We start from the raw sequence: 230,022 nt of genomic DNA, 5'->3' as shown, positions 1-230,022 counted from the left end.
CGGCGGCCAGCAGCAAACAGGAAGAGTCCTATCAACTCCCATTTTTGTTCCATTATACAAAAGGACTACTCGCAGATCTACCAAGGCTGCTTTTCACTTAAGAAACAACTACCACAGATTGATAAATGTATTTTTTCCCCACCCAAGATTGGTAGTTTCTGTCTTGGAGACAAGAATAAATATTTCAAAATGTTACCTCCTTTTAATTATCCTAGAAGGATAATAGTAAACTACTGGTGCCTTCTATGCTATTACATCCATGGTTTCTATGCCATTATGTTCAGCCTAAAATGCTAAACATTAAAAATAAGTTAAACAATATGCCAGTTTTATCATATCTAAATTCTAGGGCATCTTTCTTCTTTCTAGCAGCATGTTAATTGGAAAGAAAATAACTGTGCCTCATATTTTCCAAACATATTCTGATAAACTAGACTGTAGGATCTTTAAACAAACATTTCAAGAAAGGCAAACTATATTGACAGTGAACTGTGGTCTACTGGTATCCATGTTGTTTGTCTTCATTTTATTTAAAACCAAATTCTGTAATAACAATAAGCTGGCCATACACATAATTACTGATGCTTATTTAATTACTTTAATTTAAAAATGTATTATTCTGTAATGCAACACAGTAGTACTGATCTCCAAACAAGACATATGGCCATATAACAGCAGTGGGTGAAGTGTAAGAAACTGTAATGAAATCTAAGATCTAAATTTATATAGTCGCACCTGGTAATGTTACATCCTTAAATGGAAAATTGTTTTTCTGTATGTGTGATTGTGGACAAAGCTCATTTCAAAGTGCCTCCATTCATTTTAACAGTTCTATTATCTCTATTATACAAAAAATCCAGGAAGTTAAGATGCAAACTAACAGAATTCATAGTCTATTTCTTCTGACATTTGGAGTGATGTGTCCAATAATCTCCAAAATTCTGAAGCTATAGTAGCCTTCTGATTTCCTTAGTACAGCAGACAGAAGGATGATTTTAGTGCTAATCCCTGTATTTTAGATTCCAAATTCAGATTTTCATCCAAGCATTTGCTTTATACAGGATAAAGAAATCACTATTGGGCCACGACAGCACATTCAATTTACACCAAAGGTCTGGAAACATACCAAGACTTCTTCCCGCCAAAACTGATTAAATATTTTCCAACAAAATCCCTTTCTGCTTCACTCACAGAGTTAGCATCATATTGTGCAGTTGTTCTAGTTATGCATCCTGTCTCCCACATACTTCCGTACCTACAATAGCTGTTACTGTTACTATGGCATCAAAACGGCCATCCTTAACTTATGCAATCTTCTTACCCCAAATGAAAAGGATTCTCTAATACTAGAAACAAAGTTGGACATAATATGGTCTGCTGAAGCCGGTGAAGATTCCTCAGCCCTAGAACAAGCTTTAAAACTGGGTGAATTTACTATGCTAAATGTAACACATGTGATGCCTTATACCTCTTTATCTGCCATGGTAATCACATATATTAGAAATCCAGCTGCAGACAAAATGTAAGAAAGACTTTCACAATACATTGTTTAACATAAGACAAGGGAGAAAATCTGTTTGACTAATGTATTGCTTAAAAATAAACTCTGAAAATTGATAAGCACATTTGTCATATGAATTTGGGTTATAAAAAATTGATGCCATACGTAATAACCCCCTTTTTCCATTCATCTCAATTTATGCAAATTTGCTTTATGCCAGGTTTTAAACCTAAACCTAGCATAAAACAAATATGTTCACCTTTGTCATTTTTAAGAACTCTAACTCTGCATTTTGGCATATGGCTAAATATTATCTTACCTTGACAATTGATATTTTAAATGATATTACAACACAGTTGCCCTTTATCAGCAAGTGTAATTGGGTCACTATGTACCCATGTTAGTAGATAGTTGGATCAGTTACAACCGCACCTGCTTGGTGAAATTGTTCACACAGAGGCATCAATGTACAGCACAGCAATCCCAAAACTTCATCTGAACAAAAAAATGTACCACTTCATCATTTACGAACTGAATGAAAATAATGCTCTGACCCAAAACTCTCCTTGATTAACTATTCGTTTCCAACCGAAACCATTTCTGACGAGGTTCTTTCTTACCTTGGGACATACAATGACATATAAAGTAGGATTTTTGTACACATAAAACATTTTCAATTCAGCAGTTCACAGGACCAAACCTGTCTTGCAAGACACAATCACCTAGCTAGCCTACAATTGCTATGTCCAAGGAAAGGTATTTTTCTTTGGTCTATGGACAAAAATAAGTAGAAAAATAAAATCTTTTGATATCCTACTGACATCTCTAAGCAAAATAGGCAATTTTCAGCGATGTCCCCTACTGGGCTCCTTTTGCCAAATGCTGTTTTCTAAATACTTAACTTAAAAGAATTCACAACTTGTGTTACCTTTGAGATTTATTTTTATTAACAATAACGCTTTTAGCTGCTTAGAATCCTGTAGGTATCCTTAGAAAATAAATATGTTGAAAAATGGTAACTGAGTGGCTCATTTGCAAGGATGCCCACATAACTAGAAAAGAAAGTCAAAGCTGTATGGAACAGTTTTCTGACTGTATCTGCCAGTTTGCCATCTAAAAAAACGGCAACTCTCCAATGCCCCTTATGGCAGCCATTTTGTGAATAGGCAAGATCTGTCAAGAAACCTTAAAAAGGTTACTTTGACCCTCCTTTAGCCCAAGTCAATCATTCTCCAAACAGCTGAACTGGGTAGGAGCTATATTGACAAAAATCTAGAAAGGGTCCACAAAAATGGAAACTTTCTAGTCATTCTATCTCTGTGCCCACTTTGGAGCCAAAAAAAGGAGTGAAAAGGGGGGCAAAAATGGCTAAGGAATGGCAATTCCTTCCAATTCTGTAAGTGCCAACCAGTTTGTGCCACTTTTTTTTTTCTTTTTCTCAAAGGTAGGTAGATAGGTAGGTAAATCCTGTCAAGAGTAGGAAGAGAAGTGCAGGCCTCCCAGCCCATTTTGAAATAGCTGGGAGGACTGTAAACATGTCATTGGATGACTAATTGGGATATCACTGGCTGTGCACGGAATAGAAGAAAGTAACCTGAAGATAATACGGAATATATTTCTTTGTGAGCTCAACTTCAGTTACCATGTAATACCTTTACAATTCTGGTAAGGACTTGATTCTAACTATAATAAGAATCTATCTATTATCCCACCTTTACTGTTTTTACAAAGGACTCATGGCAACGAACATATCCACCACACCTTCCTATTTTCCCTATAACAACAACCCTGTGAGGCAGATTGGGCTGAGAGAAGAATGACTGGTCCAGAGTCACCCTGCTGCTGGCATTTATGGTTAAAGCGGGACTTGAACTCACAGTCTCCTGCTTTCTAGCCTGCTGCCTTAACCACTACACCAAACCTTTCCAGCACTTGAGACTGCCCAACATAATAGATCTTATTGGAAAAGAAATCAAAATTTGGGTTTAGGTTTAATTTACAGTATTATTCAAAAATGGAATGCTGTTGTGTATTACTTTTTTTGGAAATCATAGAAATGTAATTTTCTCTCCTTTTTTTCTCTCCTTTCCTTTTTAGGTTTTCAGTTTACATCTTGTTATATAAACTTAGTCATTTTCATTTAAATGAAATGCAGTTTAGCAGTTTTGTTTGCAACTGTTATGAGTTGTATCATCTTCATTACCATTTATATTGATATAAAAATTCAATATATTTCTTTAAAAACTTTGGGTAACCTTGCAAGGGAAACATGGGCACTAAACCTTATTTTGAGGGTCAAAGCATCCTTTAAACTCAAGTACTTCTTTCATGCAAGCCATCTGATTTTCTATGATGCATTAAAGTATTTTCTTTCCCAAAGGCAAGGCAGCCCATCTGTCTGTAACTTTGAACAAGCTGATAGGAGCAAATGGTGAGGAAAAACCACACCTATTGCCTGTGCTCTGTCTCAGAGCAACATGCCAGAATTTTTCTTGATCATTGCCTTGCAAAAAAGAAAGTCCTGCCAATGACCCAAAACACACATTCTGCAAAAAGGTGTGGCTGAAGTTTTCTGTTACAGATTACTAAACTCTAAAATGCATTCCAGAATATATTATTTCTTTTGGCCGTGATGCATTTGTTCTTTTATAAAACAGGATCTCAGGGCAAAAAACTACCAAGAGAGAAATCTGATTTTTGCACTCTTATACTGTGCAAGAACACAATATTGTATTAAGTAAATTATTGCTAGAGTTAAAGTCAAAATGACATTTTACCCTAGACTCCTTTGGTTGGTATCTGTTACAGTCTGACCTTGTGTATATAATTACTGTACTGAAAGACACATGAAGTTGTTCATAAGGTTGATATCACATATGTGTATATAAAGCTATATTACTTCCAATTTTCCTTTAATTCGATGACACTAAAGTTTTATTTATGTTTTCAACTGGAAGTCTAAACACATATCCAAACATTTGTTGGTTCAGTTTACTAACGAGTCAAAAACTCCTATTCTTTTTTTTAAAGACTTCATGCAAATCAGATAAAATACTGAAAATATGCAGAATGCATATAAATTCACAAATATACAAACCATACAAGAACTGTAGCTGTTATTTGATTCTTAAGACACATAGGAACTCTCTCAGTTATCAGTAATTGATACTTTAACCAGCAAAGACAAATCTCAGATTTTAGAGTTCAATGCAAAGACTGAGCACAGAAGTGTGGCTGTAACAAACTTACAAATAGTCCTCGACTTACGACCACAATTGAGTCTAAAATTTCTGTTGCTAAGTGAAACATTTGTTAAGTGAGTTTTGCCCCATTTTACGACCTTTTTTGCCACAAATGTTAAGTGAATCAATGCAGTTGTTAAGTAAGTAGCATGGTTGTTAAGTGAATCTGGATTTCCCATTGACTCTGCTTGGGAGGAAGTCGCCTAAAGGGAAATCACTTGACCCCCAGGACACTGCAACTGTCATAAATATGAGTCAGTTGCCAAGAGTCTGAATTTTGATCACATGACCATGGGGATGCTGCAACGATTGTAAGTGTGAAAAATGGTCATAAGTCACTTTTTTCAATGCCATTGTAACTTTATATATCATTAAAGGAACTGTTGTAAGTAGAGGACTGCCTGTATTTTATTTTTAAAAAGGCTTATGTTTAGGCAAACTCATGATCTTGCATAAGGTGGCTAGAAGGAACCATTAAAATGAATTATGCATATGCCATGCTGGCTGAGAATGATGGGAGACTGCTTTTAACCCCTAGTCCTTAAAACCTTTGCTTATTTCTTTCTATTAAAGAAGCAGAAAATTGGGCTAGAACAGAAGCTCTCAAACTGTGGGTTGAGATCTCCCAATGCGGTCATTAGCAACTGGGTTGTGCGTGTGTGTATCTCTTACTTTTTTAAAAAAAGATCAGCTTTCCCCAGGCAGAATGGGGCATTATTTCAAACTGGTTCGTCTTTGCTCCTTACTTTGCCTGCATAAGCCCCAGTGGCCACTTAATGACACTGCAAAGCCTGAGAAGTCTTGTGATATAGATTAATATTTAATTCTTAGAAGTGTTATTCTTTTTTCTTGTCTGAACTTAAACCCAATGGGAATTTTTTTTATTCATTTGGGTTACAGAAAATTCATTTATGATTTCGGGGGGTTGCAAAGTTTCAAAGTTGCAGGGTTAGAAGATTTCAATAATTTAATAGATCCATTGCACAGGCCAATGTTAATTGGCTAATAGAAGTACTATGTTAAAATGCAGCTGGCTAATTGGTCGCTCAGTGTGTCGTATAAACCCAGTCAATATGGTTAACACATTGTTCAGTTAATTAAAGAAGACGCCCTGGATCGAGCCAAATGGAGACGGTTTTGCCGACATGCGAACCCTGCCATGGCATAATGGCAGGGAATAATGTTAGGAAAGAAAAAGATTTTTCAGTTAATTATGGACTAGCAGTTTGTGCAAATACAACCCTTGCCTTGCCTAGTGAAATATGCTGGACTAAACAGAAGCCAAGAATATTATCTACTATTACCAATATTCTGTCCTGTGGTTCAGTAGTAGCATGATAAAAGCAGGCTTCTCTGCATATTGAGCAGTTCCTTATATTAAAAGCTTGGCACAGCGAGGCAGCTGCCACATGGAACTAATTAAAGCATCAAGTATGTACAGTGTGGGTTTTGCTTGTAATATGTTTCACATAATAAATCTGTCCTTATCACAGATATGATGCCAGCAAATGGTGCTGTCCATACTGACAGTGCACAGGATACATTTAGGACACAGATGGGAGGGTTGCCCAGCTTTGTTGCCCTCCCCTCTTAGCGAATGTCAAATATCCATACTTATTTAAATGGCCACCTTAGATGTCACCTATGCCCCTGACAAAATGGTGAGTGAAGCATGTGAGATTATACTCATGCCGCAACCCAGGCTACTTGTTGACTCTTTAAAAGTGAAAGCACCACTTTAAAAGCTAAGAGTGACTTTTAAACTCCTTTAGGTAAAGTTTGGGATTGAGATTAAGAGAACGGCATGCTGAGTTGCCCAAAGAAAAAAGGCTTCCAAAACATATCCATGCTATATAAAGTGCAAGTGGGGAAATGCCCATCTTTACCACATTTTGTTTTATTTTGCATTTCAAATGGCAGGTTTTCTTTAGGCCAGTTACGGATTTTAACAAAGAAGGAAGGGCAAGGACAGGACTCCCTGCAACATTTCAGTATAAGCGCTCTGCTCCGTACACCCTGCAAGGCTGCAATCTCTCCAAAATAAGCCTTCATCATCAGGCTTACCAGAAGGCTTGCCAGTATTATGTAAGGCACTGCCACATGTCAGTGGGTGTTGGGAGAGCTCCCTGCCAAAGAATCCCCTCCTCTCTAGTACGAATAAAACACGAAGCAGGACAGTCTCAAACATTTCTCCAAGACTACCGGTATGTTGCAAGCCTGAGCCCCAGAGGGCTTCTCGCTCTCCCTCCGCAGCGAGACCCGGGGAAAACCTGCTCGTATTCCAAGGATGACGCCTGATCCTCGCCCACGAGGGGGGAGAAAAAGGACATTTTCGTACTGCGCTGCAAAGCAGGAAGGGCTGTTTCTGGTTGGCGCTTGCAACCTCGTCCCATATCTGGAAGGGCCGCTTCGCTACTTAACTTCCCCCTCTTTCCCCCCCCTCCCACACACACTTCTATTAACAGCAGCAGCACGGAGGTCACTCGCAGGAAAGCTTTGTTCAGCGAATAAAGGCCCAAAGATCCCCTTCCATGCGGAAGATCACAACAACTCATCGCCACCCGTGTGGCTCCAGTGTTTGTTTTGATTCGCGGCAGCGTGGAATCCGAGGCAAAATTATTTGCGCGGCCTCTTTTCTAGGGCGCAGCAGCGGCTTTGGGGAGCTCCAAAGAGGAGCGGCCCGAAACCTGAGCTAGTAAAAAAAGGACAACAACCGCCAACTCGTGACAAGCGCTTTCCTAACTTTGCACACACATACCCTCCCCACGCCGAGGGTTCATTCGGCCGCTCGCTTTTGCAAAACAACTCCGAGCCGCTCTGCTGTCACTCACTCGGCGCCTGCTCTATATTTGCATAGTCAAACGCAAACCAACCCTCTCTCTCTCTCTCTCTCTCTTTTCCTCGTAAACTTTCTCCTGCAACTTGCTCCGCTTGGAGGGGGAGCAGGAGCCAGCAGAAAGGAGCAAAAGGAGAAGTCCGGAGCAAGCTACCTGCTGCAGGAGTCCACGGCACCGAAGAGCGGCCGCACAACCCAAATCCAAGCGCGGAAGGACGAGCTCACCTCAGCAGTCCAGACGGGTGGCAAAGACGCCGCCGCCGCCGCCGCCGTCGTCGTCAACCAGCCAAACCGAGCCAGCGCCAACTTCGCCTCTTGCGGTAGGATTCTGGGAAGGCGTCACTTCCTAGAAGTGGTAGATTCCGAAACCAGCTTTTTGCAAGTCGGTGCCACCTCCTCGCGGTGCCCGGTTCCTCTGTCTGTGTCGACCGGTCGCGTGAGAAGGTGCAGGACTTATTAAGCTGGTGGGTGGTGATTATCGGGAAAAGGAAGGACGTTTTGGTATTGATAGCTCTTGGGATTCCTTGAGCCGAGTTCGGCATACCTGAAGCGCATTTTAGTCCTGAACAACGAGTCCAGCTTTGCGCCGGTCCTGTTATAACTTGAGGCTGGCAAGCGCCCCAGTCGAGCCGAGTTCCTTGGCACCTGAGACAGACAGTCCTACAAGCGCTGCCCTCCTTCCTTTCAGTTTTGATCAAGATAATTAATTTTAAAAGATTGCTGCCTTTCTGCAATTCAAATCCGGCTGAGTCATTTACTGTCTGTTGCCTAATGCGCTCTTCCTCACCCTGACAGCTCTCTAGGAGTGTTGGAGGTATCAGAGCCAGAAATTTAGGGGAGTTCTAGACCCAACATCTGGAAGGTGCCAGGTTGGGGAAATCTCATTTACAGAAGTGACATCAAGCGGAGTCTAATATTAGACCCCACTTGATGTCACTTCTGTAAATGAGATTTCCTATGCTTTAATTTGTTTTTGTGCTGGGTGTTCCTGGCAGGATCCTGTATCCTTGCAGGCAAAGAGACAGAGAGACTGTAGATAAAGTGCATATATATTAGCCTAATGTGCTATGCAGATCAGCCATATAAGGTTAATTTACGGTTGGTTTGTTGTGTGAACCAAGAACATTTGGATGAGTTGATCATAAGTGTGTTGTGTGAATATAGCCAAGTAATTCTGCCTGCTATTCTGTATCTTTCCTCCCAGTTTTCAAAATGAGGGAGCCAGAATGACTATGGATAACCTGACATGTACTTTTATCCTTTCCTCTGGCTGTGTTCATACAACAACCCTTACTTAACTGAAACATTGCTTCTAGAATTAACAATGGGTTCACACATCATATCGTATAGTTTGTATAACTGATTTATTTAATAACAATTGATTAGGTTCATTAAATATTCACGTCCAACCAATCATTTTGTCATAGCTAATACGACAGACATAGTTGTGGTTAACATGTGTATCCTGGGCAGTTTCTCTACCACCTTAACAGTTGAGTTTTCTCCTCCCTGAGCATATCTAGAATATTGTCTTCCTGCTTGGGCATCTATTTGCCTGCTGCCTTGTGTGAACCAATCTCTCTCTACAAAGTAATGGATGTGAATAGCAGAGGAGTATATGACTCCTTATCCATAGGAAGGGTCAGGAATAGGGCAATTGCTGTCTATAGTACTGAGCACAAAGGATTAGGATACAATAATAGCATGACATGAGTTTATGCTATCACTTTGTACAGCGTGCTATAATTTTGTGTGTAGGAGAATGCTCGAACATGTAATTGAGCTGTGTCCATTAACTGTTTCCCAACAGAGTTTAAATGTTGGCATAGTTGGCTTTTTTAGTGCCATTTTCTGGACTGGGTTAGTCTCAGTGGATATAACAGGTGACAGCTGTTCCATTTACATAGCAAGAGCAAAACTTTTTCCCAGCCCTCAGAGACTTCATTGGAGTATAGAGTTCCTTTCTAATCGAAAATAGGAATATTGTATACTCTTCTGCGAAGGCAGCTGCAGAAATTACTAGGTGCTTTACTATGATAAAATGCATTGTTCTGGTATATTTTACACATGGAAAAAGTCAATAAAAAAAGAAACTAGAGTAAGCAATAGCTGGATAGCACACTAGCTTGGAAGAACAGAAGCTTATAAAAATATATTGTAATTTTTTTTTTCCCAACATGGTAATCTGGCACTAGATCAGTGTTTGTCAACTGTGGCAACTTTAAGATATGTGAACTGGCTTGGGAATCCTGGGAGTTGAAGTCCACACATCTTAAAGTTGCCAGGGTTGAGAAACGGTGCTCTATATTACTTGGTCTTTGTGTCAGACAACGAAGATAAATGATCACAAATATCAAATTAGCTTGCCTGCGGCCAAAACTGCATAGCAAAAGACTACAAGTGGAATTATTGCCTTTATGTTCAGCACAATACAGTAATTGTGTACTCTGAACAGAATTCATGAGTATGCAGTGCAATTCTATCCATGTTGAATTAGAAGCTATCCTCACCAGATTTTATTCCTAAATTAATATGAAGACTCATTGCCTTAAAGAACCACTTATTGTGTTTGTGTTGTATTTTTCATAGTTGGTCTTCTGAAAGCTTTAGCTGTTCTAGAAGGGAATGAATTGTGCCTAATATATTGTGTCAATGTTTGTCTTAGTTTGATGTTAGGCTTTTTATGACATTTCATGTTTTCAAGATACAAATTCCTAGGAATTGTTTTTGTGTTTGGCAGGATAAATAGATCAGTAGTATTCAGCTGTGATAACTTCCATTCCATTGATGGTGGAACAGTGTATGTCAGATTAATACAATTTCAGCAGGCAAGGTTTAAAATGCATGCATACATTTTAAAAATGTTGACCCTAGTCAACATTGTTTTCGGGTAAGCCTTCTATAATGGGAATCCTGCTGTCCCAACCAATCTCCAGCGTAATGCCTCTTGGCCTCTATCATGAACAGCATGTGAAGAGCAGCTCTGTCAAGCTCTTAAGTCACAAGCAATACTGATATCCGAGTAGGCTTCACTGGACAAGACAGGAGAAAATGAGTGATTTACTACGTGTTTTGATCAGAAGTTTGAAAGTGTAACAAATGCTAATAAAAACCTAGCTTGACCAAACTCTGAAAATCCTAATTTCTTAAAATGCATGTAGATGCATCAGCATCTACATGAAGAATTTTGTGAAAATAATTACTACTTGGCCATCAGGAAAATACCACACACATAGATTAATAAGCAGACACATATACACGCTGAAATGTTGATGTTTATTTAAGTAATAGGAGAGACAAGAGAAGATTTGGTTACTTACTATCAATCATGTTGGTGACATGGACTCTTGCAGAGCTCTTTAGCTGTTGGCTTTTCATTCCTTACGTTTGTTCTTCTCACAACCCATATTAGGTTTTTTCTTTCTTTCATTGCTGCAGCTGTTGTTGCTATGCTGTCTATACTGTTGCTATGATTTGCAAGACTTCTGCATTTGTTAGATCATGGTTGTCTCTGATGAACAGTAATACCATTCATTCCCCTTGCAGTCTCCTCTCTCCAATTTCTAAATAAATGAGAACAGTTTAATAATAAGGAATAGTTTCTGGGACCTACAGTAATCTTTGGCTGTAGGAGTTTACCATTTTTATGAGGGGCAGGAATCTGGATGAATTTGGTAGCACCTTTCCAACCAATACACTGTATTAAAAAATGTAACCTATGCTCACAACATTTTATACTTTAATGTGTTGGAAATTGTATTACCAGACTCCTTCTGATTTAAGGCTACTAGACTAACACAGCTGTTCTCCTATAACATCTATAATAGGGGAAAATTATCCTAAATTATATCTACTCATATCTAAAAAGAAAAGATTGATTGATTGATTGATTGACTAGGTGCCATCAAGTCAGTGTTGATTCTTACTCAATATGTAGATAGATTTTCTCCAGGAGCATTATTCCCCAACCTGGCCCTTCAGGGTTTCCAGCAGTGTTGTAATTGAGTCAGTCTGCCTTGAGGTTGGTTATCCTGTTCTCTTTTTCAGCGTTATGAAATTCTCCAGGTCTTCACATAATACATCCAGAGTATGATAATTAAAAAAGAATCTACATGTTTTTGTGATAATTTGGAATGAAAATTAAAATACCTGTAAACTAAGACCAGTTGGACTTAATTAATATTTTATGGGAGACCACAAGGAAAGCCAAGCTGCTGAAAACAGATCCAAAAATCCCTGAAGAAGGCAATGGCAAGCAACACTGTTTTCAAGAAAACTGCTCAAATTATGTCTTTGCAATCAGACTTAACTTAGCTGGATATGGGCAAAAGTAAGTCAGCAGCACTCTTATCTACAATACGCCATATTGCTGCTTGTCAGACCTTCAAAGTAAACCAGACTAGGAAACCAAAGTTATGAATGCTAATATCAGTTTTATTGTAAGATTACAATAAAAGAAATTTGAAAATCTAAAGATGCTTTCTCCCATCCCTTTACTTTTATGAGAACTAGAAAGGGGTCAGGTTTGAGACACTCTTCTCAAATTACATTTCTGGCTCAGACTCAAATCTCTGTTATCAAATCAGTTTCTTGGATGCAGCTTTTCTTTTCTTCCTCAAAGTCAACCCTACTATCCATTACATGGCCTTGTTCACACTGCCCACTTACAGTGATTAACTGAATTGTGCTTTTTTCTGTTCCTGAGTTCATGTGACATTCACCTGTAAATTAATTGCATGGATTTGGTTGGCCTAAAACACATAGAATAAAATGTGATTGGCTGTTTTATAGATTACATTAAATCTGACTGAAGAGTTAACCAGTGAAGAAAGTGAATATTTGTTTAGAACTAGTATATTTGCTTGGAATAGTTTTCATTTATATCCTGTTTTTCAGGTCAACATTAACATGCAAAACAGCTTAAATACACACAGTCATACCTATTCTCAAATAAGCATACTGACTCATTTAAAAAGGTTGATTTTGTGGCACCAAATGACAGATTTTGAAAGCTTGCATTTTATTTTATTATTATTTTATTTTTGAGTCTGCCTAATAATTATAGCATTTCTGTAAAGTGAATACTGGTTTTTTTTTCCTTCTGGGCAGCACAACTTACATGGCATGCCTGAATAATAAAGAAATTGACCAAATTCACCGTTTAACCTGATGGAAAATAATCTATCATTATACTTTTCTACTCCACAGAACTTTTTAAAATCAGCAAGAATTTCAGGTTAAAGAGCACATAGTTGGATGTGCTCCTATTTTCTTTTTCTTTTCCACACAGCAGTGGCTAGTTTTTTTTGGATGCTGAATCCCAGTAAATCAGTGTTTTTCATTCTTGGCAACTTAAAGATGCATGGCTTTCAGCTTCCAGAGTTTCCCATCCAGCAGGGGAATCTAGATCTGATCTAATTTAATGGGACTTAATGAATCACATGTGATAAGATTTCATATTTAAAAAGCTTCAATAATAAAAAAGTAATCCTGAACTACAGCAGAAGACTGAAGTTCTGGACTTATATATCCAGGACCGTTTCTTTCTAATAAATATGCATACAGGTAGTCCTTGACTTACGACCACAATGGAACCCAAAATTTATGTTGCTAAGCGAGACATATGAAGTGAATTTTGCCCCCTTTTACAACCTTTCGTGCCACAATTGTTAAGTGAATCACTGCAGTTGTTATGTTAGTAACACAATTATTAAGTGAATTTGGATTCCATATTGACCTTGTCTGTTAGAAGATTGCAAAAGGTGATCACATGACCCCGGGACATTGCAACCGTCATAAATATGAGTCAGTTGCCAAGCATCCGAAGTTTGATCACATTACTATGGAGATGCTGCAATAGTCATAAGTGTGAAAAACAGTCATAACTCACTTTTTTCAATGCAGTTGTAACTTTGAACAGTCACTAAAGGAACTACTAACTGTAAAACTAAGCTAAAATGCCCCTTTTCCGTTGCCCTTTTAAGTGGCTTTGAGTAGTCTTTCATTGCCCTTTTAAGAGGAGGCTCGGGCAAACAGAGGCCCTTTGAGCTTTTGTTTTTTTGCTCTTGTGACTTCTTCTCTGATCCAGAATCATAGGTGGTTGGAGACTCAGATCTCAGGTGAGTAAATCTGGGTTTAGTCCAGATGAAAAAGTGAGATGAGAGAAACTCTTTGAATCTGCTTCAGAGCACAGACTTCTTAATAGTTCAGTGAACCTTTATCTTTCACAGGGCATTGATTGCTAATGGATTATGCAGTTAAATAAAATTTACTTTGCGCTAATGTGAATTGGATAATGACAATTCCCATTCACCCCAAAATCCCATAACTGTCTAATAGGTGTGAACAGTATGAATTACATTGCCCACTGTGCCAATTACTTGCTGTATAATGACGAGAAAAATGTCCATGTTTTCTCCTATCAGGAAGTTCTCAAAAGAAGAGAAACTACTAGACTTAAAGTGAAACAAGGCAAAGAACTGTCTTGTGAAGACTACTTAAAGTATCCATCTTTCAGGAACTTGCAGCCCAATAAGAAGGACAAAGCCTGCATAAAACTAACATTTGTAAGAATATGTAGGGAGTTACCTATTGCACTTTTTAAAAAGAGGAAACTTTATAATGTTTGAGATAAGATGTGTCTCATGTATTGTAATGCTATGTATAAAGTTTCTGAATAGCACCTGTCCTTTCCCAGGATTCAGTAACCCACCCATCGCATCCCAGCACTATCCTCCAACTCTCCAGAATTTAAGTGGAAAGTTTTCACCAGAAAATAAAGACCATTTGTTTTTCTGGGATTTTCTAAACTTGGGGGCATTTTTTGCTTGCTTGCTTACTTGCTTGCTTTCAATATTAAAGAGTTGTGATCTGTAAACTATATGTAACTGTGTTGTCTTAAGTCTGTATAGAAAAATGTTTGATGATGTAGTTTTTCATATTGATTCAGAATATAGAGACAATCACATCCGCAAACGTGGATGTTTTTGTTTTTAATTAAGATTTTAAAAAACAATAATAAAAGATAGTAGAAGATAGAAAAACGAAACACTAAAAAGCAAATAAAATCCCCCTTTAAGAAAGTAATCATCACAAGTATCAACAATTTCACAATCTGTCTATGGAGATTCTCAGTCATCCAGGTTGTGGTTGTCCTAAAAGTTCTTTTTTCAACAGGCAACTGGACTTTCTTGTTTTTCTTTGAACACATTTTGCTTTTCATCTAAGAAGCTTCTTCAGCTCCAACCAGATGGTGGGGAATGGAAGAATTTATATTCCTTGCAGACAGCTGGTCATTGGCATTCTTTTAGAGTCACTTGGAGATTTATTTGTGTCCTCTGTCACCTGAGTAGTGCAAATGGTTGTGGAGGTAGATTATGTCTATCCCTCCCCCTCTGTTGAGAGAGGGTTGTTCAATTTTGACACAAATGGACAAAGAGAAACAAGAAAGTCCAGTTGCCTTTTGAAAAAAAACACCTTTGGGACAAATTCATAATCTCTTCACCCCATTTCACTCCATAATCCATCTCTTAGTAATAAACAAATCAAATATTCTCTTTATCCAATTGTCAGCAAAAAGTCCAAACAGAGTTCTAAAATATTAACACTAAATATAAAAACTAGACTTTCCGCATCTCAACTTTTAGCTACAGACAAAAGCCTATTTAAAAGGCATAAAAAGGTCCCAATTTTCTACTATAAACAAACCAAAGCAGATTTAACATTTTGATATCCTTTTCTCCTAAAAAAAAAAGTACATAGTCCATTCAAAATGCTAGCCATTCTAGAAATAACTGCTCCAAATAGGAATGCATTCAATTCAAAATTTTTTAAAAAGTATGGATGTTTTTTGTGAGTTTGATATTGTGTGGCATGTTTTCTGAAGACACTAATCAGCCTTTACCTGATCTCTACAACAAAATGATTGGGAAATTGCGATCATATGCATATTTATGATAGTATCCACCATTGGCTTTTAATATAAAATGCATCAGATTTTAGGTTTATGTTGAGTGATATAAATTTTGTCGTTAAAACCTTTTCTTGATCAACAAAGGAATGTTGAAAATAAATTGTGTAAAGGAACTCAGAACTCCGCTGTTGATTAGTAGGATAGAAAATTGAACAGAATGTTATTTGCTGAAGCTGCTTGCTCTCAATCAACAAAAACTCCCAACAATCAAAAACTCAGATTGTTACCTAGTATTATCACAAAGTTCTCAATATGATAGAACTTACTGCATATTTGACTGTCTTATTTATTAAAAAGAAAACACCATTAGAAATTGCATGCATGCTGTTATCCAATATGTTCCCTGCATCCTGTACCTTTGATTTTTCCTACCCATATGTAGGACTTTTCATTTCTGTTTGCTGAAATTCACCTTGCTGTGTTTTGCAAGATGGAAGGATCAGCTTATGGAAGTCTGATATGCAACTTTGACAATGTCAGTTAAATTTATTTCCATACAGAGTTATCCAGGTTAAAATGCTTTCAAAAACTGAGGCAGTTTAGGATGGGCTTGTCGACCTAGAAGATTACATATGTGTAGCCATATTTTATGGTAGCCTTTGTCTATTTCTTCTTAGTTTTCCTTAGGGCTTCCATTGCAAAAACAATCTCTGGGACAATTTGGCAAAAAACTAATATAGACTGTATTTTTAGCATGAACTTTTGCTTGTCTAGTTCTTAGTGAGCCATTTTAGCACTTCTAGCTATTTCTTCCTTCTACATTCTGTGCTTTGCCAATCTGTTCTCTACCTTCTGTATCTGTGAACTTGTTTCCTTTCAACAAAGCACGTTCTAAAGACTGTGAAGAAACACTCTTCTGCACTATTTCCTGACAAATGCTCCAAGGCTTGCTTTATTGTTTGTATTTTTATGGATGGGTGGTACATAACTAATAACTCAATCTGCCCTCCTCATACATACATTCCTCTAATTTCATTATTATTACCCTAAATAAAGATACATAGCTTTTCATAAGCCAAGGAACACATTTGCTGGAAACAGCTCTCCCCAAAATAGAATGTGAGGAGAACAAGGGGAATAAATATGTGGCAAAAGCCTTCAGAAAATACACAGGGCTCTTAGTTATACAGGTCTATTGTAAAACCAAAACCATATCTTTGTGTTTAATCATTTGTTAGATTTTTAAACTGCTTACTGGCAATTGCCCTCTAGGTAGTGTTAAACATTGCCCCCCCCTTTTTTTTTTCAGGGAATCTGATTTTCAACTGTGCCAGATATTTGCTGGAGGGCTGATGATCATTCAAAGAGTGGTATTGCATTCACGCCCTGGTATGTTTCTACTTGTTGGAGAACATATTTGAGTTTTGTGTCTATGTAGAACATTGTAAACGGGAAGAGAAAAGAAATCCAAGAGGGCAATTTCTGATGTGCACATCCAAAGCTTGTTATGCAAGTCTTCAACAAGACTTTCTTAGCAGACATTTTCTAATTACAGATGCGTTGGTGAGAATTTTTCAGTTTGTGCAAGAGCAAAAATGTATTAACAAATAATCTAAATAAGATTACTGCTGTTTTTGAAGTATGAAATGTGGAGAGTGCAGTAAACAATTTTGTATGTTCTATGTATTCATGATTTCTAACAGTACTATAAGCAATATTTATTGTGATTAATGTATTCTTAACTTTGAAGGTTATTGTATTTGTGCATTTCCTTCTGGCCTCTTGTTAATTTATATTTCACGAGATTTATAAAGCAGCTGGCCATTCTTGCACTAAAACTGGTGGTATATCTTTCCAGTTTTCTTTACATTAAAATTGCTGTGCATCACAAACTACTTTGTTAGGAATGAGGATTTTTAGATGCATACGTCATGTTGAAAATCAGTGTGGCCAAAAGGAAGAAAGGCTAGGGAGGAGAAATACAAATAGAATTTGTAAATATCAGAATGGTGGCTGACCCAAGATATATAGCATCAATGAAGAAACACATGCTTTTGTAAGGAACATGAGTCCTCTAAAGTCAGATGTGATTGTTCAGAAATGCTAATTTAACTCCCATAATCTCAAGAGGAAGGAGAAACCAAGCTGTTAAACCTGTGATCTGACTCATTCTAGGCATCAATGGAGTGCCAGTTGCAGAAAACTTCCGTATGGAAGAAGCCACCCTCTCAGACAAAATTGATGAAGGTCAAGTTAAAGTCCGTACACTTTATTTGTCTGTGGATCCTTACATGGTAAGTGGGTTTAATAAAAAATATCTGAATATTTGAAGAATATTTGGCCAGTTGATTCTTCATATAATCATGAGTCACTGTAAATAGTGATTTATGACTTTAGTGGAGGGGAATATTTTGCTTTGCATAAATGTCCATGACCACAATTATAGCACACGTAACACACATACTGCACAACGTATTTGGCAAGTACCTGAGCTTTTGGTTTCCTCCTTCCAAGCAGATTGCTAATCTCAATATGGAAAGTATTGCAGCGTCTACAAATGAAGCCGATATAACTGGGAGAAAGGATCATAAAATGATCTCTGAATATATGTAACCCTATGCCATACATTAATTTTGTTCTAAAAAAGTGTACAGACATGAGCCACGATGGCGCAGTGGTTAGAATGTAGTACTGCAGGCTACTACTGCTGGCTGCCTACAATTTGGCAGTTCAGATCTCACCAGGCTCAAGGTTGACTCAGTCTGCCGTCCTTCCAAGGTCGGTAAAATGAGGACCCAGATTGTTGGGGGCAATATGCTGACTCTGTAAACCGCTTAGTTGTTGTTAGTTGCGAAGTCGTGTCCGACCCATCACAACCCCATGGACAATGTTCCTCCAGGTCTTACTGTCCTCTACCATCCTCTGGAGTCAGTTTCTTTCTTTGTCTCTCTTTCTCTCTCTCTCCTTCTCTCTCCCTCTCTCTCTTTCTCTCTCTTTCCCCCTCTTTCTCTCTTTCATTCTCTTTCTCTCTCTCTCTTTCTTTCTTTCTTTCTCTATTTCTCTCTCCCTCTCTTTCTTTCACTTTCCCTCTCTCTTTCCTTCTCTCCCTCCCTCCCCCTCTCTTTCTATCTCTCTCTCCCTCTGTTTCTCTCTCTCTCTTTCTTTCTCTCTCTCTCTCTCTATCTTGTGGAGGTGGGGAAGGTGAAAAACGGACCATTTTGCATGTTTTTTTGCCTTTTCAAACCCCCCACCACCACCTCCACAAGCATTCTGCAGGCTAAAATGGTTGAGCTTACCTTTTGGTTCCAGCCCGCAGGTCTCCTGAAGGCAAGTCCTGCGCTCTGCTGAAGGGTGGGTGGGGTGATGTGGGCGGGGCAACCTTGTAGTGCCCCGCAGGCCGGATTAATTGCTTCAGTGGGTCGCATGCGGCCCGTGGCCCGTAGTTTGAGGACCCATGGTCTAAGGGCTATTGCTATTGCTATGTTGTAATAAAAAAAAAAAATCAGCATTGGAATTTACTTCAATTACTGTGAAGTAAACTTAGAGTTCTTTGTATAATAACTTCACTAATTACATTTATTTTCTACAGGATTACATCAGAAAGGTGTGTTGCATAATTTGAATTATGATTTTTTTTCCCCTTCAGATGTACCATATAAACCAAAATAAGGAAAAAAAGATACTTTGGAGCATTAACCAATCTCTTAGTAATAAAAAATGCGACCTTTATTCTTCCTTCTTAGGCTTTTAAAGGGTTTATTGTATTATTTAGCAGTTTCCATATTTTTACTCTGACTAGCATTAAAATCCTTGTAGCTTCATGTGTTAGCCATGTGTATCTCTTGAGAAAGAGAGAACAAAAGGATTGAGTTTTAAAAGATTCTCTTGCTACAAATAATTGTCTTTTAGCGCTGTCGTATGAATGAAAATTCTGGGTCTGACTACATCCAGGCTTGGAAATTGTCTGAAGTTACTGATGGAGGTGGAATTGGTTGTGTGGAAGAAAGCAAAGATGTGTGTTTTGCTCCAGGAGACTTTGTGACATCCTTTACCTGGCCCTGGCAGACCAAAGCCATTTTAGATGGAAAGCAACTGAATAAGGTAATATTTTGTCACTTCTTTCCATTTCCTTTGGAGAAAAACAGTATAGACAAATGTGCCCTGACCTCTAGCAATATGAGGTTAAAGACTATGGATATTCATGGGGAGGGAATAGAAAGGAGGCATGTAATGACTGTCACAGGAGCAAGTATATAATAGCAACATCTATGTGATGATGTTACTGCAGTTTATTGAGAACACCACTGTCAAAGAACAACCCCCGCCATTTTCTATCATTTGTACAGTTGCCTATGGCACAGTATCCAATGTGGTACCAGAAATGTGATTTTTTTAGCTCAGTACCAAAGGAACAAGGTTGTACTTGTTATAAAGATAATTTTTGGCTCTGTGTGTGCCTTTGAGTCAGGTGTTTTTTTTTTTTTTTTTGAGTTCTGACAACTGGCTAAACAATTTCTGCAGTTTTCTTTCCACATTTTCAGAAGTGGTTAGCCACTGCCTGCTTCATAGAGCTAAGAGAGAATGACTGGTCCAACTACCAAGGTAGCTTCATATCTAAGGCAGGGTTATTAGCATTCATAGTCTCTTGGTTTCTAGCGTGATGTCTTAACCACTGACTGTACTAAACTGACTTCAGATAGGACCCCAAAACTAAAAAAAAAAAAAAAGACAAAAAATATCGACTAATCTTTTGATTGAACCTTTCCAAAAGAATCCAACCAAAAAATCAGAATGTATCTTGTCTAGAATGATAATGCTTAATTAATTCCATCTTTGAAACCCTTTTTTTCTTCAGATTGATCCACAACTTGTAGACGGACATCTTTCCTATTTCCTGGGTGCAGCTGGCTTGACTGGGCTGACGTCTTTGCTGGGAATCAGAGAGAAAGGACATGTATCTCCAGGCTCCAATCAAACCATGGTTGTCAGTGGAGCTGCTGGTGCTTGTGGCTCTCTGGCTGGGCCGGTAAGACAGTATAAACTCAGTCTTAAGGGTTGTTGTTAGAGATGAGATTATTCTGCCTATGAATCTCAAAATTTATATTATTTGGCCCTACGGAAGCCACTATATTTTTTCCTATACCTCAGAAATAGGCAGACTTTATCATGGGATATATATCAGGGGTGAAATGCTCCCGGTTTGGACTGGATCGCCCAATCCGGTAGCGATGGAGGCGGATGGTTCGGAGAACCGGTAGCAAAAATCCCTGCCCCCTCCCATGCCCAGCTGACCCACGCGATCATCAGAGACTTTTTTTCTTTTAAATGCCTCTGCCGATCCAACCTGAGTTACCTGATCAGCAGAGGCTTTAAAAAAGCCTCTGTCAATCAGGCAACTCAGCTTGAATCATCAGAGGCATTTAAAAGAAAAAAAACTTCTGATGATCAGGCAACTCAGTTTGGATCGTCAGAGGCATAAATGCCTCTGACGATCCAAGCTGACGATCCAAGCTGAGTTGCCTGATCATCAAGCTGAGTTTGACGATCCAAGCTGAAGATCCAAGTTGAGTTGCCTAATCAGCAGAGGCATTTAAAAGAAAAAAAGCCTCTGACAATCAGGCAACTCAGCTGAGATCGTCAGAGCCTTTTGAAAGCATTTTTTTACAACCTCTTCACTGAAGAGGTTGTAGAAAAAATGGTTTTAAAGGTTTTTTAAAGATGGCCACGCCCACCCAGTCACATTACCCCCAAGCCACGCCCACAGAACCGGTAGTAACAAATTTTAGATTTCACCACTGATATATATGCTGCATCTAGTACCTCCTGCCCCTGAAATGGGTTTGACTTATTTGGGGGAAAGCCTGGAGACATCGTTTAAAGATATAAGTGTATCCTAAGCTTTGCAGAGGTAAAAGTGCCCATTTTATCTTGAAATCATCTCTGGTTCCAATCAAGCCAATATTCCCAGTTTTGGGAAGACTTGGGAGCATGGGTGCAAGTCTTAAACACCGTTTCAGAACTCTCCAAACCAAAGAAAAAGGTCTATAGATTTTGGCCTCATCCTTTCTATAAGTTCATGACATCACTAGTCACACCCCCTGTGGTCCTTAGGAGCCTTTATTTTATCCTTTTTTAAGTTAAAAGTTTTTTAAAAGTACTGACTTTAATCCCCAAATTAAGCATTTAGTCTTGCTTCCACCTCACATGCTATGTGGAATAGGAAGACACCTTCTATAAGAGCCAACAGTCTCTTCTTGTTGCTGATGGATGTGAGAATTGCTGCTTTCATTTGAGACTATGACAAAGAAGGGCAATGAGTTAAAAGATACTTTTAACCATTCCATGATTATTGTCCAGTTTTGTCTTCTCTCCCTCTTCTGGCACCTTGAGAGAAAAGATTCATACAATGATTATTTTGTAACTGACAGAAAATATAGATTCATTAAAAAAACACACACACACACACACACACCCTTGTGCTGCAAGATCAATGATTGCAAAAAACTGACTTTTTGTAATGGTTTTCTGCTTTCAAAGATAGGTCTCCTGGAGGGCTGTTCTAAAGTAGTCGGCATTTGTGGCACAGATGAAAAATGCAAAATTTTGGTCTCTGAAATGGGTTTTGATGCTGCAATCAACTATAAGAAAGAGAATGTGGCACAGCAGCTGCACAAATTTTGCCCGGATGGAGTGGATATCTACTTTGACAATGTTGGTGGAGACATCAGTGATACAGTAATAAGACAAGTGAGTGCGCTGCATCTACTTTTGACTCTGTTCAGGCATTTATGTGGGTGCAGGAAGGGGGCAAGGTGCAGAGAAAAAAAATACCACGTTTAGTCCCACTCCTGCTCCCTACATTAAACTTGTTTTGGCTTTAATATGATCCACAGGATCTAGGCCCCAAATATTGCAGGGACCCAGATAGCTGGAAACTGGAGAAAGGGCAGGAACATATGCTTTTCTTTTCTCTTCTCATTTTGAGCTCCCCATGAGTCCTTGTGCTGGTCCAGGATGCAGTAGTGTGAGAAATCATGGATGCATAAACCAAAATTAGGTTGGCAAAGCATTCAGATAATCAAATCGCCAGCTTTTCTACCCCAGGATATAACTTCTCACAAAACTACACTTGCGTAAGATAGAATTAGTTTTCAGTTCAGGAAAGCTGAAATGGATTTGGACTCTTAAGACACTTTCTAATATAATTGTTTACCTAAAATTTGGCAGATAAATATGAGCAGTTAATCTGAGATAACACTATTTATTTTTCCAGATTGTAAAGTAGTACGGGATCTAATATTTGTTGGAATATAGGTTCCTAAAAACTGAGCAGTGTCTTTTATATTGTTCTATCACTTTTCTGGAGTTCTGTTAGTCAAGAAACTTGACACAAGATGCTTATTACCTACGTATTTTTAATTTTATGGTTCTTGTCCACTCTGATTTCCAACCAATGAATTCAAAGATCTTTTTCATCAAATTGCAATACGTTCCTTCCCTGCATTTTGTTTGACTTTTGTTTGGCTGAAACCTTTTTTCTTTCTTTTATTTAATTCACTTCTATTCTCATCCAAATTAAGTGGTGTAAGTGGTCTTATCTTTATCACATCATATTTGGTATCTGAGGCATACTTAAAAGTCTGGTCAAAGTGATAATGTGACACACATGACTATGTTTGCATGACACGTTACACACAGACTAATAAGTAGCATGAAGCCAATCTACCCTGTTTCCCCCAAAATAAGACATCCCCTGATAATAAACCCAATCGGGCTTTTGAGCACATGGCAATAAGGCCAAGCGCTTATTTCAGGGTTCAAAAAAATATAAGACAGGGTCTTATTTTCGGGGAAATACGGTAGTGATACCAGAACAATTGGATTTATTTAATAAACTGTATTTAAGTTAATCATAGTAAATATGCTGTTGCACATATACTGCATTTATGGTTTTACTGTAATCACATCCATAACAAACCATGATAACATAAAAGTGACACGTCTGATTATATCATTACATAGTGTAGATGCTGTAATTACACATTTGCATTATGATATGCAATGCAAGAATAACCATAATGATGTAAGGGGTCATCACTTGTCCCTTTTCCCCATATCATGGATGCCCATGCAGTATACAATAACTGAGATGAATAGCATTTTGACTCTTTTTTTCTTTAGTCTTATTTTTCCTGTAGATGAATAAATGAAACATATTGCTGGTTGCTGCAACAGAATGTAGGCCAGACAAATGGGATGTTCTTCTGCACTGTTTCAGTACATATAATAAAAACACACTGTTCTTTTAACGGCTCTCTTAGTCAGCCCCTTGCTGTTTAATGTTCTATGGCAATTCTATTGCACAGTTTTCAGACTGTGCTTCCAGGAGAGCCAAAGTGCTTTGGCCAGCAGCACTTTGCTAAGGTAGGAACTATAGGTAAAGGCCAGTGTAAATCAAAGCCTGTCCCTCTTGGGAAAGTCTAGCTGTCGATTCTCAGAACAGTACTTATCACCCTTATGCACCAACTTGCAGACAGGGAGTAGAAGATCACTCAGGAGGTTTTAGCAAATGTACTTGTCACATTATGACTTTAGTTCTTACATATACTTTGACTGAAAATGGCAGAAAGCTCATTTACTCCTTCCATCATACCCTTTTTTGCCTCCTTGCTCCAAGGCTTTTGAGAATCCCATGCATTTTTCTCTATTTTCTAACGGCAGCTGTGGTTCCAGCATACTTTCTACTAGTTCTTATCTGCAGAATGCAGTGTAACTTGTCTCTGTCCCTGGAAGTGAACTGTGGGCAGTAAGGGCTTTGTTATTAGTGCAAACAAAAAATGGTTAAACAGATTCTTTTCTACCTAAAGCAACGGTCCTAAGCCTTTTAGGCTCTGTGTACCAGCGGTGGAAGCGGCAAGGGGAAAGAGGATAGTTTTGCCTGTGCGCACACTGCTTGCGCAAATGCAGCTTCGCATGCTCCCCACCGCTTGGGTTCCCAACAGGTTGCAGCCCAGTATTGGATCGTGGACCGGGGTGGGTGGGTGGGTTGGGAACCCCTGATCTAAAGGATACATCTTCTAAGAGCCATAAACAGGACTAATATATCTGAATGATATCTAGGTGGCGCAAACAGTTAAAAGATTTGTTTCTTTGCTGCTATCTAGTGGTCATTCACATTTTTGAAGGTCAGATATGACAATTCCATGCTTGGATATTTTTTTGACATTTTACATTTGTCCAGCTGAATTAAATCCTTCCAATTTTTAAAAAGATAAGTTTAAAATACAGTAGTGAATATATTGAGTTGGCAAATATGCAGTTTGAATTGTTATATACAAGAATAAGTGAAAAAAGAATGTACTCTCACAGCTTTGTTTTCTTTTTTTTTCTTTTTTTTTTTAATTATTTATTTAAAAATACAAACAGAACAAAACAAGTAACAACAAAACATACAGAACATGTAAACAAAAATTCAATATACATCTTATCTTATCACAGCTTTGTTTTCTATGGGCGATTCCTGGAACACTTTACAGGATCTTCTATAACATGCAGAGAAGCTGGATTTTGGTGTATAAGGTCTTAAGAATCATAAATATGAAAGAATGCTATTGTTGTGAACCATTCCATCTCAGTTAGTTATAGACTGAATGTCTAACTTTCCCATCCGTAATATTGGTAAAAAATACTCTTAAGAAATACAAACTGCAATACCATATTGTCTTCTTGTTTCCAACAGATGAATTCAAATAGCCATATTATTTTATGTGGTCAGATCTCCCAATATAACAAGGACATGCAGTACCCACCTCCTTTACCTCCAGATGTAGAAGAAATAAGGAAATCACGGAACATTACTAGGTATTCCTCATTGGCTTAGTCCTCCAAATGAAACACTGAATAAAATCTGCCAAAATATGTGAATGCTTTTTTTTTTTAAGTTCCAAAAATTGCCTTTCTAGATTGATGAAGCATCTATGAAACAAGTTAACTCAAATAATTACTGGAGTTGAACTTGCAGCTTTACAGAAAACTTTTGTCAGAGGACTATCAGTGAGAAAGCTCTTTGATAGAAAAAGAAAATGGGAAGACTGATTTCCATATATACTGAGGGAAATTGGAGTTGGAACTACAATAACAAATATAAGCTAATATAAAACTTTATCAGTGGATAAATGTGACATGCTTCCAGTAGCTCTCTTAAATCATCATGCCTTTGAGTCTTACTGACTAGAGCAGGGGTCAGCAACCTGCAGCTCTGGAGCCGCATGTGGCTCTTTCACCCCTCTGCTATGGCTTCCTGTCACTCAAAATATGTGTCACAACAACCAATGTGCGACACCCGCCGGCATGCGATTTATTGAGCTTTTCAACCTCCTAGTAGGCCAACCATGGATAAATCCAAGAAAAGAAAAGTTTCAGAAGAAAACAGAATGTTTAATTCAACTACTTATGCTAATTTTGTGGCCGCTCAAGAAATAATTAGGCACCGGAAGTGTTTTGTGGCTCCCGGTGTTTTCTTTTCTATGGGAAATGGGTCCAAATGGCTCTTTGAGTGTTTAAGGTTACAGACCCCTGGACTAGAGAATGAGAAACAATTTTGTGCTTTATTTGCACATTCCAAAGCTTCATGTGTTACCTGAGAAGATGAGGGCATTTAACAGATATTTGATCAGAAATTTAAAATAACAGTAACAGTGACAGAGTTGGAAGCGACCTTGGAGGTCATCTAATCCAACCCCCTGCTCATGTAGGAGACTTGTACTAGGGATTCGAACCGCTGAACTGCCGACCTTTCTGATCGAAAATAAAAATGATGCAGCAGTATGCTGATCCACTCTTTCCCAGTCTGGTGTTTTTTTATATGAATTGTATTAGAATACTCCATTGTTCCCATTGAGATTAGAACAGTGATTATTCAATTATTCTATTGCATTGGAAAGTTAATTATCCTCTGTTTGGAAATGTGTCTTTTGGAGTAGGCAAAGGATGGGCACTAAATTCACATTGTGTCAGCTTTGAAATGGCAGAGATGTAAAGGTTCTAGTGTCCCAATAGGCTAAAATATAATTTCAGATGAACCATTTACACTGTTAAAATACTAGACCCGGGATGGCGAACCTATGGCACACGTGCCACAGGTGGCACGCGGAGCCATATTGGTGGGCACATGAGCATTGCCCTAGCTCAGCTCCAGCACTCATGCACATGCTGGCCAGCTGATTTTTGGGCCTTCTGGGCCCACCGGAAGTCAGCAAATGGGCTGTTTCCGGCTTCCAGAGGGCCTCTGGGTGGGTGGGGATGGCTGTTTTCACCCTCCCCAGGCTCCCAGAAAGCCTCTGGAGCCTGGGGAGGGCAAAAAAACAGGCCTACCGGGCCACCAGGCCATCACATGCCAAAAGCAAGGGGAGCATAGGAGGGTCGCGCGTGCATGGTGGGGGGGCAGGGCGCATAGAATTATGGGTGTGGGCACACGCACACGCGACCACCCCACACTCCCCCAGCTTTTGGCACGCGATGGCAAAAAGGTTAGCCATCACTGTACTAGACCAATTGGATCATTTCCTGACTCTTTAAATTATGTTTGCTGTGCTTTGTTGCCATTTCTTTCTGCTGCAAGTAAGACAGAACATACTGCTTGTTTCCATCCATGACAAATTTGGTGAATTTTAAAATTGGGAGTTGTTTGATCTGCTGAAGAAATAATCTCCCTCAAGTTTATTTTGGACTATAACCTATTGAATTATTATGTATGTAACTGTAAATATTTTTCTGTAAACGATGGTTACAATTAGATTGGAAATGTAATTATTGCCCTAAGTGTTTTCTATGAGAATGGTAATTGTTCCCCTTTGCGCATAAAATGGAATCAGAAAGGCATTTCAGAATGTTTTTAACATTTAACATTTGACTGCTGTGAGATGTCAATTTCATTCTTTACAGAGAAAGATTCCTGGTTTTGAACTACATGGAGAAATACTCAGCTAGTACTCTGCAGCTTTGTCAGTGGATCAAAGAAGGAAAATTGAAGGTATTATAAAAATCAATAGATAAATTGCTCATGGCTGCAAGCAATCATTTTCTTTCATTGACATTTTCTTTTCTAATTTGTTGGTGTTGCTGAAGCTGAATGAACAAATCCATTTCACCTTATCTACAATGAATAGAGATGCTTTTTAGAAATCATCTGATTAGGCGTAACTATCCGAAGACCTGAGATTACAAAAGTTTTGTTTTGATAATTTTCAACTGTTTTTAATGAAAGAAAAAAAATACTAGATTGAATCAAAAGGGGAAAAAATAACCTTTAATGCTACTTTTTTTTTAAAAAAAAAAAAAACAGGTCAAGGAGACAGTCGTGGAAGGCTTAGAAAACATTGGAGGTAAGAGATGGTTTCTTTCTTTCGAGTGTATGTCCTTGATTAAAATATATAGATACAGGAAGGTCCCTTAGTTTATTTCTGGTTCAAACAGCAAAATTGTCTGACCCGAATCTGAATGCCATTGCCGTTCACAGTTAAGGAATGCTAAATTTACTTCTTAATTAATGTGTTTACATTTAAACTGAATGTGTTTAAATGTTAAATCTGCTGAATCTAAATTCTGCAAAACTAATAGCTCTTAAAATATTGTCTTGGAGCATTTTAGAAAATTTAAAGAAGCAGCTGTTGTATGCTTCTTACATTATGAGTTTACAAGTAATTATCTGGCTTAATTTTATTTTTCACAGCAAATTCAACCTACCCAGCAATCAATAACCAACTCTTTATCACAGAATTTCTAGGGAGGTTATTAAGTTTTATTATATGTGAGTAGTCTTTATATAAGTGAACTGGAAAATTATATCCATAATTTCTGCTACAATCATTTGTTTTGGCATAAACTGTGATGACAACAGTATTTTTAACAGCCATGCTGGGGAATGGAAGCTGAAATCCAATGTTGAATGCACCAGGTTGGAGAAGGCTGAGCAATCTAATTCTTACAAATATAGGTAGAATTGAGGATCAAACTAAAAATTAATTAATGTAAGGGATTTTATTTGCTGACCTTATATATCAAACGTTTAAAACAAACTCTTTTGTTTTGAAAAGAGAAAGGACCTGTGTTACAACAACATGGAATTCAAATTACATCCTGTTAAGACACCCACTGCTATTTTCCATTGTCTACTTCGTTAAAAGACAATTCTCCCTTAAGGGATTTTTGTTAGACAGTGTTCTGTCCCCATCCCACACACGCACACAAACAGACAGCCGAGGGTTAAATAAACTAGCAGACAACCAATTCTTCCGATAAGACGCTTGGCAGCAACCCAGTAGCTACTTGCCAAGAACTTTTACTCAATAAACAAAATACACACAGTCAAGAATTGTCCATTTCGTAAAATAAATCCAAGACCGATAATGTTGTTTCCAAAGATGCAGTGTGACTCGATAGTAGTTAGTTTTGTCCGTCACAGAGTCTGAATGGCCACCTCACCCCCTTTTATATCCTGTGGGGTGTGGTCCAGTGACTCAGCCTAATCTCTGGCACGCCTTTTCTTCTGTTGCGCGTGCTTATCTCTACGACGCTGCCGAGGATTCAGCCAAGACTCATTACCCTCATCACCGTCCACCTGTGGCTGCGTGGACGTGCTTGGCCCCGGCCCTATCTCTTGCCCTTCAGCGGACACCGAAGGCATTGCCAGAGAGGAGGGTCCTGGAGAGGGAGGCCTTGCCAACTCCTCTCCTTCACTCTCGGAGTCCTCTCCTGCCGATGACACAGGCTCAGGTAACGGAGCCACAACAGACAGTAGACAAAGGTTTTCAGTTCATCCTTTACCAAATTGTGAACTTTTCTTTTGTGAGACTTATACTTTTAAAATATTGATATCCTTTCTCCTCAATCAAGGTAATTTACATACAAAAGAATATATATAAAGAAGTAAGCCAATAGACAAACAACAGGTAGTCCTCGACTTACAACAGTTCATTTAGTGACTGTTCGAAGTTACAACAGGATTGAAAAGTGACATGACTGTTTTTCACACTTATGATCATTGCAGCATTCCGGTGGTCATGTGATCAAATCTGGGTGCTTGGCCACTGATTCATATTTATGACGGTTGCAGTTTCCTAGAGTCATGTGATCACCTCCTGTGACCTTCTGACAAGCAAAGTCAATGGGGAAGCCAGATTCACTTAACAACCATATTATTAACTTAACAATTTCAGTGATTCAACTGTGGCAAGAAAAGTCATAACTTTTGACTTAACAGAAATGTTGAGCTCAATTCAAGGATTGCCCGTAATGATTCAATGCATTCCATCAAGTCTGCATTCAAAGATCATGTAAAATGTATTATTATGGACATCCAGAAAGGAGGATGAAATCTTGGCCTCCATACATCACTTGAGAGCCTTGGGGCAATTGCAACAGCTGCTGGTTTTACCTCATGTTATGAGATAAAAACAAGAATTGGAGCTGATCAGAGGATCTTAAATACCATGAGAGGTCAAAGGTGTGATATAAGAATACTGAATTCAAGGCCACAATTCTGGAGGCCTTTAAAGATAAAGAGTTATCTTTAATTTGGCCTGAAGGAACTGAGAGAACTGTTGCAGTTATCACAGTTCTGGGGCTATTTGAAAAGCCTGAAAGAAAAGGGGAGAAGAAACTAGAGGAACTATTTAGATGTGAGAGAGAAAAGAAACTGAGAAAATATATAGGAAGATATATAGGAAGATATCTCCAAAGAAAAAAGAATGCTAATTGAAGAATGAAAAATGTTATTAAAAAAAAAAGACACATTTGTAGTTCTTCCAAAAGGCAGAGCCCTATGTGGGGAGGAGAGGATTTAGTCTACTATTGAGTAATACCGGAGGAATGTCAAGAAGAGGAGAACCAAAAATATTCATGGAAGGAGGGAGTATAAAGAGTGCTTACAAAAAATTGAGTTACAGATTTTCACCCATACGAACAAAGCTTCTGCAACTCCAAGCCAGAAGGTCCTGGAAAGAAGGAGAAGGTGGGGAAGGACTGGTTTACTGCATGCTACATGTATACGCTAGGCAGCACCATCACACATTGGAAGGCTAAATTTACTCATTTTGGACGCTACCCTGTCCTGCCTGTTCACTGATCTTGTGGTTTAGTTTGCAGCGTTCTTCAATTTATGTGATGGGTAAAATAAAAATTCTATATGTTTTATACTTGGATTTACAAGTAGTTTCAATCTGTTCATAAGTAGAGGACTGCCTGTATTCCAAAATCAAAAATCCACATAAAGGCTAGAAGTTATTAAATAATTCTGAGCAATCAAGTGCTTGCATTATCATGCTATAACGATTGCACAAGAGTTGGGAATGCAGAATCAGCTGGTACAATTGCCATTGCTTTGCTTCAGCCTGGATAAGTGGAGATCTGCCTGAGGCTAGTATTTGAGATAAAATTGCTCATGCAGCCACATGAAAGAAAACAGAGATTTAAAACTTGTACTGGCAAAGTTTTGATGAAAATTATTTCATCATACTGAAGTATTATTAGGTTGCAAAGGAGAGGAATGCCTATTTGTGTGGTCCTACATATATGCATATTTGTAGATTCAAGCTAATGGCATACTTCCAATTATAGCAAATCCATGTTATCTGGACAAAATGGAACTCATACGTAGACAATGGATTTCTCATTGTCTACGTATAGGATTTGTTTAAACTATCCAGTTTAGCCTACACTTTCCAAATAGGTTTCCATTTATTTATTAACCAGATCCAAGCCTCCTTAGTTTGTTCAGGTCCAGTGAATATAGGCTAGTGCTGCTACTTGTACATTAGTGTATTAGAAGTATGCAGTATATAGAAATGAACTTCTGTGATACACTATATTAGCTAAATCAAGTGCTTTGTTGCTTTGAAAGCAAGTTGCCTCTATCACCATAAACAAACTTGTCAGCCTGAATACAGATTGCCTGCCTTTATTATTTGTATAACAACTCAAGGCAGTGATATTCCAACAGCCAACCTGTGAGGTGAGTTGGGTTGAGAATGAGCAACTTATCCAAAGCTAGCTTTTCCTGGCTAAGGTAAGATCTCACAGTCTCCTGGCCTCTAGCCTGGTGCTTTAATCACTAGATTAAACTGGCTGTCTTTAAAGCCATGGGCTGATTATTGAAGGAAAAGTAACGTTATTTTGTACATTTAAGTCAATTCAGAAAGTGTTTGTATTTAAAATTAAAACACCAATGTAAAGTATTTCAGCTTTTGAATGATTTCAACTTTTTTTCTCTTACAGCTGCTTTCGTGTCTATGATGAGTGGAGGCAACATTGGAAAACAGATAGTGCTTGTTTCCAAATAAAAACCACTTCTGATCTATTTTGTGTCTACCAAGAAAAGAAATATTTGCATAAGCCTGGAATGAATTTATCCTTTATATCTGTATCCCATTTTGGGGATTAGTAAAATCTTTTGAATCTCTTAATTTTTTTCTAAGTTCTTTTGGGGGGTTTTCTTCTATTTCTTCGAGAAATTTTTCCCAGTCAAAATGTGTTTCCTAGCCTTTAGTAACAAATGATAAAATATTGCTGAACCACTGCTACAGAAATATAAACTACGTGCATATAATATAAAACCAAAATTAGTTTTAGCTGTTTGAACAAATGTTTGCAAGCAAATTATGTCTTATTTGATCATATATTTCTAATTTGGTTTTCTTCTGCCTTTGTTAATATCTAGGAAACAATTTCCTAATAACACTATAGTAGTATTTCTCAGTTTGAAGATAAATGTAAGTCATAGTTGAAGCAGCTAGGATTTGCTAACCAACTTCAAAATTTTAAAGTTTTAAAAAAATAAACCATGGCTAACATCCTGGAAGTAAACAAACCAATTAAGGCATACCATATACTGATTTATGTCCTGGAATGTATAAGCCAGGCTCTAATCATTACTGAAAGTGAAACAATAATGAGAATCTTTTCTTGAACACAATACAACTATTAAAATGTATTTGTTAATGTAATTTTCTGACTTGGACACTTTTCTATGACACTGTTCTTTCTGATGCATTAATAGTGAATGCTTTTAGCTGCTTCTATTTTCCGTAACATTTCACTGTTACATACATTTATGTAAATTAGAACACTAAACAAAAGGAGACATTTCCTAATTGTACGACTAAGTCATGAGATAAAAAAACCCCTTCCTTACACTTTATGTCCAAATGTTCCAGCTTGCCAAATCCAATGTAGCCCAATGACCATGAGAATTATTACAAAGGAAGAACCCCTTCTTTGAATTTCCTCATGATAAGGAAAAAATGTGGTAGGAAAACTTTTAATAATTGGTGACTCGAAAGTTTACAGCAAAACCTGTTCCATGCACTGCATATCCTTTCTGTGGGTTTTTCACTGTCAGGTAAACAAGAAAGTAGCAAACAAGGCATCTGCAGAAACAGCACTGTATTACTAATACAAGTAGTCCTCGACTTATGACAATTGAGCCCAAAAATTACATTGTTGAGCGAGACAAATGAGTTTTGTCCCATTTTTTGATCATTCTTGCCACAGTTGTTAATTGAATCACTGCAATTGTTAAGTTAGCAACACGGTTGTTTAGTGAATCTGGGTTCTCCATTGACTTTTCATGTCAGAAGGTTGCAAAAGTTGATCACATGACCCCAGGACACTGCAACCATCATGAGTCAGTTGCCAAGCGTCTGAATTTTGATCACATAACCATGGAGATGCTCAACAGTCATAAGTGTGAAAAATGGTCATAAGTCACTTTTTTCAGCCGTTGTAACTTCAATCACTAAATGAACTGTTATAACTCAAAGACTACCTGTACTCCAGTAGGAATTTTTTACCCTGCAATTCTTACATACTTATCTGAATCAACTCCTAGTGAATTCTGTACAAATTACTTTTAAGCAGTGGTGAAATCCATTTTTTTTTACTACTGGTTCTGTGGGCATGGCTTGGTGGCTGTGGTATGGCTTGGTGGGCGTGACTTGGCGTGACAGAAGGATACTGCAAAATCCCCATTCCCTCCCTACTCCAAGGAGAAAGATATTGCAAAATCTCCATTCCCACCCCACTGAGGCCAGCCAGAGGTGGTATTTGCCAGTTCTCCGAACTACTCAAAATTTCCACTACCGGTTCTCCTGAACCTGTCATTTCCGCTACCAGTTCTCCAGAACCTGCTGAATTTCACCCCTGAAGACAATCCTATCCAGGTTTATCCAATATTACTTCTAGATTGGGGGAAAGCATATCTCCAAATTCAGGCTGGAGGGAAATAATAGGCAGAGAGGGTTGTGTGTAGACATGAGAATGGTTGTATGTATCAACACGTTAACATTTTCAGAGAAGACGGAAAAATGTTAGCAAATACAAGATTGGAATAAATAGTACACCAAAGCATTTTATTACAACAGAGACAAATTATGGAATTTGAAAAAAATATTGATTAAAAAGAAATAAAAGTGCAATGTATATTCAGACATAGCCCATACATGTTATTAAATTAACAATGGGGCACAAACCAGAGGCAATATTTGTATATTTATTGCGTGTGCATTAGAAGAAAAAATGGCTGAGGCAAACTCCTTTACATTACACATACATAGTTCCAGCCATATCATGTGCAAGATTATATAGAGTCTTATAACTACATCTCTTGAATTATTTTCAGTAAACATATAAACATGCTGTAACTTGACCCATCAGCCATACCCATCCTAATCATAAACTCTGAATCCTGGAAGCATCAGGTCAGTTATTGATTATGGCATAAGATAAATTGCCTTGGACATTTAGAGACAGATTTCTGCAAGGTTTAGCCATTGTCAGTAGGTGCTCATTTCACATGTCTAGTTCTATAATTGACTCATTTTTATATAAGTATAGCATACACTTAACTGTATTTTTCGCATTCATTTTTTTAACAAGATGCAGCACATTCTATTTTCTTACTGATTATCTCAGTTCCTGCATAACAAAACTGAAGAACACATTTTATTTCAATCTCATTGTGATCTCATTCAGCATAATAGTTATGAACCAAGAAAATCAGCAATATTCCACAGCAACAGATTGCTAATAGGCTACATTGATCTGTTAAGTAATACATATGCAGCATTAATACTGGCAATAATCCAGAAAGCTTTGCAAGAAATTATGTGCATTTTAGTGGATTCCTGCCTATCTGAAATTACTAGAGGAAACCAGCAGGAATTTGACATAAAGCTATCTTCCATATGCAAGCGTGCAGAAGGCACAAACATTTTCATCTGAATTCATATATTAAACCATAGCTTTTACATGTATGGTTTGCTTAAGCATTAATTATTTGGGGGAAAAACCACTATTTGTTAAATTCACACAATATGCTAAATCAAAATAAAACAGTTTGATTTTAATTCAGTTTATAAGCCACATGGCCAAGTTTGCACAGCATACTCTGACTCTGAAGACAGATGGGAAGTAGAGAGGAGCTTCCTGAAGCAAAGGCAATGCCTTTCATTAACTCTGATTACGAGTCTTAACGGGCACATCCATTGCAATCATTTGGGCATCATATTAACAACTCAGAAATTACGGACTCTGTTATAAATACTATCCAAAGCAATTATATCATTTTTTCTTGTCATGAAATCCGTTACAGTACAATATATATAAACAAAGACTACAGAACTTTCGTTAAAACCCAGGGTAGTTTGAAAAACATTTTTTTAAAAAATGGAGGCTGGAGTTGGGGAAAGGACTGAGTTTGAAAAGGAAAGTGGGCAAAGGTGATTGACATGACTTAACAGGCCTTCAATTAGGGCTGAATAAATTGCTATTCAGCAAAGGGCAAATATTCCCATGTTTAGATAAATCATCTGATAAAGAAACACACAAAAGTAGAAACAATTACAAAACATTACAATAGTCCATAAATTTTGTCTAGCATTAAAACAGTATGATGTCAAGCTCAGTATCAATGTAAATATAATAAGAAAGCGGTTCCTGAGGCAAATAGTGTCACTTTTTTCTAAAAGTTTTATTACAGAGCAGCACAGAAGGGGTTTGATGGCAATCCTGAACCTTCATGATCCATTGTCTATGCAATCAGAACATAAGACATTCAACTGGAAATAGTTCACAGCTTTATCACTTAACAGTTTAAGTGATTGTATACTTCAGGCTCCGGAAAAAAGGAAGCATCAGGAAGTTTGGTAGTTCTTCATATCTGCAATAAAGGTTCTCAGCAAAATAGATTCCATTGCCCAAATTCTGTAGACCAGGAAGAGGGTTAGTGCAACAACCCAAGTTCTCATTGGAGAGAGAAAAAAAGAAAGAGTTCCATATGTCTTCAGTAAGAAGTAACAGGAAAAGACTTGCCAGAAAAATAGAAGTGACATGATTAAATGGATGGGCACAGTCCAATATGGTTTGATAAGATACAGATGAGAACGAAAACGCTGGCCTTGGCAACGTAGCAATAGGCACCAACAGGTGTACGCCATCAGTGGTAGGTTGAAAAATAACACCTATCAAACAAAAACATTCTCAGAACACATGCAGAAATATAAATACATAAAATTACTCCGAACACTTGACACATGAAGCCATAAATAAAATGCACATATAGTAGATCTGTAAAGGTATATACTAAGAATGACAGGCTGTAACTTTACAATAAAGTAGTATTAGCTCATCTGGCCATGTTCCTTCTCTGGTCTTCCTTGCATGACTGACAAGATCTCAGCCTCATATAGCAAGGTTTCATCTAAGTATAGTAACTAAGCTGTAACTAAGCTGGTAACTAAGCAAACAAGTAAATTTGACAACAAATAGCCACTTTCTTCCTGGAACACTTTTAAAACATTGCCCTACCTAAATTTTATCTTTCAGTTTTGTACACTATGAACTTAAGAATCTTACAATAAGCTGAAAAGCATCAATTTTTAAAAAATTGTACCCTCACATATTAAACAATATGTTATACACTTCAGTGGGAGAACACTTGTGGATTTAGCACATTCTGAAAACGGTTGATCACATGTTTTTTTAAAAAATTGATGAATTTATTGTCAAACAGTGGGGAATTAAAAAATACTTGTGAAAGAGAAGCTCATTCAGATTTCTCAGCAGGAAGTTCTATTGATCACTACAAACATGTAGAGGGTGCTGTGGGCCCATGGCAGGAAACTAGCCTACATCAGTGGTTTTCAAACTTGGCTACTTTAAGATGTGAAGCTGTAGACTTCAATTCTGGGAGTTGAAGTCCTCATATCTTAAAGTTGCCGAGTTTGGGGAAAAATGACTTATCAATAAAGGAGAATATTTGTAACTCAGAATTGAAATGAGGGGCCCTTGGTGCTTTCTGAGTTTGGTTGTTTTCTTGTACACGTTTCATTATCCAAACTAGGTAATGATGTTATGATGTTTCCTTGTTTGGGTAATGAAACATCTGCTCAGAGAGCACCAAGGATCCCTCAGAATGACCTATAATTAACTTTCAAACAAAGCAATGAGGTTATGGCTGTCCCCAACTCAAATAAAAACTGCAATTACAAACGGTTTCTCCACTGGGAAAATACAGAAAGTTGGCTTAATATACAGAAATACGATTTCAAAATAGAACTTTAGCAGTATCAACAGATCTTCATATGAAATAAAATGGAAAAAGCAGAGCAAGCCTCAAGCAAATCTATTTATTCAGGTAGATGTCCATAAAATGCTCTCTTTGGAACTGCTACGACAAATGTTCAAAATTTCATCTTGTGTAAAGCTGCAACAATCAAGCCCGTTTCACATTTGTTTATTGCCTTACCTGAACTTCAATGACCGATCTGTGGATAGGTCTTGAAGTGCAGGAGATTATAAAATCCTATAAAGACTAGGGCCCAATTATTTGAAAGTGTGTCTCCTTTTTCAGGATTACAAGAAGCACAGCCTGGAGGTGTGGGCCCCAAACCGTTGCCTTTTATTTCCCATTTTCCCTGCCCCCTTGACAAAGCTGTCTTCCCCCTCCTCTGTAGTATGCTTGGCTATTTACACTTGCCCTGACTTTTACTAAAATGGGATTGTCATTTGCATCCACAAGTGGGTTAGCAGGGACACAGGAAAGAAGCTCTTGACAAAAGTAGCAAGGCTTACTACAGTGGCCTTCCTAGGTAGGCTTATTGGCTCCCTCTTTTAGCTATTGGTGAATTGCCAAAATATTTTTATTTTGCCCAATACTTGGCTTTCCCGCTACAAATATTTGTAATATAGGTCTCAGGTCTTGTCATTATGGTTTTTGTGTGTTTTTTTGTGTGTAAATAAATAAGTTGTTATAATAAATAAGTGCCATAGAAATCTTACTGTCAAAAGGCAGAAAAGGGAGGGAGACATAAACTCTAAATAAATACATACCTACTCCAACATTATGCTACGGAATTAACAATTACATGGAAAGTTAAATTTGTTCTGAAGAAATTGTATACATCTGAATAGTCTACTAAATGTACTACTGGAAGCTTGTTATAGTCATATTAACAAGCAATGCTGTCTCTAAGTTTTTTTTTAATCTTGTAACATATTTAACTATTGGGAAAAAACGATCAGAAGATTGTTATCAAAAACTATGCTGAGAGTCCTACCTGTAAAATTCCAACAAGGAAGGTTGAGCTGCCTTCAAAGAACTGGCCATTAACAATTAACCCAAAGGAAAAGCAGGCCCCCACATGGCCCTCTATAACCTCACCAATGAACCAGGGTCCTGATAGGGAGAAAAATGATATTATATTAAGCATATCCAGAGTGTTAAATAAATATTTTTCCAGTTTGAAATCCTTGCTAATAATCACTAGGACAAAAAGATCCATGCAGATAACTAACTCCTGTAAATAATGCCATTTGATCAGTATAATCTATTCAGTTAATTAATTCACATATCAAACTATGCTTTGGGCACAATATTATACACTATGGTTTTTAAATCCCAATGGGAATGGTTTGTTCAACAAGTTAAACCAGAACCAAACCAACCACATTATTGTGCTTATTGTGATGTGTGAATTTAGTGAATAAGATTTTTAAAATTAGACATAAAGGATTGTAAATTTTTTAATATATGTTATTATTTCTTTGCGTTTCGTAAGAGAAATCACAAACTTTACAATATAGAATATACAATATACATGTACAAATACTTTAAAATATAACTTTTACTCTCAAAATATACATTTTTAAAGAGATGCTGTGTTCCAATAAATAGATACAATTAAGAAATGTGGATTTGGCCATCGTTTCCGTCATGGACTCAGTGGCCAAATAAATAAAAAACAGAGATACATTAGAAGCTGCAGCAAACCATAATATTGGAAAATATAAAGAGTGAAGATTTGAGCAAAATTATCAGAAACATCTTAGTTTTGAGCAAGGATGCTGCTTTATTATCATTATTATTAATTAAATTTGTATCAATGCAAAGCCTGACAAGAGACAGTCCTCAATTTATAACCACAACTGGGACCAAAACTAAGCAATATGATTGTTAAGTGAGTTGTATGCAATTTTATGAATTTGTTGTCATGGTTATTAAGCAGATCACTGTGGTCATTAAGCAAATCAAGTGACTGCAGAGAAGCTGCAATGGTTGTAAGTGTAAGGACTAGTCATCAGTCACTTTTTAGCATTGCCGTGTCTTCAAATGGTCATTAAATTAATAGTCATAAATACAGGATTACCTGTGTATGCTTCTCAATAATCCTATTCACAGGAATCCTTGGCAAGCTACTGCATACAAAGCTCACCATTTTTTCTTCTTCTTAATATGTAGTGCCTAAGAAATCATCTCATATGTATCAGTTAAGCGTAGGAGCAAGTCTAGTTAGATCTTGAATGGAGGGCTTTCAGAAAATTACAGGACTATAAGGTAGACTGAGAAGCTGAAAAACTATTCTGGAAAAGGGCAAAGAGTGAACTGTTCCTATACTGCAGTCAAGAAAACAATCTATTATCCATACTCTACAGCAGTGTTTCTCAACCTTGGTAGCTTGAAGATGGGTGGACTTCAACTCCCAGAATCCCCCAGCCAGCGCTGCTGGCTGGGGGATTCTGGGAGTTGAAGTCCACCCATCTTCAAGCTTCCAAGGTTGAGAAACACTGCTCTACAGGTAGTCCTCGACTTACAACAGTTCTTTTTGTGACAGTTCGAAGTTACAACGGCACTGGAAAAAGTGACTTACAACTATTTTTCACATTTATAACCATTGCAGCATTCCAATGGTCACATGATCAAAATTCAGATGCTTAGCAACTGACTTGTAATTATGATTGTTGCAGCGTCCCAGGATGATCAACTTTTGCGACCTTCTGACAAGCAAAATCAATGGGGAAGCCAGATTCACTTCACAACCATGTTACTAACTTAACAGCCGTAGTGATTCACTTAAGAACGGTGGCAAGAAAGGTTGTAAAATGGGGCAAAACTCACTGAACAACTGTCTCGTTTAGCAACAGAAATGTTGGTCTCAATTCTGATTGTAAGACGAGGACTACTGTACATTATGTCTCCATGAAATTATCAGAAGCTGAATTCTACTAAAAGGAGATTTTCCTGTTTTTTAAAAATCTATGAATTGTTTGGACTTTTAAAATCTAAATTATGCCAATGCATGATTCAAATGGTTACATTTGTAAGAATTCATTATTTTTTCATTTAGAACCCTATTAAAATATTTTGCAATAAAGTCTTTAGAAATTAATAAACTGCTTTTCACATTCTTTGCACTTACCTAGAATAGTATATAAATTCAACATCAGAAACGAGTAGAAGAATAAATCTGTTTTGCTCAGGACATGAAGAGAAAAAGAGGTTCGTACTGCCACACCTGGGGGTTCTGAAACAATAACATAATCTCAGTTCAAAATTATTGCTTGCTACTGCTGAAAACATACCAGGTCACAAATTTAGAAAGTGACACATCAACAACAGCTAGTGAAAAGTTGGATTAGAACCAGTGTTCCACTTGTTCTAGAAGGTACAGTATTAGAGTAGAATTAGAGACAATCTAGTTTAAATCTATTTTAGCCACAAAAATTATTCAAGTGATTTTGGAGCAATCATTCTCAATTCAGTTAACCTCACAGATTATTGTGAGGAAAAATTAGAGGAGTGCAACATACATGGCTTTGAATTCCTGGAGGAAAGGTATACAGAAATCTAACAAATTGTAATAATAAAATACAATGTCCTAAATAGATTTGTCCATATCAATTCAAGATGTACAATACAACTGCCCCGTCTTAGGTTTTTAAATATTTAGATGTGAATACCATAAACATATCACAAATAAAAATAAGAGAAATCCTAATATTTATCCTAATATTTAAAAATGAACTATTCTGATACTAGAATCTAATAGCTACTTTATGTGATTAAAAACTAGCCCAACTCAAAACGGTGTCATCAGTTTTCTAAGAATATTCTTATTAGAAAACATCAGCCTATACGAGAGAATATTATAGCTATTAAATAGTCACAAATGATGATCTGCTGATGTTGTCCCATCGTCATGCTGCCCATATTTTGCAGGAACAAAATTCTGGAAGTACAAAGGAGGCTAGCTGAGTACAGCTTATAATCAATATCTATTTTCCATATTTGGGGCAATGTAGGGACTGACATAGGCATGGGATAATTTTTCTTAAAAAAATATCATTTCATTTCAACTTGTACACCAATGTTACTGCCACCATTACTGATAGTATAATCTGCTCTAGGCAAATTAAAAGACAACTAAGATCCGTGGGAGTTTCAAATAGAAATTCACTTGGAATGTTGTTTAAAGCATTCCATTTATATATATATATAAAACCTCGTATGGCAAGTATGCTGAGCATGGCTTCTGGAATTCTTTATCAGCAGTAGCCAAATACAGAAGGGATTATGTTTTCTTCTATGTAACAAATTAATATGTTATGTCTCTCAGTAGTGGGATTCAAATCCCGTAGCGGTTTGCTTGCGGGCACTCACAACACTTCTGCCTGTGTGCAGAAGATTCTGTGCATGCGCAGAGATGTCCAGACAGGTGGGCAGAGCCTTCCGCCCCCGCCACTACCGGTTCACCCAGTCCGGTAGCAACCCACCACTGGTGTCTCTGTGTTTCTGCTCTCTGCCAGGACTTCTTCTGTTTGTGTGCATGTTGCCCTGTGAAACATAGGACAGGCTGCATACTCTCCATACTCTACATATGACCAGGGGAGTGGGTCAACCATCTCTCTGAATAGGCACTGCGAATTTTTCTCTGTACTATTTTTCTCTGCAGCCTCCAGTTGAATCTGGCCTGTTACTGAGCTAGATGTTTGATAGTAACTTTAGGTTCATTCTGTTCTTAATCTGACACTTAATCTGGACAATTACTGAGAGAACTGAGACCCTCTTCCATAATTTATTTTCAACATGCCATTAGGTCTGAAAGAAGAAAAATGAAATGGAGAGGGGATGAAAGGAAAAAGGATCAACGTAATTGCTCTTACTTTTAAATTTAGGTTTTGCTCGAAACCGGAAAAAAATCAGCAAAGCAAGTTGAAATATAATTGTTAATACAAAGAGTGTTCGTACCTGAAAAAAAAAAATCAAAAGCAGTATGATATATTTTGAAAATGAAAAATAAAAAGGTCAGCTACTATTAACTAACTTTCTCTATTATTAATAAATATATGAACGGAAGCTACTTCTCTCCTGTACCACAAGGCATTTCCTAGAGACAATAAAAAAATTAGGAAGGAAACAAAAAGACCAGAATACAACCTCTCCTGCTGTCAAAACCAGGAACTGCCACCAGACAATCAAACAGAAAACAATACCCTAATCAAGAAACTACCAAGAGCAAACCCCACATTCACTTGCACTGATGAAGTTACCTAGTTGGGTAATGAAAACACTGCAAGCAAACAACCAAACTCAGAGACCACTGATGATCCCATAGAAGGCAGGCTTTTTGATAACTGTTCCAGAGCAATGTAGGGCCTCACAGGTCACAACCAGCACCTTGGGTTGCATACAGAAGCCAATCAGAAGCCAGTGCAGCTCCAAAAGTAACAGGATCATCCAAGTATACAGAGATACAATCACCACAGCACAGGCCACCACATTTTCTACTAGCCGTTGCATCCAAAAGATAATAATGTTTATCTACCAAATCTATCTATCTATCTATCTATCTATCTATCTATCTATCTATCTATCTATCTATCCATCCATCCATCCATCCATCCATCCATCCATCCATCCATCCATAAATGTATAGATTTATATAGCTGTCCATCTTAAACAAGGTGACTATGGATGGTGTACAATAAGTAAGTTTTTATACAATAAGTAATAAACAAGGGTTTCCATCCATGCCAGTCTGATTCCGGGTGTAAGGTATTGGTGATCACCATTGGGATTGCACCCCCCACCTGTGCCAGCAGAGGAGGCGTGCTGCCGACTCTGTTGGCCCAAGTATTCCATCTGGCGGTGACCAGGAAAAGGGCATTCTCTGCTGTTGCATCTGCCCTCTGGAACATCTTGCCTCCCAGAGAGAGGTCGGCCCCAACCCTCCCCGACTTACACAATTTTAAGTGTGAGGATCAGTTGTAAGTCACTTTTATCAATGCTGTTGTAACTTTCAACGGTCACTAAACAAATGACTGTAAATCGAGGACTACCTTTATATCCATCCATCCATCTATCCATCCATCTATTGTTCACTCCTATCTGAAAGAATACTTACCCATATATAATGGTCAGTAAGAAGAAGCCAAGATGCCAAAAGATCAAATCTAAGAGAAAGATTTTCCTCCATAGCAAATGAATGAAGCTGAGTGGCACTTCTACCACTGCTATCCTAAAATAGGACCAAAACAAGGATTAATAAACTTTTTCAGTACTATGCTCCATTTTTTATTTTGTTAGCCCCCCCCCCCCACATGTATCCCCACCCAAAGGGGAGATTTCTGTTAAATCAATCTGTCATTTTGTACAAATCGGGTTTCCAGTCCTCATCTTCCCATAGATCTGCTATTAATCAAACCATTAGCCCACCGAGCCCCTATTCTAGCAGTGCCTTCTCTTATTCCCATAAACTCAAACAGTCCCTGATAGTCCTTTGACACCAGTGGTAGGATTCAAAATTTTTTACTATCGGTTCTGTGGGCGTGGCTTGGTGGGCGTGGCATGGCTTGGTGGACATGATAGGGAAAGGATACTGTAAAATCTGCATTCCCACCCCACTCCAGGGGAAGGATACTGTAAAATCTTTACTCCCTCCCCACTCCAGAGGAAGGTTACCGCAAAATCCCCATTTCCTCCCAATCAACTGGGACTTGGGAGGCAGAAAATAGATGGGGGTGGAGCCAGTCAGAGGTGTTATTTACCAGTTCTCCAAATTACTCAAAATTTCTGCTACCAGTTCTCTAGAACTGGTCAGAACCTGCTGAATACCACCTGTTTGACACACATGCCAATCTTCTCAGCACCTCCCTCTCTTCCAATAATCAGCCTACCTTACTTTCTTTGAAATCGACTGGATTTTCTACATTACATTTTTCCTAAAATTCCCTATCCTAGTAACACCACCCCCAAATTTCTACATGCTTCCATTCAATTCTTGTACTTCTGTTCTATGATACAATATGGCATTATAGGAAAGCAACTAATAACTATTAATAAAGTATCCAGTTTAATAACTAAGGTATATTCTAATGGCAGACTTGCATACTTAAGGTTCTTGTTATTCATTGCTTAAATATTTTCTAGCAGTCCTTACTGTAGCATTTAATTCTGGTCATATCATTGAATGGTTGCCCCAATCTATATTTCACTGTTTACGTGTGCTGCCAGTAATCTGATTCGAACAGAACAGAACAGAACAGAATAACAGAGTTGGAAGGGACCTTGGAGGTCTTACAGTCCAACCCCCTGCTTAGGCAGGATTATACCACTTCAGACAAATGGTTATCCAATCTCTTCTTAAAAACATCCAGTGTTGGAGCATTTACAACTTCTGGAGGCAAGTTGTTCCACTGATTAATTGTTCTAACTGTCAGGAAATTTTGAGACAATGCCAGTCATTGTTTACATTTTCTTTCTCATTCTTTTCCAGAATGGCAGGTTCCCCAATTGTTTGGGATAGTAGAATCATTTGAAAGCACATTGAAGGTATTATCATAAAATGCCTGCTACGATGGCTTGCCCAGTCAGAAAATATCCACTTACCAGAAAAATCCATGGTGGCATAGGAATTAGAATGCAGCTATTGCAGGTTAACTCTGTCCACTGCCTGGAGTTCAATCCTGACCAGCTGAAGGTTGACTCAGCCCTCCATCCCTCCATGATGTCAATAAAATAAGGACCCAGATTGTTGGGGTCAATATGCTGACATTTGTAAACCACTCATAGTGTCCTGAAAAGCACTATGAAGTGGTATATTAAGTCTAAGGAGGAGCCTTGGTGGAGCAGCGGACTAAAGCGCTGTTAAATAGCACTTAGCTGCCAGCTGCCTACAATTACTGCAAGTTCAAATCTCACCAGGCTCAAGGTTGACTCAGCCTTCCATCCTTCCGAGGTAGGTAAAATGAGGACCCGGATTGTGGGGGCAATAAGCTGACTTTGTATAAAAAAGAACACCGCTTGGGGGGGGCCAAAAGCCCTACTAAGCAGGTATATACAAAAGTATGAAGGCTATTGCTTAACACATTGTAAGCAGCCCTGAGTCTCCGGAGAAGGGCGGCATATAAATCAAACCAATAAATAAATAAATAAATAAATAAATAAATAAATAAATAAATAAAGGCTATTGCTAGTGAGAGGCTGCTATCATCTTCCTACATTAATCTCCTTCTCCTCTCCCTTCCTCCTCCTTTTTTGCAATAACCAGAGCTCTGAGAAAACTCTGCAATATATTGGGGATATTTTTATTTTGGAAACAGAATATTATGTTTGAGGTTGGTGCTCTGCAGCATGCTAGTTTCCCATTTAATTTTTCATATTAAAATAATGTTTTAAAAATGAATTTGGCTATGGAGCCTGATGAGTGTTTAGAAGCATCTGTGGATATATTGATGACTATAAATACCACGTTGTTAAAACATACCTATCCTTACACTATGCCTACTGCTCCTACTTAGAAAGGCTGGAAGACAGAAGGTTACCTATTGAATAATCATAGATAAGCAGAAATTCTGCCAAATGCATTTTTTCTGCCAAATATATGATAGAATGATAGAATGATGAATAGCAGAAAACTCACCTCAACAGTTACAGCTATCTGATGAAATCCTTGACTGTAGTTTTGGGGGGACCATTTCAGAACATAGAGAGGTCCAGACACCTGAATAGCATCTCCAAGATAAATGTCATCAATCATGATCTTGACAAACTTGATAGGAGAAGGAGAGAAGGCCAAAATTCTAAGTACAAGAATATAGTGGGACTTATTAATGATATCACGCATATGCTTAAATTAAAAGCCACTATGTTTATGTGTAGTGTATAGGAGAAAAACATATTACCCTTACTGAAGTATTTAAAATAATTTACTATCTCATTATAGTCTGGACTGTGATCAATAAAGGCTAGAATTTGTAGGTTGTTTGGAAAACCGATATGAAATAAAAATGTAGTTAGAAACATCAGTGCAGTGAAAGAAGAATGCAGGGCAACGTAACCCCAGGATTTTTTCCAGCCATTTGTTCACTAGCATAATCTGCACATTCTGACAGATAAATGAGGTGATAAAAATAATTTCAAATTTTATTATTGTTCGAGACAGTGTCATACAGGATGGAAAGAATCATATTTCTATGATATTCCTCTCTGAATTAACAATACAAATGGTAGCACTTCTTTGTAAGACTGTTACCTTCCAATTAAATGAAGTTTTGCTAAAGTTCACCTTCTTTTACAATTCGAACCTCTGCAGTCAAAAGTGGAATCTAAAAGCACCAATGGAATCTAACTATGTTCTTAACTACAGATTCTGATTCAAGTTATGCAAGTCATTCTCTTCTTTGCAGTGTGTTTTGTGAAAAAGAGAGAGAACAAAGTGACTGCACAATATCCTACCTGTCAATGACTACTTTAGCTTCAACCGTAACAATATACGAGCACACAAGAGATACAAACTCAAGGTAAACCGCTCCAAACTTGATTACAGAAATATGATTTCAGCAACAGAGTGGTCAATGCCTGGAATGCACTACCTGATTCTGTGGTTTCTTCCCCAAACCCCATAAACTTTATCCTTAGACTTTCTATTGCTGACCTCACCCCATTCCGAAGAGGTCTGTAAAGGGCGTGTATAAGCGCACCAACGTGCCTACCATCCCTGTCCTAATGTCCCTTTTTATTCGTATCCATTTCATGTATTCATAATCATGTTTATACTTTTATCTGTTATCTTATATATGCTTGACAAATAAATAAATAAAATTAAAAGTAAATAAAAGTAAACCCAGCCCACTAAACTGTATTTAATAAAACATGGAAAAACAAATCAGAGCACAGAATGTTGCATAAACCTAGTCACTGCCCATGGTTATATGTGTTAAGCAATCTTCTATTTGACTTTGTGTGTGATTTCAATCCAGGCTATGAGCCACGGTTTTAATATGTTGCCCGAAATTAGATATTTTGTTGCTAGGCAAAGCAACTACCATTATTTTGCCAGAAGAAAGATGGGTTTCTAGAGCATTGACAAAGCAGAGCTGCTGCAGAAGAAACTTCTCTGTGGTTTCAGTCTTTTTCATCATTCACAGCATGCAAAGAGTTGAGGGCATGAAGGATTTAACTATTCCACCATCCTCCATGATAAGTCCTATACTAATTGAGCCACTATGCTTTCTCTATTTTTTACATTTAAAAAAAAAAAACAGTACAGAAGCAATGAGAGTGTTGGCCGAGATACTTAGACTTTGCAGCACAGGTGATGCAAGCAACTGCAAGAGTGATTATTTGGACTGGTGATAGGATGACTGGCAAGTTAGCCACCACATCATTGCTATTATTTCTATAAAATTTCCATATGTTTCAAAACATGTACGTTACCTAATGTGGGTAGAATGAAGAATTCTCTGTAGTGGTTCATGAGCATAGCTACTATAAAGGTATGATTTAGGATTGGTGATAAGAACTACAGGCCATTCTTCAAATTTCAGGTCAGCAAAACTGAAGAGGTCATGATCAAACGCAAGAATCCGATACCTGATATTCAATAATTAAAATAATATTTTAATTAACAAGGAACATCTTAAACAATAGAAGCCCATAATTAAGATATTTATTTACATAGTTTATTAATTTTTATATGCCTCCCAGCTCCCTGATCAGGTGACTCTGGGCAGCTTACAGATCATGAAAAGATAAATAGAAAACAGGGTTTTTTTAATTATTAAAAAAAAAAGAACCAAGAGACGGATGGTACACAGCAGAGATGGGTTTCAGCAGGTTCTGACCAGTTCTGGAGAATCGGTAGGGGAAATTTTGAGTAGTTAGAGAACCGGTAGTAAAAATTCTGACTGGCCCTGCCCCCATCTATTCTCTGCCTTCCAAGTCCCAGCTGATCGGGAGGGAATGGAGATTTTGCAGTAACCTTCCCCTGCCATACCCACCAAACCACGCCCACCAAGCCATGCCATGCCCACTAAGCCACGCCCACAGAACCAGTAGTAAAAAAATTTGAAACCCACCACTGGTACAGGGATGAGGTCATCTTACCCCGTTAGCCATCTCTAGTGGTGAGGGCCCCCTCTCATGGTCTCAAACTAGCTAGCAAAGCCATGTTTTGATACCCTTCTGGAAGGCCAAATGGGTGGGAAAGTTTTCCTTTCTGGTGATACAGAAGGGACCACAGTGAAAAAGACTCTTCTCTTTGACCTGCCCACTGGATTTTCTTAGCAGATGGGGTCCATAGCAGACCTCTTCTGCTCGCATGAATGGGGTGAGTTTTCACCCTTTGGGATGAGATGGCTCTTCAGATATCCTTGACCCATGCAATATAGGGCTTTAAAAGTAATAACCAACACCTTGAACTGGACCCAGACGCAAACTGATAACCAATGCAGTTTGTGCAACAGCAGTGTTATATGTGCCACTCTAGGGGCCTAAAGAACTGTGCATGCTGCTGCATTTTCTGCACTCGCTATAGCTTCTGAATACTCAAGGGTAGCTCCATGCAGACCGCGTTGGAGTAATCCAACCAAGAGAAGATTAGGACATGAATGACCATGTGCAGTCTCTCATGATCCAGGTAAGGGCGCAACTGGCACACAACACAAAGTTGCGCAAAGGCTCCTCTAGTCATGATTGCCACCTGCTCTTCAAGCAGGAGTCATGAGTCCAGAAAAACCTCTAGTTTGCATACTGGGTCTGTCAGGGGTAGTGCAACCCCAGCCAGAACTAAAAATGATAAACAATTGCATCCTGCGGTCCCTTGCACCCACAACCACTCTGTCTTGCTGAGATTCAGCTGAAGCTTGTTTTCCCCCATCCAGACTCCTACAGCTTCCAGGCACCGAGAAATGACAGAAAATAGAAAAGAAATAAATATTGCCTTTGCATTAGACATTTACTTACTTCCTACTAGTCTTCCAGTCTCCCAACTCCAGCTCTAAAGTCCCATCAGGATGACGAGTATGAAGGACAGGCATCAGGCCTCCCAATGTATGGAAATGCCCACACAAATAAACTAAGGCAAAACTAATCAAAGCAAAATATATTATTAATACATAGCATACAATCTGTTTACTTGGGACTTTTACCATTGTAAATTCTAGAAAAACCCAGCATCTTAGAAAAACAAACAATGTTTAATTATTGAAAGGAGTAGAACTACAGAATTAAAAATGGGGAATTCAAAGCTACAAATGAATCCAAAATTCATATTCTGCTACCTAAAAAGCTGAAAAGAAAAAGTGGGCTGTAAAACTGAGAGGAGACCAATACCCTCGGTGTAGACTGAACTATATCAAGCTTGACTAGCTTCATCTGGCAGTCAATACTAGGCAGGTTTTGCACATTATTGCTCAGAATGTGGCGATATTATAAATTATGAAGGAGGTGATGTCAAAGGATAGTAGAGGAATGACAAATTGGTCTGTACTGCCTTGTAACCCATTGAATAAGTTTCTGTAAACCGAGCAGGAGAAGAGACTGTGGTTTTGATTTGTCCATTGCATGTCCTGGGAAAGGAGATCTTCTTAATGCCTTCCGTTCGCTTAGGAAAGGGCATTGCAACATGAAGAATTATTATTGTTAGAAATATTAGCTTCTAGCCAATTAACAATGTAATTTAAATAATAATAATTTCTTGTTATTCCTTAATACAAAATGTATGAGTTATTTTAAAAAGCAGAAAGTAAACAATATATTTCCAGAATAAATAAAAATAGTACCGCATGGCTGCTCGTATCCCTGGAGATACAGAGATGATTGATGAGGTAGGGTAATGACCAAACAAAATTGTATGGTTAGCCTCATGGCTTTCTGAGATCAGTGCAGACAACTCCTCCATTTTATTCTGAAATGAAAAAGTGTGAAGAGTTTTAATACAAAATTGAAAACAGTCAACACATACACGCAGTTTTTAAACACAATATTAGTGCTGGAAGCCATGAGCATCTTTAAAGTCCTAGTTATAAATAAAGTTTAATATTTGTAAACCACCCACAGTTGCCGCTAGATTAGGGGTGTCAAACTCAAGGCCCACAGGCCGCATCTGGCCCACAGGGTGCTTAGATCTGGCCCGTGGGGCTTCCCTGAAAACAGCGAAGGACCAGCCCACAGTGTCTCTGCCAGCAAAAACAGAGTTCACCCGCAGCCCTCCTGAGCTCTATTTTCATTGGCAGAGGGATGCAGGAGGCCGTCACAGGCGAAAACAGAACTTGGGAGCCTACTTTCGCTGGCAGTGCGCTCCGGTCACCACAGGCACTCTTGACATGAGTGACATCGAGCTGGCCACACCTCCTGGCCATGCCCCCCAGCACTCCCGAGGTCAAACACAATCCTGATGCAGCCCTCAAAGAAATAGAGTTTGACACCCCTGCTCTAGATGAAGTGGGCAGCACACAAATCTAATAAAATAAAGAAGAAAGATCTCCAAATGGTTCCCATTTAAGTTTTTAAAAAAAAGATTTTATTTTTATATTCCCCAAACACAGACAGGAAGCATATGCTGGAGTACTAGGACAATTTCTCACATAGGTGTCAAGATGTCCCAGGGAACGCAGGAAAAAAAATAAAAGAAAACCTGCTCAAGTGAAATACCAAAGCTCACAGTAAATAACAGAAAGGATTACATGTACTCCAAAAGGTTTCTTGTGGTTTTCGTTTTTGAATAACATTACAAATTAAAAAATCAGTGTTCGAATTGAAGTATGCGTTAATTTCAGTGACTCAATGAAGACAAACAAAATCAAACTACAAGAGCTTTGGAATCTGTCCCAGTGCTCTTGAAGTGACTCTGGATAATATATAAAGAAGATGATAAAATATACTAAAACAATGATATAGTGATCGGAACTGATGTTGATTTGGGGATTCAATTCATGCTGAACCTAAGGAACAGGGAAGTAAAATTATATATATAATGCTATGTCAACATATCAAGCATAGAAAATTCTCAAAGAGTTTCTAAGCAAAATCTACTATTAGTTCTATGCATATGGAAAATAATGCTAAACATTATAGACAGCTAAAAATATTTTCATTACATAATTTAATATAATAAACTATCCTTTAATTCTTAGGCTTTTCTTCTGTTCGAAAACATATTTAGTAGAGATCTGAACAAGGATGCCGACATCTATAAAACACTGTACCGTAAGATAAAATACATTTGGTAGAGACCTCTTTAGCTACCATAATTTATGAATTATGGTTATTTGTAAATAAGTATTATTGCGCTACCATGTCTGTTTAATTTTTACATTTTGAAGTATCTTTAGATCTGTAAGTGGCTCTCAGCCTTTTAATATTTCAAAGTAAATAAAGAAAAGGTATATATACAACTGTGCTGTTTCACAGAAGCTTTATGTCAATATCTTAGAATGCAGACAGAACTGTGGACCGAGTTTGATCTTTCTAATGCAGCCAAAGAATCTTCTATACCACATTGATTTTCATCATGAGACAACAGAATATTTTTTTAAAAAAACAATCTCAACAGATTATCTTAATACTCTCCTTCTGATTATCACTGACAGATTCTCTTAAGGAAATACTTAGTAGAATCTTGAGTTTGACAGAGAACTAATAATTTAGGATAATTAGAGGATGTCCTTCCGTAAAGCCTAGCTGTTCCCAAAGATTGCTCTGTTACCCAAAGTAAGGATTTTTTCCCTTTGCAGCTAATGAATGCAATTGAGGTCTGTGTGCAAAGAAACAATAATAAGAAATGGGTGTTTTGCTAGAGACCTATATGATTGCAAAACTACTTAAATCTCCACTGATCCTTTGTTCCACAGAAAACTAAATCTCACGAAAAGATTTGGTGACTGCATATAAAACTCACGCCATAGGAAACTAAATCCACTCTCTCTTTGAAAATGCTCACTGTTCAGAGACATGAGGTACATCAACAACATTGATAAATGACTGCATGGCATATCTCACAGGCTGAAAGTAGGAAGAAATACTGTAGGTGAATACAGGTAATCCTTGATTTACGAGCACAATTGAGCCAAAAATTTCTGTTGCTAAGCGAGACAGTTAAGTGAGTTTTGCCCCATTTTATGATCTTTCTTGTGACACGCGTTGCAGTTGTTCAATTAGTAACACGGTGGTTAGGTGAATCTGGGTTTCCCATTGGTTTTGCTTGTCAGAAGGTCGCAAAAGATGATCACATGATCCTGGGGCACTGCAACGTCATAAATATGAACCAGTTACGAAGCATCTGAATTTAGATCACATGACCATTGGGATGTTCCAAGAGTCATAAGTGTGAAAAACTGTCGTCACTTTTTTCACTGTCATTACTTTGAACATCACTAAACAAATGGTTGTAAGTTGAGGACTACCTGTACTCAGAACACTTCATCCAGACACTATAGTTAAAATATATAAGACACAGAACTGGCCTCAATTTTTTTCTGATCTTTTGAGTTGATAAAACATTGTTTTTTTCTAACATTACCGTATTTAATATCCCAAAGAAATTGTAGGGTCTCTTGGGACCTGGATTAAGGCTTGCATCGACACAGATGAAAGAATATTTTCCAAAAGATGTTTTATGAACATAATGGAAGGAGCCATCTTTCTGCCATGCAGAATATTTCCTGCCAAAGAAAAGGATTTAAGAAAAATTCTAATTGAAAGGAGAAATATGTTACAGCAGAAACTTGTAAGGATAACAGAAATAACACAGATACATCTGTGCTCAGTTCACCACCATTCTGTACTTGGCAATAATAATAATAATAATAATAATAATAATAATAATAATAATAATAATAATAATAATAATAATATAAGAAGAAGAAGAGGAAGTAGTAGTAGTAGTCATCATCATGGGAACACAAACTGGACAAAGTTATCTAAAATAAGAAGGCAAAGATCTTGTGGGACTTTGGAATACAGACGGATCGTCATTTGGAACATAACACGCCAGATATCACAGTTGTCAAGGGCTGATGCATACAATTTATTTATATCGCTGTACCAGGAGACACCCGAGTCAAAGAAAAAGAACTGGAAAAAATCACAAAATATTGCGACCTGGCCATCGAAACTACACAGCTATGGATGAAACATGTAACAGTGATGCCCATTGTCATTGGGGCACTTGGTACCATGTCCAAGAATTTTACAAAACACATCAAGAAATTGCAGCTTCCTGCAATAATACCAGCATAACTGCAAAAAACTGTGCTACTCGGAACATTGTACATCTTAAGAAGATACTTGGTTGATACCTAGGACGCTGGCAGCAACCCGTATCAATCATTAGCACCAATCAATCATATTTGTGACACATTTTTAAATGTTCAGTTGACTGAGTTTCATGTTTAATGAATAAAAGACATAATAATACAGTACCATAATACTGTAATACCGTAATAATAAATAATAAATAATAATTTGACTTCAATTTCAAAGCTTGAATTTTCTCGCTCTTTCCTTCGAAAGGTTAAGGGAAAAAATGCAGCTATTAAATAGCAACAGAAAGGAGAAACAAGCAACATAGAGTCAGTTAGATAAAACCTTGGTTACCTATAATTGGAGACTCAGATTAATATAGTATAATTAATAGCACTTTCTTTTATACTGTTTCACAGTGCTTTATAGGCTTCTTTAAGCAGTTTATAGAGTCAGCATACTGCCCCCAACAATCTGTGGCCTCATTTTACCCACCTTGATGGTGGGTAAAATTTTACCCAGATGGAAGGCTGAGTCAACCTTGAGCCTGGTGAGATTCAAACTGCCAAATTGCTGACCGCCAGCAGTCAGCAGAAGTAGTGTGCAGTACTGCATTCTAACCACTGCACCAACACAGTTAAGACATCAGGCTACAAACCAGAAGACCTGGATTGTCCTAGAAACAAAGCCAGTTGGGTGACCTTGGGCTAATCATTCTTTCTGAGCCCTTAGGAAGCAGGCAATGACAAAAAAATTGTCAAGACAACTGCAGGCAGTCTCCCATAATTGGACACAATTGAAAAGAAGGGAAACCCCTATAACTAACCTTAAAATATTTAATTGACAAAATACGTTAAGAGTCAACATTTTGGTACATGTATCTTGTTGAAATAGGAATTTCTATCCACCATATATCATTCTGGACTGCTGAAACCATCATTACATGCTAACATACCTGTAGTAATTACGAACACTTTCCAGGCTAGGTATGTTGAATGTATCTGCAATGAAAATGGCAAAGATTTCAATCCAGTTTCAAGATAAAGCTAGGAATAAAAAAGGTAGTCTAAGTTTTTAAAAAATCATTGCAGTATGAACTTGAAAGAGAAGCAGGATGACTAGGGAGGAAAGCAAGATTTATTGCACAAACCAAAGGCTGAGATGCTTTTTGGGAAAACTAAAATTATATTATTTAAGGAAATTTACAACAGAATGGGCAAAATAAAATTACCACAAAAGCTAAATATATAAACAATATTCTCTTACTTTAATATATATATATATTTATACTTTGCAGACAAAGTGATTCCAAACATTTTTTAAAAATATGTTATCAAATATCAAAACATTAAACATGGTTACATAAGGGGTTATGACAATCTAGCATTTCCTACTGATAAACATAAAATTAGAATTACATGCCTAAAGTCTTGTTTCTGTCTTACCATGATTTCCTTTTATATCTATCCATTTTGTTTTTTCCATGACCTTAGATCTTTTTAGGATTGTCTGGTAAGTTTGCCACTCCACCTCAATCTGATCAGACCCAAGTCCATCCTTTGTTTTGGCATCAGTCAAGTCACCTGTTTAGTGAATAGAGAAGAGCTCCAGAACCCAATGAACAATAGAATGCAGAATAAACCAAATGCCACTGACAAGCTATTCAGAAATTAGGTTTGACACCTACTGCAGCGTATTACATTATGACTGTGTGTTTCCTTTGAACTTATAGAAAATGTCAGCATCTGTGCTCTACATGTTTTTACATAGGGTTCATATTCTACACCACATCTGGCCATTTTACTACCCGCAGGCCACATTTGGCCCTTTAGCTGTCCCTGTCTGGCCCAGGCGGTAATAGGGGCAGTGGAGACGGTGGTGGCAGCCCTACACAACAATTCCAGTTTCTTCTGTGGCCTCTTTAGAAAATTAATTTCTCTACAGCGTATCAGAATTTTCAAAACCTTGCTTTGAGTAGACCACGCGGTTCTTCCTCTCAATAAACATAATAAATCATAATTACATAAATCCTTTCATTAGGAAATTGTCTGAACCAGGGTAAGAACAAGGCCGAAAAGACAGCTTAGCTTGTTAATCAGCTCCTATCCCAAAGTTAACACTGAAAAAAGTCCTTTAATTTTAATTTCTGTTAACCATATAGAAATGAGGCACAGTGCCATACTGCACTGTAGACAAGCATGCAATGGGGTGGTTTAATCCTTCCTCCAAACCTAGATAGCCTACCAGCTGCTGCCAAAGATACTTTAGAAGTGGCTTCAAATATAATCATAGACTTCCCAAACTATAAAAAAGGCTGCCTATCATTTAATAAACTGCAAGATCGTCAAGAAATGCTAGTGACTCTCAACTAGCCAACCTCTCTTCTTAACCAGCTGCATGTAGTATTTCTATATAGCAGATTACCATACTAACGGTCCACTAATCTTAACTAGATTAACTCTGTTTCTAAGGTTAGCAAAAAAAATCTGAGGTTTCTTGAAAGACCTCAGATAGACTAATATTAATTCTAACTAGTTATTCAATATGTTGGTATGTGAATATACATTTAAGTGTATAATAAATGATGAATACAGAATGTCAACCGATCAGTAGCAATAAAACAATTTGATAAACACTGTTAAAAAAATAAAGAAGACCAAGGTCAATCTGGTTAACTATGGTTAAATATGCGAGCCAGTCTTTCCACTCCAGGCAGGACATTTTGTTGTGCATTTTTTCATGATTGAAAAAAATCATTTGGTGCCACTCAGGCTCTTTCAGAGGGTGAAGGATCCTAACAGAGTTCTCAGACAAATATTTAGACACAAAATCATCTGATGGGGCTAACATGTTAATATAGTTTTGAGGGATATTACTTCAACTACCCAATCTGACTTAGAGTCATGGACTTTATTTTTGGTTTCCCATCCAATACTAAACTGGTCCAACAGCCCAGCTTAACTTTTTGAAATTAGTCAATATTAGCTGATTGTTATCAGAGGACTAAGTCTAGATCAGGAATGTCAAACTCAATTTCATTGAGGGCCGCATCAGGGTTGTGTTTGATCTTGGGGAGGGGGCAGGGGGGGCATAGCCAGCTCCACATCATTCGTGTCAGGGGTGCCTGTGGTGGCCCAAGCACTCTGCCAGCAAAAACGGACTCCCGAGCTCCGTTTTCGGCTGCAATGGCTTCCTGCAATCCTCTGCCAGCGAAAACAGAGCTCTGTTGTCACTGGCAGACGTATCATGGGCCAGTCTTTTGCTGTTTCCAGGGTGGTCCTGTGGGCCAAATCTAAACACCCCATGAGATGGATCTGGCCCCCGGGCCTTCAGTTTGACACCACTGGTCTAGATAAACTGCATATTTGTCTGTAAGAGAAAACAAATACGCAATTGCAAAAAGTGACAGAACGAGAAGAGGAACTGTTTCTGGTATTTCAAATTTTTGGGTATTCCCTCTAATGCTAAGAACTTATATAATAACCTTTTCAGTGGCACAGCTTTTTTTTAATTTTAAAGGCGGTCCTACCAAACAAGTAACCAGCACTGGAGCATATTCCCCAAAGAATTAGAGTATCATATAAAAATGAAACAAAAAGAAATAACTCACCTGTCACTAACGTAAGAGCAGGTTGGATTATGGGAATTGTTTCCTTACAGAATTTCTCAAAATCAGAAACTCGACTGGGACTCTGAAACTTACTGATATGCAGATCTGACACCTACAATAATAGACTGACATTAAAAAAAGAAATAAACCTATCTAATAACTCTTTATAAAAACAGTTCTGTACCAGATAGGTATACCAAAAAAAAAAAAAGTGTTAACTGAAAAAAAAAATCTTGATTCCAAACAATAATAGTTTTAATTTCACCACTTTTAGATGACCCAGTTTCCCTGAACATACAATGACACACCTCTTTTCCCCTAGTGCAAGGGTAGGCAAATGTGGCTCTTTTACAACCTGTGGACTTCAACTCCCAGAATTCCTGAGACAGCCAAGCTGGCTCAGGAATTTTGGGAGTTGAAGTCCACAGGTTGTAAAAGAGCCACATTTGCCCACCCCTGCGGTAGTGTATATAGCACAGTGTTTCTCAACCTTGGAAGCTTGAAGATGGATGGACTTCAACTCCCAGAATCCCCCAGCCAGCGCTGCTGGCTGGGGGATTCTGGGAGTTGAAGTCCACCCATCTTCAAGCTACCAAGGTTGAGAAACACTGATATAGCAGAACAAAAGCCAGCAGCTCATTTTACAGGGTTCCCCCCTCCACACCCCCTCAAAAATACGAATGCACAGTATCACCAAACAGGATACAACTTTTCTGACTACGGTTCGTGAACAGCTGATTCAAATCATCCCAATCCAGCAAATTGGAAAAGTGACTTCCTCTTTATTGATCGGAACTAGTCGTTTCCTACTCTTTCATTACTCTTCAATAGTTTTCCCAGTTTTATTCTCTCCTTTTACCATTTCCCCCCCCCCCTCTATTCTCCTGAATCTGGGTGGAGAAAAAACCCTGTACCTTGAAACTGGAACGTAATTTTAGTTAGTCATGTATCAAAATTACAGTAGCTTCTAACGGGTCCGGGCAATTGGAAAAAAGAAACCAACGCCGCTGCTTTTACCCGTTGTAGCCGGAAAGCTTCCACGCCACGCCGCGCCACCCGCTGCCACTTGCCTGAATCACCCAGAAAAGGTTGTTAGCTTTATCCCCGGGCGCCGGCACGGAAGAGAAAGAGCGAGCTGGGAGCCGGGGTTGTTGTGGCCCCGCAAAACTGTACCGATCCATCAACACTGTCACCGTCACCATCGCGACCGCCAGCAGCGCAGCCAACAACCGCAGCATTTTCGTCCGCCTCTTCCACATCCACTGCCACGCGTGAATCAACGGTCCCGGTCTTCGACCGGCAACGGGCCACAGCTGCCAATTTCCGCTGCCGGCTCTGCGGGCTCCTACGCCACTCAGGTTGTATTAGTCCGCCCCTCTCAGGTCCCTATTGGAGGACGGAAAATCCCTTCGCGACGTCCTCCGCCCAGCAGCAAATATAGATGATCTGCAGCTAACTGGATTAAGATCGCCTGGATAAACTTGATTTTATAGGGGTCTGATGGTTAGGTAAGGAAGACAGACGTTAGAAAAGAAGAGAAATTAAAAGAGGGAATCCTAATGAGGAAGCCCTTTCTAGCTTTTTTAGTTTTTTAAATTGTCAATGGGTTTTAGTTTGAATGTTTTAAATTTTAGGGCCAAAGTCATGAAATTCTTTTTAAAAAATTTTTAAAGTTTGTATTGGTATGTGTTTTAGTTTTGGCTGTGCACCGCCCTGAGTCCACTAGGAGAAGGGCGATATACAAATTGAATAAAATAAATAAATAAATAAATAAATAAATAAGGAGAATTGTTAAAGAAGAGGATATTAACTATCATTGTGATAGTATTACTATGTTATTGTACTACTACTACTATTATTGTGATGAATGCTATAACAAGAATTAATATTATGACTGATGAAATATTACTGTACCCAGACCAAACACTGTTCGATGAAAACCGGATTGAATATAAACAAAATCAATGAAATATTTTTTAAAAAAAGTTTGCCTGGACATTTCAGGTTCCTCCCAGCAAGAAATAATTATGTATTTAAGTGGTTCTCTTTCTCAAGTTGTTCCTCACACGTTGAGTGTGTGATTTTGACCACAAAAATAGCAGTTGTCTGAATTGATGGGAAAATACTGTTTGCCCAGACAGACAGATAGATTGACTGACCGATTCCTAGATAGTTTTCTTCTAGCTGGGAAACCGATTCCTAGATAGTTTTCTTCTAGCTGGGAAACATTAAACTTTGTGTTGAGTTATTCAGTATGTTCCCTATCCTGCAAAAGTTCCTTAAGGGTTTAAATCCAAGTAATATTTTGCTCCTTTATCTCAAATGAACAAAATATTAATTGGATTTAAACCCTATCTGCCTTAAGGAAATTTTGCAGGTTAGGGAACATAATTACTTATTATGTGAACCTAAGTATTGTGGTTTGTAAACCTCAGATAATTTTAGCAGGTCAGGTGAACCTTATCAGTTACAGAAAGGAAGAAAAATGAAGAGTGGTGAAAATTCAGAGGGACTAGGCAGTTCAGAATCTGTTGCTGTGGGACATGCTTTTGACATTCAATTTCTCACCTTTATTAATAGAGTTTTAAAAGTGCCAGCTATTGTTTACAGTCATTCTGTTTCTCATGAATTTATAACCTTACTTTTTCCATATTTTTCTTCAGAGAAGAAACCTTTTTTAATATGCATATACTATTTAGTTACCTTGTGTCATAGTCTACATTGTATTTATTTTAAAGTTCCATACCCAACCAAAAAGACACTTAAAATTATAAAAGGAACAATAAGAACAAATCAAACCGATAAAATGTACAGTAATAATCAATCTGCTCTCAAGAAATAAACACCTACGATTAAAGAACTGATAGAATTGAACTCTTTTTAAAAAAACTTCTAAAAACCTACGAGAGAAAGCATTATGGACCTTTGGAAGTAACAAATTTCAAGGTGTGAGGGTAGCTGCAGAGAGGGCTAGTCTCCTCCATGTCCACTTCAAACAGAGAAAAGCCACTTAACAGGCCTTTCTGGGATCAGCTGTAGCTTCTGGATCACCTCCCAAGATTGTCCCATATAAAATGCTTTACGGTAATTCTGCATGAGTTATTGATGCTGTAGTGTCCTGGCCCAAGACAGTATAGTTGACTTAGCCAAAGCTGAGAAAATATCCACCAGGGCAGTCTTCATCCACTTTTTAAACAGTAACCATGAGTCTAGGATATTCAGGTTCTAAACCAACTCCTTTGCAGAAAGCATTACCTAATTCTGAACAACTAATGGAATCAATATTCCTGAACATTTAGTGATGCACAGCAAATTAATCTTTGCTGAATTAATTTGATCTTATTTTGAACTGACAGCCTTAAGACATGGTTCATGCTTTCCAATCTCTGGCTTGACCTATGTGACAAATGAGTGTACAGCTAGTCCTCAACTTACAACACTTCATTTGGTTGAAATGTGCTTGAATATTAGTAGCTCGAGTTGGTAGTTAGGCTGTTGGTTTATTTTATTTATTTATTTTATTTATTTATTTTCAATTTATATACCGCCCTTCTCCCTGAGGACTCAGGGCGGTGCACAGCCAGAATTAAAAACATGAAATACAAATATTAAAAACAATTAAAATCTATATAAATTTGGCCCAAAAATTTAAAAAACCACAAACCAATTAAACATTTAAAAAATTTAAAAAATTTAAAAAATTTCTTCCTAAGCCAGCCTGGCTTGCTGGAAAAAGTGGGTTTTAAGGGCACGGCGGAAGGGCACAGCGGTTTGAGCTCCGAACTTGGCAATTTGGTTGCAAACGTTTTGTCACCATTCAAAGAGATATCGTCAGTGTTTTGAATTGTTCCTTGAATGGTGATGAAACGTTTGCAACCAATTGCCAAACTTGGATCTCAAACCAACAGCCTAAGTTCATTTAGTGATTGCTTAAAGTTACAACGGCACTGAAAAGATGACTTATGCCTGTTTTTCACACTTACAACCATTGCAGCATCTCCATGGTCACCTGATCAAAATTCAGATGTTTGGCAATTGACTCATATTTATGACTGTTGCAGTGTCCCAGGAATCATGTGATCACCTTTTGTGACCTTCTGACAAAGTCAATGGGGAAGCCAGATTCATTTAACCTAACCTAACCATATTACCTAACTTAACAACTGCAATGATTTACTTAACTGTGGCAAAAAACATTGTAAAATGGGGCAACACCAGTGGTGAAATTCCCCCGGTTCTATCCAGCTCGCTGAACCGGTAGTGCTGGCAGCAGGAGGCTCTGCCCACCCACCGCAGAGTTTTTTATCACCTGCGCACGTGCAGAAAAAGTGCATGCGCGCTCCCGTGTGCTCCCGTTCCCGAACCAATAGTGAAGGTAAGTGGATTTCACAGCTGGGCAACACTCAACAAATGTCTCACTTAACAACAAAATTTTGGGGCTCAACTTCCCCAACCATGTCGAAACAAAGGTCATCTACTAGGATGACCAATCATGTTATTGTCCCATGACTGGATATTAATATGCAGGATACATTTCTTCTAGGATTGTCTTACAAGGAAAGTTGAAGAGGAGACGTTATCAAAATCCCCAGGATCCTAGAGTGGCTTCTTCAAGAGGAGGTGCAGAACTATCTCATTTAAAGTAGGTATCATTACTCCCTTACTCAGAGTAACTGTGACAACTTCCCTGACCCAGCAAGCTGCACCCTGATTGGTTATTCAATGGAACCAGAAGTGGCTTAGACTAATAGCATAGGTCTACGCTACAAGTCAGGTGGCAGAGCTTATGCTGTAGAGAGAAGTTCTCTAGCAGAAGTCAGTGTATTAGAATCTGTCCAAGTAGCATATGGCCCTGGATGACCACTTGCAAAAAAGCCTAATCAATCAGCCAGCAAGCCAGTGGATGTTGCTGAAGTAGTGCTCAGCAATTCAGGGCATTGGGTTTATGGCAGCTGCATGAATAGAAATAGAATAACAGAGTTGGAAGGGTTCCTGGAGGTCTTCTAGTCCAACCCCCTGCCTAGGCAGGAAACCCTACACCAAGGGCCTTTCTAGCACTCTCTTGGATCAGTGTATTGTCCAAACCTGAAATTGTCCTATTTTGGTTTGCACAAACTGGCTTTGAATCGAAGACCTGGCACGGGTTAACTCCAGTTTGTACATTAATTGCAAGTCAACGTAAGAAGACTTTAAGAGTATAAAAGTTTATTTAGCAAACATTCAGGCTACAAGCAAGAACTTCACTTCTAAAGGTCCCGCAGATATTAGATGTGGGGCAGAAGAGAAATGTGGACGTTGAAAAGATCAATACGGGTTAAAGGAAGGTTTGGAAATTCAGTTTTATCTTGCAAACAGATTTATTCTGTGCAGCAAATTTCAAAATCAAACACCACTTCTCACAGACAGAAAATATATCAGTTCTCTCCCACTTCTGAAGAAATCTCCCGCTATAGCAGCAGTTTTTTCGTCGGTCGGCCGGTGGTGGAAGGGCTTCCCCAGCCGCCTTTGTACGCGCTTTACTCCGTGTTTGTCGGAGAAGCAGCCGCCGAGATTTTCCGGTTAGCAAGCGACGCTCGGCTCAGCAAGCGCTCTCTTGAGCATGCGCCAGAAAGCCGAGCATGCGCAATGTTGCAGAGAGGACCCTCTTCGTTTGGGGTTTGGCGTCGGGCATCGGGTCAGGTCTTCCCGAGCCCTGGTAATCCCCGGGCCTTCCCACGCAGCTGATTTCCGGTTGGCCTGCGGGAGGACGCAAGCCTGCCGAGCCCCGCTGCTCCTAAGATGGCGGATGAAGGCGACGGCGCGGGAAGGATGGCTGGAACGGGCGGCGCTGCCCCCGTGAACCCCTCGGAGGTGGCTGGGGTGAGATTCCGCTCCCGTCCGAGGATTCGTCGCTTGCGTTTGGGTCGATGGCCGCGGCGACGTGCCTCCCTAAAGGGTCCAAGCAGCGGCTGTGCTAGATAAATGGACCCTAACCCAGAAATGCCCGGGCGGGCAATGCCCAATGCTTTTATTATCCCCCGTTGTTCACACAGTAGGGGCTGCTCCTTAGGTCTTGCTAGGAAGATGGTCTTTCCCTGGTTCCTGCATCTGTTGCCTGCGCCCCCCCCCCTCTCCAAAAGGCTAATCTCTGGGTTCCTTGTCAAATGGGACTGCACCGTTGCGCACTACACAGGCAGCGCCGTACATACATGCTGGGCAAAGCCCACTTAGTTGACAGGCAAAGAGTTAGGATTTTAAGGAGGGTTTTAACTCCAGGAGAGTTAAAAATACCGGGGAGTTGGATTCGGACAGATCCACTTTTGCAATAGAAATAGTCTACCCGTACCTCCATAAAGATGCAATAAAACATTTTCCTAAGTGTTTTTTTTGGCATCTGGGCTTTGTCCTCTTCATTCTTAACTTCGTCCCTTTTCTATTTCAATTATTAGTTGTTTGTTTTTAATCTCTTTACTTTGAAATGTAATGGTGGTTGTTTTTTTAATTTAATTGCTTAATGGACAGTGATCATTTATTACAGTGGACAGTGCTCGTTTATTAGCACTGTACACTCAGTAGTATGTTTATACTGTATAATAAACCAGTATGGAATGTTTTGCATCTTGAAGATTATTATCATCAAGTAGGGAAGGGGAGATTTGATGAAGCTAAAAGGCAAATTTGTTTTCTGCTGGAGTGGATTGTTGTCTAGGCCATAATATTTAAACATCAAAATATTAGTCTCAATGCATTCCCCTTGGTATTTATATATATATGTATGGTAGTGTTCTTAATCATAAATGACCCTTATGTGAGCTTCAGTGATATTATTAATCAAACTTTATGGAAATATTTGTTAAAAATAATGTTTAGCAATTTCATATTTCTTTGTTTAGAGGAATTTGTGAAAATAGATTCATAAATAAAAACAAGGACTGGAATGGTAAAAGAAATGACGGGCAATATAATAGGCGTGCAATAGTTCGAAAGTATTAAATGTAATAACTAGGGCTTGAAGTAAAAGCGAAGGTGGGGACATCAGAGAAAATACCTAAAATGGATCAGTCTTTTGAATAAATCAACAATTTTTAACAATGGATGTTAATTAAGTAAACGGGATTTCCAATCTCAAAAATGGTTTTACTTTTTGTAAACAAAACAAATTGCATTTCAAAAAAATTCTTTCACTTTGGAAAAATAGCCAAACTTCAGCTGCAGTGAAATAGTGAATGCTGTGTCATGGATTTCAAATGGAGCCCAAAGATAGTAGTTTAATGGTGCAGCCTGAGAATTTGAGAGATTTTGTGCAAATTATAGAGAACTTGAGAAGTAATTACTGCTTTGAAAGGAACTCTAGATAACTAGGAATGATATTTGTCTGCTTGTTGACATTTAATAATTAACCATGTCAAAGCAGCTGTGTAACTGTGGAAAAGGAAAAGTGAGTAGACAGTTAATATGAGGAAACACAATACTGAGAAAAGAGACAAGAACATTAATATATCTTGCAACTATTGCTTAACGCGTTGTAAGCCGCCCTGAGTCTCCGGAGAAGGGCGGCATATAAATCAAATTTAAAAAAAAAACCTACAATCCATATAGAATAGAATATAATTCTTTATTGGCCAAGTGTGATTGGACACACAAGGAATTTGTCTTTGTGCATATGCTCTCAATGTACATAAAAAGAAAAGATACATTCGTCAAGAATCATAAGGTACACCACTTAATGATAGTCATAGGATACAAATAAGCAATTGAATCATACTAGGAAACAAATCATAAAGATATGACAACAAGTTATAGTCATAAGTGGGAGGAGATGGGTGATAGAAACGATGAGAAGATTAATAGTAATAGTAATGCAGACTTAGTGAATAGTTTGACAGTGTTGAGGGAATTATTTGTTTAGCAGAGTGATGGCGTTCGGGAAAAAACTGTTCTTGTGTATAGTTCTGGTGTGCAGTGCTCTGAAGGGAATCGTAAATACTGCAGTGCTTAAAAGCTTGAATTTTGTTTGAATGAGATTTCTCACATTTTTTAAACAAACATGGAAGTTTTAGTATGTATGTAATATGTGATGAGAACCAGTTTGGTGTAATGGTTAAGGTGCTGACCTAGAAATTAAGAGTTTTAATCCTGCTTTAGGCATGAAAGCTGGCTGGATGACTTTGGGACATTGGGTCATTCTCTCTCAGTGCAATCCACCTCAAAGATTTCTTCCAAAATCTTGAATGACCAAAGCCACTGAGTGGTGGAAGTCAATGTCTATGGCCCATCTGCTGAAGATGTGACAAATGGAAGATTTGGAATGTGAAAGGAGTAAATAGTAAACAATATGAATTAATGAAATTAAAAAGAAAAAGTGTGCCTGTAATTAAAAAAAGGAAAAGCATATAATACATGAGATGAAAGTGGCTTGATCTTGTAGAGTTGAGAAATATGTGCAGGGAAGTGAAGTTTAATTTTGAAAGGAAGGGCTAAATATATGTTAGAAGTATAAATTGGTGTTAAGTAATTGTTATGGGTGTCTATTAAAGTAGGAGTCTATATTTGGTGATAGTTGCATGTCAGCCAGTAAATAATAGTATTGGATTTGTGGAAAAATAAATATAATGTAGTGGGGAAAAATTCTTCTAGGTGATAAGAATGGATAGGTAGGAATAAGATGAGAGAGAAAGAGAAGGCCATTGTATCAGTAGAGGCAAAAGAATACAATAAGAATGCTGACTGCTGAATATCTGCTTAGAAAAGATCTGTTTATTTTTAATATGTGGTTTAAATATTGATTTATTTATATGTACACATTGCATAGGAATGAGTATAATAACAATAGCACTTAAACTTATATACTGCTTCATAGTGGTTTACAGCCCTCTCTAAACGGTTTACAGAGTCAGCATATTGTCCCCAACAATCTGGATCCTCATTTTACTGACCTCGGAAGGATAGAAGGCTGAATCAATTTTGAGCCAGTGAGGATTGAACTCCTGGTAGTGAGCTGAATTAGCCTTTAATACCGCATTCTGAACTAATCTGCTATACTGCATTCTAACCACTGCATCACCACGGCTCCTAAGCTAGAAATCATAGGGCTGCCTAGAGTCACCCCAAACAGTGAGATGGGCAGCATGTAAATTTAATAATTAAAGTAAATGATGAGATAGAAATATGATGAGAGGATATGAATGTGGAGCAGACCAATTTTTTTGCAGAGCTAAGAGTGGGTCTTTGAAAAAAAGGAAAAGAATTTAAAGTGAAAGTAAAATGAGTGCAAAAAGAGCTGTGTAGAAATATTAGAAGATAGATCAGAGTTCCCAAACTCATGAGGTGCCTGTAGCCTTCCAGGTCATTTTCTGTGGCTTACATTTCCTTCACACAGGGAAAACAACTGTTGAAAATGAGATAGCAGCTTGTCAGTCTCATTAGGCATTACATAACCTTGCTTAGACTGACAAGAAACAGCTTCTCCTCTGGAGACTAAAAAACAGATGGGCAAGCTGTACTGCTGGTCCTGCTTTTCCTCTTTTGCCTGCTCCCATCATCTTCACTGCTGCAGCTCCTTACTACAATTTTAGAGTGAGAAGAAATGGCTCAGTGCCTATGACCGTATGCTAAAGTGCTGTGAGAACTCAGGCTGTGCAGCCCATCGCTCAGCATGCTCCATTTAGCTTTAGAGCTGTTTTTATCACCTTAAAACAAAGCAGGGAAAAAACAGTGGTGTTAATGGGAGCTCACCAGAACTGCAATGGCACCTTGAATGTAAGACTAGGAGTAGTTATTCCTTACCCTATCCACTCAGGCCCAGAGACTGGTGTTTTACCAGTGGATTTATTTTATTTATTTAGTGTATGGATGGTCACACACAATATTAAAACACTTCATTTTTACAGGTTAAAACAATTAAAACAATTAAAAAAAGAGAAGTAAGAAAACCTAAGAGGAAAACAGAGTTTAATGTCGAGTTTGGAGATCCAGTCAGTAGCTGTCGTTGTTACGCAGAGGAAGTCCCTAAAATCTCCTGGATACCTTCTGTTAGAGCATTCCCTCACTATATGTTGGATAGTCTGTCCGGGGCCCCCGCAATCGCATTGTGCTGAAGGTGTCTTTCCCCATTTATACAAGGAGTCAGCACACACCCCGTGAGTCGTTCTAATTCTATTGTGTGTCACCCATATGTGTTGGGGTAGATTAAATCCTGGAGGTATACTATTAGGATTAATATACTCAGAGATAACTTGGGGGGAATAGCTACTTCACGCTTCCATCCACTTTTGTGTGATGTTCTGATGATCGGCCAGCAACTTAAGCGCTGTCAAGAGTGGTGGGTTTCTTGACTTTACTCAGCATCTTAAGAGATCAGGAATGTAGCCATGAATGGGTAGAGAGGAATTTAACAGGATCTTACTATACTCCCGAATGAGAGCTTCTTGTCGCCATAAGGGTGGGGGAAGTATGTGACTAAGAACTGGTAACCAATAACTAGGTGTAGATTTTATGCACCCAGTAATTAGCCTCATCGTATGGTTAAGTTGAACATCAATAAGTCCTCTTTGTTATCTGTTTATCCATACAGGTGCGCAGTATTCTGCTGCAGAGTAGCAAAGCCCAAGGGCTGCACATCGAAGAGTTGGGGCTGAAGCTCCCCAAGTTGTTCCCCATAGTTTTTGTGGAATGTTATTTCTACTGTTAACCTTGGCAGCCATATTCTTAATATGTTTTTTAAAAGACAGAGTCCTGTCTAAGGTGACCCCCAGGTATTTTGGTGTTACCTCATATGGAAGCAGTTTGTTGTTTAGGTATACATTGAGTTCTCTTTTTGCCAATTTGTTGTTAAGGTGAAAACATGATGTAACTGTTTTACTTACGCCTGGGATTAACCTCCATTGGTGGAAGTATGTACTCAAAGTTATAAGGTTGGCTGTAAGTATGCCTTCTGTAGCTTCTATGTCCTTGTGGCTATACGCTAATGCCAGATCATCAGCATAAGAGAACTTCGTTGATAGTGTGGGTGGTATAACGGAATTATATAAGTAAAATAGAGATGGGGCCAGTGGAAAAACTCCATAATTTCTAAACAAAGTTATTCTGTGTGTGTAGTGAGTGAGATGTTTTCCTTTTCTCTCTATCAGTCACCCAGTTTCTAATTTTATCTCTCTGGTGAAGTGCTTGAATTATCATTGGGAAAGGCAAATTGGCAATTAATAAGCAACTCTTAACTAAGTCCCTTTTTTTGCAGCTTTTCTTAAAGTAGCTATCAAGGAAATTACCCAGAAATCTCTACTGTATTGCATTTGATCAGTGAAAACAAGGCCTTCCTGGTTCCTTGTTTGCTAGTGTAATAATTTATGTTCTATTAACTCATAACAGAATAACAGAGTTGGAACCTTGGAGGTCTTCCAGTCCAACTCCCTGCTCAGGCAGGAAACCCTACCATTTCAGACAAATGGTTGTCCAATCTCTTCTTAAAACCTTCCAGTGTTGGATAATTCACAACTTCTGGAGGCAAGTCGTTCCAGTGATTAATTATTCTAAGTATCAGGAAATTTCTCCTTAGTTCTAGGTTGGTACAACTTACTGGTAAGAACTAAGAAATCCAAAATTTTCTGCGAAGTTATCCAAGAAAGTGTCTTGGATCTTGACAAATGAAATGAGCGAGGGTGGTGGAGGTGGAGATCAGATTAATTCAGAGCTCAGTTCTTCTGCCTAATGTTAAATTATCAGCTTAACTTGAAACCCTAAACCTCCATGTATTCTGTTAATTACAACTTGAAAATACCAGATGGCAATTGATTTTTTTTTTCTGTGTGACAGACTGTATTTATTTAATCAAATGTGAGCCTTCTTTCTGTTAAAAGTGATGAGAAATTGAACTAAATTTGCAGGAATAACAGCCTTTTCTAAGAAAGTGACTCATAATATATTAAAGACAAAATACTATTTTTTCCCTGTAAATGCTGTAGTTAGAGTAGTTGTGCCAAGTTTCAGATGATTAGATTCTAAGATTTTATGTTGTTATTCCACAACAATCAAAATAATGTTGATATTTTGGTTAATGAAAAGCACTGTCTTATAAATGTCTAAATTGAAAAGGTGAAACTTAACTTTGCTTCACAGTAAATATTGCTTTATTTAATAATACATGTTTAATGGCATATTTCCTTCATTTTTTACTCAAAAGTTCCAAACATTTATAACTTCAAAGTTACTTTTTCTCTGTTTACACATATTGTATATCATAATCTATGACATGTGAAATATTGATACTGAAGGAGTAACATTGTGTTCTGTTTTTTGCAGTGGTGGGATGAGAAGCTTGATTTTCATGCTGCCTTTCTTCAACATTTGGCAAAAGTGGTTCCAAGCATATATTGTGATGAAATGGACCCTCTATCACAGAAAGAGGAAGAAATGGCCCAAAAAATGATTCTTTATCCTTTGGAGTGGCATTTATTTGGAGAAGATCCAAATACCTGTCTAGAAAAACTAAGACAGATTGGTACCTCGCAGCTGTGTGGAAAAGTATTTAAAGGTGGAGAGACAACGTATTCCTGCAGGTTTATAGCAATATTCCTACCTTTTAATGTTTCTTTGAACAATATGATCTAATATATAATTGTCAATACAGCTTTGGTGTTATGCAAAACACCTTTCTAAAATGGATTTTTGTTCGTGGATGGGTAGTAAAGTGTTATGTAAGTAAGTTTTGTTACCAATCCAAAACAAACATCATGTTCTGGAAGTTCTATTGAGCTATTTTGAATTGGTTGCAGTTGCAGTTCATCACTTGAAAACATGGCTCATTTTGGTTGTTTTAAATTTTGTTTGAAACAAAATATGGAAGGACCTAGAGTGATTTTAGGAGATGAGTGTACACGGCCTGTACACCAGCTTGAAAACTTCACAATATTCTCTGTGCTTTCCCTTCTCTCCCTCCGCTCCACAGCCACTTTTGATGTCCCATCATACCCTACTGACCAATGTGCTCTTTGGTATTTCCAGCACTTTCCCTTCCTCCTCTCAGCGACCAGTATTCTTATGTGACATATCTACCAGCTTATCCACCTCCTAATTTTCTTACAGCTATCCCTTTCCTCCTTCTCCAGCCACTGCTGCCGGTTCTCCCAGTGTCTATAGAAACATCACTAAGGAAACCTATCAGCCATAGGTTTTCATACTCAAATCTCCTCACCAACAATGTATTATGCAATGCATAAGTGTAAGATCGTGCATTTAAGGGAAAAGAATCCTCTGGCAGGGTACAGTATTGGGGATACAATGTTAGAACAACAGTAGAAAAGGATTTAGGTGTACTTATAGCAGATGACTGCAAAACAGTGTGGCTGGGTAGCTGTGAAGGCAAACAAAATTCTGGGATGCATCACTTGAGGAATCACCAGCAGGAAAAAGGAGGTTCTAATCCTGCTATATAGGATATGATTGAAACCTTTAAATATGAAAACTTTAAAGATGAGAATAAAGTGTAGAAGGCAGTATTTCAATGTTAAGCAAAAATTAAGAATACGTGAACATAATCTCAAAGTGATGGGCGGGGGGGAAGAGTTCAAAAGTAATGTTAGAAAGTATTACTTCACAGAAAGAGTAGTAGAAGATTGGAACCAATTTCCAACAGAGATAGTGGATCAGTTATTAGTAATACAGTTTAAACACATGTCCATCTGACAAAAATTTAATTAATTAATTCATTAATTAAAAAGAAAACAAACAAAGGTGTACTCGATGGACCAGTAGGTCTTTTTCTGCTGTTAGTTTTCTATGTTCCTGTTACTTCTACGCAGAAAAAAAAATCCATTTTATTTCATACCTGGAAAAAATCTTGCTCTATGTTTTGGATTAAAACATCTGAAACATGTATGATTTCAGTTCAGGCACTGATCACCCAGAATCTATTTTATGTTGAGACTGGTTTGTGCATAAATCATTTTGCCCACAACTAATAATAAGCAATTCTGGCTTATGTGTGAATGCTTCCACTCTGTTCAATTAACACTTCCAGAATTTGGAGGTTTGGAAGGTTTTTGAAAAATAAGTGCTTACAGCACTTATCAGCATCAATTTCTTATTTTTGTTGCAGGGATTGTGCAATTGATCCAACTTGTGTACTTTGCATGGATTGCTTCCAGAACAGTATTCATGTAAATCATCGTTACAAGGTAAAGAAATGTGTGCTTTGGTGTGATATCTATTAATGTAGTGTGCTAGTAAGATAAATGAGCATTTATGAGAATTTGATTGTGTTTTTTAAGTATTGAAGGTAAATAACAGTACAAGAAAATCAATTTATGTTAAGTGGTAGAATACTTAATGGCCACATCAATTCAGACAGCCAAAAATTACTAGGCAGAATAGAAAAACTGACTATTTAATTTCATAAACTTACTTTCAGGATCTTTAGGACAAAAAAGAACAAGAGGATTAATTTGTAATTATCAGATGCATAGGTAATGGATAATCTCAGAAAGAAATCTCAAATTTCCATACAGAATATCCAGGACTCCCATTTAGGGGCAATAAAAACTAGTTAATTTAAAAGATCAGATAATAGGGAGGGGAGCTTACTGTTGCTTAAGAGTTAGAGAACAAAATTTAGAAAAGACCCATTCTAATGAATTGGGCAGTTAATAGTTGTGGTAATCACTTTTTAATAGCCTGATTCATTAGAATGGGCCTTTTCTAAGTTTCTTTTTCTGACCATTAAGCAGGCTCCTGCCCTCTTATTTGTTTCCTAGGCACCATCTCATCCCCTCATTCCTCTAGGTCAGGGGTATCAAACTCACGGTGTCACAGCATTATCATGTGAGGTATCTGGACTTTTTTCCCCTTTGCTAAACTGGGCGTGGCCAGCACGTGATGCATCGGGACAACAGGCCAGGAACTTGACATCCCTGCTCTAGGTCATTTTCACATAACCATTACAAAAGGAGAACACAGACAAATTTGGGCATAGTTGTTACTCGTGTAATGTAGTATTGCTGTGATATATGCCGTACCATTGTTCTGCATTACTTCTAAAATGAATTAATGGTTCTGAACTTCCCATTATGTCCTTTGTTCTTAATTGTTTTAGATGCATACTTCTACTGGAGGAGGATTTTGCGACTGTGGGGATACAGAAGCATGGAAGACTGGACCAGTGTGTACAAAACATGAGCCTGAAGGAGGAGATAATACTGAAGAGGTATTTCTTTGTAATAAATTGAAAAACAAATATTATTGTATAAAGAATAATTCCTAATTATGTACTAGTTGTTTGGGATGCTCACAAAATGTTTGGAACATCTTTGTATCATAACCCTTGATGTTTGTGTTCCATTCTAATGGAATTTTCTAATAAATTTTCACACACTTCTGAGTTTATAATTTTATAAAAGTGGACCCTCAGAAGCTGTTTATCACAATTTCAACAAGTTTTTTGAACAAGACAGTTAGGTCATAAGGAATCCCACTTGTTCTTCTCTTGATTGAAAATAATGTTGAACTTTGACTAGCTAATGATATGTTGAAAGAATGCCATGATTCCAATGTAGCCATGATATTCTAAGTAGTTCTCCTTCTGAATAAAAAAACTACCATCCCAGATGGAGTGAAACCTACTTACCTTCCTTACCGGTTCGGAAGCGCACGTGCCATCACGTCATATGCGTGCGCAGACCTGCGCATGCGCAGAAGGTAAAAAACACATTACTTCCTGGTTAAAACCAGGAAGTAATGACACAGGGGCAGGTGGGCAGAGCTTCAATTTGCCATTGCTACCTGATTGCCGAACCACCAGCCAAGATTGGACTGGGTGATCCGGTCCGATCCGGGAGCATTTCACCCCTGATCCCAGACTAACTTAATCAGAGAGACTGATAGTTATTCTTATACAGATTGTTCTCATTTAACATCCACTCATTCAGTGATTGTTTGAAGTTACCATAATGCTGAGCAAGGGATATTCACGATAAGTCCTCATTGTTGTGACTGTCACAGTGTCCCTGTGTTCACATGATTGTGATTTGAGTGGCTGACTCATGATTATGACATTACAGCATTCCACGATCATGTGATCACCATTTGTAACCTTCACTGCTGACTTCTAATGAACAAAGTCAATGGGGAAGCCATTAGAAGGTCACAAATGGCCGTTATGTGACTGGGAAGCTGTGACCACATAGGATTCTCCTAACAATGGTAACCAGGACACTAGAATGGCCGTCGTAGATTGCAGAGTCATGTGATATTGCATCTTACAATCACATCGCTGGTCCTAGTTGCTATCGATAAGAGGGGGACTATCTATAGATCTTTTATATCTTTTAAAGGTAGATAAATATATCATGGAAAGCTGCTTCATAGAGAGTTAAGAGTTAAGACATTGTGAACAGCTGTTTTGGATTTCAATTGGAATTTTTCAATGTTTTTTGGATCCAGTTTGGTGTAGTGCAGGGGTATCAAACTTGAGTCATCACATGACGTATCGGGACTTTTTCCTCCTTTACTAAGCTGGTCGTGGGTGTGGCCAGCATGTGATGCATCTGGCCCATGGGCCAGCAGTTTGACAGCCCTGGTGTAGTGGTTAGAAACCAAGAGATTGTGAATTCTAGTCCTGCCTTAGTCACATAGCCAGCTGGGTGACCTTAGTCTGGTTGCTTTCTCTTAGCGCTAGAAAGGAAGCAAAGGCAAATCTCTTCTGAAAAACTTGGCCAGGAAAACTGCAGAACTAGTCCTGGCAGTCACCAGATATCAGTTGGTACAAGCCCCCTCCCACAGACCAAGAGAGAGAATGAAAGAGATATTTCTTATTGAACAATTGCTACTATAAGATACTTCTTTCACTAGTTAGCAGTGAAAGAGTCTGCAACAAAGTTCATGCTTGTTGGTTTATTGTACTATGGATCTAACATGGGTACATTTAATTTTTTTGTAGAATGTGGAATGCCAGTTGAATGAAGAGGTAATCGCACAAGCAAGGAAAATCTTCCCTTCAGTTATAAAATACTTTGTTGATATGACTGTTTGGGAAGAGGAGAAAGAGCTGTTTTCAGAGCTTATGATTAAGTAAGTAATTTGTTACAGTTGGCTTCTAAGTGTCTTACCTGCCTCCATTCCAAGATTGTTAATAATAAAGTAACAAACAGTGAAGATAATGCATCACCCAATCAGGATTAGGCAAGAACTTTGAATAATTTAGCAAGGAAAAGCAAAGATAAGTAGGAGTGGATAATTATATAGAATCACCCAGATAGTTTATGTATCTTGAAATTCTCACCCTACAAGTAAAATGATTTCCTGTCTTCATACTCTGTAGCCTAGCAGATAATGGATTTTTTTTCTTGCAACTGTTAAGAAAGGTGCTTAAAAGTCTTTCTATATTTAAGACCTCATACTAGTATAGAGATTGTTTAACTTGGAAATATAGTGCTAATTATTACAAAGAAAATCTGGGGTTCCTGTCCTTCAATTCTCCCTTTTTCCTCCAGAGTTAGCCATCCTTCTGATTATAGCTTTCACAAGCAATATGATAGAAAGTTTTGATTTTTTAAAGATTTATAATTACAGTGATCATATTTTGTTATTTCACTTCTATTGGAGGAAGAAGTTTTTAAACAATAGTAAAAGAGAAAGACTCCATTTAGTTGAGCTCAATTAGAGTAAGAGGTTTCTTTTCACAATAGGGCAGTTATATTCAGTTATTCAGTTCCTACCACTCAATCCAGCTCATTCCATCAGTGCAGCCACTATATTCACATCACCATCATGAAACAAATCTATAAAGCAGTTGGGTGTTGACATGATTCCTGCTAAAATTGTTAAATCAATATTAATATTCAAATTTCAGAAAGAGGATGTGCAGCATATGATTTCTGGTTCCTTAGGACAGCCATCTAGACTTCAAAATACTGCCTAGCTAATATATCCTTTATTACATTCCTCCTATATTAAACAAAAAAAGATTAAAATACAAGCACCACCGATGAAGACTTCCTTGTGTTCAGTAGAGACATCCAGACCAGGTAGAGCTATTTAGAACAGGTAGCTGCTTACTATATCTTACCCACATTAAACGAAGAGCTCTTAGCACAACATACTATCAATATTCTCTAATTCTTCTATTTATTTTTTTACTTATTTTTTATTAAGAATTTTGATTACAATAGTAAAAACTAATACAAGTTAAATTGGAGAAAGAGGAAAAAAAGTGAACGAAAAAGGAAGAAAAAAGAAAGGGTATAATAAAGAAAAGAAATATATATATAAAGAATTGATTTGCAACATTCCTCATAATAAGTATAAACAAATTTGGTAACCCTTCACTCCCTATAAAGTTACAAATACCTCATTATCCCATATCCCATCCAATATATATGTGCAAATCCATAAAACATCAACTTTTCAATTCTGTGCCAGCAAAAATTCCATAAAGGGTTGTCAAGACTGCCCCCCCAAAAAAAGTTATTTTAACTTGATCAAATAAAACAACTTTATCTTCCCTGCTTCCCTGCTTTTACTTTTAATGAATGTAATTCTTTAATTCATTCAAATATTGAATTGATTTGATTTTTCTTCTTCTTTATCCCAATCACATAGATGTCTTTCAGGCTTTAACAAGCCTCTTTTGTAGAGCCAATTGAAAAATATTTTCCAGTTCATCCTCTTGCTTTATCATTATATTTCCCTTTTTAAAATTTCAGAGAGGTTCTTTGGATATCTAATAAAGTAACCTTTTCCAAATCATTCTCTTGGCCTGTCATTTAAAATTCCACTTTTGATACTTTCTTTGTCTTAAATAATTTAGATATTTTTTTTTCATATGTGTCATTCCTTCATTAACATCTTTTGGACGCTCTATCCATAGAAGCAGACATTATTATTGATAGTGTTGATATTGCAGTCAGTAATTTCTGGCTTCATTCTTCAAAGGTCTTGTTTAATGTTTTTGATGTTATATTGTTTTGTGTCATTTTGTAAGTCCTAGTATTAACTGATGTCAAGAACTGGCTTGTATTTTATTCTGCTTAGAATCTTTTTTTGTGTCCAACTTCCAAAACCATAAAGTAACTTATCTTAATTAAGACTTGCAGTAACCAGGATAGCCAAAATAAATCTGTTTCCCACAAGAAACTATTTATTTTTTATAGATAATTCCAAAATCTTATAATAAAAGTCAATATTCCCAATATCTTTACTGTATGTTTATTTGTAGCTTGTGCTATTCCTGTGGCCAACTTTAATTTGGAAGTTATTTCAGTTTTTCTTATGGCTTATCAGTCATCTTTTGGGTTTTTTTTATAGTAGAGAGAAGCCAGACAAACACTATTGTGTCCTTTTCAATGATGAGCATCATTCTTACGATCATGTTATCTACAGTCTACAAAGAACTCTTGGGTGTGACCTTGGAGAAGCCCAGATATATACTACTGCAATAGATAAAGAGGTTAGTAATATACATAATTTCTGAAACAAGTGTGTGTATTCCAGTTATTATGCTGCTGTGGTATCCAGCCTGATACAGGGAGAAGTGGAAGAAGGACATTGTCATTTTTTTCAATAAATGCTGAGATTATTTTGCTTTTTGATAAAGCTTGGCTGCATAGTTCTCTCTTGCACAGATTAGTGTAATATACTTGCAGTGTTCATTATCTGATTCTGAGTTGTCACTATAATCAATATCTTATATTAGATTGAATTCTTAAGGTAAATTTTGTTATAGAGTTACAATTTTCAGAACAATGGGTTTTCTTTTAAGTCAATTGACATCTGAATAATTATTGTTTTAGCAGGTTTAATTATTTTAGAAATTTAGTGAATGAACAGGGCTGGTCAAATTGTTATCTCAGGATTGACTTTTTTCTGGAAATTCTAACATTTAGAATCACAAGAGCCATGGTGGCGCAGTGGTTAGACTGCAGTACCGCAGGCTACTTCTGCTGACTGCTGACTGCCTACAAGTTGGCAGATTGAATCTCAACAGGCTCAAGGTTGACTCAGCCTTCCATCCTTCTGAGGTCAATAAAATGAGGACCCAGATTGTTGGGGGCAATGTGCTGGCTCTGTAAACAGCTTAGAGAGGGCTGCAAAACACTGTGAAGCGGTATACAGTATAAGTCTAAGTGCTATTGCTATTGCTGTTTGCGCCAGCATGCATTTTAAATCTGGCCTTTTTGAAATATTTAAGGAATTTATTTCTGAAGAATTTTTTCATATTTACCGTTCATATCTAAATCTTTTTTCTTGAGGTTCTTGTTACATTGTTCCCACCCATCAGATATGGTACCAGAGGAAGATATTCTTTTTAGCAACGGGTCACAGTTTTAGAATTTCTCTTCCAGAGAAGCTCATTTGATTCTAAGTTACAAAGTTTTGTAATTCTAGGCAAAGATCTTTATATTCTTATAAGCCCTTAAAGATGTTTGTATTTTAGCTTTGTTTTACTATATATTGATCCAGCCATCTTCCAGGAAGTGCTTTGGATGATCTATTTTCACATAAGGGTTAACAAGATAAAGAGTTTGTCTGCCATTTCTTCTCAGAAGTGCTGTGTGGGTGGTGCATTTTTCATGGTATTTGGGATAAAGATTCAAGGATTGGATTATCTGCCGATGGGTTTATGTGCAAGTATATATGGTAGAGCAAAATTCACTGATTCAGGAATGGAATGACAACTTTAGAATGTCTTATTCCTCTTCTAAACTATGCCTTACCTCTTTCAGACTATACCATTATGAGAATTGTTTGGTGTTAATAGACATAAATCTTCCAAATTCTAGAATGGAATAATCCAGAAAAGGAACAGAAGAATTAATGGACCATGAACTAAGAATATTTTTAAAACCCTGTGAACATCCAAGCCATATGCTAATTTCCGACAGTGAATTTATTCCTTTAAAAGAGCTACATGATGGCATTACCTCTGTAATAATGTTAATGTTATTTGTCAGTTTTAAAAGTCATTGATGTTGATATATATCCAACAAAAACTAATTCAAATTTAAATTATTTCATTTCATTTTTTTTTTCATTTTATTAGATTTCTATACCGCCCTACTCCCGAAGGACTCAGGGCGGTGCACAGCCAAACAATAAAAACACATACAATACAAAATTTAAAAAATAGAATAAAATCAAATTAAATAATTTTGGCCCCGACAAATTTAAAACCCCAAACTTTTAAAACCAATTTAAAATTGAATATATAAAATACTAAAAGATATTTAAAATTTTAAAAATCTTTTATAAAAGAGGGGGAAAATTAGGCCAGGCCGGCCTGGTGAAATAGTAAGGTCTTTAAGGCGCGGCGGAAGGTGCGCAGATCCGGGATCCTCCGTATCTTTGGGGGGAGCTCGTTCCAGATAGTAGGTGCCCCCACAGAGAAGGCTCTCCCCCTGGGGGCGCCAGTCGGCATTGTTTGGCTGACGGCACCTGGAGGAGCCCCTCTCTATGGGAGCGTACCGGCCGGTGGGAGGCTATTGGTGGTAGTAGGCGGTCCCGCAAGTACCCGGGTCCTAAGCCATGGAGCGCTTTAAAGGTGGTAACCAGAACCTTGAAGCGCACCCGGAAGACCACCGGGAGCCAGTGCAGCTCGCGCAGGAGGGGTGTTACATGGGAACACCATGTCGCTCCCATTACCACCCGCGCGGCCGCACTCTGCGCCAGTTGGAGCCTCCGGGTGCTCCTCAAGGGGAGCCCCATGTAGAGAGCGTTGCAATAGTCCAGGTGGGAGGTGACAAGGGCATGAGTGACCGTGCGTAACGAGTCCCGATCCAGAAAGGGACGCAACTGGCGAATCAGGCGTACCTGATGAAAAATCCTCCCGGTCACAGCCGTCAAGTGCTCTTCTAAAGACAGCCGTGAATCCAGGAGGATGCCCAAGTTGCGAGCCCTCTCCGTGGGGGCCAATGATTCGCCCCCAATAGTCAGTGATGGCGTCAACTGAATATATCGGGACGTCGGAAACCACAGTCACTCAGTCTTGGATGGGTTGAGCCTGAGCCTGTTCCTCCCCATCCAGATCCGTACGGCCTCCAGGCACCGGGACATCACTTCAAGGGCATCGTTGGGGTGATCCGGGGTAGAGATGTACAGCTGGGTGTCGTCAGCGTACTGATGGTACTCCACCCCGAAACCACGGATGATCTCGCCCAGCGGCTTCACATAAATGTTGAACAGGAGAGGCGAGAGGACCGACCCTTGTGGCACCCCACATATGAGGGGCCTCGGGGTCGACCTCTGTCCCCCTGTCAACACAGACTGCGACCGGTCAGAGAGAAAGGAGGAGAACCACCGCAACACAGTGCCTCCCACCCCCAACTCTTCCAACCGGTGCAGCATGATACCATGGTCGATGGTATCAAAAGCCGCTGAGAGATCTAACAGGACCAGGACAGAGGAGCACCCCCTGTCCCGAGCCCTCCAGAGATCATCAACCAACGCGACCAGTGCCATTTCCGTGCTGTACCCGGGCCTGAAGCCCGACTGGAACGGATCCAGATACATCGTTTCATCCAGGTGCTGGGGGAGCTGTTGCGCGACCACACTCTCAACAACCTTCGCAACAAAGCGAAGGTTGGAGACCGGACGATAATTTACCAACATTGCCGGGTCCAGGGATGGCTTCTTGAGGAGAGGCCTCACCATCGCCTCTTTCAAGGCGGCGGGAAAGTCACCCTCACTCAGCGAAGCGTTTAAAATCCCCTGGAGCCAGCCTCGTGTCACTTCCCGGGAAGCCAGTACTAACCAGGAAGGACACGGGTCCAATAAACAAGTGGTCGCGTTCAGTCTACCCAGAATCCTGTCCACGTCCTCAGGGGTCACAGGATCAAACCCATCCCAGATAACATTCTCAAGACCTGCCCCTGTCTCTCCCCCTGAGACTACCCAGTCGGAGTCCAAATCTTCCCGAATCTGAGTGATTTTGTCATACAGATACTGAACAAAATCCTCAGCTCTACCCTCCAAGGGGTCCTCCCGCGCTTCCTGGTGGAGCAGGGAGCGGGTCACCCTAAAGAGGGCGGCCGGGCGATTATCTGATGACGCAATAAGAGCAGCAAAATAACTACATTTCGCTGCTTTTATCGCCACTAAGTAATTCCTAATGTGGGATCTTACTAGTGTCCGGTCAGATTCAGAAAGACTGGCCCTCCAACTACTCTCTAGGCGTCTTTTCCGGCGCTTCAAATCCCTCAGCTCCTCGGTAAACCAAGGAGCCAATTGAGATCGGCGCCGGGTCAGAGGCCGCAAAGGCACGACCCGATCCAGAGCACCAGCAACCGCCCTATCCCAGGCGGCCATCAGGTCTCCAGTCGAGGCGTGTGCCAGAACCTCAGGAAATGGCCCAAGCTCCGTCTGGAATCTGTCAGATTCCATCAGGCGCCTGGGGCGGAACCATCTTACTGGCTCCGCCTGCCTGCGGCGGGGTGCAGGGGTTCGAAGGTCGAGACGAAGGAGAGAGTGATCTGACCATGACAAGGGTTCAGTAACTATATCCCCTATATCAAGATCCCTCAACCACTGTCCAGAGACAAAAACCAGATCCAGCGTGTTTATAATTATAATACAAAATGACTGAATATTTGTACCACTTCCATTTAAATCGGCCTGAAAGCAACTTTTCCATTTTGATCTTGCCTTTTGTTTGCACACACTATAATAACATTATCCTGTCTATGTCTATTTTATTTTATTTTTTAAAAAATTATGCAGGGTCGAAAGGCTGTTAAGAAGGGGTCATATGTTGTTTGTCAAGAAACAAAAGAGGAGATTAAGGTAACAATAGAATTTTTAAAATATGTATACTATTCTGTACATTTATGAAGATACATTCATAGAGATGATTTTCCTTGATTTTAACTCCACATTTTTGTTTAATCATCTTTGATCCATAGAATGCTTGTTGTATTCTCATTCAAATTTTAAATATTCTTATTTTCTAGAAACATTCAAATAATGTTTCCCAAGGTCCCCTTAATGTGATGGTTCTTCATGCAGATGTAATGGCTCATCAGAAATTTGCTTTGCGTCTTGGTTCGTGGTTAAACAAACTTATGAGCTATTCAAGTAAGTATCCTAGATTATTTGTGTTGTGCATAGATTGCAAAATACTGAACAAGAGCTTTATTGGTTGTGGCAAGTATTTCCCTTGTTTGTAAAACCAGTCAAAATGATTCTGTTCTTCTGTGAAAAACTATTTTCCTGCTACTGTTAGACAACCATCCCTTAAAACAGTGATGCAAAATTTCTCCTGGCTTGAGGGCCACACTGAATTTTGCACAGCTTGTTGAGGGTCACCTTCCAAAAATAGATGGAAGCAGGATTGCCTTTTTTATTTTTTATTTTTCTTGGTTTTTAAGGGACAAAATTATGTCTTGTTTGGGCATCATTTTCTTTTATCCCCACCCTCAAATAAAATCAGATCAAATTTTGGGACTATCCATTTTGTTTGGGTAAAGTTCTTTAGGAACCCTAGCAATAACAATAGCACTTAAATTTATATACCGCTTCACACTGCTTTACAGCCCTCTCTAAGCGGTTTACAGAGTCAGCATATTGCCCCTAACAATCTGGGCCCTCATTTTACCCACCTCGGAAGGATGGAAGGCTGAGTCAACCTTGAGCCTGGTGAGATTCGAACTGCTAAATTGCAGTCAGCGGGCAGTCAGCAGAAGTATCCTGTAGTACTTTGTTCTAACCACTGCACCACCACAGTTCTTGCACCTTTTTTCTTCAAAGGAATTGCATTGTATCATTGATTATTGTTGCAAAATGATTACAGAAGTAAACATGAAAGTGATTGCATAAAATTACTCAGTATGAGAGCAAGGACATTTTCAAATATCTTTCTGTTATATGTGAAGGTTTTTTTGCATGATATTTTTCATAAGGATTTCAGTTAAGTCCTTCAGTAATCTAAACCTTCATCTGATACGTTCCTCTTTTAGGTGATTTTCGTCAGATATTCTGTAAAATATGTTTAAAAGAAGAAGCTGATTCAGGGAAACCTTGTCTGATAAGCATATTGATGCTGTGGGATGCAAAACTTTATAAAGGTAAATTGAATCTTTGAGAAATAACTGGGACAGAGCTATTGCCAACTGAGAATTTTCTAAAAACATCTGGTGGGCCCCTGTAAGAAATAAAACAGCTGAACCTTCTGTTATGGTCATAGAAAATAATACAAAATCCTTAACTTCTTGTTTTATTCATTGTGTCAAATGTATTTCCTTGTGAGAGGTACATTGTTTCCTTTAATTGAATCCTTTTAGGCATTGACAAGGCTAGGCATAACATGTAATAATAAATAACAATAGTATTTCTTACTGTGTATAGTCCAAAAATAAATTTCACTTAATAATTAATAATGAAGTCTTTTCATTTAATGAATATGTGTTTCTGTTTCTAGACACTTGTTCTTATTTTCCCAATTTATTTAGCATCTATCTGGGAAGCCTAAGATAGTAATCTTGTATTTTGTAGATTTCTGGCACTTTTCTTTTACATTTTTCTTTTGCATTTTTGCTAAACTTCTGGTTTCCATTTCATTCTTTGCTCTCAACAGCCCTGGTTAGCTGTAAAAATTCCCCATCACTTCACATTTATCTTTTCTTTACTTTATATTTCTGTAATGGTATACTATTATTTCATTTGTATCTGGCAACAACTTAATAACCTCCTTAGCTTACCAATTCATTCTTTTTCATCTTCACGTAAGCTTTTCTTGATCCTTAAACATCTTTCTCTGTTCCACTATTGTCAAACCAGACACTTCCTCTTAGGTTCTCTTGATATGATATTCTGCCTTCTCTCTCCTACTCTTGGTCATAGCTTGGAGTCTTGGCAACCTCAAGCCTTGTCTTGTTGGCTGTAGTGCTAAACTGTCTACTAGATACTCCCTTGTGCTCTTTCTTCTTTCAGTGTGTGCACAGTGAGAAGGTTGCTGGCTCCTTGTTGTGGGGAGAGGAGCAGAAAGAAGCAAATATTAGCTCTTCTGCTCCTCTTTCATTCCTGCTGTTTCATTGTCTATTGGATATAGCTTGAGGCATTGAGCCTTTTGCTGCTCCATGGCCTTTATCAGATCTCACTCCATGAGACTTTCCTTGACATAATCTGCAGTTATACTTGGGTGGTGTCCATCTTCCCTCAGTTTTCTTGAGCAGCCTCCCTGGTCTTCAGGACTGCCTCCCCAGTCCAGGGTCTCTTCTACTCACAAGATCATTATAGGCTACTCAACTAGGCATTGCTAGTTTTTCCTTTGCTATCCTACTGCTACTTCTTGTCTCTTACAGATATTTCTGAGGCTTTCATTCATTCTCCTTCTTCCAGTTTCTTTATTTGGGGGGGCGGGTATTTCAACCACATCTGCCTGATAGGTTGCCCCTTCTAAAGTAGTTTGATCTATTCTTTAAGGATTTGGTTTCTCCACTTACATAGGTTTAAATACCAGCAGAACAAAACTTTCATGAATATGCCACTATTATGCTTAAAACAGATTTGGTAGATACTTTATTTCGTTTCTAAAAAGGGTGATATCTTTTTAGCTAAGGTTACTCACTGGGATGATTCATGTTTTAATAGCAATTTAGCATTTTCTCTTAAATAGGTTTTCCATTTTTATATAAGCATTGTACTTATTAAAGATCTATTAATTTGTAATGAAATGTTTTTGAGTGAAAAAAATATTATGCATTTTTCCAGGAGCAAGAAAGATTTTACATGAACTAATCTTCAGTACTTTTTTTATGGAAATGGAGTATAAAAAACATTTTGCTATGGAATTTGTTAAGGTAATTTATCTAATGTATTATCTTTACTTGGAGATAGTAAATTTTTTCTTCATATTTAAATTGTTACCTCATCAGTAAAAAGAGCTATAGTATAAAAATAAATACTTTAATCATTGTTGTATTCTGTAACAAGTTATAAGGCAGTGGTGCGCAACCATAACTCCAAGAAGCATATGTGGTCTTACATGCCTTGGTGCGGATCACAAAACTGCTGCTTATTTTAATCTATCTGCTGCTTTATCTTAATTTTTAAAATGAAAGCATGAGAAAATGACTAACTATGTGGGTTGAATTATATTAATCCTATTAATTAAATGGAACTTTAAAAATAAATTTAAATAAAATTTAATCAAAATTAATTTCCATCCTAGATTCTCATCGATTTTGCTCTCCAGATGTCTCCCATTTTCCCAAATGCTATTAACCATAGTTTCATGCTTTGGTGAAGTAAATCTTCCTGAGAGGAAGTAGATATTTTATTTGTCAAATTTCTATTCTTCAGATTGCTTACATATCATAATCCGGTCAGTAAACAGTACTTTCTTTGTATTTGTGTTTTCACAGCATTACAAAGCTTTGCAGAGAGAATATATCAGTGATGATCATGAAAGGCAGTTTTCTGTGACAGCACTTTCAGTTCAGATATTCACTGTACCAACATTGGTATGTATACTATTATTCCCCTAAACTTTAGCAGAAGTATTTTTCCCTTCTGTGGTCATAAATGACATGTTTTTGTCTAGGACAAGGATATAAAGAGGGCCAAGCATATACATAGACATATAGCAGGCTTTAAGCTAGCTAAACTTTCCTCTTCTTCATAGTCCCTCTATGTATTATGAAATCTGGAGCACACATTCTATGAATGTATCATTTTCAGTGATGAAATCCAATTTTTTTTTACTACTGGTTCTATGGGCGTGGCTTGGGCGTGGTGTGGTTTGGTGGGCGTGGCAGGGGAAGGCTACTGCAAAATCCCCATTCCCTACCCAGTCCTGGGGGAAGGATATTGCAAAATCTCCATTCCCACCCCACTCTGGGGCCAGTCAGAGGTGGTATTTGCTCCAAACTACTCAAAATTTCTGCTACCGGTTCTCCAGAACCTGTCAGAACTTGCTGGATTTCAACCCTGATCATTTTCCTACAAATATTCATGCACCAGGTTTAGAGTTCTAGCTTTCATGGAAGCCAACATACATACAGTTGTATACACATTGGCTTTCCTTCAGTTGATATTCACATTCAATGAATGAACATTTCCAGAAGAAAGATGTTTCTCCAGTGATGTGGGCAGGAAAGCGATATCAGGAGCACTCACATGGTGAACTCTAGATATCATAATACACAAAGGGGGCTTATGTGTTGTGGCTCCGTTACCTGAGCCTGTGTCATCGGCAGGAGAAGACTCCCAGAGTGAAGGAGAGGAGTTGGCAAGGCCTCCCTGTCCAGGACCCTCCTCTCTGGCAATGCCTTCGGTGTCCGCCGAAAGGCAAGAGATAGGGCCGGGGCCAAGCACGTCCACGCAGCCACAGATGGACAGTGATGAGGTTAATGAGTCTTGGCTGGATCCACGCCAGTGTCGCAGAGATAAGCGCGCGCAACAGAAGAAAAGGCGTGCCCGAGATTAGGCTGAGTCACTGGACCACATCCCACAAGAAATAAAAGGGAGCGTGGTGGCCAGTCATACCTTGTGACGAACAAAGCTGAAAGCTTCCACGCCGTTCTGCATTGCCAGACTTTTTGCTATAGACTTTGCTGGATTATCTCTGGACTTGATTGACTCCGTAATTATTGAGCTGTTTCTTTTGATGTACCAGGAGTGAGGAGAAGTTATCTCTCCTTTTCGTAAATAATAAACTCTTGGCAGGCAGCCACTAGGTTGTTGCCAAGTTCCATTATCATAAGGAAAAGGATTTTGCTGGCTGGTTTGGTCTTTAACTCTTGAACGTCTGTTGGTGTGTGTGTGTGTGGTTGGGGACAGAACATTATGAGAGAGATGGTTTTATCTTGTATGGAAGATAACTTTTTATAAAGTATAGTAAAAAAAAATGACTGATAGGAATGCAGCTAAGGTTCACCATTCTACAGGTAGTCCTCGAGTTACAACAGTTCATTTAGTGACTGTTCAAAGTTACAACATCACTGAAAAATGTGACTTATGACTATTTCTCACAATTACGACCTTTGCGGCATCCCCATGTTCATGTGATCAAATTCAGATGCTTGGCAAACTGGTTCATACTTATGACCATTGCTGTGTTCTAAAGTCATGCAATCACCTTTTCTGACCTTCTGACAAGCAAAGTCAATGGGGAAGCTAGATTCACTTAACAACCAGGTTATGAATCTATCAATGTGATTCACTTAACAACTGTGGCAAGAAAAGTCATAAACTCACTTAACAAATATCTCACTTAACAGAAATTTTGGACTCAATTGTAGGTTGAGGACTACCTGTATTCAAAAGACATGATTAGGATGAATAGAGACAGGTTGTTATGCTATCTTCCTTTTTTCTATTTTGTTCTTATGCGAATAGGATGTGAATAAAGATATAGTCTTATGTATTTTAGATTTTGAATACATTTTCCTTTTCAGGCCCGCCATCTCATTGAAAAGCAAAATGTCATCACAGTCATAACAGAGACCCTTCTAGAAGAACTACCAAAATATTTGGATAAAAATGGCAAATTCAATTTCCAGGGTTACAGCCAAGAGAAATTGAGCCGAGTATATGCAGTTATATATGATCTTAAGTAAGTTTTCCTATTAAAGCATAAAAGTACTTCATCTTGCAAATACCTTTGTGGATTCTTGTCTGCTTGTTTAAAACATTGGTATTCCTCTACACTTGACTTCAAATATAGATGAATAAATTAGATGTACAGAAACTAGCACTTGGAATACCGGCAATGCTTTTAGGATCGGCTGGATAAACATTATAGTTCAAATTGCAGATGGACTGCTATAATGTTAGGCAAATCTTAACAATGTGTACTATGCTTAAACTGAATAGTATTTTGAATCTGGCACTTTCAAGATTTATAACCACGTTCAATAAAATAATAAATATATTAAATTATTCTGGCAGTGTCATTGAAGTAGTGAAGTGGCAGTGGAGAAGAATCCTAAAAGTGCTCTTTTCCTGGACTTTCCAGTTTTTCTTTGAAGACATCCAAGAAGCTTCTCCAGCTCTGAACTGTTATTTTTATTAGTTTATAATATAAAATACAAAAACGCAACAGCAAATAGTAGGAAACAGAAGAGAGGGGAAGTGTGGAATGTCATTGCGTTTTTGTATTTACCAGATGAGCTCTTATTTTTGAATTTCAGACTTACCGTAGCTTGCCAAGTTCTTATCTCTAAGCTAACTGCGCATGTCCACATTCCTTCTTCTTCTCTACCTTTCTTTGTTCTCTGGCCAAGAGAGGTGGCCAGGAAAGCTTTGCCAAGATGTAATTAATTAGCTAGTAAGATGTTTTATTTTCTTTATAACAAATAAATGAGTTTTTCTTAGAAAATATATCTTTGGGTTTATTTTCTTAAAGTATACTTCAAGGAAATAGTCACGATCCATTCTCTAAATCAAGATGCAATTACCCAAAAGCAGAATGGGATTAATTGCCAACCTGACATGGAAGACGAGGGGAAAGGGAAAAAAAGGCGACTTTTGACTCCCTTTGTTGCTGTCGAATAAGGCATTAACATTGAACCTCAACTTTTTACTTTTCCATAATAGTATAAACTGAAAGTTGGACCATAAGAAAGGCTGAGCACCGAAAAATTGAGGCTTTTAAACTATGGTGCTGGACAAAACTCCTGTGAGTCCCTTGGACTGCAGGGCGATCAAACTGGTCAGTCCTAGAGGAGATCAACCCTGACTGCTCTTTAGAAGGCCAGATCCTGAAGATGAAACTCAAATACTTTGGTCACCTAATGAGAAGGAAGGACTCACTGGAGAAGAGCCTAATGCTGGGAAAGATTGAGGGCAAAAGAAGTAGGGGATGACAGAGATCGAGGTGGCTGGATGGAGTCACTGAAGCAATAGGCATGAGTTTAAATGGACTTCAGAGGATGGTAGAGGACAGGAAGGCCTGAAGAAATATTGTCCATGGGGTTACGATGGGTCGGACACAACTTCGCAACTAACAAGAACAAATAGTATAAACTAGCCATTTCTATAACAACAATCTAATCTAACCAACTAATGTGTGTTGGGCTTGGTCTCTGGGTATTATGTGAATTTCGTTGTATGGGTATACTGTGTATATACATACAATGACAATAAACTTTATATATATATACATAATCAATGAAACCCAAAATCAAAGTTTCATTTTTTTTCCACCTCAAGCACAAAGTCCAGAGGCGGTTTTCAAGTAGAAACAAAAGTATTTATATTATTTTCTGTGATCAAAATGGTCAATTTAGCCATCTCTGCTAACTCCCATCAACTTTTGTAGCCATTTATCCATGATGAGAATCGAAATGTCCGTCTTGCCGCAAGAAGTTTCTTCAGCTCTGAAGAAGCTGAAAAAGTTTCTTGGATAAGAAGCGAAACATCTTCAAAGAAAAACCAGAAAGTCCAGTTGCCTCTTGAGAAAAGGAAAAATAAAGCACCTTTGGGACAACTATGACCTAGATGACTGAGAATCTCCGTAGACAGTGGAGAAGAATATTTATCTTGCTGTTACTGTCACCATAAAATCATAGTCCCTTCTTGTATATTGTAAATAAAGTAATTTCTCCCTTTAAAGAAAGTCTTTTCTATCTTGTGCCATGTTTCAGATCTCCCAGGATAATAGTCATCTCAAAATTAGTATCAGTCAGCTCTGCAAATTTCATGCTATGAAACACTGCTACATTTTTAAAAAATGTTTATTTCTTACAATAGGTATATCTTAATCAGTAAGCCTACTGTGTGGACAAATAAATTGCGACAACAATTTTTGGAAGGGTTCAAATCTTTTCTGAAAATTCTGACTTGTATGCAGGTATAGTATATAATCTGTACTTTTTATTACACTCAAATGATAATTAGTATAGTGGCTAATAGTATACTTCAGTGTAGCTGTATTCTATTATTAGTCTGCATTTATATTATTTAATAGTAATAGCACTTAGACTTATATACCGCTTCACACTGCTTTACAGCCCTCTCTAAGCGGTTTACAGAGTCAGCATATTGCCCCCAACATTCTGGGTCCTCACTTGACCCAGCTCGGAAGGATGGAAAGCTGAGTCAATCTGGAGCCAGTGAGACCCGAACTGCCAAACTGCTGGCAGCTGGTGATCAGCAGAAGTAGCCTGCAGTACTGCATTCTAACCACTGTGCCACCGCGGCTCTTAAAATGATTCTAAAGAGCTCTGCTTCTATTAAGTGACTATAAATTAACTTTTTTCAGTATAATGAATTCCAAAGATTTCTCCAAGTATGCCCTATTATATTGTCACATTTCATTCAAAATAAAACATTTCCTCAATTCAATTGATACTTCCATATCTATTTATTTAAGCTTATGGTCTGAATGGTCTTATGGTCTGAGTAATTTTGACTTGAGTTATCTGGATCTTGGTTTGTTACAGGGAATGGAGGAAATAAAGCGACAAGTTGGGCAGCATATTGAGGTGGATCCTGACTGGGAAGCAGCCATTACAATCCAGATGCAGTTGAAGAACATTCTCTTGATGTTTCAGGAGTGGTGTGCCTGTGATGTAAGCTGCATATCCTGTTTTCCCCAAAATAAGACATCCCCTGATAATAAGCCCAATCGGGCTTTTGAGCGCATGGCAATAAAGCCAAGCGCTTATTTCAGGGTTCAAAAAAATATAAGACGGGGGGCTTATTTTCGGGGAAACACGGTAGTAGAAAACACGGTAGCAGTGATGTGAATAATTGGAGTTTCTTATTAGCAGACTCCTCTCCCTAGGCTTGATCAATGTGACTGATTTACTGCAACTCATTTTTTCCCCTTGGGAATTCTTAAAAATGAAATATTTAATTGAAATATTAAAAGCAGTTAACTTTGAAAGGCCTCTTGAGTTATTGTTACTTAGGAAAAAGAAAAGCCTTTCTTTACTACAAGACTGTTATTTTACACGTAGGTTCTGATTTTGGTAGCTTGTTGTAGGTTAAAACAAGCCATTTATAAATTTTTAAATGTTCCTTATTTTTTGGAATGGCATTTCTTAAAGTCATTACAGGTAGTCCTCGATTTACGACTGTTCATTTAGTGACCGTTCAAAGTTAGAAAGACCTTGATAAAAGTGACCTGTTTTTCACAGTTACAACCTTTGCAGCATCCCCATGATCATGTGATTAGAATTCAGATGCTTGGCAACTGGTTCATACTTGTGTCCTAAGGTCATTTGATCCCTTTTGAGACCTCCTGACAAGCAAAGTCAGTGGGGAAGCCAGATTCACTTAACAACCAGGTTACTAACTTACAAACTGCTGTGATTCGCTTAACAACTGTGGCAAGAAAAATCATAAAAGAGTGCAAAACTCAATGTCTCACTTAGCAACAGAGATTTTGGGTTCAATTGTGATTGTAAATTGAGGACTATCTGCACAAATCTATAGAAAATGCAACTATTTTTTATTGATAAATTCAAGAATTATAGATCATAAAGCTTTGCATTTCTCAGAGTATAGTTAAATAGATATTTTCATTTAAAACCAAAATTTAAAAAATATTGGTACAAAGTATTGCTTTTTTGCTAGAATTCACTGAAATGTTTGCTTTTCACTAAAAAAAATAGCAAGTATAGGGCAGGTGGAGTTTTGTTAAAATTGAATGCTCCATGATTTTACTTTTAATCACTGATATACATACCCGCCAAGTTTGTTTGCAGAAACACAGCTACTATGATTATACCATAAATTCAGTGCTACACATACCATTAACTATTGTAAAAATAATGCAATTTCCAGGAAGAGCTCTTGATTACAGCTTATAAGGAGTGCCATGCAGCAGTAATGAAATGCAACAACTCTGGCAGTAATTATTCACGGGACAAAGCAGTGATCAATTTATGTGGCCAGACTTTGGAATGCAAACGGTTCAAGGTATCGATGGATCCTGTGAGCATTCATCTCCCATTGTCTAGGATGCTAGCTGGTAAGTGCCTGTTGGTTAATAATTGCTGACAATTGATTTTCCCTTTTAAAGTCTGGTCAGATTTGATAAAAATGAGGCTTTGGATTTCTCAAATGTAGGTTATATTTAAGTATATTTGTTATCATGTATATTATTGGCTGCTTGACCCCTATAAATGCGATTAATAGAGCTTAAGTGCCAAATAATTAAAATTCATTAAGTGTATATTTTGTGGGGGGGAAATATTTCTCTCCTTTCATCTATCCATCCATGTGTGTGCATGTATCATATATATCCTTATATATGTTCACAATTTTATTATTAACATTTTAATATTCCCCTGGATGTAGTCTTTAAAATGTTTTTCTTCTTAATTGATGCCACATTCTTAATCACTTGCTGGCAAATATATATTTGATATGAAAAACCTTGCATATAAGTAATTTTGAAATGCACAGTGATAACCAATAGGTCTTTTATCTCCCCCTTAATCGAAAGTAAAATCTCTGGTAATGTCTTTTCTAGGTCTGCATATACAGCTGAGCAAAACTGGAATAATTTCAAGACTCGAAGAGTTTTTTTCATCGGTAAGTATCTTTTGCAGTTCAGTCAGGTGGAGTGGTTAGTGGTTAGATCTTTTTGTTCATATTTCAGTTTGAATTCACTATCTAGATATAAAACTTATTGCAGCCAATTGCTGACATTTACTCTTCTTTGTTCTAGTAATACAATTGGATACAGTTGAAGGACGAAGTAGAGTATGCTCTGCTTTGAGTTATTGGAAGGAAAAGTGCTAAAAAAATATAGAATAGTAATGAGCTATTAATAAAGGACTAATTCTGCATTCCACACTGGGTTCATAGGCTGTTTTAACTAGAGTTACAAAGTAGAGGTCTAGTCTTCAAATTATCCTACATTGTAAACCAGTGTAATCCATGTGTTATGGTTAAGGAACTAATAGGCAGTTAGCTGCTTTTGCCTTTAATGAGAGAGGTGAACTGACAAGCATCCTTGTACAATATATATCTTTCTGCAGAGAAAATGTAATCCTTCCCCTGTGGGTTTGAAATAGATCCACGAAACTTAAACATCATTTTTCATTGAATCTTATTTTACCGGGATACGGTTTTTGTTTTCCTAATTCAGTATAGGCTTGCACTTAGGCACTGGCTCTAGATGTAAGTGGTGAATAGTACCTATTGAAGGGGGTGAATAAGTACATTGATGACAACTAAATTCACTGATGACATTATGTATCATTTCATTTAAATTTTAAATAGCATTGCAAACAAAACAATGACTTGTGGCATGCAAAATTGTAATTAACCAAAGGCCAAGAAACAGCAGCCTGATGTTTACTGTGCATTTTTGTCACAAAAGACCAGTTGTTAACAACTACTGTTGTGGTCAAAAAGCTAGGAAAATCTGAGAGGCCTGTGGGGCATGTGGTTGTGTTATCTAGTCCTGTTGAGTTTGGGGGAAGGGAAAATAATCTTCGGCTATTTTTGAGGTAATTTTCCAATCCACAAGGCATCTTCAGCAGGAAGGTTATTGGTTTGCAGTAGTTTAGCAGCTGTCTATGATTAATTATGCAAATTATAATTGTTTTTAAAATAATATTTTCTGCATTATTTTTAGAAAGAATTCCAAGTGCAGCTGTTGGTAGAATATCCTTTGCGCTGCCTAGCATTGGTTGCTCAGGTTGCTGCAGAAATGTGGAAGAGGAATGGACTGTCTCTAATCAGCCAGGTATTCTCCAAATGACCATGAATGTATTTGTTTTTACAAATATAAGTCATAAATTGAGGATGACCTGTAATCAAGCTGTCCCCTAATCTTTCTGCAATACAAAAAACTATGAGGGTTCATTCTTCGAGCTTGTGGGTTGGTTTCCAAACATTTCCTCATAAGAAGCTATTCACTGAGAAAGTGGGAGATATTATTTGGCACAGTTTGTGAGAGAATAGATAGAGATCATTTTCTGGAGATAACTGATTCTAACTCTTGTCTTGAAACCAGCTTCCTTTTGTCCAATTTCAGGTGCTGAGAATTTGTATTGTAATTATTTTGGACATTTTTTAACTGAAATTCTAATTCTATGTTTATAAAAATGAAAGCTAAACTCTATGCATGAAAGTATTTAACTTTTTTTTCTTTCAGATGTTTTATTATCAGGATGTTAAATGTAGAGAAGAAATGTATGATAAGGACATAATTCTCTTGCAGGTGACTATATCTTTAATCTTGTAAGTAGCTGCTTCTTGTATATCTGTTATTTTCTTATTTTTTAGTATTGTTTATAATATTTATATCTCATAGATTGGGGCAGCATTTATGGATCCAAATAGTTTTCTTTTGCTTGTCCTCAAACGGTATGAACTGCTTAATGCCTTCAAGAAGACAGTGCCAACTAAACACCAGGTAAACAGACTATTATGTTCATTTTACTGTTGAAAACCAAATTATGTAGTAATCCATACAAACTTCATGTATACCATGTTTGTTTGCCAGAACCGGAATAGACCAAACATGATATTTTTCTACCAAAATGCATGGGATAATACTTAAGAACACTAATCTATGTATTTATTTCATATTCAAAACACACTTTTTGGTTGACACACAAACACACACTGCCCTCGCCCCCAAGGTCTCCTGCTGCAGCTTGCAACATCATTAGATGACATGAAATTCAAAATTTGAATTTGTTTGATGAGTGATCTATAAATAGTTCTATATTATTTCAATTAATCATGTTTCAAGAATGCGATTTGTTTTAATCTTACAGGATTTCAATAAAAAATGTAACACATTGATAGAAGAAATGCTTCAAGTACTCATCTATGTTGTAGGTAAGAAAGTTTTTAGAAAAGATGAGGATACAGCTAGTCCTCAACTTACCACAATTCATTTAGTAACCGTTCAAAATTACAACACTGAGAAAAGTGACTTATGACCATTTTTCACACTTACAACCTTTGCAGCGTCCCCAATGGTCACGTACAATGGTCATTGTATGTGATTTACATACAAATGCTTGACAATTTGTTCATATTTATGACAGTTTCAGTGTCCCATGGTCATGTGATCATCTTTTGTGACCTTCTGACAAGCAAAGTCAATGGGAAAGCCAGATTTGCTTAACAATCGTGTTACTAATTTAACAACTGCAGTGATTCACTTAACAAATGTGGCAAGAAAAGTTGTAAGATGGGACAAAATTCACCTAACAAATTTCTCACTTAGCAACATAAATTCTGGGCTCAATTGTTGTCGTAAGTTGAGGACTACCTATATTTTCTTTTTGGGATCGTTTTTGCTATGTATAAAAAAAGTGTGATTGAAAATAGAAAAAAATAAACTTATTAAGCCTATTGAACCAGCTGCGCATCACTAAAATTTAGGTTCAGTATTTGCAACCACAATTACTATTGACCAAGTACTGTGGCACAATATGATTATCTAGACCATTGATTTAACAATATTATTAAGTGTGCCTGACACTATCAGTGTATGGTTAATTGATTCCAATTAAGGGTTTATCTGGCACATTGTACATCTTGTGAAGTGCTGTATTCACAACTAGTTTGGAGAACTGCACTTATATAAAGAACCAGCCTTTCCTTTCATGAGATTATTACAGAAGAGAAAAAGAGTCAACTGACAAAAGAAAAGAAAAACCACTAGGTGACAGATTTTTTGCACGAAAAATAGCAAAATGCAAGACAGCTTCTCTCTGTTGTATTCCAGAACTTGTTATGATTTGTTCAAAGTTTTGGAGCATTTTATGCCAGTTGTGAAAAACTGTTCCTCTATTTTTGGTCTTACAGCATGATTCCTTCAATATATGAGTGCACTCCATTATTTTTGTGCCTGTGTATTTGTATTAATCCCTTGTATATTTTTTTTGTGTTCTTTATTAGGAGAAAGATATGTCCCAGGAGTAAGTAATGTGACAAAAGATTATGTGACAATGCGAGAAATTATCCATCTGCTGTGTATTGAGCCAATGGCACATAGTGCTATTGCAAAATCTTTGCCTAAAGATGTGAGTAATTTCTTTTCTTTGCCTCTCTTATATATTCTATAAACAAGGCAGTCCTTGCCTAACAACCATTCATTCAGTGACTGCTCAAAGTTATAACAGTGTGGAACAAATGGTAGTTACCACCAGTCCTCATACTTATAATGTCAAAATTTTGGTGGTTGGCAATTGGCCAACATTTACAACCACAGTGTGTTTCAACTCCCACCCCCCACCCCCATCTCTGTCCTTTTGATTGCTCTGCACTCCTCTGCCTACCTCCTCTGCCACTAGCTGACCTTTCATTTCATTTCATTTTCATTTATTGGATTTGTATACCGCCCTACTCCCGAAGGACTCAGGGCGGTGAACAGCCACAGAATAAAAACACATAAATACAAAATTTAAAAACAGAATAAAACCAAATTAAACTATTTGGCCGAGACAAATTTAAAACACCCAATAATTTTAAAAACAAATTAAAATTTACATTTTAAAGGGGAAAGATTTAGGCCAGGCCGGCTTGATGGAATAAAAAAGTCTTGAGAGCGCAACGGTGCGCAGATCCGGGATCCTCCATATCTCTGGGGGGAGCTCATTCCAAATAGTAGGTGCCCCCACAGAGAAGGGTCTCCCCCTGGGGGCGCCAGTCGACATTGTTTGGCCGACGGCACCCGGAGGAGTCCCTCTCTATGAGAGCATACTGGCCGGTGGGAGGCTATTGGTGGTAGCAGGTGGTCCCGTAAATAATCAGGTCCTAAGCCATGGAGCGCTCTAAAGGTGATAACCAAAACCTTGAAGCGCACCCGGAAGACCACCGGGAGCCAGTGCAGCGTGCGCAGGAGAGGTGTTACATGGGAACACCACCCAGTCAACCACCTTGACTGTTGTCTTTTTCCTGCTGGCCCCAGATCCAAGTAATGAGTGAGGTCCCAGCCCTGAGATACACACATGAGAGGCTTGGCAAAGCCTTGTCTACTGAAAGGAGCTGGCTGGGAAGTAGCAGTAGGGAAGAGTATGTAGAAGAGGCAGGGCAGTGGTACAGGTGGCAGCTCCCTGGACAAAGACAGCGGCTGTCAATGCTTTGCAATCCAGTCCCAATTAGGTCATTAAGGCCTATCATTTACTTTTCTTTTGACAGTTGTTTAAAGATGCCAGCTCAAATCTTTTGTTTTTTAGTGATTATTACAGTCAGTCCCAGCTGTATGTCTGTACTCTGTGCACATTTTACATGCGCATCTTCATTTTACAGATTTTATAGCCTGTCCAGTTCAAAAGGCTTTGGTGGGGCTATAATACATTGACATTATAAAAGCAATAATAGAAATCAAAATGATAAAGAGCAACAGTAATAATAAATTAGCTCTTTTCAAAGAAGGGACACCAATTGGGATCATATTCACGCAGAGTTTCACGGCTACATGTGTGTACCACTGATGTTTTTACATGTAATTTTGCAACATGGAGGCCGCATGAAGAAAAGTAGACTTGGTTATGACTGGCTATGATTTATTTGTGAAAATTTCAAAAGAAGTTTGATTTTATTTTAGAATCAAGGGAGTTTATCACTTTATTTTTGCTCTGTGGTATCCTTGAATTGTTGCTGCGTTTGTAGCATCCTGCCAGATACATGAATTAGCATGAACCTAGATGTAGGTTATTTTCTCTCAATGGAATCATTCTCACTTATAGGTATATGTTCTGCCCCAGCTACGGATCCGAAAGAACACAGCACACAAAAACTCTGAACAAAACTTAGTTTACTCAAATAACGCAGTTTTAGCAAATGCCGGCTGTTAATAAGCATTCTTAACAGCCTGCCAAAATTCCACAGATAGTCAGAGTCTTACTGGAGTTGGCAGAAAGCCCAGAAACCAGGTTGCAGAGAAATCCCAATGCGATGATTAGCGAACTAAAGTTGTTTCCTGCAGCTTGTTGCAAGCTGCTTTCTTTTTTAAATAGGCTAAGGGACTGGCCAATTAGCCCCAAGCCTTACTCCTCCTGAGGAACCATTCCTGCCTTTTGGCAGCTCTGCATGCCTGTGCATTGACAAGCGGCTCCTCTTCTTCATCCTCTGTACTTAAAGGAGCCTCTGGAAGTTCTGAAGGCCCTGACTGAATCCTTGCCTTTGGCACCACATCTTCTTCAGCCTCCTCACTGTCCGACTCGAGCGCCGGCTGCCCAGGCTGCCGGTGCAGCAGCACACCAGCCTCCTCGTTGTCGGGATCAGCAACAATCCGCGCAGGCCACTGGCGGGCCACAGCAGTATAGGCCAGTGTTTCTCAACCTTGGAAACTTGAAGATGGGTGGACTTCAACTCCCAGAATCCCCCAGCCACCCATCTTCAAGCTACCATGGTTGAGAAACACTGGTATAGGCAGTCCTCATTTAATAAAGAACGTGGGAGTAAAGTTATAGTCACATGACAACTCATTTAATGATCACAGTGACTCACTTAAAGACCAAATGGGATGTGATGTAAGTCTGCCAAAGCCACATGATTTTCCATTTAGTGACCAAGGCATATAGTGACAGTATTGCCCATCCCAATTGTGTTGCTAAATGGGGACCACCTATATCAGTGTTTCTCAACCTTGGAAGCTTGAAGATGGGTGGACTTCAACTCCCAGAATCCCCCAGCCAGCGCTGCTGGCTGGGGAATTCTGGGAGTTGAAGTCCACCCATCTTCAAGCTTCCAAGGTTGAGAAACACTGACCTATATGGAATAATATCCAAAGAAGACTTTTTCATCAAAAAGCAGGAAACATATAATTATTTCTTCAAATACAATATCCTTTTTCCTTAGAGTGAATGATTTGTTTCCTTTCTTATATATTCTTACCATAATATTATTCTGATCTTAGTACAAGTGGTTCTTGTTTAGTGTCTGCCTTGTTTAGTGTCCATTAGCGGTTATGGTGATGAAAAAATAACTTTAGGGGTTAGGGTTAGGGTACAGACTTTAGCAGGTCTGTACAGCAAAGGAAACTGAAATACAGTTGTAAAATTGAAGTGTTTCACTGCTCACTTAACAATTGCTGGTTTCAAATGTGACCGCATAATGAGGACTATCTCTAGTTGCAAAACACCACACTCATATTCCACATCCAAATCCATTCCCAATCCCCATTCAGAAGAAAATCAGAATCTAGCATCCAGCATGAGGAAGGCAAGGTCCTCTGTGTTCTGTTCTGAATCCAGTAGAATCTCTTGATTCTCTTTATCCCAGCATGTTTCAGAGGTGAAATGGCTATAGCCCAATCAACAAATGCTGCACTCTTGAAATTGCCAAGCCACCGTTTAATCATCAAAGATAATCAGAAATATATTCCGTCTATAGGCTAGATACATATATCTCTGCAGAAACAACCTTAGGTAGAGTTGACAACCTTGCAGTTTGCAGTGACAGCGTTGCAGAATCCTACAATGACGTGGTCACCATTTGCTACCTCTGACATCAACAACCCTCGGTGATTTGCTTTAAAACAGCAACTGGGAGTGTTGGGATTGCCAATTCTAAACAGCGTGGGAACATGATGTTGTGCTTTACCATGGTGGTGCAGTGGAGACGCGGTGAGACAGTGGTTAGAATGCAATAGTGCAGGCTAATTCTGCTGACTGCCAAGGGTTCGATCCTGACCGGCTCAAGGTTGATTCAGCCTTCCATCCTTCTGAGGTTGGTAAAATGAGGATCCAGACTGTTGGGGGCAATATGCTGACTCTGTAAACCACTTAGAGAGGGTTGTAAAACACTGTGAAGCGGTATATAAGTCTAAACGCTATTGCTATTTACAACCACTTTACTTAGCAGTAGCAATTCTGGTCCCAATTGCCATTGTTAACTGATAATTATCCATATACCAAAAAAAAAAAAAAACCCTCTGCATTTCAGGATTCCCTCTCAGCCTATTTCATGTGTATTATTTCCTTGATAGGAACTAGAAGGGGATTATTGTGAAGAGAGAGAAGTATCAGAAAACATAATCGCATGATTCATCAGCCAATACAATATGTAAGCCTGATGAGAATCTAGTTTGCTTCTCAACACAAATGGTTGTAATTTGGATGTGCCGCTCTCTTGATTTGTTTTAAATTTACTATTTTCATCCCCCCATTTTGCTAACATTTTGCGTGGTGCATGTCTTAACAGGAAAACAATGAGACTGGTTTGGAGAAGGTGATTCACAAAGTGGCCTTGTTCAAGTAAGTACTCCTTTTAAATGAATACTTTTTAAAATTATAAGTCATTGTTAAATAATGGCAATTTGATTGAAAATAAACTTTTTTATTTAACTAAAGAAAACCTGGTGTGTCAAGCCATGGAGTTTATGAATTGAAGGAAGAATGCCTCAAGGAGTACAATGTATTTTTTTACCATTATACCAAGACTCAGCACAATAAGGTAAGAAAGCATTTCATGGAAATATGAAGTTAGGACATTGACATGGATTTCTTCTACAACTTGAGTAGGTTTGTTAAGCAAGAGGCAAAGAAGGAAGAATGCTTATTAAAATCATTGTGAAATAAAAGATATGTTTTATCACTGAAAATCATATTTTATTTCTTTGCTTAGTTACAGTTTTTCTATATTACCATATCCAAAATGACCTCTGTGGTTCACAATAATAGCCATAGAATTCAAAACTATAGACCAATTTCTCTTTTGAATACTGACTACAAGATCTTTATGACCATTATGGCAGGAAGGATGAAAAAAATATTGAATTGAATTATCCACGCCGATCAGAATGGCTTTCTTCCAATGAGGCAACTTAAAGATAATACAAGGACAGTTTTAAATATATTAGAATATAATATTATATAAAAGGAATTTTCCAGGGATTTTTCAGATTTTTTCCTAAATAGTCAAAGTGAATAGCAAAAACAATATACTGTCTACAATTTCGGTTTTAAGATTTCTTTAGCTCATCAGTGGTGGGCAACATAGGTGGCCCGCATGTGACACCTGTCCTTGATTTTTTTATAGTGCCACAAGCCTTGACCTTATTACTGAAATTCAACAATTTAATTGCATTGGTCCTAATTTTTGCCTTTTATCCCCAGCTTAGATGCATAAACAACAAACTCCATGGCTTCCAAGGAAAATGTTAAATTTGTAAAAATAGGAAGGCGGCAATTTGTATTATTTTTCTTGTTATAAGTTGCTTCTTTAGTCTAGGGGTGTTGATTTGAGCCCCTGCTGCCGGACAGCTCCCCCCCATACGCTCTCTCTCTCTCTCTCATACACACACACACACACCTGTAATGCCGGAGATGCAGGCACTGCGCTTATCTGCAACCTGGTGGCATCCACACTAAGATGGGCTGGGCTGGGCTGACGGGACACTGGCCCAACGCCTCCTGTGCTCACAGGCCTGGCCCACACCATCCCGGCAGGCACGCATGAGCCTTCTGCCTTCTGTGCACATGTATGCCTGCCGGGATGGCATGGGCTGGGGCTGTGTACGCATGTGCCCGCCACCTGTGCGCACACGCGCCCATCCGAATAGCATGGGCCAGGCCAAAGCAACATGGGCCAGCCCCTTAGAGTTTCCAGGATGACCGTGCAGGCCAGATCTGACCACATTGCGGACTGGACTTGGCCTGCAGGCTTTGAGTTTGACACCCCTGATCTAGTCCCTTTTTTGGACTTAATTGTTCATAAGTGCTTTTAGTAGATTCACATCATTTACATGTCGATATATAGAAAGCAAATTAAGTGATTCATTTTACAGGCTGAACATATGGAAAAGAAAAGAAGAGTACAAGAAAATAAAGATGAAGGTAAACACAGTAGTATTATGAAATAAAATGGAGGGATAGTTGATGTAGCTATTTACTGTGTATGAAATTGGCAATTATCATTCTAGTGATGATGTGGAATTAATTAAACCACTTGATTCTGAATTATTTGCTATTAGCCAGAAACTGGGAGGCTTAAAATTTTATATCTCATCCTTTGTTTACTTTTGTAGCAATAAACCTTATGACTTTGTAGTATAGCTCTTATGATTTCTCCATTTCTGGCTGAGTTTGGAGTGATCATGGAGGGTTTGTGAGTTCATTAGATGTTGAAGTATAGCTATTAGGCTGAAATTGGAGTGTTTACATTCCCATTAGATAGGAATTATGAGCACTGTCACCAACATGATTAATAGCCTTAAGTATTTATTTATTTATTCCATCTGTGTAGCTGCCCATCTCAAATACATGACTTTGGGCTAAAAACAAAGCAACAATTTAAAAAACTATTAATATAGTTTATATTGAATACACATGTACACACAAATCATAAAAAAGCTATCAAACACAATTAGTAACTCCAATACAAAAACCAACAGGAACAACTTTCATGGCCACTACACAGGCTCTACCATATATCTGGATTCCCAAGCCTAGTGGCAGAACCACATCTTTAAGGCCTTACGAAAAGCCAGCAGGATTGGAGCCAATGTAATCTCTGACAGGATGATGTTCGAAAGGGCAGACACCATAACAGAGAAGGTGATCTTTTTGAGCCCTGACAAATGTTGTTCTGTAACATTTAGGACTCAGAACATGCCTTTTCCGCTGGACAGGTAGACATAATCGAGGAGAATAGTCCCTCAAATAATTCCTCTGTTAATTATGCTGCATTCCAAGCCATTGTTTTGGTCCTATAGTTTTACTGTGCAAGGATTTATTTAGATGTATGCAAAATATAAACAAAGATTAATATATTGTAAGAGCGGATGAGTTCTGGCTAAAATTATAGCCTATTACCATGTTTCCCCCAAAAATAAGACCTTGTCTTATACTTTTTGAACCCCAAAATAAGTGCTTGGCCTTATTTTTGGGGAGGTCTTATTATTTTGGGGCGCGTGGAGCAAGATAGGGCTCCTCTTGCCATCTTACCTGATTTCCACCTCTGCATTTAAATATTTTCAGGGAGGGTTTATTTTCAGGGGGAGGCTTATTTTAGCACATGCACTCAAAAGCCCGATTGGGCTTATTATAAGGAGATGTCTTATTTTTGGGGAAACAGGGTAGTTTCCAGAAATATCTATAAATTACTCTAAAGAAGGAATGGCCTTACAGATATGATTAGACTACAACTCCAATCAGTTCTCCTGGCAGAGCTAAGATTGATGAGAGTCAAGATGCAATAAAATCTGGATGATTCTTTATCTCTATCATCTCTCTCTCTCTCTCTCTCTCTCTCTCTCTCTCTCTCTCTCTCTCTCTCTCTCTCTCTCTCCCTCCCTCCCTCCCTCCCTCCCTCCCTCCCTCCCATCTATCTATCTATCTATCTATCTATCTATCTATCTATCTATCTATCTATCTATCTAATCTATCTATCTATCTCCTGAACCACCTATTTCCCTCAAAGAAGAGTGTGAAGAGGGTCTTAAAGTCCAAACTCAGTAGAGGAAATAGCATCAAGGCAAATAACACCTGGGCAATTCCAGTCATTAGATACACAGCTGCAATAATGGACTGGATTTAAGCAGAACTAAAACCCCTGGATAGGAAGATCAGAAAAATAATGACAGTGAATCAGGTCCTTCATCCATAGCGATGTTGACAAATTCTACTTAACCAGGAGCATAGGTGGGTATGGAATGTTGGAAGTGCACCAGATAGTTGAAGAAAATAAAATGGCATTGGAAGAATATCTGAAGGACAATGAAGTAGATGTACTGAAGCTAGTATACGATGAGGGCTTCAAGTGGCTTACAAGAAGAACCAAATGAAGAATAGAAAAGAGACATGGCAAGACAAATTATTACACAGCCAGTGTACACGCGCGCACACACACACAGGCAAAACAGATAACAACGCAGCAATAGTCAAAGTGCAATGTGACTAGGGCATGAGTGACTGTCTGAAAGGCCCCCAGATCTAGGAATGTTCATATGTCTCACAAAACACTGTATAAGAGAAAGTATGTACAATTGATTTTGTCTTCTCATAAGAGTAATTTCTATTTCATACCTGGCTATATATTAGTTCATCAATTCAGCCAAATCTGAAAGCTTAAACTTCTTTCATTCATAATATCGTAAGATGGGTAGGCAGTAATGCACTAATATATGTCTGCATTTTTGTAGCACTCCCACCACCTACACCTCCAGAATTCAGTCCTGCTTTCAGAAATGTGGTGAATGTTCTCAACTGTGATATCATGATGCTTATTCTTAGAACTATCCTGCAAAGAGCACTAGAGCTGGAAAATCACATGTGGACAGAAGCTATGATACAGATGGTATGTTTGTCAGCCCTGGCTTGTGTGAGACCATCTTTTAGCAATATCTTTATCTTAAATACTTTTTGGGATTTCCTGTATATATTTTTCAAATTCATTTGTATGTGCTATTTCAAATGATTCCTAACTCCATATATCTGTAAGCATGTGGGCTTTTGGAGACCTATATTTGCCTTAGCATTTTATTTATTTCAAAACGATTCTTGATATCGGCTTTATCAGCATACATACAATAACGTATTTGTATATCAGGGATAATTCATGAAAGTGATCATGACTCTCCATTTTTTGAATTATAAAAATCTCCTCTTTTTCCCTCCCCCAGTTCCCCTATTAACCTATTCATTTGTACATCAGGGATAATTAATGAAAGAGATCATGACTATCTTCAATTTTTTAATTATAAAATTAAAACTTTTAAATTTGTATGTATATTGATCAGCAGGTAGAAGGAGGCATACTCAATTGTAATGCGTATACTTGAAAGATACGGCTCTTTTCTCTTATCTCTGTTTCCATTAGTACTATGGTAGACATCCAAATAGTTGAGCAGTGTTTTAGTATTAGACACCAGAAAGCCAATAATTTACTCAGGAGAATTTTACCAACCTTCTCTTCATATGGTATTGCTTGGATTAGGGGATTGTGTGCTTTTTCATCAGTGTTCTTACACATCTTACATTTACATGAACCTAGGCAATCCAGCAGCATTTTGAAAAACTTCCATATTTCGCAGTTCATTTGCTTATTTTACCTTTCTGGTGTCAAATACCAGCACTGCAGGGAATCCAGAAATGTTCTTTAATATCAAGGGATAGTCAGAGCTTCTGTCTACCTCACCTTATACCAAACATAGGTAAAGGTAAAGGTCCCCCTCGCACATATATGCTAGTCGTTCCTGACTCTAGGGGGCAGTGCTCATCTCCGTTTCAAAGCCGAAGAGCCAGCGCTGTCCAAAGACGTCTCCGTGGTCATGTGGCCGGCATGACTAAATGCCAAAGGCGCATGGAACGCTGTTGCCTTCCCATCAAAGGTGGTCCCTATTTTTCTACTTGCATTTTTTACATGCTTTTGAACTGCTAGGTTGGCAGAAGTTGGGACAAGTAACGGGAGCTCACTCTGTTACGCGGCACTAGGGATTTGAACCACTGAACTGCTGACCTTTCGATCGACAAGCTCAGCGTCTTAGCCACTGAGCCACCGCATCCCTATGCCAAACATAATCAAGAGTTAATTTTCAATTTCTCTTTCCTTCTTTCTTCTTTCTCAGGATTGATTAATCTTTTCTAACTCTCTCCCCCTTAACACTTTGTTTCTTCTGCATTCCCATGGCCCAGTCTACATCCCTTCACGTCCTATTATGACAGGCTGGCTTTGGGTACTTGTTTAATTGCAGTGTATCTCACCATCCAAATGCAGGCTGGTGTTCATTTCCATCCTAAAAGATGGTCCTGGCTAAGATTGGCTAGAACACTTACCTGGCTATTAGAGAATATTCCATTACTCTGAAGGATTAAATTTGCTACCTGTCTCTACATAGGTCCTTCACCTCCTTTCTTTGGGTTTACTTGAAGAGAAGCGTCAGTTAGAGGAGATTCCAGAGGAAGAAGTGACCTTTGACTTCTATCATAAAGCTTCCAGTAAGTGTGCCACCTTGAAAAAGAAAATCTATATTTAGCAATAATGTGTTAATTCACAGAGTATCAGCAGATGAATATAACTGGGCACCACAGTGAATTTATATATTGCATAAGCGTTATATTAGCAACAGTAATAGCATTTAGACTTATATACCGCTTCGTAGTGCTTTACAGCCTTCTCTAAGTGGTTTACAGAGTCAGCCTATTGCCCCCAACAACTGGGTTCTCATTAATATTTGGCAGCTGCCAGCAAAGAGAGTAGCTAAAAAAGGAAGAGCCTCTGGAGGATTGGGCATCTTGGTAAAAGCCGAACTAGGATGGAAGGGAAGCGAGATATGCTTGGAGGATGGCCCTTTATTTTTTCAAGCAATCCATTTGGTATATGAAGGGAAGTCAATGATATTTGCAAATGTGTACGTCAACCCAGCAATGGGAGATTTGTGGGAGGCTCTAGAGGTAAAAATATTAGATATACGGAAAAAATTCACAAAAACACCTCTAATTTTGGCAGGAGACTTTAATGCGCGTGTGGGTCCCTCGTTGGAACCTTTTATTGAAAACGGTACAATACCAGAGGGATATTTACATAACCAACAATCATGGGTCTCCCAAGACAGGAAAAAGAACAAAGATGGGAGGAAATTTCTAGCAATGGTATACAACTGTAACCTCCAAATTGTAGGCCAGTACTTGGAGCTCAGAAGGTACCCCATAACTTTTTTTGGCCCCAAGGCATGTAGTTCTATTGATTATTTTTGTGTCTCTCACAGCCTAGTAGCAGGGGCAACTTCGGTCTTGACGTTACCAAGGCCAGAAAGTGATCACCTTCCGATTGCGACGTCCCTGGCAATCCCTTCAGATTTAAGGAAAAGGAATCAAACAATCCAACAAATAGGCCTCAACTTAGAAATAGCCCAAGAGAGAAGATTAACATGGAAGAGGGTTGATAGCAAAGCAGTGACTGAATTCATGATTTCACCATGTATGGAAGCCTTAGCACATATATGCGCAAACAGTACGGGTGAACAAGAGCCTATAGTTTGTTTTGCGGAAATATGCCATAAATTGAAGCATTTTTCCATGACTACCAAGCCAATGGGCCAGTCTGATTCTAGTAACTCAACATGGTTTGACAATGACTGTAAGGAAAATAAAAAACAGCTTAGGAAATCACTTAGGAGATACTTAAGCAGCCCAAACATGGAACTACAGAAGGAGTATATTACCATAAGGCAGAAATATAAGCAGCTACTGAAGAGAAAAAAGGCCGCCTATATCAACAACTTATGGGCTGGTCTAGAACAGGCAGCAAAGCTGGCCTCACCCACACTATTCTGGTTGGAGGTCTCAAAAATTATTAGAGATAGAAAACTAATAAGTAACCCAAACATTAGTGCAGAAAGATGGGAGAAGCATTTGGCCATGCCAGCAGCAGCGGATAGCTCTGATGAGCTTATATCCTCTCCGAGCTTGATACAGGAATATGAAGCCCTACCGCAGTGGGAAGAAGTGTCAATCACGGAGGTGAGGAGTTTAATCTCCTCCCTGAAGACAAACAAAGCTCCAGGACAGGATGCACTCCCGGCTTCGTTATTTAAAGATAACATAGCCTGGTGGGCGCCCGTCCTGGCGGGTCTCTTTATTTTTATCAATAGAACAGGGCAAATTCCTGCTAGTTGGCGTTCATCAATAATTATCCCCTTACATAAAAAAGGCTCTAGAGATAACCCAGATAATTTTCGATTAATTAGTCTAATCGATATTTCAGCAAAAATTTATGCTAAGCACTTGCTTCATAAATTAGAGGATTGGATAATGAGAAATAACATTTTAGCTGAAGAGCAGTCAGGTTTCAGGAGCGGAAGATCTACTATGGATAATTGTTTTGTGCTGGACCATCTAATAACAAAGTTTAAGTCTTGGAAAAAACCTCTGTATGTGGCATTCATAGATTTGAAGGCAGCCTTTGATACAATTGATAGAAAAATTTTATGGGATAAATTAGAGGCTATGGGAATAGAAAAGAAATTGTTATATTTAATTTGACTGTTATACACGGAAACCCAAGTAAGAGTTCGAGTGAATAGGTCAGGATCGGTAACAAATGCAATCCCATTAAAAAAGGGCGTCAGACAAGGTTGCACTTTAGCCCCAACACTTTTTAACTTATATTTAAATGACCTCCCAAAACGTCTGGAAGATACATCACTCCATGGGCCTAGTATAGGAACAAGACAGGTCAATTGCTTGTTATATGCCGATGATATAATTTTGTTGTCGGCCTCACAGGTGGGGCTACGAAGGTCACTTGGGAGGTTGGCAGCATATTGTATAAAAAATCGCCTGACAATTAATATAGAGAAATCAAAGGTAATGATATTTAGCAGGCAACAAAATATAAGGAGATGGGTTCTAAATGACAGAAGAATAGAACAAGTTCAGTCATTTACCTATTTAGGGCTAGTATATCAGACAAATGGCAAATGGAATAAGCAGGTAAAAGCCGGAGCTCGGAAGGCCATGGCTCGGATAGCTCAATTAAACAAACTTATTTTAGAGAAAACTCCATCTTCATTAATCCCAGTGCTAAAGGTCTTCCAGGCGAAAATCGAACCAGTACTTACCTATGGGGCAGAAATATGGGGGTCAGTTAAGCTGCCTGGGCTGGAAACCCCTCAAAATAAGTTCCTGAGGAGAATTTTGGCAGTGTCCCCCGGAACCCCAGCAAGTGTAGTAAGGGCAGAAACAGGAGTCCATGCGACTGGCACTAGGGCCTTGTTGAAGACTGTTTATTATTGGTTGAGAATAATCGAGATGGAGGAAGGGAGGTTACCAAAACTAGCGCTAATGGAGCAGATTATCTCAAGTAATAAAAATAATTGGTTATCAAGAGTTCTGAAGCAGGTATCTAGCTCTGGTATCCCTTTAAATTGGCAGCAGTACGACTATAGGCAGATCCGAAATTGGATTGTACAGAGATTTAAGGACATAAGTGCCCAATCGGATATTGCACAGGTGACAGCAGTAAAAGTTTGCCCCTGGTTATCAGCCAATAAACAAATTTTCAAAATAGAAAAATATTTAGCTGTGCCTTTGTTTCCCGTCCTGAGAAGATTCTTTACAAAATTGAGGTTGGACCAACTTGGAACAAATATGCTCTGGGGTAGATATAAGAGTATTCCTGTAAGGGAAAGGGTCTGTCTATGTGGGACGGGGGAAGTCGAAACAACGTCCCACGTAATTTTTGATTGCCCCCTATATTCAGACCTGAGGGAACATCAACTGGGCAGGATCTTTTATACCAGCACCCCTAAGTCTAAAGAGCACTTTTTGCGATATTGTTTGTTAGGTTCCAACTTGCAGTTGGTAAAATGGATTGCTAAATTTGTGGTAAAGTTGATGGGAAGGAGGACAAAGTTGGTGCAGCAAAATGCGGTAGATTGTAAGAATGATCACTTGATCTAACAATGTAATTTTAATAGCAGTTAACACTGATTGGGTAGATGTAGGGACGACATTATAATATAATTTTAATTATATTTAAATGGTACTTTAAATTATTGTATTTTATCCCGATTTTATTTTAGATCGTATTTTATTCTAATTGTATTTTAATTGCGAGTTATTCCTATCTTACTTAATTTGTTTTACCAAACCTTTGTAATGATTTGTCTTTGTAATTCTGCACTTGATATGGCCCAAAGGGCTAATCAATAAATAAAAATTGAGTTACCGCTTCGTAGTGCTTTACAGCCTTCTCTAAGTGGTTTACAGAGTTAGCCTATTGCCCCCAACAACTGGGTCCTCATTTTACTGACCTCGGAAGGATGGAAGGCTGAGTCAACCTTGAGCTGGTGAGATTCGAACGGCCAAATTGCAGGCAGCCAGCAGGCAGCAGAAGTATCTTAATTTATTTTCATATACAGATGTTCCCTAGTATCAGTTTTAATTTTCCATATGAGAGCTGGCTTTTGTCTATTATCAAGTGTATGGAGTCTTCCCCAAATCAGTGTCATCTTAGATCCAGCCATGACCATCATGTCTGGGAATGATGGAAGCTCTTTGTACCTCAATGCAGATACTGTTTTTGTGGCTTTTACTGTTTTATCCAAGTATAAAATATGAAGGAAGAGACTCCTAGAGAGGCTCTGGAGGCTGGGGACAGCAAAAAATGTCACTTCCTGTCCAACCGGAAGTTGGCATACGGGCCGTTTCGGGCCTCCAGAGGGCCTCTGAGGGGGTGGGGAAGGCTGTTTTCGCTCTCCCCAGATGCATAGAGAGGATCTGGAGCCAGGTGAGAAAAAAAAATGGGCCTACCGGGCTATTGCGTGCCAGGACCGAGGGTTGCGCGCACATGCGTGGGGCAGGGCGCATAGAATTATGAGTGTGGGCACGCACGCACGAACCTCCCCCACCCCCGTTCCTGGCATGCAATGGTAAAAAAGTTAGCCGTCACTGGTATATACCAACCATTTCTATAACAACAAAACTATCTAATCGGCAAAACCAAAGTCAACGTTTCGGGGTTTTTTTTGTCACAAGCACAAAATCCAGAAGTGATTTTTAAATAAAAAAACATAAATACATTCTCCTCTTTGAATAAAGCAACCAGTTTAACCATTATTAGTAAAAGAAGAAAATGCAACTCCTTTAGGAGAATAAATGTATGTAGCTGATTGATTTAATAAAAAAGTTAAATCAAGTTAATTAAGTTTTAGTTTAAAAAATATTTCTGTTCATAAAGGAATGGGAAGCTCTGCTTTGAATGCAATGAACATCCTTATGATTTTGGAAAAGCTGAAAGGAATTGAACAACTGGAATCACAAAAAGACATGATCATCTGGGTTCTACGGGTAAGTAAGGATTACAAGTGAATAAATCAATCAGGAATTGATTTGAGGGTAATATGACCTGTCTTATAGCCTTCCCTATAAAATAAAATAGGCAAAAGAGTCTCTGTAGATCCCAAGTGGAGTAAAATAATTAAAGATGATTACGATCCAACTACAGAAGAAAAGTAATAAGAAGAAATAGTATTGGCTAAATTGAAATAGTTACTAGCAGACATGCTTTGGATCTCCATACATCTCTTGCAGGGCAAACTGGAAATATTACGGTACATGTGCTACATGCAGTTTGTGTTTAACTATTAAATCTGTGTTTGTAGATGTTTGAGACGATAAAATGCTTGAGAGAGAAGTCTTCTTTTCCCATGGCCGTCACTACACCCATGTCAGAATCTACAAAAGTTAATGAGGTAACCATGAAATAAGGTAGCCTTATATTCTTAAGCATTTTATGAATAGAGGACCAGATGAAATGATAAATGTTCTCATTCCTCTACTTTGTTTTTTCTTCTTGTAGTGTATGCGTTGCTGGCACATCCCTCCAGCAGACATTCCTCAACGTATAATGTGTCATTCATTTAATGACTGTTGGAAGTTTTAATAGTTCAGAAAGGATGCTTTATGGCCAATAAAGACTTCCAGCCGTTGTAAAATATCGCTTGTCCCTACCGCAGTCATGTGATCACAATCTCTGTGCTGGCAACCTATTCATGTGTATCACTGGTTGCACCCAATGATTGTGTGATCACCATTCGCAATCTTTTTCATACAACGGCATTGAGAGACAGAGAGAAAAGGATTTTAGCACCTGGAAGTTCTGCAGATACAGAGTGGATGGAGAAAAGGATTTTAACTCTATGGTAAAATTCTTCTCTCCCTGTTTCTCTGTGCCTTCCCCCTTGTGTTCTTTATCTAGGATAAAGGATTCACTTAGCAATCTTTGTGACTGCTTAAGAACCGCAGCTGGGGATTCTGAGATTGTGGTCATTGAGCAAAACAGTCTCATGACTTGACTGCTCAACAATTGAGATTTTGATCCCAATTATGGTCATTAACTGAGGACTATCTGTACTCATAATAATTGCAATCACCACTCTGTAGTTTGTGGAATTGTATTTTCCCTTTTCCTGAAAATTGCCTGTGGCACTTTTTTCCCCCTAAGGCAGGGGTTCCCAACTTTGAGGCCATGGCCCACAACCAGGCTGCGCGAGCAATGGGGCAATGAACATGTGCATGTCCGCAGCTTGACTCGTGCAAGCAGCAGCATGTGCAGTCCTACTGCATGTCTGTGCATGCTGGCCCACTTCTTGTGTGGCCTGGTTCCCTTCTTCCCACCCAGCAGGGCCACCTAGCCACAAAGGTTGGGGACCACTGCTCTGAGGCTTGTTGGGACCATAACCTTTCATTTTAGGCGGAAGAGCCAGATGTTTGGGGATTTGGCAAGACTATCAGAAGGAAATGCCAATTTTTATTTTATGTCTGTGATTGTCTTGAATAATACACAGGGTGTTTGTTCTGTTAAATCAGATGCAGAAAATTCAGGAGAAAGAGAAGGCTGAGAGGAAGAGGAAAGCAGAAGTTGCCCGATTACATCGCCAAAAGATCATGGCTCAGATGTCCGCTTTACAGAAAAATTTCATAGAAACTCACAAGCTCTTGTATGACAACACGCAAGAAACACCTGGAAGAGATGCTATGGAAGTAGAGAGGTAGGAGGAGGGAATAATATATCAGATAAATGCAAAAATTAGTAACCAGGTTAGTTCGAATCTGGTTAGTATTTGGATTGGAGACACCCAGCGCTATAGACTAGACTGGGAAATAAAAATGAAAGACCCTCATGACAAACAGTTTGTGCTTTCGCACAGTTGGGTACTGTTAATGGCTCTCTTATTGTGGTAATGTACCATTTTGGATCCCTTCCAATACAGATAATCCATTCATTTAGTGACCGTTCAAAGTTATAGCAGCACTTAAAAAAAATGACTTGATCGTTTTTCACACTTACGACCATTGCAGCATCCCCATGGTCACATGATCAAAATTCAGATGCTTGGCAAGTGACTCACATTTATGACGGTTGCAGTGTCCCAGGTTCATGTGATCACCTTTTCTGACCTTCTGACAAGCAAAGTCAAATGGGGAAGCCAGATTCACTTAACAGCTATGTTACTAATTTAATAACTGCAGTGATTCACTTAACAGCTGTGGCAAGAAAAGTCATAGAATGGAGCAAAAATTCAGTTAACATGGTTCATTTAGCAGCAGAAATTTTGGGCTCAATGTGGTCATAAGTCAAGGACTACCTGAATTATTTAAGAGGCAATATGAGAGAGACAACCATTCCCTGAGAGAGGAAAGTGACACTAGCTCCTAGCAGGGAAGAAGATTGGCACAGCTCATGCATTTCACAAACTTCGGGTAGACCATAATATAAGTGGTATCTATGCTAAAATGTGAGGCATTTTTGCCAAGGCAATGCCTCATCCAATTATATCTGAGAAGCTGAGAGCAGGCCTCAATCTGCTCATAAGAGAAGGGCATGGTGGCATGCACAGATTTTGAATATATTTCAGTGTATGAGCTCTTCCATCCCTGCAAGATAAAAGTTTAATCAATCTTAATTTAATTAGGAAGGATCTACTTCTGTATTACTTCTTGTGCTGGCTGAACAAACAAGCTTTTGTTTAAAATCTGAGAGTGAGGAAATTGTTTTTAAATATTAAATTAAGAAAGTTATTTCATCACAGAACTCAGTCAATCATTATTAGGTTTCTGTGATTACAATGCTCTCATATTACTATTCAGATTCACTCGGTTCAGCTGCTTGATAGGTGCTGCATTAAACAGGTTTTCGTTTGAAGTTCAGGTTGAAGATAGATCCATTTTTAATAGTTTTAAAGCGAATTTTATTTTTATCTAAAGCTAAATTACAAATAATGGTTGTAGTGATCTTTGACTGGATTGTTGACCAAAAATCCACTGATTTGAATCTTGTGTCTTTAGGTTCATACTCCCACATTATCAAGTCAGAATTGCCTTGGGGCCCAAGCGAGGCCAGTCTGTCACTGAAAAAGAAAGGCTGACATGTATCCTGTGTCAGGAAGAACAGGAAGTAATGCTAGAAAACGCTGCCATGGTTTTATCTGCCTGTATCCAGAAATCCACTGCCTTAACCCAATGTAGAGGGAAAGAACTTGAACTTGTAGGAGGTATGTATATTACGTTGTGAAACTTTTGGGGAAATTTATAGCAGCAGAGGACCTTGGGTGAAGCTGATTGTCTGGACCCTTTCCAGTCAGGATTCAGGCTGGGTTATGGGACAGAAATGGTATTGACGGTGCCCGTAGATGACTTCTGGCAGGACCAGGATGGGGCAGTGTGACCATACTTGCTCTTTTTGACCTCACAGCCACTTTTAGCCATCAACCATGGTGTCCTTCTAGACCAGTGGTGAAATCTGATTTTTTTAACTATCGGTTCTGTGGGTGTGGCTTGGTGGGTGTGGTGTGGCGTGGCGGGCGTGGCAGGGAAAGGCTACTGCAAAATCTCCATTCCCACCCCACTCCAGGGGAAGGATACTGCAAAATCCCCATTCCCTCCCCACTCCTGGGGGAAGGATATTGCAAAATCTCCATTCCCTTCCCACTCTGGGGCCAGCTAGAGGTGGTATTTGCCGGTTCTCTGAACTGCTCAAAATTTCCGCTACCGGTTCTCCAGAACCTGTCAGAACCTGCTGGATTTCACCCCTGTTCTAGGCTGGTTTTGGGAGTTGGGAGTGAGAAGCACTGTTTTGTGCTTGTTCCCCTCCTTCCTCTGGGGTCAGTTCCAGTCTTTTTTTATGGAGAGGAGGGAGATCCAGCCACAGAGATCCAGGAGAGATCTCAAATTTCAGTTCTCTCTCCTCTCCTATTTAATAACTTCACGAGGCCTCTTGATGATATGATCCAACAATTTGGGGTAAGGTAGCATCAATACACTGATGATACCCAGTTTTATATCTCCATGCTGGGCTGCCTGAACAATATCTTGGATGTCCTGTCTTGGTACTGTAAAGGTCTAGACAAGGTCCATCAGTGGGCTTTGATTCAATCCAAGCAAGACTGAGTGGCTTGGGTTTTGGGGCCTTCTACTGACAATTTTTTTCCACTGCCAGTGCTGGATGGGATGGCACTGCCCTAGATGGAGCCAGGATATGTATCCTCTGGGGCTCCTCTTGGATTCAAGGGTAGAACAGCAGGTGGCAGCCGTGGCCAGGAGGGCCTTTGTGCACCTTAGTACACCTTAGGGTTGAGTCTTTCCTGGATTGGGAGGTTTTACTCACACTCTCTCATGCCTTCGTGACTTCCCTGGATTCCTGTAACACCTTGCTCATCAACTAAAGCTTCAACTATCGACTGTACAAGTACTAAAGGGTATCTGATATTAAACATAACATCACTGCTACGTGAGCTGCACTGGCTTCCAGATGCATTTTAAGATGGTTATCTCCTTGACAACTAAGCTAGTTATCATCTTTAAGATCCTTCATGTCTTGAGACCACTTACATAATAGACTGACTTCTCCCTGTTGTTTCTATATATCCAATTTAGTCTGGCAGGTGGGGCATGTTATGGGTCCCATCAGTGAAGGAATAACAATTTGTTATTGTGCCTTCTCTGCTGTAGTCCCTGTCCTCTGGAATATTTTCCATTTCGAGATTAGGATGAGTTTAACCCTGTTTGCCTTTCATAAAGCCATGAAGACTTGGTTGTGTGCCCAAGCCTGGGCCCCCCAGGTATATTAAGGGTCCTATTTCTTGGTTTTATTAACATCCATGGCAATAATTCTACTACGTGATCATACATCATAGGGATATAGCATAAATAAACTTCATATAATTTATTTATCAGAATCTTTGCTTCCAGTTGATAGCTTCTCATCCTACCTTTTATTTTAAAAATCCTCAAAATCCTAAAATTACGAAAGACTAGAGTTTTACTGGGCAAATATTGACAAATATAGATAGACAGATTGATCGCATGTAATGTAAAAGATCATTTGCTAGTCTTTTAATTTAATATAAACGATAAGTTCTTTTTTATTCCCTAAAAAGATGTTCCTTGCCAGAATTGGATGTATAAGTTTATTAGTGCACATTTTGCAAAACATCCCTTATTGCAAAAGGAAACAGTGTGTTTATTCATTCATTTTCCTCAACAGAAGACACTGATCCTCTTTTCATGGATCCGGACTTGTCATGTGGAACACATACCAGCACTTGTGGTCATGTGATGCATGCTGCTTGCTGGCAGAAGTGAGTTGATATATTTAATAATTTTTATTGTTTGCTTAAACTTTAGTCAGTTTTCAGGCTACCTCTTCTAAGGTGTTTATATATATGTTATGCTGACTAAGTAGAAAGTAAAGAGCACTAAAAAAAGGGAAAATATTTGTAGCTCAGGATTGAAATGTTCCCTTGGTGGTCTCTGAGCTTGGTTGTTTTCTTACAGATGTTTCATTACCCAAACTGGGTAACATCATCAGTGCCAGTCATTTTATAGCCAAGGAATGTACTCAAAGAAATATAAGGCTAAATGCAGAGGAAAAATTACTTGTTGATTTAGTTCCATATTCCAGAGTAAGGGAAGATATGTCATAGGCTAATTCAAACCTAACATAATAGCTCTCAGCTTCACTTTTTGATGTAGATTTCTTCATCAAGTAAGACAATAAATAAAGCAAAAAATTAAAAAGAATTAAACATAAGGGATAGGTAAGAGAATGGCTGAATTTGCCTTGAGTTATGGTTTCAAGACCTTAAGGTGAATATAACTGTAAATTCCATGGTACCCACATTTGTTCTCTTCTCCTCCCCATCTCTTTTTTTGTTCTTCACCAAGTTGCCTGATGAAGGAGAACGCAAACATTTGCATGCTATTATATAGCATTTGGGATTGTCCATTTAAATTAAATTTCAGAACTGGGTGTTTACATGTCTGAATTAGGTGGTTTATTCTGAGATGTCCATCTGAATATCCATTTCAGATACTTTGAAGCCATTCAGCTGAATTCTCGACAACGTCATCATGTTGAACAGGTTTTTGATTTAGGGAATGGCGAGTACCTTTGCCCACTATGCAAATCCCTGTGCAATACTGTGATACCAATTATTCCTCTGCAAGAAGAGAAGATAAACAGGTATGTGACTGTATTTCCTTTTTCTTATATTTTAATCTACAGCTGTTTTTCTTACATTTATAGGGAAAATACATGATTCTTTCCTATGTTATACAGATAGTCCTCAATTTACGACCACAACTGAGTTCAAAATTTCTGTTGCTAAGCAAGGTAGTTGTTAAATGAATTTTGCCCCATTTTTTGGTCCCAGTTGTTAAGTGAATTGTTGCAGTTGTTAAGTGAATCTGGCTTCCCCCCTTGACTGTGCTTGTCGGAAGGCAGCTGGGAAGATTACAAATATGTTCACATGACACCCCCCCCCCCCCCATGACAGTGCAGCTCTCATAAATACATGCCATTTGCCAAGCACCTGAATTTTGATGACCTAACCATGGGGATGTTACAGTCGTCATAAGTGTGAAAATTGATCTTAAGTCACTTTTTTCAGTGCTGTTGTAATTTCGAACGGTCACTAAACAAATGGTTGTAAATCGAGGACTATCTGTATGAGCATTTTATTAACATATTGTCCGGTGTAAGTTCTTTCTCAGCTTTGTAGGAAATACCAATTTTTGATAGCTAGAACAACCACCGCAAGATAAGTTCGTATTTGAATAATCATCATCATAACCCAATAGTTTTTAAAATGATGTCGTGTGTGTAAAACATGCCCATTCCATGGCTGTCTTTTTGTATTGTCAGTGAGGATGCAGAAATGGTAGCTCAGCTTCTGTCTTTGTCCAAGTGGCTAGAGATTGTTATGGCTCGGATAGCTGGTTACAACAAGAAAAGCAATAAAGGTTAGTGAGCCTCATGGAGAACTTTAGAACTGAGAAAAACTCTCTTAAAATGCTGTTGAATGGATTAAGATGTAATCCCATTTGTTTTCCAATTACAAAATTGCTTCCATTGATCTTTATTATTTCTCATAATCTTTTCTTCTGGCTGTATTTTACTGGTACAGTCAATATTCCATTTCTTTTATGATTTATTAATTTCTTCTTAGTTTATTGTCTATATTAGTATATTGCAATAGGATGGCTTTGTGATTATTTCTACATTTTAAGGTCATTAACCTAGAGATAAATTATAAATCTTTATGCATTTTATCAAGGCTATTTAATTTCTCATATGGCTAAATAGAAATTTTGGCCAAATGACTAAACTGCATTTTTATAACAAAAGTAAGATTTTTTTAATAGTAAAAGTATTTATTTCAGTTAGTTAAAATCAAAATGTAACAATCTTTTATTTGATTTTTGAAGAAACCAAAATTGCTCCATCTTTACTTAATAAAGAAATGGAAGATGCTTCATCTGAATTCCATTCTATACTTAGCTTTGGAGTTCAGCCTTTGTAAGTATTGAGTCACACTTACAATGTTTTTGTTATATGTATATTGTGAATCTATCTATCTATTATAAATTAGCAACTTTACATATGGATGTTTCTTCTATATCCAAGAGATCAATTCAATGGAAATGCTTGTTTATGAAATAGTTTGAAACATTATACAGTTGCTGAATAAAGAGTTACTATACTAGTTAGTTCATAAAAGAAAATGGACATTCCATTAAAAGCTACAGTATACATAGCATATTTTAGAAAATAATTACATCATATGACAATATGCTTTATATCCCTGATAGTAAACCTATGGCACAAATGCCTGAAGTGTCACCCGTTGCCTGGCATGCGCGGCGTCACCCGTTCCTCTTCTGAGTTTCTGGCGCACATGTGCAACCGACAATTAGCTGTCCTTTGTGTGTGTAGCAGTGCTGGAAACCGGAAGAGCTGGCCCGAGTCCTCTGCCAGCAAAATCAGGCTCCTGATCTCTGTTTTTGGCTGGGACGGCCTCCTGCAACTCTCTGCCAGCGAAAACAGAGCTGGGAGGCCCTCCCAAGCTCCATTTTCGCTGGTAAAGGGTTGCAGGAGGCCGTCCCAGCCAAAACAGAGATTGGGAGCCTGTTTTTGCTGGCAGAGGACTCGGGCCACTACAGGTGCCCTGACACGAATGATGTCGGAGCTGGCCACACCTACCCGGGCCACACCCACCTGGGCCCCCTGAGGTCAAGCACAACCCTGATGTGTTCCTCACTGAAATCAAGTTTGACACCCCTGGTCTAGTGTATCCAATTTAGGACAATTTCCAGCAAGGAGGACTTCAATTCCCAGAATTTTGCTGCCCACATAGCCTTTGCTAAGTATTCTAATAGTTGAAGTTCACAGAGTTAAAGTTGTCCACTTTGTTAAACTAGAGTATTGTTTTCCATTGAGCAAATGCATCTAGCCTGAAGGATTAAAATTTCAAGCCTGTTGCCAGGAATTATAGTTTCCAGTGACAGTTTAGTATTGCATATTTCTGACATAATTAAGAATATTACTTCACGTAATGTAACAATTTATCTTTTGAACATTATCATCACCAGTTCACAACTTCTGGGTTCCTTCCACAGAATTGAATATTCAAACAGCATTAAAGAGATGGTGGTTCTCTTTGCCACAGCAATTTATAGAATTGGATTACAAGTTGCTCCTAACGAAGTTGATCCACGTATTCCTATGATGACTTGGAGCACTTGTGCTTTTACAATCCAGTGTTTAGGTAAGTAAAAAGTTGAATTTATGAGACCATTTGAAAGAAAGCTTTTATTTTATTTGTTTTTAACATAAAATAGTAAGCAACTATATTTTTGAAAATAAAGAAAAGCTACCTAAAGTAGTTAATAAAATCTTGGTACATAGAATGCTAAATGTATTTATTAAATTTACATGTCACCCATCTTGCTGTCTGCATAATATGGGATTATGCTAGACAAAAGTCAGACCCTTACAGTCCCTATTAACATCCTATGCTGCTAAAAGTGGATAGTGAAATTTTTTATTTTGATTTCAGAAAATACTACTTTCTATAAGGTTTTTTCCCTAGTACTCCTTTAACTAAGGGACACGGTGGCTCAGTGGCTAAGATGCTGAGCTCGTCAATTAAGGTTGGCAGTTCAGCAGTTCGAATCCCTAGTGCCGCATAACAGGGTGAGCTCCCATTACTTGTCCCAGCTTCTGCCAACCTAGCAGTTCAAAAGCATGTAAAAAATGCAAGTAGAAAAATAGGGACCACCTTTGGTGGGAAGGAACAGCATTCCATGCGCCTTTGGCGTTTAATCATGCTGGCCACATGACCACGGAGACGTCTTCAGACAGCGCTGGCTCTTCATCTTTGAAACGGAGATGAGCACCGCCCCCTAGAGTCAGGAACGACTAGCACATATGTGCAAGAGGAACCTTTATCTTTTACTCCTTTAACTGGTAATAATGGCATTACCCACCACAAAACCATTTTTAGAAATTGTCATAGATGGGAAGATATTTGTTGCTCTAGAATTGGTACTAGGATTATGCTTAGATACAACAGCAAGAAACATTTAAATGCCCATAGCTAATATCATGATTAATAATATCCATAGGCTAAGCCTTGGTTTATTAAATAATTCTACTTTGTATTTTAATTTCTAGTATTCAGTATTCTAGTATTCAATTTCTAGTATTGAAAAATGAAAGAAGACTATTCTGGGCACTAGTATATGACTAAACAGATGTAACATCTATATCTGTGCAAATGCAATAAGATGAAACAGAACTGCTAATCTAGAATAAGTCTAACTATAATGGAGCTTGTTTCTCATAAGGCTCTAGAAATAAATTCTGTACAATTTAATACAGTTATAATTTGCTATTGAAATGGTATATTTCAAGTAAAAAGAATGAACAACTAAAATGAGGTATGAACAAATGAATTGGTACATCACTCTTAGATGTTGTGCCAAACCAACTCTGACATGAAAGCATGCCAGATGTAAAAAAATAAACTGTCACAGCGAAAACAAGGTTTTTGATATCTGTCAAATTGCATTAAAATCAAAATCTTATCCTATCTCCTTGAAAGCAGCAGTTCATAGAGATTTATGGGAATTGAGCTGTAAAAATCTGGCAATTTTTGACCACTATTAAAGTATACCTTATTCACTTTACATTTTCTTCTTGCTTTTAAAGAAAATCTTCTAGAAGATGAAGGCAAGGCTTTATTTGGCTCTCTACAAAGTAGACAGGTATGAATGACTAGTGGTAATAAATGTGTTTTTATCCATTGCTAAGGTAAATAGACTGACAGTCTCTTGAGAGAGGTCCTTTTAATCCTTGCAATTTACATGATATATATGCATTTTTTTAAAGTTGAAAAATGTGCTTTGTCACACAAGGAAAAAAAAATAGTAATTTTATTTTGGTCAAGAAGCTGTTTATATACAGTTGCAAGAAAAAGTATGTGAACCCCTTGGGATTAGGTGGAGTTTTGCATGAATTGGTCATAAAATGTGCTCTGAACTTCATCTAAGTCACAACAATAGAAAAACACAGTCTGCTTAAAATAATACTACACAAACATTAGATGTTGCCATGGTTTAATTGAACATAACATGTAAACATTCACAGTGCAGGGAGGAAAAAGTATGTGAACCTTTGGACTTAATAACTGGTTGACCCTCCTTTGGCAGCAATAACCTCAACCAAACGTTTCTTGTAGTTGCAGATCAGACCTGCACAACGATCTGGAGTAATTTTGGACCACTCCTCTTCACAAAACTGTTTCAGTGTAGCAATATTCTTGGGATGTCTGGTGTGAATAGCTCTCTTAAGGTCATGCCACAGCATTTCAATCGGGTTGAGGTCAGGACTCTGACTGGGCCACTCCAGAAGGCGTATTCTGTGCTGTTGAAGCCATTTTTTTGTTGAATTACTTGTATGCTTTGGGTCATTGTCCTGTTGCATCACCCATCCTCTGCGGAGCTTCAGTTGGCAGACAGATGGTCGTACGTTTTCCTGCAAAATGTCTTGATAAACTCTGGAATTCATTTTCCCATCAATGACAACAATCCGTCCAGGCCGATTGCAGAATGAGCAGGTGGCCGGCTGCACAGGCTCTTAAATAGGGCTTGCTTTAGGGGTAGGGCTTATATTTTGTTCAAGTGAGGGGAAATCGGGATAGGGCTTATTTTTGGGATAGGTCCTATTTTCAAGGAAACACGGTAGCTGACCATAACCTAGTTGGATTTCAGTTCCAAAATTTATAGCAGTTTCTGTGGTGGCAGGAGAATGCTGCAGTCCTTATATGGATATAATATTAGAGCAGTGGTGAATTCTTGCCTTAAGGGAGATCTTTCCACTTTCTACCTGGGTAATATAAATTATTTTAAAAAGAGAGAAGCAGGTTCTAATCTAGAACTGAATAATACCTTCATGTGTGGACTGCTGAAGACCAAGCATTTCAGTGTGCAATTTATCATCATCTTTCAGACAAAGCAAATAACTATAAAATCAGAGCTGTTCACTATTCGCTAAACATGTTCAAGTGCTAGATATTTTTAAGCAGTTTTTCAGATTGTACCTTGAATGTTTATTTTCTCAATTCACTAATATAAATTCTCAGACAAGGGGAAGTAAGTCTTTCTGTACATGTATATTTCCCCCTGTATTTGCTACTGAGGTATATATTGACCCAATTCTTCAGGCACTGAAGATAAGATTCTTTAAGAAAAAGAATAAGAGAACAGTTTCATTAAAACTTCCGTCTGTTTTTTCTTGCGCTTTAGCACAGTGGTCTTAAAGCACTGGTACAATTTGCAGCTGTTCAGAGGACTACAGTACCCCCACATGTGATCCAACTACATCTTGTACGTCTCCTAGGAGGTAATGCGTTTTTCATCACAAGATTTGGAAAATATTTAAAATCTTCTTCCAAATGTTTCTTTCCTAATACAGTTGTGCATTTTGATAAATAGTGTAGATATAAGCAAACACATCTAGTATTACAAGACTTTAGACACCCCATTAGATCAAAATACATACACTTGTAAATTTTATCAACAGTCATCAATAACATTATGATAGTATCAAAATTACAATTATGTAAATGGTATCATTTTATGATGATATAATACATATATAAATATTTGCCTCCTGTTGACCTGTTAAATGAGATTAAATGTTAAAGAAAGAGTTTGTTGGAGGATTTTGGTTTTTTGATTTTTTTCTGGAGAAGCAGCTGTTGGTGGGGAAGGTAGAAAAGGAATATAGGTGGTTCTCAATTGATGGCCACAATTGAGCCCAAAATTTATGTTGTTAAGTGAGAATTTGTTAAAGTGAATTTTGCCCCGTTTTACAACCTTTTATGCCACAGTTGTTAAGTGAATCGCTGCAGTTGTTAAGTTTGTGATACAGTTGTTAAATGAATCTGACTTCCCCATTGACTTGACTTGTCAGAAGGTCGCAAAAGGGGATCAGATGATACTGAGACACTGCAACTGTCATAAATATGAGTCAGTTGCCAAGGTCTGAAGTTTGATCACGTGACCATTGGGATGCTGCAATGGTCATAAGTGTGAAAAATGGTCATAAGTCACTTTTTTCAATGCCGTTGTTACTTTCAACAGTTACTAAATGAAGTGTTGTAAGTGGAGGACTGCCTGTAAAAGCAGTGCAGATTTGCAGCTGAAATTTTCTAGGATTCAGTACAGGAAAGTAACCCAAACAAATATCTAGGTGTAATGCATTTATTTGATTATGAATTTGTTTTGTTTGTGCTCAAACCGTAGCAATTTTCTTCAGGTTAGCTTTTTTTAGGTTTACTCATTCTTAGACAAATCTGTTCCACTTCTCTTTTGAAGTTTAATCCATTAAGCTTTTCTTTAAATGCACCTCTGTGTTTTTCCTTGCTGCTGTGTGCTTTAATAAACTCCTTAAGTACTATTTTAAATAGACAGGTTGTTGCCTCCAGGAGCTTATAATTTGGTAACACTGAAAGGCCCAGACTGCTCCAGATTGATTACCAGTTACAGGGCTTAAAATGACCTTGTGTTTCTTTGTTAACAGAAAAGGGAAGACATTTTATTTTGCATTGGCCCTATAACCATCTTGGAGGGAAGGAGAAGATAGTGGCAGCAAATACTAGATGAAGACAGTAACTGCTCTATCATGCCAGGTTGTGCTGCTTGAGTTTTTGGAATATGTTATCATTTGTCTAGAGGAGTTAGAGACCTAAGGGAAGGGTCATGACAATAATGTAAACCAGGGGTCTCCAATAGTGGTGGGTTGCCCCTGGTTCGGACCGGTTCTATAGAACCAGTAATAAAACCGGAGGGAGGCTCTGCCCACCGACCCCGACGTCATCAGAACGCTTCTGTGCATGCTCAGAAGAGCGTGTGTGCGAGCAAAGCGAGCGAGTGCGCGCAGCCCCATTACAAACCGGTAGTAAAGGTAAGTAGAACCCACCTCTGGTCTCCAACCTTGGCAACGTTAAGACTTGTGGACTTCAACTCCCAGAATTCCTCAGCTTTGCTGGTTGAGGAATTCTGAGAGTTGAAATCCACAAGTCTTAACGTTGCCAAGGTTGGAGACCCCTGATGTAAACAATGAATTTCAGTTTACTGTACCATTTTCTGAAATGTCTGTTTTGCTTTTGTAGTTCTTTTGCCCAATTTAAAAGTGGAAGACACACCATCTCTTTTAGATGTAGACCTCTTCCATGTTTTGGTAAGTGTATTGATGGCTTCTGCTAATATTAATGTTCCTTATTTTTTGAAACTTACTGAGTAGATCCAATCTATGGGTTTTTTCCTCCTCTAGAATCATATCTGTAACAGTTCTTTTATGTAGCTGTTGAAAATAATATGTTGAGATGACATTATTTTCATTTGGATTTGATTTCAGTTCATTATATCCATCTTAACATTAATTAATTTAAAATGTGGTATCAGATCTCATGGTTTGGATTGTTTGGATGAGATTTATAGAACCTTTATTTTTAAAGCATATTTCATCATGTTGCATGCATAGCTGTTTTTAAACATCTATTATGAAAGCCGAGTGAACCAGTTTCTTGTTTCCTTTGTAGGTTGGATCTGTGTTATCATTTCCATCTTTGTATTGGGAGGATAATGTAGGCTTGCAACCTTCAGCTATCAGCTCAGCTTGCAATCAACTCTACCTCTTCCATTTGTTTACTATGGCCCACATAACCCAAATTATTCTTACTACAACAGCAGATGGAGGTATATTTGATTTTAATGTTTTTTAGATAATAGATTAAATCACTTTGAGGTTCTTCTGCCAAAGTTTTGTATACTTTCCATTTATATGTATAATAGTACTTGTGTGCATTCCTGCCTACCTTCCCTGACCTAACAGTGCAAAAAAATCAATAGAGCCCAGAGGTCCATTGATCATATCCACTTCTCTCATAGTCCTGGCATTAGTGGCTATAGACTTAGGCCTGAGAAAAATAGATTCATGTTCTGCCAACAGCTGTGAACAGAAGAGAGCATTCTGGTGAGGATAATATCATTGCACAAGATTTTTTAGTTTTTGATTTTCAGATGTATCTCCTGGGCAACCCATCTGTGCATTTGTTCCTTTTTCTCAGGTTTGTTTCCCCAGCCCAGTTTTGAATGCACCAATGGCTGTGCCAGGCTTACTTTAGTATATTGCTATTAACCAGTAAAATATGAAATGGTATAGGATGTGGGTACTTAGACTTTCCCCACTATCAGCTGACCTCTAGGCTTCCAGAATCAGTTGATCTTAGTAGACTCTGATCAGTTCTACAGGCTTTGGTGCAGGTCTTACTTGCAGGTACTGTATTTTCTTTGTGTAATTGCATATTGTTTTCAGTATTACTGTTTGATTCAGAATTCTTTTAAAAGAAAAAAGTGATATATGATTTAAATCAATAAATGATTTTAGTAAATCAGTAAGGATGTTAATGCTTTGTATTCAATATTAAAAGATTAATATTGTAGCTAAAAGAACACTCATGCTCCATAATTTATTTAACAGGTTTAAAGTCACATTGTATATACTGATCTATTTTGCTTAACTTTCTTGTTTATTGCAAACTGAATTTACTTAAATGTTAGTAATTTAACAGTGAATATATACCGTATTTTTCGGACTATAAGACACACTTCCCCTCCACCCCAAAAGTGGGTGGAAATGTCTGTGCATCTTATAGAGTGAATGTTGCTGAAGTCCTGTCCACCCGCTGGCCCCCACCCTTTGGCCCCTGCCTCCCAGCAATTTGCCTCCTTGCAGCAAAATAGTAAACAACCTGGTTAGCTTCAACACAGCCTGATTTAGCACGAGCAGCTGATTGGCGGTTAGATCAGCCTCCCGGAATATCAATAATCAGCTGTTCCAGGCTGTGGGGATTGCTGCCGCCCATCGCTGTCACCTGGGGATCACTGCCGCCTGGGACAGGCCAAAAATGGGATGCACGGAGGCCAAAAGCAGGGTATGCGGAGGCCAAAAATGGGGGGCACAGAGGCGGGGATAGGCAGCAGCGATCACTGCAGCCTGGAACAGGTGATCATCGGTATTCCAGGAGGCTGATCCAACCGCCAGTCAGCTGTTCTTGCTAAATCAGGCTGTGCTGAAGCTGACTAGGCTGTTTGCTGTTTGCTGCAAGGAGGCAGATTGCTGGGAGGCAGAGGCAGAATTTTTTTTCTTCGTTTCCTCTCCAAAAGCTAGGTGGGTCTTATAGTCCGGAGCGTCTTACAGTCTGAAAAATATAGTAAGTATATATATATGTAGGGTTAGTTTTTTGATTTGTACAAAACCAATATGTTTCTGTGTAGGTATTTTCCAATGATTTTCCTTTTTTCTTTTTGCATATTATTTTGGAAAGAGGTGAATTCTTTTTACTATATGTTTGTCTTTTGTGGGCTGGAAGTTAAGAATTAATTGGCATTTAGCAGTGTTACGGTGTTCAACCTGACCTGGATTGTGTGTATCCAGATGAAATGTATATGAATGATAACAACTGCCTGCACCATTTTAATTGGGTTTTCAATTGGGATGCAGCATTTAATTTACTTTGGTTTCTTAACTATGGAGGAGTATAGTTCTACTAGTTGGACTTCTTGGTAGATTTCAATACATTTAGGCAAAATATTCTTTTGGACTTGGGTGGTCCTCCTTTCAGGTCTTTCTTGGTAAACCAGAAGTAGTCCTTGGGATTGTGCTATTCAGTAACTAAGCCATTGATCTATGATGTCCTGCTAGATTTCGCCATGTCTCCATGGCCGTATCCATGCAAAATCAATGGAAGATTCATACCGAGCTTAGAATGGGATGCCATTGATGTTCTGGTAGTTTCCAGCTCTGCTTCCCCTTGGCATTCAAATCCAAAAAGTAATATTTTCAAAATGCAAAACCGATGAGTTGGATGAGAAAGAAAATATGGTATTAAATCCAGATAAGATGGAGATATTATTGGACAGTTCCCAGCTGGGGTGTTTTTTATTTTTATCTTTCACTGGATTCGAAAGTCATATTGGTACTATTATGATGATGCACCAGGTACAAACATTCATAAATCAATCAGATTTGACAGTAGTTATTAATTGCCAATAACGATCTTTTCAGTTTGTTCCTCTGCTCAGGTACTGAATGATAGTGAAGAAGCGCGTGCTGCTGAAGCATTTTGCAAAGAAATTTGCAGATACACAAATCGGTAAGATAAACATGTTGCGTTGCATTTGTGTTTCACATTCTTCAAAAGAAGAGGGAAAAGGTTTCTTCAATTCAGAGGTTCACAATCAGTGATTTGCTTGTGACATTTACTAATATGTTGTGCAAACACATCAGTGAATAAATCTCATGGGGAAAGGGATTAGGGCAGAAACAAATTTAGAATAAAAAATAAAAATTTAGCTAGAAAATTTTATGTGGCTTGAAAATATAGTTTGCTTTTGGTTTTCTGATTGCAATTGTTAGTTTGCATGAGAGCCAATTTGCTCTAATAGTTAAAATATCAAGCTAGAAACCAGGAACAATGAAGTCTAATCCTGCTTTAGGCATGAAAGCCAGCTAGATGACTTTAGGCCGGTCAGTCATTCTCAGTGCAACTCACGTCATGGGGTTGTTACTGTAGGGAAAATAGAAGGAAGGAGGACTATAAGGATATTTGCTGCTTTGAATTATTTATTTAAAAAAAAGTGGGATGTAAATAAACAGGGTCACAATGGCTCAGCCGTTAAGACACTGAACTTGTCAGCTGAAAGCCAACAATCTGGATTCAAAATCTAAGCACCATGCAATGGGGTAAGCTCCCATTCAGTTTCTGCCAACCTAGCAGTTTGAAAGCATGCAAATGCGAGTAGATAAATAGGTACCACTTCAATAGGAAGGTAACAGTTCCGTATTTTCATGCTGGCCACACGATGACAGAAATGTGTCTCAGATAATACCTGGCTGACAATGGACATGCGCACTGCCCCCTGACCAAGTCAAGGACGGGGAAGCCTTTATTAATAAACAAATAAATACAATTGTATGCAATGTTATGATTTATTTTTGGCTTGGCTTTGTATCCCACCTAAGTGGTGAACCACTTCATTAGGAAGGCAAGGTACTAGCTGTTTCAAACTGAAGGAAAATGGGCTAAACAAGCTATGATTGCTTAATTCATCTTTTAGATTAAACAGAGCACCATGACTGGAAGCAAATCTGATTTAATGCAATGTGGCCAAATTATTAGATTTGTTTATTGTTTTATAAGCATAGTTACCCCTCTCTCTCAGAAGGGGTAAATAAATAATTTAACAAAATATTATCTAAATAATTTAACAAAATAAATAACATTACTTTTGACAGAGCAACACCTTTTTGGGCAGCGGTTAATAGCATGAAGGGGAGAAAAGGTGATAAACAGAAAAAGGAAAGCAGGGCATAAAAATGCCTTTATAGCAATCTGCTTAGCAGCCTTTTTAATAACTAATGTACAACTAACTGGTTGTACATTAGTCGAATATAACTGGGTACTTCTAGAGTGAGATTAATAATTTTTGCCGTTTTTCCATAAATGTTCTCAAATATATATTTCTTGATGGAAAAAAAGATTTTTATTTTGGAGCATAGCAAATGAAGGAATGCTTTTCAAGAAACAGCATTGCTGCTTTAGTGTGAGGTTTTTTTTAATACATATTTTTCCACTATGCTCTGGTCATTTATTTTTAATCAGTTAGGATTTTAATCCAATTTCAAAATTTTGAAAATGCTAAATCCATGCATTTGAATTGTTATAGTTGTTACAGCTTGCAAGTTCCAGGTTGGTATTTGTGGGATTGCATAAAGAAAGGCATCACCCCCTACCTCCGGTGCGCTGCTTTATTCTTCCATTATCTGCTGGCAGTACCTCCACCTGAAGAACTTTCATCCGGTAAGTACCTGGGTAGGCTACCTCGTTAACTTTGAGGTGGAGCCAAGTTCAAATTGTTCAGGAAACAAAATGTGTTATTAAATATGGATAAAATGTAAATATCAATTCACATCCATCACATTTCAAAGCAGTACTCTTCATTGAAAACCCCTCTTCTTAAAATGTTGCTCTTTGCTGTTTTCTGGTAACTGCAATTATCATGAATATAAAAAGGGGGCAGTATAATGCTGATTATTAAGGGGGGTTTTTCCCCCCCCCAAAAGAAGACACATTAAATTATAGAAGCTCAATGCTCTGTGCATTGGGGTCTTTCTGATTGGAGAGCAAATAGTTCTAATTTCTTGTTAACTCTTCAGTATCAGTTTGCTTTCTTAGAGGTAGAATTTTACAGCCTTTACAGAAATGATCAGCATGGCAATTGGTTGTTATATAAGAAGCCTCTAGTTTTTCCCCAGTGTAAGAAAGCTGTTACATCTTGAATTATTAAGGTTACAGTCACCAAGAAAATAAACCAGCAGCTCTGCTGATCTGTAAGAACAAGAATCTTCATCAATTCCTTATGTGCAGACTATTGTCTCATTCTGGTTATTTACAGTATTTTTTTATACTTATTCAATTGATGGACTGCATAGACTGCAGTTTTTGAATAAAGAAAGCTTTTATCCTAGGTGGTGCAATTAATATCTAATTATTATATCTAATATCTAAAATTATTCTTTTAACAGTTTTAGAGGAAGATCAGTTCAAGCCACTTTGTGATTATCTGTCTCTACCTACCAATCTCTTCATGCTTTTCCAAGAGTATTGGAATATTGTGGAGCCTTTACTTCAAAGGTATTCTATATTGATACAAAACAACAGCTAATATGCAATAGGCAAACAAATAAACTGCATTATTAACAGATACACAACATGCTAAGATAACATATGGGTTCCCACAGTCCAGTGAACTACACGCTACTCATTCTCATTTTGTATATGTGTTAGGGAGCAGTCTGCCAGTAGAGAACAACCATGACCTAAATATAAGTAGATTAACAAGTTTAGTATTTATTTAATCATATTTAATAATAATAAAATATAAAACAATTCTAAGGAATTTTATGCATAATAATTGCTTATCTGTGATTTGGATTTGAGAAAGCTAAGCTCTCCTTTATCTTAGACCTTAGGGAAAGCACTTTCAGGTTGCTGTTGGGATTCTCTTGGGAAAAATAGTTCACTCAGCCTGATGCATTAGTTTAGACAAATCAAAAGTTAGCATATATAAAAGTGCAAAATGATGAATAGGAAGAGCCACTCCTCAGTCTTGCTGTAAGCATAGGAGTTTCTCTTGGAGGCAGGAATGAAAACAGCTTGAATTAATTCCAAGGTGAGATTTGCAGACGTAAGAACAAAAAGATTAGAGGGATGGTGCATGCAAAAGCTGATTTCAAGAACTAATAATGGAAAGGCCTGATCTGCTGTTTGCTTGGGCACTGTTCTCTGCTCCCAGGGTTCCTCAGCATCTTGTGAGTCATGCACTTAACTGTTCAAATATAAGTGCTTGAAATGTGTCATGTAGACGTCTAGAGATTCAGCAGTGTGACATGGCTGTTAAAAAGGCAAATGCATTTTTGGCTATGTCAGTAGACAGAAGTAATTCCATTCTATATTGAGTGGTTCTATTCTAAGCAAGATATTTTTTAAGAGATTCTGAAAAATTGTGGCAAATAGTAAGAAAAGCAGTGAGGTTGATCAAAGAGAAGATGCTTAAGAGAAGAGCTTGAGAGAAGTGGATAGGTTTACCTTGAGAAAAGTTACTGAGGAGAGACATGATAGCTATTTCAACTACTCTAATGGGTGTCACGCTGAATAAGACTAAAACTTTTTCCTTGCTGCCCCAAAGTGCAGTCCGCAGAATGATTTTGTCATGTAAAATAAGACAGATTCCAGCTGAATGTTAGGAAAAGCTTTTTATTTGGATAGAGCAATTCAACATTGAACCGGTCATCAAGAGACATGCTAAGTTCCCCTTTGCAGGATTTGTTCAAGGAACACCTCAGCAGCCATCTTTTGGGATGGTTTAATAGATTCCCGCCTGAATAGGAAATTATACTCAGGGGCCTAAACATTTCTTCCATTTAGGATTATGTGTCTTTCCCCTTGTTTTTGCCACTGTCAAGACTGATAGAAAGTTTTTCAAACAGATGGTGCACGGATCCTGCTGTGCTTTGCTTCTTGGAAGGAAAAAGTATTGCAATAAGGTAAGTTTCATTTTTTTGGCTTTACTTTTACACAACGTTTCTCAATCTTGGCACTTTGAAGATCTGTGGATTTCATACTGACTGGGGAATTCTGAGAGTTGAAGTCCAGATATCTTCAAGTTGTAAAGGTTGAAAAACACTGCTCTAGCAGATGATGCTTTGATACCTCTTTGAATCCTGGCTTACAGTAATTCTTCTTGTTTGAACAACTAGATATCCAAGGGAAAGAAATAAATTGATAGAGCTTCCAGAAGACTACAGCTGCCTTTTGAACCAAGGATCTCAATTTAGGTGAGAAATCTGCTGATTAGATACACTTTTTATTTCATTGAACCAGGTGCTCCTGGTTTGGACCGGATCAGCCGATGGTGGCGGGTGGTTTGGAAAACCGGTAACAAAAATCCCTGCACCCCCTCACCATGCCCAACTGAGCTGCACAATCATCAGACTCTGATGATCATGTCCCTCCACGGTCCTCTCCCAGGTGACAGGGCTTCATCGCCGCCTCTTTTCCTCACACACATACACACACGCCCCTGTCACACTATGGCCGCACAGGAGACCTCTCTGGCACAGCGCAGTTCCAGGATGGCGGGAGAGCCCAAGGAAGCTCTGCCCCCACCACCGCTATTGCTGCCCACCTTCACCAGGCCCGGCCGTGCCACTACAGAGCCCGCTGTGCTTTCCCTTCAGCCTAGGCCGCAGCACGGGCGGATGCAGCCCCAGCCAAGGCTGCCCTGACTGAGCAATCACCGCGCCTCTGCAGCAACAGGCGTGCCGGGGCCACCTTGCCAGCTTTCATCGCCTCCATGTGCTACGTGTGGAAGGGGCCGTCGCCACTGCTCTCGCCACCATCCCATCCCACCTGGCTGCAGAGTGCAGATGTCCGCCTGCCTGAAGCAACCCCACCGCCGTTCACTTTCGTTTCATGGCGGGAGAAGGAAGAAAGCGAAAGGCAGCAGCGTTTTGCTTTCTTCCTTCTCCTGCCGCGAAATGAAAGCAAGTGGCGGGGTTGCTTGGGGCGGATGGACGTCTGCCCTCTGCAGCCAGGCGGGATGGGAGTGTGGCAAGAGTAGCGGCGATGTGTGTGCAGTGCATGGAAGTGATGAAGGCGGGCAAGGTGGCCCCGGCGTGCCTGTTGCTGCAGAGGTGCGGTGATCGCTCAGCCAGGGTGGCCTTGGCTGGGGCTGCCCAGGCTCCACGGTGGTGTGGCCGAGCCTGGCTCACTCCTTGTGCGGGGAGTTGCCACACCGGCGGCTTCCACCCCTCTCGAATGCACCGTGGCTGAGCCTCCTTCCCTCGGAGCGCCGGACTCCACAGGCCGAGTTCCCAAAGAACCTCTGATAGGCAGGTGGCTGGGTGGGAATCCAGTGGGCTGCTTTGGAGCCCCAAGCCCCGCGGAGCCAGCATGGGAGGCATGGGTGGAAGGCTGCCTTTTCTGCAGCATCCCCCTCCCCTCTTTAAATTGCCCTACATTGGGGGGGGCTCTGCCTTTGCAGAAACGGAGCGGGTGGTTTATACAGAGGATTGATGTGGGGGGGATGCATGGCCTCCGGGATGGAGAGTGGGGCAAGAAAAGGCTCCGATGTTCGCGTGGGTGGCAGAGGGAAACTCAAAGCGTTGGGGGCTTCAGAAGGGCAGAATGTCTTTCAAAATGTGCAGCTCCTGGCTCTAACAGTGAGTGACGTCAAGTTGGCCACACCCACCAGGTCACACGACGAATGGGTAGTAAAAAAATGTTTTAAAAAAGTAAAAAAAAAAAAAAAAGGTTCCCAAGATCACGTGCCACAGCTGATCCCCCCCCCCAGTTGTTCTAGTTACCTTCCCAAGCCTCCTTTTGGTGTGTACGGTGCATGCTCATGCAGCACGTGTTTGGTGCGAACTGCACATGTGCACACAGTGCATGCACAGCATGCAGCATGCATGCACAGCCAGCAAACTAGTAGCAAACCGGTTCAGATTTCACCACTGGGTATGAACCTGTATTAATACAAAACTATTTGCAAATAGCTAGTTTCACTCTCCATTGTAGCTGATTTCTATTGCAGTGAAATATAACAATGCCAAAAAATACTTTCTAATTGTTATTTACTTTCTAATTGTTTCATTGTACGAATATTAGCGATGAAATGGTGTTTGTTGATGATCTCGCACTATATAAGAGCACCTTTCAAAATAGCCACCTTGGTTCCAAATCTCATTGTATAATTAACTTTACCTTTCCAGGTGCCCTCGATCTTCTGATGATGAAACCAAACATCCTGTCCTATGTTTGTTTTGTGGGGCTATGTTGTGTTCTCAAAACAGCTGCTGCCAGGTGCTAGTAAATGGAGAAGAGTTGGGAGCTTGCAATTCACATGCAGTTTCCTGTGGTGCTGGAGTTTGCATTTTTCTCAAGTAAGTGACAGCTGGAAAATTAAGCTAATCTAAACTAATTGAAGCATGGTGATGGATTCCCAATCTTGTGCATTCCAGATATATTGGAGAATAGCACCCATAATTTAGATCAGGGGTGAAATGCTCCCGGTTCAGACCGGATCACCCGATCCAGTAGCAATGGCAGCGGGTGGTTCAGAGAACCGGTAGCAAAAATCCCTGCACCCCTGCCACCATGCCCATCTGAGCCGCACGATCAGAGGCTTTTCTTTTTTTTTTTTACTTTTAAAAGCATTTTTTCTACAACCTCTTTTAAATGCTTTTAAAAGTAAAAAAAAAAAAGCCTCTGATGATCGCGCGGCTCAGCTGGGATCATCAGAGGCTTTTCAAAGCATTTTTTTCTGCATTTTTTCTAAGAGGTTCTGCAACCTCTTAGCCGAAGAGGTGGTTAAAAAAATGCTTTGAAAAGTCTCTGACAATTCCAGCTGAGTTGCCTGATCGGCAGAGGCTTTTCAAAGCATTAGAAAATATGCTTTGAAAAGTAAAAAAAAAAAAAGTTGGCCACGCCCACCCAGTCATATTACCCCACACACACACCAAGCCACGCCCACAGAACCGGTAGTAACAAATTTTACATTTCACCCCTGATTTAGATGCCAGCTCAAGGAAAGAAGTGGGTAAAAATAATTGTTCTACCTTCTTTTATTCATGGAGGGATAAGCGGCCAGTTTGGATGAATTATAGTACAGTTAACAAAGACTGGAATGATTCCAGAAATTGGATAGTGTCTTCAGTAAAAAGGAATCTTAGAGCAATGTTTCTCAACCTTACCAACTTTAAGATATTCCCAAGCTGGCTGGGGAATTCTGGGAATTGAAGTCTAGACATTTTAAAGTTGCTACGGTTGAGAAACACTGCCTTACAGTATTTAGAGAAGATATAAGTATTTATATGGTGGGGGGAGAGATTGCCCATGTCGTAACTCTTCCCACTTAACAAAACTGTGATCCTTGAGAATAGTGGAATGGGTAGGAATGCTAGCTAGCAGAGAAAAATAAGTTGGAAACTTTCTCCGCAGACTTCTAGATATGATCTTCCTTGTTTGCACATTCTTCACATTTTGTACTAAGCTTGCCAGCAAATTTCTGTTAGTAGATTTCAGATTGTTTTTTTTTTTAAATCCTATTTTCTCCTTAAGAATCAGAGACTGCAGGGTTCTGCTGATTGGTGGCAAAAATAGAGGTTCTTTCTGTCCTGCCCCTTATCTAGATGAATATGGAGAAACCGATCCAAATCTGATGTAAGTTACTGTTTTCTTTTTATTTTGTAAGAAGCTGTATCTTCAGTGGATGCTAGTTTTTCCTCATACTTTTATTTAGATTAAGTCCTACTGTGTCATAAAAGTGCCAGTAAGATGTCACTTAATTTTCTGAGCAGTAGAGACTTGTTTGCTAGTGAAAATTTGAGGTTAGATTTGTGCCTGATGCTATTGCTTCTAAATATTTCTCTGTGAATTAACTAAAACTACCCAGTAGTAAGAATCCTTCAGCAGTGGAACCAATTACCCAGCAAGTTGGTGGGTTCCCCCGCCTGGGCCAAAGGGGACTGATAACAGTATTTGTTGGAGATTTTTAACTGGTTGAATTAATTGGCCTGAATGGCCCCTTCCAAATGTATAATCCTTTCATGCTGGGAGATGTATCTGAGCAGATCAAATAAAATGCTGCTAAATATTATTTTTTAAATCCCAATAATTGTATTTTTATTTCTCTTTGAAGAAGAGGCAATCCTCTGCACCTGTCTCATGAACGATATCGGAAGCTCCACTTGTTGTGGCGACAACATTGCATCATAGAAGAGATTGCTCGAAGCCAGGAAACTAATCATGTCTTTTTGGGATTTAATTGGCACCTGCTCTGAGTTTCAAGCTCTTTGAGACTAAATTGTCAACACCTCACTTGTAAAACATCATACAGAGAATATGAAGAATCTTAGTTTAAGAAAAAACGACTAGCCCACATCTGCTTACTGAAACTTGTGGGCTTGAATTTGGTTAGAAAAAACAATGCATGCATACAACTTCCCAGATATGAATGCTGAATGATCAAAAGCAGAATTGTCTGGATCATCAGTAAGCTGACCTTTTCCACTTATCCAAATTAAAAACAGTCAACAGTATTTTCATTCTTTTGCAGCAGCAGTTCTAAACACATAGTTTCAGTGCATCTGGATATAAGAACAAAGGGATTTAATCTCCTCTTACCACATTAGTTGCTTCTGTTTCCTCTTTTAGTATAGCAGGTCTCAAAATAAGTGTAATCTGTAACTGGCTTTGCCCGTGACTTATCTTTGGGTGCAGCATTATAACAACCTGAGGGTGAAGCACTACACAAAGTATAACAGCAAGGTATGCTGGAAAGGAAGTTAATATTTATTGTGAATCCTTTCAGAATGAGAATGTGTTAGTGCAGGTTACTTCGTTAATTCTGAGAGGTTCCAGTTAGCTTTAATGTATATCAAAAATTAAATGCTTTGCTCTTGGCCTATCCCAAAATGGGAAGGAACTGCACTGCTGGAAAACAGGAATCAAAAAAAATCGGGAAAAAAAATCTTATTGCAAGTAGTCTTTATTTGTATTGCCCAACAAATTTCAGACTAAATTAGTTCTTAAGAGGGGTTAAAAATCTATATTATACATTATAATTGAACAGAAATAACGAATACATTATTCAGAAGGTACCATCATAACTTCATATCTACCCACATAGTCTAATAACATTTTTATACTGTATACAACAAACATAACAATACTTCAAATAATTATATTTGTAAAATAGTAAGGTTATTCATAAAATAATTCATAAAACAAAATCCATGCTAAAAGGAATCCTTAATATATGTACCAAATGTTATATTGTAATGTAAATTTAAACATTACCTACTTTCTTCTTTTAAAAATACAATAAAAAATAAAAATAAAAGGAGAGCTTTTTTTTCCTGTTTGAGCCTGAAATGCAAACTCCATTTTTTCTCACTGCCATATAAAAAGATACCTACTGTCGACTTTATGGCTAATGTTAATCTAAGCAATAAAAACATTACATTAGTTCATAGGAACTTAAGGAATAGAAAAAGAAAAAGGAATATCTCTATAAGGCCACCTAACTCAATATGGACTCTGGCATACAAATTTTGGATGGGACATGAAGTATGCCTGTTCTGTAGGAACTTGCAGGATGGAAGAGAAACTGCTCTTTAAAGAAAGAAAAGGCAGAGACCACATCAAGGCTTCAGTTTTGACATATCTTCTCTGCCTCAGAGCTTGCCATGACCCATTAACTATAACTATAAGAATCCTGTGTTACAAAAAGCAGCCCTGATTTTAGAAATTTCTCCAGTAAATTAATACTCATTTCTCATGCTCATTCCGGTTTATTTCCAAGGGCCTGACACACAGCAGAGACGTAGTTCAAATGACAGTATTTTCAGTGCAGTTCACACATGGGGCTGTGAAATATTGGAAAAACACTAAGTGAGGCAAATCAACACATGTAAATCAAATGCTGGATTTTGCATGTGCTGAAAGCTAGGTTTTCATTGGCCAAGTGATCCTCTTGGTTCAGGGATTTTAACTCACATTTACTTTTTTTTTTTTTTTCATTTTTCAATAACATGGCCCTTGAATGTAATGCATAATTTCCATGCGTAGCAAGATTTAAAAAGTAGTATTCTTATAATTGCATCCCACATATAGAGAAAATAATACTAGAAATCTTCATTAAATTATTTCTGTTACCAAAGCAGATGCTGCTGCATCTTTAATACTTGTCTTGCTAATGTCATCAGTGACTTGATTAATAATTGGAACAAGAATTGCAACTTGAATGTTTTTGTTGAAACAGATTTGTCTTTCTGTTCTCTAAAAAATAAATATCTTGGCCTGATGACCCCTTTAGTGGAAAGCTAAGAATAGGGTTACATGCCTTTTTAATTACCACCAGGGTTTGTTTTTATTTTAATATTTTTATCCTGACTTTTATCCCATATATAACTCAAGGCAGTGAACATAACTAACATTTTAAGGATAAATACTTTAATTTTACAAGGTATACTCAGGTAAATTTCTTACTAAGTATAGTTATTTGATTCTGAATATATTCTTAAACAAAATGCTCAAATGAATCAGCCATATTTACAAATTTCCCACAACTTGTAGGCAACAGATGGCTAAGGAGAAATTGGCAATGAGTTACAGATTTCCTTCTTCCCACCTCTGGATTAGATGCTCAAAGTGGTGCAAGTGATATAAAATAACCAGCAGTAATTCATCTGATGTTATTCTTTATACTTGAGATCCCAGATATTCACTGATACTTAAAATTTACATAAGAAGAGTCACCATGTTAATAGATGTTATTTCAAACACTGCTCAAAACTGTTTTTGGTTTTAATAATGGTCTTTCAAAAGTGGCAAACCTCTCAACAATCACCATTCCCCTCCCTGTTAAAATTATTCCTAGAGTGCCAAACGCTGCTTTGGGCTCCTCTTGTTCTGTTATTGGTCCAATACCATCTCTTTAAGGATTGAGTGCCAAAATGAGTTGCTAAGGTGCGGAGGGACAAAAGCAAGCAAGCAAGCAAACTAATATATTGTATGGCACAGCCAGGGCATAGCACATCACACAAACTGACTACCTCTTTCTGCTTTGATAGGTTGGCAGCCATGTTCTTATACATTGTGATGCAGTTGCCAGGTCTTTAGTATTATATTCAATTAAGCTGCAGGGATATATTTGGGGGTAGTATTTTCTGAATTGTGGTTTGTAGTACAAACATCCATATTAGATTTATCCAAAACACTCGATACTTTGCCAAGATGTTTAATTTTGTTGATGTTCCACATGGCAGTTTCCACAAAACTGTTTTCAAATAACCAGCCATCAGAATCACAGAGTGGATCCACCTGTAGAAGAAGGTTCCTCATTGATGTCTGAAGATAACGAACTCCAATGAGAACCAGTAGCTGAAAAAAAAGTAATTCAAATGAACGGAAAATTAGAAAGTTGCGATTCCACTAATTATAGTGCACCACAACACAAGATTTAAGAGTTTGGTGGTGGTGACCACCATAGGCTTGAATTTTTAAATTTTTCCCTTCTTTGATTTCCGTCCAGTTAATTTATTTGATGTGAAAAGCTTTAGCTGGCACTTAAAAGTGGGGCACTTTTGATTTTTAAAGGTTTGACTTTTAAAAATTGCATGAAGCTAAGATGAAAAAAGCCTTGCTGTTTCAAGAAGGCAAACCTAAAGATTGAAGGGGAGGTTTTTCTCCACATGAAAACATGAAGAGTCTTAAGTCCTGTTTGCTAACTAGAAGGATTCAGGTTAACCCTTTCCTTCTGAATCCATTTTTCACCAACCTGAATGGTATTGAAAGGTGTAACATACCATTCTTTCCTCCTGATTCATTCTGCTTGGCACTCTCTTGCTCTTCCTTTACACAAAACCATTTCACTGATGGATGGTTGTTGTTTAATCTCTGAGAAATGCTGTAAACTGGCTACAGCCTCCCAGTGTCGCTAAAGAATATTTACTGAATATATCAGTGGTGGGTTTCTACCGGTTCGCCCTGGTTCGGGCAAACCGGTAGTGGCGATAGTGGGAGGCTCCACCCGCCTACCTGGATGTCATCACAGACGCTCTGTGCATGCGCAGAAGCGCTGCACGCACTCGCAATTCCAAACCAGTAGCGAAGGTAAGTGGAACCCACTACTGGAATATATGCACTAGAGACCATTTAAGACATTCATGGCGCACCCTTTAAATCTCATTAGCAGTGGTGCTTGTCAGGACTGAGCTTGTAGAGTGTATGAGGATAACTTTGAAGAAGAAAGTCTTTACATAAACATTAGCCTTAGCCCTAGAAGGGAGGAGTGAGTGAGAAAAAAACTCAAGATTACCTCACCTTAATTCTCTGCTGTGAGAAACGGGTGAAAAGGGAATCTATGTCAAGCTTTTAAGAGAACCAAGGCTTCACAGTTTAACCCACAGTGGGTTAATCACAGTTTAAAGAGATACATATACTCTTCTATTGGAATCACTTGGTAGTATCAGGCCTAAAAAGCTTTATTAATCACAGCCTACCATTAAAGAAGATAATGGACTATAGTTGCTCTTGCTGTTAAAATGTAATTTCTTAAAATGCCCATTAATCTGCTTAATTTTCCCTCTACTGTATGAAATAATTGATGATGGAAACTATAAAAAGGCAGAAAGGTAACGCTCCTAATTCTATTTTATTCTGTTTTCTATTTTTTTTTAGATTAACAGTTCAGAGAAGAGTTCCAAATATTCTTGAGAAGCTACTACCCTGTTTCCCCAAAAAATAAGACATCCCCTGATAATAAGCCCAATCAGGTTTTTGAGCACATGCGCTAAAATAAACCTCCCCCTGAAAATAAGCCCTCCCTGAAAATATTTAAATGCAGAGCTGGAAATCAGGTAAGACGGCAAGAGGAGCCCCATCTTGCTTCATGTGCCCCAAAATAATAAGACCTCCCCGAAAATAAGGCCAAGCGCTTGTTTTGGGGTTCAAACCAATATAACCGGGTCTTATTTTCAGGGAAACACAGTATAAATATTTTCATCAAAAAAAAATTTCACGTGCTCAGATCAGTAGGTTCCAATGAATAAGAACTTTGTTATTTGGATTTCATAGCACATAATCAAAAACTTTCATACCATTTCTTATGCCTGGAACAGACCTGATATGTAAGCTTTCTTCCCAGATGTCTGTTTGCTTTTCAAAGAATTTAATTTAGAGCTTGACCAGAGTCTCTTTATCATAAACATACATATTTGTATGGAAAACAGGATTCAAACAATATCTTTAGTAGGATGGGGGAGGGTGGAAGAGTTCCTGCTTTTTCTTTTTCTTTTAATTGCAAATTACTCTTTGAGAAGATTGCATGCATTCAGTAGTATATTTTTTAGTAGTATATCTCTTCTTCACCAATCATTCAATCCATAGTAAGCTGTTCCATCTTTTGTACCTTTATGAAAGGAACACTTCAGTAAATGTGGTTTTACCTCAAACACCCAAACAACAAACGTGGTGATGCCAATGGATCTCATGATGTCCGTGTAATAATCCAGAAGGGCTTCCCTGCATCCTTTCATCCAGATATTAAGTTCTTCTGTCATAAAATCATAACGGTAGTGAGCAGTGTTGTTTGTGAGTTGGTACTGGATACAGGGCCGGGGCGAGTTAGGATTGCAACAACTGAAGGGAACTCCATCCACCAAGAATTTCCCATCAATATTACTTGTTAGGCGGCTGGAATAAGATGGGGGTGGGGAAAAGAATTGTGTAAGAAAGGCTAATAATTCAAACGAGGATTAAAAGTTATTGGTTCACTGCATTTTATTGGAAAGAAAAGTTCTAGTTGCTCTCTAATGTTCTCTGAATTAACCACTTAGATTTTGTATGAGTTCACTAAGTAATCCAAATCAAGCTTCCCTGCACAAAGGCATGCTCTATTTTGTAGAGATGTCATCTTTTGATGGTGGATTTCAACTCAAGTATATACCAGATGGTTATAATTTAGTAAAGAGGGAAATGATTTTCTCCTGATGTGGCAAAGGAACGAAATGCAAGCAACATTCAGGAAGAAAGAAGTGATTGATAAGAGAGATAGATCTGAAATCAGGTGGATTGCCCACAAGTCTAACTCCTAGCAGATCACAAGGGACTGCTCTCAGGTGATACCTATGTTCCGTTTAGGACAAAGGCACACTCTTCCCTTTAGGCATATGTTCCTAATTAGAGTCTTGGTATCACAAAACTGCATGTATATAGGAGTACAATTGCAGAAAACTGGTTTCCTGCCATTTTCAATAGGGAAACACTCAAAAACCACAGTAGATTAAAACTTCAGTGCAATTCCTAAACTAAGTTGAATGTACTTTTTTTTTAAAAAAATCTTTTTAAAAATCTCACCAAAAACTTGACCTCTCTCATTGGAATCCCCCAAGACAGCTAATTGTCAACTATTTCCAGAATAGGATGCTTACAGTTACAAATTTTATTTTGTTATAGAACTTTAAAGGAAAAAAAAATACTTTCATGCTAAAATTAATTGCTAAATTATTAAATGTAGTGATATTTAAGAATGTGGTGGCTCAGTGGCTAAGACGCTGAGCTTGTCAATCGAAAGATTGGCAGTTCAGTGGTTCGAATCCCTAGTGCCACATAACAGGGTAAGCTCCCGTTACTTGTCCTAGCTTCTGCCAAACCAGCAGTTCGAAAGCACATAAAAAATGCAAGTAGAAAAATAGGGACCACCCTGGTGGGAAGGTAGCAGCGTTCCGTGCGCCTTTGGCGTTGAGTTATGCTGGCCAGATGACCACGGAGACATCTTCGGACAGCACTGGCTCTTTGGCTTTGAAACGGAGATGAGCACTGCCTCCTAGAGTCGGGAACAACTAGTACATATGTGCAAGGGGAACCCTTTACCTTTACCTTAGTGGTATTTGAAAAGACAGCTTTTATCATTTCATTTTTATTCTGATTTGGAAGACATTCTAGAGATCATCTAATTTAGTGAAGAGAATTCTGTGCTCAGAATTAGGTTACCCAAATGTATATGGCTGCCAAAAGATGTGAAGGTAATCCGCAGGGCCCTTCCTAAATTACTGAATTGTCATTTTTAATATGATAGAAAGGGTAACCTATTAAATACATGGTAAGTAATCATACAAAATATGTTGACTTTAAATTAAATTTAGTATTGTCCTGGCCATGTCCAATAAATTCTGGTTCTATCTGTCTTTGGAGTACTGTTATCTAGCTTGCTGTACAAAAATCAAGAGCGGCCCTTTACCTGAGAGTGTTCTGCATCCATAATGCAATCCAATATTTTCCTCAATTTTGAATTTTCAATGTAGGCTATATCTTCAGATGACTCAATACTTCAGGTAGAGCTTGTTGTGGTCAGCCAGCAGCCCATGGAGCTAGCAGTGGAGTCGGACAGTGAGGAGGCTGGGGAGAACCATGGGCCAGTCCTGGAGTCTCAGGAAGGCCCATATGAGGGCTCTGCGTTGGAGGCAGAGATGGGGCCAGGGCCATCTGGGAGTGATATGCGGACTCTGGAGCCTTCAGAGTCAGACAGCAGAGAGGCAGAGGAACAGGAGGAGCCTGCTCCTAGTGCACACATGCACAGAGCTGCCAGAAGGCAAGAGCAGCTAAAGCAAAAAGGACGACTCAGGAGTAAGGCCAGGATATGATTGGCCCCTCCCATAAGGCTTAAAAGAGCAGCAAAGGCTCTTGGGCTCTTTGTAGGAAAGCAACGTTGCTAAATCTGTTTTCCAGTTGGTGTCTCTGTTTCTGAACTTCGTGGGGCTTTGCCAAGAAAGGCCTTTGGCAGGGTGCCAAAGAAGATAAAGGTTTGTGATAAGCCCCTTTTTCTGAAGGACTTGTTTTGGAATTAATTTGGACTAAGCTGGGAATGAAGTAATTCTCAGCTGTTATAATAAAATAGTTTTGTTTGAGAATAATTGTGTCCTGTAATGACTAAGTGAGCCTAGGTCACAACAGAGCAATGGTGGGTTGCCCCCGGTTCGCACCGGTTCTATAGAACCGGTAGTAAAACCGGCTGGAGGCTCCGTTCACCAACCCCGTCATCAAAACACTTCTGCGCATGCGCAGAAGAGTGCACACATGCACGAGTGAAGCACACACGCGCGGCCCCACTGCGAACCGGTAGTAAAGGTAAGTAGAACCCACCCTTGGAACAGAGATATGGAAAGGACTGAAGTCTGTTATTGAACAGTTTGCCATGTTTCAGAAATATGGCCTCTCACATGTTCCTTCTAATGTTAAAGCCAAATTGATTTGTTGCCATTTTCACCCACTAACCTAGTCTTGCCCTCTTGAACAAATGAGAAATCTGCTCCACATTTGAGATGACATCCTTTAGTTATTTGTCAGTACTATACTATATTTTCTCTCCATAACTTTCCTCAAGCAAAACACATACTTTCAGGCTCCCCATCATCTAGTTCAACCCCAGGCTGTGATCCACTACCGGTCTGTGGCCTATTTGGAACCAGGCCGTGTGAGCGGTGGGCTGATGAACATACGTGTGGGGAGCTCCACTCACGAGTGGCAGGCTGGCGTGCATGTGCATTCACAGTGACTCATCACTTGCACGAGTGGAACTGCTTGTGTGTTAGCCCACCACTCACGCAACCTGATTCCCCTTCCCAATCCAGCCGGGCCGCCAAGCCACAAAGGTTGTGGACCATTGATCTAGTTGGTCTCATTGATCATGCTGAAACATAGGTTCAAGCTCATTTCACGAGAGGACATTAATACTTACTCTAGAACATCGTCTGAAGTCATATCCAGATAACGAGGTGACAACCACTGAATTTCAAACCAATCCCTAAAACCATTGTTTCCACAGCACTGGAATCTGATCTGCAAAGTGTCTATAGTCCTCTTCAAAAAGCATCTTCCAGGAATGTCTGTATCTTTGTAGAATTTAATAGCATTTCCTAATCCCAGATATAGAGATTCTTCTAATTCATTTCTCATAGTATAGCACATAATAGCACCCACAAAGATGCAGAAGGTAAAACAGAGAGTGCATACAATATAAGGGAGCATGATCAGCTTCCAGCGGTTAAATTTATTGGCATCCGTGCAGTCATAACATATTTTACCTCCAAAAAAGTTGATCAGGCAAACTATGGCTCCAACAGAAATTAAAGTATTTGGAACAGAGTTAATATCCCATTTCGCTATCACTTCCTTGCGTTTCCTTATTTCAATCTTTAGGAAGAGTCCAAGGCTGAACACAACTGCACCAGATATCACAGAAAACCAGTTGAGAATCCATAGGATTTGAGCCAGTTTGTCTCGCTTGGTTTTGGTGAATTTTACTTTAAGAACGGCCATGGTCACTACAGAATTAAGAGAAGAAGCTTTGTTCAGGAAAACCTTGTAATCAGGTTATCAAAGTGTGTTCAGAGTATCAAAGTCATATCCCAGAAGCCTATGAAACAGAAAAAAAAGACAGATTATTGCCTTTTCTCCATGTACTTTTATGTAAAATATATGAATCAGGCTGTTCATTATTTGGAGGTAACCCTCACTCAATTTAATGAAAGCATACTCCCACATTAGTATTTAGTTACTTAATCTGTTCCATTGATTCCAAATAGATTGACCAATGACTAAATTTAGAAGACTTGGAATCCTGATGTACATTGGTGGTGTACACTATATTTAAAGGGTAATTTAGTGATGTAACTAAATTGAAATTTTCATTTGGTGTTTATACTAGGTCAGATTAGCTCAACCTGACTAATCTTTTCCACATTTAAGAGGCAATATAATTAGAACAAAATACATATTGCATAAAATCATGCTTAATGATTAATCATCCTCATCACCTCTCGCCTGGACTACTGCAACGCTCTCTACATGGGGCTCCCCTTGAGGAGCACCCGGAGGCTCCAACTGGTCCAGAATGCGGCCGCGCGGGTAATTATGGGAGCTGCATGGCGCTCCCGCATAACACCGCTCCTGCGCGAGCTGCACTGGCTCCCGGTGGTCTTCCGGGTGCGCTTCAAGGTGTTGGTTACCACCTTTAAAGCGCTCCATGGCATAGGACCTAGTTATCTTCGAGACCGCCTTCTGCCACCGACGACCTCCCATCGACCCGTGCGCTCCCACAGAGAGGGCCTCCTCGGGGTGCCATCAGCCAAGCAATGCAGACTGGTGACCCCCAGGGGGAGGGCCTTCTCTGTGGGGGCTCCCACCCTCTGGAATCAGCTGCTCCCAGAGATAAGGAGAATCCAAGACCTCCATACCTTCCGCCGTGTCCTTAAAACTTACCTTTTCCAACAAGCGGGGCTGGCCTAACAAATCCTTTAAATGATTTTAAATTTGTTTGTCTTTTTAAATTTTGGGCCAAATTGAGATATTTCCTTTTAATCTGTTCTTAATGTATTTATTATGTGTTTTTATTTGGCTGTACACTGCCCTGAGTCCCTAGGGAGAAGGGCGGTATATAAATTTGAAGTAAAATAAAATAAATAAAATTAAAAGCGCAATCCAACTTTACAGCTGTTCTTGATGCCTGGGGAGGTACTAGGGTTAGTATTGCATAACTTCTGACTTTCTGTTATTTGCTATGTTAAGAGAGCTGCTGGGAGATGGGGAGGGGGTGAAGAAAAAGCTCAGGACAGCAACCCCTACTATTCCAAGACAGACAGAAAGTGATTGCTTTTTTAAAAAAACCCAGATATCCTGTACATTAAATGTACTGTAGCTGAATATAGAAAGATAAAGTTGCACAAAGCTCAGATAGTAATGAATCACCATACAATGCTCAATTATGTTTGTACAGCAATTTTATTTCTTTAAATCCCCGTGATCACAAATATTCAGTGATAGTTATTGCTTTTGTGCATCTGCCAAGAAAAATTTTATGGGTGTGTCCATGTAGCTATTAGGAGATTAGCTCAACTTGAGGCATTGTTTATATACATGCAGTCATACATATATACATACATATTCATACACTCACATAAACCCATACATATACATATTCATGCACTCACACACAAATGCACATGCACCTGGAGATACAGTACTGTATGCTGATTATTTTTAAGACAACTTAACATGAGGATGGGTATGGGTGGACTAAATAATAGTAAGAGTCCTGTATGTAATTTGGTCATAAACTCTTCCTTAATACCTAGATGTGAGGAGTGTATTACATGCAGTGCTTCCATGCAAAAAGGTTGTAAGCTGATTAGTGAGCCAATGAAATATGAATAATAGCATTCAAAAAATAAATTTACAGATTGGAACTGCATTTTGCAAAAAGATATTGCAAAGCTAACCAATAGGTTTGTTCGGTCAGTGGCAGCAAGGAGAGGATAGAGCTTTCCCAGTATCCCCATTAGAAAATCTCCAACAGGATGGTTGATTGAGGCTATCTGACCAAACAGGCAATGTTGTGTCCTGGAGTTCAGTGGATAGAAATAAAGAGGATCTGCCTATTGAGTAATGTCAAAGAGTGATGCTAGTGAAAAGCCTGAACAGGGACAATAGAAGAACAATGGAGAATAGAAAATGAGTGATAACATTCTTGACAGATGCAACTGAAGGTGAGTACATGAACACCTATAAAATGCCCCTGGCATAATATTTCTTGCAGAGTGCAGACTTTAAGCCAGCAGTTTGATCTGAAAATAGGTAGCCTGGGCTTTCTTAGAAAAAAATTGAATTTCTCCAAATGGTTAGACTTCACCTGATAAGAGTGGACTTCTCTGCAAAAGAAGCAGCTCGTTCAAAGAACCTTGTGTAGAGTTACCAGAGTTTTTTTTTTCTTTCTAGCACTTTTCCGTAAATGCAAGGTCTATCTTTTTTCTTTATTGGATCAACTCAGTGTTGATCTGTTAGTTGAGAAAAAAATGGACCAGAACAGTAGTGGGTTGCTCCCAGTTTTGTCCGGTTCTTACAAACCAGTAGTAACAGCAGCGGCTCTGCCCACCTGCCCAGACGTCATCATGAAGCTTCTGCACATGCGCAGAAGCGCGCATGCATGATCCCATTGGGAACCAATAACGGAGGTAAGTATAACCCACCCCTGGACCAGAAGGTCCATCCCCAGGCTCCAGAGGCTTTCTAGGATACACTCACACTCCTTGCCTTCCAGTAAGCCTCGAAGGGGATAGTAACCCAGCAAGGTGATATATGGACGCACAATATGGGAGATTCTTGTCCCAGAAGCCAGGAATTTTTATAGGGTTTTATAAAGTTTGTATTGATTCTGATTCCGATTAGTGGCTTTTGTTGTTTTCACTGGTTTATGTGCTGCCCAGAGTTGTGGTTACATTATAGGTGACTATGTAAGTCTTATAAAATAAATAAGTAAGTCACATTAGTAAATGTTTACAGAAATTTATTACTCCCAGTGCTCCTGAAAAAGTTTCTCATCCTTTCTTCTGCTGGATCTAATTGCGTTAATGTTATTAATTCATTTATAACTACTGCTTTAGAAGTACTGTGTAGAATTATTGACTAGCTTCTCCAGTTTTGCCCTTACTCCCTTTTTTTTTTAAGGAAGACCTATTTTTTTGACAAGGAAAAGTGGTAACCATTTGCAGCTTTGGAAAATTATGGAATTGTTTCATATTCCATATTCCAAAAAGATCGGTCTTTCTTATTGGAATAACATTTCACTAATTTGATAATGTGACGGTAAAATAGTCCTAAAGACTGCAAATGAACCACCTTACCAATTATTCTACAATATGAACACAAGCTGCTCACTTCCTTATGAAATTTGAATATGTTTTTAATTAATGTGAAATATGACCTCAAGCCAAAAATATGAGATATAGTGATAATGAGTCAGGTAAATGCAGATGTACGTTATAGCAGAAAAAAGAACACTACTTTTCAATAACTGGACTTTTTAAAGAAAATATACCAAGCTGCATCAACTAGGATAATTATACATTTACATAAAATGAAATACTTATGCACTGCAAATTAATTGAGAATTAATTATAACATTATCATTTTAAGTGAGAAAAGTGCTACTACTAGTTGCCTTCTTGTCAGTTGAAAAATGATTTCAAAAGTATTCCTTGATTCTTTCTCCTTAAAAAAAAAATCCATTTTTTAAATAAAACATTGGTCATCCATCTCTGACTATTAACTAAATATGTTGGATATTCCAGGAATTGTTTTTTCAATATACCTAGAGAGCACTCTGCTGAAAACAGATATTTTAAGGAATAGTTTTTTATCTTAGGGGAAAAAATGAAATGGAATAAATAATTATTCTGGAGAAAATGTGAATGATCATGAGTTGTCCCAGGAGGGCTGCTGGAGTGTACATGAAGGGAATAGCTTCAGTGAAAGCTTATTAAAGTCAGTCCTTTGCTTCAGTGGACCTGGAATTCTGGTTCTTATTTATTTAGTCTTCCAATTTATACAGCTGCTCATCTCATATGATTCTGAGTGGCTTACAAACAATTAAAAATTATATAATACAGCAAAAACATAATACAGCAATACAATTCAAAAATAACAATATAAAAGCATATTTTTAAAAAAATCTTAAAATGCATAAAACTCTTAGCTGAGGTTGTCATAATGAGACTGAAGAGAGGGATAAACTGCTCTATTTTTTTAAAGACTACTACAATTTCATATTAAAGTATGATAAATTATTTGGAGTCAATTTTTCAATCTGAATAGAAAGGGAGAAAAACAACTTTAAGCTAAGAGGTAGACCATTGATTTTGCTGCCTCATTTTAGAAGCTCTTTTGTGTCCAGGAGGCTCAAAGAAATATTGCAAAGGCATCATAAATTTATATTATTATTTTGGTAACAATTTTAACCTCTCAGTTGCTGTAGAATGCTATTCCTAGTGATTTTTTAAAACTACCCTGGCAAAATAAATGAATGCTTATTACTGGTCCAGCATCTTAAAAATGCAGTTTGTAAGGATTATATGCTTATCATTTGGAACTTCAGTTCATAGTTGTACATATAAATAGGAGAGTAGCACAAGCACAGTGCCCCACTTTAATCACTTTTGTTGCATTGTTTTTTTCTCTGTTATGGCTGCCATTCTGCACATATTCTTTCCCAATCTAATCTTCCCTTGGTTGGGAATAATTAGACTTGAAATCCAGTATAACTGGAGAATATCACATTGGGAAAGACTGTTATGCACAGTTACTGAATAAACTCAGCAGAAAGAGAGGTTTCTTTCTACTTTCTCTCTCTCTCTTTTTTTTTTGTTAGAAAGAACCAGGAGCAATTAGTATAAATAAAGCCACTAACCTTGTGGAGTCTTTGCCATATTCTCAGAGGTTTTGCTGGGAAGAAGGTGGCACCCTTAGCAAGTGCTGTCTCTCTGAATTTAATCTGAGGAGATTATAACTACTGTTCCTTGTCAGGATTGATGGAGAAAAGGGTTTCTGCGGATCAGGTTTGCTAGCTGCTGCTACATCTCTAATCGTGCCTAAGATACTTATAAGTAGGAGCCTTATGTCTTTGGTTTAAATCCTGCAAAGCATTCTACACTTAAAGTGTAATGGAAAGTCCATATGTGCCACATCTACTTTCAGAAATCCTGCCTTTTATCAGCCTTTAAAGGGAAAGATGCACCTTGTACAGATAGTCCTCGATTTACAACTACAACTGAACCCCCAATTTTTGTTGCTAAGTGAGACTGATGAAGGGTTTTGTCTATTTAAAATGTTAATTTAGGAACAATTCCCAACTGATGTTAATGTTTTTAACAAGCCTTTTCTGTGTTTAACAATAAGTACATTGGGTATACATAATACACCATTTTTAATTCTCTCTTAAAAATTATACTCTATCCTTCAACAGAACTTTCGGAAGCACTTGCAAAAATCTAATACATAAAAAGGAAGCTTATTAATATTGTGGGGGTTTTTTTAAAAAAATCTCACGTTTAAAAAAGTATTTTTGTCTCGCCATCCAAACAAAAATGTTTCCGATCACTCCACAAACGGGAAGGTGTACAGGCAATCCACCACTGGGAAAACTTTACCTGAAAAATGTCACTCTAATTTCTGATGACAACTTAAAGAAGAACTTTGGAAGATGAGTACAGATTTAGCGCATCCTCCTCCTAACCTTGATGTATGAGAATGTACTATTCTGGGACAAGCATGCACAAAGGAATTAGGTTTCAGTCATTTACTTCATGAAATAAGAGATTTATAGGTAGCAGCATTATTTTCAATATACCTGCTTCCTCTCTCTCTCTCTCTTTCTTTTTTTTTGCAAATGAATGAAGATAAAGCACTTTTGAAGGCAGGCACGTGTTCAATTACATATGCTGTACATTTAAGCAAGGGCAACAACTACATGCAAGCTTGCTTGCAAACAGGTCAAAGTGAAGAGCAGCAATATCAGGTTATGCTCCTGAGAGATCCCAGGGAGGATGGAGCATTTGGAAGATGGTTGAAAATCAGAGTAGCAGTATTTCAGGACACTAAGCCCATGAATATCTGAGCCTATTTGGGATGATATCTGACATTCACAACAGTGTCACTGTTGGGTCAATTTAAACAGCAACTTAGATAAATGTATTTTTAAAAAATGAAGACGAATTAATAAAAACATGGGCTTTATTCTGGAGAAAATGTGGTTTTTTATCACATTCATTTTTGTTTCAGAGGTGCAGTATTGCCCCAGCCCATAACTGCATCCATGTTTGAGGAGATGATGTGACTAACAGAGTTTCTACATGGGCAGAATTCAAGTCTCTCTCAGAAAGATCCACTGAATATAGTCAGGAGAAAGTATTTGTCAATGGCTCAGAGTTAACCTATTGGACTTTCAGCAAGGGAAATATCAATTGAAGCTAAACAACTGGTTCATATTTATGACCATTACTTAGTCCCAAGGTCATGTGATCATCTTTTGCGACCTTCTCACAAGCAAAGTCAATGGGGGAACCAGATTCACTTAACAACTGGGTTACTAACTTATCAACTGCACTGATTCACTTAACTGGCAAGAAAGGTCGTAAAATGGGGCAAAACTCACTTAACAAATGTCTCACTTAACAAGATTTTGGGCTCAATTGTGGTTGTAAATCAAGGACTACCTGTGTACAGAATCCAATAGAAATTTCACAAGCAAATTAAGACAGATGTAAATTGATATTTCCACATATATTAACTTAAAATTTTAAGTTCAACACAAATAAACTTAATAGAATCGCTGTTTTGCGCTATTCTACATTATCTCTATTAGTGTACTGAATTTCATACTATTGATTGCTATTTTATCCTTGATTGGGTCTTTCAACAAAATACTATAGCAAAAAATATATATAATTCCACAATTGTTGCAATATGCATTTAACAGAACAAAAGAGCTAAAGTTTTATTGATATACAATAGTCTTGGAGTCAATATGCTATCAGTTTAGACTTGAAAATAAATAGAATATTACTTCAAAACTGTGTTTTCTTTCAGAGTAATGACAGTCTGTGATTCGACATTCAATCCTTATTCTTTGTTCTGGTGTCTAGCTTTACTAACAAAGTGATTTTTCTTAATAACAGTTTTCCAAAGCCAGAGCAAAGATATAGTTTTGATAGTAAGCAAGAAGCAATGACAAAGAATTCCCTGAAGGCTTTCTGTTTTTCAGCAATGCTTTTAGGTAAAATGCATTAGAATTCTGCCAGTGAAAAATAGTCAGAACTGTTATATAGATCCTGCGCTTGTATAGCCTTTCAAATGATATGAAGAAAATTCATTGGTGCCTTTCAGTTGATAGTAATAGCAATAGCACTTAGACTTATATACCGCTTCATAGTGTTTTACAGCCCTCTCTAAGTGGTTTACAAAGTCAGTATATTACCCCCAACAAAGCTGAATTCCACTACTTCTTATGAATAAATGAATATACACACTATACTAAATGAATATACCATCACAGCATCTCCTGGTTTTCACATAGGCACACATTATAATGAGCCTCGTCTGGTTCCTTGTATTAACATTAAATAAGATCACCTAGCATATAATTCAATCTTTTAAAATTTAACTGTATTTTTGATCTTAATAGATAAATTCTGATATACAGTAAAAATAAATGTATTCATATTTTAAATTTGCAACTATTCACAGCGCAGAATATTCAGAAATAAGATGTAATGTTGGATATCAGTTCTTCAAATGGATAAAACTAGGGACATTATGAGGTGCTGTTTTTTGTTTGTTTTTTGGCAACCTACCAGATTCCTAATGCTTAAATATATTAGCTTAATAGTTGTCATATTTTGTATCATTAGTCACAGAGGGTGCACATATTGAACTATACAATAAAAGGTTTCCTTGGTTTTTTTACTTACTATAGTAGAAGAATTCTGCTCATGATTTAATTTTTTCCCCTTTCACATACTCAAAGCACAAAGCCTCTGAGATAATGGTCTTGAATAAATGCATGTACACTCTAGAATTGTGGGTATTTAGCTATACCATGATGGAACACGTTAAACTATTAATGAAAAATCTAAGCGCATTGGCTCATAATACAGGAAATAAACAAATTTGAGCTTCAACTATTATTTCAGGAAGGCAATTTGCCAATGGAATATTTATTTATTTATTTGATTTGATTTGATTTGATTTGATTTGATTTTTATACCGCCCTTCTCTAACAGGACTCAGGGCAGTGAACAGCCGAGATAAAACATAACATATAAAATTTAAAAAACAGTTTAAAAGACATTAAATAATTTCGGCCCTCAATTTAAAACGACCTAGTTAAAACCAATTTCAAATTAAAACTGAAAGGATGGGATCAAGCCAGACCGGCCAGATGAAATAGATGTGTTTTCAAGGCCCTACGAAAAGTCCGGAGGTCTGGTATCGTGCGTATCTCTGGGGGATAGGTCGTTCCAGAAGGCAGGTGTCGCCACAGAGAAGGCTCTCCCCCTGGGGGTCGCCAGCCGACATTGTCTGGCTGACGGCACCCTGAGGAGGCCCTCTTTGTGCGAGCGAACTGGCTGGTGGGAGGCTATTGGCGGCAGAAGGCGGTCTCGTAGATACCCTGGCCCTAAGCCATGGAGCGCTTTAAAGGTGGCCACCAACACCTTGAAGCGCACCTAGAAGACCACCGGAAGCCAGTGCAGCTCGCGCAGGAGAGGTGTCACATGGGAGCGCCCCGTCGCTCCCATAATCCCCCGCGCGGCCGCATTCTGGACGAACTGGAGCCTCCGGATGCATCCCAAGGGGAGCCCCATGTAGAGAGCATTGCAGTAGTCCAGGCGGGAAGTGACGAGTGCCTGAGTGACCGTGCGTAGGGAGTCCCGATCCAAAAAGGGACGCAACTGGCATATCACACGGACCTGATAAAAAGCCCCGCTGACCACGGCCGTCATATGCTCTTCTAAAGACAGCCGTGCATCCAGGAGGACACCCAAGTTGCGAGCCCTCTCCGTGGGGGCCAGTGATTCGGCCCCAATAACCAGCAATGGCACCAGCTGGCTATATCGGGACACCGGAAGCCACAGCCACTCGGTCTTGGAAGGGTTGAGTCAGAGCCTGTTTCTCCCCATCCAGGCCCGCACGGCCTCCAGGCACTGGGACATCACTTCAAGGGCATCGTTGGGGTGGCCTGGGGTGGAGATGTACAGCTGAGTGTCATCAGCGTACTGATAGAACTCCACCCCAAAGCCACGGATGATCTCACCCAGCGGCTTTACATAAATGTTGAACAGAAGGGGCGAGAGGACCGACCCTTGTGGCACCCCACAAACAAGGCGCCTCGGGGTCGACCGCTGCCCCCCTGCCAAAACAGATTGCGACCAGTCAGAGAGGTAGGAGGAGAACCACCACAAAACCCCCATCCCCAACCCCTCCAACCAGTGCAACATGATACATGGTCAATGGTAACAAAAAGCCACTGAGAGATCTAATAGGACCAGGATAGAGGAACAACCCCTATCCTGAGCCCTCCAGAGATCATCCACCAACGCAACCAATGCCGTTTCTGTGCTGTGCCCAGGCCTGAAGCCAGACTGGAGCGGATCTAGATAGACAGCTTCATCCAGGTACTGTGGAAGCTGCTGTGCCACCATACTCTCAACAACCTTCGCAATAAAACGAAGGTTGGAGACTGGACGATAGTTAGCCAAAACAGCCGGATCCAGAGAGGGCTTCTTAAGGAGGGGCCTCACCACGGCTTCTTTCAAGGCGGCCGGTAGGATACCCTCGCTCAAAGAAGCGTTAATAATCCTTTGGAGCCAACCTCGTGTAACCTCCCGGGAAGCCAGCTATTTAGATATTTGGTGGAATGACATCAGTGATTGAAATACAGGAGCTTGTTTAAAAGGTGTAAGAGAACTTTCTCTTTCAGAGGGTGAAGAATGATATAAAAGAATCAGTTTGACTTGATACTGAGCAAAAGGATTTTTAATAGAATCTGATCTATTTTCATAAAGCAGGCAGTTTCATAATGTCTAATCTGCCCATTGTGATTAAATTCTCCTCTCTGCATTTTAAACCTGTAGTGTTCCTTTTCTGAATCAGCTTGCTTTTAAGAAGAATACAGCTACTCAAGAAAGTGAGTATGATTATAGCGGGAAGGGACTGCTTGCATCAACCAATGAATAGCTTGAGCTACCATGTATTCAGTTAACATATACAAACCAAAACCGAGTTCAACACTGAAGATGACTTCAGGCCAAAAATAGTAGTATAAAAATGCAGCATGTAAACACACACAGAGGCTACTTTAAGGGTGAGAGGAGGCTCAATGGGTAGTGAAACCTGTTTCTGCTTCAAGGAAATGGTTATCAGTCAGTTCCAGTGATAGGAAAGTACAGAATGGAGGTATCTTTAGGTAAGAAAGTGAAAGTAATCAGGACGTAGGGGAAAGTGATACTAGATACCTAATTTTTTATTTTATTTTGTTTGTTTATGTGTCATCAAATTAGCATTATTTTGAGCAACCATATATATAGATTACCTCCAAGATCATCTGTCTCCAACAGATCTTCCAACAGTGCCTTTATTGCTGTTCTAACTCTTCTTTTTCCTTCTACCTTTCCCATAATTATGAGCTTCTCAGAGAAGCTAGGTCTTTGCATAATTGTCTAAAATTCAGTAATTTGAGCCTTGTCATTTGTATTTTGGGTTAAAATTCTGAATTGATTTTTTTTCAATGATCCACTGAAGTACTTAGTATCCTTAATAATCTCAGGAATCTTTGCCAACACCATGGTCCAAAAATGCAACTTCTGACATGTTGGACTACACTTCTTTTTTGCACAAAGAGAAATGCAAAGCAGGAATTAAGCAACTCACAAGCACTTTTCCTATTGTCTATCACTATCTTGCCATCTTCTTCATCCAGCAGATCAACTGTTTCTTTGACTTTCCTTTTTTCTCCATACAATCCTCTCGTTTTTGGTACTTTTTTTTGCAATCGTTGCATGCCTCAAGTCATTCTGCGATAAGAAATGGAACAACTTCTTATAAAATGTGCAGATGGTACAATATTGGGTGAGACAGCTCATACACTATAGATAACATTCAAAGTTACCTTGATAAGTTAGAGAAGTAAGGTGAAATGAACAATGATGCATAATAGGCAAATGCAAAGTTCTTCATGTAGGAAAAAGAAATCAAATGCATTGGTATAAAATGAGGAAACTGGCTTGTAGTGAAGTAGTAGTAGGAAAAAAATCTTAATTAAAACAATGTGAATCAATGATGTGATGTGGCAGCAATGAACAAACAATGTTATGCCATATTATTAAAAATGTACTTTCTAAATTAATGGGAGTAAAATCTGGATAACATACTTAAAAGCAGGAACCCAAAAAATTGGAACAGATTCAGAACTGGTTAATGAGGATGATCAGTGGATTAAAACTAAATTATGTGAATAGAATTTGAAGGAGTTAGGCATGTTTGGCTTTGAGAAGAGAAGACTGGGTGGAGTTGAGTGGTGTAGCATAGTTCTTTTCAAATTACAGAAATGACAACTCAGAAAAGAAGACACAAATCTTTTTGGTATCTTCCCTTGAGAAGGGCATGGATTGATGGATTTCATGAATTTAAGGAAGAGAGATTCTGACTGTAATTTTTTAAAAAATACCCCTCTTTTCTAATAGTTAATATAGTTCAACATCTAAATCCATTAATCTAATAAATTGTAGGAAGCCCTTAATAACCAGTTACAGTTGAGGTTGGACAGCTGTCTTTCAAGGATGCCTTAGTTTAGATTCCTGCATGGGGAAAGAGTTTGGATTCATCGGTCTAAGTAGTTCCTTTCACATCTGTAAATTTATAATTTGTGCAATTGAGATTAACTGTATTGGGACATAGTTTGTGCATTGTGCACATAGTTCGTCCTCCAGAAAAGTAAGTGATGATGCATAGTAAATCTTACCACCCACTATGCATTGCTTAAATTACCACTGCAATTTCTTTTAAATCAGATTACCGCCCGCCCATCTTTTCCAGAGATTATAAATTTACAGGCAATGGAGGTGCCCAGAGCTGTTTATGAAAGACTCAGTTTAAAGCAGTTTTCTTTCAGCACAAGAGTGAATTTAAGAAGAAAGTAGTCAACATTTCCTTTACAGCAAGGTAAAATGCCGCCGTCGGTGTGTTTGTCCAGTTTAGGATTGTGTCCCTAGTTGGAAGTCACCGTTACTTCTGATCTGTCGTATCCCACGAGCAGATATCTTATCCCCGCATTCCACCCTCTGGGAATCCCTTTCCGATAACGCACACTAAACTACAATACCCAGAATTCTTTTCAAAAAAAAAAAAAACCCACTCGCGAAATTCGCCTCATAAGCAAATATGAGGGCAGCGGCGTCTCTAAGATACGGCCGCCCGCCAGACTGATGGAAAGAGCTCCCGTCCAATCGGCAACCGGCTTTTGATAAACGCTCCAATAACGTTTCACAGTGTCGACACGGTGGGCGGATTCTCTCGAGGGATCGCTTGGCTGCCTAGCGCTAGGATGGAGGGCAAGGGAAAAGGAGGGGGCTAGTTGCGACGGTAGCGAGAGCAGTCGCGTCCCGCGGGGGACTGCAGGCGACTGAGCCGACAAGGGGTGGCGGCGGCGGCAGTGAAGCAGTTAACCCTGCAGGGGGAGAGAGAGAGAGAGAGAGAGAGAGAGAGAGACAACGGCCGTTCAACGAGTGCCGCTGATTGCCTGCCTCCTCCTCCTCCTCCTGCCCTCCCCTCCCCGTTAGTTACCCCGCCCGTCAGCTCGCGCTCCTTCAGGCTCCTTCTAAGCTTACCCTAGTCCGGTCCGGTCCCGCAGTTACCATAGAGACGGCGACGACGACTGAGGCGCCACCGCCGCCTGCTTGCAAGCCATGGGCCGGAGTCTGCTGCTGAGCTGTGCTGGGCTGAGCCGGAGGGGGCCGCGGTAATAACATTCTCCTTCTTCTTCTTCTTCCTCCTCCTCTTCCTTTCTTTCGCCCGGAGGCTCCCCAGAAAAAAAAAATAAAAAAAAAGAGTTTTCTCCGAGCCGGTTTCCTCTCGCAGGCTGACGAGGCAGGGGCGCCGCTCGCGTTCCAGGTGAGAGGCTCTCTCCGGCCCAGCGGAACAGGGCGGGAGGCGGGGTGGTGGTGGTGGTGGTGGTGTCGCCGACAGAGGGGCTTTTGTGGGCAGACGGAACCTTGTTGACATTCCGCGGCACCGACGGCTCAAGGGGGGCGAGAGAGAGAGAGAGCGCGAGAGAGAGGGAGGCCGTTTCTGTCGCGGCCCCGGGTGCGCAAAAGGGCAGCTGGCCGGTGCTGAGGATGCTTTGGGAGGGGGAGGGCAGCGGTGGCGGGGGGGGAGGGGGAAACTGGCGGCCGTCGGCCCTTCTTCGCCTTGCCGTTGTGGTGGCGGGGTTGAAGCATCGTGGGGATGCGCCTTTGAAGATGGAGGGAGTGGGGGGGGGGGCGCGGCGGCGGCGGCTCCCGGCAGTCGAAGGTTGTTCGGAGACAAGAGACAGAGAGAGAGAGAAGGGCAACCTTTAGGGCAGCGATATCCAATAGCCTTCGAGATATTGTTCTGGGGTTTTTTTTTGTTTTTCTTGTTTTTTACACGCCGGGACAGAAAGGGGGCGGAAATACTGCAATGAAACAAACAACAACAACAACAAAAAACCCCACAAAACAACCCTCCGAAACTTGACCCTGGCGTGGCAGAGGATTCTGGCCCATCTTTTAATCTAGTTAGTTCGTCCCGACTCCTGTGTTTTCCCCATACAGTGCGCGCGCCGCAACTGGATAAATAGCAAAGATGGATCGCCGAAGTTTTCGCGATCGCCTCGAACCAATGAGATTGTCGGCGAGGCTACAACAGTTAAGCAAGCAGCGTTGTGAAGAAATGGGGGGAACCCCCCCCCCCACACACATTGTGGGCTCTATGCGGCGTTTAAGTTCTATCTTAAGGCTTGGTTGTTTCGACCTCTCTTTTCATTGATGGGAACTAATGGGGCGGGGCAGGGTGGGGGGACGGGACGGGACGGATGGTAGTCAGCTTGACTTTAAAATCAGGTAATGTCGATGCAGTTTCTCTATTCATAGAAATAGTCTGTAGTATTGGAGGCAGATGGAGACTGAGACTAAACATTGCTGTTGCAACAAGCAGTTGCATGATGATATGAATAGTGTTATATAGTATATACTTTCTTCTCAAAGTGACAGGTATGATCTTCTGCTAAAGACCTTAAAACTACCTGTAGTTGGAGCAGGAAAACATGTTTCAGAAATTACAGGCTTTTCTCTTTCTGTTCTGTAATAACAATACAATTGTGGTTCTTAATATTAGGTCTTTGTATCCAATCAATTAAAAGGAATAGGTTATTAAATGATGATGATATTATCATCATCATCATGATAATGATGACATTTGAATCCAACTCTTGGCAGTCTATTGGCCAGGTCTCTCCACATCTTCCAATCTTGCACTATTTCTTTGAGTTTCTCTATGTTCTGTCTGGTGTCAGCTTTGATAGTGTCCAGCCATTGTGTTTTCCCGACATCCTGGGTTTTCTTTTATCGCTAACTCTTCCAAACGTAATAGCTTTCTTCACTTAATTCTCCTGCATGATGACATGGCCAAAGTAAGTGAGATGCAGATTTTTCCTTTTAGTGATATGCCTGGTGTTCTATACTCCAGTACTTCCTTGTTAGACATCTTTGCTGTAGCATTTTCTGTATATAATATTCAAAGTTATCTGAGAAATGCCTTCTTAAATGAATTAGTTTTTATAATATGCACATAAGTTGATTCTAATATCTTTGAAAGTTGATTAGGAAACTTTTTCAAAAGTTTAAGATAATCAGTCAAGTGTTCATCGGTGTGTGGTTTGTAAGAAACAATGAACTGACCTGGACTTTAGCTTGTCAAACAGTTTCAATAAAGAAGACTCAATTATTTTCTTGCTGCACTGCATGAATTATACTTTTTTTAAAAAAAATCCTCTCTTTGTCAGGTGATAGAAACCAGCGCCACATGGGAAGGTCCAATTAAACTGATTTATTGCCATCAGCCTGTGCACAAGAATCTTCTCAACTGTTAATATCTACTTGGAGTTAGATAAGGGTTCATGGAATTCGAGGGGTGGGGGGGGTTGTAGTTAGTCTGCTTGTGGCTATGTAGGGATTCTAGGAGACTATCTGGACTGCCTTGCAGTTTCTTGGCAACATTGTTCAGAAGTGGTTTGCCATTGCCCCCTTCCTCGGGCTAAAAGAAAGTGACTAGCCCAAGATCACCCACCTAGCTTTGTGCCTAAAATGGGACTAGAACTCAATCTCTCATTTTCTATTGAATAATCATGATATATCAAAATAGTAAAAGCCAATACTATATCAGTGCTTTATTTCCTATCCCTTTTGGCTTCCTCCATTCTATGATATCTGATCTTGAGAGCCCCCCTTCTCTCCCAAGAAATTATAAAATGATGGAGTGGATGGTGAAAGTGTGTTTTACTGATAAATACTATTCCATTAGAATGGAAAGATGGAATGTTAGATACATGTTTTATTTTTCACACATTTTCAATATTGATCTTGATCTTCTTATGTTTAAAGATTCTTATTCAAAAGTAAGTCTCACTGATTTCCGTTTTGATTTCCCCTCCCCAGTAAATATATCAATGTATGTTCTCCAACCTTCACAAGGAAATAAATTTTGTAAGAACTCTTTATTTTCTCTTATTTGTCCCTTACATTAGACTGTATTTTCATAGCTACTCTGGACTTCACCACTTAATGTATTAATAAAATATACCAGAACTTGAAATGGTCCATAATCTATGTTCTGAAATCAGGAATTGTTCCAATAAATTTAGGCTTCTGGAAATAACATTTATAAATAGCTCTTTTACAGATTTTCTGTAGTATTATCAGTAATCCTGACTTTTAAGTGTTTGAGCTATGATTCAAATCATGTGCCTTGGATACAGTAGTTGTTTTGACCTTTTTTGGATGTGGGCTTATGCAAAGAATGGAAGAAGCTCTTAAGCAAATTTGTCCTATCTTTGTGTGTGTGTGTGTGTGTGTGTGTGTGTGAGAGAGAGAGAGAGAGAGAGAGAGAGAGAGAGAGAGAGAGAGAGAGAGAGAGAGAGAATGAATATGAGAGAGAGAAACAGGTGCCTTTGGTTCTACTTATTCTTCTCCGGTAGATCAGAAAGGAAGGATGCTTACTGCGTTAGGACTGTATCAATCTTTCACAGATCTATGGAATTACAAAGCACTTCTTTTCAAATTCTTATTTTTTCTGTATTTGGAGACTGCTTTGGAAGTACTTCTGTCTGTCTGAGTATGGGTGTTTATATACCCCACTTTTCTTCAGTCCAACCCTTCATTGGTTGTGGAGACAGCCAGGAGTAGTTACCATAATAGCCATCAAATCAGAGAAAAGATGTAGCTGCATAAAAGAATGTGAAAAGAGTGGTTTGCACATGCATCCACATTTTTCTGAAACACCTCTTTCAAAAGATTTGCAAAGCCTTATCAGCTACTCTAATAAAAAAATTTATACTAAGAATGATATGAAAAATTACAGGTATTGTGGACTGTTATAAGGCAATGAAAATAAATCTGGTTTGTAGGATTTCATAATTCCGTGATGGCGAACATATGGCACGTGTGCCACAGGTGGCATGCAGAGCCCTCTCTATGGGCACGCGAGCCGTCACCCCAGCTCAGCTCTACTGTGAATGCGCACAAGCCTCCCGCTGGCCAGCTGGTTTTCAGGTCTCTGCTGTGCATTCATGGGGGGCAAGGCGCATGTGGGAGATGCGCACACATGCATGGGGGATGGGGTATGCACAAGAGTCATGCACGCATGCACGGGGTTGCACATGCATGCGTAGGGCCATGCGCTCATGGCCGAGGCCACGCATGCATGCATGGGGACCGGACATGCGCAGGGTCGTGCACGCATGCATAGGAGTCTGCACAGGGGGTTGCACACGCATTACATTATGGGTGTGCGTGCGCACTCACGCACATTCACACGCATACTTTGGGCATTCGGTGCTGAAAAGGTTAGCCATCACTGTCATAACTGATCCCAATAAAGAATTTGGCGATGAAGCTGAGGGAAGAGAATGTAATTTTTATAAGGGGAAATATGAGAATTCCTGAAACAGATAGAATAAAGAGAGAAAGAACAGAATTTTGATAGATGAATTATATGGGCTGTTTCCGTGCTGAAAAATGTAAACACATATCTTGCAAGGAAACATTTATGTATTTCATTTATATACCATATGCTCTGAACCATGAGGCCAGCCTGAAGTAGTTTGCAGTAGAACATAATGACAATCAAAATAAAATGGTATCCAAAGCAAATATTACAATGCAATTTAAAATCATCAGGATTATAATAACTTGGCTTCCAGCAATAAATATTAAAACACTGTGGAAGAGCTCCATTTTCATTGCTTTTTTAAATTACAGGAGGGATACTACCATATGGATCTCTAGAGGGAGACTTTTCAAAAGAATACAGACTCCCAGCAGACCATTAACAGTTGCCCCCTTTTCTGAACTTCTCAAAGTTAGGAGAGAGAGCTTTCAGGATCCCCATGCAGGAAAGGTAGCCAAGTCTAATAGGTTTGATTTGAAGCAGATGATTACCTGAGATGCCAAGCTTTTAATGTTAAAATCATAACTTTGAATTGTACCCCAGAGTCTATGGGTAGCCACTGCAGAACCCTCTTCATCAGTGTTACGTTCAAGTAAAAGTAATGACTATTACCTAATGACAGGCAGGCTGCTACATGTTGAACCAACTGTGGTTCCTGACAGTCTTAGAGTCAATTAAAGTGATACATACAGGAGGTGACAAGAATGTGAGTCACTGTTGTCAGGTCTATTTCTCCAGAAAGGCTGAAACTGGCATACTAGCAGTAGCAACTTGTTTCTTTCCATCTAGGCCCTGACAACCAACAAGAATTAGGTCAAGACTTCTACTGCCTTAGCAACCCAATGCAGGGTTTCATGCCCTAGTCTAAAACTTGACTGAAAAGAGTCCAGATAATCCCATTTCTCCTATAATATTCTGTTGTTGGAACCTCACCAATAACCTTCTCCATAAAGGAAAGGTTATAAATTGGACAATAGTTGTCCACTATGGTTGGATCTACAGAATGTCTCTTCAGGAGGAGCCAATTTTTTCAAGGTGACAGCCACCATAGGGCCAATTCACATATGGCTGATATACTGCCCTGTTTTTCACTTCTTGTCCAGAATATTTTGTTTTTGTCAAAATGTTGCCTAAATAATTAACAGAACCTCATTGCTTTTTCTCACTCTTCAAAAGGGAGAAGTACAAATGCTTTGCCATCTTTATTTCTGTAGTTTAGGCTTAAAATTATCTCAGACACATGTTTGGTAAATTTGTTTCTGATCTTCCTCTATCAAATTTAAGGTTATCTTTTACTATTGCATCTCCCAAAGCTTCTCAGTAAACCAGGCATGATTGAAATTATATAATGTCTATACCATCTATGCACTACAATGTAACTAAATTTTAAAAATGGATAAATATAAGAAGATAGTAGTTAAAATTAGGTAGCAAAACAGGCAGGATTCCTAGCAAGGAGAAAATTAACAAAGATATGCTTAAGATTCTTCTGAAAATACTATAAAAATATAACACAATTGACTGGGGAGGGGATTCAAGAATGTTGGACTGGCACCAAGAAGGCCCCGTCTAGTTAATTTTAAAAGAAAAGATAAAACAATCTTTTCTATGGAATCTATTTCCCACAAACAAAATTTGGAATGAGACATTCCTTAGGTCAGAGGGTCTCAAGCCATACAAAGATTTTTACAGCATCTTGAGTTTTGCATGAAAAATAATCAGGACCAATTTATCAAAATAAATGCTTATATGCATGCAGTGAATACTGCTGATAGGCATCTGCCAGATTTTGAAACTGCTGAAATGTCTATGCAGTAGAATGATAAATCATGCATAGATGGAATAAGGACTTCTAGCTATTGAGCCAGAAACAGATAACTCGGACAGTCTAAGATGAAAAGTTTGTAACAACAAAAAGATTTTCAGATGGTAAAATCTCACTAGAGTAGGGGCATGGGCTTTCAATGGGCCAAGCTTCCTTTGAACTCTATTCAAAACTATGGGTGGTTCTCAAAAGAGAATTATTTCTGCCACAACTCTGTTTCATTCATGGAATTTTAGTGGGGGGGGCAGATGTTGTCATCTGCTATTGTAATTTGCTTCTTTCATCTTTTCATAGAAAACTGTTAAGGTGGAGGGAAAAAAACTTTACAAAGTTTTTCTGTGAATATACGATGGAAGAACCCTTTCCTATGTTCTTATTAACTGTATTTGAAATGTCTATAGAATGTATAATGTGTTCCCCATTGTTATGCATGAAAGAATATGCTCATTTGGAAGGAATAAAGATTTCAAAGATATAAATGTGATAAACTCATAATTGATTTGGGCTCAAAAAGAAATAGAATCAATAAAAGAGGAATAACATTATCTAAAATCACTTCCAATCAAAATATTTCAATATTTTGAACCAGTTTCTAAACATAGATACTTGAGAGAAATTTAAGGTAACAAAAACATGAGAGTGTTGTTTTAACACACTGTTTTACCCAAGATTTGTATCAAGTGAATAGATGCCATCTTGGTTCCCTTTAATGCAGACATTGTAACCAGCAGCAAAACCAAGGTACAGTGTCTGCATTAAGGGGATATGTTTTGAATTTGTGTTGCACAGTGAGTCTGATTCCTTGCATAAAATTTGGCTCCTCAGGAATTAAAAATAGCATTCACATACTCTTTTTACCTAAGGGTTTATCTCAGCATGTTATGCAAACATCGTTACAATAATCCTTATGTAATTAAATATGTCTAATCATGGCTAGATTTGCATTTCCCCCATAATGTGAATTATGTATAGTTGCAACAATTCTCTGAAATGTACTAATTGCTAAATACAGAATCTATTTGAATTTAATGAGATCTGAAAATATACTTTCTACCTAATTATTGATGGTTCTAATTTAATTTTTAATTGTTGATTTAATATTTTGTATATTTTACAGTAAACTACTATGAGATACATTTTAATAAAAATATAAATAACATGGAAGTTGTTAGTATATAAACTCTACTTAGCTGCAGTAGCTATGTTGGTATACAGAAGCAAAGTTATGACCCGAACTATTTTCAAACTCTGTTTGACAGGGATTAACTAATTCTTGATTAGTTTTGTATTTAACATATTTTCAGGTTTTGCATGCATTGGTAATAGGTTTCTTTTTCCCAGAGAAATTTACTTCTGCGGAAAAAGATCAGAAAGACAGGTAAAGTTAGCATCCTTATTTTCGTGGTAACAAATAACTGGCATGATGTCTGGACTGAATCAGTGTCTTGCCTGATTTCATCAAATGAATTATTAAGTTAGGCTTTAATAAGAGACTCATTAGTTCATACCTTGGAATCTTAGTCATTATGCTTCATTACTGCTTTGTTCTCTCTGTAACTGCGCATTACGATACGTATGTTGTGCTCTTTCAATTTTTGGCAGTTCCTTAGTAGGTTTTTTATTTTTATTTTTGGGGAACACTGAGTATTTGTACCGTAACTCTTTGAACAACTGCAACAGAAACATTTCTAGCTATAGTATCATTAACAAGTTTTGTACAATTCAGTAGGGTTAGCCTATCTGAGTTACAAGAGCTTGTTATTAGATGGCAAGAAAAATATACAGGCAGCTCTTTCCTATTATCTAGCAGTTGTCTGGATTTTTTTCAGCTCAAAAAGGATGTTCTGGTATTTATTTATTAAATTTATATGCTTACTCAGAAGTGACCAATCTGATTATAGCTCTAAGTCAATGGCACTTTGTTCAAGATTGGCTAATGCATGTTTGTAGCCTTTCAGGATAATGGATGCACATGAGAAGCCATAGGATTTTAATTTTTCATGTATTTGCCTGACACCAGGGAAACTGGTGGTATAATTAAAAGGACCAAATGGGCTGGAAAAAAAGAAGCTTAAGACAATATGAAAGAATGTGAATCCAGGTGGAGGTTTCTATTTTGAGTAGGCTACAATGAAGCACTACATTTGAAATGCAGTGGGGTACTTAGAAGAACTCAGCAACCTAGAGTGAACTCTTTTTGAGGAGGGTAACGTAATGGCCCAACTGGTCTCCCAAGAGGAACTGAGCTCAGATCTTTGGTCAAGAAGGCTTTGAGTGCTATGGATGTGTGCTGAACTCCTTCAAGGAAGTAGAAGGATTGTAGAGCTGAAGCAGTTTTCTCTGTGTTTAAGATGACATAGTTGGTTTGGGATTTCCATGCTGCTGTCATGGAAAAACGACTCTTGGTATTTGAAGGTCTTGAAAGTTCAGTTTAGCCACCAGATATGTATAGCTTAGGTCTCTTGGAAAACACCATGACCTTGCTTTTTGAGCAGTTAATTTCTAGCAGCTCTTCTTGATAGTACTCGGCAAGTGTATAAAGTGTTCACTTTGGGCCAATGTGCCTGTTTTGATAGATGGAGAGATTGATTGTTCAATTAGCTTCTGAATGGAATAAAAAGGGGAACTCGAGTGCACCCTTGTCTTATACCTCATTTGGCTTACCATCTTGTAAATTTGAGTAGCAATACTTTCCTTTGTATTTGCTTTGTTGCCCTACTCTATGTTTGTTGTGTAGTTTTTTGGAAAAATGAAACAAGCTACTATATCATGTGTTGTGGCAATGAACAAAAAAATACACACGAAGCATAATCTCTGTTATATTTTTAATGTAAAGCAAAGTCATTGTTCTCAGTTAAGGTTTCTGCTTGAATATGGAGCTAATACTGAAATACTAGAAGTAGTTCAAGAATTGTTGAATTGATGCATATAAAACAGTACATTCAGAAACATCCTGGTGTTTCTTTTTTATGACGTTTCTTAAATCTTTCTACAAAATGTTGTGCAAGATTTTATTATTTTGCAGAATCTTTTTATTTTAGATATCCTTTAGAATATACAAAGGACAAAAAGCTGTTAAATGCCCTCACATTCATAATCAAATATATTAAGGTATTTTGTTTCTGCAACTTAATTACTATTGAAATTTGCTGATTATCTTTGTTCAACATTGTGAAATTGGAAAATAACCTAGTTAAAATAAGATTAAGAACATTTCTTTTTTGGCCATGATTTTATTAGCCTGGTTTCATATATGGCTGTTTTGTTTCTATAGACTCTGCTTAAATGGAAGCCACTTCTGGGAACTTGATGGTCTCTACTGACATAGGCTTTGCATAGCCACTGTACCACCCCAGAGATTGCAATGAGTGGAGGAGGAGAACAGCCGGATATTCTTACTGTGGGGATATTGGTAAAAGAAAGATGGAAAGTGGTAAGTATGTAATAGTTTTATTGATTTTTTTCAGATGTTTGGCTATATAACATTCAATCAAATAAAAAGAAATCAAAATGTTATGTATATAATTTAAGAGAGCAGACATAGCTGTAAACTGCAAGATGGGAGAAGATTGTGCATTGCATCCTTCTTAAATACGGTCTTGATCAGCATGATAAATAAATAATCAGGTTATGGCTTACCAACCAACCTGCTCCTGCTCTTTTCCTGGGTTCCTGTGTAGTTGAAAACTTCACTGTTCCTCCTTTTCCATCATTCTTACATGATATTTTAAAAATGTTCTGTATAATAATAGTTCTGCCTTTATTAGGCTAGTATAGTGCAATTTTCTAAGCATTATTTGCTAGTCCAGGTTAACCTCTTTTCCCTCTAAACACAATCTCCTTGATGTCTGCAGAGGTTTCTTCGGTTTTTTTAGTTAACGTACACACATAACTCCCCCCCTCTCTTTGTTTCTTTCACACGCATACACACTCATTCAGAGGAGGAAGCTGAAAAATCCAGCAGGGGATAAATGAGTGGAGAGAAGGGCAGTAGGAGGAGCATGTATTTGACTGAATGGATCTGTGTGTGTCTGAGTGAGAGAGGAATATTTAAAGGGAAAGATGCAATATGTATTTTTGAGAGAAAATGATGGGTGCTTGAGGTCCTGCTTGTTTTTTTTTTTATGTATGATGGAAAATGATTTCAAATGTATCTACAAAATAGAATATACTCTTATAGAGTAAGTAGTGTTATATAAAGCTTAGAAAAGAAGTAAGAAATTATAAACAGAATAAAGGCATTAGGTAAAAAAAGATATAGTATATAGGTAAATATAGTTTATACCAAGTTTTTATCTTTCTATTTTTAACTCTACCATTTCCATACAAGATTTCATGTGCTATTTGTCTCCTTTATTTTAATGTTTTGTGGTATAATAAGGCATGAGAATAGGGTGGCATATCCAGAACCACCCAAACAGGATTTTTCTGCACTACAATCAGGAGGCAGAGAGAGGAATGAGAAATACCTGCCAGAAGAATATTTTAGTAATTAACAATGACACAGCTAAAGCATATTCAATAAAATGCAGTATCTTTTGTCAGAAGTCCTGGATCCTACACATATTCATCAAATGATAATTACTTATTCTTAGTGTAAAGAATAAGTATCAGTGTAAAATTACACTGTAAAATAAGTATTAGTGTAAAATTAATAAGTATCAGAATGTCAAGTCATCATCAGTAAAGAGTTTGGAAGCCCTGTGGATGAATGGTTGAAGATACAATAGCTGTTGGAAAGGACAAAAGAGCCAAAAGATAATGATCTGCATCTTAGTTATATTCAGTCTGAGGTAATGGGAAGACATCCAACATAAAACAATTACAATTACAAGACAGTCTGTCATGGCTGACTATGCATTGTTATCAAGGGTCCAAAAATTGATAGACGTGAGTATAAACACCATAATAATGATAATAAAAGACTTGAATATGAATCTGAATACTCAAGGGAAGAGTATGAAGGATAAACAAAATAAGTTCTAGGATTGATCTCTGAGGGATAAATGTAATAAGGAGAAATTCCCAAGACTAAAAATCTAACATGCAACATTGCAAAACAACGAGAAGGAAGAAAAAAAAAAAAGAACCAATAAGGTATCCAGTCAGTGATATCCAGGGATCATAATGTCGCTAGCTGTTTCTAAATGGTCAAGTGTATTAAATACTGCTGTCAGTTAAAAAAAAGAAAGTCTGACACCAAGGTAAAGGATATTTTGGGCACCAAAATATCATTTAGAATTCAAGAATGTGCTATCTCAGTTGAATGGCCTGCTTGAAGTCTTTCTTGATGTGCATTGAGAAGGTTGTTAGAATACAAGTGAAGAATCCATCGTGAAAAGGGAACTCTTCCAAAGATATTCCAAAGGTGCTTTTTCAGGAGGCAACTGGACTTCCTTGTTTTTTCTTTGAAGACGTTCCGCTTCTCATCCAAGAAGCTTCTTCAGCTGTGACTGGATAGTAGGGAATGGAAGGATTTATATTCCTTGCAGAGAGCTAGTCATTTGCATCCTTTTAGTGGGTTGTTGAAGTGCTTGGAGGTTTATCTGTTTCCTCAGGGTCACCTGAATAGTGTTCCTGGTTCCTGTAGTCTGCAATTTTTTCTCTGGAAATCCATTCCTACTCCCACACCATTCAAAGGGTGTCCATCCCAAATTGTATAGCTAAAAGACTGTAGAGATTCTCAGTCATCCCCATCATGGTTGTCCCAAAGGTGCTTTTTCAGGAGGCAACTGGACTTTCTTGTTTTTTCTTTGAAGATGTTTCACTTCTCATCCAAGAAGCTTCTTCAGCTCTGAAGAAATATATTTCTTGGTGGAGAAATATCTGTTTCCTGTATCAATAGAATATATAAGAGGATTGCTGAGCACTTCAGCCAAATGGACAAATTTTCAGTACTTGTCTCACAGGGGAATGAATGCTGCATCTAGAGAGTTTTTACAAAATTGCAGCAAGATGGGGTTCTCCCTCAGCAGCAGCAACCTGATAGCAACAGATGGTAATAGACAAGTGATTTGCTTTCCCCCCTAATTTAAAGGTCCCAGAACAGAGAATTCTACAGCCAATATACAGTAGTTAATTTAAATCAAACATATTTACATATTTTTATTTTTTAAAGTTTTTATTAAAGTTTACTGTGGTATAAAATACAAATGGAAATAAAGATTTAAAAAAGGAGAAAGGAATGCAAGGTAGAAAGAAAAAGAAAAGCACTGACTTCTGACTCTTTGGTGTAATATAATACAAAGTACAGTTGCAAGCTCAGCTTTTTGCTTTGTATTTCTAGTAGATACAAGCCATTTCTATAACTACAAAAGTAATTTAGTCATCAAAATCTAAAATCTGAGTTTCATTTTTTTTCTGTTTTGAGCATAAAGTCCAGAAGCAGTTTCCATGTGGAAACAAAACTGGATGAGTTCTTCTCTTTAATTAAACAGATAGCTTTGCCCATCTCCATCAATTTCATCACTTTTTCCATCCATTCTTCCACTTGGGGATTGTCATGTCATTTTTTTCATGTAGAAAATAATTGTTACTGTCTACATATATAATAACAAAGTTCCAATTTTTTTCATGTTCTTTATCCAATAGCCCTAAAAGGAAAAGTTCATGTTTCAATTTTTTAATTGTTTTAAGAATCTTCTGAATTAAGACAAAAATCTGACCCCAATATTTCTTTGTTTTGTTACAAGTCCACTAAAGATGATACAAAATATCTTCTTTACATTTACAACAAATATTTGAGATATCTTTATACCTTAAATAAAATAAATTTAATAAATAAATAAAACATTTACATATTTTTCTTAATGATTTTTATATTTAGTCGATCAGATGGAATAATTTTAATTGTTAATGAACTAAAGTCTTTTAATTAAAATTTTACATATAATTTTATATTAATTATTTTATTTTAATGCTATTGTTTCTTCTAAAAAAAGTCCAGAGGTATTACATGTTCTTGAAAGTAATACATTTACATTTACACAGCATTTTAGAAAAGATATTCTTGTTTCTGTGGTATGAAAGCTGTTTCTAGAATTATAGCTTTTGCAATGGATGCCTGTTATTTAAAAAATCAATGTTTTGCGTTTGATTAAATCTACATATGAAACTATATTCCAATTAAAATTCCTATATATAATTGGCTCAGATTTATTTTAAATGGATGATAATCCTATTTTAGTACATTTTTCTAGCAGTCTTATACTTTGCATGATTCTAGCTTTGTAACTGATGGGTAACATGAAAATTCTGGATGTTAATATCTTGATTGTAACAGTACTATCATGGAGTTTTTTTTAATTTTCTGAAACAATTGCTCATATACAGCCAACAATATTATTTTAGAATTTCTATTATTTTGCCTAATTTATTTCTCAGCAATAATAAAAAAATCTGTGCACATAATATAACAGTACAGTTTAAATATGTTTAGTAATTAGACAATATGCAAAATTTATATCAGGTAACACAAAAACTGTAATTTTAAATAATGCACTAGATTGATAGTCTTATTTATTACAGATAAAGAAAATTGGAGGTGGAGGATTTGGAGAAATTTACGATGCAATGGACATACTTACTCGAGAGAACGTTGCACTGAAGGTGGAGTCAGCGCAGCAGCCAAAGCAAGTTCTGAAAATGGAAGTAGCTGTGTTGAAAAAACTGCAAGGTAAGATGAACAAAGATCCTTATACTGTGGTTGCTAAGCCTCTGACACACGTTGCTAATGTATAGCAATTGTCCTATTGTTCTGAAAGTCAAAACGGTGAGACAAGCTTGAAAAATCAGGAAAAGGTCTGAGTATGAATAAGATATTCATTGATCAGGTGGCAGCAAAATTTAACAAATAAACAATATTTCTGAATGCAGTTGTGTTTATCAGAAAGCTTACTGAGTTCAGAAAGGCTTCATTACACATCAGTATGTTAAGGATTGTAACTTTAATCATATGTTGAGATTAAAAATAGGAAAGTTAAATTTACATTGACCTAATAATGACTTAAATGGGTAGGTTTATATGCATGAATGAAATATGGCAGCATTCATGTTTTTAAGTCTTTATAGTTAGGGATTGTGAATGCAGAATGTGCTTATTTTGAGTTTTGAAGATAACTATAGGAAACTAGGTGTTTAAAATCTTGGAAAAACAAATACGTTCTTGCTTACTCTTGTTGTCCACAGACTTCCTTTTAGCTGCCGCCCCCCCCTCCCCGTACTTTAATCATTATAGGCTCCACTTTGTCATATTTTCATTAAAAAAAATCAGTTATTGGGAACACAGGGAACCCCTTAGCCTTTGCTTTTCTATCTACTTTTAATATGCAAATAGTTTTAGCATTATTTAGCAAATAGTTTTAGGCTGGTGACCCCCAGGGGGAGAGCCTTCTCTGTGGGGGCACCTACCCTCTGGAATCAGCTCCCCCCAGAGATAAGGAGAATCCAAGACCTCAGTGCCTTCCGTCGCGCCCTTAAAACCCATTTATTTAAACAAGCGGGGCTGGCTTAAGATGAAATTTTTAACTGTTTTTAAATGTTTTAAACGTTTTTAATTGGTAAATGAGTTTTAATTGGGCCAAATTTATATATCTTTTAATTGTTTTTAATATTTGTTCTGCATGTTTTTTAATCTGGCTGTACACCGCCCTGAGTCCTCAGGGAGAAGGGCGGTATAGAAATCCAATATGAAATAAATAAAATAAATTTGTCAGTACTCAGAAACTGGCTCAAACCTTGTTAATTCTTGGATAGAAGACCTGCATGGAATAGTATAGCTGTAGGTTTGATGAGAGGTAAAAGAAGCCAAATGTAAACCAAACAACATAGACCTGTCCATGAATAGTTAAGTTTGATGAACGTTTTACCTTTATATTGTAAATATCTTCTTTTACTGTATTTATAGCCTGTTATCTATTTTTTATGTGAGTGAGACAGACAGATTGGCTTTAATGCTGGGTTTGAACATCTGATAACCTGATGTCTTGTGCATACTTTAAGGCTTTATGTAAAGAAATAAAATGCTAGTACAAATCTTGAGTACATCCCAGCATTTGCTTTCTTCTTATGGAAAAAAATTCATTTTTTAAATCTTCCATAAATTGATCTGTTCTCTGTTTGTGGTTGTTTATTTTAGGAACTTTTTGTATGAGAGAGGGCTGAAAGCTTTTAAGGCTTTAAATTCTTCCAGATTGCTTCTATCATAGAACTGATGACTTTAGGCATGTTGGATATTCCATTACAAATTCTTGAAACTGGATAAGGAAGAACTCATAACTCTCCAGCTGTCCATCTTTTATTATACAAATACTGTATCTGTGAAAGAGAACTTGCAATGTGCTTAGCAACTGGGGAGCCTGGCCAGTAGGGTATCGTCACAAAGATAAGTCTGGCAAGTGTGAGTTTACCTGTCTATTACTGCGTTGAAGAAAATATTCCAATAAAACGACTATTCAAAGAATTTGAAAAAAGAAATTGGAGCCAGAATTATTCTTTCTCAACAAGGCTTTATGGTGTAGTAACAAATTTTGATGCTGTCCATCAGATTAATGGCCATGAAAGGATAGAATTGTTTGAATTTTGTTATTGGCTGGATTCACCATCTTGTTCTTTAGCTGCTTCTTACTTATTTGTTTTATTTATTTGCTTTTGAATTATTATATTTTATCTTTCAGTTATATTATGAGTTGCCCAGAGTCATTTGGAGTTGGGTGGCACCTAAATCAAATAAATGTAAATTAAATTAAAATGTTGGTGGTATATTGTTTACTTTGTAGTACATTTCACTCAACATTTGCACATTTTTCTTATGTAATATTTTTCTATCCATTCATGACACTTGTTTGCATCTGCTAGATATAGATTTTTTTTTTTTAATTTGATTTATATGCCACCCTTCTCCGAAGACTCAGGGCGGCTTACAATGTGTTAAGCAATAGCCTTCATACTTTTGTATATTTTTAAAAAAGGTCAGCTTATTGCCCCCACAATCTGGGTCCTCATGAGACCCAAGTTGCAAGTTATACCTAAATATCAAGCAATATGAGCTTCAAATTCTCCCTTTAGTTTTCAATTAGTCTTCTAGATTTAATTGCTTCAAAACTTAAGTTATTTGTGTTCCCTTACCCAGAATATTTAGCTCTAATCGTCATTTGGATTCATTTAAACTCTTTTTAGGATATCTTGCTGGTTTTCATCTACAGGCATTTAAAGTCACAGGATTAGATTTTGATATAATGGTAATTCCCTTACTGTTTCAGGAAATTAATAAACTCTCATTATTTGCCTATTTTCCATATAGAAAGTACAACATTTCACAGTGTTATGGATAAAAAACAGTGCTTCTTCCAAACCAGTTCTGGTTCATTCAGTGGAATAAGCAAAGTTCATATTCTTCATTGTTGTGTTTGTGCATATTTCAGAATCATTCAATGTAAAAGATAATTTTTATCATTCTTATATCAGTTTTTTGAGAATATTTCCAGAATTTAAGAATGAAAGGTTTTGCTCAGGATCTCTTCTTGTTTGGAATCATTAATATTTGTAAGTACTTAAAAGAAGTGTCTGCAGAGACACCTTGACAGGAGAAGTAGATCCCTGCAACCAGTTGTTATTAGGGGGAGTATATTTAGTGGCTGGCACAATTCTATCTTTTCTAACCACTTTGTAAGTCTTTTTCTAAGTACAGAGGATGGGCAGTTGCCCCACTTTTGACTTCTCTAATTTATAGTTCTCCTATGACTGTCAGGGTTCCAAGGAACACCCCCAACGAAATAAAACTCCAAGGCCTGAGGTTCTTCAAAATTCCAATTATTAGAGATATCTTGTTGGCACATCTGGGAAAACCCGAATCTGAAAGCTTCCAGGTTTTCTCCACCCAGCTAACAGTTCACAGCCCTGCCCCACACCCACAAGTTCATCACATAGTCCAATCAACTCTTCACATTCAGCTGGATACAATCTCCAGGCAGTCTCCAGCAGATGCAGGCAAAAGTGTCCTTGAATACGGAATGTTGTTACGACTAACTTTCTATCGCTCCAATAAAACCCCCCTCCCAATTTCCCAGACTAAAATATGTGGCAGTTAGGAAGCAAAAAGGAAAACTGTTTTCCAAAACTGACAATGACATGACAGACTGCAGGAGTATACATTAATCTAAATCAAAGCTTGTTTTGTTTCAAATACATCTTCACTCCACACCTATCGGATTTAGATATTCTCATGTCATAATGAATATAACATGACCTATCCATAACCTGGTTAAGTATGTCATATGAACATGATAATTGTATATTTCTCTCTAGGCTAGTTTTAAATCAGTCTGATAATATTTTTCCTATTTTCCTCTTAAATCTTATGTTTTGAATAGAACTATTGAGGAGAGGACGGCTTGGATAAGTATAGGAAAATAAATATTCCTAGAAAAGTTGTTGGACAATATAAGACGATGGCTAAACAGTTTCTTGATTCAAGAGACTGAGACATTAATATCTCTATACTCTGCCTTATAGTGGCTGTGGCTCCCGGGGTCCCGATATAGCCATCTGGTGCCATCGCTGGCTATTGGGGGCGAGTCATTGGCCCCCACGGAGAGGGCTTGCAACTTGGGTGTCCTCCTGGATGCGCGGCTGTTTTTAGAAGAGCATATGACGGCCGTGGCCAGGGGGGCTTTTTATCAGGTTCGCCTGATCCGCCAGTTGCGTCCCTTTCTGGATTGGGACTCCCTGCGCACGGTCACTCATGCCCTCGTCACTTCCCGACTGGACTACTGCAATGCTCTCTACATGGGGCTCCCCTTGAAGAGCACCTGGAGGCTCCAGCTGGTCCAAAATGCAGCCACGCGGGTGATTATGGGAGTGGCGGGGCGCTCCCATGTAACACCTCTCCTGTGCGAGCTGCATTGGCTCCCAGTGGTCTTCCGGGTGCGATTCAAGGTATTGATTAACATCTTTAAAGCGCTCCATGACTTAGGACCTGGGTACTTACGGGACCGATTTCTGCTACCGACAGCCTCCCACCGGCCAGTACGCTCCCACAGGGCGGGGCTCCTCGGGGTGTCGTTGGTCAGACAATGTCGACTGGCGACCCCCCGAGGGAAAGCCTTCTCGGTGGGGGCTCCTGCCCTCTGGAATGAGCTGCCCCCGGAGGTACGGAGGATCCCAGACTTGCGCACCTTCCACCGTGCCCTGAAGACTTTGTTATTCCAGCAAGCCGGGCTAGCCTAATTTTAATGGTTTTAAATTTTAAATTGGATTTTAATTGGGATGTTTTTAATTGTGGGCCAAAATATTTAATTTAGTTTTAAATTGTTTTTTAACTTTTATATTTATGTATTTGATCTTGGCTGTTCACCGCCCTGAGTCCTTCGGGAGAAGGGCGGTATATAAATATCATAAATACATACATACATACATACATACATACATACATACATACATACATACATACATAAATAAATATCCTGTTCCTAGGATGAGGAATCTTTCAAAACCCTGTGCTTTCTCAACCTAAAGATGTAGTGGTTCTATTATCTGGGTGTATAAAATCAGACAGTGAGTTCTTAAAATAGATTCTGCATTTTTCTGACTACAGAAAAGTGTCAAATAGGGTCATGAGGTTTTTAACTATAGAATTAAGAGCAAATAGAAATAAAGCTAAGGGATCATATAAATTGGTCACAAATAAGTGCTGGAAAAATAGTTCTTTGGATGAGAGTTAAATCTCTTGCAGTGAATTTCTCCAGAATTTAGACATTCATCTCTGGAGGGAGCATATTACAGAGGAGAGGAGCAACAGCAGAGAAGATTTCTTCTTTGACCCACCAATTGAAATTCTTTAACTGAAGGGGTCCATAATATACTAGTAGGTATGTTATTCCTCTAAATCAGGGGTGGGCAATTGTGGCTCTTTTACAACCTGTGGACTTCAACTCCCAGAATTCCTGAGACAGCTTGGCTATCTCAGGAATTCTGGGAGTTGAAGTCCACAGGTTATAAAAGAGCCACAATTGCCCACCCCTGCCCTAAATCATAGCCACTACCAAAAATGCAGGCCTTTTCTGGCTCATCAGGTTCTTCCCCTGCAAGTTCTTTCAAACTGACCATAATTCAGTTTCCTTTCCCGCTATTGCTTTGCAAGGGAAGGTAGGTGGACATATAGCAAAAAAGATGTAGGAGGAACAAATTGAAAGGTGATATCAGAAACTTCTATCCATTATTCTAACTGTGTTTCATTTTTACCTTTGCTGCCCTGTTATGTAAGTAAAAGCTATTATATCTGTAGCTGACCAACAACAGAGGAATAATTAGTATATCTGATACTGAGGGCATGAAGGAGAAGTAGCCTGGTTGAACAGTGTCTTCTGCTGTGTCTTCCCCATTAGTGTCCACAAACTGATATAGTTTCACTTAATTATATTATATCAAGCTAATTTCACCAGGGGTGGGTTCTACTTACCTTTACTACGGTTCGCAACTGTAGTAAATCTGCACATACGTAGATCACCCTTGATGACGTTGGGGCGGGTGGGTGGAGCCTCCTGCCGGTTTTACTATCAGTTCTATAGAACCGGACCGAACCGGGAGCAACCTACAACTGAATTTCACTCTTTTCCTGTAGGTTAGGGGTCCCCAAAACCTGGACTGCAGCCCACTACTGGGCCATGGCCTATTTGCAACCAAGCTGCGCAAGTGGCAGGCAGGCGCACACAGACGTGCACGCAGCTAGACTAGTGTATGTGGCAGGCTGGTACACATGTGCGTGCAGCTTGACTTGTGCGACCGGCAGGCTGGCACACATGTGCATGGCCAGCTGAACTTGCAGTCAAGTAGTGCATGCCTGCTGCTCACATGGCCTGGTTCCCCTATATCCCATCCCCCCCCCCCCCCCGCCAGTGGGCCACCAAGCTGCAAAGCTTGAGGACCACTGCTTTAGAGTAATCATGCAAAATTCAGTGTTACATTGCATTTTTTGCAAAACTACTGCATTTTAATGTGATTTTTCACATACTAAATTTTGGGAGAATTGGGATATCAGGTTCAACATAGAAAAAATACCAGCTCCCATGTTCTTATTTTGGTTACATGAATAAGTGAATATCCTCAAAATAAGGTTTTCAGCAGCCCAGTTTTGGCAGTATATTCTCATGCTATTCAGAAGCTCCATGTAACCACTAGCCCACAGGCTTCATATTGTAAAGTAATTTACCTTGTGCTTTATAGTTACGTTATACCTAAAGTATCAAAAGCAGGTCCTCCTCATTGGGTAAATTGCTTCTTTTTCAGTTTTTGTAGCATCTTTGTTAGATATAGTGATTTGGTGGGGTGGAGGACAGTTAAGAAAGAGATTTAGTGTTCTTGAGTTAATGAATTCACAACAGTAAATATTCATAATGAGGATCCTTTGCATCCTTGAATTTTTTTCAATATTTGTCTAATTCAAATTGCATTGGAATATAGTTTCCTTCCTACATCTATTTTTTCTAATTGATGTCATCACTCTAACAGCTTACATTTATGTTTGTAATAAATGTTTTCATTATGCTGTAAGCAGTGATTTTGGAAATAGTATTAGTTGAGAAAATGACATAGGGGAAAAAAATCTGTTCTCAGCAACACCGATACAAAAATGCAAGTGGTCCTTGACTGTTTAATGTTATGACACTTGGAAAGATTCTATAAAGCACTTCAGAAAAACAGAGTTGGAAGGGACCTTGGAGGTCTTCCAGTCAAACCCCCTGTTCAGGCATGGAATCTTATACCATTTCAGACAAATAGTTGTCCAGTCTCTTCTTAAAAATCTCCAATGTCGGAGCACCCACAATTTCCAGAGGCCATCATAAAATGTCCCGTTCACTACAGTCATGTGATTACGATCTCAGTAATTGGCAACCTGTTTGAACTTATGATCGGTTGCCAACTGGCCTGTGATCATGTGAGAAAGTCAATGGGGAAGCTGGCAGGGAATGTTACAAGTTCTTGCCTCCTGCCGCAGGTTTTTCCCTCCCCTCCGTGCACATTCAAAATCTAGCCAGGATGACATGTTCATTAATTATAACATAATTAGATTATAGATGTGGTTTATGCTGCGTACTGTACTCTTGAAGAATGTCTATGGAGATTCTCAGTCATCCAGGACATGGTTGTCCCAAAGGTGCTTTTTCAAGATACAACTACCAAAACACCTTTGGTACTCTTTTAAGAATATTACAAATCTAATTGGTCCAAAAGCAGCATCCTAATTATTAATGGGTGGGACATACGAAATTTGATATTGTAATTAGAGTAGGTATATTGGTTTCCTGTTTAAAATCCTAGTAATCTTTAAACTTCTTAATATTTTAGGATCGGGATTAGAGTCTTCTGCTTTCTTCCATACTATCTCTGCTAGCCTGTTGACATCATCTTTGGAATCCTTTCTGTATGACTCAATAACCCCTGAAATCTATTTGCCCATGATTAGAAAGAGGGTCTTTTGAGAGCCTACATCAAAACTCTGAAACCTCTTCTCTTGGTAAAGACTTTCCTTTTAGGGAGGCCTTTAGAGTGTAATCTCATCTGGTGTTTTTTTTTTTTAAATATTATCTCAAGACTTAAATATTTTTTTAACAATGGTTATTTGTTGATCTTTTAATAGTTATTAAATAGGAACTACCTAGAAATCTACAGAGGATAAATAAAATGAAAATATTTTAAGTAAGAACAAGCTGCTTAACGGAGAAGCCCAAACAATAGGACAGAAATAATTTTAAGAGCAACAATGAATAAATTGTCTTCCATATCTTAGTCTGTTTGCCACTGCTGAGGAGGTCTTTTTCCTTAGCAATTTTTGCATCACTTTGTTTGTTTGGGCACTGAGGAGGCCCTGTAAAGGGTAGTAGATTTGGGTAGGAATATACAGGGAAAGGTATCTTGCAGGTAGCCCAGACCAAGGCATTTAAAATGTTAAAGGTTAAGGTGTTTGACCAGTAGCCAATCAAATTGTATATAGTATATACAATTAAAATATTACTTTTTTAATCTTTCAAACCTATTCAGAAACAATTACAGTTTTTTAACAATTTGTAAAAGCTCTTCTGCATATAATACATTGCCATTTTCATAACAGAAAGTAATTTGATCATGGGCATTTTTGAACAGATTGTAATCATGGTGACTTACACTGTAGTCACCTCAAGAATGGGATAGTGCAACGCAAACAACTTGGGGCTGCCCTTGAAAAACCACTTGGAAGCTACAGCTGGTCTAGATTGCATCAGCACAGGCAGTAATGGATATGACATGGTATGCCTGTGTGACACCACTTCCTCTGCAAGCTGCAGTGGTTGCCAGTTGACTTCTAGTACAGTTCAAGTTCCGGCTACTACCTATAAAGCCCTTTCTGGCATATGGCCTGATTATTTGAGTGCTGTTATTTCTGATCCAGCAGAATGAATACTTTTCAAGTCCCTTCAATTGAATAATGCCATCTAGTAGGAACCCAGGGGCATATCTTCTATGCCATCATTTGGAACAGGATCCTCTCAGAGATCTGTATGGCTCCTCCCTTGATGGCGTTCCAAAAGACATTGAAAACCTGATTATTTTCCTAGGAGGTAGGGCAGTTGGTGAGGATATATGCTGTTTTTTATGGCTTTCTGAACACATGGCATTTGTTCTATTATAATTCTGCCTTTTTATAAAGTAAAGTGCCCAGACAATTTGGAAGCTGGGCATTTTTTAAACCTATGTATTAAAAAACAATTTCCTGCAGCTTTCTCATCAATGACCTAAGTGTCACTTTGTAGCCCCACATAGAAATAAAAATATAGATTTAGACAGCTTTATCAGAAGAGATTAATCCTAGGTTTGATAGTTTATCTTGAAGATTTGAAGTTTCTTGAACTGGTAAGACATTACATTAAGGATTGAGGTTAAAGGTAGAAATGAAAACGTAAGGAGGGGCATTTTCTGTAAGCAAGAAATTAACCTGATTTTGGGGAAGTTATCCTTATCTATAGCCCAGTTTATTCAGGGCATCAAGTCTTTCTTTCGTTCTTTCTCTCTCTTTAAAATAATAATAAAAATATTTCTGGAAGATTGGTGAAGAACAAATATACTATTATGTTTCTCTTGATTTAAGCTGGTGAAGAAAAATGAACAAATATAAAATGTTTCCTTCTCAGGGAAAGATCATATTTGTCGATTTGTAGGCTGTGGAAGGAATGACAGATTTAATTACGTAGTCATGCAATTGCAGGTGAGTTTTTTACTTTTATTGCTGTGTAAATTGTTAATCATTCACTATGGTTTGTCTTTCTGCATATAAAAAAATGTTTTTCTATTTAAGTGAGAAAGATTGCAAATGAAATCCCAGATATGTTTGATTTACTGTAAGATTATTCAGTTTTAATACGTTTGGATTCTTCACTGATGTTCAGCTTTATCGCTGAAAATATGTATTTGTGAACTGATTGTATATTGTTATGCATTTTCATTACATTTTTAGCTTCATAAGTTTTATTAATTTATAAAAAAAATAAACCAGTAATTTGGCTAACTGTGGAATTATATATACTCTTCAGAAATTGAGAAGCTTTAATCCATTCATCTAAGGTTTGAATAGATTCACTTAACAACCATGTTACTAACATTATCAACTGCAGTGATTTATTTAACAACTGTGGCAAGAAAGGTCGTAACCCACTTAACAAATGTCTCACTTTTCAAATTTTGGGCTCAATTGTGGTTGTAAGTCGAGGTCTACCTGTATTTTTATTAAGAAAACCATATAGATAGAAAATATCAAATGATTGATGATATAGTATTAGATAATGAGCTCTTTGTAATTGTTGACTTGAATACCAAAGTTGAAAATATTAAGAAGAATGTAGTTGTCATCAAACAAATCAACCTAGAGTCCTCACTTGAGGGGCATGGTTGATGGAGGCACTATTGGAAGACTTAAAAGACCAAATTAGGGGTGTGCCATGGGAAAAAAAATCTATCCATATGGTCCTTAACATTTGATGGCACATAATCAAATCACATCCTAAGCTCTTCATTTAATTTCTCCATTGATCTAACACAGGGATAGAGATCCTGTTTGGACTTTGAAATTTTGGGAATATGCCATGGGTGCTTTCATTAGAAGGCTGTCATGAAAGCAATGACTGTCATGGTAGATGTAGGCAATCACAAATACACATTTATAATTAAACTAGTGAGGTATTTCCTGCCACAATACCTAAATCCCTTTAAATTGTGTTTACAACCTCTGCTTGTTCTTGCCTTTTTAAAACAATTTTCCTCTTGCAAGGACTAAGCCAAACCAAAATATCAAGTTACATCTACTTTTATTAGACTATATGTCTAAAGAGAATTTGCTTTATAGCGATGTTGTTCTTTTACTATTACTTGTAGTCAGGGGTGAGTTCTACTTACCTTTACTACTGGTTCACAATGAGAGTGTGTGCGCTTCTGCGCATGCGCAGATCACCCTTGATGATGTCAGGGCGGGTGGGCAGAGCCTCCTGCCGGTTTTACTACCGGTGCTATAGAACCAGACAGAACCGGGAGCAACCCACCACTGCTTGTAGTTGAGGAGGGGAACATACAGATTGCTTTTGCCAATGCTTTTACTCTAACATATGTTTTTTAAAATCAGTAGTAAAATTCACTGGGAATGCTCATTGACACTATATCCTAAACAAAATTAGCCTGTAGCAGCTGAGTAATTAAATTAAATAAAACAGAACCTATGAAATGTTCAATTAAAATGAGCTTCTGTAACTTATTTTATTTGTTCATGGATAGAGAAAAGATAAGGTCATTCATTGATACCAAAATAAGGAACCATTTTGGTACTAAGTAAATTTCCCTGGAAAAGGCATCTATGCTTGATTGCAAAAGTTTGGGCACTCCTAGTCAAGTGTAAGTGAACAGCAGTTGACTTAAGTTATTTTAAGTTATTCAGGGGGCAGTTGAACACAACACCTTTCTCTATAAGAATGCATACTTATACACAGTCAGTGAAGAAACTAAAGCTGAAAAGAAGTTGAAGATTTCATCAAGACAAACATCTGAAATACACCATGAAATCAATAATGAAGCATTAACAGGGAAGAAAGTAAATGATGGAATGACTTACACAATTCTCAGACTGAAATATTATTAAAAATTTGTAGAGAAATCTCAAACATGTAATGAATACAAGATGTTCTAAGTACCGTATTTTCCGGCATATAAGACGACTTTTTAACACATGAAAATCTTCTCAAAAGTCGGGGGTCATCTTATACGCCGGGTGTCATTCTCCTGTAACCAGGCAGACCAGCCCGAAAGGCTCTGATGAGCCTTAAATGGCTCTGGCAATCCAAGCTCTGATGATCCCAGCTTTGCCTGCTAATCAGGCAACGCAGCTGGGATCGCCAGAGCCAGGAAAAAAGTTTTTTCCTTTTACATGGCTCTGGCGATCCAAACTCTGACGATCCCAGCTGAGTTGCCTGCTAATCAGGCAACGCAGCTGGGATCGCCAGAGCCAGGAAAAAAGTTTTTTCCTTTTACATGGCTCTGGTGATCCAAACTCTGTTGATCCCAGCTGCGTTGCCTGCTAATCAGGCAATGCAGCTGGAATCGCCAGAGCCATGTAAAAGGAAAAAAGTTTTCCCCCTCCAGCTTGCTTACCTTAGCTGCTAGTCACAACGCTTGCCTTGCTTCGCTTGCCTGAATCCATTCCATCAGCAAGCCACTCCCTGCCTGCAATCAAGCAGGCAGGGAGTTGTGGACTTCAACTCCCAGAATTCCTCAGCCAGCAAAACAAAGCTGGCTGAGGAATTCTGGGAGTTGAAGTCTACAAGTCTTAAAGTTGCCAAGATTGGAGACCCCTGTTCTATTGGGTAAGTTTTTTTCCCCTTTGGGAGCTTTAAAAAAAAAGTTAATTGGGTTTTTTTTTTTTAGTTGTTCTTTTTTAGACTTAGCCATTTAAAGTTTAGGAAGTTTTAAATTTAGTTTTCATATAAAAATAAAAATAAAATAAAATAATATTTGTGCAGCTTTCTGAGAATTAGTGTGTTTCTGTAGTGTTTCACTCTAACTACACAAGCACACAAAATCTCACAAAGCTGTATGTGGAATTTTGTGTGTGTAAAGTGTGAAAGTTGTTTTTTTGCGCTTTTTGTGGCTGTGTGAGTTTCCTGCTTGTTGCAGGGGCCATTTTGGGTCTAGCACAGCTGCTTTTACATTGTGGGTGAGCCAGTTGTATTGTGTTGTGTTGTGTGTGTGTAAAGTGTGAAAGTTGTTTTTTTGGGCTTTTTGTGGCTGTGTGAGGTTCCTGCTTGTTGCAGGGGCCATTTTGGGTCTAGCACATCTGCTTTTACATTGTGGGTGAGCCAGCTGATGTTTTTTAATTTTTATTTGGTGTGCGTTGGAAGAGGGGTAGTCTTATACGGCAAGTATAGCCCAAACCCTATATTTTAACAGGAAAAGTCGGGGGTCGTCTTATACGCCCAGTCGTCTTATACGCCGGAAAATACGGTACATTTTGGAGGTAGAAGATTTTTATAAAGTGAAAAAGAAATCCAAAACCAAGAATATAGAGGAAACATTTGGAAGCTGCTATTTCTTCCAAAGATCGTGTTACAAAGTGCTGACTGAATGGGTGTTCACATCTTCCATATTTTTGTTTCCTTATTTTGAATCTGCAAATCTCATGTTTTAGTCCTAAATTGTTTAACGGAAAGGTATTGAAGGCAGAACAGGAAGAGGACTTCTCATGTTTTAAAAAGATTTTAAAATAGTATAGCAAGGAAGAACAAGCAAAATATATACTTTTTTCCTAAAATCATTTGATATTTTAGCCATTGAAATCCTGTCCTCCTTAAATTTGCCAGGAAAAAAATAATTCTAATATGCAGTCAGGTTACCTGCTAAATGTTGATTACCAAAAGAAGATGAGAAAAAAAAATTCTGGATGTTAGTGTTTTTGTTTCTTTCAGGGGCGGAATTTGGCAGATTTGCGTCGAAGCCAAACTAGAGGGACTTTCACAATTAGTACGACATTGCGTCTTGGGAAGCAAATTCTGGAGTCTATTGAGAGCATTCATTTGGTGGGATTTTTACACAGAGATATTAAACCAGTAAGTTTCTCCATATATCAAAACCAAGAATTTACTTAAAGTTGCAATTGTTGACATAGCACAGCATCTTATTAGATCTAAATAAATCTGATCTGAAATTATAAAGATATCTGTGCCTATTTTAAAAACTAATAATTAATTGTTTATCAGTTTATCAATGTTATCACTTTTCAGTTAACATTACCTCAACATATGTAATTATTTTGTCTAACAATTGCTATGAGCCTAAAAACATGTTCTTAATATAAAAAAGCTAAAGTTGATTACCTCAACTACTACGACTATATTAACATTTTTCTTCAGTGAAGTCAGCAAATTCTGCAGAGGATGACTCAGGGTCAGGGTTAGAAATTAACCATTTCCCATTTGACTCAGGGACAGGGTTAGAAATTATTTCTGACATATCTTCCTGTATAAAGAGATATCACCTCTCCCATATTTGACCTTGTCTTATCCTAAAGAGCATGCAAGCTCATCAATTCTTCCAAGTACTTTCTCATTCTAGAGATCTTCCATTATTTTTTTAGCTTCATTCTTTTCATTCTTTTCTCTTACTAAACACCTGATAACATGATAAACAAACTCATGAACAGCGTCTCTTGATTGGCTGGTCTCCATATAGGTATCAACTTGTTCTCTTTCCCAGAGATGCCAGCTAACACTGCAGCTGTGGAATCACTGGCCATAAGACCTACAACAACAGGAGGGTCTGTTACCACTCCTCCAGGGAGCCAGATCACCCTTGTACAAAAGATGATTGAAGCTTACAGAGTGATTTGTCCCATTTACTGAGGGAGCAGCTCTCTCAACTGCTGCTGTCTCTGCTGATTCTTCCAGGTAACATCTCTGAAGCTCCCATGGCCTTCTGATCCCTGAAGATTGTCAGAGGCCAAATTAACCTCTCTGGATTAGGCCCATGCTAATGACCACTCACCCCTCTGGAAAGCCCATTTTGTGATTCTCAACTGGATTGAGCTGTGCAGAGAGGGAAGGGGGGACGGAAAACAGTACTGTTCTATTTCCCTCCTCCCCCTTTCTCCTTTGAAACAACATCTGTGGACCCTTACCCAGAAGTCAGTGCCTAGACATCTATCACAAGGAGAAGAGCTGGACCATCAAAGGAAAGATGGGCACCCAGCCTCACTTGCTTTTGCACATGAATCAGAGAATTCCCTGCAGGACAAGTTAGATACAGAAGAAGAGAGCTATCCCTGGAATAGGAAGATGCCCAGTCAGTCTCCAAATCCATCAGGCCTTTAAAAAAACAGACTTCCACAGCTTCTCAAAACAGTCTGCAAGTTCCAGATTTCAACAAACCAGAATACTCTGGCATCACAGAATCCAGTGAGTCTATGAGCAACAGAAATGTTCCCTGTAGCTAGTAAATCTATCTCAACAAAGTATTTAAGGCAGAAGGGAAGAGGGCATGATGTGAAGAATGGCTCCTTTCTGTCTGCTGAACTCTGTCCTAGATCTGTTCAATCTCCTCAGTGCCTACCTTCATGGGAACATAGAAATTAAAGATGGGGAAGGTACCTGCAAATACCAGGGGACAGGAAAATAGAAATTCTGCAGCACAGAAAACAGCCCTAGCCACAATGCACTCCCTTAATATTTGGACAGACAACTAAACTGTCTAGACCCTAAAGAGCATAGATAGGGATGAACAAATCTATTGTTATGGTGGGTGCTCATCAGAACAATGCCCAATTTATAATCACAGGCATGGCAGCTAACTTGGTCACCAGAACATAGGATAATTTTGCATTTAGAGTCTAATATTGGGCCAGTTCAAGGGAGAAAAGCTGTATGGAGAGACATAAGACCAAAAGAAAGTTCTGGTCTTGAAGCCCATGAATTATCTTTGCAGCACATTATTATGATCTTGTCTGAATCTTCTGAGTTAGAAGAACAACAATCTAATGGATTGACAATCTGAAGAGGCAGAAGGCAAAGAAACACCCTGAGAAGATTCTGATACAGATAACGAGAGGCCAGATGGCAGAATCTGAGAACATGCCAACAGTTATGAAGGGCTGAGCAAAGGTAACCTGGTGCTGTATAAGAGCAATGCACTTGGTACCAGTTCAAGACCCTCCCATTTGTCCTGTTGTCATCTTCTATGGTATTCATGTACAAAATGATTTTTGTAGCCTATCTCAGATCCTGGGGTAAACACATATTCTCTTATTTAAATGATGTGTTCATCCAATCCCTATAGATTGAACAGGGGAGAAAGGACATTAAGATCATAGTGCCGATCCTTAAGGACCTGATCGTTTTAATCAATGAAAATAAGAACATCTTTCTAATAGTACCATCTCTGTGCCATTCTGGACACAGAAAGAGACCTTATCTAGCAAATAATTCAACAAGCTTCATGACTCTAATAGCCTTCAGGCCAGATGATCAGTACCATGGCCAGATTCCATTCCTCTCTATTGATGCCCTAACCCTAACCCTAACCCTTTCCTGAATTGAATATCCCTAAGATGTCTGAAATGCCTAGATCTGAAGGTGATGACTCAAGTTGTGGCTGTCTCTATTCAGGAGAAGGAACGTATATTTCTCCCTACAGGTCCAGCTGATCATAGACATCAGTGTTAGGGAACAGGGTGCACACTCTATAAACCCTATACAGAGAAAAGCCCAAGACAGCACAAACATTTTCGGGCTGTATGCAATATGAGATCTGTGAACAAGGTCCAAGCCTTCCTGAAATACCAGTATTTCTTTATGATCTGGCTAAACATTATCATTTTGTGCCTAGACACAATTTTCATGACTAAGATCGTAAATTTGTTATTTTACTACCGTGTTTCCCCGAAACTAGGACCTGTCCCGATAATAAGCCCAATTGGGCTTACGACAGCATGCACTAAAATAAGCCCCCCCAAATATAAGCCCCCCAGTATTTAGACACATGTGCAGCTGCCGTGTAAACAACACGGCATGAGGAGGTGAGGCCAGAGAGGAGCCTGGCCGGCCGGGGGGGATCAGGTGAGCCTACAGTCCCAACGAGCAGATTTTGCAAGCAACCTCCCTCCCTGCCCCGATGGGAAGGCAGCACTGGGGGCTCCCGCTTTGCTTCCCTGCCCGCCTGCCCGGCTCCACACAATGGGAGGGCACGGAGAGTTCCGCCACTTTTCCGCATGGAAAGGAGCCCCCGTGGATGGGTGGTGATCGGTCCTCATGGATGCCAAAAACCCTGTGGCGGAGGAGGAAGAGCAGGGAGGGGGTCTCTCAGCCAGCCCTGGGGTTGTCAGGGGAGAAGGGGGGTCGCCTTCCCCTTCTGCCCACTGCCCGCATCCCCAACCCAACCTCGCCCTCGGCAAACCTTTTTTTTTGTGTGTGGGTCGGATGCTAAAAACGGCCTCAACCCGCCAGGACTGGAGCTCTGAAACGGGACTTGATAAGAGGAACTAATTGAAAGGTTAATTGGCATGGGTGCTGACAGCCAAGTCCCTCCCCGTTCTGTCTGTCTCTCTCTCTTTTTTCTCTATAATCTGCTATTGGCAAGCGGGAAACAGAGTGGCTTAGGGGGAGGGGGGGCGGCGAGGGGGCTGCTCCGATGAACCCACCATCCGGGTTAAATGCTCGGGCGGTGGAAAGGGGGGGTGGGAGAAGGCAGCCACCACCAAGACGATGCTGATGCCGGGATGCCAGAGTCTCCAGGGCTCCAGCGTCCGACTTAGCCAACCAATGAACAGAAGCCGGAGAAGGGAAGGAGGAAGAACAGGAGGCGTCCCACTCGATGCATCTCGCTTCTCTGCTGCCCCACCCCTCCCCACCTGCCACTCCCCCTCACTGGCCGAGATCGGCAAGCCAGATTTGGGGAGCTGAACACGCTGCCGCCGCCCGGGAAGACAGTAATGTGAGCTCTCTTGCAGGCCTCCTCTCTCTCTTCTTCTCCCGAGTCCAGCTCACCGAATCTGGCCTGCCGAGATTTAAGGATAAGACCCCCGATAATAAGGCCAAGGCCATATTTTGGGGGTCAAAAGAAAATAAGACCCTGTCTTATTTTCGGGGAAACACGGTAGGCAGGGGTTTATCCGCTCTTTTGTCCCAATTCTAAGACCCTATTATAGAAAGTTTGAGACATGCGCATGACAAGTGAGCCATTAGGGCAGGGGTCCCCAACCCCTGGTCTCTGAGACTGAGTAGCTTTGGGTGTAGAGCTGCAGCTTCTGGGACCTTAACATCTTTAGTTTTGGATGGTGTCGCTCTGCTCCAGACAGACCCATTGTGCAACTTGGGGGTTCTCCTAAACTGTTTGATGAGCAGATGGCAGTTGTGGCTAGAAGAGTCTTTGTGCAACTTCGTGTTGTGTGCCAGCTGTGGCCTTTCATGGATCAGGAGTCCCTATGCTCAATCACTCAAGTTCTGGTCATCTCACAATTGGACTATTGCAATGTGCTGATGGATAAGAAGGCCAAGAGTCAGGACATGAACTTTCATCATCAAGAATTGTCCAAGGACAGCTGGACACTTTCCCAAATTGACTTCTAAATTATAGCTATATCCTTGACAAGACTGATGCTGGTCAAAGTCTAACACTTTTAAGTTATAAAATAGGAAATCAAAAAAGGATCTCTGCGTGTAAGCAGGAACAACTGTGTTGGGGATGTGTATGTAGAGCCTTTCCATGGTATAGATTGCCAGTTTGTTTACTGTTGTTTTGCCTGCTGCTTCTCTTTTCTTCATTGAAAACCTTTCTGAAAAAGCTCCAAGGCAATTTTTCATAAATCTAATTACTAATTTAGATAACTTATCTGCTTACATTGGAGCAGTTGGAGAAATCATGTTGATGTGTATCTCTAATTAGCTGTGGTGGAACTGAGAAATTTATGAGGGGGACAATTGTATTCAAGCTTTGATTCAGTCTATATTAAAACTCTTGTTCCTGCACCCTTTAACTAGGTGAAATGATGCATCATAGGGCAACTATTTTTAAACCAAGGTACCTCAAATGAGCTAATTTAGAGAATATGTCCAAAATCCAGGACTCAAGATTCCTGTGGAATTGAAATTTGGCAAATTTTATAAACCATTTTATGACAAAAATGATCATAAAACGGTTTATGGCATAATAGAAATGTGGTAAAAAATTTCGGTGCTGATTGTTGACTGTGCTGTTCAGCATGGGCTATTGTCAAGGCACATACATCTCTAAATGTTTTCCAATGAAAGCAGAACATTAGACGTCCTGTAATTTTTGAAGGCATTAAGGAATCTGCTAAGGAAATATCTCTCGAAGGATGACCCAACTGGTCATGAGTTGTCTAATAAATTTATGAAATTATTGTACTATGTGTATCACTTCCTTCTGTGCTGATTGTGCTATTGGGAACAAAGATTCTGAGAGAAGAGAGAAAAACTTCTCTATGATCTCCCCCAAGATAAATGGTAGGATATCGTAACTCTCCTTTATTTTCAACCTTTCTAAAAAAAAAATCTTCTACTGAATGATTTCTGGCTTGCCATTCTGATACTGGAAAAGGAAATATCTCCTTCCACGGAAGCAACTGAAAATTCTTTCTAGCCTTTGTCTTTGGATCCCATGAGGATAGATAAATGTTGTAACCCTTTCAATAGATCACTCTCACTTTTCCTCAAGCTGGGAGGAAATTCTAGATTCAATATTACACAATTTTCTCTGTATAATAGAGGACTAACTATTCTTTCTAATCAGTGAGCTTTCCTTCTAAATAACAATAGCAGTTATAATACAGAAGCAACAATAATAATTTGTGATTTCAATATCAAATCAATTCACCTACTATTTTTCTAAATAGGTATAATTAAAATATATGAAATGAAAGCTGATGTTATATTGTTTCATCTGTACATTCTAAACTTTTTTTTTTCCTTTTTAGTCTAATTTTGCTATGGGACGCTTTCCTAGTACTTGGAGGAAGTGTTATATGCTGGATTTTGGCTTGGCACGTCAGTTTACAAACTCATGTGGAGATGTCAGACCAGTAAGAAATTTTAATCAAAGTTTCAAAAATAAATAATACCTAATTAAGTGTGATAATGTGAGTAATAATGTGAATTATTTAATGAATACATTTTTCAGGATGATTTTGGAAAAAATCAAGTTTATAGTATATAATTTTGCCAGTACTGTAAAGAAAAAAAATGTAATCATATTCTAATTTTATCCTGAGGTATTATCAAACCTTAGCTTCTGAATACTTTGTTTAGGAGGAGAAACAGATTTCACATGATAAATACAAATACATGTATTTTTATTACATGGGGTTTTAAAGCAAAATTGGTACTGGTCTTACAAGATTCTAGCATTCATTTCAGTTTGTGAATACCAAGGAAATGGATAGGGTTCTTTGCAGCATGAAGTTAGCCAAGTGGTGAAATCTAAAATTTGTTACTACCGGTTCTGTGGGCGTGGCTTGGTGGTGATGGGGTAATGTGATGGTGGGCGTGGCCAATTTTTTTTTTTTTACTTTTAAAACCATTTTTTCTACAACCTCTTCGGCGAAGAATTGTAAAAAAAATGCTTTCAAAAGGCTCTGACGATCCCAGCTGAGTTGCCTGATTGGCAGAGACTTTTTTTTTTAAATGCCTCTGATGATCAGGCAACTCAGCTTGGATCGTCAGAGGCATTTAAAAGAAAAAAAACCCCTTTTTTTCTTTTAAATGCCTCTGATGATCCAAGCTGAGTTGCCTGATCCTTAGAGGCATTTAAAAGAAAAAAAGTCTCTGCCGATCAGGTAACTAAGCTTGGCTCGTCAGAGGCATTTAAAAGAAAAAAAGGGTTTTTTTCTTTTAAAAGCCTTTGATGATCCCAGCTGAGCCGCGCGATCATCAGAGGCTTTTTTTTTTTACTTTTAAAAGCATTTTTTCAGCTGAAGAGGTTGTAGAAAAAATGCTTTTAAAAGTAAAAAAAAAAAAGCCTCTGATGATTGTGCGGCTCAGCTGGGCATGGGGGGGGCAGGGATTTTTGCTACCAGTTCTCTGAACCACCCGCCTCCATCGCTACCAGATCGTGTGATCCAGTTCGAACTGGGAGCACTTCACCCCTGGATTAGCCACCTGTGACCTGACTATCTGCTCTGCCTAGTTCTTTTGGACGGTTGGAGTATGTGTGCACAGATATTTAGATTAGGTTATTCTTTTGGGGGTCAGGGAGGAGGAACATGCTGACTGCCTTGAAAGAAATAAGTTTTGTCTTGGTCCAACCATGTTGGAAAATATTGCCCATTCTGGGGGCCATGTCAAATAGGACTACCATACTTCCAGAGTGAATCACATAGTTCTAAATCCAGCTCTCAGAACTGAATCAAATATCTCTGCATACTTCACTGGAGAGTCATTTGATTGAGCTTGGTGGCTTGGAAAATGAATGAATGAATGAATGAATGAATGAATGAATGAATGAATGAATAAATAAATAGTTCTAATAAGAACTTATTTACCAAGTTTCCCCGAAAATATGACCCTGTCTTATATATTTTTTAACCCCGAAATAAGTGCTTGACCTTATTTTCGGGGAGGCCTTATTATTTTGGGATGCATGGAACAAGATGGGGCTCCTCTTGCTGTTTTACCTGATTTCCAGCTCTGCATTTAAATTTTTTTTTGGGGGGGAGGCTTATTTTAGCGCATGCGCTCAAAAGCCTGATTGGGCTTATTATCAGGGGATGTCTTATTTTCAGGGAAACCGGGTAGTTATTTCTAAGAATGAAGGGAATATGTAAAAATTAATTCAGATTCTTCCTTTCCTTCCATGGTTAAAGATTTGAAGTGACTTTGAGATATTCTCTAGTGACTTTTATTAGGGAGCAACATCTTCCAATATCTTGACAGTCTTCCAGACAAGAATTTGGATTCTGACTTTCACCAGCTACAAATTCTATTGTGAATACAGTGAATATGCTTCAGTTGTGAATATGCTTCAGTTAATTCCATGCCATCTTTACCAGAATCTTTGACAAATGTTAACTCAAAAGTTGCAAAATATCCCTGAATTTCTCTGAGAAGAAACATTAAAGTTTCTTTTCATTTGACAGGCAAACTGTTAGGTAGAAGATGAAAGGGAAAAAATAAAACAGTAGAAACAGTTATTGAACTGATTGATTCAGATGATTGGAAATGGTCATCAATTTAATTGAGATTAACGATTACTAATACTGTGCTCTAAAATAAATATAATGGACATTAAAAAGGGCTTTTATATACGCTGGACCAGGTTTCATTTTTGGCAGGGTTAGGGCTAGAGCTCCCAAAATTTATGCTTCAAGAATCCTTTGTTTTCAGCCTTTTCCGAGGATTTCAGAATAAAACTGACCACATAGGAGCCTTGGTAGTACAGTGGTTTAATGCACCCTGTAATTAACACAGCTGCCTGCAATTTCTGCAGGTTCGAATCTTACCAGGCTCAAGGTTGACTCAGCCTTCCATCCTTTCTAAGGTAGGTTAAATGAGGACCCAGTTTGTGGGGGCAATAAGCTGACTTTGTATAAATATACAAAAGTATGAAGGCTATTGCTTAACGCATTGTAAGCCGCCCTGAGTCTCCGGAGAAGGGCGGCATATAAATCAAATAAAAAATAAAATAAAAATAAAAATAAAAAATAAATGTTTCATTAAGTTTGTTCATTTGGATAAATAAAGGTTTCTTTAATTGACTATGTTTCAAAATTGATGTAGATAAACAATTCTCAAAACATTTTAGTTTCAAGACACCTTTTGCATTCTTCAAAATGATTGAGTACCCCAAAGAGCTTTAGTTTATGTGGCTTACTATCATTTGGACCTGAATAACTGGAGCACTTCCTTCTCCCAAAAAGATCTGTTAGGATGGGCTTGCAACAAGTGCCATTGATTAGAGACTGGCATCTTAGAAACCATATAAGAATGGATCTGTCAGTTGCCACCCCGCAATGTCTGAGCAGACCTTTCCCTACTGGTGTTTAGAAAGCTGCTAAAAAGTGTTTGTTTTTTTAAAGATAAGCAACCTGCACTGTTTTTTAATTGCCTCTTGGTCATGAGATTGGGTGCTATTTATTACTACTAATGTTTTTATTCATGACTCCTGTTCCATAAAAATATTTGTAACTGTTGCTTTTTAAGATTTAATACAAGTATTAATCCCAGTTATGAATTGAAAAGTTGATGCCACTCAAGAGTTGCTATATTAGATTATACAGTATTACTGTTTTGTTAATATATAGTATTATCAACTAATAATTAAAGTTTTTTAAAGAAGTGTTAATAATAATGTCCTATGGTATAATATTCTTAAATATTTTTTAAAAAAATTATTACAATTGCCCACAGTGAGCCTCCCATCAATTCTGGCTCCCAACCATTAAGGTTTTGTGGGTGGAAGTGTCAAACAGTTTGGAAAAAAATTGCCAGTTGTGGAGTTTGTGATGCAATGGATGCTTAACTGGAAGCCCAGTTTGCATTTTAAGATGTTAAGTTGAGCTGTGGTTGCGCAGTGGTTAGAATGCAGTATTGCAGGCTACTTCTGCTGATTGTCAGCTGCCAGCAGTTCAGCAATTCGAGCGTCATCGGCTCAAGGTTGACTCAGCCTTCCAACCTTCCGAGATCAGTAAAATGAGGACCCAGATTGTTGGGGGCAATATGCTGACACTGTAAACTGCTTAGCGAGGGCTGTAAAGCACTGTGAGTCTTAAATGCTGTTGCTGTTAAATGTTTTTGAGTATCGGCTTTTGTCTGCCAAATCTTCAAGCAATTATAGCAAGCTTTTGATTAGAATGAAGCAATATAAACATAATTTTGCAATATTGTGCTTTTATTTTATTTACCTTTGTAACTGTGGAAATTTTGATGTGTATTGTGTATACTTTTCAAAAATAAACAAACTACTCTGCTCAATGTAACCCTGATTAAAAGTGTGATTGGCTGTGGCAGGCAAAACTGCCAGTGCAAAATGTTTATCTTCAGAATGGATAAATATTGTATTCCAGTGTTTATCAACCTTGGCAACTCTGAGATGTATGGGTTTCAACTCCCAGAATTCCCAACCCTGGGAGTTAAAGTCCATGTTCTAAAAAATGCCTAGGTTGAAAAACACTACTACATTGTGTAGGCCTAAATTTGATCTCTTATGCATGCCCATTCGGATTGACTTTGCCAGGGTCATTTTAGATGTCTGTTTTGGAGCTCCATCTCCAGAGCTCCTCAGTAAACCTAGAAACCCCTGGTACTGGCAGACAGGGAAAGGCCACCTGGGAGCTATTCTGTTGAGGGTTTTTGTCACCTCTGTATCAGACCTCACCCTGCTGATCTCCTGGTAATAGATTTGATACATAAGATGCCATAATGCTTGACTTTGCTGTGTAAAAAAAGAAAAGTGGCAAAACAGTAAAATAACATCTGATTAAGTAATTTTTTTTGTAAGTTACTTAAAATGTGATTAAGATATGTATCTTTGTCTTCTTAAATCCAACTTATATTAGAGGTAGTCGTTCACTGATGGCTTAGCAACTCTTCAAAGTTATACCAATTTGAAAAAGGGAACTTACAACCCAAAATTAAAGTTCTTACGGTCAGTTCCCCACCCCCAGTCATGTGACTGGATTTTGGGCACTCGGCAACATGAATGCATTTATTGCCATTTGCAGTGTCCCATGGTAACCTGTGTTTTATGGTGGTCTTGCTAAAAATGGCACTTCCGAGTTTTGACAAAACCATGCCTACAGTGAACCATTAGTTCCCTTAACGATTGTGGCGTTTGCTTAATGACCACAGCATTCATTTAATGACCACCATGGGTGCCTGTTCACTTAACAAATGCTGCAAAAAAGGTTGTAACATTTTACAATCATTACAACATATAACTGTAATGGGCAGGCTCCATTATGGTCATATGTTAAGGACTACCTTGTAACAGAATCATTAAAGTATGTTAAAGAAGTGCATTATCAGCAGAGGGAAAACTCCAAAGTAGATGATCAAAATTGTTTGTATCAGTTTTTTTATAAATAGTCAATATTTACTGACTTACTCTGGAAAACGGACTCTTTTTTTTCTTTCTCTTCTTAAATTAATAGCCCCGAGCTGTTGCTGGTTTTAGAGGTACAGTGCGGTATGCATCAGTCAATGCTCACAGAAATAGAGTGAGTATGACCATTTACATTAACCTGAATATTTAAAACTGAAAATTATGCATGAAGTGTCTGTCATAATTCCTCCCTTTTCTGTATTTTTAAGGATGCTATATAAAAACCTGACATGTCCTGAATTTGTCCGACTATTGCCATATTTTATGCTGAAATCCATAGTTCATTAACAAGTTTAGATGGATCTTTGCTAGTTAAAGGTGCATAAATTGAATATATTTTGCAATGTGTGTTTATGTGTTTATAAATAAATATATAAATTAAAAATAAAAATAAATTTAAAAAATTAAAAAAGAGATTTGTCAGGATACTCTGAACTCAGCATCAGTGTGGGAAATATACTGGAGATCCAGTAGAGCAGTGATTCTCAACATGTGGTGCGCGGACCTCTGGGGAGCCATGATGTCATCACAGGGGGGCCATGAAGGCTTGAAGAAATGTTATGATTTAAATCTTAAGTCTTGGGGGTCTGTGGTCATGGTCCATGGCCAAAAAGGGTATTTAAAGGGGAACCTGTTTTAGTGAATTCTCTTGAAATCTACAAAATTTCTTCTAGTACCTCTATTGTACCAGTGTCTCAATACTATCTGGGTCTGAGCAAATGGAATTAACAATTCAGTCTATCAGTTGTGAGATACTGATCCAGTCTCATTTCAATTAGATCAGGTTTTTCTTTTCTTTCATTTCTGATCCATTATCCTGTACTGAAAGAAATAAACAGGTTTATTCAAAGAATCACAGAGATAACTATCTTGTTTTTCTTCTCAGTCAGGCCTGATGAATTCCCTCTTTGCATAGCTTGTTACTATTAGTGGAGTGGCATTAAAATTTTATTTATGTGTATCATTAGTCACATATTGAAATAAGCAATATTTCTGTTGATACAGTTTGGTATTCTGACATTGGATTATATTAGATAGGAGTGCAAAATACAGAAGATCAACATGCAGTTTTCTTTTTTTTCTATAGGAGATGGGACGTCATGATGATCTTTGGTCTTTGTTTTACATGTTGGTGGAGTTCGTTGTTGGACAACTGCCCTGGAGGAAAATTAAAGACAAGGTTTGTTCAGAAATATAGCAATTGAGATATCTTGAGGATTAACAGTGAGATTTAATTTAAGATATCTGATAATTTGTTATTTAGTAGCATACATGATAAGTTATTTTCATTAGAATTTCATATGGTGAATGACTTAATCCTTGTCTGCTTCTAGGAGCAAGTAGGCTCTATAAAAGAGAGGTATGATCACCGTCTGATGCTGAAACATCTTCCTCAAGAATTTAACATCTTTCTAGACCACATTTCTTCTTTAGACTATTTTACTAAACCTGACTACCAGGTATGACTTCTGTGCTATGACTTGCAAATCTTCTTTCTTTCTTAATATTTTAGTTATATTGATTAAATATAACTATTTAGTAAGCTTTCATTGCTTGCTTTGAGGATTTTATATGTTCCAATCTACATTTTGTTAAAACCATGTTAAATTCATGTTATATTAAAAGTGTCTGCCATTCCTTGTTGGCCTTATTTTAATTTGAATATTGGCTTTCTATTTTTATATTTCTATTTAATTAGTTTCAATTTTTATATTTCTATTTAATATTTTAATTTTTTTTGCTTTGAGAGGCTTACCACCTCAAAATCATAGAATAAATCTATAATCAATAATCCAGGCAAAATGTATATTATCATAAGTAAATCTCAAATGTAAAAAACTGAGTTACTTTCCTAGTATTGAGTTGCTGTCTTACATGTCATTATAATAGCATGGACTTGGCTACCTGTTGAAGCAGGTAGACAGAGGGTGAAAAGGGGTAAAAATAGTAGCACATAACTATTTTCTTATAAATTCAGTTTAGGTTATTTTTTCTCTTGGAGGAAAATTATTTTAAGATCCTGTTATATTCGTGATACTCACAGGATATTTAAATCTCTTATCCTCCTCCTATTAACCTGGACATGCAGTAGCTAGAATTCTTACAAGCAGTGTCAAGAAATTTATAGGTGAGGCTATGTGTTGGATAGAAGAATAATAGTAATGTTTAATGTTATCTAATAATAAATATACTATGAAGATCGGGTATAAAGCAGTGGTGGGTTCCTCCCGGTTCGGCCTGGTTCTCCCGAGCCAGTAGCAGTGACAATATGACTTCACCGAACCGGTTCTGCCCCCCACCCCCCACCCCCCGCGTTATTCTTACCTTTTATTTGGCCCCACCCCCAATCTGTTGCTGCCTCCCGAGCCCCAGCTGATGGCTAGAGTGGAAAAAACTGTTTAAACTCTTGCCGCGGGGCTTCAAAGGGCTGCCCTACAGCTGATCAGTGTTAAAAGAAAACAAATGAGTAGACCAGTGCCTGCAAAAATACATGAGTAGATCAGTGCCTGCAAAAATAAATGGGTAGATCACTGCCTGCAAAAAATAAATGGGTAGATCGGTACAGCTCTGCAAGCAGTTAAAAGCCTGGTAGACCAATACCTCTGCTAAATCCTAAATAATTGTCACATGACCATCAAGCCACGCCCACAAAATAAGCCATGCCCACAGAACCGGTAGTAAAAAAATTTTAGAACCCACCCCTGGTATAAAGGTCTACTTTCAGACAATGTCAGAACAGAATTTTCAAAAAGTTGTTTGAAAAAATAATTGACACTAAATGTAATTCCTTTCTTTGTTTTTATAGCTTCTCATGTCCGTTTTTGATAACAGTATGAAGAATTTTGGGGTGACAGAGAGTGATCTGTTTGACTGGGAAAAAAGTGGGGCTGATGGTTCTCTCACTACTACCACCACTTCCACTACTCCTCAACTGCATACTCGACTGACCCCAGCTGCTATAGGGTATTTTGAATCATTTCTTTGGATGTTAAATGAATTAGCATTTCAAGTTATCAGTGCTTCTTCATGGATGATAGGATTGCAATTATTATGGAAACAGATACTCCTTCATAATAAAATGCTGACAAATCTTAACCACTTAAATAAGATTATCAACCTCATGTTAAGATCAAACATTTAAGATTAAGTTCATGCATCTCAAGATTAATTGATGGATCCAGATTCAATATTCTGTGTCAGATATTTAGAATGGTGTCTTGTAATAACTTGCATTTGATCACTTTGACTAAGATGATAGAAGATTATCTATGTCTTTTGGAAGAAAAGGGTTGTCTCCAAATTGCTGTCTTCCAGCGGTGTCAGGAAATATTCATTTATAATATAGCCAGGTTGAAAACAGTTCAGATGGCATGATGTAATTGGGAAGAAATTCAAAACAAGCAATCTTTATTACACAATTCATTCTAATGGTTATTACATGGTGGCGGAAACTAGAGGCAAAAGTGATGGAATAGTATCACCTCTCCTGTTCCTTATCTTAATGGGGTAGCATGCTAGCTGTAAATTATGATACCTTCATAAGCAAATGGAAACCTGGAAGTTAGGGAAGATTGTTTTAGCATTACTGAAGCTACTATGGAATTTCTAAATTTCAAGATGCATTTAAAATTTTACTTTCTACAATCCTTCTAATCTTTTTGGTTTGATTAAAATGAATGTCTATTTATTGTTTTCCAAATTAGTACTTAAGAAGGTCACATAGTATTGACCTTCTAACAAACAAAGAGACAACACAGGTGAAGTGATAGGCCAGATAGTATCAGAACTAGATCTCTGAGGTCTTTAGAAGCTTGCAGTTTACATAAAAATATAATTCAAAAATTGGGAAAAGCATCATATAATGCATTTTTGCAAGACCTACAGATCTTAGGTAGATCTTGATATATTGTCCACCGTAGTGGATTAGAAGTATTTGTGTTTGCATCTTCCTGTTATTGAGATTATATCTGCTGGCATATAGGATGACATCTAATTATAGATGTTATAGTTTGTTGATTTAAAGACATTATAGTTTGTTGATCAGTTGATCTTCTACACCAGAGATGGCTAACCTTTCTGCTGTCGTGTGCCAAAAGTGGGGGAAGCATGGGGGGGTTGCACGTGCCCACACCCATAATGCAATGCCCCCGTGTGCTCCTCCGCACATGCGCGCACAACCCCCCCGCCCCCCACCCATGCACGTGTGAACCCCCACGTATGTGTGTGCGCCTCCCACATGCACCCCGCCCCTGTGCCAGAGACCGGAAAATCAGCTGGCCGGTGGGAAGTGCCCACACATGTGCAGTGGAACTGAGCTGGGCAACGGCTCGCATGCCCGCAGAGACGGCTCTACGTGCCACCTGTGGCACGCATGCCATAGATTCGCCATCACGGTTCTAGACAATTCTGCATATGCATAACAAAATTGTTCTTGAGATTTCTGTGTGTCTGACTGTAGGTGTGCATGAAAAATAGACTTCTTGGAGATGTTTAATACCATGTCTTGAATTCCTGGTAGACCCGATTAACGACTGCTTTCCTTATGAAGCCAATTCTTCCTCTTTTAGAAGAGGATGAATAAGAGCCATAACTCTGCATCCTGTCATCTAAGGCAGAGAGGAAAATGTCAGTTTAGAAAAAAACTTGGGACATCTTTAGTATTAATTTTCACTTTTTTATACATAGAATTGCCAATGCTACGCCAATACCAGGAGATTTATTACGAGAGAATACAGATGAAGTATTTCCCGATGAACAACTCAGTGATGGTGAGAATGGTATCCCTATTGGAATCTCACCAGAAAAGTTACCAGAGTCCCCTGGACATCGTCTTCAGGAAAAGGATGTGTGGGAAGAAATGGATGCTAATAGGAATAAGATTAAATTGGGCATACATAAAGTAAGTATTGCAGTTGAATAAATGATAACATTTACTTTTTCTCACATTAACATGTAAATATACAGTACATCTTATTTTTCCAGCAATGACTAATCAGGTATCCATGGAAAATGAATAAACTGAGTATGATGAACAAAACCATTTAATTTGTCCCTGATGTGAGATAGATAGCTAGATAGCTAGATAGGAAGGAAGGAAGGAAGGAAGGAAGGAAGGAAGGAAGGAAGGAAGGAAGGAAGGTTTCATTTCTAGTTGTTAACAGTGCTGCTGAAACTAAATAGAATAATATTGATCTGTTTCTAAAAATTTTGAATGTTTCAATGAATTTCTTAAGACAATGAAATGGCTTTGTCTTCATGTAGTGCTAATAGTCTTGGTCCCTTCTCCCTACTGTTTATAGTGCTAATCAGTTAAGAATTTTAATATCAGTGCATATCTCACTAGAAGTACAGTAGTGCTCGACTAATGCCTGGTAAATAACACCCAAACAGATCAGATGCAACATGAGGGGAGAGTTGACACACACACACACACACACACACGACTGCTGTTCAGTCATGTCTGATTCTCAAAGACTGCAGAGACTGCTTGGAAATGTTCTTGCACTTTTCCTGGCAAGGTTTTCAGGAGTGGTTAGCCTTGTCTGTTTCCCAGGGCTGAGAGAGAGTGACTGGCCCAGGGTCACCCAGCTCATTTAAGAATGAGAGAAAATGGGAATTACAATGATAATGAAATGTAGCAGGTTAGAGCAACAAAAAGTAGAATGTTTGAAGAAAATAGGTACAGGAAGGAAATTTAGGAGTAGGAAGCTAAGGAGGCTACATGAGCTCATGAAAATTGGGTGAACAGATCTACTGTAGTTAGATGAGCTAGTGGTCAAACTTGATATAAAATAGCTGTTTATGTTAAATCGTGTTTCTAAAACCTTCAGACAATTTTGTAATAACTGATTTTTAAATAGAGGGAGCGTGCCAGAACTGTTTTTAAAATCACATTTGGAAAATACTTTGTATAAAAATTATCTTACATTCAAGTATTTTGATAAGATTGGGATGTTATCCTTATGTTAATTTATTTTTTATATTGTGACACTCCTTTATAGGCTACTACAGAAGAAGAAAACAGTCATGGGCCAATGAATGGAATGTTTACTGCACCAAGCCTTGGTTCTCCAATTAGAGTCCGTTCAGAGACCACACAGCCAGATCGGGATGTTCCTCTGGTACGAAAGTTACGATCAATCCACAGTTTTGAACTGGAGAAGCGCCTGACTTTGGAGTCAAAGCCAGATGCAGATAAATTTTTGGAAATATGGTAGGTAATGGTTTGTTTTAGGCAGATTTTCCTTTGCAGCTATTTGGTTTGGTTTTGTCTATGGGTGTGTATGTATATAATTCTCCACTGTTGTTTAATTAGAATATCTGCAGTAACTAATTAGAATTAGTAATTCTAATTAGTAATTAGTAATATGCATACATAGCAGGGGTGAAATGCTCCTGGTTTGGACCGGATCGCCCGATCCGATAGTGATGGAGGCGGGTGGTTCGGAGAACCAGTAGCAAAAATCCCTGCCCACTCCCCCTGCTCAGATGAGCCGTACAATCATCAGGGGCTTTTTTTTTTACTTTTAAAAGCATTTTTTCTACAACTTCTTTGGCCGAAAAAATGCTTTTAAAAGAGTTCGACGATCCCAGCTGAGTTGCCTGATCGGCAGAGGCTTTTTTTTCTTTTAAATACCTCTGATGATCAGGCAACTCAGCTTGGATTGTCAGAGGTTTTAAAAGAAAAAAAGCCTCTGCTGATCAGGCAACTCAGCTGGGATCGTCAGAGCCTTTTGAAAGCATTTTTTTACAACCTCTTCGCCGAAGAGGTTGTAGAAAAAATGATTTTAAAAGTAAAAAAAAAAAAAATTGGCCACGCCTATCCAGTCACATTACCCCTACCACCAAGCCACGCCCACAGAACCGGTAGTAACAAATTTTAGATTTCACCACTGATACATAGATTTACATATACACCTTCATGGCAGTTTTATTCTAGTCAAGTGGTGGATAATGAAAATATAGATGATAAGAAATGAAAAAAGTATTTTGTTGATATAAAAAGCCAGCCTGCTATTTTGCAATGGGTCGCCGAACGTCCAGAAATAGAAGACATATAAATGACCTCCAAAAAAAGTGCCAGGCTTTGAACTATCATGTCAGCAATGGACAATCCTGAATAGAATTCACACCTCATACAGTGTCTCCGGGACGCTCTGTATAAATGGGGCATAGTACCCTCCAGAGATGGGTTCTACTTACCTTTACTACTGGTTCACAACGGGACCGCGCACGCACGCTTTGCTTCGTGCACGAGTGTGCGCAGAAACTTCCTGATGACATCGGGGTCAGTGGGCAGAGCCTCCTGCCTGTTTTACTACTGGTTCTTGAGAACCAGGGGCAACCCACCACTGGTACCCTCCCCTAAGTGTGACTGCAGGTTCCCACGTCAAACTGTAGATCACATAGTGACTGGCTGTAAACTGAGGACATATACCGGTCTGATATCTGATTTTTTAATATAAATGATGCTGCCCTTCAGTGGTTAGATAGTTTAGACATTGTTATTTTTACATTTGTATTTTATCGTGTTTTACTAATCTGTGAAATGTTTATATATATATATATATATATATTATGATATGCCATATGCTAAATAAATAAATAAATACTTAAAATACACAGAAATGTCCTCCAAAACATGAATGCAAGAAACTATTTTTCATGGCAAATAGCATAGTATGTATTTTATTTCCATGGATAACTGGACCACCTAACTTTTTCTAAAACTTCAAGTTTTTTGAAAATATGTTTATTTATATAATGTCCTGTGGATTCTGCTTTATATTGCTCAAATACATTGATATATCATTTTTTTCTTTTATCATTCCCTAGCATGGAAAAAAAGAAAAGAGATCTTAATAGCGGCAAAGAACCTGTAATTCTAGCTTCTCAGAAAACACGTGCTCCCGCAGCTTCTTCCTGTCAGGAACATGTCTGGCATTATGATGAAGAGTATCTGCCTGAAGCTTCCAAGCTGGTGTCAGGTCCTTCTCCAGAACAGGGTGATGGTGGTGTTAGCAACGGATATGTCGCTGTCAATTTGAATTCTTGCCAGCAGGAGGTAGACTCTAAGGAATGGGTGATTGTTGATAAAGAGCAGGACCTTCAGGATTTCAGAACTAATTGTGCTACAGGGCATAAAACAACTGGAAGTCCTTCTGATGAAGAACCTGAGGTACTCCAGGATTTTGAAGAGTCTCCCCAAGAGGATAAACCTGGACTTCAAACCAAGCATACACCTGATGGAGCAGCACTTAATTTAGGCGCTGAATGTTGTGGAATTGCAGCTTCTGAACAGTTTACAGATCAACTAGAACTCCCAGTTGGAATTGCTGGCCATGCTCTTGCCGTCACACCTACAAGCCTAATGGAGGCACAAGCAGAAGGGGCTCTTACTCCAGTAAGTAAACTAACAGCCAGAGTCTGTTGTAGTTCAGGCAAATTAAGAAATTGCTGACTGAAAACATGGCCTTTGTATTACAATCAAAGCACTGATTAGAGATGATAATCTGCTTTAAGTCTTTGAAAAGAGGGTGAAAATGTTCGTAACATTTTTATATTTTCCAAATACTTTGGTAAAAACATGTTTTTGCAATGCCCAGAACTCTTGCACCTGATTTTATTATTGTATACACCATTAAATATTTAACAGAAAAGCACAATAACTATGATACTTGAACAATTAATTATTTGCATAGAGTATTTTCATAGAGTATTATTTAAAATATGAATTATAGCCCAAAAGGAGGTAATGATTATTTCAGAAATAAAGAAAGTGATGGAGTGTTCATATGGGCTTACTCCATTTTAAGTCTTTATTTTCAGATGGTAGTAACTGCTATTAAATATATGTTTTTACTTGAATATATTCTAGAAAAGTTAACTCTTACATGTAAAAGTATAAATTGGCTTTGCTGCCTGATATCTGAAACTATTTTATTTGTCTGAAAATGTACACGCCAAGAATCAGTCACTAAAAATATCTTCCATCTTCTGGGCCATGTTATTTGAACATCTTAATGTTTTGTTTCAGATTTCAGATTTTCCAAGAGAATGGTTCTGTCTTCTTTTTTGGCCAACATCATGGCCATTCCTGTTCCTAGATTTTGTTTGCAGTTTTTCTTCTTTACTATTTTTGTTCAATACAGCACATCTTCAAATACAATATATAATTACAGTACATAGTATATATCTATAGAGATTCTCAATCATCCAGGTTATGGATTTTTTTTCTTTGAAAATGTTTCTTTTGTCATTCAAGAAGTTTCTTCAGTTCTGACTGATTGGTGGGGAATGGAAGGATTTATGATAAATCTTTCAAAGAAAAAACCAAGAAAGTCCAGGTGCCTTTTGGAAAAGCACCTTTGGGAGTACATGGTATACTTTTTTCATTCAAAAAAAGAATAGCAATGACTGAAAGTGGTATTACTGAGCATAAGAGTTGTTATAAACATAGTTTGATCTGTGACTAAACAGTAAGGATAGAAATCACATTTGCTTCTTATCCTCTTGCACATACACTTTTTCTGTAATGTTCTTAATACGTATTATTACTAAATTGAAAGCTACCTGTTATTACTACTAAAATCCTAATTTAGTGCTGCAAAAATATACTGTTTAAATATCCTCCTCTGCAGACAAGGTTAATTTTCAAAAGTCTTTATTTTCCTTTTGATAAATAACAGCTCTTTATGATATCTGAATTCAGACTGAGATTAACTGAAACCTGGGCAGGGAGGTAGAAAGTGGTTCTTCTCTCAAGAATAGGCTGATCTGAGTTTTAGGTCTGGTATTATCCATGTTCCTAGGGTAGGAGAAAGGGAGAAGGTGTTATCCTCTGTGAGATTATATTGGCATTAAGAGGCACTACTTTATAGATAACCAGATGTGAGACCTCCTTTATGCAGTTGGGCCCAAAGGGCTCCTTGGCATTGCCACTTTTATAGTGCTTCCCATACTGAACAGTGGCATCTCTGCCAGGAGTATTATCCTTATTCTTGAGATGGCAAGAGTTCCCTAGGTTAGTACTGTTGGGGAAACTTATTTTCACTTGATGAGAAGTCTGGAGTAGCCTAGGACTACATGGCCATCAATGACTACCATGGTCTTGGTTCAATATATTGAGACCTAATTGAGATAATTTTGTGTCTGTAAGTCCTAAGGGAATGTGTAAAGCCCTCTGTACTGTCAGTTCCATACTTTCTGGTTAGATCTCTGCCCCTTATGATTAGTTAATTTTGTCCTTGAAATGGCAGGGCATGGGATTCAAGCTGTTAACAGTTCTTTGAATAAAGGGGTAGTTTTCTCACTGTGAAAGATGTTATGGTGTATTTCATCTTTAATAAGTCTTTGCTCAAGTCAACGGTTTTAAATAAATTTAGGCTTCTCCAATTTACCTTTTAGGAAAGGTTATATAGAAACAGGTGGTCTTAAAAGTACAAAAAATCCTGGAAATAGCAAATTATTTGGACTCCTGGCAAACAGGTTTCAGCCATGGTACAGCACAGAAACTGCATTCTATGATGCTTTACTATAATTGCAATTATAATGTTAGTGTTTTAAAAATATGTATTAATGTAGTCAAATTGAGTAAATTATGTACTAAGAACAGGTTCTATGGAGGTGAACATGTAAAATAATTTATCATACAGCTTTATAACAAAGATAATTTATATGTTCTACTTGTTACAGCTTCTAAAATATAATATATATTTCCTTTCTGTACATAAGATAAAAATAAGAGTATATTTTTGTACTATATGGTTATTCCTCAGCTGTTTTAGAAAGTCTTCCTCAAAGCAACCTGCAACTGTGGCATGAAAAAATTTATACAGTAAAAAGCCACATAGTATAAACATTAAAATAATTTCATATTTAAACTCTTCTTGGTATACTGAAGCCCAGAAAAAGAAAGACAACTCAATCAATTTTGCCTAGGAATGAATATGGAGATGAATATTTACTACTAATGTCAAGTTTAACTCCAATAATACCTTGAGTGAGAAAAATAAAATTTACTTAGAAACTAAACATTTATTTAGCCCCCTGGCCTCCATTATCATAAAGATAAAAGGAGGAGAAAGAAAGCACGTTCAGATTTGCAAGACACTGTTACTATTATTATTCTAATAAAGAAGATTTAAGTCTACATAGCACCTGTTTTTCAGTGTTTCAGTTCTACTTAATACATGTGATATTAACCTTATAAGGCAGAATATGCTTCCTTTGTCTTCGGGTGAATTAGGGGGAGGTCTGTCTCAGGCATTTTTGCAAACCACTTTCTTGTCCTGGGCTCCAGCCTCATTCATTGATTGTTGCCTTGGTAACAGATATTCTCTCAATCATTCAAGGCCATCCTCTTTACTCACAATATTACTGCTCTAAGTTCCCATGATGTTTGGATTTCCTGACTGTGATTCATAGTTTTATATATACCTACTAAATTTTTTATCAACATAGTTGAGCAAACTACACAATGTTTTGATTTTATAAAGACAGTTTAATTGTGTTGTAGGAGACAATATCCAAGGATAAAGAGCTGGGCATATCATACTAATCCATTTTTAGTGGCTACATTGAATCACACTAGTGCAAACCACTTTAGGAGAGCGCACTTCTGGCTACTGCCTCAAAATATGTGTTACCTCTTCATTTCTGGCATGATTATCTGCCCTAGGTATCTTCTATCTTGAAATAGGCTTTGAAACCAACATTTCTAATTCTTCTGGCTAACCTAGGTGTAGCAGTAGAGTGGACTGTAGTTCCTGTATCTGATTGGGGAGAATCTGCCGTCTTCATTTTTTCAACTTTTGCCTTCTATAGACACCATGGATGTCAAAATAGATCACATACTTTCTTTAATTCAGAAGATGTTGGTATGCACATAATATAAATAACCTAGATTGTCCTGTTCCTTAGTGTGAATTTAAAACAATCAAATTAATCATATGGAGGATTTTACTGCTGTGCTAGTCCAATTTTCAATACACCTCATCCTGTTTCAAATAGCCAAAAATTCTTGGATAAAGCCTTCCTCAATGTTATATATAACATCTATTAGAAGTCTTTATCAAATTTAAGAAGATGGTACTTCTGTTCTAGTCTAGCTTCTGTATCCAAATCCTGATAGCTTTGTTAAGCTTGGCTTAGCTTCCTGTGTCTGATTTCTCAGAGACATAATGCATTGCCAGTTTGACCCAGATCTCATCCCCCCTCAAACTCATTATGTGGAGATTACATCTACAAATTCTTAGTTGCAGTAGATCAGGTCTTTGCTGGATTGGAAGCCTTAAATTCAGAAAATTAATATGATGAAGTGAGACAGGTTCCCCAGTTTTCCTAATCTTCCATGATACCATTCTAGATTTCATGCTGTGTTTTAGAATTTTTATTGTGGCTTAAGAACAGGCTTTATTTTTGTCTGTAAAACTTTATCTTGTTCATAATCTGATTAAAGGAATTTCTGTTTTTTCTCATGTGGCTGCGAAGCAGTTTGTGAAAGTTGTACAGTACTTTGTTTTTTGTCTGTCTGACAGTCAAAGTCCTTTAAGACTTTAGCTACCTGACCTCTTCATTTACTCTCTCAGAAGACAGCATTAGTCATTGTGATCACATCAGTCTGACATTCAGTCTGACATTCTAGTGAGCTCCATGCTTTTGTATTCAGGGGAATCTTACCTAATTTTTTATAAGGAGAAAGTGAGTCTGTGGTCTCCATTTCTCCTCCTGCTGAAAGCAGTCTCTCATTTTCACTTATGCTAAGAAAATACCTTCCCTCTGTTTTTTTCAAATCCAGAAAATTCCTTAGAAATAATTATGCATATGCTTGATATTCATTTCTGACTTCAATATAAGAAGGATCCATGTTTATTTCTCTCTTGTAATAGGCAACAGAAATGTTTTTTTGTTGAATAAATCACATGAACAATTATATTTGGACAGACAAATCCAGATTTGCTATTTCATGAATCTGATGGCTTCATCAGCAGTAGGATCTCCCTTTAACATCAGTTGGGCGTTCACTTTATTACAGCCATCTGATCTTAGTGGGGATTGTTTTCTTGAGAGGATAATTTGGCAGGGCAGTTTTATTCTCAGTTTTTCTTTTTTTATTGTTTACCAACCTCCTTGTATAGTAGCTTACTACTGAGCCATGTATGTAAATCATAGAAACCACTGGTTATTTACCTGTAACTGTCATTCTTAACATGGCCATCTGTGAATCCAAATGCCAACCATCCATCCTTCCGACCTGGTTTCAAGGACAGCATTGTCAGTATTGGCCTGTTGTAGCTTCTTTGAAATGGATGACAATGGCAGGAATCCTAATTTCACATGCTGAATCTAGTGAAAGGAAATGGGCTTCCTACCAAAAGTCTAAGGTTCCAGAATGCTCTATGTAGGTTACTGTGCATGTGCAGAACCCATATATGCAGATTCACAGATAATTACCTAAAGAACTGCAATTATAGGTAAGTAACCAGGTCCTTTGTTCTATTATTCTGTAATAGTCATTATGTGTATCCGAACAATGCATTTACAATAGAGTGTTATATTTGCAAGCTGATAAAAATGCTGCTTGGAATGAACATTGAGTTGGATCCAGGTTTTATTTCCCTGAATAGTTCCCTGAAGAGATTTCCAACACCACACAAAGAATATTATGGGGAAGTATAAGGGAATAATAAAGCAAGGGAAATTAGCAAACATTGCTATACTGCCCAGGGAAGTGTTCTCCTTCTATAAATAGAATAAGCTTTTCCAATTGTGGAAGCAAGACCTGGATCCAATTCAGTACATGTCACTATTGGTTATCTTTGTCAGGCAGGGTTTACAAGGTAATCACATTTTTTAAGTAATTTCTTTTACTTAGTAGCATTATTTTATAATCACTTTTCTGAATTTTCTGTGTTATTAATGGCATATGGGAAAATATTGCTAAATCAGAGGAATAAAATAAGTGGTCTTTGTAGTTGCATTTTTAAAAGATGGTTTGGTTTATTATTGGAAATATCAACTATTGGAAGACTAATGTATAAAACTAGATAAAGAATAATAAAATGGTCTTATTAAATATTTGAAACATTTTCTTTCTTTTCCCTGCCATATTCTCACAGCTCAGCTCATTTCATATGTCGCATTTCTCCATCCCACGAATTTCAAGCCCCAACATCTTCTATACTCTGAACCCTATCTCCCACCTCATCACCCACATGGATCCTAAGAAAGTGACAAGCTTTCCAAGGAGTCAATCAGCAGAGAGCCACTCTTCCTCTTCCTGGTCACCTTCCTGTAGGCAACTTCCTGTTATTCCCTCTGGAAACAAGTTTCCCCCTGTCATTCACATCTCAAAAGCACAACTCCAGCAGGTGAATGCATCTTCATTTTCATCAAAGCAACTACACTGTTGGTCATTTGAAAAGTTTTACAGTTCCGAATTATTATGCAGGGCTGAGATTTGGTTTATTTGTCTGAGTAGGAAAACTGAAAGTTGGGAGATATAGCTTTTTTGAGAAAGTCATTTTAAAGAAGTAAATTGTTTTAAAACGATAGCAAAAATCTTCACAGGATAGATCAGAGTGAATCCAGCTAATCTTTTATGTAGAAGATAAAATTATTTTTCAGAAATTATGAATGACTTTTTTGTAGTTTAAAGTTTGGGGAATAGTTTCAATAAATAAGACTCAAAATTAAAGCTTTTAAAATTAAAACTGATATATAAGTGTTACATATACAAAAAAGAGAAAGATAAGGTCTAATTTATTGATTGAGAAGGTAAACATTTGCATTTTTCTTTTTTTAACAAGTAGAATGCTAAAATACATATTGTTCAAGACACGGGTTTAATAATAGGAATCAGTAGTATTAAAACTGTCAAATGGAAAACTCCAATTAATCTTTAAGAACACAATACTTAAGCTTTCTTTCTTTCAGAAGAAGTAGTCTCATAATAGATGTTATCCATATTATTTTAACATAAGAAAAATAACTTTATATTAGTAGAGCACAATGATGATTAATAATTAAAGCTTAACCTCTAATTTGACTCCATCCCACCATAAACATTACCATATGTAAAATTCATTTCTGCATGTAACTTTTTTCTTTTTATATAAAATACTATTTCTCTCAATATAAATTTTTGTTTCTAATTGAATATTATTGGGCAACGATAAAAAGGATAAAAAATATTCCAAAGGTCAAATTTTCTGTCTATAAGCCACATTTTCTATGCAGCAAGAAGTAATCTTTTTAATAGATTTCATACATTTTAGCCCTTGCTGTTTTACCTTGTTTATGGTGAAAACGCAGTTATTATTAAAAATTGTTAGTCTTAATAATTTAGGAGTTAGCACTCTGATCCTGGGCATTAACTGCACAATCTTACATAATGGCCATAGGATCCAAAACAAAGCAAGAAATAATATCTCAATTTTTTAGGATGATTATTTGCTTTTTAATGAAAGTAACTGTATTGCAACAAAAGCTAAACATATATTTAATATTTGAAAAATAAACAAAGAATTGAAAGAAGAAAAAATCCTGGATGTGTCTAATCTGTGTAGGTATCAATTCTATATATATATATAAAAAACCCTGATAAATGTTTGTAGCTAATAAATGATGTCTATATTTGAATACATCTACTGTAACCTCTCACTTCTTTGGTGCTACATTAATTTTTTCAATCAAATCAATTTGTTATCTATTTAAAGAAAAGAATAGCCTTATTATCTGCTTTGTGGTAGCTAAAGTCATCTGAAATGTTGCAAAATCACTAAATCTAATGAGAATTCTGAATGCAAGAATCTATTGGAATCCAATTCAGAATTGCAACTGAATGAAATCATCCGGTTTTCCAGATTACTGTCCCATCATTATATTTTTTCTTCTTTCATGGCATTTTCTTCCCCTTGTTTCTTCTTCTCCTATTTGTATCTGTTTAAATCGAGTATGGAGCATTTTTATTTTTATTTTTGAGGACAACATTCCTTAAGGAGCCCAAACTGCCGGTAAGTGGAGCCAGAGCACAAATTAAATAGGGCCAATCCTTTTCTTTTTCTTTTTCTTTCCATTGTTCCTTGATTTCATTGATGAACAAACATCTAGGAAAACCTCTTGATTTTTGTAAAAGATTATGAATATTTTTCTTTACACATTTTTCATAACTTCCTCCTCTTTTATCACATCAAGGAAATCTCTTTATTTCTCAAACACACTGTTTATTTTTATCTCTTCTTGATCCCGAGGGAAAAAATATATCCATCTGCCACCTTAACTTGGATTTTTCTTTTCATTCTTACACAAGCTTTTAAAAAACTTTTGGGTAATAAAGTGATATTGTTGGTTTATATTAGATTTTTAATGTGTCACACTCCAGTTTTGATTCCAGCTGGGATTTCCTCCAATTCTGCCATTTATACATTTATTGTGCATGTTATGAACAGTGTGCATCATCTGATTAACTTACTTATTCTGAGCTGTTATGTTTCTCCAAATTCAGCTCATAATAATTGTTAAGATTCTTCAAAAGAATAATCAAGTGTTTTGGCACACTATTTAGCTGTCTTACGATCAATATTCTGGCATAACTCATGTCACAAAGCAAAGATAAATCATCTTATGTCTCTTATTTCATTATCTACTTCATTATATTAGCTGTGTGATCTCATCTGTCCCCATTTTTTTTTGAAGTTTGATTTTATTTGGGATTTCTGTTTTCATAATTTGTCTGTATTCTTCCCTATAAGTTCTTTAAGAAAACTTTCCTTGTGTTAGATATGAAAGCAGTCTTGGTTTGATAATTTGCACATTCTTTTGAATTTCCTGTCTTTGGTGTACAGATGCACGCCAGTCTCTTCCAGTCTTTGGGACACAGTGTCGTTCTATATTGTTAACATTGTACAGCTACTATTCTGGATTACCTTTCCTGTAACAGTTTTAAATAGTTCAATTAATCTGTTCTTTTTTTTATTTGGCAGCTGGTCTGTTCCTGTATTAGCTTAGTTTCTGTAAAGTTGATTTTTAAGTATGTTCTCTTTTTGAAAATGTTTCTGACATTCCATAATCCGTTTTATAAAAGTTTTCAATATAGTTGTCCCATCTTATTTTGCCCTCATTTGCCATTGTTATATCTCTTCTGTGATTACTTTCAGGTATTTCACTTTAGCTGTATACTTTCTTATGAATTCTCCTTAAATAGGCCTCTTTTCTTATTATTTGTTAACATCCTTGCTTAAGTTATCTTTTCCTTTATGGTTTAACAGTGGAATTTTGCATACAGTTGTCACATATCTTCCATGCATGTATGCAAAGGAATATTTTGTGTTCTAGGAACAGGGACAAACCTGTCAGGAGGAGAGGATTTTTACAGTTGAAGGCACTGATAAAGGTCAGTGCCTAGTGAAGCAAGTAGAGGGGAAAAGCTGTGCAGAAAGATAAGTAGAAAACAAATTGGGACAGTGATTATAGAAACAGATTCAGTAATAATCTGAAGCAGATGCGAGAAGCGTAGGGGATATAACAGACTATTTTTACTCTGATGCAAAATAGTTTGATAAATGTTGAAGACAAAAGGCAAACATTTAAAGCACAACAAACAAACAATAAATGATCTATGAATTAATCAGATTTTCTGCTGTGTATAGTTACTGTTCGTTATTAAGTATATTCTTATAACATTTCTTATTGGAAATAACTTCAAAATAGTTCATAAGATCACTCAGCCACCAAATGATGACAATGATGTCAAAAGACTGACACCATTGATGCTTATGGAATTTATAGGTCATGTTTCCAATAATTCTCACTAAGCACCACCAATATATATATTTCTTATAGACTGAAACTACAATCTGGTGTATCTTTACACCAAAGTAAAGTTGAGTTTTCAGTAAAAAGGTATAAGATTAGACTACTTAGGCCTGCCTTATAGCCCATTAAAACCTTAACAAGAAAAGGAAATAAAATAAAATAAAATAGAAGGTTGCAAATAGATTTTTACATTGTGTTATTTAGAAATGAAAGTACATCAGTTAAATTAAAAGCATGTAAAAAGGACTTACTAGAGTAAATAGAATAAGGTGGATAAAGATAGATACATTTAGAGAGCGAGAATAAGTGATTTTGATAAGAACAGTTTGAATAAAACAATCATCCTATTGTTAAATGATCCCAAATTGGACTGAACACTTCTCTTCTTTTTCATTGTATTCAACATATAATGAAAAAGAAATTAACTACTGTTTTGAATATGATTTGATAATATATGGTGATGTCAACAAACAAATAATTTATGGTCAACTCATTATTTAAATATTTTCTTTACAGGTTACAATCCCCAGGCCATCAATGGCATCCACACAGTCTACTTCTGAGAGTTTTCATTACGGGCAGCATCTAGACAAGAAAGATCGGGATCCTCGGGTTTTGGAACATACAGTGGAACTTTCCTCCCCTAAGGAGAATGTTGCTGCCTTGGTTGAAGCAAATGGTGCATTGACTTTTAGCAGCAGTAGAACAGATTTAGTTCTCAAATTAGATTGCAACCAAGGGACACTTGATAAAGATGTTGATGAAGGCATTGAAAATCAGAATAATAGCCAAACAAATTTCCTTGAACAATACATGAAGAAACAAGAAGGAAGGGAAAACGTGAATCTTGTTGAAGGAATTGATGACAAAGAGCCTTTCATTGCTTGTGAAGATGCCGTTGAAATACAAATTAAGGAACCCTGCTTAACTGCTTCAAGAAGCACAGAATCTGTTTTGGATGGACCTCAGGTTATTACAGACCCAGAAGAACCAAGACCTTTAGCCAGCTGCTCCTTACTAAATCAGGGTACAAAACAGGAATTACAGAAACAGTCAGCTGCTGAAACATCAGACGTTTCTCTGTCAAGAAGCACTGACCTATTTGCTTACAAACAGGAAAGTCAAGAAATACAAGTACATGAAAATGGCTTCCATGATGAGGATATTGATCATGCTAAGGAATTGCAATGCCAGCAAGTGAAACTTGCCACACTTTTGCATGAAACAGAAAAAGAAGAGCAAAGTATTCAAAGAAATGGAGAACTATTCTATTCTATTTCAGAGAATGAAACTTCTAGTCAGTCCAAAAGAGAATTAGTTAGATCGCCATTTGTAGCTAGGCAGAGTCGCATACCAGTTTTAGCACAAGAGCTAGATTCCTCATCAGAATCTTGTCCTGTTTCAGCAAAGGAGAAGCTACTTCTAAAAAAGGCCCACCAAACAGACTTGGTTAGATTATTGGTAGAAAAGCGACAGCTCAGATCTTTCCTGGGTGACCTTTCAAGTGCCTCCGACAAGTCACTGATGGAAACAGCAGTAGCAGGTCCCATGCCATTTTCAGAAGATGTATTGACCTTTTCCAAATTAACATTGGACACTCATTTGCGGAGTCAAGTACAAGAGAGCTTTTTGTCATCAAATAATCCTCAACCCAGAAAGAGCAAAATACCAAGACCTGTATCTTGGACTACTACAGATAATATTAGCACTTCAAACTCAGCTCAGTTTTTTCCTCGGCCACCCCCAGGAAGGCCACCAACAAGGCCTGGAGTAGAGGTTAGGTAAGTGCACACATCTATTTAAGCAATATGAAGTATACATCTGTATAGTATGACACCTTACAAATTGCACAGTCCTTGCAGCTTTAATTATTTGGTAGAAAGCATAAGTGCACATTCAAATAATTTTTTCTTTATTTAAAACTGAGGAAAGGTTTTATGAATTAACATTTGTAATCTGTGCCTGAAGTGGATTTGAGGTACTAGATTTCTAAATGTTTTGGTTCTCAGATTTGAGTTATATAATTCTAAGGAGATGATAAGAATTGTTTATCTCTATGTGGAGAAGTTGAATATAAAAACACTGATTCTTTCATTTTTATAATAAGCCCTCTGTATTGACATCTGTAGTGTATGTCAGTAATGTAAATGTCTATTCAATTATATTTTAAAAGCTGTACTTAATAGTCAGAAAATTTGACCTATAGCCTCACTGTAATATATCTTTTGATAATGCTGTTAGAATATACATTATGTTTTCTATTTGCTGTAATGCAGACATCAAAAATAACAAAATTAGATTTTATTTAAATAAGTGAAAGTGGCTTGGTTAGAAGAAAATAGAAATAAAATATTGTTTAAGTGTTTATATTCTATAATACAGTCAGTAAGTTATGATTTTAGTGTTGTGGCTAGGTGATAACATATCAGAACTCTATTTAATTTAATTTATCACATTTACTTGCCTGCCTATCTCATAAGAGCCTAATTTCGGGCAACAAACAATAATAAAAAGACTTAACAGACTTGAAATGAAATAAAATATAATAATAATAATAATAATAATAATAATAATAATAATAATAATAATAATATAAAAAATGCAACTTGCGTAAAAATGTGCCACGTGCAAACAAATTAAGCTGAACTAAACTAGTGCTACAGTTTGGAATTTAGAAGTGTATTTTTGAGCTCAAAAGAGAACACAGCACTTGGATGATTTTTGGAGATTTCATGATGTGGTTTGTGTGTCTATTCTGGCCCTCTTAGCAGCTTTTGATACCATCAACCAGTTCTGGGGACTGGGAGTGGGGCACACTGAATTGCAGTGGTTCTCTTTCTTTTTCCATGGCTGCTACCAGTCAATGCTAGTAGGGGAAGACAGGTTCAGCCCTAGAACCTTATTAGGTATTGTGAAGTTATTGGGAGAGGCCATGCATCAACATGCTCAGCCCCTGGAGCTATAAAGGCCTGTATGAGGAAAAAACAGGTCTGAATCAATCCTAGCAAAAGGAATTGTTTGTGGGTTTTTGGCATCTGGATAATTGACATTTCTGACTCTTGATGGGATAATATTCCCCTGCACAAATTTGGTCTGCAATTTGGGGTCCTCTTGGATTTATGGTTCTTGCTGGAGGACCAGGTGACAGTCGTGGCAATGAAGTCCTTTAAACAGATCTGCCTTTGCACCAATTGCACCCATTCCTGGACTGGGAGATCTTGCTCACAATCACTGATGCCTTAATCGCCTCCTGTTTGAATTGCTGCAATGTGTTCTACATGGGGCTTTCCTTGAAAATTATACGGAAGCTGCAATTGGTCCAGAATGCAGTGGCATGCACAGTTTTAGCTGTCCTGTGGTTTATTTGAGCAATAGTACAGCTGCATGAGCTGCATTGGCTTCCAGTTGTTTTCTGGATGCAATTCAAAGTGCTGGTTATTTTATTTATTTTTATTTTATTTATTATATTTATATGTTGCCCATCTCCTGGATAAGGTGATTCTGGATGGCTGTCATCCTTAAAGACATACATGGCACAAGGCATGTTACTTGGAGGACGATCTCTCCCTGAGGTTATCTGCTTATCCTACTAGTTTAGATAGTATTAATGTGCTCCAGATTCCCTCTCTTAAATATTTTTGGTGGCCACCTCAGTGGTTGCCACAATGCCACCAGAGATCAGAGAGCCCCCTACCCTTTAAGCCTCCCAGAAGGCTGTGAAGACATGGCTCTTTCCTCTAGCATTGAGCTAGCTGGGAGATTTAACTACCCCGAAAACAAGACACTGTCTTATATTTTTTTGAACCCTGAAATAAGCGCTTGGTCTTATTGCCATGCACTCAAAAGCCCGATTGGGCTTATTATCAGGAGATGTCTTATTTTGGGGGAAACAGGGTATAAGGATGCTTGATGTGGGATACGGGGGGAAAGGGAAATGTTTTTAAGTATGTTTTATGGATTGTTGTGAGCTGCCTAAAATTATTGTATGAGATAGGTGGCTATATAAGTGTTGTGAATAACATAAACTAAATAGCAAAAGTAGCAACCTGATTGCTAATAAATAGAATTGCATGTGGAAAAGGGTAATTCAGTTCTTTGCCTCCAACTCCTTAGGTATATCATCAGTGTTTTCCTCCTAATCTCATTATAGAATTATGTCTTCCACTTGACCAGCACCGTAGGAACAAAGGTGCTGTTTCACTGAATGTTTTGCAAAATCGTTCTTTGAGATATGCTACAGGCATAATCTGTAAGTAGTGGAATGTAAAAGCCTTCTGTAGTGGAACACTGGGAATATTAGCAAGATACGGATAGTCCTCTTTAAGCAACCCTACTAAAATCATGTGATCATGTCTGTGCTTACAGTTTTACACAAGACAAATGAGTACTAACTGACTGTATTGGCAAATATATGGCTGAGAGAGACACATACTGCAAAAGTCATAAATGCAGGCATTGGTCACAAAGTTACTTTGTAATCTTCAGGTTATTCCCACCCATATAATGCAAATAACAAGATTTAAATATGCAGGGTTGTTGAAGGCTTTCTAATTTCTCACAGTACCTTACCAATGCAAGATGGAATCTTAACAGAGATTGAGGATAGACCTATTTTCATCCTTAGACAGGAAACAGAATACCTAGGGGGAAGACATTGTTTGGGACTATTTTCAACTGAGCAGTAGCCTTCATATTCTCCTTTCCATGTAATATCTAAGCTATCACTTTGTCCTGAGATATTTCAGATGTGGTTACAAGTTGCCTTCCTTTTAACTTAAAAAAACCCCTTCAGGATAACTCTTATTGTACATCAGGTAGTTACTAAAACAATAGATAGATCAAATGTCTTCCACTTGCAGGAGATGTTAGATATTTGAAGGAAGAACATTGCTAGATTTTGTAGATGTTAATTGACCGTGTGTTTTTTCCATGTTACTTGTGCCAAAGTTCATTGCCTCAGTTTTATTCTTTCTCAATATTCAGCCAATGACCAGCAGTCTTTTAAAGCCAATCTTGATACAAGAGATAAGAGTCATGTCATCGGTATATATTAGAATTGAGATTTTGCATCTATTCAGTGAGCAAGAAAAAAAGCTTTGTGATTTCATAATCATTATAATATCATTAATGTAAAAAATAAATAGGAAGAGAATGAGTGGATAGCCTTGCTTAACAGCTTTCTCCAATAATATAGGTATATCATATATGTATATAATACAGACTGAGATTGCATGTTAGATAAAAGTTTTATATAGGTAAAAAGTTAGATATAGGAAATCAGTTATACTAAAATTTGCAAATATAAGCAATTAAGAAAACAGTTAATATATGTCAAAAATAAACCACAAAAGCTCCAGTTAAGCAGCAAAGTTAACACAATCTTAAAAAGTATAGATTGTTAAACTTTAAAAATCAATTTTGAATAATGATGTTTTTTCTTGTGTTCAAATAATCTTTGAGAAAGAGCTTCTTGGATTTCAACAAGAAAATCATAACATATTGGTGGTGTCCTTACTGTACTAACAATATATGTTCCTTTTTCCTACCCATCAAATTAACAGAATTTATATAGATTCATATAGGGGATGAATTGTATAGATTTCTTTCCTGTTTATTTATTAGTTTTTAATGCCTAACTTTGAGAAGATTCTAAGTAATATAAAATAAGCAATAGGACCACCTGAACAAGATTGCATCAATAGCTTTTTTTTAAAAAAAAGTTGGACTCCAGAAACAGCCTAACCAGAGTTAGGTTTTAAGAGACTTGTGGAATACTTGAAGAGTGGGAACCTTATGTATCTCTAAGAGGGATTCTGTTCCACAGGGCATGAACCAACAGTGAAGGAATGCTTCCTTGTTCCCACAAGATGATAGCATTTAACTAAAGGGACTTGGAGCATATTCACTCTGCCCAAGCATATTAGTCTAGCAGAAACAGTTGAAAACTTGAAAGGCTTTACAGATGATGACCAAAACTTTTAATTTCATCCAGAAGCTAACTAGTAGCCAGTGAAGCTCAAAAAGCAGCAATGACACATAGACATAACAAGGATCTCTATTACTCCTTCTGCACTGCATTTTAGACCAGCTGTAGCTTCTGAATTGTCTTCAAGGCAGCCCTGTGTAAAGAGAATTACAGTAATCCAGTTGTGAGGTGACTGTTAATGTAATGTAAACATTTTTAAGCCTAACTAAAGTTGAACATGGAAATACATAAAATATATGTAATATGACATATCCTGCATTAAAGAACAGAATGCAGAAATGACAAATTTCTTCTTTCTTTTCAAGGTTGCGGAGGTACAAAGTGCTAGGAAGTAGCAGTTCTGATTCAGACCTGATCTCCCGCCTGGCTCAGATCCTTCAGAATGGATCTCAAAAACCACGAAGCCCTTCACAATCTAAGAGTCCAGGATCTCCACATAGCCCCAAGACTCCACCCAAAAGCCCAGTCATTCCCAGACGCAGTCCCAGTTCCTCCCCTAGGAGCTCTTCTCTGCCTCGTACTGCCAGCTCTTCACCATCTCGGGGTGGAAGGCCACACCATGAGCAGAGAAGTTCATCCCCACATCTTGGAAGGAGTAAATCGCCTCCTAGTCTTTCAGGCTCTTCATCTTCCAGAAGATCCTGTCAACAAGAGCACTGCTACAACAAATCTAGCAAAAACGGTCTGAAAGGATCTAGTAGCTCTTGCCATCACTCTTCTAGCATTAAACCTCCCACTGGGAAGAACAAATCAGCCAATAAACTTAGCAGATAGGAACTGAATCTTGTCAGGTGTCAACCCCCCTCTCCATTCAATCTAATGCATGTTGTGTCTGTGTACTATGTATTTTAAAAAAGGGACCGTCTTCAAAGATTAGCATTTATCTTGACTTTTGGAGAAAAACTTTTCAGATGAATTATTTATATGGCTCACTTTGTATAGGAGTGGCCAGGCATTGCCCAAGAGTGGGCAGCAAGCAGATCAGGGAAGCTGGAGAGTGGAGATGGAGCAGCCAGAAAGTCCATCTGGAATCACATTGTTTGGGAGATTAGTGTTTTAATATGATTTTTCTTTCCTTTTTATTTATTAAAACAATAAGCTGACTCTAGATTTTCATCAAGGAAAATTATAAAACCTGAAAGAAATGTACTGGGACACTACTATGCTTGAGGTTTAATCAGCTGCTATGTTTTTAAAGATTTTAAAAAGCACATTATTTGGGACAGAAAATTCTACAAAGTCTTCTGTGTAATATTGGCCTTTTTCACAAACAATTTCACTTTGTTCATTGCCCACATTCCTTCTTGATTGATAATTATCAAAAGAAAAAAGTATTTATATAATTGCACAGGATTACAGCCCTGTATTTTAAGAGCTTGAGGTAACAACGTGTACTTATATTTACAGATCCCAAAGCTTCTATTATCTGTTTGGGTTCTGATCCATTTGATTACTTAACTGTTTATTCATTTCTAGGGCCAGTTCCAGTTATAAAATAAAAGTCAGATAATCTTAAATTATGGTAGAAATACAAAGGGTTTGGGATCATGTAACATCTTTATAGTTACATTAGAATGCAATCACTTCTCAGGGCATCACTGAGAGAGCCAGTGTAAAACTTAACTAGAATCTTTTATCTTTTATGAAATACTTCATTCACTTAACTTTACTACAATGTTCATCTCCAGTGTTATCAAACTGAAGAAGAGGTGAAATGTTTACACATTTAAACTTGAAACTTCATCCTTAATCTAGAAGAAAATTGAAGCTTTAAACCTCTTTATAAAAGTGACTGAAGTATGCTAGAGAAAATTAGCAGATCCTTTATTTTCTCTAGGAGGTAATACTTGCTAAGATAAAGTTACAGGACTGTGTTTGAAATGTTAAAGTATCTAATCCTATATTGTATAGAAAAAAGTAGTATGCGCATTTCCCAATATGTACAGAGCCAATACCTGACCAATAGTGCTGTATCTATGAAAGGGGATCGCAGCATCCTCATGATTTTGCCATAGTGTAGATGTACATGGTAGATTCCCTCCCACTTCCTTCAAAATATGCTTGATTTGAAATATGGAAAAGAGGACACTAAAACTTGTGTTTAAAGATAGTCTTCCATTTCCCCAAAATATTAGTTAATGAATAAGGTTGGCAATTTCTAGTTTTCCCAAACTTAGGTGTGATTGATTTAGATTGCCGGATTCAGAAATCAGTGATGGAACGGAATACAATGTAGAATGTAAAGTACCGTAAGTATGACCTGTTCTTTAAATGGAGATCTGGATTAGAAGAAGCTAAATATAAGAGGAATTTAGGAAATTACTGATCTGCTTGTTATAGTCATCATTCGCCTTAGCCAGCATAAATTCTTTTTAATTTAATGTTATTTTATTTGCTGCCAAAATTGTAACTCTGGATTAAAAAGGGAACATTTTCTCTGTGAGCTAACACATTTCTAATGCTGCATTGAAGCTGCACTGAATTCTCTTGTTCTGTCAGAATGTGTTGGAAATTTTTTACTCCTAAATATGTATTTTCCCCCATAAGTAATGTAGCACAGTGTGGAATCGTAGCCTCATTCAGGTTTCAAGCACTACAGAGGGAGTGCACTAGCTGGAGCATATTTGCTATACTTTGAGAAACTGAATGATTTAAAAGATCTGTTGTATTATATTGTATAATAGGTGCTATACCAATAATTGCATGTTCTTATAGTAAGTTATATATTATAAATATTTATAAATATATACATACATACACATATATGCTTCTATAAACTTTCCCGATTTTCCCATTACATTTGTAAAATTATGGACCACAGATCATGCTGTATTCTTTCAGTTACGTGCCTGAATTATATGCCCTTGGCCTTGCTATTCCTGTTTGCTGGCATGCACAAAGCTGAATATTTTTCATGCTCAGTTCAGAACAGAAAGAGTATTCAAAATGGAGTTGCTTGGCAATTCAGTGTTTCGTATCGGCATTGACAGTTCACTTTTACAATTCTGAATAAAATGGAAGGACTTTGAGAAACTATGTGTTTAATAGCCAAGGTCAGTGTAGGGTCTTGATTTTGTCTTTTCATCCTCTTTCTGTATCTTTCTAATCCCTTATGAGAACTTTTTCTGTTAAAGTGTGTGTCATGATACTGTTGGTGATAAATAGAAATGTGTGATATAAAAAAAGTCAAGACTTTTTCTTCATCTTGTCTTGCCAGCTTTTACCCCGGTTCTCTGCTTGTTGCAACAATGCAGGGACTCTCTCTTTAGGCTACTGACAGTAAAAAAAAAAGTCAGGTTTTTTAAAAACATTTATCAGCTCTATAGAGATACATTCAGCCAAGCACGTTATTCCAATAACTTAGGTGCTTGAAATATTCTACATGTTCAGCTCTTTTCCAATAAGTGCTTCCAGGGAATGTATTGTGAAGCTGTATATTTGAGTTGATACAAAAAACAACAAAGCTTTATCATTTCTTTATTATAATTCCTTTTTGGGGGATTGATATCAATTCATCTGGTTTCTCAAGTCCAACTTCAAAAAGCCTTCCTTTACATATAACCATTTTAAAATTATTTGCATAATCTGCAAGGTTTTTTTAAATATATATATATATATATATATATTTTACATTACACCTAAGGAATAATATTTCTAGACAGTCCCTGGAGGAACTCCTTCATAAATATGTCCAGAGCATCAGTATTGTAAGAACAGTTTCCCTTGCATGTATGGAGATGCATATCCCAAAGATTTATTTTCATGCTTTGCTGTCAGGGACAAAACAATATCTATTCTATGCATTAACAAAAAGAATGTTGTAGAAATATTATACATTTCTCTTACAAATGGTATATGTATCCCAATATTACCGTAATGTTCAGATTCTTTTCTGTTAAAATCATTTGTATTTCTTTCCATGTTGTAGAAATGCAAGGAGGCATGTTCCAGAGTAAATGGTCATTGTGGAAAGCACAGGTTAATGTCAATGTGTTTTTAATGTATTGAGTGGATTCACTTTTTAGTTTGTCATTCTGCCAAAACATAATATAATAGTTATTAGAAAACCAATGGTTTACTAACAAAGCTTTAAATTATTGTAATAGACTACTATCATCTCTCTCATCTTTCTGTAGTAATCAATGATTTTGTTACTAATGTGCATTGTTCTTTCTGCAACATTTACTGCTTCGGGAAGCAAACCAAAAAAGTATTGTGAGTTAATCTTGATTACAATACCTTTAGTTAATAAAATAATTGTGCTTGTAACTTTGAGAAAGAATGTATTAATTTAGTTTGTCTCAAATAGTAAGTTTCAAGATTAATGTTAGTAAAAGACAAGACAATTAATATGCATGGTTTAATCTGAATAAGCAAGTCCTGCCCTCCACAGCTTGAGCCAGAATAAAAAATGTTTTTTATTCTTTCTGTAGAGTTCATAGAACATTTAGCCAATTAAACTCAACGAGAGCACCATCTACCCTCATTCAGACCTGCTCTGTCGTATGAATGATCAGATGTTGATATACTGGCTCTGGCACTGTTGCTCTATGCTGAAAAGTTACTGCTTTAGGGATCCACATTATCCTGGGGTTTTAGCAAGAATTTAAAAAAAATATTCCTGCCAGACTGTTGAGGGTTGGTTAGGGGTGGTGGCGGCATAATTTTTTAGAATTAAAGGTACATTGCAGGCACATTAATTCTTACATCATATTTTTGTCTACAGTGTAATTGTACTGCATGGAGCCAAAAGCAGCTGAAACTTACCATCTGTAATGTCTTTGTAGGCAAATGCATACTCTTAGGACAAAACAAACAGATAGGTTTACCTTTGCATCAGAGATAATTTGTCCATTTATATTGTATTTGTATCAAAAACATGGAGCTCCAGGTCTAGTCTTCTTTGCTTAGGTTTCTTAAAAGTCAAGAAAATGCCTTGACATTTTGTTCTTGATAGTGTTCAGAAGTTAAATTTGCTTGGTCATCTTTTTCTTCAAGTAGGACAGCTCTAATCAGAGCTATAGGTCTTTGCTCTTAGAGTTTGAATAGATGTAGTTCTCTAATAGCTTAGTTGCTTCCTACAATAAATATAAACAGTGCCAGTTGTCTATTCTGTAATAGTAATCCGTGTAATATAAAAGCAGTTTCCAGAAGACAAAGAACAATAATTTTAATATATGGATACTGAATGATATAGAATATATACTTTTTAACACCCTTAAACGTGTGAAAGAATGCCTGCATTTTTCAAAATCTATCCATCATCTTAAAATATTGCTTTTACATTATCTTTTTCTGTGGCAAGTAAAATATCTTAATGTGGAAAAATAAGGACAACTGGTTTATATCTTAGAGAGAAAAATCTTTTTACATACGATTTAGAATGGAAAATTTAGATGGTTAGTCTCAGCTGGTACGTTGTCAACTATGCTATGCTTGCTATGCTATGCTATCTTCTCTAGTTATGATCATTTAATGTTTGACATTTGGGTTAATTCAGTCTCTTGTTTAGGTAGCATTGATCTTCTAGTGCCAGTCTTGCTTAGAGAATGAATCCTTAAGACCATCCTGTCTTAAGAGGTTTCTTAAGTTTCAAGAGCACCTTTCAATTCAGCCATAAGAGAATCCAACATGATGTCCGTTCCCTGCTGTCTTTTCTTTTAGTGTACCATTAATTTTGCTGCTGAGGTGTGGAGAGGTGAGGACATTCCTACATTAGGCAAGTCATGAGGAAAACATGCAGATTCTGCGAACTGCATTAACACCTCAGAGACAATTTGGATAAATGAGATCCCATGTCTATAATATATTGTCTGCTTTGTTTATGAGTCATGACTAATAATAGCTAATATATACTTCCCTGAATTGATTGTGTACTCAACTAGATAATCTGACTGCACAATCTCTTCTGTTGTTGTATATTAAATATAAAAAAACCACTAGATTTCATGCTTATGGTTTTTGTTTGTATAATCTTTTTGCTTTACCAATTTTTTTTTTCAAGGAAAACAGGTTAAGGAGATAGGTGGGCCCAGTCCTCAAATCAGATGTGTGGAGACATTTGTTAGTCTCCATGCATTTTAACAACCAGTTGACTAACAATATTCATATGTTCAATGTTCAAATTAAATTAAAACAAATATGAACAGAAATATACATGTAATGCTGCTTTTTCTACAATTTTTGCATTCTATTTCAGATACTCATTCATATAATTCAATGCAATAGGCTGTATGTTGAGAGAAAGAAATAATAAGAACTACTATCTGGTCTTGTTTTTTCTTAAATTTAGTGATAGCTTCGTTACTCCAGTACTATTAATTGGTTTCTATCATTGTTTTAGTAACACTAATAATGGCAAACCCTTAAAACTAGAAAATATTTCAATTTAACTTCTATGGTTGTTTAGATGAGCAAGTTGTTTTTATGAACACAGTTCAGCTTGCTTATAGACAGTTCAAAGAAAGGTATTCCTTTTGTACTGCAATAATTTATCACAAGGACATTTTAAATGTAGAAAGCACTATGATGAGATACAGAGAGAATCTAAGTAATGATATACTCCTTTATATCTCCAATTTTCACATAATTCTCTGTACTCAGGTTACAGTTCAAAAAATTTGCTTTTGCTAATAAAAGGAGCTCATTACCATACTTTAACTGGAGTGATCATTTGAAAAGAAATTTCTTCAAAACTTATCAAAGTACGTGAATTGTTAAATTTACTTCTTAGATTGTAAACAGGAACTTTGCTTTGATAATTTTTGGCTTTTGTTCCTCTTAAATTTCAGCCTTTTGCCTTAATTTTCTACTGGGAATATTGGGTTAGGTCCAGATTGTAATTTGCCAGCAGGACTGTCCCAGAATTGAATAATGCAGTACACTCTTTCTGCTGGAAAATGGGGGAAAACAAAAGCAGATTGGGAGTCAGATAGAATATTACAGGAAGAGAGGAATTACTGAAGATTCCCCCTTCCCTATTTATTCTTCAAAAAGGAAAAACAAAACAAGGAGAATAATGCCTCATCCCACTAAATTGTGGTTTCTAAACTTGGCATAAATTAGTGCAAAAGTTCCTAAATTATTTCTTATTAAAATAATTGAAAGAATGAATTAAGGAAACAAAAAGTCAATTTGGTAATGTTTTTTTCCTTAAAACCTGGAAGACAGACTGTATAGTGCTAAAACCAGTATCTCTCCCCCATATATAGTTGCTGCTGCTAGGTAGAAATAATTTTCAGGGGCCAAGAATATTGATTGATCTTTTCCATCCTGGAGCAGAACAGGGAACACATAAATAGTCCATTGGGGATTGATCTTTGCTGAATTGTGTCTATGTTTTGTGTGCTCATATTCAAGTATTTCATTTCAGTTTGGCATTAAGTGGGAGCCACTGAGCCCTTCCCAGTTCTCTCTGCTTTGCAAAGTAACAGTTTAGGTCTCAGATCTGAGGTGTTTCAGCTATCTGGACCAGTACAAAGGAGAGTAATATTAATGCTGTGTTGACAGGTAAAAGCTTGCCTTAAAGAGGATGTGTTACACAGCTCCTCGGATTCTCTAGAATAGGTTCTCTAACTTCCGGTTGCATGTTGTTCCTCAGTGATCAGAAAGTAAATATCTAAATCTTTCCCTTTATTAGTGAATTATTCATGGCCTGTTATGTTTTATGTTTTGCCTTCTTTATTGCAAAAAAATAAATAAAAATCCAAATAAATTAAAATTAAATTTCAAAGCCAGGGGTGAATATTAATTTGAAAATACTCAACAGTCTGACTTTTGTTTTAAATTAGAAAAGCCATCCATTATTTATTCAGAAAATACTATTTCAAGGATAATACAATGAATTGAGATAAAAAATATTCTGGAGAGGTAACTTAGTAGTATCAAGAATTTCAAACTTTTCTTTCCTTGCGTTCAGAGTTCAGATTAGATGTCTTACCGTTTTTGCTCAGTCATTCAGAAACAAGGTATTGACAATGGTGTCTTTATAATGCTCATTTGTACATAAAGATGTAGTTATTTATTTTACCCCATTTGTATCATATCAAGTTTTTGTAAATGTTTTGAGTTCTGTTTTTAAATTATTTTGTATTTTATTTTTATAAACTGGTTCTAAATAAAAATCATTCAGCATGCAAACAACATTGACTAGATTTGTCAGTTTATTTTTAATGGAGCTCATCTAAAAATAGTTTTGGATATAATGTAAATTGGAAGAAGCTATGAAAAACTATTTTTTCCTCTCTGGAAAATGAAACTGGTGCTGAAAAGAGGAATGCAGATCTGTGAAAGATCAGCTTTGAAATGTCAGTAATTAATGCAGCATTTTAATAAACCTTTTCTACAGTGCTGAAATAAAGATGGATAAATATGGATATTTTTCTGCTTGCTCTATTTCTTGGTAGCACATCCAACCAATTACTGTTGGGTTCACCATATCCCTATTAACAGAGCTTGGGTGCTTATAACCACAACTGAACTTGCTCATTTTGTCCCATTTTACTTTTATTGTCACAGTTGTTAAGTGGTGAATCACTGCAGTTGTTAGTAATATAGTTATTAAGTGAATCTGGCTTCCCCATTGACTTTCCTTGTCAGAAGCTAGCAAAAGATGATCACATGATGCACACTATAACCGTCATAAATATGAATCAGTTGCCAAGCATCTGAATTTTGATCATGTGACCATGGGGATACTACAACAGTCATAAGTGTGAAAAACAGTCATGAGTCACTTTTTTCAGTGCCGTTTTATCTTCGAATGGTTACTAAATGAGCTGTTGTAATTAAAGGATTACCTGTATTTTGCTTTTAAAAATGTTTTAGAATGCAGTGTCATGCCATAAAATAAATATAAAACAGTTGAATAACATCAAAGTTTAATATTTTAAATCTAGGGAATCAGAAAATCAGAATCAAAAGTATTTTGATAGTAAATATCAAATAATTGTATATTTAAATATTTTAGCAACAAATAAGTATGATTATATTTCTGTGTAATGTACTGTTATTTTGGACACTTGAGTAGCTATGCATAAGGTTCCTAAGCATTGTCAGGGTAAGTATATCAAATTTCTGCTAAAACTGTTCCTTTTTAATCATTATTCACACATTTCTCACATTATATAATCTACTTATGAAAGTGAAAAATGAACAGGGCCAGGATAATAGTAACAAGTTAAACCTATTTGACAAAACAACTGCATATGTCAATAGGTCACAATGACCTATTGTTATCTTAGGAAACGTCACATTTTTTTTTGCAATCTTTGAATTACTGCCTATACCTGTATTGAACCATTCAATCTAGAACAGCCACTTACTACAGTGATGTACAGGAAGTGAACCTTGTATGAAAACAAGATGCCAACTCCATTGCCATACTTAATTTGGCAACACTCTGAGTAGCAAAGCTTTAAACGCATCATCTTCCATTATTAGCAATGTTCTACTGTATATTGTATAGCAAAACTGTGTAGATACATAAATGAACATATTGTAGATCTCAGACCAGATATGGCAACATGTGGCAGAATCTTTTAACTCCCCACATTATCATATTTTATGGTGGCATAAAATAGGAGCAAAAGAATAGACCAGAATATATAAAGAAATTCAGTAATATAAATAGAAAAGATTTCTTATCATATTTATATGCTGATCATTTATTAGCATTAAATTTCTTGAATGATTAATGGGTTGTGTGTTGTGGTCATAATTCTTTCAGAAGATGGAATACACTGTACTGCAACCCTAATTTATGCTTCAAACCAGAATGATTTCAGTCAAGACCCAAGGGCAGACTTCTTTGCCTCTGATACTATAGTTAAAAATTGTTACTAATATTTTAATATTAATAAAAGACATAATTTTACAAACTTCTACACTATGTCACATATATATATGTGTGTGTGTGTGTGTAAATGTATGTGTGTGTATATGTATGTATGTATAGAGTATGTGTATGTAAATGTTTACACACAAACACTATAGTGTAAAAGTAAATTTGTATTAATGTTAAAATTAATTAAAGTACATAATTAATACGTATCTAACCTTTTACTAACTTGTGGACTTCAAAGGCTGGGGAACTCTGGGAGTTGAAGACCACAAGTCTTAAAATTGTCAAGGTAGGAATCCCTGTTTTAGACTATCTAACAAATATTTATAAATGCAAGGATAGGACAAGAAAAATTCAGAAGACAGGGATGCAGGAAAGATGGTATTTGTGACACATTTTTTCTGGTAAAGTATTTGGAATATTTTTTTATTTATTATACTTGCCACATTAAAGCAAAGCATTTTTCTACAAATATTTGTATAGAATCAACTCCATCTTGAAGATTTAAACTGGTGCTGTTTGTATGCTGCTTCAGTATGATTGAAAAATTGCATATTTTATGACAAAAATGCTTTGAAGGAGACTTAAAGGAATCGAGTTTAAATAATACATACTTTGAGGCAAAGCATATTATCAGAGGATTTTCTGAAGCCTCTAATAATAATTTGCCCCAACTGCTATATCCAAAGCAAAGATAGCTTAATTAATGGGAATACCACTTACCTCAGAATGCTACTGGAATCACAGCTCCTTTTTATTGAAATAGAATCTTAAGAATCCAGTACTAATATGAATGAATGAAGATTCAAGTTGATTCAGTATGTATCAAGTCATTATGTGAAAATTAACACAAAATTTGCTGTATATTTTAAGCTGGCCCAAAAAGGATTAGTAGATCTTTAGAAATCAGCCTATGCAAATATATTTTCAGGCTTTAATAAGTAGTTATAGTGGACAACTACTTTTTTTGTTATTGGGTTCTGAATTGCAAGGTTATTCCATTTCAATTTTCAGGGATGTTATTACAGCATGTATCTTACACAAAAGAACAATAGTAATATTTTTTTCCCCTTCTGTTCATTTTGTCCAATTCTCAGAATCTATTCAGACAAAGCTCTGAAGTTTTCTTGACAAAGGTTTTCACAAGTGATTTGCCATTGCCTCCTTCCAAGGGTTGACAGAAAGTGATTGGTCCAAGGTCATCCTGCTGGGTTCATGCCCAAGCACGACTAAAATTCCCAGTCTCCTGGTTTCTAGCTTGTTAAGTTAATCACTATACCAGGGGTCGGCAACCCATGGCTCTGGAGCCGCATGTGGCTCTTTCATCCCTCTGCTACAGCTCTCTCACCAGTTGGCTCCACAATTGGTAGGGCTTTCAGTTAGGACAGGTAGAGGAAAAAGGACGCTGTGCTAGGAGGAGACTCTATGGTGGGGGAACTGGACTTCCGGTTGGCAGAGGAAAAAGGATACTGCACTAGGAGACTATGATGGGGGAACCAGACTTCCGGTGGGCTCCAGAGTTGAACGGGGGGCTTCCAGTTGGGACCTTTGTGGCTCTGAATGTTTAAGGTTGCTGACCCCTGCACTATACCAAGCTGGTTGTCAATGGTAATAATAATGG

At 38.0% G+C, this 230,022-nt stretch overlaps 5 protein-coding genes across 17 annotated transcripts; 3 read left to right on the top strand and 2 right to left on the bottom strand.

Annotated features, from left to right (window-relative positions):
* The first annotated feature begins 6,925 nt into the window (after positions 1-6,925).
* PTGR2 (prostaglandin reductase 2) lies at positions 6,926-32,491 on the top strand. Of its 6 annotated transcripts, XM_087882326.1 has the most exons (11): positions 13,654-13,698; positions 14,005-14,145; positions 16,801-16,880; positions 17,667-17,785; positions 19,401-19,592; positions 20,347-20,517; positions 22,029-22,238; positions 25,231-25,352; positions 27,435-27,522; positions 27,835-27,874; positions 31,764-32,491. In XM_087882326.1, exons 3-11 carry the CDS (start codon positions 16,844-16,846, stop codon positions 31,826-31,828), a joined length of 1,044 nt encoding a protein of 347 aa, XP_087738452.1. In that variant the 5' UTR covers positions 13,654-13,698; positions 14,005-14,145; positions 16,801-16,843; the 3' UTR covers positions 31,829-32,491. The 6 variants fall into 6 exon arrangements, with proteins under 6 accessions (XP_034273629.2, XP_087738458.1, XP_087738445.1 ...); XM_034417738.3 differs by lacking the exons at positions 13,654-13,698; positions 14,005-14,145 and adding an exon at positions 6,926-7,899; XM_087882332.1 differs by lacking the exons at positions 13,654-13,698; positions 14,005-14,145 and adding an exon at positions 7,193-7,899 and having other exon boundaries at positions 19,443-19,592.
* A 1,377-nt stretch (positions 32,492-33,868) lies between these two features.
* On the bottom strand, positions 33,869-58,351 carry TMEM62 (transmembrane protein 62). The gene is made up of 14 exons (XM_060687495.2): positions 58,024-58,351; positions 56,954-57,065; positions 54,789-54,926; positions 54,299-54,344; positions 52,622-52,763; positions 49,884-50,008; positions 49,066-49,188; positions 47,539-47,694; positions 45,743-45,902; positions 43,226-43,339; positions 41,985-42,069; positions 40,241-40,345; positions 38,102-38,220; positions 33,869-36,004 (listed from the first exon to the last, which is right to left on the bottom strand). Exons 1-14 carry the CDS (start codon positions 58,210-58,212, stop codon positions 35,678-35,680), a joined length of 1,941 nt encoding a protein of 646 aa, XP_060543478.2. The 5' UTR covers positions 58,213-58,351; the 3' UTR covers positions 33,869-35,677.
* Positions 58,352-61,729: 3,378 nt separating this feature from the next.
* On the top strand, positions 61,730-134,794 carry UBR1 (ubiquitin protein ligase E3 component n-recognin 1). The gene is made up of 47 exons (XM_034417743.3): positions 61,730-62,812; positions 69,230-69,486; positions 71,025-71,103; positions 72,018-72,128; positions 73,860-73,990; positions 76,226-76,367; positions 80,633-80,695; positions 80,863-80,986; positions 81,868-81,975; positions 83,621-83,709; positions 84,274-84,372; positions 86,308-86,465; positions 88,604-88,703; positions 89,296-89,424; positions 90,644-90,830; positions 91,335-91,396; positions 92,448-92,558; positions 92,970-93,035; positions 93,129-93,230; positions 93,598-93,661; positions 94,733-94,857; positions 98,984-99,036; positions 99,133-99,235; positions 100,569-100,617; positions 102,924-103,078; positions 104,619-104,718; positions 109,463-109,572; positions 109,887-109,976; positions 111,094-111,275; positions 112,573-112,778; positions 114,770-114,863; positions 115,595-115,747; positions 116,429-116,526; positions 116,992-117,082; positions 118,183-118,331; positions 119,777-119,832; positions 121,372-121,468; positions 123,243-123,310; positions 123,672-123,828; positions 126,200-126,287; positions 127,861-127,994; positions 128,720-128,828; positions 130,184-130,240; positions 130,454-130,531; positions 132,467-132,637; positions 133,815-133,916; positions 134,395-134,794. The coding sequence occupies exons 1-47, from the start codon at positions 62,732-62,734 to the stop codon at positions 134,534-134,536; spliced, it is 5,280 nt and encodes a 1,759-aa protein (XP_034273634.2). The 5' UTR covers positions 61,730-62,731; the 3' UTR covers positions 134,537-134,794.
* A 433-nt stretch (positions 134,795-135,227) lies between these two features.
* Positions 135,228-156,874, bottom strand: LOC117665627 (photoreceptor outer segment membrane glycoprotein 2-like). Of its 3 annotated transcripts, none has more exons than XM_034417749.3 (5): positions 156,470-156,874; positions 154,515-154,657; positions 142,996-143,673; positions 139,706-139,952; positions 135,228-137,639 (listed from the first exon to the last, which is right to left on the bottom strand). In XM_034417749.3, exons 3-5 carry the CDS (start codon positions 143,574-143,576, stop codon positions 137,391-137,393), a joined length of 1,077 nt encoding a protein of 358 aa, XP_034273640.1. In that variant the 5' UTR covers positions 143,577-143,673; positions 154,515-154,657; positions 156,470-156,874; the 3' UTR covers positions 135,228-137,390. The 3 variants fall into 3 exon arrangements, with proteins under 3 accessions (XP_034273640.1, XP_034273639.1, XP_087738405.1); XM_034417748.3 differs by lacking the exon at positions 156,470-156,874 and adding an exon at positions 155,998-156,149; XM_087882279.1 differs by lacking the exons at positions 154,515-154,657; positions 156,470-156,874 and adding an exon at positions 148,498-148,563.
* On the top strand, positions 156,133-219,342 carry TTBK2 (tau tubulin kinase 2). Of its 6 annotated transcripts, none has more exons than XM_034417744.2 (16): positions 156,133-156,600; positions 165,923-166,081; positions 170,176-170,323; positions 179,811-179,884; positions 183,621-183,761; positions 189,638-189,742; positions 194,807-194,872; positions 195,845-195,937; positions 196,092-196,217; positions 197,564-197,721; positions 199,444-199,657; positions 200,760-200,971; positions 202,594-203,161; positions 208,878-209,129; positions 213,091-214,355; positions 218,866-219,342. In XM_034417744.2, the coding sequence occupies exons 2-16, from the start codon at positions 166,013-166,015 to the stop codon at positions 219,332-219,334; spliced, it is 3,960 nt and encodes a 1,319-aa protein (XP_034273635.2). In that variant the 5' UTR covers positions 156,133-156,600; positions 165,923-166,012; the 3' UTR covers positions 219,335-219,342. The 6 variants fall into 6 exon arrangements, with proteins under 6 accessions (XP_034273635.2, XP_034273638.2, XP_087738381.1 ...); XM_034417745.3 differs by having other exon boundaries at positions 156,519-156,752; XM_034417747.2 differs by lacking the exon at positions 208,878-209,129.
* Positions 219,343-230,022: the final 10,680 nt, after the last annotated feature.

This window comes from Pantherophis guttatus, chromosome 1 (genome assembly GCF_059756535.1).
Source record: "Pantherophis guttatus breed Tessera chromosome 1, ASM5975653v1, whole genome shotgun sequence".
Taxonomy (NCBI): Eukaryota; Metazoa; Chordata; class Lepidosauria; order Squamata; family Colubridae; genus Pantherophis; species Pantherophis guttatus.
Note: the sequence above shows the minus strand (reverse complement) of the source record. Positions and strands in the feature narration are given on the sequence as shown.

Bases quoted from the DNA above. Each gene is read 5' to 3' on its own strand.
- PTGR2 (XM_034417738.3), top strand. From the start codon at position 16,844: ATGATCATTCAAAGAGTGGTATTGCATTCACGCCCTG. The intron at 19,593-20,346 runs GTAATATTTTGT...TTTTTTCTTCAG, and splicing joins ATGGAAAGCAACTGAATAAG to ATTGATCCACAACTTGTAGA. The intron at 25,353-27,434 runs GTATTCCTCATT...CATTCTTTACAG, and splicing joins AAATCACGGAACATTACTAG to AGAAAGATTCCTGGTTTTGA.
- TMEM62 (XM_060687495.2), bottom strand. From the start codon at position 58,212: ATGTGGAAGAGGCGGACGAAAATGCTGCGGTTGTTGGCTGCGCTGCTG. The intron at 57,066-58,023 runs GCAAGTGGCAGC...CTATTATTGTAG, and splicing joins ACCTTTTCTGGGTGATTCAG to GTGTCAGATCTGCATATCAG. The intron at 38,221-40,240 runs GTAAGTGCAAAG...TCTCCCTATCAG, and splicing joins GAATTTATATACTATTCTAG to GACCCTGGTTCATTGGTGAG.
- UBR1 (XM_034417743.3), top strand. From the start codon at position 62,732: ATGGCGGATGAAGGCGACGGCGCGGGAAGGATGGCTGGAACGGGCGGC. The intron at 62,813-69,229 runs GTGAGATTCCGC...TGTTTTTTGCAG, and splicing joins ACCCCTCGGAGGTGGCTGGG to TGGTGGGATGAGAAGCTTGA. The intron at 80,696-80,862 runs GTAACAATAGAA...CTTATTTTCTAG, and splicing joins AAACAAAAGAGGAGATTAAG to AAACATTCAAATAATGTTTC.
- LOC117665627 (XM_034417749.3), bottom strand. From the start codon at position 143,576: ATGGCCGTTCTTAAAGTAAAATTCACCAAAACCAAGCGAGACAAACTG. The intron at 139,953-142,995 runs GTAAGTATTAAT...ATCTTATTCCAG, and splicing joins ACTTCAGACGATGTTCTAGA to CCGCCTAACAAGTAATATTG. The intron at 137,640-139,705 runs GTAAAACCACAT...CTTTTTTTTCAG, and splicing joins TTGTTGTTTGGGTGTTTGAG to CTACTGGTTCTCATTGGAGT.
- TTBK2 (XM_034417744.2), top strand. From the start codon at position 166,013: ATGAGTGGAGGAGGAGAACAGCCGGATATTCTTACTGTGGGGATATTG. The intron at 203,162-208,877 runs GTAAGTAAACTA...ATATTCTCACAG, and splicing joins CAGAAGGGGCTCTTACTCCA to CTCAGCTCATTTCATATGTC. The intron at 214,356-218,865 runs GTAAGTGCACAC...TTTCTTTTCAAG, and splicing joins AGGCCTGGAGTAGAGGTTAG to GTTGCGGAGGTACAAAGTGC.